Genomic DNA, 288,358 nt, shown 5'->3' with positions numbered 1-288,358 from the left:
AATCAAACACCATAATACTTACATGAAGCTTATTGCCAAGTCAAGTTTTGTATTAAGAGTTCAAAATATTAGTTCATACCCAGACATCCTGGTTGGTCCTTATGAGGCAAAGCTCCAAAAATCATATTATGGAAATATTTGTATTCTTCCTATATTATTCTTCTCTATTCCCCCAAGATACAAAATACATCGGATTTTTAAGAGGTTCAACCGATGAGGCTCGATCTAACTAAATAACCATAAAAAGTAAATATATAATTATTAAAACTAATCGGAGATGTATGAAATTTTCGTGAGTGATTTCAGATTAATATGGGCTGGGTCCTGTTGTGTATAACAAACCGTTCCCGTTTTTAGCACAATAGGTTTATCCAAGCCGTGGTTGTGGCCGAAAATAGACAAACCACTAATTTGGCCCTCATTTTGTACTTAAGATTGTGCTGGAATATTCCCCTAACCATAACTCCTTCATGGTAATGAATTTTTCCAAACCGTTTCTGGGTTACATGAATGAGGGTACTCTAGACAAAACCCACGTGTCAGAATATCGATATTCTTCTTCATTTTCTCAAAAATGTTATATGTTCACCTACATGAATTTTGCAATCCGTACTTAACTTGTAGCAGCTAGCTTGATTGACTTGTGAAGAATTTTGGAAATAGAACCCTGTGGAAAATGAACTTGGCAAAACCATAATTAGTAAATAATTACTAAATCATATCTAATCATATAAAATCTAAGAAAACTAATGATAATTAACCACAAGGTGTAAGACGTGATTTCGCAACAAGCTGAGAAATTATTCTATGAAATGAGTTAAAAATGTCATAATTTACGTTATGAAATAGTGGTTTAGTATGACAGAAAAATAGACATATTCGAGGCTCAACATCCCCCTAAGCTTGACGGTTTGCATTTCCTCATTCAAACAAATCTCTTGCTCATTCACAAATTCTAACATTTTTTCGTAGATGTTCGTTCTTGTGGAGCAGCATTACTTGAATATTTGGAGCTGTTGGTTCTTGTCGGGCAGCACTCTACATATTAACATATCATATCGATTTCAGAGCAATACAAATTGAGAACAAGAACAGGATGGATGAGGGAGAGATGATGGATGAAAATGACGTGGTGATGGATATGGTGAATGGGTGCTTGCATATTATTTCATCGTAATGCCAATTTCTATAGGTGGTTTTCTTTATCATTTCATGGAAATAATGACATCATCCTATGAATAGAGTGCTTGGCGAAGACACTATAGAGACTGCCTTTATGAATACACTATAAGGAATTGCTTTTAACATGGTCTTGTAATCAGAGTGTAAGTCTTTTTATTATGATTAATGAATGGAAGAAAATAGAAGGATAATGGTTTATGAAAGATGAAATTCATGGAATGAGAAGTGGTGAATCATTAAGCTTCTTTAGCCTTCTACTAATTAGAGAATCATAAGCCAAATTTACCTCAATTTTTACCTTTGTTATTGATGTGCTTGGTGGTGCAAGATCATAAAGTGGAGGATGGAATGGCTAGAGATGATGTGATTGTTGATCTGATCTGCTGATGAAGGTTGAAGGATGAGGGATGAACTAAAGTGATGATGGATGAACTAAAGGTATCATTCTTCCCCATTCCCGAGGAGTTGTATGTCCCCAAACAACTGAGGAAATGTGACCGCTGTTGCAAATGGCAATTGGAATGTTGATACAAAAATCCAAACTGCTACAAATCTGTGTTGAGATCACAAAACCATATAGTCTTCAACTTCTACAGACCCATGTGTAATATTGCATATGTGAATCAATGGTGTTGATGTCAAACATAAGAAAGAATCATTGCATTACTGACCATTGAGGAGGTCGTTAACCAACGCGAGATATAACACCTTTGATGTCAATGGGAATCAAGGCACTAGGTACATCCTACTAGCCATGAATGGAGTTGTCGAAGTCAGATGGACTGCATAATTCATCCACCAAGAAAGATTGATGTATTTCCTTAGTATATGACAAGGATACCTACCATTAAGGCATGCAGGATCCAAGGTACCTTATCTAACCCTAAGTTTGGTCCCAGATAATTTACTGATGTCGATGGGAAAAGGCTTGTTGGCTGGTGGGCCTTAAGGTATCCCACATCAACCAACTCAAGTACAAACATAATGACTTGAAAGATACATTATTTGAAGAACTCATATAAATTTACAAGCTTTATTGGGAACCTTGCCCACCAATTACCTAGTTTTCAAGAAACGTCCTTGCCCAGTTTGTTACAGGGAAAAGTGTCTACTCAGAACTGCTTATCCCACTGAGGTGTGATAGCTGCCTTAGAAACAAACAAAGTAAAGCTACTTTCGTTTTTCCTTTATGAAGTATAGATAGAGAGGAACAAAGAAGACCAACCTCTGTCTTGCGCTAATCTCCTGGTTCGATTCCTCTCTTCTTTGATACTCTTTCGCTACTTGTTCCCTTGCACGCCCAGCTTCACAGAGTACCTGTAAGATCACAGTAGCATAGCACTATACAAGAACATGGATCTATAATCATAAACAATCTAGGATCAGATGTAAATTGACCATACAAATGCAGCAAACATAAATGACACAAGAGTATGGAGGAAAACTTGAATAGCTTTTATTGATAAACAAGAAAGAGCCAAGAGGAGTTACAACCAGTTGTTCTGACCCAGCATCAACCTCTCAGCAAGGAAGCCCCTCTTCACCTCATACAAAGCCTAGATCCCCCAACAATCTGATGTTTGTCTCAAGAAACCAACAACAATTCCTTACAATATGCAAAATTCCAGCCTCTGGATCTCTGGGATGAGGGATCCATATATAGATATCTGTAAGGGAGATGAGTCAGCTTGTGATTTGATTAGTGTCTTCCCTCTGATAGTTCTTGCTTCCACTTGGAGATTGATGATGTCTTACTCATCCTTGGTCGAATTCAGAGAGGCAAGTGTCACAGGAGAAGTTTCTGGAAGCTTCCATTGCCTCTCGACCTCGCGGAATGACACTGCCATTTGTCATTTCTCGCCCATCGCACCCCATAGAAGGGCTTTTTGAAATGCAACGCACCCACACAGTGTATTTAGGTGAGATGCAACACACTTGGCCTGTGGAGAAGCTGAAATGATCCTGTTTTGACCAATTCTAAGTAGTTTTTCATGGAGAACTTCTAGGAGAAGCTGTAATTAGTTGACCTTGTTCCTTTAGGGGTTAGAACAACACTTTTAGGGACTTAGGAGCCCTTGGTTTATGGATATTTCATGCTTGGGGTTGTAGTGCCCAAAATTTCTATAACAGTTGCCCCCTAAAGCATGAGGTCGTTAATCTTTTGATGTCGGGTGAAATGCTCTATTATGAGGATACGAAGTTCTTTCAAGCTGGGAGGGGACCTATAATAAGATACAATACAATACATTATCTTCATAATATTTTCATGATCTAGCTGAGGCGGGCATTCCCATGCTCAGCTTTATAAATTCATTTTCATGTACATAGGACAGACAATCGTCTGAGTGTAGACTGATGATTCAGATAGAGCCATCATCCCTTTGATTGGATGATTATGTGTGCAGCAATGATGTACATTTGATGTCTTTATTTCCCTGAATATATATCGCAGCCCGGATGGATGAAACTAGATCCGGGGTCTTCAATCTCTTTCGATCTTCAGTCGAAGTACAAATCTATCCATGTGAGAGATGTTCTGGAGTCGAACATGGAAAGACATCGCTTGATTACCAGTCAATGATATAATCTGTTAACAAGCATGAGAGGAATCACCGATAATGATAATGACCCTCAAGGTACTTCAGTACAATTCATGTGGTGTGAATAAAGGACTTGGCGTCGAACACCACGCAAAATCTTTCGGTCGAAGGTCATTGATGTAAACCTGTCGCCGGAAGTGAGAAACTTGCCATTGAGGCATGCAAGCTTCAAAGTACTGAATGGGGTGTTCCTAGATCAACTTCTTGGATAATGAGCTGATGTCGACAAGAAGCGATCCATCACAGGAGGGCCATAATGAATCCCACATCAATTACACAGAACGGAGCAAATGATTTTAATGGAGGTGAAAACGATCTGGTGATATAAGGTTCAGGGTGGCGGTCATGAAAGAATGGAGTATAAATGTATTGTAGTGGGTGAGACACAGGTGAATTTTCTGAATGACTTCTCTTGAACATATCGGCGACACTGACATGATGGATTGGTAGCATTAACCCCAAAATGTGGATGGTATGATGGGACCATGGTGATGTGACCGGTGAATGAAACAAGCCAACCGGACTTGGATGTGGAGTGAAAATGTCATGTTCAAGAGCGACTTGCTACCAACAAAGTTTCTTCAAGTTTTCTTCCCAATTTTTCCCCAGTCATTGCTGACTAGTACCTCTTTATTTTTATCAAGCTTGAGGAGGATAGCATATGCTTGTTCTATAATTTGCCCTTCGGGCAAACCCATCGCTATGTTTTAACGAGCCTAGCGATAGTGAAACACGTTCTCGTCTATAGACAAGTTTGTCGCTATTAAAATTTTAACGAGTTTAACGACAAAGATAACTCGATCCTTTTCAATTTTAGAGAGTCTGAAAAGGAACGTAAAGGAAACTCCAAAATTCCTTTTTCGTCATCTAATCCCTTAAGTCCGAAAAAGTATAAAACAATACAGAAGGGATGAATTTTCGATACTTTTAATGAGCCGAACAAAACAAGCACTCGATCTTTGTGTAATAATCCCTCAGGTCGAAAAAGATTAAAATTGAGAGGAGGGATAGCACTTCTGGTCCCTTTAACGAGCTGGAGAGGCCAATGGCTCGGCATCTTTTCATATTTTACGAGTCAATTGAAAAGAGCTTAAAGGAGACTCGTCTTTTGAGGAACGAGTGATAAAGTGGGTAGCTACTGATTCCAGGTAAGGTTTGGAATTTTCCAATCACGACAGTGTTACAAGGATGGCTAGTGAGATCACTCTTCGCAGCTGTTCCTCAAAATGGGTAAACAATCAAATGGAGGTGAATGATCGGCCAATGCAAAAGTGGAGGTGATGGTGCAAACACGACCAAGGCTTTAAAGGCTGAAGTATTACATTCACGATGGTTATTTACCGGAAAATTGGTTCATTTTTTAATGAGCTTAAACTCTGGAGGAACATGTGCTCATTGCTTATGTTTATTTTTTAACGAGCATGAAGTCCGCACTAAAACTGCTCGATTAATCCAGTCGTATAATAAGAATGTCTCATATATAAAAACGGCAATTTTTAGAGTTTTGCCCCACATCCTTCCTTTATGCAAGTTAGAAAACGACCAATCCTACGAGTTTAAAGGGTTAGAGGACCTACAAATTTAAAAAATAAATAGTCGCTCTTCGCTTGCACGCCAAAAGGTTTGCATGCCCCCAGGTATAGAACAGAGTTTCAAGGTTACCCCTCAATTTGCAAATAAACATTTGTTTTATCAGGAAAGGCTTACGTCTTTGAGGTTACCAAAGATTGTTCTATTCACAGTGCAAACAAAACACTTCTTGTTGTAGGGAAAAGTATCCGATTCGGATGACCCTATCCCACTCTAAGGGTGATAGTACCTCAGCAACAACTATAAACAAAACTACTTAAGGTTTACTTCTTTATGAAAGCAAGAGAGAATGAAGAAATGCACTAACCGTTGCCTTGCGCTTAATATTTGCTCCAATCTCTTCTCTTTGCTGCTTGCTCCTAGCTCTTTGCTCTTTTGTTGGCCCAGCTACAATGAGATCCTGCAAAATAACAAAGAAGGAAACTACAAGAAGCATGCATTCATAACTGATTCAAGGATTAGCATAAATCAAATATACAATCATCACAATACATCATTGAAACAAATGCATATAGAAGAACCTCAATAGCTTTTATTAATAGAAGAAGTAAAGTTCTGAGAAGGTTACAACCATTGAAGGCCCCAATCCAGCAACACCTCCCAGCAGAAAGAATTTCTCCTCTTCACCTCCTTCAAGCAATCACCCAATAGTTCTATAGTGAAACCAACAGCATATCATTACTTTGCACAAAATTCCAGCCTCTTGAGCTCATAGGAGAGAGCTCAATATATAGATGAATTGAGAGAGGATGAGTCAGCTTGCAACTGATGTGTAGCTGCCTTGTGTCCTCTCTCTCTTCAGTTGATCTTCAGTTCTTGAGTCCACTTGGAGAACCTTGCTTCCACTTGGAGAAACAGAGCCTCTGACTCATCACAAGGCGAAATCCCTGATCCAAGTGTCATTTTTGGAAGATTCCAGAGCAATGACTCAGTGTGCCACTTGTCCCATCTTGCTCAACGCAGGTGGCCTTTGTTCTACCTGCTTTGCAACGCAGGTACACCATGGAGGAGTTGAGTTTCAGCGCAGAAGCCTAGTGGAGCACCTGCTTTGATTTCAGGATTGCTTGTTTTTGAGTGTTTTCAGGTGGAGAACTGATCTGAGAGCTGTTGGTTTGCTGGCCTTGTTCCTCTAGGGGTAGGAACATCATGTTTAGGGACTTTGGATCCCTTGGATTATTGACAATTCATGCCTGATGCTGCAAGGCACAAAATTGTCTATAACAGATGCCCCCTAAAGTATGAGGTCGTTTATCGGGTGAAATGCTTTATTAGGAGGATCCGAAGTTCATTCAATCTGCTGAGAAGTGTCCTGTAATAAGATACAATACAATACATTATTTTTCATACTTTTTCATGATCTAGCTGAGGCGGGCATTCCCATTCTCAGCTTTATAAATTCATTTTGGTACATAGAACAGACGATCGTCTGATGGTAGACTGATAATTCTCTGCTGAAATTATCATCCTTTGAGAAGGATGATCATCTGCTGCAATGATGTACATATCAAATGTCTTTATATCCTGAATATATATCGCAGCCCGGATGGATGAAACTAGATCCGGGGTCTTCAATCTCTTCCGATCTTCACTCGATGTACAAGTCGATCCATGTGAGAATTTCTTGAAGTCGAACATGGAAAGACATCGCTTGATTACCGGTCAATGATGTAAACCGTTAACAAGCGCGAGAGGAATCACCGATAAGGATGATGACCCTCAAGGTACAGCAGTACAATTCACATGGTGGGAATAAAGGACTTGGCGTCGACCACCATGCAAAATCTTTTGGTCGAAGGTCATTGATGTATACCTGTCGCCGGAAGTGAGAAACTTGCCATTGAGGCATGCAAGCTTCAAAGTACTGAAGGGGTTGTTCCTAGATCAACTCCTTGGATAATGAGCTGATGTCGACAAGGAGCGATCCGTCAAAGGAGGGCCTTAATGAATCCCACATCAGTGACACGGAACGGAGCTAGTGATTGTGATGAGGTGAAAACAAACTGTGATGTATGATTCAGGGTGGCGGTCATGAAATGGATGAAGGACAATGTATGGCAGTGGATGGGACACGGTTGACTCTTTGCAGAACAACATCTCTTGAACATATAACGACACTGATGTGATGGATCGGTAGCATTACCCCAAATGTGGATGGTGTGGCGAGGACCATGGTGATGAGACCGGTGAATGAAACAACCCAACCCGATGTGACACGGAGGACAAAGTGTCATGTTCAAGAGCGACTTGCTACCATTAAAGCTGTGAGGTTCTCCCAATTTTTCCCCAGTCATTGCTGACCAGTACCTCTTTATTTTTGTCAAGCTTGAGGAGGATAACATATGCTTGTTCTATAACCTGCCCTTCGGGCAAGCCCATCGCTATGTTTTAACGAGCCTAGCGATAGGGAAACTCGTTCTCGTCTAAAGACAAGTTTGTCGCTATTTAATCATTTTAACGAGTCTAACGACAAGGAAAACTCGGTCCTTTTCATTTTTAGAGAGTCTGAAAAGGTACATAAAGTCAACTCCAGAATTCCTTTTTCGTCATCTAATCCCTTAAGTCCGAAAAAGTATAAAACAATACAGAAGGGATGAATTTTAGGTACTTTTAACGAGCCGAACAAGACAAGCGCTCGATCTTTTTGTGCAATAATCCCTCAGGTCCAAAAAGATTAAAATCTAGAGGAGGGATAGCTCTTCCGGTCGTTTAACGAGCTGGAAGGCCAAAACTCGGCAAACTTTTCATATTTTACGAGTCAGGAGAAAAGAGCTCAAAGGAGACTCGTCTTTTGAGGAACGAGTGATGAACAGGGCAGCAGCAGATTCCAGGTACAGGTTGGAATTTTCCAATCACGGCAGTGTCACAAGGATGGCTAAGTGAAATCACTCTTCGCAGCTGTTCCTCAAAATGGGTAAACAATCATATGGAGATGAACGATTGGCCAAATGAACGGTGGAGGTGAGACTGCAAGAACACGACCAAGGGCTTTAATATGGCTGTCAAAGGTTACATTTACCAAGGTTATTTACCGGTTCATTTTTTCTGGGTGAGCTCGAACTCTAGGGGAAGATTGCTCACGACTTATGTTTATTTTTTAACGAGCATGAACTATGTGCTAAAACTGCTCGGATCTTGCGTTTATTTTTTAACGAGCATGAACTGTGTGCTAAAACTGCTCGATTATACCAGTCATAAGATAAGAAATGTCTCCTGTGAGATAGCTATTTTTTATGGAGCTTTATCTCACGAAGCTATGCTCCTAATTTGGCAAATTTTGACTTTTGCCCCACATCCTTTCTTCATGCAAGCTGGAAACGGCTAATCCTACGAGTTTAAAGGGTTAGACCTACAGGTTTAAAGGGAGGACCTAAAAATTTAAAAAAATAAATAGTCGTCCCGTGCTTGCACTCCAAAAGGTTTGCATGCCCCCAGGTATAAAGTACAATTTCAAGGTTACCCCTACTTCTTTCCGCCAAAACTTTCGTTCTACCGAGAGAGGCCTACCTCTTTCTGGTTACCCGAAGAATGGTTTTATCCGCTGCCGCAAATGAAACTCTTTCTTCGGCGATATCTATCATTAGGTTACACAAGGATGGTTACAATTTGTTGCAGCAATAGAAACTCATTCTTTGGAGGCTGCCCCTACTTATCCTTTAAAACATTTGTTTTAATGGGTGAGGCTTGCCTTTTATCCAAAGACGGTTACTACTTACTGCCACAAACGGATCCCCTTCCTTGGCAGAGCCTACTTATTTAGATAAAGATGAATGACCTTTGTCAAACAAGTAACCTTGACAAAAGAATCTTATTCTAGAACAACCCCTCTTCCATGCCGGACGGGGTACGGACTAGTCATCTTCCTCCGCGGAAATTGACTTTATACCCAAGGTTTCCTCTGCCCAAGGCAGGCCAGGGTGCATGCCCCCTGGGTCCCAGTTATATCTTTCCGAATCACTCGCACTCATCGGGAAGTAGAACCGGGGGTGGAGGCATTTCTTGAGTGAATAAGCCATTCAGGGATGGTATTTGACTATTTGCGATGCGAGATCCCGGAAATGAAAGTTGGTCTACGAGCTTGACCATCTTTCCTTCGTGTGGAAAACACATTACTCTAAAGAGTGAGGAGACTATAGCTCCCATGCAATATATATAGTCCCGTCCAAGGAGTAGGTTATAATCCAAGGGTCCTTGGACGACCATGACGTTCATATGAACTGTCTTCTTCCTCAATGTAATGGGAACATTGGGGAGGATCCCTAAAGGGCGACTGGTTCCTTTATCAAAACCTGATAGATTTCTCATCTCAGGTAAAAGCGCCGGGGAACCCAGTGCTTTCCAAGCAATAGAGGAAAGGATACTCACAGATGCCCCTTCATCAATGATAGTTCCAGCCATTACCATTCTATAGATTTGGACAATGATTCTGAATGGTATATTGGCTGGTAACCGGGGTCTGCCTAGTTGGTTCCAATCAAAGGACACAACCAGGTTGCTTGGTGGTGGGACCGAATACACGGCCGGATACGACCCTGACGATGTTCCTTCCTGCGATAAAGGAATGGGCGCATTGCCCTGATGCTCATCAGAGTCTGTGTTGATGAAAAGAATCTGGATGGTGTCATCCTTATTCTCTTCAGTGAGGGTGTCATTTGAAGATGAATCTTCAATGACGGTGTCATTTGAGGATGAAACCTCTGAAGGAAGAACCGGGTCAACTGCCGTTTCGACCTTTAGACTTTCGTCTGGTCTGGATTCAGTAGGTTCATTCTCAATGACCGACACTTCAGCTGACCACTTGATCGGGCCAGCTGGATTTTCAACTATCGAGGGACTTGGCACGAGTTTTTGGTATCCAGGAGGAAGTCGTAACGGTGAAACCGGACGATCTTCCAAAAATCTCTTAGCCTCATCTAAGAATGGACAACGGTGGATGGCATGATCGCCTTCACACAGCATGCAGGGCGATCTTGGTCTCCCTTTTCGTCCTTCACTCTCGCTAGTTGACGGACTGCAATCAACATGACTACCAGAGGTTGATGCTACCGGATTGTGCATCCTGGGGGACCAGTCCCTTAGTATCCGGGGAATACAAGGACAATCACGGTGGAAGTGGGTCCCTTTGCAAATGACACATGGCGATTTAGGCCTGGTCGGTGCAGTGTGTGGATTTTTGTCAGATGTCTTTTGCTTGCCCCCAGTCGCCTTCGCCTTAGGCTCCTTCTGCTTCTTTTCTTTCTTCTTCTTCTCCTTCTTCTCCATGGGAGGCTGACTTCTGCCGGCTCTACCTTGTGAAGATGAAGGATCAGAGGAAGAATTGTAAGAAGTGGAAGGCTGGTGGGCAGCTCTAGACTGGTCTGACTGTTGATTCGACTGCTCAGGATTTGTGGTGGTCTGAACTACATTAGTTGAAAAGAGCCATACAGGCAGGCCAATTGTCAATCCTGGAAGTGACAATGTGGCCATATGGGGCGCACCAACATCTCCCCAAGAGGAGAAGGGACTGGGACTTCCACCAAGGTGACTTCCTTGGTTGGTGGGCTCCATACTTTTCAACTGAAAGATCAACGTGGGAATAACAGGTGATTATGTTCCGTTTAAAATAAATTTTATTAACGACGCTTTAGACACAACTTTGCTTTTTCATGTTTTAAGAGTCGAGAAAAAGCTAAAGATGACTCTAGTCTCCTTCGATGTTTTAACGAGCCCGAAGTGACAAATGCTCGGTTGGACTTTTTCAGTTATAGAGTTTGAAAAAGGCCAAAAGAAACTGCTCTGGAGATCTAGGCAGAGGGTGTGCCAAACCTTTCACAAAACCACGGAATACGTTTTACGGTACGTGTGGTCAATCTTCGTGAATGCTGTGTTCACTGCATTGCGATCAGTAGGGCGGCCGACACGGCTTCCTAAGGATAAAGGATATATGCCTATAGGGGTCTCCCAATATATACTCGACGGTACGTGGGAGCACAAGTCCGTATTAGTGCCACCGACTCTCAGGAGGAATCACCCACCTTCTTCGAGATCGACAGTCACTACGTTTAACGACGCCGGAACACGTCTCTAGCTTAGACCTCTATGTGTTTGTGTTATGTTTCAAAGCGTTGTTAAGTAAATTGGATTTATTTTAATGTTGATCTTGCTTAGAAATTTTCCTTTAAGGATCACCACGACATGTATGTAACAAATTCCTGAATGCAGTCTAAGATGAGAAGCAAACTTTTCAATCTTTCAACTTTGAAAATCTTAACTACTGAGGAGAAGAAAGGCAAATCTTTTCACACAGATCATAGAGAACACACTAATGCAAAATTTCCTAAATCAGCATGCAAACAGTCAAATGCAAAATGCACAATGCATGTATTTTCTTTTCCCTTTCTTAATGTTGATGTATTACAAAAAGAAAGTTGTTATATAACTTTGATTTCGATTTCAAGCGAAAGTAAACAAGCTTGTACAAAATCAAAAGACACCTTAAGATTTACTTGTTTAATCACTGGAAATACATGAAATCAAACCATAATGACGAGAGTAAAAAGACTAATCAGCTATGGACAGCAAACAAGCTAACTCTTTAGACCAGCAAAATGCCTAACACAGGTTCAGATCTAAGAGGCCAAAGCAAGACTAGTTTACTCTTCGTTATGGGAAATTGTAAATGATGTAAGAAATACAAAAGAACAAGTACAATTTCATTATATAACAGAGGCAGAATGATAGCAAGTAAGGTTGGTTTCAAAACAGGTACAAGACTGGTAACTGGCTGCAAAATATATAGTGAAAACAGGTAAGAAAAAGGGAGGAAACCCCAAATGCACAAGGAAAAATTGGGCCAACGCAGGTGCTGCACAGCCAGTCTGGCTCTCAGCGCAGGTAGCCCCTTCGGGACCTGCATTGCAAAGCAGGTAGCCTGTGTACTACCTGCTTTGGAAAACGAAAGTTGCGTTTTCTCAGTTTCCGGGTCACAATTTTCTCAAAAATTCATAGTTTTTGCTCAAATCAGAAGCTATCAGTCAAGTACACACTAAGGGATGACAAGGAAGATGAAAAGCTATCACTAAGAGCTTACAAGGATCCTTGTAGATCAGCTCTTCAAATCATGAACATGCTCAGAAATGAGCTAGAGTAGTTGCCCTCTACTTCGCTTTTGATATAGTCAAAAGCTTTTCGATTTGGTACTCTTTTGTTCAGGAAATGAATAGCAAAATACTACAAACAATCAAACAGATACGATCCCCAGTGGAGTCGCCAGTTTGTTGTAGGGAAAAGTATCCGATTCGGATGACCCTATCCCACTCTAAGGGTGATAGTACCTCAGCAACAACTGTAAACAAAACTACTTAAGGTTTACTTCTTTATGAAAGCAAGAGAGAATGAAGAAATGCACTAACCGTTGCCTTGCGCTTAATATTTGCTCCAATCTCTTCTCTTTGCTGCTTTCTCCTATCTCTTTGCTCTTTTGCTGGCCCAGCTACAATGAGATCCTGCAAAATAACAAAGAAGGAAACTACAAGAAGCATGCATTCATAACTGATTCAAGGATTAGCATAAATCAAATATACAATCATCACAATACATCATTGAAACAAATGCATATAGAAGAACCTCAATAGCTTTTATTAATAGAAGAAGTAAAGTTCTGAGAAGGTTACAACCATTGAAGGCCCCAATACAGCAACACCTCCCAGCAGAAAGAATTTCTCCTCTTCACCTCCTTCAAGCAATCACCCAATAGTTCTATAGTGAAACCAACAGCATATCATTACTTTGCACAAAATTCCAGCCTCTTGAGCTCATAGGAGAGAGCTCAATATATAGATGAATTGAGAGAGGATGAGTCAGCTTGCAACTGATGTGTAGCTGCCTTGTGTCCTCTCTCTCTTCAGTTGATCTTCAGTTCTTGAGTCCACTTGGAGAACCTTGCTTCCACTTGGAGAAACAGAGCCTCTGACTCATCACAAGGCGAAATCCCTGATCCAAGTGTCATTTTTGGAAGATTCCAGAGCAATGACTCAGTGTGCCACTTGTCCCATCTCGCTCAGCGCAGGTGGCCTTTGTTCTACCTGCTTTGCAACGCAGGTACACCATGGAGGAGTTGAGTTTCAGCGCAGAAGCCTAGTGGAGCACCTGCTTTGATTTCAGGATTGCTTGTTTTTGAGTGTTTTCAGGTGGAGAACTGATCTGAGAGCTGTTGGTTTGCTAGCCTTGTTCCTCTAGGGGTAGGAACATCATGTTTAGGGACTTTGGATCCCTTGGATTATTGACAATTCATGCCTGATGCTGCAAGGCACAAAATTGTCTATAACACTTCTTCGGCGATGTTTATCGAAATAAACAAAGGTGAGTGGCAATGCCTGCCAACCCACATAACTTTGACAAGAGAATCTTATTCCAGTCTAACTCCCTCTTCCAATCACGGACGGGAGTACGGAGGTCATATACTCTCGTGGAAACCTACCCTATACCTGAAGTTTCCCTGCCAAAGCAGACCAGGGTGCATGCCCCCTGGGTTTCATTCATGTCCCCCGAATCACTCGTGCTCATCGGGTGGATGGACTGGGGATTGAGACATTTCTTTCGTGAAAAGACCATTTAGGGATGGTATATGACTATTTGCTCTATGTGATCCGGCAAATGAAAGCTGATCTACGAGCTTGACAACTCTTCCTTCGTGCGGAAAACACATTACTCTAAAGAGTGAGGAGACAATCGCTCCCATGCAATAAATATAGTCTCGTCCAAGGAGTAGATTATAATCCAGGGGTCCTTGAACTACCATTACATTTATTTGAATGGTTTTCCCTCTCAATGTTATGGGTACATTGGGAAGGATCCCTAACGGTCAACTGGTTCCTTTGTCAAAGCCTGTTAGATTTCTCATCTCAGGCAAAAGCGATGGCGAACCAAGCGCTTTCCAAGCAGTTGAGGAAAGGATACTCACAGAAGCCCCTTCATCTATGATGGTACCAGCCACAACCATTCTATATATTTGAACAATGATTCGGAATGGTATACTAGCTGGTAAATGCGGTCTGCCTAGTTGATTCCAATAAAAGGAGACAACTAGGTTGCGTGGAGGTGGGACCGAATAGACGGCCGGGTACGACTCTGACGAACTTCCTTCCTGCGGTAAAGGAATGGGTAAATTGCCCCCATGTTCATCGGAGTCTGTGCTTACGAAAAGAATTTGGACGGTCTCATCCTTGTTCTCTCCGGTGACTGTATCATCTGAAGATGGAACCTCTGAAGGCAAGACCGAGTCAACTGCTTCCTCGATCTTTTGACTTTCGTCTGGTATGGGTTCAGATGGTTTGTCTTCAATGATAGATGCTTCAGCCGACCACCTGAGCAGGCCAGCCGGATTTTCAACTAGTGATGGACTCGACAAGAGTTTTTTATATCCAGGAGGAAGTCGTAACGGTGAAACCGGATGATCGTCCAAAACTCTTTTAGCCTCGTCTAAGAAGGGACAAAAGTGGACGGCATGATTGCCTTCGCACAGTTTACAAGGAAATCTATATTTTCCTTTTTGTCCTGGGGCTTCACTTTCACTAGTCGATGGTGTGTTTTCAACATGATCATCAGAGGTTGACGACACCGGGTTGTGCAAATGAGGAGACCAGTCCCTTAAGATCCAAGGGATGCAAGGACAATCTCTATGATAGTGGTCTCCTTTGCAAATGAAACATGGCGATTTAGGCCTGGCTGGAGTAGTGTGTGGATTTTCGCTAGACGACGCTTGGTTGCCCCCTTTCGCTTTTGGCTCCTTCTTCTTCTTCTCTTTCTTCTTCTTTTCCTTCTTCTTCTCAGGTACTTGACTTTTGGCTTTACTAGCCCCATCAAGTGAAGAGGAAGGAGGAGAGGAAGAATTGGAGGAAGTAGAAGGTTGGTGGGTAACTCTGGACTCGTCTAGTTGCTGACTTGATTGTTCAGGAATTGCAGTGTTTTGAGCGACAGAGGTTGAGAAGATCCATACAGGCAAGCTGATTGTCAGTTCTGGAAGCGACAATGTGGCCATATGGGGTGCACCAACATCTCCCCAAGAGGAGAAGGGACTAGGATTTCCCCCAAGGGGAATTCCTTGGTTGGTGGATTCCATTTTCTCAACCCAAGATCAACGTAGGAAAGGGTGATGAATATTCTGTTTAAAATAAATTTTAGATGCTTTGACACAACTTGTTTTTTCAATTTTTAAGAGTCGAGAAAAAACAAAAGATGACTCTAGTCGCCTTCGATTTTTAATGAGCCTGAAGTGACAAGTGCTCAGATGGACCTTTTCCGTTAAAGAGTCTGAAAAGGAATGAAAGGGACTGCTCTGGAAATCTAGGTAGAGTGATTACTAAACCAATTGCAAAACTGCAGAATACTTTTTACGGTATGGCAGTCAATCTTCCTGAATGCTGTGTTCAGTGCATTGCGATCGATAGGGCGACAGACACGGCTTCCTATGGATAAAGGATTAAGCCTATTGTGGTCTCCCAAAATATACTCGACGGTACGTGGGAGCACAAGTCCGTACTGGCACTTATCGTCTCAAAGTGGAGGAATCACCGAACCATCAGTGAGAACAACAGTTACCAGGCTTTACGACGCCGAAATACGTCTCTAGCCTAGACTTCTAAATGTTGTGCGTTAGGTTCCAAAGTGTTGTTAGATTCATTGAATTTATTTTATAGTTGATCTTGTCTATGAAGTTTGCCTTTCAGGTTCACCGCGAGATGCAGATGTAATTCCTAAAATGCAATCTAAGATGATAAACAATCTTTTTATCTTCTTTGTGCAATGAAAATCCTAGCTACTAAGGAAATAAAGACAGAATCCTTTCACAAAGAGCAAAGAACACACTCTAAATGCACTTTCCTAAATCAAACCAATCAGACTGTCTAAATGCAAATGCACATGCATATATTTGTTTTCGACTTTCTTAGTATATGAATGATAAAAAGAAAGTTGATGCACAAATCTGAATTACTTTTCAAGCGACAGTTATCAACAATTTTCTTTTCGAAATCAAAAATGGAGGCAATCACAACACCTTACGATTTGGAAATGAATACTCGTTTTCGACACTAGAAAAATTACAAATTCAGACCAAAAACAATAGTAACAAGATAACCGACTATCAACAGCAATCAAACTCTTTCCTATGATTGAAATCGACACTTGCGACACTTTCTAATCAAAGGACGACAATGCGATTATGTTACTTTTTGCAAAGGAGAACTGAAAATGAGTCAACAAACACACAAAAACATTTACAGTTCTTTTGTACAAAGGAGCGGAATAACAGCAAGAAAAAGGGGTTTCAAACAGAGATATACTGATCACAGGCAGCAAAATTCATGAATAGAACTGGAAAGAATGAATCACAGAAACCAAAATTGCACAATGCCTTGTTTGATCAGCGCACCTGTAACACAGGGAATTTGAAATGCAGCGCACCTACTACACTTGGGAAGTGCGCTGAATTTCAGATTCTCAGAACAGTACCTGCGCTGGACCAGAAACGAGACTTTGTTTGGGTTCCGGGTCACAGTTTGCAGTTCAGTTCATGGGTTTTGGCCGTGCAAAAGGTAATCAGTAATGCAACAATTAGGGGTAGATCTAAGGAGGATCTAAGAGCTATCACAAGGGGCAATCAAAGAGTTTGTGAATCAGTTGTTTAAATCATAAACAGATCCCGGAGATTGACTGAAGTGGAATTTATCTACTTTGCATTTGCATAGCAAATGCAGTTCGAAAGCTACCTGGCACAACTTCAGACTCCATCTGTAAGTTTATGAAATAGACAACAAGGAAGATAAACAAAAAAACTAATTCTTCCCCAGCGGAGTCGCCATTTTGTTATAGGGAAAAGTGTCTACTCAGAACTGCTTATCCCACTAAGGTGTGATAGCGCCTTAGAAACAAACAAAGTAAAGCTACTTTCATTTTTCCTTTATGAAGTATAGATAGAGAGGAACAAAGAAGACCAACCTTGTCTTGTGCTAATCTCCTGGTTCGATTCCTCTCTTCCTTGATAGTCTTTCGCTACTTGTTCCCTTGCACGCCCAGCTTCACAGAGTACTTGTAAGATCACAGTAGCATAGCACTATACAAGAACATGGATCTATAATCATAAACAATCTAGGATCAGATGTAAATTGACCATACAAATGCAGCAAACATAAATGACACAAGAGTATGGAGGAAAACTTGAATAGCTTTTATTGATAAACAAGAAAGAGCCAAGAGGAGTTACAACCAGTTGTTCTGACCTAGCATCAACCTCTCAGCAAGGAAGCCCCTCTTCACCTCATACAAAGCTTAGATCACCCAACAATCTGATGTTTGTCTCAAGAAACCAACAGCAATTCCTTACAGTATGCAAAATTCCAGCCTCTGGATCTCTTGGATGAGGGATCCATATATAGATATCTGTAAGGGAGATGAGTCAGCTTGTGATTTGATTAGTGTCTTCCCTCTGATAGTTCTTGCTTCCACTTGGAGATTGATGATCTCTTACTCATCCTTGGTCAAATTCAGAGAAGCAAGTGTCATAGGAGAAGTTTCTGGAAGCTTCCATTGCCTCTCCACCTCGCGGAATGACACTGCCATTTGTCATTTCTCGCCCATCCCACCCCATAGAAGGGATTTTTGAAATGAAATGCACCCACACAGTGTATTTAGGTGAGATGCAACGCACTTGGCCTGTGGAGCAGCTGAAATGATCCTGTTTTGACCAATTCTGAGCAGTTTTTCACGGAGAACTTCTGGGAGAAGCTGTAATCAGTTGACCTTGTTCCTTTAGTGGTTAGAACAACACTTTTAGGGACTTAGGAGCCCTTGGTTTATGGACACTTCATGCTTGGGTTTGTAGTGCCCAAAAATGTCTATAACACAGTTGCACCAGACAAGCTGATTTTCACAGAAGGACTTATTTTTCTCTTTACTATTTTCATTTATTTATTTACTAACTTTCCTACTACACTGATGAAAAGATGTACTCCTTCAAGTGAAAGAGAACTTCCATTGAAGCCATGTGCGGATCCGGTAAAAAGATATATTAATGCTCAGATTTAACATATAAAATTTAGAATGTACATGAGTATGAAAAATCAGCAGCTTTGAAGATGAGAGTGGTACTTTGATTGGATTATGATCTGGAACCAATGCTCGATGTAATCCTGGTGGTATTGGCCTATTTCTTCGTTTGGACCACTCTGAAAGTCCTCCTCAGTCATGCTAGGCAAACTTGGATATTTGGTCTTCGGAATGCATACAAGGCTTGTTGATGGGCATGATGAAATTTCTTCGATCTCAGGTTCATTTGGATGCTCCCCATCATATTTGGTACATGATTTATCGATCTCCTTGGTAGATAGGCAAGAAGAATCAAGGGAGACTTCCAAATCCTTTTTGGTTGTGGAGAGATAGATAGTTTCTTGAATGAGGTCAGGATGAACTCTTCCTGATAAGCAGATACCCCAACTACTGCTAGGATTTGAGAAAGTTCTTCGATGGACATTCTTCAAGCTTCTAAACAATTCTTTAATTTCTCCTACTAGGTTATTATCCATGTCTCGCAACATGGATTAGTACCTAGGGGTTCTTACAACACCCCAAAAATGTTTTATCTTTAAAGAGCTTGAATTTTTAATCTAAATGAATTGAAACTAATTGCAATAAAACTTACCAAACTTGAAATCTTCGCTTATTTGGACAACCTAAATTTGGAGTGACCACAAACCAAAGTGGATGCGTGGCTCTTCACTCACATGTTACTATCATCTCCGCCCTCTAGTTGCCCTGTAACTAAGATCACATTAAAAACTTGTGAAAGAAACTATGCTCTAATCCTTTTAGCACCTCCCCGGCAAGGGTGCAAAAAATGTTGGTGAAATTATATGTGTAATAATTCCAATATTAAATTATAAATATGGGGTCGTAAGACTTAGAGGCACAAGCGCAAGTAATGCAGGATCAGAGCATCTAACCTAAACTAGAGTAAGAAAATCAATTTACTATTTAAGTACACAATTTCTATTTATAGTTTGAAACTAAATCAATAGATGAAAACATGTTCAAACAATACAAATAAGAAATTACTATTCAAATAAAACTAACTCTAATCTACATCTGCAATATTAATCACAACCCAAGAAATACAAATTACCATTCACACAATTTTAATCTCAATATAAGTAAATAAAAGAACTCCATGTAAGATCTATTTAATCTAAGTACAAGAATACAAAACTAATTCAAAAGGAAATTAATCCTATGCTAAATCTCAATCTCAATAGAGTTCATTCTCACTCAAATGATGTTTAAACCAAAGAAATGGACAATTTAAACAAAACCGCAACTAATCTAATTCTTGGGAAATCAATAAGCATAAAAAGACAAAATGCAACTCTCTTTAAACTAACTGTATTATGTATCTAACTCAGAAATCCAATCTTATAGCTAAAATGATTAAACTTAAGAAATATCGATTCATTTTAGCTTTCAATCATACAAAAACTCTAATCCTATCCTAATCATATCAACACTCACACACTCCACTCATAATCATCATTGTCTTACTGTTTTCCTGAGCATTAATCACAAATGTATAATGTTGCAAAACTTGGTAACATATATAAAGTAAATAGAGGATAACAAATTAATTTCTAGACTTGTGATATGTTGATTAGCTTCTGTTTATTTATTGTCCCATGCCATGCAACTATAACAAAAGTATTATTTATATCACAGATCATTTCTCAGTGAATCCTTGTTGATAATTTGATGACTAAGTAATGAAATCTACAACATTCAACTTCAAATTACAAAACAAAGTAAGAATATTGAGTGCAGAAATGAAAACATTCAAAGATCTAAGTAATGTTTAAACAAAATTCACTCTGTGAATACAATCCCTATGATTGGAATGAACTGCAGAACTTGCTTCGAGGTTTTGGTGGCCCTTGCCACTCCTAGAGAAAGCTTAAACTAACTTAATGTTTTTCAGAAATCAAACACCATAATACTTACATGAAGCTTATTGCCAACTCAAGTTTTGTATTAAGAGTTCAAAATATAAGTTCATACGCATACATCTTGGTTGGTCCTTCTGACGCAAAGCTCCACAAAGCTTATTAAGACAATATTTCTTTGCTCCCTATCTTATTCTTATATGTTCCCTCGAAATATAAAATACAATGGTTTTTTAAGAGATTCAGTCGATGAGGTCTGATCTAACTAAATAACCATAAAAAAGTAAATAGATAATTATAAAAACTAATTGGAGCTGTATGAAATCTTCATGAGTGATTTCAGATTAATGTAGGTTGGGTCCTATTGTGTGTAACAAACCATTCCCTTTTTTAGCTCAGGAAGTGTATCCAAACCGTGGGTTTGGCCGAAAATAGAAAAAGCACGAATTTGGCCCCGATTCTGTACTCAAGACTGTGCTCAAATATTCCCTTGACCCTAAATCCTTCATGGTAATGAATTTTTCTAAACCATTTCTAGGTTACATAAATGAGGGTACTTTGAAGAAAACCCATGTGTTGGAAACTTGATATTATTCTCCATTTTCTCATAAATTTGATAACATCACCTACATGAATTCTACATTCTATACTTAACCTATAGGAGCTAGTTTGATTGACTTATGAAGAATTATGGTAATAGAACCCTGTGGAAAATGAAATCAGAAAAACCATCATTAGTAAATCATGACTAAATCATCTATAATCATATAAAATATAAGAAAACTAGTGATAATCAACCATAAGGTGTAAGATGTGATTTGGTGATAAGTTGTGAAATTACGGTATGAAATGAGTTAAAAATGTTAGAATTTAGGTTATGAAATAGTGGTTTTGTATGATGGAAAAATAGACATATTCAAGGCTCAACATCCCCCCATGCTTGAGGTTTTTCATGTCCTCATGCAAACAAATCTCTTGCTCATTGAAAATTCTAACATTGTTTCGTAGATGTTGGTTCTTGTGGAGCACCATTGCTTGAATATTTGGAGGTGTTGGTTCTTTTGGGGCAACACTCTATATATTAACATATGATTATGATTTCAGAGCAATACAAATTGAGGGCAGGAACGGGATGGATGAGGTAGAGATGATGGATGAAAATGAGGTGGTGATGGAGATGGTGAATGGGTGCTTGCATATTCTTTCATCGTAATGCCAATGTCTATAGGTGGTTTCCTTTATCATTTCATGGAAATAATGACTTCATCCTATGAATAGAGTGCTTGGCAAAGACACTATAGAGACTACCTTTATGAATACACTATAAGGAATTGCTTTTAACATGGTCTTGTAATTAGAGTGTAAGTCTTTTTGTTATGATTAATGAATGGAAGAAAATAGAAGGGTAATGAAACATGAAATGCATGGAATGAGAAGTGAATAATTAAGCTTCTTTAAACTTCTACTGAATTAGAGAATCATAAGCCAAATTTACCTCAAGTTTTACCTTTGTCATTGATGTGGCCAGTGTTGCAACATGAAGTGGAGGATGGAATGGGTGGAGATGATGTGACTGCTGATATGATCTACTAAAGAAGGCTGAAGGATGAAGGGTGAACTGAAGTGTTGAAGGATGAACTGAAGGTTCCCTTCTTCCCTATTCCTGAGGAGTTGTATGTCCCCAAACAAATGAGGGAAGGTGACTGTTGTTGCAAATGACAATTCGAATGCTGATACAAAAATCCAAACTGCTACAAATCTGTGTTGAGATCACAAAACCATATAGTCTTCAACTGCTGCACACTCATGTGAAATCTTGCCTATGTGAATAAACGGTGTCGATGTCAAACATAAGCAAGAATCATTAGATTACCAACCATTGAGGAGGTCGTTAACAAATTCGAGATATCCCACCTTTGATGTCAATGGGAATCAGGGAACTAGGTATATTCTACTAGCCATGAATGGATTTGTCGAAGTCGAATGGACTGCAGAATTCATCCACCAAGAAACATTGATGTATTTCCATAGTAGATGACAAGGATACGTACCATTAAGGAATGCTGGCTCCAAGGTACCGTATCTACCCCTAACCTTGGTCCCAAATAATTTGTTGATGTCGATGAGACAAGGCTTGTTGGCTAGTGGGCCTTAAGGGATCACAAATCAACCAACTCGAGTACAAACATAATGACTTGAAAGATACATTATTTGAAGAACTCATACAAATTTACAAGATTTACTGGGAAAATTGCCTACTAATTACCTGGTTTTCAAGAAAAGTCCCTATTGAGTTGCACCAGGCAAGTTGGTTTTCACAAAAGGAATTATTTTTCTCTTTACTATTTTCATTTATTTCTTTAATAAATTTCCTACTATACTGAAGAAAAGATGTCCTCCTTCAAGTGAAAAATAACTTCCAATGAATCCATGTGCAGATTAGGTACAAATATATATTCATGTTCATATTTAAAATATAAAATTTAGAATGTACATGAGCTTGAAAAATTAGTAGCTTTGAAAGATGTGATACAAAGAGTACTTGAGTATGAGTGTGGTACTTTGATTGGATTGTGATCTGGAACCAATTCTCGATGTAATCCGGTGCTATTGGCATATTTCTTCATTTGGACCACTCTGAAAGTCCTCCTCGGTCATGCGAGGCAAACTTGGATAATTGGTCTCTAGAATGCATACAAGGCTTATTAATGGGCATGGTGAAAGTTCTTCAATATTAGGTTCAGCTGGATGCTCCCCATCATATTTGGTACATGATTTAGCAATCTCCTTGGTAGGTAGGAAAGAGGAATCAAGGGAGACTTCCAAATCCTTTTTTGGATGTGGAGAGATAGATAGTTTCCTGAATGAGGTCAGGATGAACTCTTCTTGAGAAGCAAATACCCCAGCTACTGCTAGAATTTGAGAAAGTTCTTTGAGGGACATTCTTCTAGCATCTTAGTCATTCTTGAATTTCTCCTACTATTTGATCATCCAAGTCTCACAACATGCATTAGTACCTGGGGGTTCTTACAACACCCTAAAAATGTTTTATCTTTAAAGAGCTTGAATTTTTAATATAAATGAATTAAAACTAATTGCAATAAAACTTACCAAACTTGAAATCCTCGCTTACTTGGACAACCAAAGTTTGGAGTGACCCCAAACCAAAGTGGATGTGTGGCTCTTCTCTCATGTCTTATGGTAATCTCTACCCTCTAGTTGCCATATAACTAAGATCACACTGAAAAGTTGTGAAAGAAACTATGTTGTAATCCTTTTAGCACCTCCTCGGGAATGGTGCCAAAAATGTTAGGGAAATTATATGTGTAATAATTCCAACATTAAAGTATCAATTTTGGGTCATAAGGCTTAGAGGCGCAAGCACATGTAACAAAAGATTAGAGAATCTAACCTAAACTCGAGTAAGAAAATTAATTTACTATTTAAGTACAAAATTGCTATTTAAAGTTTGAAACTAAATCAATTGATGAAAACATGCTCAAACAATACGAATAGGAAATTACTCTTCAAATAAAACTATATCTAATCTACATTTACAATATTAATCACAACCCAAGCAATTCAAATTACCATTCAGTCAATTTTAATCTCAATCTAAGTAATTAAAAGAACTCAATCTAAGATCTGTTTAATCTAAGTACAAGAATCCAAAACTAATTCAAAATGAAATTAAGCCTATGCTAAATCTCAATCTCAATAGAATTTATTCTCACTCAAACGATGTTTAAACTATAGAAATGGAAAATTCAAACAAAACTACAACTAATCTAATTCTCGAGACATGAGAAATTAACAAGCATAAATAAATGAAATGCAACTCCCTTTAAACTAACTGTATTCTATACCTTACTCAGAAATCCAATCTTATAACTAAAAAAATAAAAATTAAGAAATATCGATTCCTGTCATCTTTCAATCATAAAAAAACTTTAATCCTATCCTAATCATATCAACACCCACACACTCCACTCGCAATCAACATTGTCTTACTTATTTCCTGAGCATTAATCACATATTTATAATGTTGCAAAACTTGGTAACGTATAGAAAGTAAATAGACGATAACAAATTCATTTCTAGACTTGTGATACAACAACTAACTTATGTTTATTTACCATCCCATGCCATGCAATTCTACCAAAAGTATTATTTAGATCATAGATCATTTCTCAGCGAATCCTTGTTGATCGTTTGACGACTAAGTAATGAAATCTATAACATTCAACTTCAAATTACAAAACAAAGGAAGAGAATTGAGTGCAAAAATGAAAACATTCAAAGATCGAAGCAATGTTTAAACAAAATTCACTCTCCAAATATAATCCCTATGGTTGGAATGAACTACGGAACTTGCTTGCAGGTGGTGGTGGGCCCTTTCCCCTCCTATATCAAGCTTAAACTAACTCAATATTGTTCAGAAATCAAACATCATAATACTTACATAAATCTTATTCCAAGTCAAGTTTTGTATTAAGAGGTCAAAATATCAGTTCATATGCATACATCCTGGATGGTCCATTTGAGGCAAAGCTCCACAAATATTATTATGAAAATATTTCTCTTCTTCCTATCTTATTCTTCTTTGTTCCCCCAAGATACAAAATACATTTGCTTTTTAAGAGGTTCAGCCGATGACGCCCGATCTAACTAAATAACCATAAAAAGTAAATAGATAATTATTAAAAATAATAGGAGCTGTATGAAATCTTTGTGAGTGATTTCAGATTAATTTGGGTTGGGTCCTATTGTGTGTAAGAAACCATTCCCTTTTTTAGCACAAGAGGTTTATCCAAACTATGGTTGTGGTCAAAAATAGTTAAACCACGAATTTGGCCTTGATTTTGTACTTAAGATTGTGCTGGAATATTCCCCTAACTGTAACTCCTTCATGGTAATAAATTTTTCCAAAGGATTTTTGGGTTACATGAATGAGGGTACTCTAAACAAAACTCACATGTTGGAATCTTGATATTCTTCTCCATTTTCTGACAAATTTGATATGTTCACCTACATGAATTCTGCATTATGTACTTAACTTGTAGCAGCTAGTTTGATTGACTTGCGAAGAATTTTGGTAATAGAACCCTATGGAAAATGAACTTAGAAAAACCATGATTAGTAAATCATGACTAAATCATCTCTAATCCTAGAAAAGCTAAGAAAAATAATGATAATAAATCACAAGGTGTAAGATGTGATTTGGCGATAGGTTGAGAAATTACGATATGAAAATGAGTTAAAAGTGTTGGAATTTAGGTTATGAAATAGTGGTTTTGTATGATGGAAAAATAGACATATTCGAGGCTCAACATCTCCCCATGCTTGAGGGTTTTCATGTCCTCATGCAAACAAATCTCTTTCTCATTGACAAATTCTAACATTGTTTCATAGATGTTTGTTCTTGTGGAGCAACATTGCTTGAATATTTGGAGGTGATGGCTCTTGTGGGGAAGCACTCTACATATTAACATATCATACTGATTTCAGAGGAATACAAATTGAGGACAAAAACATGATGGATGAGGGAGAGATGATGGATGAAAATGAGTTGGTGATGGAGATGGAGAATGCATGCTTGCATATTCTATCATCGTAAGGCCAATGTCTATAGGTGGTTTCGTTTATAATTTCATGGCAGTAACGACTTTATCTTGTGAATAGAATGCTTGGAGAAGACACTATGGATACTACCTTTATCAATATACTGTAAGGAATTTCTTTTAACACGGTCTTGTAATCAAAGTGTAAGTCTTTTTATTATGAGTAATGAATGGAAGGAAATAGAAGGATAATGATTTATGAAAGATGAAATGCATGGAATGAGAAGTGGTGAATCATTAAGCTTATTTAACCTTATAATGAATTAGAGAATCATAAGCCAAATTTACCTCAAGTTTTACCTTTGTCATTGATGTGCCCGATGATGCAAGATGAAGTGGAGGATAGAATGGGCGGAGATGATGTGACTGTTGATCTGATATGGTGAAGAAGGATGAAGGATGAATGGTGAATTGAAGTGTTGAAGGATGAATTGAAGGTCCCCTTCCTCCCCATGCTTGAGGAGTTGTATGTCCCAAAATAATTGAGGAAAGGCGATTGCTGCAAATGAAAATTGGAATTCTAATACAAAAATCAAAACTGCTGCAAATATGTGTTGAGATCAAAAAACCATATAGTCTTCAACTGCTACAAACCCATGTGCAATCATGCATATGTGAATAAATGGTGTCAATTTCGAACATAAGCAACAATGATTGGATTAATGAGAAGATTTTTCGGTGGAAATCACATTATAGTATTTTTGTCGATGCATTTTGAACCAACTAGTGTGGTTCATCGTCAGGACACATTGAAGAACCAGATCATGGCTACAAGTTAAAAAGGGAGAGCAGATCTTCCAACGGCTATATTTGACTAGGAAACAACTATTTTGACTGAGAAATGGTTAAATTTTGACTGGCCAACTTGACTAGACTGAGGGAGAGGAAAAGTTATTAATGTTATGATTATTACCAAAAATATTGTTATATTTATTACTAGCATTTGAATAAAAGAAAAGTTTGTATTCAATTTTTTTTATTTTTTTTTAGAAAATTAATAAATTAGTTGTCCAATTATAATTAAAAATATATAAATGGTTAGTAAATCATCAAGGAAGCTAGTTTTTGGCTACCTCAAAATTGCTAATAGGAATACTAATTAAATGATTATGTATATTGTGAAATAATTATAAAACAAAAACAATACATCAATAATATAGTATGGAAAGATATGTAAAAATATACCTTCCTAATTTAATATAATTATATAAAAAAAAATAGTTAATAAGTTATTATGAAAGATAGTTTCATTTATTATTACTATCATAGATATAAAATGTAAGAATTAACTTACAAGACCCTGGCCTATTAATAGCCTACCTAAAATAAAACAAAAATGAATGATCTAATAAGGATGAATATATATATATATATATATATATATATATATATATATATGGAGTACTAAATAAACGTATATTATGAAATCAAAACCTTACATCATTTACCTAATTAAATATATAAATAATTAGTTAGTTAGTTATTATGCAAATTAGTTTCTAGAAAGAATCAACTCACAGGACTTAAACCTATTAATCTACCTATCTAGAAAGAAAACAAAAACCAATTATAAAAGGAAATATATATATGCATATAGATATCGAGGGAGTGAAGGAGAATAGAGACGAGAAGGGGCAAAAAAAAGGAGAATGATCAAACAAGGCAAGGAGGGCGAAAAACAAGGAAACTGAGCCGGGGATGGGGGAATGGAGGGAGAAAAAAATGGGGAGGCACCTAGGAGGAGAGGGCAGGGATCCATCAACTACTAATTTTCCAGCCATCATCTTTATTGAGGTTTCTTGGTCTTCTTTCGATTTCTATGGCTTCCCTAAATTTACGGTGATGGAAATATGCCACCTTGGCGATAACACAGGCTTCCTCAATACATACATGGTGCTTCATCTTCTCCACATTTTCAGCCAAGGTGGAAGACCGATTTCTCCTATGTTTTATGCCAGCTGAGTGTTCATTAATCGTTTGGTTAATAGAGTGACCAGTCTCACCAACATATGGGGTCCCACAGGAGCATGGAATAGCATAGACACCCTTCATGTCTTTAGGGTCAATCAGGTCTTTTAAAAATCTAAGGGAGTTACATATGGTGTTAAGAGGTATAAAGGTAGAGGGAACATTATGCTTCCTAAGAATTCTAGCAATCTTATCATTCGCCCCTTGGATGAAAGGGAGATGAACCCCTGAGACTTGCTCTTTAGGGTCTTTCTTGACCAATGAATTCTTGTTGGCTTTGATGAAAGCTTTCTCACCAAGGTGCCTCTTATAACCATTATTGGCAAAACATTAAGGAGATGAGCCTTCTCTTTATCGAGGCTCTTTTCATCAGAGATCCTAAGAGCCCGGGTAGCTAGCTTGTTCAGAACACCTAACTTTTGAGTGGGGAAATGATGGGAACTAGCATGGAGATACTACTCAGTATGAGGTTTTTTCCAAAACACTTGGTGGGAGACTAAACTGTCATCATTCCTTGAAATGAGAACATCGAGGTAGGGCAGTTTCCCATCAACTTTCTACTCCATAGTGAACTTTATGGAGGAGGATTGATTGTTGAGATGATTGAAGAAAAGATCCAAATTTTCTTGGCCATGGGGCCAGATGACATTCGTGTCATCCACAAATCTCTTCCAAGGCTTGGGAAGGAGTCAAGCAGAGGCCAAAGCCTTGGATTCAAAATATTCCATAAAAAGGTTAGCAAAAACTGGGGATAGGGGGGAGACCATGGCAACACCACAGGTCTGCTCAAAGAACTCAACCTCAAAAAGCTGAAAAAAGTTGAAGTGAGACAGATATCCACTAAATGAGCGGTATCAAGATCCGTGAGGTGGTTGATGACATCGATGGCCTCTTTTATAGGAATGCACGTGTAAAGGGATACTACATCAAAACTAACAAGCATGTCCCCAGGGTCAAGCTTTATTCCCTTAAGCTCTTTGATGAAATACGAAGAATCTTTGACAAAAGACTTTGTGAGGCCAACCAGGGGTTTATTTTTTAAAGCAAGGAATTTCGCCAGAAGGTAAGTAGTACCACCAATGGTATTGGCAATGGGCCTCAAGTGGGGGGGGGCTCTTTGTGAATCTTTAGAAGCCAATAGATCCTTGGAGTAATGGGGCTACTCTTAATTATCTTATGGCTAATGGAAGCCGTAGAGTTACTAGACTTGATGGCAAGAGCCATTGCCCTTCATATCTTTTTCAAGGGATTGTTGGAGAGCTTCTTGTAGCTTCCACTATTATAGAGAGGATCCAACATCTTATGTCTATAATCCTCTTCATCAAGGATGACGTCAACCCCTCCTTTATCGGTTTTCAAAACCACTATATCTTTATTGTGGTTTAAGGATTTGAGGGCCTCAAATTCATCCCAGCTGATAATGCTTCTAGGGGGCTTAGCCTTCCTAAGGACAATGACGCAATCTTGCCTTATAGTGTCCTTAATATTATCGGGTAAGCCCTTAATCCAAAACTCTATGTCGCATATAATGTCTTCTATCGGGATCTTTTTAGAGGCTAGGGAAAAATTTAAACCCTTACCCAAAAGATTAAAGACAAAAGAGGGAAAGGAGTGACTAGAGAGATTGACCACTTTATTAGAATGAGAGAAAGGAGGAAGATTATTATTATTATTACTATTATTTTTACTGTGATTAATAATACTATTATTATCACAATTATAATTCATGATCCTACCATAATAAAGGTTATTATTAATAATTTTATTATTGTTATTATTAGTCAAAACAATATATTTCTTATTAATAAAACTATCATAACTATTTTCAATATTCATATTATTATTCTGAAACGCGTTGACAAAAATACTATAATGTGATTTTCGCCGAAAGATCTTCTCATTAAACTTATGGATCACAGAATCTTAAATTCAACAAATGATTGGATTACCAACCTTTTAGGAGGTCGTTAACCAATGTGAGATATCCCACCATTTATGTCAATGGGAATCAAGGCACTAGGTACATTCTACTAGCCATGAATGGATTTGTCAAAGTCAAATGGACTCCATAATTCAGCCACCAAGAAAAATTGATGTATTTCCTTAGTAGATGACAAGGATACCTACCATTAAGGCATGTAGGCTCAAAGGTACCTTATTTACCCATAACCTTGGTCCTAGATAATTTGTTGCCAGGTGATCCTTAAGGGATCCCACATCAACCAACTCGAGTAAAAACATAATGACTTGAAAGATACATGATTTGAAGAACTCATATAAATTTACAAGCTTCATTGGGAACCTTGCCCACCAGTTACCTGGTTTCCGGGCAAAGTCCTTACCCAGTTGCACCTGGCAAGTTGGTTTTTAGAAAAGGACTTATTTTTCTCTTTCCTATATTCATTTATTTAGTTACTAACTTTCATACCATACTGAAGAAAAGATGTCCTCCTTCAAGTGAAAGAGAATTTCCAATTAAGCCATGTGCAGATCAGGTACAAAGATATATTCATGCTCAGATTTAACATATAAAATTTAGAATGTACATGAGCAAGAAAAATCAGCAGCTTTGAAAGATGTGATACAAATATTACTTGAAGATGAGAGTGGTACTTTGATTGGATTGTGGTATGGAACCAATGCTCGATGTAATCCTTGTGGTATTGGCCTATTTATTTGTTTGGACCACTTTGAAAGTCCTCCTCGGCCATGCTAGGGAAACTTGGATAATTGGTTTCTAGAATGCATTCAAAGCTTGTTGATGGGCATGGTGAAAGTTCCTCGATCTCAGGTTCAGCTAGATGCTCCCCATCGTATTTGGTACATCATTTATCGATCTCCTTGGTAGATAGGAAAGAAGAATCAAGGGAGACTTATAAATCCTTTTCTAGTTGTGGAGAGATAGATAGTTTCCTTAATGAGGTTAGGATGAACTCTTCCTAAGAAGAAAATACCCTAGCTACTGCTAAAATTTGAGAAAGTTCTTCGAGGGACATTCTTCAAGCTTCTCAATCATTCTTTAATCTCTCCTTCTAGTTGATGATCCATGTGTCACAACATGGATTAGTACCTAGGAGTTCTTACAGAACCCCAAAAATGTTTTATCTTTAAAGAGCTTGAATTTTTAATCTAAATGAGTTAAAACTAATTGCAATAAAACTTACCAGACTTGAAATCCTCGCTTACTTGGACAACCAAAATTTGGAGTGACCCCAAACCAAAGTGGATGCGTGGCTCTTCACTCACATCTTACCATCATATATACCCTCTAGTTTCCCTGTAACTAATATCACACCAAAAACTTGTGAAAGAAACTATGCTCTAATCTTTTTAGCACCTCCCTGGAAAGGACGCCAAAAATGTCATGGAAATTACATCTATAATAATTGCAACATTAAATTATCAATCCGGGGTCGTAAGGCTTAGAGGCGCAAGCGCAGGTAATGTGGGATCAGAGCATCTAACCTAAACTAGAGTAACAAAATCAATTTACTAAAGTATAAAATTGCTATTCATAGTTTGAAACTTAATCAATTGATGAAAACATGCTCAAACAATACGAATACGAAATTATTGTTCAAATAAAACTAACTCTATTCTACATCTGCAATATTAATCACAACCTAAGCAATATAAATTACCATTTAGATAATTTCAATCTCAATCTAAGTAAATAAAAAAACTCAATCTAAGATCTATTTAATCCAAGTACAAGAATCCAAAACTAATTCAAAATTAAATTAAGCTTATGCTAAATTTCAATCTCAACAGAGTTCATTCTCACTCAAACGATGTTTAAACTAAAGCATTGGACAATTGAAAAAAAATTGCAACTAATCTAATTCCTGGGACATGAGAAATCAACAAGCATAAAAAAATGAAATGCAACTCTCTTTAAACTAATTGTATTCTGTACCTAACTCAGAAATCCAATATTATAACCAAAATGATTAAAATTAAGAAATATCGACTCCTTACAGCTTAAAATTGTAACAAAACTCTAATCATATCCTAATCATATCAACACTCATAGACTCCACTTGCAATCAACATTGTCTTACTTATTTCTTGAGCATTAATCACAGATTTATAAGGCTGCAAAACTTGGTAACATATAGAAAGTAAATAGACGATAACAAATTTGCTTGTAGAATTGTGATACGGTGATTAACTTTTTTTTATTTACCATCCCATGCCATGTAATTGTACCAAAAGTATTATTTAGATCATAGATAGTTGCTCTGTGAATCCTTGTTGATTGCCTGACAACTAAGTAATGAAATCTACAACATTCAACTTCAAATTACAAAACAGAGTAACAGTATTGAGTGTAGAAACGAAAAAATTCAAACATGTAAGCAATGCTTAAACAAAATTCGATCTGCAAATCTAATCCCTATGATTAGAATGAACTACATAAATTGCTTCGAGGTGGTGGTGGGCCCTTGCCACTCCCAGAGAAAGGTTAAACTAACTCAATGTTGTTCAGAAATCAAACACCATAATACATACAAGAAGCTTATTACCAAGTCAAGTTTTGTATTAAGAGTTCAAAATATCAGTTTATATGAATACATCCTGGCTGGTCCTTCTAAGGAAAAGCTCGACAAAAGTTATTACGAAAATCTTTCTCTTCTTCCTATCTTATTCTTCTTCGTTCCCTCGAGATACAAAATACATTGCTTTTTAATAGGTTGAGCCAATGAGGCCCGATCTAACTAAATAACCATAAAAAGTAAACAGATAATTATTAAAACTAATCATAGGTGTATGAAATCTTCGTGAGTAATCTCATATTAATTTGGGTTGGGCCTTGTTTTGTGTAACAATCCATTCCCTTTTTTAGCACAAGTGGTTTATCCAAACCATGGTTGTGGCCGAAAATAGACAAACCATGAATTTGGCCTAGATTCTGTACTTAAGATTGCGCTGGAATATTCCCCTAACGGTAACTCCTTCATGGTAATGAATTTTTCCAAACCGTTGTTGGGTTACATGAATGACGATACACTTAACAAAACGCACATGTCAAAATCTTGATATTCTTCCCCATTTTTTCAAAAACTTGATATGTTCACCTACATGAATTTTGCATTCCGTACTTAACTTGTAGTAGCTAGTTTTATTGACTTGTGAAGAATTTCGGTAATAGAACTCTGTGGCAAATGAACTTAGCAAAACCATCATTAGTAAATCATGACTAAATCATCTCTAATCATAGAAAATATAAGAAAACTAATGATAATCAACCACAAGGTGTAATATGTGATTTGGCAACAAATTGAGAAATCACAGTATGAAATGAGTTTAAAATGTCAGAATTTAGGTTATGAAATAGTGGTTTTGTATGATGGAAAAATAGACATATTCGAGGCTCAACATTGCTCCTAAGTCAATCAGGGTATTTCGAGGAGCTTTTCCACCAATATGAACAACTACCATTAGGTTCCTAGGATCTTCATATTTAGTAGGTGTATTATCCCCTAACATCAATTCTGATAACTTTCCAATTACATGTATGGTAGGGGATCCTGAAGTTTCCTAGCTAGATTTGTTGGCATTTTGGCACAGGTGTGGTGCTATGATATAGATGTTGTCCTTCATGGCAACTCACTTTGATGGCAGATCTCAGTTCAGGTACTCAGAATGAAGGAAATCTTGTATACCAGGTTCACCTTCCCGAAGTCGCGTATACACGCGGTTTATACGTGCCGAAGTCGCGTATGTGTATACACGCACTTTTATGCACATAAAAGCGCGTACATGATGGGAAACTTATTTTTGGTCCATGGTTGTTAGTCCTTGGAATTTGAACCTTTGTTTGTGGACCATGGTATCTCGGCAGAAGAGTTGAACCTAGGTTTTTGGCCCTTGGTATTGGTTTATTATGGTTTTGGACCATGGTATTGAGGAAGGCCTAAAACTATAAAAGAGGAAGTAGATCATCTGGAAAGATATCATCTGAATTATTGAATATCTGATATTGTGATAGATCTGGAATACGGGTGATTGGGTTATGGTGCAGATCTACATGAAGGTGGAACCTGAGCGCAAGGTGGATAAGGACTATTGATGGATCTAAATCTCAAGGCTTGAACATTGGTATCTCTGTATGATTTTGATCTGTTATATGTGGCGCACTCTTGATCTATAAATCTGGGCTATCTATTGTCTGATCATTTAAAAGAATAAATTATCCTTTATAGATCTGTACGCAGGTTCAGTGAATTGAAGGTGCGTATATACGCGTTTTCTATGAATGAAAAACACATATACGCAGGTTGGTTGTGTTACAGACGCGTATACTCACAGGTTGATGAACAATGAAGTAGTGTATATGTCTTGGTTTATGTTCTAGCTGCTTCTGTTTTATTACTGCAGTGTTTTGGGTTCAGAATTGGTGTTTGATTACAGTTACTATGTTCTGGGTTCAGTGGTCAGAGAAGTGCTTAGTTGTTTCATCTTTTGATTTGTGAAAAGGAGTTTGGGTTATGCAGAAATTCTTGATGCTTGATTGATGTTACTTGTGGATCCAGTCTGAAGCAAGGTCCCTGAAAGCAAAGAGAAGGTTGCAGCCTTCTGCAGGTAGGATCCTGCGTACTAGTATCTCAAGCTAGTACAAGAACTAAGGGGGTTGGAGCTCCCTTCCAGGGAAGCTAGAAAACGAGAGAGAGTTGTAGCTCTCTGTAGGTTGCAGCCTCTGTACTGGTAAAGTCTGCTCCAGTACAAGACATTGTAAAAAGAAGTTTCTAATTAAAAAGAAGATAGAGACGAATTGCAGTAGGGGGTTTTCACCCACATTGGGTTTCCTCCTTATATCTTGTGTTCTTGTGTGTGACTGTCTTGTGCTCTGTTTCTCTGTTTCTGGTACTATTTATGTGCATCTGAATCACAGATAACTAACTGACACCTGAAAGATAATTCAAATTATAAGTCTGATTTATATACGCGGGTTTCTTTATCTGTAGTTGCGTATATACGCGGGTTGTATTAACAGAAGTAGCGTATATCATCTGGAATTTAAAAAGGATATATTTGGCTTGATAATACTGATTCACCCCCCTGTCAGTATTATTTCCAACAATTGGTATCAGAGCAGGTCCTTCAGAGAAGCTTGATCGCTTGAAGGAAGATCATTCATCATGAGCAACTACGAGAGGGAAGCATCAATCAGGCCTCCAATTTTTGATGGGACAAACTTAAATTATTGGAAGGTAAGAGTTACTGCCTATCTTCAATCTCTTGGTACAGAAGTTTGGGATATCATAGATACAGGCTACACTTTTCCTTCAGCTACTCCTACAGATGTGGCCGAGAAGAAGAAATATGAAACAAATGCTAAAGCAGTCAATACTCTGCTAGGATGCTTATCTCAAACAGAATTTGTGAAGGTTATGCAATATAAATCTGCAAAAGAAATATGGGACAAGATTGTTTTGAGCTACGAAGGAGATGAACAGGTAAAGCGTGCTAAACTTCAAACCCTCAGGATTCAATATGAGACTCTCAGAATGTATAATGATGAAAGTGTGGCTAACTATTTCCTTCGGGTAGATGAGATTGTTAATTGCATGAAAAACTTGGGTGAAGAAATAAGAGAGGCTATTGTAGTTGAAAAAGTTCTAAGATCATTGTCTCCCAAGTTTGAATCTAAAGTGTCTGCAATAGAAGAAAAAGAAAATCTACGAACTCTTACTATGTCTCAGCTTCACGGAATCCTAACTGCTTATGAAATGAGGAAAGGAGGTCCATCAGACAGGAGAGAAGCTGCCTTCAAGGCTTCAGGCAAAGGAGAGTACTATGAATCAGGACATGGGTCAGAAGAAGAAGAAGAATCAAATTTTGTCAGAAATCTTCAACGGGGTGTTGGACAGTTCAGAGGTAAGTTGCCTTTCAAATGCTTTGCTTATGGAAGAGTAGGTCACTATGCTGCCAAATGTCCTCATAAGGATAAGATCGACAAGGGAAAGGAACCTGCTAGATGGAACAAGAAACAGAGTGCAAATAAGAAAAGCTACTACACTCATGAAGATAGTGATGGTCTATCAAATAGTGATGAAGATGAACGAGGTAATGACTATAAAATGTTAATGGCATTTGAAGATGATGATTATATGGATGTTATAGATGTGGATAGTCTTTTTGAAGAAATTACTAGACTCAAGAGATGTATAGAAGAAAAGAATATGATCATTGATACTCTACAATTCCAAATTGATGAAAAGGAAAAACATCTTGAAAAATTAGAAGGTGAAATTGTTGGTCTTAGAAAAGAGATTGAGAAAACAAAAGCTATTAATCTTAAGTTTGTCAAAGGATCTGAAACTTTGGATGAGATTATCAATGTACAACGTTCTCCACTAAACAAGACAGGTCTGGGCTATAATGGAGAAACTTCTCAAGCATCCACCTCAAAACGTTATCTTGATGCAGCAAGAAGGAATGAGCAAAAGCACAATGGAGACCATCAGGTAAAGCAGGGACAAATTGCAAACAGAGACTATCAAGGGAAATCCGTCTTAAGGGTGAACAAAAGCTACAACCAACCACAGGTAAAATCTTCTCAATTTGGTTCAAGAATGGTTGACAATAGAAATTACAATCATTTGGCTGGTAGATTTGATAACCGCAGAAGTTTCTTCAATGGACAATGTTTTTCTTGCCATAACTTTGGTCACAAAGAAGCTCAGTGTGTTGCATATAAAACAATCATGACTAGAGAAGCTCAAAAACAAAGAAGTATGACTGGGATTACAAAAAGGACCTATAACAACTTTTCGGCTCTTGAAAATGAAGTTGAATGTTCTATTTGCAATAACTTTGGTCATGAAGATTCTGAATGCAGGAGCAGATTTCCGCAGACAAGGGAACAAGCCTCAAGCACAAGAACATGGAGAATAAAGGAACCACAAACAGAAATATGTGGGATAGCCTTTTATGCAGAGGGACAGGAAAATCTATGGTACATTGACAGTGGATGTTCGAAGCATATGACAGGTGATAAAGAAAAACTTGAATCATATTCTGCTTTAGAAAAGGGAAAGAAAGTTTCTTTTGGAAATGATACTCCTGCAACTATAAAAGGAAAAGGCATTGCTCAGCTAAAAGAAAAGGTCAAGGCTGGAAATGTTTTGTATGTTGATGGATTGAAACATAATCTTCTAAGTGTCACCTAGATGTGTGATCAAGGAACCGAGGTGATATTTAGAACAAATGGATGTCTTGTTCGTGATCTTGATACAGGTAAAACGGTGATCAAAGGTAAAAGAACTCCAAATAATCTATACATATTTGAATAAGGACAACAACAATGCTATCTAAGCAAGGATGATGAACACTATTTATGGCATCGGAGGTTGGGGCATCTAAGCTTTTCTCAAATAAGGAAAGCATGCAAATATCAGCAGTTCGCGATCTTCCAGATATCAAAATTCCAAACAACACCATATGCAAATCATGTCAGTTTGGAAAGCAAACCAGAACTAACATTCCAGAGAAGGAAGGATCAGCTAGCATGCCTCTTGAGCTAGTACATACAGATACATGTGGTCCATTCAGGAAAAGGACACCTCGAGGAGAAGAATACTTGATATTATTCATTGACGATTTCTCCAGGTTTGTCTGGTTAGGACTTATGAAGCACAAAGATGAAGCATTTGAAAAATTCAAATCCTTCAAAGCCTTGGTTGAAAATGAATCAGGATACAAAATTAAGTGCCTCAGATCCGACAGAGGTGGGGAGTTTACCTCAAATGAATTTTTCGATTTTTGTGAAGAACATGGGATAAGAAGAGAATTCTCTACAGCTAGAACTCCTCAGCAAAATGGAGTTGTGGAAAGAATGAATAGAACAGTCCAACAAATGGCTCGTGCTATGCTTGATGAGTCAGGAACTCCCGCAACTTTCTGGGGTGAAGCTGCACATGCTGCGGTTGTTATTCTCAACAAAACAAATGTCCGGGTGAACAGCACCCAAACCCCTCATGAGCTTTGGTGTGGTGAGACTCCGTCGGTAAAGCACTTCAAAATCTTTGGGAGCAAATGTTATATTAAGAATACTGATGAGCAACTTGGAAAACTCAAACCTAGAGCAGATGAAGGCATTCTTCTTGGTTATTCTCCACATAGCAAAGCATACAAGTGCTACAATAAAAGACTTGGCAGAATTGTTGACAGCATTGATGTAGTGGTTGATGAGAAGGGATACATTCCTAGGCAAATACATCATGAAGACATCGAAGAAGATGAAGGCTACCCTCAAAGACAGAATGATGAAGAAGAAGGACCTCAAGAAGAACCAGAGGAGCAGACAAGAATAAAAGAGAAGACTCCATCCAGATATGTTCAGAAGAATCATCCAGAATCTCAGATTGTGGGGTAGAAAGAAGCAGGTGTACAAACAAGAAGAACAATTGCAGAAGCATCAAGCTATTTGGCATTGCTCTCTTCCACTGAACCGCAAAATGTAAAAGAAGCATGCAAGGATGAGTGTTGGGTTAAGGCAATGGATGAAGAGCTTGAGCAGATCGAAAAGAACAACACTTGGGAGTTGGTTCCTAGACCAAAAGACAAGAATGTCATAGGAACAAAATGGATCTTCAAGAACAAGTTGAATGAAAATGGGGAAGTTATTAGAAGCAAGGCCAAGCTTGTTTGCAAAGGGTATGCTCAACAGGAAGGAATAGACTTTGAAGAAACTTTTGCTCCTGTTGCTAGACTTGAGGCCATTAGAATGTTCCTTGCCCTCTCTAGCTTTCAAAAATTCAAAGTATTTCAAATGGACGTGAAGTCAGCCTTTTTGAATGGAGACTTAGAAGAAGAAGTGTACATTGAGCAACCAGATGGCTTTATCCTTGGAAATGATCCAAATCTTGTATGCAAACTTAAAAAGGCTCTCTATGGGCTTAAACAAGCTCCAAGGGCTTGGTACTATTGGTTGGACAAATACCTTCATCAACAAGGATTTTCAAAAGGATCAGCAGATAGCAATCTATATATAAAAATTGAAAATAACAAATTGCTAATACTTGTTGTGTATGTAGATGATATTATCTTTGGGAGCAATGAAGAAGCTATGAGTCAAAGCTTTGCCTTGGTGATGCAGAAAGAATTCGAAATGTCATTACTTGGAGAATTGACATATTTTCTTGGATTGCAAATCCAACAAAATGAAGGCGGTATTTTCTTGTCTCAAACCAAGTACCTCAAGCAGATCTTGAAAAAGTATGGCATGGAAGATTTGAAACCAGTATGTACCCCCATGGTTACGGGATGCAGCCTTAGTGCAAATGATGAAACAACAGCAGTGCATCAACCAACCTATAGATCCATGATTGGGAGCTTGCTTTATTTGACAGGTACACGACCAGATATTATGCACGCAGTGGGAATAGTTGGAAGGTTTCAAGCCAACCCAAAGGAAACTCATCTTCAGGCAGTCAAAAGAATCTTCAAATATCTTCAAGGAACTCAAAACTATGGCCTATGGTATCCTAGAGATACAGATCTCACTCTTCATGCTTACACAGATGCAGATTGGGCTGGAAGCGTGGATGACAGGAAGAGCACAAGTGGCGGTGCATTCTTTATGGGTTCCAGATTAGTATCTTGGTTCAACAAGAAATAGAGTTCGATTGCTTTATCTACAGCTGAAGCGGAATATGTGGTTGTTGCATCTTGTTGCACACAACTCCTTTGGATGATGCAAACCTTGCAGGATTTTCAAATCACTTGTACTCCACCTATCTCTATCTTATGTGATAATACAAGTGCAATAAGCATTTCAAAGAACCCAGTCATGCATTCAAAGACCAAGCACATACCGATCAAGTATCACTTTCTCCGGGAACAAGTGTTGGAACAAAAGGTCAAATTGGAGTATGTTCCTTCTAAGGAACAAGTTGCTGATATACTCACCAAACCACTGCCCAGGGAAACTTTTGAATATCTCAGACAGAAGCTGGGAGTCATTGATGCTTCATCCTGCTGTTGAAGCTTGTCTGTTCCAAAGAAAAGTGGGTTTACGCGAGTTGGATGAGGGGTATCCGCGTACATACGCCGATTTATGCAGGTGTAGTCGCGTATATGGAGTTCTGAAGAAAATTAGCAAGGACAGACTCTGGTTGAAGAGAATCTGATATGGGTCTGTTAGAGGCCATCTGGCACCAGTTCAGGGGGAGCAATTAATCTTCTAATAATGCATTGTTGGCATTATCTTAGAAGCTCTTGGTTCTAGTACTCAAGCTATTTTTGGCTCAGGTGGAACAACTGCAGAAAGAAGATCAGAAGGAGAACATGATTGCTGATTTATACAGTGATTGTCAGATGCTGCTGATAGTAGTTATTGGTGATTTGCATAGTCTTGATATTTGTCTCTATGTCATTTTTTTTATCAAGGTCATGTAACGGCCTATTTTGGTTTCCCCACTATGCCTGGGATGATTGATGTGATAGGTTGTCATATGTCAATTTCTGATGTATCCCCACTTGCTTGGGTGGATGATCCCCACTTGGTTGGGTGATTGTTGTATGTGTTGAGTCTTTTGGTGATAGGAAGGTCCTTTATGATGTTTAAGTCATGGTTCTTTTTGAAGAACATTTTTTTTGCAGATCTTGCCTACAGTCAGGGGGAGCATGTTCAGCACAGCATAGCAGAGATATCAGCATGTACTCAGGGGAGCACAGCCCTTTGCCCTTGATGATAAAGGGGGAGAATGACTTTGAGGATCTTGGGGTTGCCATCAAGTCCAAAGGGGGAGATTGTTGGCATTTTGGCACAGGTGTGGTGCTATGATACAGATGTTGTCCATGATGGCAACTCACTTTGATGGCAGATCTCAGTTCAGGTACTCAGAATGAAGGAAATCTTGTATACGTAGGTTCACCTTGCCGAAGTCGCGTATACACGCGGTTTATACGTGCCGAAGTCACGTATGCGTATACACGCACTTTTATGCACATAAAAGCGCGTACATGATGGGAAACTTATTTTTGGTCCATGGTTGTTAGTCCTTGGAATTTGAACCTTTGTTTGTGGACCATGGTATCTCGGTAGAAGAGTTGAACCTAGGTTTTTGGCCCTTGGTATTGGTTTATTATGGTTTTGGACCGTGGTATTGAGGAAGGCCTAAAACTATAAAATAGGAAGTAGATCATGTGGAAAGATATCATCTGAATTATTGAATATCTGATATTGTGATAGATCTGGAATACGGGTGATTGGGTTATGGTGCAGATCTACATGAAGGTGGAACCTGAGCGCAAGGTGGATAAGGACTATTGATGGATCTAAATCTCAAGGCTTGAACATTGGTATCTCTGTATGATTTTGATCTGTTATATGTGGCGCACTCTTGATCTATAAATCTGGGCTATCTATTTTCTGATCGTTTAAAAGAATAAATTATCCTTTATAGATCTGTACGCAGGTTCAGTGAATTGAAGGTGCGTATATACGCATTTTCTGTGAATGAAAAACGCGTATACGTACGTTGGTTGTGTTACAGACGCGTATACTCGCAGGTTGATGAACAATGAAGTAGCGTATATGTCTTGGTTTATGTTCTAGCTTCTTCTGTTTTATTACTGCAGTGTTCTGGGTTCAGAATTTGTGTTTGATTACAGTTACTATGTTCTGGGTTCAGTGGTCAGAGAAGTGCTTAGTTGTTTCAGCTTTTGATTTGTGAAAAGGAGTTTGGGTTATGCAGAAATTCTTGATGCTTGATTGATGTTACTTGTGGATCCAGTCTGAAACAAGGCCCCTGAAAGCAAAGAGAAGGTTGCAGCCTTCTGCAGGTAGGAGCCTGCGTACTAGTATCTCAAGCTAGTACAAGAACTAAGGGGGTTGGAGCTTCCTTCCAGGGAAGCTGTAAAACGAGAGAGAGTTGTAGCTCTCTGCAGGTTGCAGCCTGTGTACTGGTAAAGTCTGCTCCAGTACAAGACATTGTAAAAAGAAGTTTCTAATTAAAAAGAAGATAGAGATGAATTGCAGCAGGGGGTTTTCACCCACATTGGGTTTCCTCCTTATATCTTGTGTTCTTGTGTGTGACTGTCTTGTGCTCTGTTTCTCTGTTTCTGGTACTGTTTATGTGCATCTGAATCACAGATAACTAACTGACACCTGAAAGATAATTCAAATTATAAGTCTGATTTATATACGCGGGTTTCTTTATCTGTAGTTGCGTATATACGCGGGTTGTATTAACAGAAGTAGCGTATATCATCTGGAATTTAAAAAGGATATATTTGGCTTGATAATACTGATTCACCCCCCCTCTCAGTATTATTTCCAACAAGATTTTTGACACATGATTCCTTAATTATTTTACATAAATTAGAAAATCTCAGATTGCTTGAAGTAAACGAATCTGAACATGCAATTTTTTAACTCTTTTAAGAAGTCAAATTTAGATTGAGGAGTGTTCTTGAATCCAGTTATTCTTTTAGGATAAGGGGGTGGAAAAAATTCTCATTACTTGTAGGTGTTAAAGGTCTCACAGTCACAGTAACATCAATTTTTTATTGTGACATCGAAAGTATTACTAGGTATTACAATGGTGTTAATAATATTACCAACTATTACAATTCCATGGTTATTTCCAATTGTTCCAACACTAGTGGTAGCATCGACTATTATAACCTAATGTTTTTCTAAAGATCCTCGATTTAAGTTTTTTTTTCTCTTTATGAATTTTATTCCTCATTTTCTATCATAGCAAGAGAAATGGTGTGGCTTACTATCCTTCCTTGTCATAATTGTATTTCATTGCATTCCACAGATACAATAGGTAGGAAGAAATTGTGTTTCAACATTTTCCACTGAATTATTATTTAGGCTAGGGTTAGGTTGTACAAGTAGATGGGGATGTAATGGAGGACCACTCATAGGTACATTGGAGGGAGGTTGTAAATATTTTTGTTGCATTGGGATATTGATGGGCATTTGGCTAAGAAGAATAGTCCCTTACTATGGTTGAGGCCATGAAGGACAAGGCCACTAAGGCTAGAGTACATGGTATTGGATTAAAGTAGGATTAGGAGGTTACCATGGAGCTACTAGATATTGCATTTCTTTGGGAATTTGTTGAAGACTATACATACCATAACAATAATTAAAATAAGAGAAGGGTTCTTACACCATACCTAATGGCCTAGACTAATAGGGCTTCTTAGTCCCAATGAAATATGTTTCTTCAGTATCCTCCCTTATCTCTCTATGTATTGATTTTAGTTTAGGTAATGAGGGAAATTTTTCTATAGAATCATATTACTCGCATATATTGTAGCTATTTAGTGGGCATTCCCTCAAAGGATTTTTATTCCTACATCGAAATTAGACTATATCCAAAACTTATTCTACTTCAATTTGTTTCTCCTTTCCTTGAAACACATCGATTTGAGAGGAAAATGAGCTCATAATGTCAGTTTTGAAATTATCCAACAGGTTTCCAATCTATGTCCATGTTTCTCTACTATTGGTTGAATTTAAAATCTTGCGAGAAGCATCATGTGTCATGGTCTTGTTTATAGTTGATCCTCTAGAACTCCTTTGATAAAGTTGAACAATTTCATCATAAGGTTCCTTGGATATCTCTCCTTTCCCCAGGGGATTTAGCATGTCAAGGAAGTCATCGCACATTACTCTAATCAGAATCATCTTAACTATTTCCTTATCCAAATTGCAATGATGAGATCTATGCAAATTATATTGAAGGAACTCAACATACTCTTAAAGGTTTTCATTTGCTGTATGAGTTATCTTAAATGGCTCTTCCCTCTGATCTCTAGAATGATAGTATTCATGATAATTTTCTAAAATGGTATCCTTCATCCCATCCCAAGAAGTAATAAATGCCCCATGAGTCCCATAAACCATCTTATAGTAGCTCCTTTTAATGTATCTAGGAACAATTTTATTATATTTTCATCGGTGGTGTAATCATAACTCCCACAGAAGACATGAAATTAAAAAAAAAATGTATCTGGGTCTTTTTTAATTGTGCCTTTAAATGTAGAGAGTGCATATAGAGGAATTTTCTTCATTAGGGCATGTCCATGGATATTTCCAATGGGTAACTAAAAGGTGGTAACCTAGCTACCTACCATTTGGTTCTGCCCAAAATCTTGACGGTTTTGTACAACTATTACAGATGGATCCCCTAATGGAGGAGATTGCTCTCTTCTTGGTGATGGGGATTGCTGAAGCTCTTCTAGTTGTTCAGGTTGCTCAAATTGTTCAGATTGTCCAATTAGTGCTAATGATTTCATAACACCTTCTGCAATAGAATTATAGGTAATTGTTTCACCACACTACCTAAATCCAAGATATATTGATCAAGTGGTCATTCTTCAGGGCTTGATTCTAAATCACATCCATTTATATCCCCTTGTCCTTCTATCAAGCCTTGATATATGTCCCTTGCTAATACAGATGGACTATAAAATTTATTGCTTGTCTATGATATTTAATGATCATAAAGTTCCACTTCCTTATTATGCACACCCAACACAGATGACTCAAGGGATACTTGACTTTGTTGATCATCTTTGTATAATCCTTTCTTCTTAGGTGTCACTCCTCAAGTAGATGATTATTCTTCAACTTTTGAGATGATCTCTTGTATATATGTTACTCTCCCTGAAACTTTCTTCTTCTTCTTTCTTCCTCATCCTCATCTACATGCATGGTTACATTCCCTAGGGGAACCATGTTTTTCTTATTCACTATTCATGTAATGCAATCCTATGTGCCATAAATCTTCAATAGGTCAAACCAACTTCAGTATGTCGAAGCAATGCACAAGTTCTTACCTCTTGTCTTACCACCCGAAAACCTTAGAGTCAAGAACACATCTAACACACTTTCAAACAATGCATATAAATAAAATAGCCACACATATGAACCTCTAATACTCTCTCTATAAATGGCACCAAAATGTTGGGTGAATCAATTGTACTTTTAATTCAGAAAATCCAATCCAATTCACACATAAATTTTCAATCTAGGTAGGATTTTTGTTTCAAGGCTATCATGCAAAGTATTTGAAGGAACAAATGGTAACAAGCATTTATGAAATCTCAAAACTAATCATTGTAATGTCACTCTCAACATTAGAAACACATTTGTTGTCACACTCCAAACATTGTTCACACTTTCATAAAAGAAAGACGCATATTATAGAGTAAATCACACTCTGACGCATGATCACTTTTTCAAAAGAAACAACAATCCTAGAAACCATTCAATCATTCAAGCAACTATTGAAACACACATTCAATTAAATAAAAAAAACAAGAACTAGAACAGTAACCAAATAACTATCACACTAATGAAGGGATGGATATAGGACCTATGTTGTTACACAATGATAGAGGTTATATTTTTGCAACTACTCAATGCATGAACAAGATATGTAATAGTAACACAAAATGACACATGAATCACAACTAAGTGGCAATAAATACATTGCTACGATACCTCTTTAACCAGTGATCCCCGCTAAGAAGGAGGGCCCTTCCTCCTTAGCAGGGGCTAGTAAATTATACAACATGTAAGCTAATAAGAAGAAAGGTATGAAGCCATGAATGGTAGAAATTTGCACTAATGAAAAGTTACAATATAGGATTATAGCGTTGGTTCTCCCTACTCTAATCTCTATTAAAGCCTCCTGAGATGAGAGTACAATCTTTTATAATTTCAAAATACATTCCTATTTTCGAAAGGAATGATCATCATGAGAATTTCTCGATTCTCATGTGAGCTAAATCGAGAATATACAATAATTTTCTTTCAACAAATTATCCTAGTTGAAATAGAGTTGTAACAACTTTTATAAATTACAATGATTTATCAATTAGGAATCCTAATTATTTCAACTAATCAACCACATTGTCTATAAATGTTTCCTTTCAATGGTCAAGTTGGCTCTAACTAGGTGCTTGTCAAAATCAGTCTTCATTACTAAGAATAAGAGAATATTGTATCCAAAATAAGCTCAATGTGTATCAGCAGCATCAACAAAGTCTTTGTTCCATCCTTAGTGAGGAAAAACTAGAGAGATATTACCCTATAACAACATCTGAATAAGCCACACAACCTTAAGCATCCTTGCATCAATTCATTAATAAAATAGCATAAAGTAGTTAGCTTTTATGTCAAATTACAGTAAAAAATAGATAATAAGGACGACATACAAAAAGGAAACATAATTTAGTCAATGATGGATATGAGTGACAAGTCTTGTCTCTGAGAGTAAAAAACGAAAGCAAATGTAGGAAAAATAGGTGCAGAAAGATGTCAATTCTACATCCCAACACAACGGTCGATTGAACCTAGGCCCAAACCATTAGACTCCAAGTCTCTAGATAATCCTTTTGTACAAAGGAGTCTTAGATAATGTTTCCTATAATTGGTTGGGAGAGTGGTATTCTCTGATTTTCATGCTAGTGGACAATGCTTTCCATCTTCTTTGGCAAGCTTGTGAGCTTTCCTACCCTAATAATATGGAAGTGTCTTCAAAGTGGAGGATGGCATCCACTTGCCTCTTATTCAAAATGTGCACTACCAAGGTGTTTGATTTCACAAATTTAGATAGATTTTGAAAGAAAAATCAGGTAGAAAAAACATTGTTCATGTGCTACTACAAGATACAATCTTTCCTGCGACAATAGGGTACTCTATTTTTTTTGGAAAAATGTAGCAAGAAAGGCTCAATTTAACTTTAGCCTTAGTCAAATTGTATAAAATGAAATTTCCACATCAACAGGACAACCTGGAGGTAGTTAAATATTGTGACATGGATCTTGTCACTTAGTTACCTCAGTAAATTCGAGTTAGAGGGTTTGGAGTTTAGTTATGCATGTGTGGCTCCTAAATTTATTAATCCAATTTATTTATTTTTCAGTTGTCTTCAGTTAACTAGCCTCTAACAATTGATAGAGTTAGTTTAAGCTTAGTTGTGCAGTGGGATAGAAGTCTAACTCAGAGATCTATCAGTTAACTAGTCAATAAGCCGAAAATAACTAATGCATGCAGAGAATTTGAGTTACTCAGCTGAAGTGGAGATGAAAAGGAAATGTAACATCAGTTGTAGACTAGTTTTGAGGTTACAAGTGTTTGACGAGTAAGAAGATCAACCTTTGAGAATTGTGCAATAAATTTGGAGGAAATTTGTAAATAATATGGGCTAATTTCCTCAGGAATTGCGCAAGGAAATAGGAGGCTTGATAAGCAAATATTTGGGTAAGTGCTAGCCATGGTTTGTAATTGAGTAGAGAGAACAATTATTCTCTTGTTTTTTAGTTTGAAATATTCATCAGTTGTAACTTCTATCAAATTTATACATGGTATCAGAGCCTTAGAAATTGCATTAGAACCAATATTTCGAACTTGTCTCTTGAGAATTTTGAATTTTCAATTGTGTAGTAGTTTTTCTTCAAGATAGGGCGAATGTATTTCAATGGACTGAGATTGGAGTAGGCCCTGTAGGGTAGCTCCAATTTCATAGCCTAGAAGAATCGAATGGAAGAAATGCTCAATGATAATGGCTTGTTAGAATATGTCAAAATTGAAATTTCACAACCTCCATATTCGTATGCACAGCAATTAGCCCAATGGAAGAATGATGTTGCAAAGACCAGGAGAATTCTTTTGGAATGTGTGAGAGACCATGTGGTCTCAAATATCCATGACAAAGAGACACCGTTTACTATGTGGAAGACACTAACTGAGCTATTAGAATACAACAATGACCATAGGAAATTGGCCCTGAAGGAAAAGCTTTGAAACATTAGAATGCATAAGAATGATTCCATTCCACACTATCTCTCCAGATTTACACAAGTTTTGGATGAGCTTGGAGGGGATGGGGTGAATGTTGTAGAATATGATCTAGTCAGACTATCTCTTCTAACTAGCATAGCTACTGGGACTCTATGAATGGAAGGGAAAAATTACTGAATTGGGAAAGGTTGTGGTATGATTTGGTTCAAGAAGATTCTAGGAGAAATACCATTGATGTAACTTCATCCAAAGCAGAGGATGAAGAGAATTTTACCTTGGTTTGAAAGGGGAAGAAGGGAAAATGGAAGAAGACCCATAGAAAACCTCAATCTAGACAAAATAATGGCAACAATAAATGCTTGATAAAGATCAAGTGCTTCCACTGCTATGAATTCAGGAACTATGCAACAAAATGTACACACAAGAAGTCTACCAAGAAGCCTTTAGGAGGAGCATCAGGTGAAGCACTAACTTCATAATTTGAATTATACTTCACCCTAATAGCATGCATTACCAACACGAATATGGGGAGTGTGACGTGGTACCTTGATTTTGGTGGCTCGTTCCATGTGACAGGGTGCAAGTAGTTTTTTAGTAGCTTGGAGGAGAAGGATCCCCAGATGCATATCGAAATGGGGAATGATGGGAGGTACATTTCTATAGGAATTGGTATTTTCACCTTTGAGTCAGAGTAAGCCTCTCCTCTTCTCCTAAAATATGTTACGTTTGTACTTGGGATGAATAAGAACTGGATCTCTATAGCAACACTGTAGGATCGTGGCTGTGTTTTTATTTTCAACAAAGGGAAAGAATTTTTCAGACACATAGCTACCTCACAAGTGAAGTAGATTGAGGTTCGAGTGAAGAATTTGTTGAGGTGTTGGACTCGCCAAAATTTAGGGGATCTCCCCAATATGAAGCCCCAATTAGGCCTCACACCATTTGGGATAAGAGTCCCATCCGGTATAAAGGCCTGGTTGCCAAATCCTTAAAGATTTGGCTCTATCTTTCAACATAAGAGAGTGATCCAACAGTGTCTTTGAAAATCAAGGGAAGTGTTCCTGATGAGTGTGTAGTTGCAACTATGTCGAGGTTCTTCTACTACGAAGGGGAAATAAATTTGAGCCTCTAATTGAGAGATGATAGTACCACCCAAGAAGATACACACATGAACCAAAAGGATTCATCTAACATCAAGTGAAAGAGTCCAAAGCGGATGCAATGGTCATTACAACCAACAAACAAGGAAAGATTTATTTATTATCCCATGGAATAATGCATGGGGATGGGACAACAATAACAACCATTACAACACATTCTCAATAAGATAAGCACTAAAATAACTAAAATAGGTCAACTATCTTAGTACATGTGAAAGTAAACATGAAATATAAACATCCACAGGATAAAATTACAAACATTCATAGTCCATGCATGAAGAACGTGTTGGCCTTAAAAGGCTTATGTTAATAAGAAAAAGTTCCAAGACACATGTTTATAATGTACATCACTAGTGTTGGTGGAATTATATGTATTCTAATTCCAACATTCAACTATTGAATTCGGGATCATAAGACTTAGAGATGAAAGCATAGAAAATGAAGAACTAGAGCCTATTCTAGCCTATGCTAGCAAGTAACACTAGAAAGAACTAATCACTAAAGATTATCACTTGTCAATGGACTGTGGGACTCTAATACCTATCAGGTTTTGAACCATAATATTTCATTAACAATGTTCATGTGGTTTTATATATGTAGTTTATTAGGTCTTAAGACTTCAGTGATTTTAATCCTACAATGATGAAAAACCATTAACAATATAGCAGAAAATCAAATGTTGAAAACTATAAGAAAAGGTGTGTGAGGCAAGTAAATAAAACAAGGCAATAAACTACAAGAAACACATGAACAAACTATCAAAAATAAATGCTAAGCAGGCTTAAAGATATATTGTAGGTTCTTATTCTCTATAGAAATATTTTATCAATTCATTGCAAAGCTTTAATCAATTAAAGAATCTTAAACTAAAAATTACATATTTTTTTAATACTATGTTCTAGTACAGAACCTAGTACCGAATTAAGTAACAAATTTACAACTTTAGAGGAAAATCACAAAACTCTAATTTTTGTGTAATTTTATACAAATTGTGTTAAAGAACCAACCATATCTTCTAGACTGTGATGTATTTTGGGGATTTATTTCTATGGAGCCTAAATTGTTGTATTTTCAACAAAAATGTCTCTTTATATTTCCTTATTCAATTCCATGACCTCGTAAATTGTACATGAATTTGACAGTCTAGATTTTTTTGCCAATCTGGGTTTTGCAAACTTTTTGTACGAAACTATTTCAAAGAACCAGTTGGAACTTTAAAACTATATATAATTTTGGGCAACAATTTGGGATACAAGTAAATTTTTAGGTTTTGCAAAAACGCATCTACCATATTCTTGAGATTAGCCATTATATGCACAAAAATCGAAGTAGAACATGGTAGTTTCAAAACTGTTACATATTTTTGGTTGTAGCTTAAACCATGTGCTAGGATCCCACATGTGAGCTAGGTATATTCCAATGCTTGTAACAACATATTAGGTCCATGTGGAACTGTTGAAGCCCCAAAAATCAGGTCTACAACAAGGGGGATACCACCCAATCCAGACCTTGGTTAGTAGCTCCTTTTCCGTATGGTATAGTGGGTCCGACTGGGGATATAGGACCAGTTTCCTAATTTATGTGTGTGTCTGTGTTGAGAATTGATATTTCCTTTCTAAAAGTTCCTAAGTGAAATTCTTTTATTCTAACTCTAATCTAATGACATGCAATTGTATTCTAAGAAACAGAAGGATCTAATTCTACACTAACCCGGGATGAAATCCTTCTGTTATGTGATCTAAAATGATTTCAAATAACAATTGGTAATAAAGATCATTCAACTGTTATGAGAAAAGAATTCAATAGAGATAAACCACTTCGTATAAAAAGTTAGACAAAACAGTTGTGAAAAACATATCGCATAATAAGCTGTTCAGAAATTAAGCATAAATAAATAACTATCACCGTACAGAAGTGCCAAATGATAACTCAAGCATTCACGCATCAATATATAAACAACTAAACATAAATATCACTTTAACGAGATAGAAGTACCATTTATAACTAGTTCTACTCATGAGCTTCAAGTGATAATGATTTATCTCTTCTTAATCCAACATCCACTAAGAGTACCGAAGTGTAACATCAGTAGCAGATATTAAATGCAGATATCAATAAATCCTGTTCCATTCATTCATCAAAACCTCCTGGGAGGGTGCAAAAGTGCATGTTTTGAGGACAAGTTTTTGACAAATTTTAGGACCCTTCTCTAAATGCATGAGAAGGGTTTAAATACTACTAACTAAACCTAAAAATAACTTATTACAAAAATGTAGGATACAGTTTAAATGACCGTCCTCATTTTAGGCGAAAATAAAGAAAAATTAATACTAACATTGAATCTAAAACTAAAACTAACTATTTATGTATATGTTCCTTGAAATCGCAAGCGTTCAACATTTTCTTGAGAAGAGTCGGCTGACAGATTTCCGTCTTTAACAGTCCAATGAAAACGAAATTGGCAAGAGCTGGTGCCATCTTCTCAGCAGAATTAGTGACACATTTGGGAGTCATACACTGGCTATGTGGTTCTACCAAACATGACCAGTAAGAATCTCAATTCAACATAGTTAATCTTTTGATTGATTCTTCCTTTTCTTGAGCACTTTGTCTCTAGCCTATCTGCAATTGCTGTGTATATATACATACCATTTTGAAGATGTTTCTGATGAATACCACTCGTTTTAGGATTCGAGTTTTACTTTTTTCTTTACCTCTAGTGTTCCTTCCTATAAATTTCTGGGCTTACAGGTGACTTAGCAATTAGAGGCTTTCCTTTTCAAGAAGTTTTACCCAGCGATGCACGATTAGCGCTAATTGCGCATCGGAAAATGCCTCCATTTCTCGATCTGGGCCGATTTTTTTTTTTTTTGCACGCTTTTTGTTAGCGGACATAAAGCTTAAATTTCGTGAAAATAACGATTCCACCAGTTCTTGACCCTGAGTCTTAATTTGTCTATTTTTTATGTCAGCGTTGTCTATTACCCATTTAACCATGTTCGTGTAGGGAAGAATTTTGGGCCTCGCCGCTATCCGGTGCAAGAATGAGCAAGCTAGATCTAAAACTGATGCCTCAGAAGACCCATGCGAGCTTGCAGTAGCTGTAACTTCCATCACTTTGGGACTCTCTTCCTCAAGTAGATTGTGCATGCCTTCCCAAGTGGTAATACGAGCATCTCTGTTATAGGCAGTGTCTATATACAAGGGTGTTATTTCTTTGTCTTCAGAGCTCGAAGCTTTGCCTTTCTTTCCCATAATATCCCGAATACTGCTTTGTATAGTTCTCCGTTGTTTGTTCCTGTAGTTTACAAGTGAGGTGAGAATAATGATACGGAAAGGTGATGGGAAATCTTTTAAATGCCGAAGACATATAAAATATACCACCTTATGTGAAATGGCTCTTCGATAAGCACAAAACCATATTTCATTAATGATTGGAAACTAACTCATTAATTAGCATTAAAGCGCATAACCAAGTCTCAATTTATGGAAAATACCTTTTTGAACAACTAGCCCAAAAAGATCTGCGATGAAATGATTTTGTGATTTGCGTTGCAATATCACAGATCGCTGTGTCGTGGATCGCAACATCGCTCTATCGCTCTATCGCAACATAGTAATATCGCTCTATCGCTCTATCGCAACATCGCAATATCGCTGGAGCGTTGCATATGACAATGATCTCTTAATGTGTTTTCCGCGAAATGCGATTTGCGATATGTGCTATCACATATCAGCAGTTTGAGGTTTTTCAGCGTAAGTGATATTCGATGCAAGCGATGCGATGAAGTTTTGCATCGCGATCTCGCAATCTTAGAATTCTGCTTGTAAAAGAGGTATCCCTTATCCTTTTTGCGATGCGATATTTCTTAAGGAGTGATTTTATCTTACCTTATCATAACACTTAAGATTTTTAGATTTTTCAAGGGTATGTTCCTAAGTTTATGACAGTAAGTTTTACTGAAAAAGGAAATACAAGCACAAATTGATTTTTAAATTTTTTGACTAAAGGCCCCCACTTATTTAGTATTAGTAATAACACTAAATAAGAAGGGGGGTTGTTGTATTTTCTAAACTTCCAAAACAGAAAATTTTCTAGAAAATGAAACTTTATTATAGAAAGACAGAGTACATTATGTTTTCACCTATCAATGATATTTCGTTTCTTCTACTTTTTTAAAATTTGATTATTTACTCCCCTAAGCCAGTCCCTGTATCTACATCAGTCATTACTTGGATTATAGAGATAAAAACCAAGCCTTCTCTGTAAATCAGTTTTAAATATGCTCATTTGTTGTAGGTAGAGCCTCTGCTACCAGCAGGCGTTTATAGCCTTGACAGGGTTACCTGTTACCCAGCAATGATCCTGTATCCTACTTAGAGAAATATACAACTTTCAAAGAGAAATCCATATCCACACTTACTGCTTTCATTTTCTTTTTACCCTTAAAGAACAATGTCTTGGTTTGGTAGCCAATTTATGACAGTGTCATTCACTTGATTTATAACTTTGTTGAACAAGCTGGCTCGTGATGAGACCCCTTGTCTTTTGATTGCAACAATCTTGAGTCATTGCCCTGTTGTGGTATGCAGTATTGGCAAAGTCAACAAGCTATAATATCTATGATCATGATAAGTCGGCTCGTGATGAGACCTCTTACTCTTTAAGTTGAAGTGTATCATTGGATTATTCCATGAACATTGTAATTTCCTAGGTGGGGAGGAAGTCATTGTTTCCTTAAGATAGCTCTGGACGACAATGGTAGAGTTTTTGGAAAGAGCTTTTCTACAAAGAATCTTTGTTTTGTTATTGATACCTTTCATTGGACTGATACAAAACAATTTCCCACTAAAGGTCGTTTTTCATCAAAATTTTACAAGGTTGAAACTAGTATCATTTCTAGGCCTAAAGCTTTTAACTGTATCTTTCAATAATAACGATCAATTTTCTAGAAAGAATTCTATTTATACAAGTGAAAAAACAAAATCAACCTGAGAATTTGTGTCTTTTTCGTAAATCCCAAATGCAACCATTTACAACTAGTTTTATTATGAAAATAAAAATTAATCTACAAAATAGAAGAGTGGTCTCCTATGGAAAATATTTTTTGAGGATATGTCCGTTAACAGGTAAAGATTCTCTTTTTCCTGCTAAATCCTGTAACATAAAACTAGACGGACCTATGACTTCTGTGATTTGGAAAGGGCCAAGCCACATTCATTGAAATTTCGTATGTTTCCCTTTTTCCTCATGAGCCTTGTCCCATTTTAAAACTAGATCTCATATCTGAAAGTCTTTTCTGGATATTATGTTTGAATCAAAAGAGGCTTTTACTAATGCTTGGTGATGAGCATGAGTTATTTTTGCCTGTTCTCGTTGTTCTTCTAACTTAATTATTTCCAGCTGCCTTAGTTGTAAGGAAGAAGTTGGTGCTTCATCAATATATTGGACTAAGGCCAAAGAGGGAATTGCTAAATGAATTAGAAGAACCACTTCTTTCCCATAAACTAAATTAAAGGGAGAAGTGCCAATGGAGGCTTTCTACGTTATTCGATCTGCCCATAAAGCATATATTAAAGACTTGTGCCAAATTTTGTGATTTTGATCAATGGTTCGCTTAATAATTCTGATTAAGTTTTTATTTGTAGATTCAACTAACCCATTCCCTTGAGGGTAGTAATTGGTAGAGTATTTAAGCTTGAAACCCCTTTTGAGTGCAAATTCAGTCATCGCATTACCAGAAAAATATGAAGCATTATCAAACATTAAAGCAGAAGGCAACCCAAACCTAGTGATTATGACCTGATCAATGAATTCGATGATGTGTTCAACATTAGCCGTCTTCAGTGGAACTGCTTCTACCCATTTAGTAAAGTAATATATTGCTGTAAGGATATATCTATGTTATTTAGAGAAGTGAGGAACGATCTCACCTATTACATCCAATCCCCATTGATCAAAAGGCTGCTCAATGTTGACTGGTTGCAATGGAAATGATGGTTTCCTTTGTCTCCCAGCAGCGGTTTAACAAACTTGACATTTCCTTACATAGTTATGTGAGTCTTGGAATAATGTGGGCTAGTAATAGCCTGCGCGTAGGATTTTGTGTGCAGTAGCATCTCCAGCATAGTGTCCATCTACTGGCCCATCGTGGAGTTCCTGCAAAACTTTTTCAGCTTCAGATTTCTCAAGACATCTAAGGAGAACAGAATCATAATTTATTCTAAAAATAACATCGTTCACGAGTTGATATTGTTTGGATTTCAACCTTAGAGCTCTTTTCTTAATATGATCAAGGTTTGAAGGAGCATATCAATTCTTTAGATAAAATATGATATCAACGTATAATGACTCAACATCGTTTAGGCTCACCTCGTACATTTGTATCTCTACAGATGGTATTTCAGACATAAGTGATGCTCCAGCCAGCATTTTGCAAAAGCCTTGGCCTTTTACAATATTTGCTGGTTTGATTTCTACATCATATTCCTGTAAGGCAGTAACCCAATTGGCTCTTTTTTTCACCCACATCTTTCTGTACTAAGAGATTTCTTACCGCTAGAAATGGTACTATGATTTTTGTATGGGTTTTGAGTAGAAAGGGTCTGAAATATTTAATTTCTTTGAAAACGGCATAAGCTTGTTTCTCCACATCTGAATAATTTAACTTAGCCGCTTGTAAATTTGGACTGAAAAAAAGCAATTGGAGCTTCTTCTTTGTCTTGATTCGCTTGTGTGAGTATCGCAGCATATGATTTATTAGAGGCAAATATATATAAAATAAAAGGATCGGAAAAATTTGTAGTTGCTAAAGATGAAGCATTAACAATTGCTTGTTTGATCAGATTGAATGCATCATATTCATCTTGGCCCCATTTAAAGTTTGAGTTCTTTTTAATCATTTCTTGTAAAGGAGACATGATTCTTGAAAAATCTGGAACAAATCTATTTACAAAGTTAATCTGGCCAAGGAAAGATTGCATGGCTTTCCTGTTGTGAGGTAGGGGTATTTCGGAAATCTCCTTGATTCTGTCAGGATCAATATGAATTTTGGATTTTGACACTATGAATCCAAGAAATTTTCCTTCACTTAATGCAAAAAAGGATTTTTTCGGGTTAAGTGAAATTCCATACCTTTGACAATGTTGGAAGATTTGTTTTAAATCTCTAAGATGATTGCTTCGTTTCTTTGAATATACAGTTATATCATCCAAGTATATTACCACTGATTTATTAACTAATCCCTTGAATGTGATGTCCATGGCTCTCTGAAATGTGGCACCAGCGTTGATCAGACCAAAGGGCATCTTTTGATATGCGTAAGTGCCCCATTTGGTTCTAAATGTGGTTATTAATTGATCATCAAGATGGACCAACACTTGGTTGTATCTTGAGAATCCATCCAAGAATGACATTAATTCTGATCCTGCGACTTCCTGCAATATTTGCTCCATGGGAGGTAAAGGAAAATTATCCTTTTGGTAGGCTTTGTTCAGATTTCGAAAGTCAATGCAGATTCTGATGTCTCCATTTTTCTTTCTAACGGGAACCATATTGGAAACCCATTTGGAATGTCGAATGGGAAAAATGATTTTGGCTTTCAATAACTTATTTAGTTCAGATTTGATCTGATTTTCTAGATTGGGATGGATCTTTCTCAGCTTTTGTTGGATAGGTTTTTCATCGTCTATCATTGGGATAGTATGTTGGATGATGGAAGTGTCATACATTTTGAGTTCATCGTAGTTCCAAGAAAAGAAACTTTTGTATTGTCTCAAGAGACGAATATACACTAATTTTTCTTCAGGAGATAGGCCAAGGCCTAGGTTGATATTTTGTGGTTTGGCATCAGTTCCAAGATTCACTAATTCATAATTCAAAGTTGAACTTTGCAGTTTTGAATTGGTAGATCTTTTGAATCGATCTTTCAAATCATAAAGGTCTTCTAACTTGACTACTGACTTTGGTATAGCATTATTAGTGCTATCTTGTTGCAACTGTCTGTCATGTTTTTTTTTTCTCGGTAAAAGCTAGCTAGTCTATTGTATTATATTTACAGGTAAACTTTACATGCAGTGAGACAGGCTGTCCAGGGCCAGCAGTGTCACCTTGGATAGCTTGACTTGATGCAAAAAGCTCCCTCACAGGGGCAGCACCTACAGGACATTCCAACATTCCTCCAAAACTTGCTGAGGCAAAAGACCAAAAAGACTTGACTACACCAGAACATAGAACAGCGCTGAGCTAAACATGAATGGGACGGCCCATGCAGGGGCCTCCATAAAAAACTGACTTTGAACCTTGTCCATCAAAGAACTTATAGTGGACCTTGTCCCAACGCGAGACCGACATAAACAAGACAATATTAAAAACTGAAAATAAACAAACACAGTGACGAGCAGAACCCAAATACCCGTAGAGACCTTCAGCTTAGACCAGAGCCGAGAGAGAAAGGCATGTGCTGGTGCGTGCATCGGAGGATCAGTCTTCGGGCTCTTCTTCCACGATGTAGCTCCAACCTTGGCCCTCAGGGACTCCTTCCCACATGGCCCATGGATCCTTTGCGGTGGCCTGAGGTTCCGGCTCCAGGGGAAGAGAAGGGGCTTGCAGGATCTCTTTCCCAGAGGTATCCGCCTCAATTGGTGGCTGCAACACAGGACTCTCCTCACCAATGCCCTCTGGAGGTGGCTCTGCCGAACTTGGTAGCTTTCCACCATCATTGCCCTCAGGAACTTTAGTGAAAAGAACTGAAATATGAGCATTGATACCTGCATTATCCTTTGAGCTTCCCAGGGTGAACACAACTGAGCCGAATGCTGGAAGCATTGGCTCTCCTTCACTTGAGTTGCCAACCTCCATGAACTGCCCGACTTGAATTGGTGTGGCTCTTGCCCTCCTGTAGCAATAGCAGCAGCAGCAGTGATGGTGCTCATCCGCTGCAGGGGGGCGAGAGGATGAACCTCGCCCAGGTCCCCTTCTGCTCGGTTGCCATTCTCGCAGCTTTGCCATGGACTCCCCGTTGCCTTCCTCGTGTACCTGAAGTGAATTGTAATAACAAACACAGTGCGGACCTTGCCCCAAACCACACACAGGCTTAACAACCACCGAGCAAACTTTGCCTGAGGGAGAAATTTCCCTTCTCGCATCCAATTTACTTCGATTGCCCTTAAATTGTTGCTCCCACCTGAGGCAATTACTTGAGTTGCAGCCGTGGAATGCCAAGACTGCGAATTGAGGTGGTAAAACATCCACCCGTCCAGAATTCCTCTGCGCCTGCACCACCCCAGCTTCACCATACCAATGAGCTTGCATCGATTCACCTTCCTTTTAAAACCTTGCATCCTTCCCTCGATGAGAGCGAGCATTAACTGCGTCCTGCATCCCCAACGTTTCACCCTGCTCAGCATTGAATGCCCAGAGCTCGGGCAACTGAACAATATCCTTTGGCGGCGATATCCCATTAAACTATATTGTTAGCACGGGGCGGCACATGTTGGGCATGTGGCTCGACCCCATCTGACGTGCCAGCACCCGCATCCGGGGTCAACTGTCTGTCATGTTGGTCCTCATCAATTATTTGATTGGTGTAAGATCCTTCAGATGTGAGGAAACTCACGATATCAGTATCATCGTTAAAAATCCTCCAATTGGTAATGTTATCAGGAATAGATGGTTTAAAGATTAATTCAATTGAAAATCGATCAGGGCTAAAGTCTTCTGAAGGAATGAGCTTGGAAGCTACGTTAGCTAGGACGTTTGCACTAGCATTCTGGAGTCTAGGAATTGATGAAATATTAAATGCTATAAAGTGTTCAGTTAGATCTTGAACTAAAGATTGGTAATGTTTTAAATGACCTGATAAACAATGTATAGTATTGCGTACCTGTCTAATTACAATTTTAGAATCTCCGAAAACTTGAAGATATTTGATGTCTAATCTGATTGCTTTGTATAACCCTTGGACTAAGGCCTTGTATTCTGCGGTATTATTCATGCAATCGAATTCAAGTCTAAAAGCTAGCATAGTTTTATTTCCCTATGGACTCATTAACATGCATCTTGCTCCTGCTCCTTTATTAGACTTAAAACCGTCAAAAAATAACTTCCAAAATAAAGATTTATTTATAGGACTATCTATAAAATTAATACATTTAGAACTATCTATTTGAGAGAAATTTTCTACTTGAGATAAAACAAAATGTTCTAAGTAAGGTGAAGTATGAGCATTTAAATTTCCTAAGAAAGAATCTACTGAGTAGTTACCAATGATGTTATTGTTGTATTCTACTGGTTCATTATCTCCTTCCAGTTCTGTTACTATGTAATTCTGATGTTTTTCTTGCTCAACTTTTATTTGATTTGGCTTACCATTGTAAGGGAGCCACATGTGCGGCCAGTCAGTTGCAAAGTATCCATGAAGTTTTTCTGACCAATCTATGTTAAGAATTAAGCCATAAAATTCTGGAATATCAGCAACTAAGATGTCGATAACTTGACATACCTTTGGATTGGATGACAGTCTTATGGTGACCTAATTCAATTCGTCGATCACTTCAACTTGCGATCGATCTAGCTGAACTATGCGCACAACAGATTTTCGCGGTTGAACGTTCAACTTTGCACATATTGATTTTGGTAGAATATTAGATGAAGCTCTAGAGTCCACTAAGCAATTATGCAAATTTTTATTGAAAACTTCATAAGTAAGAAGAAATGGGGGAGTATGAGATCCGACCTTCCTCTAATTAAAGTGATATCGTTTGGATCAACTTTATTACTCACATTAGTTGGAGGTCTTCCCATTTCATGGGAAGCTTGAGAGATTATAGCGGTAGGCAAAGGTCTAACTGGTACAACATGTAATTCTTTCATAAGTATCTTTTGCTGGTGTTTTAATTTGCTCAATTCGTAAAAAGTGATGTTAGCCCTAGTCTTTTTCATGTCTTCTACAATATTATACTCCATTTCATCTGAAACGATCATCGTTTTTGATGGAGTTGATGATTCTGTTTGGACTGGGTTTGTTTGAGTCACTTTAGGTGTTGTTTTCTTGGTTGCGACTTTATCCTTAGTCATTGAGCTTGTGCTATTTGGCTTAGGAGTAGGTTGAGGAGGATCAAGTTGATTTCTACTTCGAGTACTAACTGGGGATGCCTCTTGATCCTCTTCATCTAGGAGGATGAAATCCCACATACCTTGTACCTCTATAACTTCTTCTTTGTTGGTATGTTCTTCAGTAGCAATCTCCTCTTCTTCTTCCTCTGATTCAACATTTGTGATAGCATTTGGTGGCTTTGAATCGGTCAAGGTGTTTCTTCTATAAGGCTTGTACGACTTTTTAGAAGAAGTTTCTGCCACTTGTTTCTTAATGTCAACCATCTCGTTAGACATGGTTTTCAAAACTTTTTTCAGTCCTTCTAAATCGAATGGATCTTTCGATTGTTTTTTCTTGGGATCTTCCTTGAAAGTAACCTTCTTGGATTTTCGTTCTTCTATCGTGTTTTTCTTTTCTAGGGCTATGATACATTTCTCTACTGCTATTGCTTCTTTCATATTTTCAGCTAAAGTTGTTTTATTAGCCCTATCCACGAAGATTGCTATGTTTGATAGTAAAGCAGTGATGTACCACTCACTTCGCACTTCTTCGCTAGGCTTGGAAGCAGTAGGAATTTTATTTAATAGTTTATTGAAACGTGCATTAAAATATTTGATAGGTTCCTTTGACTCGGCCCTAAGGTTAGATAGGTCATTGATCAGTGTCGCCGTAGAACTGTCATCACCGAACTTAGTCAAGAATTGTTCTTGGAAGATATCCCAACTAGTGATAGATCTAGACGGTAGTGAGAAATACCATGATCTGGCTTCTCCTTGCATAGTATAAGGAAAAAGTCGGATGACAACGTCTTCATTGGTAACTCCATTGAGATTTATGGATAACATAAAGTTATTTATATGTTCTTCCGCTAGCATGCCTGCTTCAGGATTAAACTTAGGCAGGCATTTTTCAGGATGGGCCGGTATCTGACTCAAGGGTGCAGGCATTAAGACTGCCCCTAGATTATTCCATGGAGATTGGGCCATCACTGAACTACTAACAGAGGAAAGTGCAGAAGATGATCCCTGTGGTTGGGTAGATGAGGGTATTACGACTCCAGATGATTGAGAAGGAGATGTGGAAGTTCCAGTGGAATGGTGGACAATAATCTGATGCGGAGGAGTGGATGGTTGACTTCGTGGTGAAGAGGTTGAGATGGATGATGATGATGAAATAGTCTCGCTATCAGACCCTTTAGGTGATTTCCTTGCTCTCTTCCTTGTAGCTAGAGGTAACTTAGTTGGCTGAACACCAACCTTTTCACTCATTAATCTGGTAAGAGGATGAGCAAGGTTATATTGCGAAGTCACGTTGCCTTGAGATTTATCAGACCTTTGAGGAGATATAGAAAATCACTGAAGTTTAGGAATCAAAGATTCAACTTCGGGAGGTTCAATAGTAGATTGTTCTGAAATGCCAAGGTTTGTAGTAGCGAGTGTTGTTCTTTCGACTTCTGGCTTTGGATTTAAATATTGTAAGTGCGATGGAGAAGTCAGAGGAGATGGTGAGGGAAATTTACTCTCAGAATGGTATTTAGATTTAGACTTACTTACCATTCACAGTTCGAGGCCCTCCTTCTAGCGCCATAATATATTGAAGCCTCAAAAATCGGGTCTACAACAAGGGGGATACCCACCCAGTCCGGACCTTGGTTAGCAGCTCCTTTTCCATTTGGTATAGTGGGTCCACCTAGGGATATAGGACCAGTTTCCTAATTTATGTGTGTGTGTGTGTTGAGAATTGATATTTCCTTTCTAAAAGTTCCTAAGTGAAATGCTTTTATTCTAACTCTAATCTAATGACATGCAATTGTATTCTAATAAACAGAAGTATCTAATTCTACACTAACCCGGATGAAATCCTTCCATTATATGATCTAAAATGATTTCAAATAACAATTGATAATAAAGATCATTCAACTGTTATGAGAAAAGAATTCAATAGAGATAGACCACTTCGTATAAAAAGTTAGACGAAACAGTTGTGAAAAACATATCGCATAATAAGCTGTTCATACATTAAGCATAAATAAATAGCTATCACCGTACAGAAGTGCCAAATGATAACTTAAGCATTCACACATCAATATATAAACAACTAAACATAAATATCACTTTAACACAAAGGCATAAATAGTTAAGAGATAGAAGTACCATTTATAACTAGTTCTACTCATGAGCTTCAAGCAATAATGATTTATCTCTTCTTAATCCAACATACACTAAGAGTATAGAAGTGCAACATCAGTAGCAGATATTAAATGAAGATATCAATAAATCCTATTCCATTCATTCATCATAACCTCCTCGGAGGGTGCAAAAGTGCATGTTCTGAGGACAAGTTTTTGACAAATTTCAGGACCCTTCTCTAAATGCATGAGAAGGGTTTAAATACTACTAACTAAACCTAAAAATAACTTATTACAAAAATGTAGGATACGGTTTAAATGACCATCCTCATTTCAGGCAAAAATAAAGAAAAATAAATACTAACATTGAATCTAAAACTAAAACTAACTATTTGTGTATCTATTCCTTGAAATCGTAAGCGTTCAGCATTTGCTTGAGAAGAGTCGGCTCGCTGACTTCCGTCTTTAACTATCCAGCGAAAACGGAATCGGCAAGAGTTGGTGCCATCTTCTCGGCAGAATTAATGACACATTTGAGACTCATACACTGGCTATGTTGTTTTACCAAATATGACCAGTAAGAATCCCAATTCAACTTAGTTAATCTTTTGATTGATTCTGCCTTTTCTTGAGCCCTCTGTCTCCAGCTTGTCTGCAATTGCTGTGTATATATACATACCATTTTGAAGATATTTCTGACGAATACCATTGGTTTTAGGATTCGAGTTTTACTTTTTTCTTTACCTCTAGCATTCCTTCCTATAAATTTCTGGGCTTACAGGTGACTTAGCAATTAGAGGCTTTCATTTTCAAGAAGTTTTACCCAGCGATGCATAATTACCGCTAATCGTGCATCGGGAACTTCCTCCATTTCTTGATCCGGGCTTCCTTGGTGCAATTTTTTTTTGCGTGCTTTTTGTTAGCGAACATAAAGCTTAAATTTCGTGAAAATAACGATTCCGCAAGTTCTCGACCCTGAGTCTTAATTTGTCTATTTTTTATGTCAGCGCTGTCTAGTACCCATTTAACCATGTCCATGTAGGGAAGAATTTTGGGCCTCGCCGCTATCCGGTGCAAGAATGAGCAAGCTAGATCTAAAACTGATTCCTCAGAAGACCCATGCGAGCCTGCAGTAGCTGTAACTTAAATCGCTTTGGGACTCTCTTCCTCAAGTAGACTGTGCATGCCTTCCCAAGTGGTAATACCAGCATCTCTGTTACATGCGGTGTTTGTATACAAGGGTGTCATTTCTTTGTCTTCAGAGCTCGGACCTTTGCCTTTCTTTCCCATAATATCCCAAATACTGCTTTGTATAGTTCTCTGTTGTTTGTTCCTGCAGTTTACAAGTGAGGTGAGAATAATGATAAGGAAAGGTGACGGGAAAGATTTTAAATGCCGAAGACATATAAAATATACCACCTTATGTGAAATGGCTCTTCGATAAGTACAAAACCATATTTCATTAATGATTGGAAACTAACTCATTAATTAGCATTAAAGCACATAACCAGGTCTCGTTTTATGGAAAATACTTTTTTGAACAACGAGCCTGAAAAGATCTGCGATGAAGCGATTTTGTGATTTGCGTTGCAATATCACAGATCGCTGTGTCACATATCGCAACATCGCAATATCGCTATATCGCTCTATCGCTCTATCCAAACATCGCAATATCGCTCTATCCCAACATCGCAATATCGCTGGAGCGTTGCATATGACAATGATCCATTAATGTGTTTTCTGCGAAATGCAATTTGCAATATGCACTATTGCATATCGGTAGTTTGAGGTTTTTCAACATAAGTGATATTTGACGCACGCGATGCGATGAAGTTTTGCATCGCGATCTCACAATATTAGAATTCCGCTTGTAAAGGAGGTATCCCTTATCCTTTTTGCCATGTGATATTTCTTAAGGAGTGATTTTATCTTACCTTATCATAACACTTGAGCTTTTTAGATTTTTCAAGGGTATGTTCCTAAGTTTATGATGGTAAGTTTTATTGAAAAAGGAAATACAAGCACAAATTGATTTTTAAATTTTTTGACTAAGGGCACCCACTTATTTAGTATTAGTAATAACGCTAAATAAGAAGGGGGGTTTTTGCTGGCTACAATAGGAACCTAATTTACCATACTAGAGAAAGTAAAACCATATTTTATAATTTTGAATTTATTTCCCTCCATTCGTGCAAGTGCAGAATGAAGTACCTAATTGCTGAACTAATACAAAGATAGAAATTTTCCTATTGGAACATGATCCTTGGACACATAACCACATTAGTGAACCATCATTGATAAAAACATATTAAAAACTCATTTAAACATTAAAAATACAAGAAATCATTAGTAAATATCCACAAGGTAAAATGAATGCATTTACTAAAAATTGACAATATAATAGTTATGGAATATGTTGTAAGGGTATGAATATGGCTTGTAAATAAAAGGTTTGGATAGCCAATACAATAACATATCTAGGACCGACCATCCCCCCATCCCTAATACTTTACATTCCCTCATGCAAACAAAATATGGACTAGGAAGGAATGATGGATGATATAAGGTGACAATGAAGATAATGGATAAATGAATATGGACTTGGAAACTAGAATATGCATTAATGGATTTGGAAATGGTGGTTTAAGAAAAGTGAAGAAATATGCAGTGTTTAATCATCAATATTCCTTAAATTTTAATGAGCTAAAGAGCCTTTAAACATGTTTTATTTGAAGTATATCTTTCAGAATTTGATATGTACTACAGGTTGCAATGGAAGTTGTATAAAGCTGAAGATAAAATAGAGTGAGGCTAAGAGTCTGGAATAATCTGGAAGAGCCAGAGTTGATGATTTTCAATATGATATGTTGAAGGAAGCTCAAGAGAATGGAATGAATATGATGAAAATATCCCAACCACCACTCCCCCATGCCTGAGGGTTTGCACATCCTCATGCAAACAAGGTGAGGTACTAAAGAAGTGAGGAAGGCTACTGAGATGGCTCTAGTACAAATGAACCTAGAAAAAAAATAGAACTAATGAGATGAATACTGAACAAAAATAAGTCATCTCAGATTTATTAAAATGATGCAAAGCTAAAACCAAGCATAAAATAAATTTCAAACGATTCATTACATATGATTCTATCAATGTTTAATAGTTTTATGCTCAAGAAAAAGAAACCTTTTATAAATTTAACGGGCTATACTTCTTTGTAGAAAAGGAGGATTTTTATGATCACAACAAATGATGAGCCATTGAAAAATTAGTTATTAATAAGAAAATCCCATAGCCTTATAATTATCCAAGTGTTACAGATAATCTTTGTAGTTGAGTTTTATTAATTCTCTCTAATCATAGGTCCCACTTCTAAGACAATTAAATCTTAGATATAATATGAAAAATCAATGATAGAGGACTCAAGATTACCTTAAGGCCATTCTATAGCAGAAAATTTATGGAGTTCATTTTTCTCTTGACTTCATCTACGGAGGCTTCCTTTTGATTGTAAAACTATAGAGTAGCCATCATATGTGTGGACAAAATCCCTAGTTTGATTGACACTTCTTTAGGGAAAATGCCCCCTTTCCTGCAAGCATCCATAGCCCTGATAGGCTTACCTAATGATATCACAGGTTAGTACCTGCTACCAGCAAGTGTCAATAGCCTCTAAGTGTTAAAATTTTAAACGTATTTTACACTGAAGGCTCTAGTCCCATGTTTCCTACCATTTTTGTTTTATATTATGGATATTGCTTTTGCAATTGGTAGATGTGGGAGCGGCTTCAGAAAGCCCTTAAAGGCATAGGATGATACCTTTCAAAGTGACTTTGATTACCTACAAAATGTTTTGGATGCATAAGGTACTCAGCATAGGTACTCAAAGGACATAGCATGAATGAACCATTTTTAATGTGAGATGGATGAGCCTACCAAAGAATAACCAAAAGACACCTAAAGTTCTGCTAATCATAGTTTCGATGTATGCTTTCACTTTTAAAGTAGTTTTTGACCATGAGTAGAGACTTGATCAATTCTCTTGCAAGTCTTAATAAAGAAGCTCAGAGATCATGCTTTGGTGTTATGGTTATAGTATTCAAGTTTATTTTTCATCAGTATCATTGTATGGACCTCTTAGCTTTGTTTTAATCCCCTTAGTATGCATTCTTAACTATATTTTGAGCAATTGTTTTGTACTGATAATAAAAAATCTATAAGAATAAGAGAAATGAAATTCCAGAAAAGAAAAGAAAAGGCATATAAGCTATCAATAATTTTCAATTATCATTTTATTCAACTTCTATGGAAAAAAATTGTTTATTCGATCATCTTCGTGAAATAATGGTCTTAATGATAAAGCATGAATGCATCATTTTTAACAACTTAAGGAGTAAGAAAGATATCATCAAATACTCCCCTAAGCATTACATTTTGTTGATGAAGATGTCTTTTCTTCTTTTGGAAACATTCTTCTAGTATTTAAGTGTCCCCAAATGAATAAGATCCTTGAATCCTACTTTGTCTTGCAAAATAGTGAATTGGTACCAAAATTTTGGGTACCAGTTAGATGAAATATGGCACCAGACATTCGATATGTACTATGGACATCAAGGAGATTACCTTCAAATAAAATTTCAAACAAAGTTATGATAGCTTACTTTATTGAAAAGAAAAAATAGAAACAAGTCAAACTATAAAAAAAAAAAAAATTAAGTGGGAAAGTAAAGTAATAGTTGAACCATGTTGCAGTTAGAAATAAAATTGTGTGGAAATTTACATTAAAATAATATGCATCTAAAAGAGACACCAACATAAATATGCAATAGGAACATAGATCTCTTGTTTTCAACTAATTACTTTTTAGCCATTAACATCCCCATTTATACAAAACAATGAGAAAGATGTTGCACTATATTTTATAGCTAAACTAGCTACTATATGTAACAAATATTTATTTATTTATTATTCTACTCTGCTTGAGAAAAATTAAATTCATATCCTCAATTATAGGAGTATTTCCAATGTAACCATGTGCGCAATAGGTGTAAAAATGAATTCATACTCAAGTTTAAAATATAATATTCAATGCATACCTGAGTATGAAGAACCAATTGTTCTAATGACGATGTCAAGAAGTAAGGAAGAATGGAGGAGTGGTATTCCTTATAGTTTCTTGAAACCAATTTTCAATAAAATCAAAATGTTCTTGGTTTACCTCGTTATTTCGCTCATTTGGCATATCCTCCTTTACCATGCCATGAAAATATTCTATTATGAGATGACTATCCTCTTATGTGCTTAGAGGATTTGTAGATAGGCATGTTGAAAATACTTCAATCTTAGGCTATAATTCTTGCTCTCCATCGAATGTAGTCCATGATTCCTCAATTTCCTCAACAAGTTTGCAAGAGTAAAGATCTTTGTGTGGATGTCATTCATGGATTTGTTGTTATTCTATCGCTTCTTGGAAGGCCAATAATTTGTTGGCTATTATCAAGATTTTTTCTTCCCAAGAAGAAGAGACCCTAGCCACTGCTAGGATTTGAGAGAGTTCTTCCAAATTATTGATCATCCTTGAATAATTCTTCTATGGTTGCTAATCCCTACCATGCACATGGATTAGTGTATGAAATTCTCTTTAAAAATTCTAAATAAATAAGAAGGAAACATGCTTAAAACAAATGCAAGCAAACCAATCATGTACTCGAAGCACCACCATGCTACTAATACCTTGTTTTCACCAAGTTATCTATTCACACAAGTTAGGCTTCTCTTATTTCTATCAATCAATCTAAAATAAAACACACTTGCAAAGAAAAATAAGGAAAAATGAGCCTTTGGATCTTACCTTTAATTCTACGAAAATGAAAACGAAACTATAAATTCAATTAGAGACACCCAAACTTTGGAGTGACCCCCAACCAAAGCAAATTTGTGTCTCTTCACTCACGTCTTTCCATATTTCTCACCCTCTAGTTTCCCTGCAACTAAGATCACACAGAAAACTTGTCAAAGCAACTATGCTCTAATCCATTAACACCTCCCTGACAACGACGCCAAAAACGTTGGTGTAATTAAATATGTATTCTAATTCCAATGTTTAATTATCAATTCTGGGATCATAAGACTTAGAGATGAAAACAAAGGAAATGCAGGACTAGAGCCTATTCTATCCTATGCTAAGAATTAATACTAGAAATAGCTAATCACTAAGGATTATAACTTATCACTGGAGTGTGGGACTCTAATACTTATTAGGTTTTGAACCATAATATTTCATTAACAATGTTCATGTGGTTTTATATATGTAGCTTATTAGGTCTTGAGACTTTAGTGGTTTTAATCCTATAGTGATGAAAACCCATTAACCATACTGATGAAAAGTAAATAAAGACAACTATATGCAAAAGCATGCGAGGAAAGTAAAGAAAACAAGGCAATAAACTACAAGAAATGCCTTACCATACTATCAAAAATAAATGATAAGCAAGCTTAGAGATATATTGTAGGTTCTTATTCATTGTAGGAATGTTTTATCAAGTAGTTGCAAAGCTTCAATCAATTAAATAATCCTAAATTGCAAATTACATATTTTTTTAATACTCTCTTCTAAAACAGAACATAGTACCAAATTAAGTACAGAAATTCTTTGAAATAATAAGTTTAAGTAAATTGTAATTTATAATATTAAAATGTGTTAAGAAACCAATTTAAATTTGTTGACTCTTAACCCTCTGAAAAATCAATTTGAATTTGATGATAACGCATTCTACTTAATAGATCAGGAAATAGAGAAATAAATCTAATACTATGTGAAATACAAATCTAATGAAAAAATGAAAATACCATCAATCAAAAGGAATTCACTTCTTAAACCTGAAGAGAACTACTAATCATTAAATTGAAAGCATGAAAGTGAATAGTTCTAAGTTTTATCTAACATAGGTTCATTGCAAAATAAAACTAAATTGTTAGATGTAAGACTAATCTACAAGACACATGAAGCATAAAAGCGCTTACCCACACTGAGGGGCCCTTCCCAGGAGGTTAGTTCCGCTAATAAAATCTCAAATCAAGCTAAAAAGATGTACCACAATTTAACAACCATCAATTATTTTTTCACTTCAAAAATATTTGTTGCAAATCAACTCTCTAAATCTCTCCAAAAGGTATTCATTGATCTCCTCTATTATAATAATGAACAACCTCCTTCCTGTTCCCTTTGAGGAAGGCTAATATCCAATCCCCTAAACTCAGAAAACACATTTACAACTTTAGAGGAAAATATTAAAACTCTGATTTTTGTGTAATTTTATACAAATTGGTGTTAATGAACAAACCAAATCTTCTTGACCATTATGCATTTTGGGGATTTGTTTCTATGGAGACTAAATTGTTATCCTTTCAACAAATAAAATCTCTTGTAATTTCCTAATTCAATTCCATGACCTCGTAAATCGTGCATGAATTGGATTGTTTAGATTTTTTTGCCAATCTGGGTTTTGCAAACATTTTGTACAAAACTACTTCAAAGAACCAACTGTAACTTTCAAACCATATATAATTTTTTGAAACAGTTGGATATAGAAGTAAATTGTTGGGTTGTAAAAAAAATTATTTTCCAGATTCTTGAGATTCGCCATCATATGCATGGAAATGAGGTAGAACATGGTAGTTTCAAAATTGTTACATATTTTTGGTTGTAGCTTAAATCATGTGCTAGGATCCCACAAGTGAGATGGGTCTATTCCAAGGCTTGTATCAGCATATTACGTCCATGTGGCACCTAATTTACCATGTTAGATAAAATAAAAACATATTTTATAATTTTGAATTTCTTTCCCCCCATTCATTCAAGTGCAGAATTAAGTATCGAACTGTTGAATTCATACAAAGATATAATTTTTCGTAGTGGAACATGATTCTTGGCCACATTACCACATTAGTAAACCATCATTGATAAAACCATATTAAAAACTCATTTAATCATTAAAAATATAAGAAATCATTAATAATTAACCACAACGTAAAATGAATGCATTTAGTGAAAATTGGTAATATAATAGTTACAGAATATGTTGTAAGGGTATGAATATGGCTTGTAAATGAAAGGTTTGGACATCCAATACAATAACATATCTAGGACCCAACATTCCCCCATGCCTAAGACTTTGCATGCCCTCATGCAAACAAAATATGGACTAGGAAGGAATGATGGATGATATAAGGTGACAATGAAGATAATGGCTAAATAAATATGGATTTGGAAACTAGAATATGCATTAATGGATTTGGAAATGGTGGTTTAAAAAATGTGAAGAAATAGGAAGTGGTTAATCATTAAGATTCCTTAAATTTTAATGACCTAAGGAGTCTTTAAACATGTTTTATATCAAGTATACCTTTTATACTTTGATTTGTACTGCAGGCTGCAATGGAAGTTGTATGAAGTTGAAGATAAAATAGAGTAAGGCTGAGAGTCTGGAATGATCTGGAGGAGCCAGATTTGATGAGTGCCAATCTGATATGCTGAAGGAATTTGAAGAGAATGAAATGAAGATGTTGAAAAGATCCCAACAACGACTCCCCCATGCTTGAGGTTTTGCATGTCCTCATGCAAACAAGGTGAGGTACTAAAGATGTGAGGAAGGTTGTTGAGATGGCTCTAGTGAAAATTTACATGGAAAAAAAACAACATAACTAATGAGATGAATACTAAACAAAAATAAGTGATTGCAAATTTATAAAAATGATGCAAAGCTAAAACCAAGTATAGAATAAATTTCAAATCATTCATTACATATGATTTCATCAATCTTTAGTAGTTTTATGCTCAAGAAAAAGAAACCTTTTATAAATTTAAGGGGCTCTCCTTCTTTCTAAAAATGGAGGATTTTTCTAATCACAACAAATGATGAACCAGTGAAAAATCAGTTATTACTAAGAAAATCCCAAAGTCTTATAGTTATCCAAGTGTTAAAGATAAGCTTTGCAGTTGAATTCTATTAATTCTATTGTATCATAGGTCCCACTTCTAAGACAATTAAATATTAGATATAGTATAAAAATCAATGATAAAGGACTCAAGATTACCCTAAGGCCATTCTTTAACAACAAATTTATGGAGTTCATTTTTCCCTTGAATTCATTTGCACATGCTTCCTTTTGATTGTAACACTATGGAGTAACCACCATACATGTATAAAAAAGCCTTGGTTTGGTTGACACTTATTTAGTAAGAATGCCCCATTTTGCGTGAGCATCCATTGCCCCGATGGGTTTTCCTAATGATATCGCAGGTCAATACCTATTTCTAGGAGGTGTCCATAGCCTCAACGGGTTAACCTCTTAAACCTATTTTACACTGAAGGCTCTAGTCCCATGTTTCCTACCATTTAGTTTTATATTATGGATATTTATTTTTCAATTGGTAGATGGGGGATCGGCTTCAAAATTTCCCTTAAAGGCATCAGATGATACCTTTTAGATTGAATTTGATTACCAACATAACGTTTTGGATGCATAAGGTACTCATAGGTACTCAAAGGACATAGCATAAATGAGACACTTTTAATGTGAGATGGATGAGGGTGAAAAAGAATAACCAAAAGACACCTAAAGTGATACTAATCATAGTTTCCATGTATGCTTTCACTTTTAAAGTAGTGTTCCACCATGAGTAGAGACTTCATTAACTCTCTTTGCAAGTCTTAATAAATATGCTCATAGATCATGCTTTGGTGTTATGGTTATAGTGTTCAAGTTTCTTTTTCATCGGTATCATTGTATGGACTTCTTAGATTTGTTTTAATCCCCTTAGTATGCATTGGTAACTATATTTTGAGAAATTGTTTTTTATTGATAATCAGAAATTTATATGAATATGAGAAATGAAATTCCAAAAAAATAAAAAGATATATAAGCTATGAATAGTTTGGAATTATCATTTGTTTCAACTTCTACAGACAAAAATTGTTCATTCGATCATCTCCTTGAAATAGTGGTCTACATGATAAAGTATGAATGCATCATTTTTAACAACTTAAGGAAGAAGAAAGATATCATAAAATACTCCCCTAAGTGTTCCATTCCATTGATGAAGATGTATTTCCCACTTTTGGAAACAGTCTTCCAGTATTTAAGTGTCCCCAAATGAACAAGATCCTCGAATTATGCTTTGTCTTGCAAAATAGTGAATTGGTACCAAAATTTTGGGTACCAATTAGATGAAATATGGTACCAGATAGTTGATATGTACTATGGACATCAAGGAGATTACCTTCACATAAAATTCCAACAAATTTATCATATCTTACTTTATTGAAAAGAAAAACTAGAAACAAGTCTAACTATCAAAAGGAAATAATAATTGGGAAAGTAAAGTAATAGTTGAACCATGTTGCAGTTGGAAATAAAACTGTGGAAATTTTCATTAAAACAATATGCAGCTGAAAGAGACCCCAACATAAATATGCAATAGGAACATAGATCTCCCATTTTCAACTAATTACTTTTTATCCATTAACATCCCCATTTATACAAAACAATGAGAAATATGTTGCACTATATTTTATAACTAAACTAGCTATTATATGAAACATTTATTTATTATTCTACTCTACTTGAGAAAAAGAAATTTATGTCCTCAAGTATAGAAGTATTTCCAATGTAACCATGTGTGTAATGGGTGAAAAAATGCATTCATACTCAAGTGTAAAATAAAATATTCAATGCATACCTAAGTATGAAGAACCAATTGTTTTAATGATGATGCCAAGAAGTAAGGAATAATGAAGGAATGGTATTGCCTTATAGTTACTTGAAACCAATTTTCAATAAAATCAAAATTCTATTGGTTTACCTCATTACTTGGCTCATTTGGCATATCCTCCTTTACCATTCCATGCAAATTTTCTATTATGAGATGACTATCCTCTTGTGTGCTTAGAGGATTTGTAGATAGGCATGTCAAAAATTCTTCAATCTCAGGTTCTAATTCTTGCTCTCCATCGAATGTAGTCCATGATTCCTTAGTTTCCTCAACAAGTTTGCAAGAGTAAAGATCTTCATGTGGATGTGATTCATGGAGTTGTTGTTCTTCTATGGCTTTTGGGAAGTTCAATAATTTCTTGGCTACTATCAAGATTTGTACTTCATGAGAAGAAAAGACCTCAGCCACTACTAATATTTGAGAGATTTCTTCCAAACTCTTGATCATCCTTGAATACTTCTTCGCTGGTTTCTAATCCCTTCCACAAACATGGATTAGTGTACGATATTATTATTAAAGATCCTAAAGAAATAAGAAGGAAACACACTTAAAACAAATGCAATAAAACCAATCGTTTACTCGAATTTCCACCATGCAACTAAGACCCTATTATCACCAAGTTATATGTTCACACAACTTATTCTTCTCTTATTTTTATGAATCAATCTAAAGGAAAACACACTTGCACAGAAAAATAAGGAAAAATGAGTTGTTTGATCCTACCTTTAATTCTATGCATATGAAAACGAAACTAGAAAATCAATTAGAGACACCCAGACGTTGGAGCAACCCCCAACCAAAGTGGATGTGCGGCTCTTCACTCACGTCTTACCATATTTCTTCGCCCTCTACTTGGACTACAACTAAGATCACATAGAAAACTTGTGAAAACAACTATGTTCTAACCCATTTAGCACCTCCTCGACAACGATGCCAAAAATGTTGGTGGAATTATATGTATTCTAATTCCAACATCTAATTACTGAATCATGGATCGTAAGATTTAGAGATGCAAGAAAAAGAAATGAATGAGTAGAGCCTATTCTAGCCTATGCTAATAATTAACACTAAAAAGAATTAATCACTAAGGATTATCACTTGTCATTGGACTATGGGACTCTAACACTTATCATGTTTTGAACCATAATATTTCATTAACAATGTTCATGTGGTTTTATATATGTAGCTTATTAGGTCTTGAGACTTCAGTAGTTTTAATCCTATAGTGATGAAAACCCATTAACCATACTGCAGAAAAGTAAATGCCGACAACTATAAGCGAAAGCGTGTGAGGAATGTAAAGAAAACAAGACAATAAACTACAAGAAATGCATTAACAAACTATAAAAAATAAATGCTAAGCAGGCTTAGAGATATATTGTAGGTTCTTATTCACTTTAGGAATCTTTATCAAGTAGTTGCAAAGCGTCAATCAATTAAAGAATCCTAAATTGAAAATTATGTTTTTTTTAAATACTTTGTTCTAGTAAAGAACCTAGTATCAAATTAAGTACAGAAATGTTGGAATTTGAAATTCTGAATAAGTTCCAAATTAAGTAAGGAAATTTTGTAAATTGAAATTCTGAATATTTAAATTTGTTAAGAAACCAATTTAAATTTGTTTTACTCTTAAGCTTCACAAAAATCAATTTGAATTTGATCATAATGCATTCTAATTAACAAATATGGAAATAGAGCAATGAATCTAACACTATGTGAAATACAGATCTAATCAAAAATTGGAAAGAACAACAAATAAAATATGCAATCAAATGGAATTCACTTCTTAAACCTAAAGAGAAGTACTAAACACCAAATTCAAAGCATGAAAGTGAATACATCTATGTTTTAGCTAACATAAATTCATTGCAAAATAAAACTAAATTGCTAGATGTAATATTAATCTACAAAACACATGAAGCATAGCAACACTTACCAACACTGAGGGGCCCTTCCTAGAAGGTTAGTGCTACTAAGAAAATCTCAAATCAAGCTAAGAAGATGTACGACAATTCAACAACCATCAATTCTTTATTCACTTAAAAAATCTTTGTTACAAATTAGCTCTCTAAATCTCTCCAAAAACTGATCATTGATCTCCTCTATTACAATAATGAAAAACCTCTTTCCTCTGCCCTTTGAGGATTTATTTATACATAAAATCCATTGAGGAAGGATAAGATCCAATCCACTAAACTCAGAAAATGAATTTACAACTTTAGAGGAAAATCTCAAAACTCTGATTTTTGTGTAATTTTATACAAATTGGTGTTAAAGAACCACCCATATCTTCTCCACCATGATGTATTTTTTGGGTATATTTATATGGAGCCTAACTTGATATATTGTAAAAAAAACTATCTTGGAATTTCCTGGTTCAATTCCATGATCTCGTAAATCATGCATGAATTGGATTGTTTATATTTTTTCGCCAATCTGGGTTTTGCAATAAATTTTGTACAAAACTACTTCAAAGAACTAGTTGTAACTTTCAAACAGTATCTAATTTTGGAAAATGGTTTGATATAAAAGTAAATTGTTAGGTTGTGAATAATTTATTTTCCATATTCTTGATATTCGCCATCATATGCATGGAAATCGAGGTAGAACATGGCAGTTTCAAAATTGTTACATTTTTTTGGTTGTATCTTAAATCATGTGCTAGGATCTCACATGTGAGATAGTTATATTCCAAGGCTTACACCAGCATATTAGGTCCATGTGGCACCTAATTTACCATGCTAAAGAAAATAAAAAAATATTTTATAATTTTGAATTTCTTTCCATCCATTCGTGTAATTGCATAATTAAGTATCGAACTGTTGAACTCATACAGAGAAAGAAATTTTCATAGTGGAACATGCTCCTTGGCCATATAACCACATTAGTAAACCTTCATTGATAAAACGATATTAAAAATGCATTTAATCATTAAAAATATAAGAAATCATTAATAATTAGCCACAAGGTAAAATGAATGCATTTAGTGAAAATTGGTAATATAATAGTTATGAAATATGTTGTAAGGGTATGAATATGGCTTGTAAATGAAAGGTTTGGATAGCCAATACAATAACATATCTAGGACCCAACAAAAAATCCCAGTATTGGGACATTGGTGCCACTCCTTTCTCCTCAAAGAGCTATTGATCTCTCTAATTCCTTGTGGGAGGAGCCAAGGTGAAAAGTCCTTTGCTCATAAAATGAGGCGGTATATATAACTAAGGGGTGATGCTTCCCCTTGTGAATATTTGACTACCCTCATGAATTTCAACTTCCTATGACTTTTCACTTACATGAATCTTCATATTCATGTGTGTCCTTTGGACTTCCACTTTAAAATACATTTGAATACAATATTCATGGTCCACAATAACGATGTGGCATACGGCTACTCATGACATGACATGAAATGACACTGCTGACATGGACTACTTGATGATGTGGCAATTTCAAGTCACTATTACTGCTGAGAGCTGATGTCTTCTTGGATATACTTTCTCTTCTCCTCAGAATGGCTTGGTGATGTAGAGTCTTCAATGATCTTAAGTCTTGGATGGTAGTTGCAAACTTGTGTCCATTTTCTTCCTCTTGATATTCACATGTGATTTCAGCTTCAAGAGAGTATTAGGCATGCTTCCCTCTTCTTCTCCTTCTTCATGATCTCACCATGACTTGATAGTGTACCTATTCCTGCAATTCACTCATGATGGGATGAGATTAATTCAAAAATCCCCTAGTCTAAGATGATGCATTCTTGTCCATGAACTAAGCCCGGGACAAGTCAAAAACTGGAGGAGGGGGCCCAGTGACTATGTAATACATAGTTCCAGTAGACAGGCTGAGACCTTTGGCTCTGAAATTATGCAATGCACAACTCAACGTGCCTTGAAAGACAGAAATACGTACTTTATGGAGGCAGTGGGTTTCGGCTGAGGGAAAGGTCATTGTAGGAATCATATGCATAGTTTTGGATGCCAAGAGAGGCTTGGATTCCACACTCTGTGTAGGTCCAACATTCAAGGAAAAGAATTGAGGGTTGAAGATGTGAAATGTGTAGTTCAAGGCAGACTAGGAGACACAACTACGCAATTCTGGAGGTCTGGGGAGGTTGCTCGACTCACGAACTGCACGGATAAATATCCTTTAAGGGAAATGACTACGCATTTCAGATAGGAGGGTCACATCCTAGAGGGCTAAGACTCCACAGTGCATAGTTTATTCGAGGCCCGGTGAAGCTAAGTTGCCCGGTCGGGAAGATTTTCTGAAAATGGCTAAGTGCGGGAAGGGAGATGGACTCGTGATAAACTTCATCTGTGAGCATACACTTAGCATAATTTGATGACATGAAAACATAGATCATCGGAACACACAAACAAATAATTCCCCTATGTGACTACCTCATGACACGATACGTCAAGTGTGGCACTTAAGATGGACTTTAGGATGATTTTGATGACACTTATGAAATAGTGCTCAAGACTTTGTATATGAATGTGATGGGTGTTTAAATGGTTGGGACAAGTCATACACAAAGATCAGCCTTCTAAACCACCAAAAAGGCTCACGAACATTATATGATAGTTAAACATCCCAAAAGATGACAGTTAATCCAACATGAAAAAGGGGCCAATAACTTGAAGAAATCTCATGAAATGAGCTAAAGTGTTTGAAAAAATAAAGGAAAATACCAAGGAAGGCTCCAAAATTTGGGTGCAAGTCAAAATTTTTGAGGGTGTTGCAGTAGCTACAACGTAACCTATACAAATTTTAGGTGGGAGATTGCACTACATTAAGCAGTAAGGATGAAAAGGTTTTGAGTTTCTATGTTGGATAACTATGGAACACGATATTGACTCATCTACACCTTGGTACCTTAAATATCATGCAACAAATTACCATTGGTTTCCCTAAAGGTTCCCTTAACCAACAACATGTTTGCAAGGGTCGCACAATGGGGAATTATGTTAAATCCACTTTCCATGACCGAGAGAGCATAGCAAATGTAATATTAGATCAAGTCCACTCTTATGTTTTTGGACCATTTTGTACAACTTCCATAACAAAACATAAATACGGTGTTATTTTTATTGATGATTTCTCTAGAAAATGTTGGATCTTCTTCATGTGGAATAAGGATGAAGTTTTCTCTAAACATGTTGAATTTGAGGCATTAGTTGAGAAGGATACTAGGAAGCAGGTGAAGGCTCTTAGGAGAAACAATGGAGGTGAATTTGTTTCACATGCCTTCAAATGTTTATGTGTGAAAGAAGGTATTTGAAGAGAGCTGACAACACCCGATAACCCACAGCAAAATGGAGTTGTTGAAAGGAAGAACAAAAGCATAGTGGGAGCAATAAGTGTCATGTTGCATGATAAGGATTTGCCATTACATCTATTGGTAGAAGCATGCACCATAGTAGTCTACTTGTAGAACTGAAGCCCTCATAAGGTACTTGGTATGATCATACCGGAGGAAGATTTCTTTAAGAGAAATCTTGATGTGTCCCATTTCAGAATTTTTAGATATTCAATTTATTGTCATGTATCTAAGGCTTCAAGGAAGAAACATGAGCCCACAACAAAGTTGGGAGTTTTATTAGGATACACAAAAACTCCACACATTTACTTGGTGTATTTACCTTCACTGAGGATGACATTTGTGAGGAGAGATGTTAAGTTCGATGAGGAAAAGGCTACAAAATTCTCTCTGGAATGAGAGCTGAGTATCCCACTCGAGTAGGAGCTTATAGCTCCAAAGAAGGAGCCATAGTATGAGCTTCACGAGGTTGTGGAGCAACGAAATGTAGAGGAGAAGATAGGAGGCAGAGTGGAGGCACCCACTCAACAAAAATCTTCTAGAGAGGTAGAGTAGACTGTTACATGATTCTAGGGATAATGTGGGAGCCTCCACATCATAGCGTAGGTAGATGAGACCACCTAACAGGTACACTAGTTACATGGCTCTCATGATAAAGCTCATTGAGACAGAGTCTTCCTCATTTGAGGAATTAGTTTCTCAACATGTTTGGGTTTATGCCATGGTGGAATAATATGAATCCATCATGAAGAAGAGTATATGGGAGGTAGTGTCGAGACCATAAGTGAATTTAGTGGTTTCTACTAGATGGATCTAAAATGTGAATCATTTAATGAATGGGAGCATTGAGAAGTATAAGGCCATATTTATGGCCAAAGGATTCTCTTAGATAGAGGGAGTGGACTATGAGGAAACGTTTGCACCAGTTTCAAGATATTCCTCAAGCAAATCCATTCTAGCATTGGCTTCATAGTATGGCTGGAAAATCCACTAGATGGATGTGAAGGTTGCCTTTCTCAATGATGTTTTGGAGGAGGAAATTTACATCAAATAGCTAGAAGGATTTGAGACATATTACCGAGAGTCACATGTGTGCAGACTCAAGAGAGCATTGTATGGTGCTAAACAGGCACCCCGAACATGGTGTACTTCAATAAACAATTATCTAAATGGATTGGGCTTCACCAAAAGTGAAGCATATGTGAACCTCTATCACATTGTGGTAGATGGTAAGTTTCTTATTCTTGTTTTATATGTTGATGATTTAATATTGACAAGTGATGAGCAGTTGATTCACCCTTGCAAAGAGGATCTTGCAAGAGAATTTGAGATGAAATACATAGGCCTTATGCATTACTTCCTCAAGTTAGAAGTATGGAAAGATGATGGGGAATTGTCAGTATCTCAGGGAAAGTGTGCCCCTAAAATACTTCATAGATTTCACATGGAGATTGTTAAGCCCATGGACACACCTCTAGCTACAAATCGGAGGAAGTAGAATGTCACTTTAGGTGAAGAGGTTGATGCTACCACTTACAGAAATCTTTTGGGGTATTTGATGTATCTTGTGAACACAAGACCCGACATGTGCTATGTAGTAAATAAATTGAGTCAAGCTATGGTGAGGTCTACAAAGTTGTATTGGAAGGCAACAAATCATGTGCTATGGTACTTAAGAGGAACTACCGAGTATGGATTATGGTACAATAGGATAGAGGGAGTGAAGCTCCAAGTTTTGACCGATGTAGATTGGGTAGAGACTGCATCAAATAGTAAAAGTATGTCAGGTGCTATCTTCAAAGTTGGTTCCACAACTACTTCTTGGTATAGCATGAAGTAGAGGTATATGGCGCTCATCTTAGCAGAGGCTGAATACATGGATGCAAGTGAAGCAACATGTGAGGCCATATGGAGGAGGAAAATACCTGTGGGTCTTTTCAGTTAGGAGATGGACCCGATAGTGATATATTTTGATAATCATAGTTGGATTAAGCTCTTTGAGAATCTGGTATTTCATGATAGGTCCAAGTACATTGATATTCGGTATCATAATTTGTGGGTGTTATATGGAATTTGCATCTATGGATAAACACATTTTCCCTAGGTGGGTAGCTACACCTAGAACAACAGAAAGAAATTTGTTTAACCTTTTCCTATAGTAGATAGCTAAGATGAAGGAACTTACTTGTAGTCTTTCGCTTCCTTAATCCCCTTTGAATTGCTTCTGTCACTCCCACTTGAACTAAATCCACTCAACAGGTACCTGTGTCAACAGAAACAGAAACAACAAACTATCAAAGCATACATGATCTATCTACTATAAACCAATGGAACCAAAGACATTGAAACACATAATCATCATATATATGAACAAGAATATGAGAAAAGAAATAAACACTCTATTAATGTAAAAGGAAGAGTTACAACCAAAGAAGTCTAATCCCATGTCACTCATCTAGCTTGAGTTCCAACCTTCATCACACCAAAAGCACACCAATCCAATAGCATAACATTATTTTATTGTGATCTCAAACCTCAAACCAACAGTATTTCCTTACAATCCTCAAAGTCCATCCCCCTGATCACTATGATGAGTGCTCAATTTATAGGGAAATGGAGATGGTTTTGTCATAAATTGGGCATTGAATGGCTTTCCAAAATTAGAGTTAGTTTCCATGGAGGAAGGGATGAGAGGATAAGAGGTTAATAGATCCATAGTCTATCCAATTTAGAGCTCATAGGAAGGGATAAGAGGTGGGATCCTTCTAGAATGATATAGAATGGAAGATATTTCTAGAACCCTAGGAAAATTTCGCTCCTTCTCGCCCAGTGTAGGTGTAAGTGGGCCTAAGTGCACTGAAATGCACCCCTAAATGGGCCTACCTACACTGAAGCGCAGTTACCCCTGACCAAGGCTGCCATGATCTCCCAAGGAGGAATTTCAAGAAGGCTTTGAGCTAGGAAACTCTCAGGAATGAAGGCATTCAATGTGATGACTTGTCTAGGGCATGTAGCAACTGAATTAGGATTTGATGAGCCCTATTTGTATTGATTTGAATGTCGCGAGTGATGTGCCAAAATAGACCTGTAATAACTACCCCCTAAAGCATGAAGTCAAAAATGATAATGTTGAGTGATATGCTTTATGATTTGATGAGGAGGATGTGAAGTAGATGGTGACCTCCATCAATTACAAAACATAGTATCATGGTATTTTTTGAATTTCTCATGAATCGTTGAGGGAAGGCATACCCATGCTCAACATATAAAATTTTCATTACATGTACATAAATGAGATAGTCGTCTATAGATATAGACTCATGATAGGATGACCATCTGTGTAAAGCCATCGTATAGATGATTTAGTAATTCCCTAAAATCGCATCCCGGATGGATGAAACTAGATCTGGGGTCTTCTATCTCACCAATCATTTCTCTAGTACAATTCTAACCATGTGAAAATGTGATGTGAAGTCGAACATGGGAAGAAATTGTCTGATTACCTGCCAATGATGTAAGATGTTAATAGACGCGAGAGAAATCACCGATAATGATCATGATCCTCAAGGTATTGCAGTACATTCTGCATGGCATGAATAGATGTTTTGATGTCGAACACCATACAAAGTCTTTGAGTCGAAGGCCAGTGATGTCAACCTATCGCCAGAAGCGAGAAACTTTCCATTGATGTATGCAAGCCTCAAGGTACTGGAAGGGTGTATCTAAGTCAACTTCTTCGATAAGGTGCTAATGTCAACAAGAAGCGACTCATCGCAGGCGGGCCTTGAAGTATCCCACATCAACGACATGAAATGAGTGTAATGATTTTTGGAGATAGAATGTGACTGACGACACAAGGTTTAGGAATGGCAATCATGAAAATGAAAGTTTATGAGTATTGCAAAGGATGAATTTTACTAAGTGACTTCTCTTGAACATGTCGGTGACACTGAATGAATTGGTAGCATTGGCCCAAAACCAAAGTGATGGATGGTGTGATAGACCATAGGTATGATAAGCATCAAGCAGATAACCCAACCCAAATAGTCACAATGATGAAGTGAAAGTGTCATGTTCAAGAGCGACTTGCTACCATAAAGTGGTTTACCCCTTTTCCCATTTTCCCCAGTCATTGCTGATCAATACCTCTTTAATTTTTATCAAGCTTGAGGAGGATAACATGTTCTTGTTGTATAATTCCACCCTTCAGGTGAATCCATCGCTATGTGATGTTTTAACGAGTCTATTGAAGGTGAAACTCGGTCTTGTCATGATGGACAAGTTTGTCGCTATTTGATGTTTTAACAAGTTGAACGATAATGAGAACTTAGTCCTTTTCATGTTTAGAGAGTTTGAAAAGGGACAAAAAGAAGACTCCACAAGTTATTGTTTGTAAGTTTGTCTCTCAAGTCCAAAAAAGCGCAAAATAATACAAGAGAGAACTTATTGACCATGTTTGATAAACGTATTCCTTTTTCATAAGTAATCTATCTCAGTCCGTAGAAGGGTTAATCTTATACTGAGTAGATGTCATTTCCAATCCATTAACGAGCTGAAAAGGAGAAGCAATCAAAAATATTTTCATATTTCGATAGTTTGAAAAGAGCTTAAAGAGTAATCTAGGGGGGTACATTTTTCATTGTTTAACAGAGCTCGAAAAGATATAAAAGTATGCTCTATGGTCAAAAGTACAATTTACGATTGTGCACGTCAAATTCAGTGAGTTAGTTGTAAACCTACTTAAAGAACAACCAAATGGATTAAACATACCTGTTTCATTGGTAAAAATAGGTAAAGACTATAGTAAATTCATTTAATGAACATGAAACAACCATAAAACAAGAATTTACCAAGTCATTTTCACCATTTGATATTTACCATTTATTTTTGTGCTCTGAACCAGTTTTTATGTCAAACTTCAGCAACTGATTGGGAGAGATTCTGTGTATCATTTCTCGTTCCATCGAGACTAGATAGGAGATCTACCTCTTCTCTTTTTTTTAATGTCATTCTTTTGAAGTTTCAGGCAAATTTTTAGGGTTTTGGGGCTCCTAGGGAAAGTATACTTTGACCTGGGATCAGCGCACCCTTGCACATCAAAACATGCATTGTAATGCACCCAAATAGAGAGGTACCTACTTTGCAATGCATTGTCTCCTGACCAGGGGTGCACTGGGGGTAGTTTACAAATTTGTTTCTTCTGTTTTACCCAAAAAATCTTCAATTTTTCGCATGAAATGTATCATAACTAAGCCCATGGTTTGATTTCAGACTTTGATCGGATTAGAATGGATATTACTTGGCATGAAAGAGAGAATGAAGAATAAGATATGGTTGACCTAAATGATCTGGGGACTGTTGAGGCCCTCAGAGATTGTGGGTTGCTCAAATACTTTAGGTTGTCTAGGATGAGGCAACAATTTGAACTAATGCAGTTCTTAGTTTATGCATGGGATCCAATGGATCAAGCTTTTCACATAGGGGACAAAGTGGTCCATATATTGATCGATGATGTTTATTTTCTTACAGGTTTGTTGAGACGTGGTGCCCCCATTTCTCTGTTAGGTTCTTCCCATGGGGGTGAATCAGTAAGGGCCTATGTTCGACAATTTTGTTAGCCAGGTACACATCCTAGCAAAGATAGAAAGATAAGCATCAAAGAAGTTCATGATATGCCTTTGAGAAAAATCCTTTTCACTATTTCAAAGTTGGCAGGTAGTGCAGCACTTCATCTGGTGAATAGATCATACATGCAATATGCGCTTGAGTGTCTTGAGCCAACTTTGTTCAACTGGTTTGAGGTCATACTTTCTTCGATGAAAGAATAGTTGACAAACGTAAAGAGTAGTAAGATGAAGAATTTCTGCTATGGATCAGTCTTAATCACTTTTACCTTAGAGAGAATTCCATTGATGCAACCTCAGCATGTGACAATGAGTGTAGCTAGTCTTAGAGATCCAGGGATGTAGAGATGGGTCGAGTTGATGGATAGACATGATGGTAAGTCATCAATCATATTTTCTACTGCATTCTTTAGTTGGTTTGGTCGACAACATATTTTCATCGAGGAGCATCCATACACAGGGATGGATTTTCGTGGAGATCTAGATTTGAGTTTACTAGTGGGTGCTCAATGGGGTGCTATAGGTAAATTGTTTTGACCAATGTTTTTGAATTTTTTTTAAGTTTCTACATGTTTTTGTGTTTTTGATGTTTCCAAGAATAAACTAAAAGTGTTCTCATGCATACAAATGTTTGTATTGTTTGACCTATGGGTCATCAACAAGAGGCGGGTGGACCAGCATGGAGAAATTTTGGAAGTGCAGTTCTCCAGGATTTGGATTTGACTGAGACACTGGCAGAGATGCAAGATCATATAGAGCGGTTAACGCTTGGTATACCCAATGTCCGGATCGAGGAGTTACCGATGAGGCTGCAACACCATACTATTGGTGTTCCTAGCCTTTGGGTGAGGCTATTGCGCATGATAGCTCAGGTTGTGACATGTTATCATGAGCCTACTTAGGATGATTTATGTATGCATTTTGAGTTTTGAGGTCAGATGACCAACATGTCTTGGACACAAATTTTGTAAAAACTTTAAACATCTATCTATTTTTTACTTTCACTGATTTTATATGGTTATGTGTAATCCTATTCAACTATTGATGTGAATTGAAAATTTATTTTTTACATATGTCGCAAATGTCTGTTTAACACATAGTTTGCTAAAGAATCAATCAATGTGTTAAAGTTAATGGAAATGTGTTGATATTGAATATAATAAAAATGTCTTTCCGAAAGATGAACTCTAAGGAACATGCAATGAATAGATGGATTTCAAACGGTGTAAACATTTGGAAGTTGTAGTAAGACAAGCTGTGAGTCTAGCCTAATGATGATTCGGCGAATGCCAAGTGAAATGGCATTAGAGAGGAGTTCGATCAATGCGCTATACTTAGCGATATTTTTCATAGAATGACCAATAAAAATTCCTTGAAAACTCACTAACTCGCCACTTGGAGCGAAAATGACCCATGTTGTATAAGATAGGTTCTGTGTACTATGACTAAAACCATCAGCATAACCAACAAATTGTTCCAAATATTCCGACATCTACAACAAACGCAAAGCGGATTACTTAACCACATAAAAACTCTAAATGTCACACTATAACACACACACACACACACAATCAAAGCATATATATAGTGTTTATTACTACGCAAAATCAAGCATAGTAACGTTTCAAATACAACCCATTTCGGGGCCGCAACAATGGAATTCCATCATAATCAACTAAATCCTAAGCGTCTTTTGCCAAAACACACTTGAAAATATAGGGGCCCATCCATAATGGTTTAAATTTCCCTGCTCCTAATTTATTAGCATCCTAATCATAAAGTAAGATGAGGTCTCCTTTTGAGAAAATGCGAGGCTTGACATTTCGGTCATATTGTGCCTTAATGTGTTTCTGATATGCTTCGTTAGCCAATGCGGCTTCACGTCGTGTTTCATCTAGATGGATGAGTTCTAAGAAATGTGCTTCTTCATCAGAAGTGTTCGGTAACAGGTCAATCACGAGTTTTAATTATGAAATTTCACATTGTACGGGCAAGATTTCCTCCAGACCATACACCAATTGAAAAGGTGTGAATCCAGTTGCATTTCTCACTGAGGTTCGGTAAGCCCACAAAGTTGAGTATAAGATTAAATGCTAGTTTCTTTTATAAACTCCTATCATTCATTTAAACATTCGCTTAAGCACTTTGTTGATAGCTTCAAATTGTCCATTAGCTTGCGGATAATAAGAAGTAAAGCTATCATGTGAAAGCCCTAATTTGGCAATTATATTGGTCATCACGTGATTGTGAAAATGTGACCCATGATCTGTAACTATAGCTTGTGGTACACCAAACCGTGCAACCACGTGATTGAAAAAGAAAAGTATAAGCATCTCGCACTATTTTTTAATGTAGGCATCACCTCGGCCCATTTTGTAAAATAGTCAATAGCGACTATAATATACCAATGCCCCCCGGCCGAGTGAGGGTTACATGTCATGAAGTCAATGCCCCATTTTGCAAATGGTCCAACAATGATGATACGATGCAGTGGTGTAGGTGGTAATCCAGCTTTACGATCAAAGATCTGGCATGCATGACAACTTTTGACAGCAATAATGCAATCATTAAATATGGTAGGCCAGAAGTAACTAGTGTGGAGAATCTTTTGTGCGGTAGCATAACCAGATAAATGTCCACCACAAGCACCAAAATGACAATCATTAAGAACTTTCTCAGCTTCCTCATGTGTGAGGCACCTCTGTAAAATTGTATCGATACCACGACGATAAAGGGTGTCGCCAATGATTACATAATATTTGGCTTGATATTGAATACGTCATTGTTGAAAGCGAGAGGTATCAGGCCAGAAAATTTAGGTTTAGAGATAAATCAATATATACCCATACCAAGGGTCAGATGATGAAATCAAAAATAGAGACTCATCCGGAATTGAAGGTTTCGTCATTGAATCAATGGAGGTTGAGGGAAGGTCGCAAAGAAGCTCGAAAAATACTAGATATTTCTTTGACTTGGATTTGATGAATTCCAAATAAAATTCCTTCAAAATGATGATCCATTTCGAGTATTTTTCCCCCAACAATTGCCGTGACAAGATGTATGTCATAGGTTTGCAATCCAAAATGACAGTGGTCTTTCGGAGCAGGATATAGTGGCAAAATATCTGAACTCCTTTAACGATAGCCAAAGCTAGCTTCTCAAAATAAGAATACTTAACTTCTGTATCATTGAGATTGTGACTCAAATAATATATTGGATGTTCAATCCCATCTTCTTCTTAGACTAAAACCATAGAAATGGTTGTATCTGCAATGACGAGATACAGGAAATAGTCTCTCTGATAATTAGGGGAATATATTAATGATGCTCGTATCACAGTATCTTTAAGAGCATCAAAGGATCTTGTGCAACCTGGTCCCAATGGAAGGGAATTCCATTTTTCAAGAGACGAGTAAATCCTTTAGCCATTTCGGCATAGTTGGGAATGAATCTCCTTAGAAAGTTAGCCTTCCCTTGGAGTCTTTGTAACTGAAGTAAATTGGAAGGTGGAGGCAAAACAAGAATTGCCTGAACCTTAATGGGGTCGAGTCGAATTCCTTATTTAGACACTACGAAACCAAGTAAAAGACAAAAACCAACACAAAACACACATTTATGTGGATTGAGTAAAATTTTGTAGTGTTGGCACTGTCAAAATATGGCTCTCAAATGTTGTAGGTGATCAGTCCGTTTTCGTGAATGAGCAAGTGAGTCATCTAGATAGGGTTGAACAACGTGTTTGATTTCATGGAAGGCATAATTCATTGCCCTTTGAAAATTTTCCCCCACGTTCTTCAAACCAAAAGGGAGTTTCCTATATGCGAATGTGCCCCAGGGACAAATAAAAGTAGGTTTATATTGGTCTCCTGGGTAGATATTGATCTGATTATAGCCGGAAAAACCATCCATAAATGAAAATATTTCACATCCGGCACATTCATCAATTATCTGGTCGATAAAGGGAGTGGGATAGTTGTCTTTTTGGACAAGCCTAATTAAGATCCCTATAATCAACACACACTCGTATTGTCCCTTGTTTATTCATGACAGGAACAATATTGGAAACCCAATCGGTAAGAGGAACAGGGTATATGAAACCAGCATGCAAGAGTTTTTCAACTTCTGCTTTAATGGCAACAACCTTATTTGGATGAACAAGACAGAGGCGTTGTCTTACTAGTTTTACATCAGGATACATTTTAATCTAATGTTCAACTATACTAGAGTCAATACCTGGCATTTCCTCATATGACCAAGCAAATATATCGTGGAATTCACAAAAAAGAGCACGGTAAGCTTCAAGTTTCGATGGAGAACAAGATTTGCCAAAATGAATATTTTCTACAATGCCAGGTTTGATTGAAATATTGATAGAAATTGTTTCTTCGATATTTGACAAGTTTCGTTCGAAATTGACTATGTCTATAAGTACAGAATTCGAAAGGAAATCAACAATTGAAGGGTGATTTAGTTCATTTGGAATATCTAGAAGATGGGATCGATGATGATAATCTGCCCATGGTTCTTCTTCTATCATCATTTATTGGATGATTCCTTCATTAGTAGAAAATGTACGTGAAAAAGGATCAAAGGAAGTACCATATTGTAATGAACGATCAACCCATACAATTGGTGATGATGGATTTGGATTCGCCCCAAAAGCCAAAAATATTGATTGCTATGCAAGCTCAATAGGGCTTAGCAGCATAGTTTCATTTCACATATCAACTTTAGAATGATTAGAAATCTTCCATGAATCAGATGAAGTTGAAGATATCATGTTACAAGTCTCAACTTTTTCAACTTCCGCCATTTTCTATGGTGACGGTAGTGGAAAGGTGCCCATTAGGGAAGAATCTTTGAAGAGACCTACTCCAATGCTCTGAAGAGATAGTGGGGGTCCGTGAACGAACGAAACACTTCCAGTAGCCTGTGAACTAGAGGCGAAGAAGGCGAGTTGATCAATTACTGTGATTCCGCCTTTATGAGGGAAAGCGATCATACGAAAGTATGTCGAAACTATAGTAGCCATAGCATAAACCCACAATCTTCCTAGTAAAATGTTGTATTCAAGGTGTCCATCAATGACCTCAACTTCAACAGTTATAGTTTCTCCCCTAGTTCTACATGCAAGTTATTTAAAATTTCACAAGGTGTATATGTGTGACCGTCAAAAGATTTTAACGTCATAGGTGATCATGACAAAGGCAGCGAGCCAAGTGTTTTCCAGCAATTCATTGACATGATACAAGTAGATGCACCCTCATCAATAATGGTTTGGTGAACAAGTTTATTCAAAGCATTTACTTGGATCAAGAATGCTAACTATGCTGGTAATTGTGGCGTATATCCCGTGTGGTTAAAAACCACAAGATTAGAATCTGTTGGATCAATTCCGCCAATTGCTGACAACAAAGCCTAATTTTGGGAGGGACAATTTTGAAGCACCTCAAGCGTCGACATATCAGAAGGTGACTGAGCCAAATCTTCCACTATGTTATAACTCTACATTGCTCAAGCTCAAGGGTTAAATGTACATTTATATACAACTCCCTTAGGTGGTTTTATTGTTAGCTTTGGTGCAATGGGTGGTATAGGATTAGACAAAGTCGAATTCAAAGCATTAGGTTGATCTGGAGCCTGATTATTCGATGATGACAGTGGATTACCATAATATTTACTTCAGGTAGTCACCATAACAACATTCTTAGGCTTATAGGCAAACAGCATAAGCACTTGTGAAGTGGAAGCATGATCTATAGCAACCAAGTGAGTCTTAGGGTTTGGAAAAGGATCTGTCAACACAGCAGATGTACTATAAGTGTTATGAAGTTTTGAGACTTCAAAGCGGTGAGGACAGTCTCGGGAAAAATGCTCATCATTACAAAATAAACATGGGTAACGAGGTTTCCTAGCTGGAGAAGAGGAATCAGATGATTTCTCTTGAGGGGGATTATTTTGTTTCTTTTTGTTTTCCCCTTCTTCTTACTTCCAAGTTGCTTTTCATTCTTACCATTGTCAGATGACACGAAATTTATTTTGGAAGCAAGTGTATTATCAGGTGCATTGGAAGTTTGATTCAAAATAGCAAGTGTTTGACCAGATGATCTACCTGCTGTTTGTGTGCATGAAGAACCAATCACACCATCACCGACATGAGAGTCCTTACTAGATGGTTGTGGAGGAATAGTAAAAGTTGGTCTCGGTGCATTCAAAATCGTATCATAGAGCGTGTTAGACTGAGTGTAAATCAAGTCTAAGTATTGGGCACGAGCAATTACTTGCTCTTCAGTAACAACTTCTCCTTTAGCCACATCCTCAGTGATAGATCGCAACAAGGATTTGATAAACCACTAAACTAAAAGCTGATAAGGAAAAAAAAATTGACCATTCGATGATGACAACGCCACTAATGAATATGATAAAATGTGAGTAGTAGTGGTATGTTTAAAGTTGGTCAACAGTTCCGTCCCAGTTTCATACCTAATGGGTAGCTGGAAGTGGTTAAAAAAGTAGTAGCTAAGGATGTAAAGTTTTCAAACAAAGCTCATGGTAATTCAATGTACCACTTTGTAGATGGACTAGTAAGAATTCATTGGAAAAGATGTAGTCTTACTTAATCATCATTCAGGGAGTTTGATGAACACCATAAATGAAAATTCATAACATGATTAGATGGGTCTTCTCCAGGGTTTCCATTGAACTTTGGAATGTTAAAAGGTAATTTATGTGGAATCACTGGCCACCAAGGTGCATAAATAATGGGATCATTGGTAAGCTGGTTTAAATCTGGAAATTCAAGTGTTGCAAAAAAAGGCAACTGTCGATTTAGGTCAGGTTGAGCGTAACAAGGGTAAGATGGAATTTCCTGAGTAATAGGCCTTTGCATACCAGCATAAGGAATCTATTGCTAGTAACCTTGATAGGGGTAAGTTTGTTGAACATATCGAGTATAAGGCGGTTGTTGAGCACCAGGATACATTTTCTATTGTCCAAACCCATTATAGGCTTGTTGACCAAGACCTGGGTAAACTTGTTGTTGTCCAAACCCAGCATGGGATTGTTGATCAAGTCCAGGATGAGGTTGGTACTATTGGAATTGTTGTTGTTGATATTGTCGCTGCCAAGGTTGTTGAAGCAACGATTGTTGATACAACAGTTATTGATACAACAGTTGTTGTCCACCAATGTAAGTTTGACCAGGTTGTGAATAAAATAGAGCAATATAAGCCTGATTCATCCCAGTTAAAGGTACAATAGCCTGAGTTTGTTGGACTCCAGACCCAAATGGTTGTTGTAAAATGGCTAAGAAGACTGAGCCTATAGACTTGAAACTTGAGGGTAAGAGGTTGAAGGGCAATCTTGCAAAGGTTGAGATTCAACTAACTGAGCTTATGACTATGGTAAAGTGGTAACAACAGGTGTAGTAGGTACTAATGAAATAGGTTTCATTAGTTGTGATGGATACACAAGCCTTGGAGTTCGGGGTAGAGATTCTTCAAATTCCTCTTCAATAGAAATCAAACCTGGTGGAAGGATTTCACTGTCAGGTCTATAATATTATTCCAGTATTTGACTCTGTGGTAAAGGGGAAGTCTCAACAGTTAAGGATACCTGAGGATAAACCAGTCAATTTTCTTCCAGTACAGGAACAACTTCTAATTGTTCAACTTCAAGATCCAAGTGTTATGGTAAAAGAACAACAGATTCACGGTGACTTTCTTGAACAACTTCAAGTTCAGAAGTACTTTCTTGTTGAACAACTTTGGGTTGAGGATCAACTTCTTGTTGGACAACTTTGATTTCCATTTCACTAAGTTCACTTTTAGTGTCCTCATGTAATTTTAAAAGTTCCACTTCAGTAGCAGATAAACTAGTTATAGTAGGAGTAACTAGCGTCGCAGTACGTACCACTATAGGTGACTCTGGTAAATCAGATGAAGAACTAGAACTTTGTGATATACTGGACTTAGTTAAACAAGACTGCTTTGATCGACTAGGTGTCGCCTCAGGCAGTAAAGGTGGTTTACTCGCTGTCCTCTGTGATGTTCCTCCATGATTTCTGATTTATTTTATTACAAAAAGAGGGTATGCTAGGAAAAAGGATTACCAAGAAACTGTGAACTACAATATACTGCCTCAGTAAACCAAGAAATTAACATATGTGCATGCAATCTCCCTGAATGTTGTGTTTGGTGTATCACAATGTACAAGGTGGCCGACTTGGTTACATGAGGATGGATAGAAACCTAATGTAGTCCTCCCATATATATCAAAAGTACATGAAGGTCCAATCCATGTTAGCGTTGTCTAATGTGAAACCGCATAGTGAGAGCATTCCTTTATACTTTACGTACTATAACACCGCCCTATATACCTAAAAATACATGGACGAGCTATGATATACTTACATACGTGGAATGAGGTATCACACTCGGAATGTATCACAGACAAGTTAGCAACAACTGCTATGTTTTACAATGCCAGAACGCATCTCTAGCCTAGAACCTCTAAAAGTTATGTGTTAAATGACAATGCTCCATTAGGTTAATTGAGATAACTTTTAAGTTGATCTTGTTTAAGAGTTTGTCGTTCAGGTTAACCGTGTGATGTCTTTGAAATTCCTAGAATGAAACTATGATGAGAAACATTCTTTTCATTTTATTTGAACAATGAAAACCTTAACTAGTTTGGATAGAGAAATCAGAATCTTTTAACAAAGAGCATAGAGCACATCTAATGCAACTTTTCATAAACTATTCTTATAAGCACACACAAACATCTAAATGCATAATGCAATTTTTTCTTTTCGTTTCCCTTAATTTTTAGATGAACAAAAGGAAACTAAATGCAGATACAATCAATCAATAATTTTCGCAAGAAATGAAGACTTTACGACAGTTTCTTTTCAAAGAAATGAAGACTTTACGACACTTCATTTTCAAAAAATACTAATCGACTACAAACTAATTTTGACAATGAATTGATAATGATAAAGAAATCATTTAAGAAGCACTAAACAATCAAGGCCAAAGTAGGGCTAGGAGAGGAAATACAAATTGATTTCAGAAACACAAGAAACATTGATCTTTCAACAAGGAAAAAAATAAGGAAATTTGGAAAAAACCAAGCCAAAGGTAGGATTTTTGTCTTAAGGAGGATCAACACAGCCATGAATGGGAGATAGTGTGCTTCAGTGCACTGTCTCTAAGCCAAGGGTGATCTTTAGCGCACCGTGTAAAGACCAACCCTGTGCTGGCGTGAGAGAGGCCAATCAAGAGACATTCAAGCACAATTTTTTGACCAAAAACACTTCAAATAGACTGAAATTATATTAATGAAGTTAAAAAAAGTATAATAGGATGTAATATGATGAGGGTAAGCTACCAGGAATGACATCCATTCCCTAGCAGAGTCACCAATTTGTTATATGGAATTTTCATCTACGGATAAACACATTTTCCCTAGGTGGGTAGCTACACCTAGAACAATAGAAAGAAAGTTGTTTAACATTTTCCTATAGTAGATAGATGAGATGAAGGAACTTACTTGTAGTCTTTTGCTTCCTTAATCCCATTTGAATTGCTTCTGTCGCTCCCACTTGAACTAAATCCGCTCAATAGGTACCTATGTTAACAAAAACCAAAACAACAAGCAATCAAAGCATACATGATCTATCTACTATAATCCAACGGAATTGGTTGAAACATATAATCATAATAGATATGAACAAGAATATGAGAAAAGGAATAAACACTTTATTAATGTAGAAGGAAGAGTTATAACCAAAGAAGTCTGATCCCATGTCACTCATCCAACTTGATTTCCAACCTTCATCTCACCAAAAGAACACCAATCTAGTAGCATAACATTACTTGATTATGATCTCAAACCTCAAACCAACAATATTTCCTTACAATCTTCAAAGTCCAACCCCCTGATCACTATGATGAGTGTTCAATTTATAGGGAAATGGAGGTGGTTTTGTCATAAATTGGGCATTGAATGGCTTTCCAAAATTAGAGTTAGTTTCCATGGAGGAAGGGATGAGAGGATAGGAGGTTAATGGATCCATAGCCTATCCAATTTTGAGCTCATAGGAAGGGATAAGAGGTGGGATCCTTCTAGAATGATCTATAATGGAGGAATATTCCCAGAACCCTATGAAAATTTCACTCCTTCTCGCCCAGCGTAGGTGTCAGTGGGCCTAAGTGCACTGAAATGCACCCTTGAATGGGCCTACCTACACTGAAGTGTAGTTAACCCTGACCAAGGTTGCATTGATCTCCCAAGGAGGCATTTCAGGAAGGCTTCAGGCCAAGAAACTCTCAAGAATGAAGGCATTCAATGTGATGACTTGTCTAGGGAATGTAGCAACTGAATTAGAGTTTGATGAACCCTATTTGTACTGATCTGAATGTCAAGAGTGATGTGCCCAAATAGACCTGTAATAGTGGGACTGTGTGCAAAGGAGAATTATGTTCCTACAGTATATTCCAAGTGAGAAGAAAGATATTGAAATCTTGATAAAGGCATTATCAAGAGGTAAATTCGAATTCCAAAGGTGTAGGATAAAGGTGGTGAAAAATCCATTTCTTGCTAAGAGAGTGTGTTGCAAAACTGTAGCAAGAAAGAATCAATTTGATGTTAGCCATAGTCAAAGTGAGTAAAATCAAATTTCCACATCAGCAGGACAACTTGGAGTCAATTAACTAGTGTGGCATGGATCTTGTCACTCAGCTAGCTCAATAAATTTGTGTTTGAGGGCTTAGAGTTCAGTTATGCATGGGTGATTACTAAATGTTTGTAATATAGTTCACTTAGTTTTAGTTGTATTCAATTAGTTGACCTCTAACTATTGATAAAGTCAGTTGAAGGTCATTTTTTCAGTGGGACAATAGTCTAACTCAGAGATCTGTTAGTTAACTGATCAATCAACCCAAAATAGCTAATGCATGTAGAGAATTCGAGTTCCTTAGCTGAAGTGGATATGACAAGGTAGTTTAACATCATTTATAGACTACTTTTGAGTGTGTAGGTGTCGCATGAGTGAAAAGATCAATCGATGGGAATTGTGCAATAAATTTGGAGGAAATTCCTAAATAATATGGGCTAATTTCCTCAGGAATTTTGCAAGGAAATAGGAGGGTTGATGAGAAAATATTTTGCTAAGTGTTGGCTAGATTTTGTAATTGAGTAGAGAGAATAGTTATTTTTTTGTAGGTTGAGCTCAGAGTTGGAGCTAACAATTGTAATAGTTTCTCTATTCAAATGATTAATGCAAATTGACTTCAGGGGTTTTTCCCAGTTGGTTTCCTCTAGAAATCATTATGTATTTGTGGTTTTTCTTATTGCATGTCTTTGCACGTTGTTCTAAATCACGAATTTCATTCCACAGATCAGTAGAGTAGAATTATGTCTCTTATTTTTCAATTTGAAATCTTGAGCAGTTGCAATTTCTAACAAATTTCTACATTCTTTTCAACTATGAAAACACACAACCTTAACTAAAATTCTAAAAAAATAAAACTTATCTGCTCAGAGTTGGAGCTAACAATTGTAATAGTTTCTCTATTCAATTGATTAATGCAAATAGACTTCAGCCATTTTTCATAGTTGGTTTCCCCTAGAAATCATTATGTATTTGTGGTTTTTCTTATTGCATGTCTATGCATGTTGTTCTAAAGCATGAATTTCATTCCACAAATCAGTAGAGTAGAATTATGTCTCTTATTTTTTAATTTGAAATCTTGAGCAGTTGCAATTACTAACAAACACACAGCCTCAACTAAAATTCTAAAAAAATACAACTTATCCTTATATATCCATAATCAGACCAAGTAATATGAATGAAAAGTGATAAACCATCTTTTCCTTTAATTCATAATTCGGTATAGAAAATCTAAAAAATTGACTAGCAATTTTCAACAATTATCCAATAGGTTGATGCCAACTACAAGACAAGGTGTTGGTAAAAGTTTAAATGTAATTTTTTTTAGATTACCAAATTGTGTTTTCCTACTCGAAGGTCTTTGTGGGTGATTTCAATAGCACTTTGCATTCTTGTAGCTAACCCTCTGTCTCATGTAATGTTCTATGGTCTATATCTTCTAGCTCTATAACTTGAGCCCTATAGCCTATAGTGATAGAACTATATTTGTGGGCTCTTCAACATTTGTTTGTATGCACAACTTTAAATGGAATACAAGTGGTGAAATTGAGCCAAATTTTGATTATGTGGAGATGATTTTGGGTGGGGGAGAAAGAGGGCTTAATGTGTAACACTATGTTATTCCACCTACCCTCATAAACTCATGTTGGTCATATATCCACCTCATTCAATCATCATTAATGATAACAACAACGTTTATGAAGGGCAGTCAATTTGTCTCATTTAATTTTCCACACATGGGAACAACTTTAGATAAAGTGAAGTTTGATTGCTAATCTAACCAAGACTATTTCTAACTTGGATAGCTATTTAAATTGTTCCTTTTGCATGAAAAACATTTTCTCCTATGTGTTGGAAATAATACTGAGAGGGGGGGTGAATCAGTATTAGCAAATCAATAACTTTTTCTACTTCAATTAAGGGAACCCACGTGTACACGCAACTGTGTCTAATGCAATTAGCGTATATCCAGTAAACTTATGATTTATTTAATCCATTAAATGTTGATCTTTAATCAGTGCATTAGAACTTCATTATCCATATGAACAGTAAACATGTGCAGTAAAAATAGAACAAATAATCACACATAGGAAGCACACATGAACACCATGATGTAAGGTGAAAACCCAATGTGGGGGAAAACCACCTGATGCAATTCGTCTCTATCTTCTTTTAATAAGAAACTTCTTCTTACAATATTTCTGTACTGGTGTAGTCTTATACCAGTACGTAGGCTTCTACCTACATAAGGCTACAACCTTCTCTCATTCTCCAGCTTCTCCTGGAACGGAGCTACAACCCCCTTAGCTCTTGTACTAGCTGGTGTACTAGTATGTAGGTGCTGACCTATAGAAGGCTACAACCTTCTCTTTTCCACCAGGTACCACATTTCATAAATTTTCAGACTGGATACTCTTGGAACACAACATCATAATCTAAAGGCCACATTTCATCCAATTTTCATACTGAACCCATCAATAACATTGAAGCACAAAATCAATCACCACTTGCGTCATCAATCTCTGAATCACCCAACATTGAATCACTGAAACTCTATCAACAAAAACACAGTCACCAGAACACAAGGCAGCTCACATAACTCTACAACAATATTCAGAGCCAACTGTATCATCAAAAATCATGCATCAGAGTGCATATGATACTTGGAAGAGCCGAACCAATGTGTATATGCAACTCCACCAAAGCGAACCAGTTTATATGTCACCAAATACTTACTTATAACTTTGATGCACTTCCCAACTTCAGACATACCCAGATCATTACATACAAAAGGATAATACGTGTGTTAGCAACCAGATCTAGTCTATTAGATCACATAAAGATAAGTCACTATGATCCTGATCCATTATTAGATCTCATCCATCAATACTGAAGCTAATCACAATCAACCAATCTGAATATGCAGAATACCAACACCAGTAAACAGTCACTAGAACTCAGAACTTTGCATCAACAACCAGAACCACTTGTAACTTCAAACATCATAGTTCATATGGTATACGCTACTTAGATGTATCTAACCTACGTATATATGTGCTTTTATCAAAGTCAACTAGTGTATACATCTGTAAATATTCATTCATAATTTGTAGCTATTCCAGACTTGAGTTATACCCAGATCATAATATTTACAGAACATTACATCCGTCAGTTACAGATCAAGAATAAGCATGATCAAAACATATAGAGATGATTCATTCAAAGCCATAAGATCTTGATCCATCATTATATCTTGTCCTCCATCAACCACCAAGATTGCTCCTTGGCTCAGATCAAGTAAAGCATCATAAACCCATAACCTACATACTGAATCTCACACTTCATCAGATACTCGAGACTTGCTTAGTGCCTTTGCCTAATGATCTCCTCCTCCTTTTATAGTCTTAGGCCTTACTCAATACCATGGTCCAAAACCACTAAGAGCCAATACCTTGGACCAAATACCTGGGGTCAATAGCTCAGACAAAATACAATGGACCAATACCAAAACACCATGGTCCAAATACCACGTACCAAAACTTATTTTTCTGACAAGTACGTGCCTTTCTTTCCGTGAAAGTGTGTGTGTACATTCTACGCGCCTTTGTATATAGTGATCCTACATGTATACACTAATTGGTACATAGTGAACCTACGTATATACGCGACTTGGTATATAGTGAACCTGCATATACCTTTATTTCTTCATTTTGTGAGTCTGAACTGTGATCTGCCATCTGAGTCACTCGCCTTCTGAACTGATTCCTTGAAGTTGCCCTGCATTTCATCACATCTATAAATACTATTGTCATGCATTCTGTCACATCTGATGTTTCTTTTGTAGATTCATCTAGTTATCATGTATAAGTGAGCTGTTCTGCTACAAGTGGGTTGCCATCAAGTACAACACATTCATCATAATGCCAACAATCTCCCCTTTGGACTTGATGGAAACAACAACACCAAGTCACTCTCCCCCTTTGACATCAAGGGCAAAGGGCGGACCAAGATCTTCTCCCCCTAAGAGCAGAAGACTTTCATATCTAAATAGCTAAATATTAATCATGCTCCCCCTAGGCACACACTAAAATCTTTGATTGAACTCTCCCTTTGTTCATGCTGAGATGTACTGTATCATGCATACTCCCCCTGACCACATGCTGAGTCTGCAAATATTTCCAAGAAAATATCATGACTCTATAACTTAACTATGTGAGTTTGACCTTCCTATCACCAGTGACTCATACATACATTCATTCTCCCAACCAAGTGGGGATAAACTAGATACCCATTGTTTTATACATGACTGGAATATTACATCATCCTTTCCATGCATAGTGGGGGTATGAATTACATCATTTGAACAAAAGGGATTCATCAAGTGACTACAATAGACAAAGACAAACTATTACATCATGGGTCTTGATATGACGTTTACAATTAATGATAAGCATGACATTTATAACAGAGACCAAATATCTAAACACGACCATGATAGTCATCAGCAACTATCATACAAAATGCATGATCTGCTCCATAAGCATCTGTCAACAGTATCCAGACCAGCAACCTGAATATGTCCATTAGTGTAGATATCGTCAACTTGTGACAAGGTATGTCTGCATATAGATATCAACTCATCCTCTTGATCTTGAGCATTACCATAACCTTCCATGAATCAATTCTACATATGTCATACAAAATCATTCACATTATATCATATGTGAAAAATACCATAGTCATCACCTCATCATCAAGCTCTGCATGATCTTTTGTACCATCCATGTATCGTCACTCAAGAACATCTCACATATGATAAACATTAATCAACATATGTGAGTATCAACCTATCATCATATAGGTAAGAACTCATCATCATCATGTCTTCATGTGACCTGCAATAACTCCATTATCTTGTCCAACCAACAATGCAACTTTGAGTAATCATCCATATATCCAACATACTATATATAGCACTATCTATCTAGCAAACCTTGAGCTCAAGATCTTTTTGTCAAGACTTCTTGATATCATCAACAGTAACAGTCCTCAACCATGTGGGAGATATGAAATATAGTAATCCTACACCATAACTGTATTATATGATTTTTATGCATATGACGACAGCAGCATATGAGTGACTCATCATCAAGTAATGAAGTTGTGTATTCAAGATTTTTACTTCTCCTTATCCTTATGAAGATCACCATGTAAGAAACCTATATGCACCATCAGAGAATCATCCACAAATCTGATCTTAACACCAACTATGTAACCCCAAGAATCATATGAGATTTTGCCCTGGGCAACTCATAGCCATATCATAGCAAGATGTATCATTTACCTATATAAGCATCATCATCATTGATTAGGTACTAAAGACTTCTAAGCATAATGCAAACAATGCTTTATTAGAAGCATAGCATGTTCTCCCCCTGAACCTGTTCAATATGTTCACTATCAGATCTGATCATGCATATATCAGCAAGAAGTATCAAGGCATCAAGTTAACTTGTGAGGACCAAAAACAACATCTTATGAGTATCAATATATTTCCACACATTATCACCAGATTGTAACCATAATCAAACAGAGTAAATAACCATATCAGACCCTTTTTCCTGAGTCTGTCCCATTGCTTTTCCTCAAACTAACATATACGCGACTGTTTAAAGTTTAACTTGCGTATATACACGACTTCTATTCATGGAACTTGCATACGAGATTTAGAACAATGAAGTTTCACACTTTCAGCTCCCTCTGAGTCTATCATGTCTGTACATTGTGCTATGCCACATCTTTCTGACTGTACTTCCTTCTTCTTCGATATCTTCAAGTGTGATGATGTTTTCGCCTTTTGGTATGGTGCCCGTACTTTTTTCTTGCATTCCTTTGCTATATGTCAAAGCTTGTTACATGCATAACATCTCATATGTTTCATATTCCTTCTATAGCAGTCAATGGCTTTGCGACCAAACATATTGCAAGCAAAACAATATCCCTTAAAGTACCTGGAACGTGATGATCTTTTTGTGTGATGGTCATGAACCATTCTTCTTTTGCATCTGGTTGCAACATGTCCAAAATTATGACATACATAACATCCAACGTTATTCATTTGAGGAAATGACCGACTATCACTTCCATAGATAGGAGTAAAATATTTTCTTTGAAGAATTTCTTTCCTTAGTTGTTGATGCGATTGGCCTCTCATCTCCTTGTTGAGCATTTCAGGTTTTGCATTACAGTCCCTTGTCTTACTTTGTGAACTAGATTCACCTTTAATAGATTCATGAAAACAAAGACCAATTTCGATAGCAAGAGACCTTTGACTACTAAGAATATCATCCAAGATCTTAGTACTATCTTGAAATCGTAAGAGCTTATCCTTTTCTTCTAATTTATCTTTTAGAATATTTACCTCAACCTGATGTTGCTCTTCCTTTTCAAGATACTGCTTCTTCATGATTCCTTCAACTTTTCTTCCTTCTTCCAACTCATGTCTTAATTCAAGAACTTCGTTTTCTTGTTTTTCAAGAGCTTGGAGTAGTTCTTTATTCTGCTTGTTTGATTCTTCAAGATCTTCTTTTAGCGAGAGGATCTTAGCTTCAAGACTTTCATAGTAACCGGATCTATCTCTGATTTCTTTATTGTTGTGGTCCTTTCATTTACTTCATTTCTTAATGATGTCACTTCATCCTGTAGCTTTTCACATTGATCTTGCTTTTACTTGAATTGCTTCCTTACCTTGTTTCCATCCTCTAGTTGAGCATTTAGTTTGGTAGCTTCTTCTTTGGAGGCACATTCCCTTTTGTCCAATAGATCTTGTTGATCTCTAATTTTGTCTGTAAGCCTTTTAAATTCTCCCTCTATTTGACATCTTACTTCCTCACCCATAAGAGCAAATACAGTTGTTTCGCTATCACTTTCATCATCTTCAAATGGATGGAGAAAAGTATCACTAGAGGATAACAAATCCATACCTCATAGTTCTTTTGCTTGTTCATCTTCATTCTTACGTGATTCTGAATCTGAAGTGTTGCTTCCACATATTCCCCAATCGATTCTTCCACTGTCATAGTTCCTCTGAGATGTCTTCTTCTTCAGAGGTGCTTTCTTCTTTATCTTCTTTCCCATTGATCTATGGATCTCGTTCAAGCAATCAAGCTTCTACCAAAGGACCTCATCTGATACCAATTGTTGGAAATAATACTAAGAGGGGGGGTGAATCAATATTAGCAAATCAGTAACTTTTTCTACTTTAGTTAAGGGAACCTGCGTGTACACGCAACTATGTCTAATGCAACTAGCGTATATCCAATAAACTTACGATTTAGTTAATCCTTTAAATGTTGATCTTTAATCAGTGCATCAGAACTTCATTATCCATGTGAACAGTAAACACGTGCAGTAAAAACAGAATAGATCATCACACATAAGAAGCACACATGAACACCATGATGTAAGGTGGAAACCCAATGTGGGTGAAAACCACCTACTGCAATACTTCTCTATCTTATTTTAATAAGAGATTTATTTTTACAATATTTCTATATTGGTGCAGTCTTATACCAGTATGCAGGCTTCTACCTGTAGAAGGCTACAACCTTCTCTCGTTCTCCAGCTTCTCCTACAGGGGAGATACAACCCCCTTAGCTCTTGTACTAGCTGATGTACTAGTACGTAGGTGTTGACCTATAGAAGGCTACAACCTTCTCTTTTCCACCAGGTACCACATTTCATAAATTTTCAGACTACATACTCTTGGAACACAACATCATAATTTGAAGGCCACGTTTCATCCAATTTTCATACTGGACGCATTAATAATATTGAAGCACAAAATCAATCACCACTTGCATCATCAATCTCTGAATCACCCAACACTGAATCACTGAAACCTTGTCAACAAAAACACAGTCACCAGAGCATAGGGCAGATCACAAAACTCTACAACAATATTCAGAGCCAACTGTATCATCAAAAATCATCCATCAGAGTGCATACACTACTTGGAAGAGCTGAACCAGTGTGTATACGCAACCTCACCAAAGTGAACCAGTGTATATGTCATCAAATACTTACTTATAACTTTGCTGCACTTCCCGACTTCAGACATACCTAGATCATTACATACAAAAGGATAATATGTGTGTTAGTGACCAGATCTAGTCTATTAGATCACATAAAGATAAGTCATTATGATCCTGATCCATTATTAGATCTCATCCATCAATACTAAAGCTAATCACAATCAACCAATCTGAATATGCAGAATAATGAGACCAGTAAACAGTCACTAGAACTCAGAATTTTGCATCAACAACCAGAACCACCTGTAACTTCAAACATCATAGTTCATATGGTATACACTACTTAGATGTATCTAACCTGCATATATACACGCTTTTATCAAATTCAACCAGCATATACATGATAGAGGGAAATGTTCCCCTAGGGCTTTCTGGGTTGAAACCCTAGCAGACTGAAAGTTATCTATTCAAAGAAACATGCATTTACACAGCCATTATGCTATTATAAGAAAATTCTATGATAAGGGGAACGTACCTTTGGTCCTATGTCTGAGAAGGCCCTTAGGGTCCAAACCCTTCTTGGAGTTCCCTTCTTCTCTTTTGTCCTGCAAAGCAACCAATTCAAAGAACACAGCAGTACATGGACAAAAACTTATAAAGAAACCATCTTCATGTTATAAAGAAAGGTAGTTAGTTATGAAATCCAAACAACCATTTACATATGAATTCTAAACATGAATATCATTAACATAAAGAAGATTCATTTCAGGAACCAAGACATGTGTTTCTTTTATTATAGACAAATAAAGTACGTGAAAAGGAATATTTTCACCTGAGTCACCTTCAGCAGGCTCCAAGCAAAGCTTCCTTCCGGATCCGTTCCAGCCTCAAGCCTCTAACAAACTCCTTCCATGACTCTCTCCATGATGTCATAAATGGTGGATGAACATCAACACACAAGGAAACAAAGGTTTCCAGTACAAACAGGGGGAAGTGCAGAAGGCACAAGGGACTTCAGACCTGGTCAAGGGAAAAATCTCAGCATAATAACCTTTCTTTCTCTTCTCTCCTCCCTTAGGCCTTCCCTTTGAGGTCTTTTTATACCACTCCCAAAGTATTTTTTTAGTTAGGAGTTGGTTGGGAACAGTTGGGCCACGGGCACTAACAGGTGATCAGCAGGTAAAACCCACGATCTCCGCTTGAAAATAAGGAGTTTTATATTTTTTTAAGTTTTTTAATACATACACGCGGGTTGGCTATACACATACCCGCATACCCGCGTATACACGCGTTTAACTCGGGGCAATGTCGCGTATAAGGGATAAAACACTGTTTTTTAAATTTTAGGACCAGGTCTGGAAGGAGGGGTTGCCCTAGGCCATGAGTACAACATCACAAACCATAAGAGTGAGATTTGGAGCTATAATAGATGCCCCCTAATATATGAGGTCAGAAGGGGTACATGATGGCCGAAATGTATTATGCGAGTACATGGAAAGGAAGTCTGTCAAAAACCGAGGAGGACTTCACCAGAATTCAGCCAGCCAAGCCACCAAAGGAGATCAGAAAGAAACACTGTCTGAGGGGGGCATACCCATGCTCAGAAAAAGTAAAGCATGTCCGCATATCAAGTACAAGCGGATCCACTAAGTATACAAGTATAAAGGACTGAAAGATACATAATGGATCATCTGATCATGATGAACAAGTACATGTCTGAATATCACATATAAGACTGTCAATGATGCTGAAAGATGCAACGGATCACTGATATCAAAGACTGATCCCAAAAGGTACCAACTGAACATGATGGAATAGGATGGTACTACACTGCAAACTCAGGTGCCAGCATATAGAATGTCGCCATGACTGACTGCAACATATAAAGTGGAGTGGTATCAACTAGCAGCAACAGGAGCAACTGTCAAGTGAACCAACGAATGCTGATACAACCTGAGGGCTTCGCTGACCGCCGTGGTACATTTCTACACCATGGGAATAAATGATCTGAAGTCGACCATGTGAGAAATCGTTTGATTACCGGTCATTGATGTATACCGTTAACAAACGCGAGACTACTCACTGATAATGATAATGAGCGTCAAGGTACCCAGTACAATCTAACAAGTGTGAATATATGAGCTGGAGTCGAACACCTGTAAGAATCTATCGATCAAGAGACAATGATGGTTTCCCACTATCGATAGCGAAGGATTTGCCACTAATGACTGCAAACCCCAAGGTACTGCCAAATGGACTCTAGATCTTTGCCCCAGAGCAATGAGTCGGAGTCGATAGGGAAAGATCCGCTAGAAGGAAGGCATTAAGGCATCCTCCATCAATCTAGCGCGAGTGTAACCCGTAGGCCAATAATGTGGAAGGAATCGGACGAAAAAGATGTAATAACCCAACTGAAGTACGTTTCCGATGTACACAAGATGTGGCTAGCGCACGGTAGAAACCCTCTGAACCAACCAATAAGGAAAGCTGACAGAGAGGCGAGGTATCCACCAATAGGGTCAAATGGAAACCAAGGTACTGCACGAATCCCAATGTGTGATCATGTAAGCTGACGTCGAACACAAGGGAAACCACTTAGTCAAAGACCCATGATACTGATCGATGCTGAGCACAAGGTGACCTATCAATAATGAAAATAGGGCCAGGGTGCGGCTCTAGGCCTGTCCTCAGAGCAAGATGTTGTTGTCGATAAGGACAAGACCCGCCAGCAAGAAGTCAATGGGGACGTTCTCAAATCGGCATGAGTAAAGGACCAATATAACTGATATGATGATAGACATGACACTGACAATCAGGGATGGCCGACTGAAGAATGAGTTAAGAGACACCGCAGAGAGGCCGACTCAGGCTAACTTCCCTTGAACAAAAGCACGACTCAATGTGACTATGTGGCAGCATATGATGACTCTGTATAAGTTCGCCATGCAGGAGGCACGAACAAACCCTCCATATGATTGGAAGAGATAACCAATCGGGGGAGAATTGACTCAATAACAAGGTTATGGCGTACCTAAGTCAAACTAAATCCCACCCATACGGAGGAGACTTTGTTTTGAGTGCTTTGTTGAAGGGCAACATGACTAACTCTAGCTGCCAACAATAAATGGAAATACTGTCCCATTCCCGCTCTTTTTTGGAATATTTAATTTTTTTTGTCTTTTTCTATTAAGCTAGAAAAAGAATAAAAGAATGCTATGGTACAGTGGAAAGAACGAGTGTCGGTGAAACAGATGATCTAGTTCCTGGGAAAGGAATGTTCCTATGCTCAATGCAGGGAGGTGAAAACTGGTCAATGACACTCAAAGGTATGTTCCTTCCACAGGTCAAGGTGTGTCAAGCTGCAGAAGTCAAAGGTATGCAAGGTTGATTTTGCAGACATCATGGTCAAAAGTTGGCTTAAACACGAGTCCAAGTGAAGCCGGCTCTAGGCCAAACGGTGCAAGTGGTCAACATGCAATGCAGTAGTACAACTCAACACAAAGGAGCCTCTAGGGTATAAGGCCAGAACGAAGCGAAGAAGCTGAGAAGAATGAGTCTTCAACGCATAAGTCATGGCGGGACTACATAGGACTCCCGAGCCTACTCAAATCAGAGCAGCATGGGCAACAAATGTCAGTGAGGTGCTAACTAGGATGCCCATGTAAAGGATGGCTCTACCATCGTGTCATGATTTAAAGAATCGGCGAGTGAAGATGGCTTACGAACCATAACACGATGGGATCGACCCTATGGCAGATGTATCGGCAAATGGAGGCTAGTATGCATAATGCAATGGAAAAATGATGTCCCTAACCTATATGCCAGTGAGAAAACGATACCTGCCATGACGGGTCAGCAGTCATGGAACTGTCTCGAAACTGAAAATTGTCCAAAATGTCCTGAAAAACAGACCAATCTCGACATTCCAAGCTCCCAAGTTAAAAGTCACATGAGGCCAAACAAAATAAAATTTTGAAATTTTTTTTCATTTTCAAAACTTATAAAAAGCATTTTGGACTCACCATTTTTACCATTTGAGTTTGAGAGCAAAGGATTTGGAGAAAAAGGAGCAAACTTCCCACAACCAGATTTAACCGTTCAAATTCGTCAAAAACCTCCAGGTAACTCTTATACTTAGCTTGCAATTGATTGTGACTGGTTTTAAGATTTTTGATTGATGTTTCACCGTTGAACTTTTGTCAAAAATTTCCTCGCGGCGTATACGCGAGTTGGTAATATTGAACCCGCGTATACGCGGGCCCTATACGCGACTGTGTGCACAGGGACCCGCGTATACGCCGCGAACCATTTTTAAACAAAAACTAATGGTTTTAAATCTATTTTTTCTCAGGATGCCGGTCACGTGGCGTGAAAGAGAGCACGCAGTGGTAGATAATGAAGTTATGAACAGTCCAGAAGCATTAGATGCCCTACGGGGATGCGGTTTGATTAAATTTTTCAAATTGCCAAATATGAAAGCGAACACGCGTCTGCTTGAGATGCTCATTGATTATTGGGATGTCGATGAGGAAGCCTTTATGATCGATCAGATGCCACTCAGGGTAGAAGTGGAGGACATCTATTTTATCACCGGCCTTTCCCGAAGGGGAGAGGTAGTACAGTCCCGGGGCAGGACATGGAGTAGCCTCTCGATAGAGGACTATGTACAGATATACTGCCCGGACATCCCAAGAAGGTTGGGAGCCAGATTTCCATCACACATGTGGCAAGTTTATCACTTAGGATAATCCTGTTCACCATGGTTCGAGTGAACGGATCATCCTTTCTACATCAGGCGTCACGGCTAAACATCAGCGTGGCAGTTGACTGTCTCACTACTGTGTTTGACTGGTGTACTCCTCTTCTGGCCAACATGAAGAGCCAGCTCACTTCTATCAGGAGGGGACAGACCAAGAACTTTGGATATGGGACTATCCTGTGCACTTTCTTTTTCGAGAAGGTTCCCGCACTCCGCCCCAGGTTAGCAGTTTCCATCAGCACCCCACGCGATCCACGCATGGGCCGGTGGGCTGATCTGATGAAACGTCTGGGGGGTGGGGAGGTCCCACGGACTGCCTTCGACGATGACTTCTTCACCTGGTGGGATCAGCAGATCATCGCCGTGGATGACTACCCCTATGCTGGGCTGGATTTCCGAGGAGATCCTGATCTAGCGTTACCACCGAATGCAGCATGGGGCGAGATTGGTAAGATTTTTTGATTTTATAATTTTTTTGGATTTTCCAAATATAATGATAAATTTTGAAAAATATTTTTGATGAGATTTGAATGACTGATATGATGATCATGTTCCAGACATCGGGCCGGTACGACCAGATGGATTCCCGCGGCATGGACGGCGCGGCCGAGGAGCCAAAGAGGCAGCTGCTGATACAGAACGGACTCTAAACAATGTCCAGCAACACTTGGCGAGACTGAGCTGCCGAGTACTGATGGCTGCCATAGAGGACCTTCCTCAGGATATGCAGCGTCATGTAGTTGGCATGCCACGTGACTGGGTTCGCATTTTTTGGCGTGTGGCCAATGCTATAGTTACATACTTAGACGCTCATCTTGAGCCGAGGCATTCGATATGACGGACATGATTATGGGCATTTGAGTCCCAATTTTGTATATTTTTGGACACACATATGTACACTCGAGACACTTTATGATATATATATATATATATATATATATATATATACAGTTTGACTTTTTGATGCTTGATTTTATTATGATGATTGATTGATGTGCCAGTCTAATGCCTGATTAGCGATAGAATTATCTAACCAATTATGAGATCTTGGAATGTGAAAATAATTAATATAAATAAATGATCTTTGCAAGAACCTCACCCTTAAATACTGGCGATATAAGGATGGATCCCATACCCGATAAATGTTATTTAATTGAGACACTATCAATTGAGAATCAAGATATACTACCAACGAGTCGATCCCATGAGAGATTGCCTCGGATAATAAATTAATAACAGCAGTATACTCGGCCATATTGTTTGAAGCAGGACCGATACATACGCCTCTTGATGCCGTCAATTGACCAGTTGGATAATAAAGTACCCAAGCTGCGGAAGCAAGATTCCGAGTGTGTCGACTAGCACCATTGACGAACCCAAAATAGACCAAATCATCCATCAACACTTGCCACAGTAGACCAAAAAGTGTTGATATCAGAAAACTCTCGACGATATATGTACAAATATACATAAAATACAAAGAAGCCATTGCCTGGCCAAAACTAAGCAAAGTACTTCTTTAGGTAGAGCCCATTTCGGGGCTTCGCCAGCTTGTTTCCCTCAAAGTCGATTAACTCATACGACCCCTTTTCTAAAACTCGTTTAATAATGAAAGGACCATACCACATAGGCTTAAATTTGCCTGCCCCAAAGGTGTCTTTATCTTGGTCATAGACCAAGACAAGGTCACCTTCATTAAAGACTTGAGGATGGACAGACTTATCATACTGCATTTTAACCCTTTTCTTATGAGCCTCATTCATCGTGGCGGCATCTCAACGCTGCTCATCGAGATGTTCCAAGTGAACTAGGCGCTCTTCGAGACTCAAAGTCTCAGGAAGGAGCTCAACAGCTAACTTAAGGGATGGAATTTCACATTCAACCGGAAAGATAGATTCCATCCCATAAACCAACTGAAAAGGTGTAAAACCAGTAGCCATTTTGACGGAGGTTCGGTATGCCCAAAGAGCCGAATACAACATAATGTGCCAATTGGACCGATTTTTATCGATTGTCCATTGGAGTATTGTCTTAAGAGTTTTATTGACTGCCTCGACCTGTCCATTGGCCTGAGGATAATAAGGGGATGAATGCTCCTGGCGGAAACCTAATTTAAGAGCCAATTCGGACATCAGTTGATTCTGGAAATGACTGCCATGGTCAGTGACAATCTCTCTCGGGATACCGAATCTTGAGATAACCTGATTGAAAAGAAACAATGTTGCCGTGTCACTATCGTTCTTATAAGTAGGCATGGCCTCAGCCCACTTCGTAAAGTAGTCTACAGCCACGATAATGTACCTGTGATTCACCGTTGAAGGCGGATTACAAGTCGTAAAATCAATACCCCACTTAGTAAAGGGACCGACGGTGACAATGGGGAAACGAGGAGCTGGATGCGCGCACATCTTCCGAGTAAAAATTTGACACGGGTGACAGCGTTTAACTGCTTCCACACAGTCTTTAAAAAGTGAATGCCAAAAATAGCCGGCGCGTAAGATGCGCTGGGCTGTAGCAAGCCCTGATAGATGACCACCACAAGCTCCACTGTGGCAGTCATTGAGCACTGACTCTGCTTCCTCTAAGGTTAAACAGCGTCGAAGGATTGAATCAACCCCTCGACAGTATAATGTGTCACCAATGATAACATAGTTTTTAGCCAGGTGACGTAATTTTCGACGTTCATCCTTGGAGAAAGTAGAGGGAAACTTCGAAGTCTGGAGATAGACAATGATATCTCCATACCAAGGGTCGAGTGAAGAGATGAGGAATAAATGTTCGTCGGGAAAACTTTCCTCATAAATAGTATCCTCTCCACAAGGTAGCTCAGAAATTAGCTCCGCAAAAACCATGGATTTCTTAGACTTGGCAGACAAGAACTCGAGATCGAATTCTTGCAAAATGACTATCCATCGATTATATTTGCCCCCCATCACTCGCCTACTGAGGACAAATTGGAATGGATTGACCACCGCTAAGACAAAAGTTTTGCGTAGCAGAATATAATGACGGAGCCGCTGGACAGCATGGACAGCTGCCAAGGCCAACTTCTCAACCGGAGAATAGCGAAGTTCAGGACCTATTAAGTCTCGGCTCAAATAATAAATCACATGCTCGGCGAGAGCATCGTCTTCTTGAACGAGAACCATACCAATGGTTGATTCTGCTGCCGCGAGATATAAAAGGAAGTCTCTACCATAATCCGGTGGACTCAAAAGCGGGGCAGAGACTAATGCTTTTTTCAAAGCATCAAACGACTGTTGCGCAAAGTCGTCCCACACAAATGGAACTCCTTTCCGTAGCAAACGCATGAACCCTTTAGTGATCTCAGCATAGTTTGCTATAAACTGTCTTAAGAAATTAGCCTTCCCTTGGAGACTTTGAAGTTGTCGAATTGAGGACGGGGGAGGCAACTGAACTATTGCCTCAACCTTGAAGGGATCAACCCAAATCCCTTCATTAGACACGATGAACCCTAACAACCGACCGGACGTAACCGCGAAAACACACTTGTTGGGATTCAACCAGATTTTATAAAAACAACATCGTTCAAAAACCAATCAAAGATGACTAGGATAATCAATTCTCTTTCGAGAACGAGCAGGGAGATCATCCAGGTATGCCTCGATGACATGTTTGATGTCGTGGAAAGAATATGACATGGCCCGCTGAAAAGTGGCTCCAACATTTTTAAGACTAAAAGGCATCTTTCTATATGCAAAGGTACCCCAGGGACATATAAAGGCTGTCTTATGTTGATCTTTAGGACGGATAGAAATTTGATTATAACCCGAAAAAACCATCCATGAAGGAAAAAATTTCATTACCCGCACACTCGTTTAGGTCCCTAAAATCGATGCATACTCGAATTGTTCCTTGCTTTTTATCCACATGGATTGGATTAGAAACCCAATCAGTAAGAGGAACAGGGTATATAAAACCCGCCCTTAGCAGCTTCTCAACCTCAGCTTTGATAGCTGCTGCTTTCCTAGGGTTAACCGGCCGAAGCCTTTAACGAACCGTTTTCACGTTTTCATATGTCTTGATCTCATGTTGAACTATAGAAGGATCAATGCCAGGCATTTCTTTATAAGACCAAGCAAATACATCACGAAATTCCTTAAATAGGTCGGTGTAAATTTGAATTTCTTCAGGGGAACACTCAATTCTGATGAAGATATTCTCGATGACGTTAGGGTCCCTAGAGATGTTTATAGGTATCATTTTTGAAATTACCGACATATTACCTTCGGCACGAATGTGTGCTGGAGCCAAAGGGTTTGACACCGTACAAACATCACTAGTGAGGAGCTCGGAGAATCTAGATTCTACTTCCTACAATGGAGGAAGAAAGTATGAACAATGGTGTAAGTCTTCCCAAGGTCGATCTATACCCATCATTACTTCGAGGATTGCTTCTTCAGAAGGTAAAACTGAATATAAGTAGTCCAAGGCAGAGGTAGAATCAAGGCTCCAAGTCGGGGCCACATGACCATCTAACTCCTCTTCAGAAAAAGGAGTAGAGTGATTGTCTACAGAGTCTACGATAGACTGATATCTAAGCTCAGCCGCAGATATAGGGAATGCCATTCCATTTACTTGTCCTTCCACTAATGTCTTCGTAGGTGAAGGCAAGGTCCAAGGGTCTGAAAAATAACGAGTTCGGAAGAACTCTTCTCGAGAAGACTCCTTAGATGATGAAATAGCATTGATTTTAGCGAAAGGAGAGGGAAGATCAAATGTACCCATCAATGAGGAATATATTCCTACTCCTAAATTCTCAGTCGGCGGGCGAGGGTTATCCACTAAAGGAACAGTAGAGTCAGAGCTTGCTTGAGGATCGACTGGACAATAGTCCAATTGATCAACCTTAATGATTTTCCCCTCATGAGGAAAGCAAATGACATGAAACAGAGTCGAAAGAATGGCATCCATCTCGTATACCCAGTTCCTTCCTAATAGGAGATTATAGTCTAGGTTAGCATCTATGACTTCTACTTCGATATTGACGACCTTCCCCCCAACACATATAGGAAAGGCTGGGATAATCCCATGCGGCTTATGAGAATGACCATCAAATGCAGTCAAGACGGTGGGTGAAGGAACAACCGAAGGCAGGTGGAGTACGACCTATTTCCTTGTTGGCCAATAAACGGATTCCCAGTTCCCACGCTACTAACCCCAGGGTTAGTCCAACCTTGGAAAGGATTACTGCTTTGTCCTATAGAAGAAAAAGGCATGGATCCTACCGTCGGGTTGGAATGTGGTATATGACCACTTCTGAAAGGAAAACCCTGGAATGAGGCCGATCCGCCCATCATGGACGTAGCGGCACTAAACGGAACTGATGGAATACCCTGTGAGTGGGTGCCAAATGGGAAGAATCCAGTACCAAAAGAATTGGTTTGGGTATTTCCACTCATGGACGGAATGGAGGTAGACCCAACTAAAGATGTGCTAGCAAAAGATCTGAACAAGGAAGCAGAGGAGATGGAAATCATTCCTCCCCCTTGCACCGATGTTGGAGTTTGCATAGTCGTAGCACTTGTAGAAGCCATGCTTCCAGTAGTGGTCATCGATGGTAAGCACATAGCGTAACCTGGACTTGACGGTCTATGCGTCAGAGTCCCAACGTATTGCAATATGTCTGGATGACTAGATGGTAGTGGAGAATTTGGAGCCGCTAACGACTCTGAGAGTTCTTCTACCTCTATGTTATTCTCTGCTTCAAAGAGAACTCGAGAAAGGACTGGAGTGTCCCTCTCTTGTTCAGAAGTGCCAGGCCTTGCTTGGCCGCTAATGCCCCCGAGAGGAGGATCAATCCCCGATGCGTCAACCGGCGTGGGACAGAACTCACCGGTAGTATTGCCTCTGCACCTTCTAGGAGAAGGCTCTAAACTTGGTCGCGAAAGACCACGAAGTCTTCGAGACCGTCTAGGAGATCGGTCAGCCACTTTGAATTTTTTGTTATGATCTAACTAAAGACTCAAAAAAATGAAAGCTAGGGCAACTAAGAGCACAGAGCACACACTATATAGTCCCTAAAGATACAGCCAGTCAAACAACTTCCAAGTATTTCCACTCCAGGTGATTAAGACCGGACACCAAAATACGAGAAAGTGAATTAAGGGGCCTTCCGAAGATAGTCTGGGATGATGAGGGTCCAGTCCTATCAGCGAAGGTATCAGAGGAAGTTACGCTGACCTCCTAACAATAGCCTGCGCCGGTGCAAGCCCCCAAGCTTCGCAAGGGTGCCCTCTAGTAGTACTGTCAAGAGTGATGCAACGTCAACCTCAGGTGCCACGGGATTCCCCTCCACAGCCACCTGTGTAGATCCCTAGGATTAGCAACTATGGATACCAACTCGTCGCAGAAGCCAGGCGGAACAATCGTGAGGTAAGTTCAGACAAGTTGGAGAGGGGGTATCTCTCTTTCCTGTCTTCACAGACCCTCGTGCTTAACTCCTAGATCCAGAGCTTTCCTGGTCTTCCTAACGCTATTGGATTTTCTCTCGTTATTCAGACTCCTACGTTTGACGTTTATATGGCCTTGGAGAGTTAACTCTCCACTCGCCTAATCCAAGGCCCTAAAATCCTAAACTTGTTGGTGTAACTGACTAAAACAAAAAGTTCTAGTGAATTTTAGTTAGCGCTTGATTTTATTAGGCTGTTCTTTAAGTCACAAGGTAACGGAAGTGAAACTAATGGTGTTTTTTGACGCAAAAGAAATTAATAAAAACTTAACTACATGCACATGCACTTTTTCGTTGTTCGATGAAGAGCAATTTCTATAGGGTTCAGAGGTACTTCTAATAAAACAAATTTTTCTTTTCCTTTCGTTAATTCACACTTCACACTCACAAAAGCAAACAAATCTATGTATGCCTAAAAGGGGATGCAAATCTATCCTAATGCAACAAATATATGCGGATGCAAGATTTAAAACTACTCTAAAAACCAAAAATGAAAGTTGCTTGCTTATCAAACTTTATCTTGCCACTTACAATGTCTAGATGGAATATGAGATGCTACCATTCATTTCGTCTAAACACTAAAAACAAGTTCTAAGACAAACATAAAGCACTTTCACTTACTAAAAGGAAACCAAATGAAAAGCAAGTTCAAGAAAGCAAAACTAAGATTTTCAAAAGATTTTCTTCAAAAGTAACAAGCAAAAAAGTCTTTTCAAAAAATGCTCTCAACAACACTGAAACTTGTGATTGAAGAATAGGCAATTAAACACTTTTGCGAATCGACACCACTCAATGGATGAAAACCCAACAAAAATAAATGTGTTTGAAATCGCTCTTAACAATCAAAAGCAGCAATGAAAGCTTTGGCAATGAAAACCAAAAAGATCAAAAAGACAAATTCCAAGAAAGTTTCAAACAACAAGTTTCATGAAACAAAGAAGTGGATGGTCACAAAAATCGATTTTGTTAAGCAAACAAAAAGTCACCAAAAGCAAGATTAACACAAAGATTGTGATCAATCTTCCTACTCTGATAAAACAGAGCAGCCAAGATTCCTAGCAAGAAACCTTGCGTGCTTTAGCAAAAATGATGACGCTTGCAATTAATGAAAAACAAGACCAATACTCCTTATAATCAGAGAGAATTCGGAACAAGATGCTCGCTGTAAAACAAATAATTGATACTGGACAATGACTATTTCAGATCGAATCAAACCACCAGACAAACCTCCAGAGACAAAAAGATTTATAAATCTTGAAAATTGCAATATATACGTGACTGTACTGATGTACATATTGCGTGTATACGCGACTGTATCTGAGGAAACCTCCGTATATGCGGGTTTACTCAAAGAAACAAGCGTATATACGCTTCTGTAACTAAGAAAAACAACATATATAAAAAGCCTCAAGAAAAATAAAAAAAACAAACTGAACAAATTGGCAAAGCTTAAAGTTCAAGAACAAACCAGACAGTAACAGCAAGCAGACAAGGTAGTTGAGCCCTGATTGGCTTGAAAAACACCCAAACTAGGAACAACAAGAGTGTTGTCCCTAGTGGAGTCACCAATTCTGATAGAGGGAAATGTTCCCCTATGGCTTTTTGCGTTGAAACCCTAGCAGACTGAAAGTTATCTATTCAAAGAAACATGCATTCACACAGCCATTATGCTATTATAAGCAAATTCTATGATAAGGGTACGTACCTTTGGTCCTACGTCTGAGAAGGCCCTTAGGGTCCAAACCCTTCTTGGAGTTCCCTTTTTCTCTTTTGTCCTGCAAAACAACCAATTCAAAGAACACAACAGTACATGGACAAAAACTTATAAAGAAACCATCTTCATGTTATAAAGAAAGGTAGTTAGTTATGAAATCCAAAGAACCATTTACATATGAATTCTAAACATGAATATCATTAACATAAAGAAGATTCATTTCAGGAACCAAGACATGTGTTTCTTTTATTATAGACAAATAAAGTACATAAAAAGGAATATTTTCACCTGAGTCGCCTTTAGCAGGCTCCAAGCAAAGCTTCCTTCTGGATCCGTTCCAGCCTCAAGCCTCTAACAAACTCCTTCCATGACTCTCTCCATGATGTCATAAATGGTGGACGAACATCAACACACAAGGAAACAAAGGTTTCCTGTACAAAATGGGGGAAGTGCAGAAGGCACAAGGGACTTCAGACCTGGTCAAGGGAAAAATCTTAGCATAATAACCTTTCTCTCTCTTCTCTCCTCCCTTAGGCCTTCCCTTTGAGGTCTTTTTATACCACTCCCAAAGTAGTTTTTTAGTTAGGAGTTGGTTGGGAACAGTTCAGCCACGAGCACTAACAGGTGATCAGCAGGTAAAACCCGCGAACTCCGCCCGAAAATAAGGAGTTTTATATTTTTTTAAGTGTTTTAATACATACACGCGGGTTGGCTATACACATCCCCGCATACCCGCGTATACATGCGTTTAACTCAGGGCAATGTCGCGTATAAGGGATAAAACACTGTTTTTTAAATTTTAGGACCAGGTTTGGAAGGAGGGCCTGCCCTAGGCCATGAGTGCAGCATCACAAACCATAAGAGTGAGATTTGGAGCTATAACAATACATCTGTAAATAGTCATTCATAATTTGCAGCTATTCCAGACTTGAGTTATATCCAGATCATAATATTTACAAAACATTACATGCATCAGTTATAGATAAAGAATAAGCATGATCAAACCATATAGAGATGATTAATTCCAAGCCATAAGATCCTTATCCATCATTAGATCTTGTCCTCCATCAACCACCAAGATTCCTCCTTGGCTTAGTTCAAGAAAAGCATCATAAACCCATAACCTGCATATTGGATCTCACACTTCATCAGATATTCGAGACTTTCTTAGTGCCCTTGCCTAATGATCAACTCCTCCTTTTATAGTCATAGGCCTTACTCAATACCACGGTCGAAAACCACTTAGAGCCAATACCTTGGACCAAATACCTGGGGTCAATACCTCGGACCAAATACCATGGACCAATACCAAAACACCATGGTCCAAATACCACGGACCAAAACTTATTTTTCCGACATGTACGCACCTTTCCTTCTGTGAAAGTGCATGTGTACATTATACCCGCCTTTGTATGTAGTGATCCTACGTGTATACACTACTTGGTATATAGTGAACCTGCATATATACGTTACTTGGTATATAGTGAACCTGCTTATACCTTTCTTTCTTCATTTTGTGAGTCTCAACTATGATCTACCATCTGAGCGAGTTGCCTTCTGAACTGATTCCTTGAAGTTTCCCTGCATTCATCACATCTATAAATACTATTGTCATGCATTCTGTCACATATGATGTCTCTTTTGTAGATTCATCTAGTTACCATGTATAAGTGAGTTGTTTTGCTAGAAGTGGGTTGCGATCAAGTACAAAACATTCATGATAATGCCAACAATCTCCCCCTTTGGACTTGATGGCAACAACAACAGCAAGTCACTCTCCCCCTTTGACATCAAGGGCAAGGGGCGGACCAAGATCTTCTCCCCCTGAGAGTAGAAGACTTTCATATCTGAATAGCTAAATATTAATCATGCTCCCCCTAGGCACATGCTAAAATCTTTGATGGAACTCCCCCTTTGTTCATGCTGAGATGTACTGTATCATCCATACTCCCCCTAAGCACATTGTGAGTCTACAAATATTTCCAAGAAGATAACATGACTCTATAACTAGACTATGTGGGTTTGACTTTCCTATCACCAATGACTCGTACATACATCCATTCTCCCAACCAAGTGGGGATAAACTAGATAACCATTGTTTTATACATGATTGAAATATTACATCATCCTTTCCATGCATAGTGGGGGTACGAATTACATCATTTGACCAATAGGGATTCATCAAGTGACTACAATAGACAAAGACAAACTATTACATCATGGGTCTTGATATGACCTTTACATTGAATGATATACATGAAATCTATAACAGAGACCAAATATCTAAATAAGACCATGATAGTCATCAGCAACTATCATACACAATGCATGATCTGCTCCATAAGCATCTGTCAACAGTATCCAGACCAACAACCTGAATATGTCCATTAGTGTAGATATCATCAACTTGTGACAAGGTATCTCTGCATATAGATATCAACTCATCCTCTTGATCTTGAGAATTACCATAACCTTCCATGAATCAATTCTACATATGTCATACAAAATCATTCACATTATATGACATGTGAAAAACACCATAGTCATCACCTCATCATCAAGCTCTGCATGATCTTTTGTACCATCCATGTATCATCACTTAGGAACATCTCATATCTGATAAGCATTAATCAACATATGTGAGTATCAACCTATCATCATATAGGTAAGAACTCATCATCATCATGTCTTCAAATAGTTATGTCTTCATGTGACCTGCAATAACTCCATTATCTTGTCCAACCAACAACACAACTTTGAGTAATCATCCATGTATACAACATACTATATATGGCACTATGTATCTAGAAAACCTTGAGCTCAAGATATTTTTGTTAAGAATTCTTGACATCATCAACAACAATAGTCCTCAACCATGTGAGAGCCAAGAACTATAGGAATCATGGATCATAACTGTATTATATGATTTTTATGCATATGATGACAGCAGCATATGAGTGACTCATCATCAAGTAATGAAGTTGTGTATTCAAGCTTTTTACTTCTCCTTGTCCTTATGAAGATCACCATGTAAGCAACCTATATGCATATTCAGAGAATCATCCACAAATTTGATTTGAACACCAACTATGTACCCCAAGAATCATATGAGATTTTGTCATGGGCAACTCATAGCCATATCATAGCAAGATGTATCATTTACCTATATAAGCATTGTCATCATTGATTAGGTACTAAAGACTTCTAAAAATAATGCCAACAATGCTTTATTAGAAGCATAGCATGTTTTCCCCCTGAACATGTTCCATCTGTTCACTGTCATATCTGATCATGCATATATCAGCAAGAAGTATCAAGGCATCATCATCAATCAGATATACATCAAGTTAACTTGTGAGGATCAAAAACAACATCTTATGAGTATCAATATATTTCCACGACTTATCAATAGATTGTAACCATCATCAAACAGAGTAAATAACCATATCAGACCCTTCTTCCTGAGTCTGTGCCATTGCTTTTCCTCAAACTAACATATACACGACTGTGCAAAGTTTAACTCGCATATACACATGATTTCTCTTCATGGAACTTGCATATGAGATTTAGAACACTGAAGTTTCACACTTTCAGCTCCTTCTGAGTCTGTCATGTTTATACATTGTGCTGTGCCACATCTTTCTGACTGTATTTCCTTCTTATTCGATATCTTCAAGTGTGATGATGTTTTCTCCTTTTGGTATTGTGCCCATACTTTTTTCCTACATTCCTTTGCTATATGTCCAAGCTTGTTACATGCATAACATCTCATATGTTTTATATTCCTTCTATAGAAATCAATGGCTTTGTCACCAAACATATTGCAAGCAAAACAATATCCCTTAAAGTACCTGGAACGTGACGATATTTTTGTGTGATAGTCTTGAACCATTCTTCTTCTGCATCTGGTTGCAACATGTCCAAAATTACGACATACATAACATTCAACATTATTGATTTGAGGAAATGACCGAGTATCACTTCCATAGTTAGGAGTAAAATATTTTCTTTGAAGAATTTCTTTCCTTGGTTGTTGATGGGATTGACCTCTCATCTCCTTGTTGAGCATTTCAGATTTTGCATTAGAGTCCCTTGTCTTACTTTGTGAACTAGATTCACGTTCAATAGATTCATGAAAACCAAGACTAGTTTCGATAGCAGGAGACCTTTGACTACTAAGAATATAATCCAAGATCTTAGTACTACCTTGAAATCGTAAGAGCTTATCATTTTCTTCTAATTTATGTTTTAGAATATTTACCTCAACCTGATGTTGCTCTTCCTTTTCAAGATACTACTTCTTCATGATTCCTTCAACTTTTCTTCCTTCTTCCAACTCATGTCTTAATTCAAGATCTTTGTTTTCTTGTTTTTCAAGAGCTTGGAGTAGTTCTTTATTCTGCTTGTTTGATTCTTCAATATCTTCTTTTAGCGAGAGGATCTTAGCTTCAAGACTTTCATAGTAACTGGATCTATCTCTGATTTCTTGATTGTTGTGCTCCTTTCATTTACTTCATTTCTTAATGATGTCACTTCTTCCTGTAGCTTTTGACATTGATCTTCCTTTCACTTGAATTGCTTCCTTATCTTGTTTCCTTCCTCTAGTTGATCTTTTAGTTTGGTAGCTTCTTCTTTGGAGGCACATTCCCTTTTTTCCAATAGATCTTGTTGATCTCTAATTTTGTCTGTAAGCCTTTTTAATTTTGCCTCTGTTTGATATCTTACTTCCTCACCCATAAGATCAAATTCAGTTGTTTCGCTATCACTTTCATCATCTTCAAATGGATGGAGAAAAGTATCACCAGAGGATAAAAAATTCATACCTGATAGTTCTTTTGCTTGTTCATCTTCCATTTGAGGTTATTCTGAATCTGATGTGTTTCTTCCACATATTCCCCAATCGATTCTTCCATTGTCATAGTTCCTCTGAGATGTCTTCTTCTTCAGAGACACTTTCTTCTTTAGCTTCTTTCCCATTGATCTATGGATCTCGTTCAAGCAATCAAGCTTCTACCAAAGGACCTCCTCTGATACCAATTGTTGGAAATAATACTAAGAGGGGGAGTGAATCAGTATTAGCAAATCACTAACTTTTGCTACTTCAGTTAAGGGAACCCGTGTGTACATGCAACTGTGTCTAATGCAACTAGCATATATCCAGTAAACTTATGATTTAGTTAATCCATTAAATTTTGATCTTTAATCAGTGCATCAGAACTTCATTATCCATATGAACAGTAAAGACGTGTAGTAAAAATAGAACAAATCATCACACATAAAAAGCACACATGAACACCATGATGTAAGGTGAAAACCCAATGTGGGTGAAAACCACCTACTGCAATTCGTCTCTATCTTATTTTAATAAGAGACTTCTTTTTATAATTTTTGTATACTGGTGCAGTCTGATACCAGTACGTAGGCTTCTACCTATAGAAGGCTACAACCTTCTCTCATTCTCCAGCTTCTCCTGCAAGGGAGCTATAACCCCCTTAGCTCTTGTACTAGCTGATGTACTAGTACGTAGGTGCATACCTATAGAAGGCTACAACCTTCTCTTTTCCACCAGGTACCATGTTTCATAAATTTTCAGACTGGATACTCATGGAACACAACATCATAATTTGAAGGCCATTTTCATCCAATTTTCATACTGGACGCATGAATAACATTGAAGCACAAAATCAATCACCACTTGCATCATCAATCTCTGAATCACCCAACACTGAATCACTGAAACCCTGTCAACAAAAACATAGTCGCCAGAGCACAGGGCAGATCACGAAACACTACAACAATATTCAGAGCCAACTGTATCATTAAAAATCATGCATCAAAGTGCATACGCTACTTGGAAGAGCTGAATCAGCGTGTATATGCAACCTCACCAATGCGAACCAGTGTATATGTCATCAAATACTTACTTATAACTTCGTTGCACTTCCCAACTTCAGACATACCTAGATCATTACATACAAAAGGATAATGCGTGTGTTAGCAGCCAGATCTAGTCTATTAGATCACATAAAGATAAGTCATTATGATCTTGATCCATTACTAGATCTCATCCATCAATACTAAAGCTAGTCACAATCAACCAATCTGAATATGCAGAATACTGACAGCAGTAAACAGTCACTAGAACTCAGAATTGTGCATCAACAACCAGAACCACCCGTAACTTCAAACATCATAGTTCATATGGTATACGCTACTTAGATGTATCTAACCTATGTATATACGCACTTTTATCAAAGTAAACCAGCATATACATCTGTAAATATTCATTCATAATTTGCAGCTATTCCAGACTTGAGTTATATCCAGATCATAATATTTACAGAACATTACATGCATCAGTTATAGATCAAGAATAAGCATGATCAAACCATATAGAGATGATTCATTCCAAGCCATAAGATCCTTATCCATCATTAGATCTTGTCCTCCATCAACCGCCAAGATTCCTCCTTGGCTCAGATCAAGCAAAGCATCATAAACCCATAACCTGCATACTGGATCTCACACTTCATCAGATATTCGAGACTTGCTTAGTGCCTTTGCCTAATGATCTCCTCCTCCTTTTATAGTCTTAGGCCTTACTCAATACCATGGTCCAAAACCACTTAGAGCCAATACCTTGGACCAAATACCTGGGGTCAATACCTCGGACCAAATACCATGGACCAATACCAAAGTACCATGGTCCAAATACCACAGACCAAAACTTATTTTTCCGACATGTACGCATCTTTACCTATATGAAAGTGCGTGTGTACGTTATACCCGCCTTTGTATATAGTGATCCTACGTGTATACACTACTTGGTATATAGTGAACCTACGTATATACGTTACTTGGTATATAGTGAACTTGCCTATACCTTTCTTTCTTCATTCTGTGAGACTGAACTATGATCTATCATCTGAGTGAGTTGCCTTCTGAACTAATTCATTGAAATTTCCCTACATTTCATCACATCTATAAATACTATTGTCATGCATTATGTCACATATGATATCTCTTTTGTAGATTTATCTAGTTACCATGTATAAGTGAGTTGTTCTGCTACAAGTGGGTTTCCATCAAGTACAAAACATTCATCGTAATGCCAACAATCTCCCCCTTTGGACTTGATGGCAACAACAACACCAAGTCACTCACCCCCTTTGACGTCAAGGACAAAGGGCAGACCATGATCTTCTCCCCTAAGAGCATAAGACTTTCATATATGAATAGCTAAATATTAATCATGCTCCCCCTAGGCACATGCTAAAATATTTGATTGAACTCTCCCTTTGTTCATTCTGAGATGTACTGTATCATCCATACTCCCCCTGAGCACATGCTAAGTCTGCAAATATATCCAAGAAAATAACATGACTCTATAACTCAACTATGTGAGTTTGACCTTCCTATCACCAATGACTCGTACATACATTCATTCTCCCAACCAAGTGGGGATAAACTAGATACCCATTGTTTTATACATGACTGAAATATTACATCATCCTTTCCATGCATAGTGGGGGTACGAATTACATCATTTGACCAAAAGGGATTCATCAAGCGACTACAATAAACAAAGACAAACTATTACATCATGGGTCTTGATATGACATTTACATTGAATGATATACATAACATTTATAACAGAGACCAAATATCTAAACAAGACCATGATAGTCATCAACAACTATCATACACAATGCATGATCTGCTCCATAAGCATGTGTCAACAGTATCCAGACCAGCAACCTGAATATGTCCATTAGTGTAGATATCATCAACCTATGACAAGGTATGTCTGCATATAGATATCAACTCATCCTCTTGATCTTGAGCATTACCATAACCTTCCATGAATCAATTCTGCATATGTCATACAAAACCATTGACATTATATCACATGTGAAAAACACCATAGTCATCACCTCATCGTCAAGCTCTGCATGATATTTTGTACCATCCATGTATCATCACTCAGGAGCATCTCACATCTGATAAGCATTAATCAACATATGTGAGTATCAACCTATCATCATATAGGTAAGAACTCATCATCATCATGTCTTCAAATAGTTATGTCTTCATGTGACCTGCAATAACTCCATTATCTTGTCCAACCAACAACGCAACTTTGAGTAATCATCCATGTATCCAACATACTATATATAGTACTATGTATCTAGCAAACCTTGAGCTCAAGATCTTTTTGTCAAGACTTGTTGATATCATCAACAACAACAGTCCTCAACCATGTGAGAGCCAACAACTATAGGAATCATGGATCATAACTGTATTATATGATTTTTATGCATATGACGACAACAGCATATGATTGACTCATCATCAAGTAATGAAGTTGTGTATTCAAGCTTTTTATTTCTCCTTGTCCTTATGAAGACCACCATGTAAGCAACTTATATGCATCATCAGAGAATCATCCACAAATCTGATCTGAACACCAACTATGTAACCCCAAGAATCATGTGAGATTTTTTCATGTGCAACTCATAGCCATATCATAGCAAGATGCATCATTTACCTATATAAGTATCCTCATCATTGATGAGGTACTAAAGACATCTAAACATAATGCCAACAATGCTTTATTAGATGCATAGCATGTCCTCCCCTTGAACCTGTTCCATCTATTCACTGTCAGATCTGATCATGCATATATCAGCAAGAAGTATCAAGGCATCATCATCAATTGGATATACATCAATTTAACTTGTGAGGATAAAAAAAAACATGTTATGAGTATCAATATATTTCCACACATTATCAACAGATTGTAACCATCATTAAACAGAGTAAATAACGATATCAGACCTTTTTTCCTGAGTCTGTCCTATTGCTTTTCCTCAAACTAACATATACGCGACTGTGCAGAGTTTAACTCGCGTATATACATGACTTCTCTTCATGGAACTTGCATATGAGATTTAGAACACTGAAGTTTCACACTTTTAGCTCCCTCTGAGTCTGTCATGTCTGTAAATTGTGCTGTGCCACATCTTTCTGACTGTACTTCCTTATTCTTCGATATCTTCAAGTGTGATGATGTTTTCTCCTTTTGGTATGGTGCCCGTACTTTGTTCCTGCATTCCTCTGTTATATGTCCAAGCGTGTTACATGCATAACATCTCATATGTTTTATATTCCTTCTATAGCAGTCAATGGCTTTGTGACCAAACATATTGCAAGAAAAAAAATATCCCTTAAAGTACCAGGAACGTGATGATCTTTCTGTGTGATGGTCTTGAACCATTCTTCTTCTGCATTTGGTTGCAACATGTCCAAAATTATGACATACATAACATTCAACATTATTCATTTGAGGAAATGACAGACTATCACTTCCATAGTTAGGAGTAAAATATTTTGTTTGAGGAATTTCTTTCCTTGGTTATTGATGGGATTGACCTCTCATCTCCTTGTTGAGCATTTCATATTTTGATTAGAGTCCCTTGTCTTACTTTGTGAACTAGATTCACCTTCAACAGATTCATGAAAACCAAGACCAGTTTCAATAGTAGGAGATCTTTGACTACTAAGAATATCATCCAAGATCTTAGTACTATCTTGAAATCGTAAGAGCTTATCCTTTTCTTCTAATTTATCTTTTAGAATATTTACCTCAACCTGATGTTCCTTTTCCTTTTCAAGATACTACTTCTTCATGATTCCTTCAGCTTTTCTTCCTTCTTCCAACTCTTGTCTTAATTCAAGAACTTCGTTTTCTTGTTTTTCAAGAGCTTGGAGTAGTTCTTTATTCTGCTTGTTTGATTCTTCGAGATCTTCTTTTAGCGAGAGGATCTTAGCTTCAAGACTTGCATAGTAACTGGATCTATCTCTGATTTCTTGATTGTTGTGCTCCTTTCATTTACTTCATTTCTTAATGATGTCACTTCATCCCGTAGCTTTTGACATTGATCGTCCTTTTACTTGAATTGCTTCCTTAACTTGTTTCCTTCCTCTAGTTGAGCTTTTAGTTTGGTAGCTTCTTCTTTGGAGGCACATTCCATTTTGTCCAATAGATCTTTTTGATCTCTAATTTTTTCCATAAGCCTTTTAAATTTTGCCTCTATTTGATATCTTACTTCCTCACCCATAAGAGAAAATTCAGTTGTTTCGCTATCACTTTCATCATCTTCAAATGGATGGAGAAAAGTATCACCAGAGGATAACAAATTCATACTTGATAGTTCTTTTTCTTGTTCATCTTCATTCTGAGGTGATTCTGAATCTAAAGTGTTGCTTCCACATATTCCCCAATCGATTCTTCCACTGTCATAGCTCCTTGGAGATGTCTTCTTCTTCAGAGGCGCTTTCTTCTTTAGCTTCTTTCCCATTGATCTATGGATCTCGTTCAAGCAATCAAGCTTCTACCAAAGGACCTCCTATGATACCAATTGTTGGAAATAATACTAAGAGGGGGGGTGAATTAGTATTAGCAAATCAATAACTTTTGCTACTTCAATTAACTGAACCTGCGTGTACACGCAACTGTGTCTAATGCAACTAGAGTATATCCAGTAAACTTATGATTTAGTTAATCCATTAAATGTTGATCTTTAATCAATGCATCAAAACTTCATTATCCATATGAACAGTAAACACGTGTACTAAAAATAGAACAGATCATCACACATAAGAAGCACACGTGAACACCATGATGTAAGGTGGAAACCTAATGTGGGTGAAAACCAGCTATTGCAATTTGTCTCTCTCTTATTTTAATAAGAGACTTCTTCTTGCAATATTTCTGTACTGATGTAGTCTTATACCAGTATGCAGGCTTCTACCTGCAGAAGGCTACAACCTTCTCTCATTCTCCAACTTCTCCTGCAAGGGACCTACAACCCCCTTAGCTCTTGCACTAACTGATGTACTAGTATGTAGGTGCTGACCTATAGAAGGCTACAACCTTCTCTTCTCCACCAGGTACCACGTTTCATAAATTTTCAGACTGGATACTCTTGGAACACAACATCATAATTTGAAGGCCATGTTTCATCCAATTTTCATACTGGACGCATGAATAACATTGAAGCACAAAATCAATCACCACTTGCATCATCAATCTCTGAATCACCCAACACTGAATCACTGAAACCCTGTTAGCAAAAACACACTCACCATAGCACAAGGCAGATCACAGAACTCTACAACAATATTCAGAGCCAACTGTATCATCAAAAATCATGCATTAGAGTGCATACGCTACTTGGAAGAGCCAAACCAGCGTGTACATGCAACCTCACCAAAGCGAACCAGTGTATATGTCATCAAATACTTACTTATAACTTCGCTGCACTTCCCAACTTCAGACATACCTAGATCATTACATACAAAAGGATAATATGTGCGTTAGCAACCGAATCTAGTCTATTAGATCACATAAAGATAAGTCATTATGATCTTGATCCATTATTAGATCTCATCAATCAATACTAAAGCTAATCAAAATCAACCAATCTAAATATGCAGAATACTGACACCAGTAAACAGTCACTAGAACTCAGAATTTTGCATCAACGACCAGAACCACGTGTAACTTCAAACATCATAGTTCATATGGTATACACTACTTAGATGTATCTACCTGCGTATATACACGCCTTTATCAAAGTTAACCAACGTATACATCTGTAAATATTCATTCATAATTTGCAGCTATTCCAGACTTGAGTTATATCCAAATCATAATATTTACAGAATATTACATGCATTAGTTATAGAACAGGAATAAGCATGACCAAACCATATATAGATGATTCATTCCAAGCCATAAGATCCTTATCCATCATTAGATCTTGTCCTCCATCAACCGCCAAGATTCCTCCTTGGCTCAGATCAAGCAAAGCATCGTAAACCCATAACCTGCATACTAGATCTCACACTTCATCAGATATTGGAGACTTGCTTAGTGCCTTTGCCTAATGATCTCCTCCTCCTTTTATAGTCCTAGGCCTTACTCAATACCATGGTCCAAAACCACTTAGAGCCAATACCTTGGACGAAATACATGGGGTCAATACCTCGGACCAAATACCATGGACCAATAACAAAATACCATGGTCCAAATACCACGGACCAAAACTTATTTTTCCGACATGTACGCACCTTTCCTTCTGTGAAAGTGCTTATGTACATTATACCTGCCTTTGTATATAGTGATCCTGCGTGTATACACTACTTGGTATATAGTGAACCTACGTATATACGTTACTTGGTATATAGTGAACCTGCTTATGCCTTTCTTTCTTCATTCTGTGAGTCTGAATTATGATCTATCATCTAAGTGAATTTCCTCCTGAACTGATTCCTTGAAGTTTCCATGCATTTCATCACATCTATAAATAATATTGTCATGCATTCTATCACATCTGATGTCTCTTTTGTAGAGTCATCTAGTTACCATGTATAAGTGAGTTGTTCTCCTACAAGTGGGTTGCCATCAAGTACAAAACATTCATCATAATGCCAACAATCACCCCCTTTGGACTTGATCGCAACAACAAAACCAAGTCACTCTCCCCCTTTGACATCAAGGGCAAAGGGTGGACCAAGATCTTATCCCCCTAAGAGCAGAAGACTTTCATATCTAAATAGCTAAATATTAATCATGCTCCCCCTAGGCACATGCTAAAATCTTTGATTGAACTCTCCCTTTGTTCATGCTGAGATGTACTATATCATCCATACTCCCCCTGAGCGCATGCTGAGTCTGCAAATATTTCCAAGAAAATATCATGACTCTATAACTTAACTATGTGAGTTTGACCTTCCTATCACCAATGACTCATACATACATTCATTCTCCCAACCAAGTGGGGATAAACTAGATACCCATTGTTTTATACATGACTGGAATATTACATCATCCTTTCCATGCATAGTGGGGGTACGAATTACATCATTTGACCAAAAGGGATTCATAAAGTGACTACAATAGACAAAGACAAACTATTACATCATGGGTCTTGATATGACCTTTACATTGAATGATATACATGACATTTATAACAGAGACCAAATATCTAAACAAGACCATGATAGTCATCAGCAACTATCATACACAATGCATGATCTGCTCCATAAGCATGTGTCAACAATATCCAGACCAGCAACCTGAATATGTCCATTAGTGTAGATATCATCAACCTGTGACAAGGTATGTTTGCATATAGATATCAACTCATCCTCTTGATCTTGAGCATTACCATAACCTTCCATGAATCGATTCTGCATATGTCATACAAAATCGTTCACATTATATCATATGTGAAAAACACCATTGTCATCACCTCATCATCAAGCTTTGCATGATCTTTTGTACCATCCATGTATCATCACTTAGGAACATCTCACAGCTAAAAAGCATTAATCAACATATGTGAGTATCAACCTATCATCATATAGGTAAGAACTCATCATCATCAAGTCTTCAAATAGTTAAGTCTTCATGTCACCTGCAATAACTCCATTGTCTTGTCCAACCAACAATGCAACTTTGAGTAATCATCCATGTATCCAACATATTGTATATAGCACTATGTATCTAGAAAAACTTGAGCTCAAGATCTTTTTGTCAAGACTTCTTAATGCCATCAACAACAACAGTCCTCGACCATGTGAGAGCCAACAACTATAGGAATCATGCATCATAACTGTATTATATGATTTTTATGCATATGACGACAATAGCATATGAGTGACTCATCATCAAGTAATGAAGTTGTGTATTCAAGATTTTTACTTCCCCTTGTCCTTATGATGATCACCATGTAAGCAACCTATATGCATCATCAGAGAATCATCCACAAATCTGATCTGAACACCAACTATGTAACCCCAAGAATCATATGAGATTTTGTCATGGGCAACTCATAGCCATATCATAGCAAGATGTATCATTTACCTATATAAGCATCATCATCATTGATTAGGTACCAAAGACTTCTAAACATAATGCCAACAATGCTTTATTAGAAGCATAGCGTGTTCTCCCCCTGAACCTGTTCCATATGTTCACTGTTAAATCTGATCATGCATATATCAACAAGAAGTATCAAGGCATCATCATCAATCAGATATACATCAAGTTAACTTGTGAGGATAAAAAACAACATATTATGAGTATCAATATATTTCCACACATTCTCAACAGATTGTAACCATCACCAAACAGAGTAAATAACCATATCAGACCCTTTTTCCTGAGTCTGTCCCATTGCTTTTCCTCAAACTAACATATACACGACTGTGCAGAGTTTAACTCGCATATATACAAGACTTCTCTTCATGGAACTTGCATATGAGATTTAGAACACTGAAGTTTCACACTTTTAGCTCCCTCTGAGTCTGTCATGTCTGTACATTGTGTTGTGCCACATCTTTCTGACTGTACTTCCTTCTTCTTCGATATCTTCAAGTGTGATGATGTTTTCTCCTTTTGGTATGGTGCCTGTACTTTGTTCCTACATTCCTTTGCTATATGTCCAAGATTTTTACATGCATAACATCTCATATATTTCATATTCCTTCTATAGCAGTCAATTGTTTTGTGACCACACATATTGCAAGCAAAACAATATCCCTTAAAGTACCTAGAACATGATGATATTTTTGTGTGATGGTCTTGAACCATTCTTCTTCTTCAGCTGGTTGCAACATGTCCGAAATTATGACATACATAACATTGAACATTATTCATTTGAGGAAATGACTGACTATCACTTCCACAGTTAAGAGTAAAAGAATTTCTTTGAAGAATTTCTTTCCTTGGTCGTTGATGGGATTGACCTCGCATCTCCTTGTTCAGCATTTTAGATTTTGCATTAGAGTTCCTTGTCTTACTTTGTGAACTAGATTCACCTTTAACAGATTCATGAAAACCAAGACCAATTTTTATAGCAGGAAACCTTTGACTACTAAGAATATCATCCAAGATCTTATTACTATCCTGAAATCGTAAGAGCTTATACTTTTCTTCCAATTTATCTTTTAGAATATTTACCTCAACCTGATGTTTCTCTTCCTTTTCAAGATACTACTTCTTCATGATTCCTTCAGCGTTTCTTCCTTCTTCCAACTCATATCTTAATTCAAGAACTTCGTTTTCTTGTTTTTCAAGAGCTTGGAGTAGTTCTTTATTCTGCTTATTTGATTCTTCAAGTTCTTCTTTTAGCGAGAGGATCTTAGCTTCAAGACTTTCATAGTAACTGGATCTATCTCTGAGTTTCCTGATTGTTGTGCTCCTTTCATTTACTTCATTTCTTAATGATGTCACTTCATCTTGTAGCTTTTGACATTGATCTTCCTTTTCCTTGAATTGCTTCCTTACCTTGTTTCCTTCCTCTAGCTGAGCTTTTAGTTTGGTAGCTTCTTCTTTGAACGCACATTCCCTTTTGTCCAATAGATCTTTCTGATCTCTAATTTTGTCCGTAAGCATTTTAAATTATACCTCTATTTGATATCTTACTTCCTCACCCATAAGAGCAAATTCAGTTGTTTCGCTATCACTTTCATCATCTTCAAATGGATGGAGAAAAGTCTCACCAGAGGATAACAAATTCATACCTGATAGTTCTTTTGCTTGTTCATCTTCATTCTGAGGTGATTCTGAATCCGAAGTGTTGCTTCCACATATTCCCCAATCAATTCTTCCATTATCATATTTCCTCTGAGATGTCTTCTTCTTCAGAGGTGCTTTCTTCTTTATCTTCTTTCCCGTTGATCTACGGATCTCCTTCAAGCGATCAAGCTTCTACCAAAGGACCTCCTCCGATACCAATTGTTGGAAATAATTCTGAGGGGGGGGGTGAATCAGTATTAGCAAATCAATAACTTTTGCTACATCAGTTAAGGGAACCCGTGTGTACACGCAACTGTGTCTAATGCAACTAGCGTATAGCCAGTAAACTTATGATTTAGTTAATCCATTAAATGTTAATCTTTAATCAGTGCATCAAAACTTCATTATCCATATGAACAGTAAACATGTGTAGTAAAAACAGAACAGATCATCACACACAAGAAGCACACATGAACACCATGATGTAAGGTGGAAACCCAATGTGGGTGAAAACCACCTGCTGCAATTCGTCTCTATCTTCTTTTAGTAAGAAACTTCTTTTTACAATATTTATATACTGGTGCAGTCTTATACCAGTACGCAGGCTTCTACCTATAGAAGGCTACAACCTTCTCTCATTCTCCAGCTTCTCTTGGAAGGTAGCTACAACCCCCTTAGCTCTTGTACTCGCTGATGTACTAGTACGTAGGTGCCGACCTACAGAAGACTACAACCTTCTCTTTTCCACCAGGTACCACATTTGATAAATTTTCAAACTGGATACTCTTGGAACAAAACATCATAATCTGAAGGCCAAGTTTCATCCAATTTTCATACTGGAGCCATCAATAACATTGAAGCACAAAATCAATCACCACTTGCATCATCAATCTCTGAATCACCCAACACTGAATCACTAAAACCCTGTCAACAAAAACACAGTCACCAGAACAAAGGGCAGATCACAGAACTCTACAACAATATTCAGAGCCAACTGTATCATCAAAAATAATGCATCAGAGTGCACACGCTACTTGGAAGAGCCGAACCAGCGTGTATATGCAACTTCACCAAAGCGAACCATCGTATATGTCATCAAATACTTACTTATAACTTCGTTGCACTTCCCGACTTCGGACATACCCAGATCATTACATACAAAAGGATAATACGTGTGTTAGCAACCAGATCTAGTCTATTAGATTACATAAATATAAGTCATTATGATCCTGATCCGTTATTAGATTTCATCCATCAATACTGAAGCTAATCACAATTAACCAATCTGAATATGCAGAATACTGACACCAGTAAACAGTCACCAGAACTCAGAACTTTGCATCAACAACCAGAACCACCTGTAACTTCAAACATCATAGTTCATATGGTATATGCTACTTAGATGTATCTAACCTGCGTATATACACGCTTTTATCAAAGTCAACCAGCGTATACATCTGTAAATATTCATTCATAATTTGCAGCTATTCCAGACTTGAGTTATACCCAGATCATAATATTTACAGAACATTACATGCGTCAGTTACAGATCAAAATTAAGCATGATCAAACCATATCGAGATGATTGATTCCAAGCCATAAGATCCCGATCCATCATTAGATCTTGTCCTCCATCAACCGCTGAGATTCCTCCTTGGCTCAGATCAAGCAAAGCATCATAAACCCATAACCTGCATACTAGATCTCACACTTCACCATATATTCGAGACTTGCTTAGTGCCTTTGCCTAATGATCTCCTCCTCCTTTTATAGTCTTAGGCCTTACTCAATACCATGGTCCAAAACAACTTAGATCCAATACCTTGGACCAAATACCATGGACCAATACCAAAATACCATGGTCCAAATACCACGGACCAAAACTTATTTTTCCGACATGTACGCACTTTTCCTATTGTGAAAGTGCGTGTGTACGTTATACGTGCCTTTGTATATAGTGACCTTGCGTGTATACACTACTTGGTATATAGTGAACCTGCGTATATGCGCGAGTTGGTATATAGTGAACCTGTGTATAGCTTTCTTTCTTCATTCTGTGAGTCTGAACTGTGATCTGTCATCTAAGTGAGTTGCCTTTTGAACTGATTCCTTGAAGTTGCCCTGCATTTCATCACATCTATAAATAGTACTATCATGCATTCTGTCACATTTGATGTCTCTTTTGTAGATTCATCTAGTTACCATGTATAAGTTAGTTGTTCTATTACAGGTGGGTTGCCATCAAGTACAACACATTCATCATAATGCCAACACTATGCTCAAATGAATTCACAAGGTGAATGATAGAGATTTTCATACCTTATGCTTACCTTTCATGATGTTGGAGGGTGTTGTTTGTCTATTTGTAGGTGGATTCATTGTGTTGTGTAGAGAAGAGGCAGTCTTATAGTATCCTACAAGAGATCTTATAACTTACTAGGCTTCTTTTACCAAATCTCAAATGAGTGTCTTGAATATGTTGCTAATATGGAGTTGTTAATATTTTCTTGAGAGTGTGGACTTATTTAGTGGTACTTCTATGGTTCTGGATCTTGAGCCTATAAGATTTCTATAGTTTGTTAATAGATTGTGTAGTCCCTTGTAACAATCACAGAAGTCCCTCATGCTCACTGAAAATTCCTTTTGAAGTGACAGGGAGACTTGATAGTTTATGGACAAGCAAGTGATGTTGATGGAGAGGGACTTTACTGTTACCATGGGAGAAAAATGAAGAAACTAAGCTACTGCAGGGTGAAAATGGGTGAAAAGTAGGGGAGAAAGAAGGTGATGATGCCTGATGATGCAAGAGATAAGTGATATGGTGTTCTAGGTGTCTTTCTCCAACCCAGATGTTAAGAATTTTATTAGTCTATAACCTCTTCTCAAAATTGAGCTTTCCTGTAGCAATGTAGGACTTTCTTATAACAGTTTAGAGAAACTAAAAAAATATATGAGAAGGAGATCTTGATTGAGCTTTGACTTGGTGGATGATGAAGGAAGGTGGAAAGTGGTGCAGGGATGCCACCTAGGCCCTTTTTGAGTGCTTGGGTTGATGACTTGGACTGATGAAGTAAGTTTAATTTTTCAACCTATTTTGATTATTTTTTGCAGTACTTTCACATGAATCAAGGTGAGCTAAAAAAATATTTCTCTCTTTTTTTTTCTCTTTCTATTCTTTTCCCTTTTTTTCTTTTTCTTTTTTCTTATCATTGTTTCTTTTTCTTATTTTTTGGGCTTACTAGTTGCCTCATGGCTCAGTTTTAAACTAGTGAGCCTACTCCAGGTACCTTGGAAGAGGTTTTCACCTAGAGTTATTATTTTATTCCTTTTTTTATTTTTCCTTAGAGTTACAAATTGCCTCATAAATGTTTTTAGTTAGCGTTTCTACCTCAAGTGCCTTAAAAGAGGTTTTTTCTTGAGGTTATTTTCTTTCTTTTTCATTTTATTTTTTATTTTATTTTTATTTTATTCTTTTACTTTTTCTTTGTTGGTTAGGGAATGAATGAATTAAGAGCTCTAATTCTCTCAATCATATTCAATCCCTTATTGAGTTTGTGGACTCAACCTTAGAGAGGGGCTTCTTGTAAAATTTCAACTAATATCCATTCACTAAAACTGGAACTTGTTCCTCATCTATAGTTATGCATACTACAACAAAACAAAACATGAAAGTGTCTAAATGCTCTGTAATCAAACCATAGAAATGTACGAGAATAGACGGATTAATGTTTTTCATTTTAGCAACTCCATCTATTTCTATAATGGGAAATGTGAATACTTGTAGTCATCTATCTTCATCCATAGTGTTGGTAGGATCTTTCTTCATAGAGACAACAGATCTAGACCAAGACTTATGAAAGTCATCAGCAGCATATGATAAACATCTTTTTAGATCAGCAACCAGGATTTCTTTCTGAGCTCCTTTTCCTGAAATCAACAACCAAAACATCTGAATGCCAACAATGCTTTATGAGACTTTTAAGCTGCTCCCCCTGAACCTGTGCCTGCTGCACCCCCTGAAACCGTGCCTGAAGAACTCTGACATACCCATTGCTGTTCAGAACTCCAGAGTTTGCCCTTGCTGTTCAGAACTTCATATACGCGATTTCTCCTGCATGAAACAGCGTATGGACGCGGATATAATCTCTGCAACAAGCGTACACCATACACGCGACTTTCCCAGCATAAATCCGCGTGTATACACGTATATACCTTTCGTAACTTGCGTATACCAACTTTTCTGTAGAACAGCCAAGCTTCAACAGCAGGATGAAGCATCAACTACTCCCAGCTTTTGTCTAAGATATTCAAAAGTTTCCCTGGGCAGTGGTTTTGTGAGAATATCAGCAACTTGTTCCTTAGAAGGAACATACTCTAACTTGACCTTCTGCTCAAGCACTTGTTCCCGAAGAAAATGGTACTTGATTGGTATGTGCTTGGTCTTTGAGTGCATGACTGGATTCTTTGAAATGCTGATTGCACTAGTATTATCACATAAGATAGAAACTGGTGGAGTGCAAGTGATTTGAGAGTCCTGCAAGGTCTGCATCATCCAAAGAAGTTGTGTGCAACAAGATGCCACAGCCACATATTCTGCTTCAGCTGTAGATAAGGCAATCGAACTCTGTTTCTTGCTGAACCAAGATACTAATCTGGAACCCATGAAGAAAGCACCACCACTTGTGCTTTTCCTATCATCCACACTTCCAGCCCAATCTGCATCTGTGTAAGCATGAAGAGTGAGATCTGTATTTCTAGGATACCATAAGCCATAGTTTTGGGTCCCTTGAAGATATTTGAAGATTCTTTTGACTGCCTGAAGATGAGTTTCCTTTGGGTTGGCTTGAAATCTTCCAACCATTCCTACTGCATGTGTAATATCTGGTCGAGTACCTGTCAAATAAAGCAAACTCCCAATCATGGATCTATAAGTGGGTTGGTGAACTGCTGCTGATTCATCATTTGCACTGAGGCTGCATCCTGTAACCATGGGTGTACATACTGGCTTTGACTCTTCCATGCCATACTTCTTCAAGATCTGCTTGAGGTATTTGGTTTGAGACAAGAAGATACCTCCTTCATTTTGTTGGATTTGCAATCCAAGAAAATATGTCAATTCTCCAAGAAGTGACATTTCGAATTCTTTCTGCATAACCAAGGCAAAGTTTTGACTCATAGTCTCTTCATTGCTGCTAAAAATAATATCATCTACATAAACAACAAGAATTAGCAATTTGTTATTTTCAACTTTTATATAGAGATTGCTATCTGCTGATCCTTTTGAAAAGCCTTGTTGGTGAAGATATTTGTCTAATGATCTTCTTCTCCTTATATAGCCTTAGGCCTTGCTCAATACCAAGAGCCAAAACCATAGTAACACAATACCATCAACTTCAAAACTAGGAATCGACACGCCCGTTGAGACACAATGGTCCGAAACCATAGGCACAACTTCCAAGGACTAACCGCCATGGAACAAAGGTACTTTTCCACATACACGCGCTTTTGATGAAGCCAACTAGCGTGTACACGCGACTTGGGCTTAACGAACCTGCGTATATGAACTTCCTTGGCATGTTGTACTAAGATCTGTCTTCTGATTAAGTTGCCATCACCTGTACCAACCTCTGAGCACCTGTACCAACCTCTGAGTGAGTTGCCATCAAGGACAACACTTGAATCATAATGCCAACAGAACTCATTAAGCTAGGAAAGTGTGTCATTAAGTACAAAAAGGTATATTTATGATAGCCTTTATGTGCCTAGGAGTGGTTAGATGAGCCTTATGTTTTACCTATTTGTGAGGCCCAACACAATTCATACAATATTTTCATTAAAGTTGTTTTATTGCAATAAACCATTAAAATCAATAATGCAATAAGGCATAATAGAGATGTATATTATTTTGAATGCGGGAAGAAATTAAACGAATATATTAAATATATATTTCAGTACTTTGATGTTGTTGATTTTGTTTGCTAGGATTCTTTTTCCAATGATCAAACTGACATAATTTAAAGCTCGAGAAATAGGGATAGTTTTTTTAAGATTCCATTTATTTGGCCACAAAATATACCAAATTAATATGAGTAAAGAAACATTATTGAACAACAAGAATATCAAGGTATTCTTGAATCTTCAAAAGTAAAGGAAAGAGAAATGTATATTAGTTCTAGAAGATCACATGCATGGTTATAGTGTTAGTGACTAGAAATCCACATGTTTATCCATCATGGGTTTCAAAGGTTATAAAGGTCATTACAAAAAATGAATATGTTACAATAGTTGAAGTACATTGGTATGTGATAAATACATACCCATTCAATGGTGTGTACAAGCCATATATGGTAGTTGATAAACAAATGAGAAGAAAGAGAAAAAGAAAGAATCAAAATATAAATGATCAACTCATTGAGCTCTTAAAATTAGAGGATGTTAATATAATTGTATATGACTTCAATTTGAAAAAGAGAGGAGCTCTTCACTCTAGGATCACAAAAATTACCAAGAGGTTGCCACTACAAGAAATAGCGGTAATATAGGATTTTATTAAACCTAATCATATATCTAAAAAGATTTTGGTATCTGCAATGTTGGGCGTACATGTAGATTGAGACGGTGTATTGGTTTATGATAAAGAAGATTATGACCCATATGTTTCTTCATCCATTCATTCATTTGAAGATGAAGTAAATTTTAATGATGTGTTAAAATCTACGAGTTAGTTTAAATAATTGCATAAAACATTTTATGTATTTTTTATCAATATGATGTTTGCATGGTAACTTGCAAGGAGTGTTTAAACTTGTATATGTTCTTACATGAAGTTATGAGTCATTTATTTTTTTGTTGGATTATATGTTTTAATTATGAAAATGTAACAAATTTCTTAGATCATTTGTTTTGAATATCAACAATCCAACACTAACATTAAAAAAAATAAAATCATTTAATGTAATTAATATTGAGCTTTTGACTATAAGTAAAAAGTATTTCAATTAATATTGCATCTCTAAATTATGTGGGGATATTGTCACACCATTATGTATTATATTGTTCTTGAAGTGATACACAAAACCTAGAGTGAACATTTTAAGGCTGCTTTTATGATATTGTTTACATTGGTGATGATTTTTTAGACCATAGCTTAAAAAATGTCGCAATTTGAATGCCCATTTGAAAAGGAGGTTTTATTGATTACATTGCAATTATACAAATTATCATATTCATGTTTTTAAATTGTTTCAATTTTAAGTTAAAAAAATAGGTGCTATGGCTAGTAGTACTTCTAAATTCGATGGTTGATTTTTATGGTATCAATTGTTAAAGATAAGATTTATGTACAATCCCCCAATACTATTGATAATTATGAAAAGTTGATAGTTCAACTACCAACACACTCACTAATTGACTTACCAAAATTGGAAATTGGAAAATATCATATTTTTAAATTTCAAACTCAATGATAAAATTCTAGTTAAGGGAATTTAGAGATGCAACACTTACCCCCATTCCCCTCATTGGTTTCCACTCATGGCTTTATAGTCAATGTAGGTGGTACACCCATTTGAACAATTATTGGCAATTTTCATGAAAAATAAATAAAGAAATATTGTCTCTAACCACTCTCATTTATGCACACTAGTTCTCAAATTATTAATATCATTAATTACATCATCAGTGAGGGATCAAAATGAGAGTGTTACAATGACTAATACTGGAAACCTGGATGTCATGAGAGAACAGGATGATTGCTATCCTCAATATCATATGGTACTAGCACTGGTCACTTGCACCTTCCAACGGTTTCTTCCTTTCTTTGACTTCGATAATGAAGTGTTAAGACACTAGTTGACCCTAACCCATATCAACACTTGGATTGAGAGACAACAAACCAAATCAAAGAGACTTTATGTTCATCATCATCCCCAAAGAACTCTTATGCTAGAGCAATTCCCAATTACCGTTAACAACAATCTTCCCATCACATACAATGGTGACCATGGTGCAAAAGCTCCCATGCTTTAGGCCATTTCTTTTGTGGCCACCATGAATTACCATAATAATCATCTTGTTATGCATAATATACATGTGACCATGGTGCAAAAGCTCCCATGCTTTAGGCCATTTCTTATGTGGCCACCATGAATTACCATAATAATCATCTTGTTATGCATAATATACATCGTTAAATATTAGTTTACGTTTGACTTGCATGCATTCTACCGTAGATGTGTCAAAGGCATAAAAAAATGCACTCACTAAGCATAATAACCCAATCAAAAAATATATTAATAAATTATCAATTAACGTTGGAGTCTCTGCACCTCTATTTAATCAAGCTAAGCCAGATTTGAACCACACTGGTTGGTTCGAAACGCGTCGACAAAAGATTGGTTATGTGATTTTGCCGAAGATTATCTAAACAATGTTATGGATCACAGAAGTCTAAATTCCTTATCAATGAAATAGTTAATAATTATTTTTCAATCAACAAGAAAATTACTAATTAATAAGTATTCTCAATTAATAATGTTAAATATTTGCAATCAATTAAAAAAAGGGCAAGGGTAAGTTTAATATAGTTCGTGAAGAGTTGGTGTAACTCTTAACATATACTATGGATTGTGTTCACATTCGTAAATGTATCAACTTAATTGGAAGATATTAATAAATTTAAAAACATTAAAAAATACAAGTACAAATTTATTTATTTTACTCAACTTATAAAAAAATGATATGTAATATGATTTAAAATTTTATTAATGATATGTTTTTAAAAAATTTATGTGTATATTTTACAGGGTTTTGGATAGACCTGATTAGGTGTTTTATTAAGATACTCTTTGATGTGAAGTGGCTGATCAAATTCCCTTAGACAAAATGATGATATAATCCAACCTAAATTTACAAAAAAAAATATATCTCCAAATGTATTATTTCTAAACAATTTATGAACAAACTAAAAAAATATATTAAATTAAAAAGACAAACCCATTATAATAAATTAAAAGATAACATCTCTTTTAATGTTTTCTTGTGGAAGAGTTAGACTCTTACAAGTGAGTTGGCATGGCCATCAATCTAATTGGTCATTTTCAGTGGGTTGTTAAATTTTAGCGACTTTCGTCACCTCTGTAGTGGGAGTGAGTTGGCATGCACTATTTAACCAAATTTAAAGACGCCCTAGAAGAGCTTGAGTCATACGTCCACCTCTCTCGCCTACTACACCCATATCGATATTTTCTTTCTTATTTAGTGTCCCTCGTCTCCATCACAAATTTGAGATGGATCTTTCGTCTGTTAATGTCTTGTCCTCTTCATGGATTTTTCGTATCTCTTTTCTAAGCTAGTGCACTGCTAATTTCAACGTCTTTGAGGGTGGATCAAAAGTTAAAACCGCTGTCAAAAGAAGACCTGCAGTCAATACGTCGCTCTCTCTCCCACTCCATATGCCGATATTTCACTTTCATTGTGACTTTCTCAGATGTGTTGTAATTGCATCACAAATTTCTGTCTTGACTTTGTTAATGCCCGTTTTTTAGGGATCACTTCTTTATGACTTTGATTTTTCTGTGGGAGACCTCCAACGATATTTTTCCATGGTATTCCATGACCAATTTGCGATGGATGTTTGGCGGCTTCAAGTCCTTTGTTAACATCTTCTCCCTTTCATGATGTTGCGCAAGAAATTTCCAATAATTTTCTTCGTGTTACACTACAAATTTCAGCATCTTTCACGGTGGATCAAAACCAAACGTCAAAAAGTAAGACCTCCAGTCAATATGTCCATGACTCTTCCCTGCTCAATACGGTGATATTTCACTTTCGTTGAACAAGAATTTTCCTCTATTTTCGGCGTCTTTCACGGTGGATCAAAACCAAACGTCAAAAAGTGAGACCTCCAGTCAATACGTCCATGACTCTTCCCTGCTCAATACGGTGATATTTTACTTTCATTGTGAATCTTTCTTATGCATTGTGGCTCTTTCTTGACTTTGTTAATGCCTGTCTTTTTCGTGATATTGGATAGGAAACTTCTTATTCCATCTTCCATCACGACTTCTTTGGGACTTTGTTTTTCCCATGGACCACCACCAACGAATTTTGAGCGTCTTTAAAGTGGATCAAAACCACCGTGAAAGGCGGCCTCTAGTCATACGTCCTTCACTCTCTCGCTGAATTCGACGATATTTCACTTTCGTCGTCACTTTGTGGAGAATTAGTACGTCGATCTCTCTCTATCTCAACACGGCGATGTTTCACTTTCCCTCGTCACTCTGGCAAAGAGATCAAATTTGTTGTGCGGCAATTTGTAGTGGTAGTATATGTTTATTGTTAGATTTAAATATCTACTTCAATTTCAAGGTGGATATATACAACCTCTACCCATTAATTGCATCACTGAATAATTTTGGCAGACATACCATCTCACAAATCAGTGAGGGCAAACTTTTAAATGAACATGACATATATATCACCCATAACTTTAACAAATTACTTCTCTCCATTCCTAGGCTTTTCTAAGTCTCCATTTTTATTTAATTTTTATTATTGGTTAATTGTAAAAAAATAAATTAATGAATTAATTTATTAATAAATAATAATTATTATTATTTTTATCATTATTATTTTTGGTTTAAATTGCATAAGTCTCTATTTTAATTAATTAATTTTTTTTATTTGTTCATTTAAAATTGTGTAAATTATTAGAAAAATGTAATTTAAAATTGTGTAAATATTAGATTGATATATATTTAAATTTATATTTTATTTTACTAATATTTAAATTTATTTTTAAATAAATTATATTATTAATTTAAATTAAATGATTTTTATTTTTCATAATTATTTAAAATTAATAATAAAATATATATTAATAATATATAGAAAGTTTATATAAATATATATAAACAAAAGTAAAATAATGATATTAATATTTTTTATTTTGATAGTGTATGATATGATTAATCATTTAAATTAATTAAATATATTTATTGATAATATTTAAAATAAGTATTTTACATGAATTTTGATGTGATAATTTTACTAAAATTATTTTTGGTTTATTTAATTTTATGAAAAATTAAAAGTATTAATCAAATTGTTTTAAATTTTAATGTTTGTATTTTATTCAATTATTTTATATTTATATATTTTCTAATGATTTACTCAATAATTAACATTTCTATCTTATTCTCTTTTAAGTGGCAAGTGACTTTGGTTGGAATTTAAAGTAATATTAAGAAGTCGTTTGCCTTTCATGACATTTTTTTCTTTCTTTTATATTAGGCACATAAACCTAGTTATACCATAAATAGGTGAAATACTAATTTTTAAGAGGATGTTTGGATAAATAATTGGTAAATATCCTGTTGAATAACTCTAAAACTTGGCTTTGACTCCCAACTGGTGCACCTAACAATTTTGAACCACTGCTCAACCCAATGCTCCTTGCTATGATCCTCTCTTTGTTGAAGATGGATCAGGGTTCAGGATGACTCTCATCCCCACTCCTCCCCCCAACCTTTGCCCCCTCTAGACATAGTGGCATTCAACGCCCTTATTGTTGGAGGGTCGTGTTTCCAGAACTCCAAATCCTCCAAATTTGTGAAGAAGATTGATGACATTCCAAAGGTGGAGGTGCATGCCTTTAAATCTAGGTTTATGGCCTTCAAGCTTACAGATCATGGGAATTGGTTAGTTTATGAGCTTATGGCACTCTCCAAGATTCCTAAAGACATGGATCGATAAGAATTGGCTACCCAAGATTAAAAATAAGGTCTCAATGTCATTTTGTAGATGATAGTTTTACAACTTCCCTTTCAAAGACAAAGCAAATCGAGATCCCATCTTTAGGAATGGCCCCTACTTCATGGGGGGCTAAGGTTTATAACTGGACAACTAGAGTGCAAATTTTAATCCTAATGTGATGTTTGAGTAGGTGACCTAGTATGGGTCAAGCGTCATTTCTTCCCACTACATTGCTAAAACAAGGAAACTTTTAGGAGTATACAAAATGCCCTTGGAAAATACATCATCTAAATTGAACCACATGACAAATTGTAACTGAGCATTAGGATCTATGTGGAGGTAGACCTAGATAAGAGCTTACTGACAAGAATAAATCTAAACCTATAAAATTGGTCTCACATATAGGAAATTGATGACGATCAAATTCCTTTTAAATGCAAGTTTTTCCATGAATATGGTCATTTCAAACACAATTGCAAGAAGAAGGTAGAAAGGTAGTTAAAGCAGTATGATGATGGGCAAAAATGGTAGTAACAGAAAAGGAGAAGATTACCCATAGGGAAAAACATCTAAGCTCCTCCTCAAGTGACCACAGGGAATAAAGGGAAAGGACGCATGCCTCCAAAATAGTAAGGACCAATGCCTGGAGAGGGAGCCTCTGCTAGTAATAACAAGAGATCCCTAGATCCAAAAAATAGCTTCGATATCTTGAATCAATTGTTGGAACAATGGGAAATTCTAGCTACTGAAATGATAATGGAGAAGGCCCCAAGCCTCACTAAGCCCTCTTCTCCTGTAGCACTGGAAGGGATGCCTCCTCTAGACGAGGCCCCTTTGGGGTCTCAAGGGGAGGTTTAGATTAAGAAGAAGAATAATGCCACTTCCTAAGGGCCCTGAAAGCTCGTACCAGAGGGTTACTAGCAAGCTCTACAAATAAAAATTGGATGTGGCCAATGAAAAGAAAATAGATTGTTTGCAAGGAAAACTACGGAGGAAGACAAATTAACAGCTCCAAAATTAAAAAAGCTAAAAAGGATAAGGAAATGTGGACCCAAATGATACTTGATCCATCCAAAATGGTCACTATAAATTTCAAGTAAAGTGATATTTTCCTCCATTCCAGAGGCAACATATTGCATAGTAAATAACGAAATTCCTCTCTTGAGATTATAGGGGGTTGGGCTTCAATAAATGAATTTTCAATGTTAAATATTTAGTAGAAATTAAATGTTAGCTATCCTCCTGCTCGAGGAGACAAATTTGGGGGAACAAGAGTCCCTCCAAAAGTTGTCAATATTATGGAAGAATTTTGAGCTTTGAGTGATTGGATCATGCGGTGCTTGTAGGGGGGTCTATTTGATTTTGTCTACTTCTATTTTCAAGTTGATTAGGCACCTCATGGGTTGGTGGTTTGCTTGCTTCATCTACCATCAGACAAGGTGTGTAATGTTGTTAATTTATATGTTCCTATTCAGTATATAGAAAAGATAAATTGTTGTGCATCTCTCCTAGCTTTTAAAGACTCTCCTTGGAGTCAAGATTATATTATGGTAGGGATTTTAATACAACCCTCCATCCTTGGGAAAAAAAAGGAGGCTTCCCCATTTGAGATCAGTTTCAAGAAAGTTTATAGGATTTGATTAATTCATTGGAACTAATGTATATCAGGTCGATTGCTAACAAATTCACATGGAATAATCACAGATCTAGCCTGGGTCATATTGATTCCTGCCTAGACATATTTTTAGATTCGTATTCATTTTTATCCTAATAATTTTAAGTCTCCCCTCAAATTCTTCCGTGGGTGAGTTTAGATCATCAACCAATTTTTTTTGAAGTATCGTAGACAATGAACTACAAGTCATTTCCCTTACACTTCTATCCTCTCTAGATCCAAAGGGAAGGTTTCTTAGATTTCATAAATGAAACATGGAGTTGGTGGGAAATTGGTTCTCTAATTACCATTTTTGAAAAAAAAAATGAAAAACCTAAAGCTAGCCATTAAGGAGTGGATAAAAAGAAATATTGAAGATAGGGGGTGTTACACAGCATTTTGTCGCTGCCCTTGTACTCCCCATTCCTTGATCCTAGAGGACCTCTACAGTGAACCTTGTATGCTTTCCCATCATGAAGAAAATCCCATTGTGTCCCTCTTCATGAGCAAAACAATTTCCCTTTACATCATTTCCCAAGAATCTTCTGTTTTTCCCAGTTTACAAGACCAACACTAATGAGAAATGTCCTACCCGCACCGATATGCAGGGATTAAAACTGTCCCTAGCGCTGACCGGAGCAACTGAGCCATTTTTCAGTCATGCTAGTCCTATTTTGGAATTTTTTTTACAAATAGAGCCGAAGCTTCCATCTCTCGAAGCTTTGTAACGGAAGTCTGGTAGATGGTTAGACCAAATGGAGTCGAAGATTTCATTTTAGGCTCCTTTCCCCTATTAGGATGGAACTACCTCAAATATAAGACCTTCTCCCATGAGAAGAGGAGCCATCTCTCCTATATAGACCCCCATTTTTCCCAAGCACAAACTAGTGTGTGTGTGTGTGTCTGCTAGTTCTAATTATACTCTGGTTGAAGCTTTGAGCTTGAAGCATCCAAGTTATAGCCTTCTAGTTGTGGGAGGGAGAAGTGTGAGTTTGGTCTAGTGTGAAGACTAAATGGAATAGCCTTGAGATTACTATTATTGAGGCCATCATGGAATGCTGATGGAAGTGTGTGGGAACCCGAATTTGTCAAGGGAGAACAACAACGTCAAGACAATGGTTCTAACCTCTTCTTGATTTAACATATATGCAACTATAAATTGATTTCCTACATAATATGTCATATTACATGTTTATGTCTTAATGCTTCTTGACTTGTTAAGTAGGTTGAATTACAATTTGTCTATTATTATGCTTGTTTTTTGTCATCGCTTGTTGGTTTCAGGTGCTCGGAGAAGGAAACAAGAGATAGCTGGAGCAAAGGAGCAAGGGAATCACCAAACGGGATAAGCGGACTAAGAGGTAGGTCCTCTTAATTGGTTCTAACCTAAGGAAATGTTCCATAGAATGTATTGTTTGTGGCTAGACCCGTTATCAGGCTAGAGGAATTGTTTGTGTCCGCACTTGTAATTTTACTTCACCACAGGGGGTCAAAATAAACATACACAAATAACATATGGAAGAAGCCCAAAGGAAAATAGAGTAAGGAGTCATCACAAAGGATCTTTTGAAATAGAAGTTAGCAAAATTTGAGGCCTTCAATCATGTGCTTAGATTAGAAGAGGAATAATGGTGCCCCAAGTCCTACAACTTATAGGTACTTGCTAGATATCACAACATCAAGTTCTTACATAATCAGGCTAAGGCACCAGTTTAGAGGAATAACACTAAATATGTTAGCATGGATGGAGTGTAGATTGAGGACTTCAAGGGGATTCAAAGGACGAATGTAGATTACCTCAATTCACTATAATTTACCTAGCTTGTACCTTATTCTAAGGTTTTCTAGTATGTGTTAGATAACACACCAAAATTGGTGTTTGAAGATGACAATTTGGACCTACTGTGAAGCATTACAGAATAGGAGATCTGAAAAATAGTATTTTCTATGAGTTCAAACAAGGCTTTGGGATGGAATTTTAGCCCACTTCTATTAGGCTTATTGGGTTGTCATTAAATTTGATCTGATTAGTCTAGTGGATTACATATTCTAGAATATATCACTTTTGAAGGTAATAATGACTAGGTTATGTTAGAAGAAAATCCAATGTTATGTAAAAGAGGTATATCCCAAATTCATCATGGAGTAAAATATTCTTGTAATAATCTATTATTGCACCTCTACACCCTAGTATGGGGAAGATAAGTAGGTGTTAGATTTCACTTGAGAGTAGGAGGAAACAGGTACTTTTGGACCAGAAAGCAGAGTGGAGGGTTAAGAGCAGAGTCTAATGGGTTGCTGAGGGAGATTGAAACACTCATTTTTCTACAGTTGGACTACTTCCAGGAGGCACCAAAATGTTATCTGGCATATCCATGATGAGGGCGGTTTCCAATATAGCTCTCAATTAGAGATAAAAAGGGAGGTGGTAAGATATTTTAGTACAATTTACAAAGCCAGATCAGGAGAGTTTACAGATAAACAGATAGATTTCATTAATATTTTCCCATGGTTTGTTGGAGGAGAGGATATGGATCTTTTGGAGGCTTCAGTTACTAGTATTGAAGTGTTGGATGTTCTAAAGGCCTTAGTAAGAGACAAGAGCTTGAGATCATATGGTTTGCCTATGGAGTTGTTTTTATTTTTTCAGGACATTACGATGGAGGATTTAACCAACATGGTCAAAACATCCAGACATAATGTGGCTCTATCAGGAGCAGTAAACTCCACTTTCATTACCCTTGTGTCTAATATAAAAAATCTGAGGTCAACAATTCGATTACCCTTATGTCTAATATAAAAAATCTGAGTTCATTTGTTGATTATTGAACTATCTCTTTGTGCAATCAGGTATATAAAGTGATTTCTAAACTCATTGCAAACAATATTAAGCATGATTTTTCTAGGCACATTACTTCAAAACACAAATAGATACAGGACGCCATAGCCATTGTGTAGTAGTTCACCCACTATATCAAATCCAAGAAACGGGATGCCCATCTCTTAAAGATTGACTTGGTGAAAGCCTATAATTTCGTAGATTGGGAGTTCCTAAGATTGATTTTTTTCAAAATAGGGTTTGGAATATCTACAACTAGATGGGTTATGGCATGTGTCTCAATTTATCACTTGACAATGATCATTAATGGGTACCCAACAAATTTCTTTAGGGAAACCAAAGGACTAAGGGAGGGTTGTGCATTGTGTCCCTTGTTCTTTTTGCTAGTGATTGATGGTCTTAGTAGAAGGATGTTGGATGCCAGAAATAGAGGGCTTATATCTAGCTTCAAACTTACTAGATAGGTGACTCTATCCCACTTGATGTTCGTAGGTGATGTGCTAATAATGGGCCAGGTTACATCTTTGGAATGGCAGGCTATTTTTTACATACTAGGTGATTTTAGGGAAGACTCTGGCCTAGTCGTGAATTCAGTGAAGTTTGCACTATATTCATTAGAGAAGGAGTCCACATTGGCATTGGACATAGCCAACCTTTTTGGGTTTTTGTCCCTTAATTTGAGTGATTCTTTCTAATATCTAATATTTGTGATAAAGCCCAATAAATACATCTGAAACGATTGGAAATGGTTGGAACTGAAATTTAAGAAAAGGCTAGAAACCTGGTCAAGCATATGGTTATCAATGGGTGCTAGATTGGTGTTGATAAAGGTAGTCCTCTAGGCCTTTCCCATGCACCTTGACTATTGAGAAATTATTGCAAATCCAAACCAATAAATTCTCTGGTATTGTGAGGACACTGTAGGCATGTGGTTTTTACACTTAGAAATAGAAAGTTTTCTTAGATTTTTGTTTTTAATATCATTTTTATATCTGAAAAGTCAATTTAAAACCACATAAAAATAGTCAATCAATGTACAACAACCAATCATAAAAAAATCAATTTACATTAAAAAAAAAAAAAAAAAATTCTCAAAATTTTCAATTTAATATTTTTTTCAAAACTTAGATAAATTTGATAGAATATGTTTATAAATTTTGAAACTAATTGAAGTCAAAGTTTTTGGACCTAAAAAAATAAAATAGAACCTTCCTTCAGCACATATAGCAAGTAGAATGGGACCTTTGAGATTCCAACTCCAAGGTCTTTTCCTATTCTAACTAATTGAATTTCTCTACTTACATATTTACATATTTTCCCTTCTAGAATTTTCGCCCTTAATATGAAGGGGTTTTTGTGAGTCCAAGCATCATTCAAATTTTTCTCTTCTAAGTGCTATGCTAAAGATGTCTACTAATCACTCATTTGTGGAACAATGTTGTAGGTGAATTGATCTGAAATGGGGCACTAAAGGCTTCTTGTCCAAATTACAAGAACCTCTCCCACTCCAAAGCTTATATATATTCCCCAGATCTATGCTTAGGATTGATAATTGTGAAATTAAAAGTGCTTGAAATAGGTGTATGCTTGTGTTTGTCTTTAACTATTAAGTGCTAAATTAAGTTGATTTGCTTAAACTGATATAAAACATATAACAACAAATAATGCAAATAATAACCAACACACATAACAACAATATAATTAGGAGTTCACCCAAACCTCTTGGGCTATGTCTTTGTGAGCTCTAGTCAACTCAACTAGGTTCTTTGGGATTATGGCTTCAATTCTTTTACAAGCTCCACTCTCAAATCCATTGGTTTACCACTGAACCTATGGGTTTAGAATACCATCTTATCCCTGGCTATTTGGCTCTTTGGCTCTCGGCTCTTGTATCTTGGCTCTTGGCTCTGGCTCTGACTCTCAACTCTGGCTCTGGCTCTGGATCTCAGCTCTAGCTCTTTCTCTGGCTCTCGGCACTGGCTCCGGCTCTAGCTCTCGATTATGGCTCTGGCTCTAGCTCTGGCTCTTGGCTCTTGGGATTTTTATGTTATCAGTGGTTCGTTGGACCTCCAAGCGACTCCAAAAACTCCCCTGTCAATTGTGCTCTCTATGTATTCGTAACCATTTGGTTACAGTCCTCCATCATGGAAAAGCAAACGTTTTCACAAAATAATCAGTTTTTCATTGAAATGAACTGGTGGGCATTGAAAACCCAACTATTCGGCCTTTCTCCTGTAGAAATCCCGCATTCAAACACGTAACGCAATACACAGGGAAAACTGGCGAAAACACATCATTGAGTGTTTAAGCTGGATTTCAAATTATATGTAATTGCCCCTATAATCCTCTTGGGTCCATGCTTTCATCGCATATCACATATCGCGCTACCCAAAAGTCATGGTCCATCTCCCATGCCTTTTTGCGATGCGATCAACTATCACCGATCACTTTATCGCAAGCTGCATGTCGCATTGCCCACGGCTAAAACCCGAGCAAAACCCAAATAATGGATTATACAGGAAATACAATGAAAATCCTAACCGTAAGCCTTAGCCAGATCTTAAGGAGAATAAACCTGTACTTATAACATCATTGGGTCCACACACATCGTAAATCGCATGTCGCTAAGGTCCAATGCTCCCCTTTGTATTATTGCGCTCCGATCTACCGATCTTCGATCGCTCCGATCAGCCTCATCAGCTATCGGCGCATCGGAATTTCGGCATATCAGAGTACCGCTGCTCCCATGGTCCATGGTCCTTAAGCTTCCCCAGATCACCGATCACTGATCAAATCATGACCATTGATCTGACTCTCGATCCGACGGTTCATGACTTATCGCATCATCACAATCGCAATCGCTCCATGGCCGGTTCCGATAATACATAAAGGCTTTTCGGCGATGCGATATTTTAGCGATCGCATGTCGCGATGCCTTAAGACTTGAGGTCCACCCTTCATATAGTCATCCGATGCGATTTTTCCATAGAAAGCCTTTATTTCTCTTAAGTCCCATTTCATAAGAAAATGCCTCCTTTTCAAAGGATAATGGGCAATTTAGTTTTACAATAACTTCTTCATCCAAAGTCCGTTTTCGTCCATTCAAATTGCAGTAGATTCAGAATGAAAAGATATATGCAATGGGACTATTTTGAAGAGCATCCTTTGAATTTAATTTTCCTCTGTGAGGAATATTTTTAGACTTAGAAGACTAAGTTAGATCCATTTTGGATCACGCCTTCCCACTAAAAAGCTTTTGGACTCCAAAAGACTGATATACTAATCTGAACAGTAAATGAGAGTACCTCACCCTCTTCTTTCAACCTCCATACACTTTCCTTGCATAGTGCCTCTGTACCAAAGCCTTTGAACACTTTCCTTCCTGGATGTGCTTGTCCTCCTGGGAAGAACTGTTTTCCTCCTTGACTTCATGCAGAACTCCTGCTGAGAAGGTTACAGAAGGTAGTTTGAACTTCTTTTCCTTGATCATTGATCCAAGGTGGCTCAAACAAATGTGAAATTACATCTTCTACACAAAATTTTCATTTGTACCTGTTTGACATACTGTCAACAACAACAGAATTATAGACAACAACTGCATGGCCTAAACTCTTGCTTCAACAAAAGAAACATATTTTCACATCTTGTGAATTACCTCCATGTATTACATCTGCATTCAAATGATGGACTAGATAACAAGCCCATAAAACATGCCTTTAAAATAATTGACCCTTCAAGTCAAGCATGTAGAAAAACACCTTTAGGACTCTTTTTCAAAAGATGAAGCACTTCATCGTTATCTCCATCTTGGAGACCAAATCAACTTTTCCCAAGTCAATATTAAATGCATGTTTACAGTAAAAAAATCAACACTTCAAGTTAATCACACATACATGTTCAAATACAAGCAAATCATCAGCATCCCTGTGTTCATGCATACCATGCTTATGCATGCATTTCATCTTTCAACTTTCGGTTAAGCACACTATACTTTCGAAGCTGAAATGAATATAATGATGCAACAATAAAGTGAGTCTCCTACTCAACTTTTTCCATTCACCTTCTTGGTAGAAACCTACAACTTGCATCTCATTAACAAAGAAATGCATTCTATTGATTTGATGCATTTTCAAAAGACATGCAACCTTAATTGGATAAGAACTCTAACCATTTTTTAACAATCCATTTCAAAGGTCCTTCCTTTGCCTGCACATCAGCATCAACATGTGAATCATCTTGAAACACATCAATCATGGAATCTTCCTTTCCATTCCTGCCATTTTCTCTTTCCACCTTCTTCAAGTTTCATGGAAGCATTGTTGGATTCAAAGTCCAACATTTTGTAGCAACATGTCCTTGCTTATGGCAGTAAGTGCAACACATGTGCATCCTCTTGACAGCATGATTTTCCTTGTCCAATGGACCTTTGGCTTCTTGCTTCCTTTCCTTCCAAAGTTTCCTGCATGTGGCCATTCTCTTCCAACATCTAGAAACATTATGGTTATCCCAACCACAAAAGGAACATGCAATTCTTTTCCAATGCTTATATGGAAATTTACCATGCTATACATAATCAAAAGGAATATGATTAGAACCAGATTTATACCTTTCTCTTTCACCTTTATTGCCTTCATGAGGAGGTGAATTGAATGAAGAAGTAGCTCCCTTTGGAACACCATCAATCTCTTCAAGGCTTTCAGAGTTTCCACAACTCTCTGGTTCAAGTGTATGCTGATATACACCTTCTTTCTGCAAAGTATGCTTCACACTATTGCATTCCCCAAGAATACAATCTTTACACTCTTGAGGTAGAAGACCTAAAATGAAACTCCTTCTTCGAACTGTTTCAATTGTCTTGATGGTAGCTTTGGAACTTTCTCCAAAAAACTATCCATAGCCATGACCCAAATACTTAGGCCTTTCTTCAATCATTATTGGCTCAACAATGCCTTGTACATGTTTGCCTAGGCCTTTTCCTTCATAGCCCATATTGGACATTAACTTAGAACCTATGCCTCTGGTATGTTTTTCAAAAGAGACAACATAAGCATTCTTAGAAGAAATTGAAGACAAACAGGAATTTCTTACCTCTTCTTCAAGTTGATACTTGACCAAGGCTTCCTTGGCAACAAAGAGATGTGTCTCCAACTCATGCATCCTTTCTAGGTTCATATTTGCAATATGAAGTTGCCTGTCCATTTCCTGCAATTTGTCAGAAATCAAATCCTTCTCTTCCTCCACGGACTTCAACTACTCTCTAAGTATGTTTCTCTTTCTTCCATCCTCATACATTTCTCTCACTATATCCATCATGATGAACAAGTCTTGCTTCATGTCTTCATCAAATAATCTTGTGAAGAAAGAAGATTCTGAGGACTCACTTGTATAAGTTGTCATTGTGCAAATGAACAAAAGAACTTCAAACAAGATTAACAAAGAGCTTATTCAAGCAACCTTTTGCAACAAACCTCTTGTGCTTCAAGGATTGCTTTGAGGTCCTTTGGGATAAGATGAACACCTTCAACTCTTCTTCCTTTTTGTCCTCTCCTAGACTTAGCTATCAAAACTTTCCCTCCACCTCTGCAGACTCAAAAAATAGTCAGTTTACAAACAATCAAACACCTTTCAAGTCAACCAAGCATTCTGATCTGATACCACTTGCTTCATGATGCAACCTACTCTGATATAACTTAAGCTCTGATATCACCTTATTTGAAGGTGGGGGTAATCAACCTGAAGCTTTGATACTGCCTGATCTGAAATGGGGCACTAAAGGCTTCTTGTCCAACTTACAAGAACCTCTCCCACTCCAGATCTATGCTTGGGATTGATAATTGTGGAATTAAAACTGCTTGAAATAGGTGTATGCTTGTGTTTGTCTTTAATTGTTAAGTGCTTTAAGTTGATTTGCTTAAACTGATATAAAACATATAACAACAAATAATGAAAATAATAACCAACACACATAACAACAATATAATTAGGAGTTCACCCAAACCACTTGCGCTACGTCTTCGTGAGCTCTAGTCAACTCAACTAGGCTCTTTGGGATTATGGCCTAAATTATTTTACAAGCTCCACACTCAACCCCATTAGTTTACCACTGAACCTATGGGTTTAGAATACCATCTTATCCCTGGTTGTTTGGCTCTCTGGCTCTCGACTCTTGGCTCTTGGCTCTTATCTCTCGGCTCTAGATCTAGCTCTGGCTCTCGGCTCTGGCTCTGGCTCTGGCTGTCAGCTCTAGCTCTGGCTCTAGCTCTGGCTCTCGGCTCTGTCTCTCGCTCTGGCTCTCGCTCTTGGCTCTCGGGGTTTTCTGTGTTATCAGTGGTTTGCTCGACCTCCAAGCGACTGAAAAAACTCCCCTGTCAATTTTTCTCTCTATGTATTTGTAACCATTTGGTTATAGTCCTCCATCATGGAAAACCACGTGTTTTCACAAAAGAATCAGTTTCTCATTGAAATAAACTGGTGGGCACCGGAAACCCAACCGTTCAGCCTTCCTCCTACAAAAATCCCACGTTTGAACATGTAATGCAATACGAAGGGAAAACTGGCAAAAACACACCATTGAGAATTTAAGCCGGATTTCAAATTATATGCAATTTCCCCTATAATCCTCTTGGGTTTGCGCTTTCATCGCATATCGCATATCGTGCTGCCCCAAAGTCATGGTCCATCTCCCATGCCTTTTTTCGATGCGATCAACTATCGCCGATCACTTTATCGCAAGTCACATGTCACATTGCCGACGGCTAAAACTCGAGAAAAACCCAAATAATGGATTATATAGGCAATACAATGAAAATCTCAACTGTAAGGCTTAGCCAGATCTCAAGGAGAATAAACCTGTATTTATAACATCGTCGGGTCCACGCACATCGCAAATCGCGTGTCGCTAAGGTCCAATTCTCCCCTTTGTATTATTGTGCTCCGATTTACCTATTTCTGATTACTCCGATCAGCCTCATCAGCTATCGGCGCATCGACATTTCGTCATATTGGAGTACTGTTGCTCCCATGGTCCATGGTCCTTAAGCTTCCCCCGATCATCAATCACCGATCAAATCACAACCATTTATCTGACCTTTGATCCGATGGTTCATGACTTATCGCATCATCACAATCGCAATCGCTCCATGGCCAGTTCCAATAACACATAAAGGCTTTTCAGCGATGCGATATTTTGACGATCGCATGTCGCGATGCGTTAAGACTGTAGAAATCTGAATAATATAACACTTATTCACAGATATTATCCTCATTATACAGTATTTGCGGAATACATGCATAATACATAACCTCCTATACCATTGATCATCAATTGCGGAATTAAAAAAACAATCGCATGCACACATTGAAACATCAATCACCCATATCAACACAATATGTAATGGGGAAAGCATGTAGCTAAAAACCCCCAACTATCTGTATATTATAATGATAGAGAACATGTAACAATACATAGTACAATAGTCCTCACAAGTACTCAGTACTATCTCCACATGCTACACACAAAACTAGCTCAGATCTGAACAAGTCATGGGTTCAAATCTCCTCCACTGTTTGCCTGCCTCTACTGCGCAATCCAAGTTGACAATAGATTTTGATCCAAGTTCGAATTCCCTTGGCTTGTACTACACAATCCTCATTGGCAATATCAATCAATGATTGTGCAAATCTCATGCACAACTATAGTCACAACTGATAGTAGTCTCACCCTTTCACCCACCTCTAACACTTGTCTCCATTGAACTGTCCATGCACTGAGTTAACTGATGTATTCTTTAGTTGATTTATGAGTTAATAATTAGTGAATTAATTAATAATTAATTCACACCGCTCATCACTAGTGTATTTTTCAGTTAGACTAAATACAACTAGTTCAACTAAGTCAAACTGAACACAACTCCATCAACTCCTCAATCAACTCCACCAAACTCAATCACTTGAGTTCTAACTGAAGTCCATCATGCAATAGCTCAACTAACCCATAGGAAAAGCGTATTTCCTTCTGGCAGTTGCATGTGCCACATCCGTAGCTCGAACTGAAGTGCTGCAAGAGGATAAGATAATGTTTATAGTCCAAATATTATTAAGAGCTAATAATATTCGACTGTTCTATTTTTTGACTGGTAGTCTAAAAATAGACTCTGCCCATATTTCTAAAAATAGAGGTCCATCTATTTTTACCAACATGACCAATCATCCATAAATAGCATCCTGCAACTCATAGACCATGATCCATATGTCTAAAAATAGACATAGTCTAAAAATAGACTTTGCGCCAAAAATAGCCTGCGGGCCCACTTAGTGAAGGTGACTTCTTTTCACTAAGCTCCATCATCTTGTTGCATTTTCAACACTCCCTCTCAACAAGATGTGGATTATCTGCAACCCCTATCCTGCCTCTGTGCTATTCGAATTTGCTCCTGGTGAGCGCCTTCGTCAAGATATCAGCATCCTGATCCTCCATGGGAATGTATGAAAGTAACATGATTCTCCACTGCACACAATCTCTGATATGATGGTACCTGACGTCGATGTGCTTCGATCTATCATGAAATACTGGATTAGCCGAGGGTTTAATGCAACTCTAGTTATCACAATAAATCACCATAGGCTCCAAGTGTGACCCGAACAACCCGACCAGGATCTTCCTCATCCATATAGCCTCGCATGCAGCCAAACTTGCTGCCATATACTCGACCGCTGCTGAACTGAGTGCCACGGATCTCTGCTTCCTGCTGTACCAAGAAACTGTTGTCGAACTGATACTGAAGATCCCTCCAGATGTGCTCTTTCTGTCCGTTGGGCTCCCTGCTCAATCTACATCCGTGAAGCCACATAGCTTCACCTCATCCTCCTGTCTGTACCACAATCCATATCCCGATGTGCCTCTGAGATAACGCAATACATGCTTGCCTGCCTTCCAGAAGAGCTTGGTTGGCTTAACCATAGCTTGTGAAATATGGTTAATAGCATAGCATATATCGGGTCGTGTATTGACCAGATACATAAGCGACCCCACCAACTGTTGATAAACAGTGGCATCCACTACCTCCACTGAAGTAGCATCCTCCTTCCTCCAACCTCCAAGAAGAGGAGTATCAACAGGCTTGCAGCCATGCATGTTGAACTTCTCCAATATCTCTCGGGCATACTTACCCTGAGAAACAAATAGTCCATCCCTGCGCTGCCAAATTTCCAATCACAGGAACTAATGAAGGAGGCCCAAGTCCTTCATCTCAAACTATCTAGCAAGATCCTCCTTGCATGAAAGTACCAATAGCTCATCTCCCGTCAAAATCAAATCATCTACATAAAGTACAATGATCAACAACTTACCCTCCACCACAATTTGGTATAGGTTAGGATCCGCCTCACTCTTGGAGAATCCAAGTCTGGTAAAATAATTGTCTATCTGTGTGTACCAAGCACGAGGTGCTTGTTTCAACCCATAGAGCGCTCTCTTGAGCCTGCACATATGCGACTCGCTACTGAAGATCTAAAAACCTTCGGGCTACTCTATGTACACCTCCTCCTCAATGACTCCGTTGAGGAACGCAGTCTTCACATCCATCTGATGGATGTGCCACCCCATCTGCGCAGAGAGAGCAAGAATCGTCCATATGGAAGAATACCTTGCGACAGGTGCAAAGGTCTCCTCATAATCGATCCCCTCTATCTGTGAGAATCCTCGAGCAACAAATCTTGCCTTGTACTTCTCCACACTCCCGTCAGCTACTTGCTTCACTTTGTAGATCCATCTTGAACCCACCACTGATTTCCCCCCAGGTCTTGGGACACTCTCCCATGCACTATTTCTGACAATCGAATCATACTCTTCCACCATGGCATCTACCCATGCAGGATCCTCCACAGCTTCCTCGAAAGAGGATGGCTCAGTCACGACACATTTGCTCACAAGAGCCATGTATCCAGTGTATCGATCAGGTGACTGTCTCTGTTTGCGCTATGTTGTAGGTGGTCCTACAACCTTCTCTGCATCTTGAACCAGTCGCTCAGCTTCTGTAGTGCGCTTTCACCCTCTGATGGTTGGCGCTGCATGAGTGGTCTCTTCCACTCCATGAACTTCATCTTGTGGCTGATCCATATCCTGAAGCTCATCCTTAGGAACTAATAGCTCCTCATCTTCATGCAAGTGTGGCTCCCTCTCAAGCGAACACTTCATGGCTTTCTCCTCCTGAAATTTGATATCCCGTCGCACAGCAGTCTTGCGACTGTCTGGAAAATACACACGATAGTTATGGGGCATATCAGTGTAGCCCACAAATATCCCAACCTTTGCGGTCTACTCCAGCTTCTTCCTGGAATCCTTCGTCACATGCATGTAAACAGGAGATCAAAAAATCCTCAAATGGGAAATATCATGCCTCTTACCAGAATAAGCCTCCTCGGGTGTACTCATGCCAAGTATCTTGTGAGGACAACGGTTCTGCACATATACTGCAGTATTGCATGCCTCCACCCACAAGTGAAGGGGTAGGCCCTGATCATGCAACATCGCCTGTGCAACACCCATGATCTTTTTGTTCTTCCACTTAGCAACCCCGTTCTGCTGTGGGTTATGGGGAGCTATGAACTCTCTTCGAATCCCTTCTGCACTGCAGAAGTCCTTGAACTCGCTAGAGATGAATTCACCACCATTGTCACTCCTAAGAGCCTTCACCTTCTTCCCCGATTCCTTCTCGACCAGTGCCTTGAACTCACAGAACTTTGAGTATGTCTCACTCTTCTTCTGCATGAAGAAGATCCAGCACTTTCGAGAGAAATCATCAACAAAGATCACATAGTACTTGTGCTTTGCTGTCGAAGCTACTGAGAAAGGTCCACACACATTTGTGTGAATTCTCTCAAGGATCGTCGTGGCGCGACTATCCTTCTCGTGAAAGGTGGCTTTCACAAATTTTCCCAAAGTACACCCCTTGCACTGATTTGACTGCGCAGGAGTGCCTTTAGGAAGCCCAGTGGAAATTTGCTGCAGTATCTTCAAAGCTCCACGGTGAAGGTGGCCCAATCTTCGGTGCCATAGCTCGCCATCATCCCGTCTCACCACTCCTTCTGCCTTGCATGCCATTGCTGCACATCCATCTACATGCAATTGATAAAGGTTCTTGACTTGAACCCCTATCTTCTGGGTTTCTCCAGTTGTCTTACTACGCAAGAAAGCCTTTCCCTCGCTGAAGACAACATCATATCCCTTGTCTTCTAACATCGCCACAGAGATAAGACTCTTCTTCAATCCTGGAACATGCATCACTTCCTTCAATACGAAGGGTTTACCAGACTCCCTCTCAAAGGAAATGGTACCGATACCGGTCGCATTGTATCTACCATCATCGCCCATCTTGATGTGCACTCCAAGATCTTTCTCATCCAGATCAAAAAAAATATCGATCTCCTGTCATGTGAAAAGAGGCACCACTGTCCAAGAACCATACTAATCCCATCACACTTGATACCAAGCATGCGATCAGAAAAAAAATCCAGCTCAAACTGCGAGGCTAAGGCCTCTCCTGCTGCAGATCCAGTAGCTTGCTTATGTTTCTTCTTCTACGGACAATTTGTGGCATAATGTCTGTGCTGGTGATAGTGAAAGCACTTCACCTTAGACATGTCCTGCTTCTTGCCTTTCGCATCGGAATGAGAAGCTTTCTTGTTCTTCCCCTTCTTTTCTTTGGTAGCCAAAGCGCAATTTTGTTCATCAGATGCCTTTGATGAAGTTCCATCCCTGGTATTCCGCCTGATCTTCTCTCGCACAAGATCAGACCAAAGTCTCTCCCATCCTGGCAATTTCTCCCGACCATTGATAGAGTCCTGATAGGAATGCCAACTCTTCAGAAGACCAAGGAGAGCCAAGCTCACCAAGTCCTCATCATCGATAGTCACCCCCACACTTCCCAGCTCATCCCGGCATTGGGTGAACTTCGTGAGATACTTGGGCATACTGTCTCCTTTCTCACACTTAATGTTTCTGAGTTTATCCTTGAGCGCCAACTTCCTCTGGTTGCTCTTGATTTGGAATAAATCTGTCAATTCTTTCCACATTAAGTATGGAGAAGCCTTTCCATGCAGGCTGGATACAATGTGATCCTTCACGCCCTCCAACATAATCCTTTGACACTTTGCTATCTTCTTTTGCCAAGCCTCAACTTGAGCAGCATCAGTAGGCTTTGGGACTTCAGCATCTATGAACTCCGTCAACCCATTGTCATCTAACACCAACTCCATCCTGTCTTTCCATGCAATATAATTCGAGCTGCCTTCAAAGGCATACTCCAATCGCAATCCGTTGAAAGACATTTCAACTTTGACACCAAGAAAACACTGCTGCAAATTCGAATTCCACCAGCTCAAAACTCAACTGCTTCTGATCTAAAATTCGTGAGAACAAATTATTTCTAGTACAGAGATTGACTATATGGGCATTTACTAGATATCTCACCTTCCAAAAGAAGGATGAATCCAGAGGCTACCTGGCCCGATTACAGACTCTGCCTGAAGAAATAAAATGTAATCACTTTCTGAATAACAGATCTGATGATCAAATTTGCTCTGATACCATGTAGAAATTTGAATAATATAACACTTATTCATAGAGATTATCCTGATTATACACTATTTCCGAAATGCATGCATAATACATAACCTCCTCTACCATTGATCATCAATTGCGGATTAAAAAAAACAATCGCATGCGCACATTGAAACATCAATCACACATATCATAACAGTACGTAATGGGGAAAGCACGCAGCTGAAAACCCCCAACTATCTGTATATTATAATGATAGAGAACATGTAACAATACATAGTACAATACTCCTCACAAGTACTCAGTACTATCTCATCATGCTACACACAAAACTAGCTCAGATCTCAACAAGTCACGGGTTCAAATCTCCTCCATTGTTTGCCTGCCTCTACTGCGCAATCCAAGTTGAGAATAGATTTTGATCCAAGTTCGAATTCCCTTGGCTTGTACTGTGCAATCCTCACTGGCAATATCAATCAATGATTGTGCAAATCTCATGCACAACTATAGTCACAATTGATAGTAGTCTCACCCTTTCACCCACCTCTAACACTTGTCTCCACTGAACTGTCCATGCACTGACTTAACTGATGTATTCTTTAGTTGATTTATGAGTTAATAATTAGTGAATTAATTAATAATTAGTGAATTAATTAATAATTAATTCACACCACTCATCACTAGTGTATTTGTCAGTTAGACTAAATACAACTAGTTCAACTAAGTCAAACTGAACACAACTCCATCAACTCCTCAATCAACTCCACCAAACTCAATCACTTGAGTTCTAACTGAAGTCCATCATGCAATAGCTCAACTAACCCATAGGAAAAGCATATTTCCTTCTGGCAGTTGCATGTGCGACATCCATAGCTTGAACTGAAGTGTTGCAAGACGATAAGATAATGTTTATAGTCCAAATATTGTTAAGAGCTAATAATATTCGACTGTTCTATTTTTTGACTGGCAGTCTAAAAATAGACTCCACCCATATGTCTAAAAATATAGGTCCATCTATTTTTACCAACATGACCAATCATCCATAAATAGCATCCTGCAACTCATAGACCATGATCCATATGTCTAAGAATAAACATAGTCTAAAATAGACTTTGCGCCAAAAAGAGCCTGCGGGCCCACTTAGTGAAGGCGACTTCTTTTCACTAAGCTCCATCATCTTGTTGCATTTTCAACAAAGACCTGAGGTCCACCCTTTATATAGCCATCCGATGTGATATTTCCATAGAAAGCCTTTATTTCTCTTAAGTCCCATTTAATAAGAAAATGCCTCCTTTTCAAAGGACAATGGGCAATTTCGTTTTACAATAACTTCTTCGTCTGAAGTTCGTTTTCGTCCATTCAAATTGCAATAGATTCAGAATGAAAAGATATATGCAATGGGATTATTTCCAGGAGCATCCTTTGACTTTCATTTTCCTCTGTGAAGAATATTTTTAGACTTAGAAGTCTAAGTTAGATCCATTTTGGATCATGAATAGTCTTCGCCTCTACATGATGTTGAATGAAATGACACTTTGTGGTTATATGTTTGGTTCGATCATGGAATTTTGGATTCTTGGCCAATTTAAATGCATAATTATTTTCAATCAGAAGAGTATTAGAGTTCAGTTTTTTGTCCAACAAATATCCAAGAATTTTCCTCATTTACACAAATTCCTTAGTTTCTTTTGTTGCTACCACATATTTTGCCTTTGTTGTGGAATCTACTAGAACTAGCTATTTTCATGACCTCTAGGAGAGCTCTTGATCTAAGACTCATAGCGTAGTCTGAAGTAGACACCCCATTTTCCTTATTTGTATCAAAGTCTGAATCAAAATATCAAATCAAGTTGAATCCATCCACTTATGAATATTTGAGTTCAAATTCTTGAGTTACTTTCAAGTATTTTAAAAATATTTTTGCAACACAACAATGTCTCACAATGCTTTTGCATAAACTTGAAAAGGATTCCAACAACAAATGAAATCTATAGTCTGGTAGTGGTGAGGTAGATAAGACTTCCCACAAGTTGTCTATACTTAGTTGCATACTCAAATTCATTTCCACTTTATGTGTGAGCTTTGTATTTTGTTCCATTCGAGTGGACAAATGATTGCATTCAACCATTCAAAACTTGTTCAAAAATTTTCCAATGTATTTATTTTGAGATAGGAATATATATCTTGAATGTTGGGTCACTTCAATGCACAAATTGTAATGAAGGTGTCCCAAATATGTTATCCCAAATTATTTCTTTATGGATGCAATATAATTTTCATTGTTCCCTATTTTCAATAGATCATCTACATATACGAGAAGATTGAAAACATTTCTGCCAATTTTCTTGACAAATAAAGTTGTATCATCAAGATTAAAGTGTTTGAAATTTAATCTCAGAAGATGCTTAGTCAAATTTTCATACCGAGCTCACAATGCTTGTTTAGGTCATACAAGGATTTGATGAGTTTGCATAATTTTTTTTTGTCCCTTCACAACAAAACCTTCTGGTTGAGACATACAAACATTTTCTTTTAGGTCTCCATTCAGAAAATAATTTTCTTTTAGATCTCCACTTTGAGCAGCCAAAAGAGAGTTTGGATGGTGGTCCATTTTGTTGTGAGGGAAAAGATCTCATCACAAATGACCCCTTCTTTCCATGCAAATCCTTTTGTCATGATCCTTGATTTGTGCTTGTCAAGTGAGCCATCTAATTTATAATTTTTCTTAAAGATCCACTTGCAAATAATTAGTTCGGTTCAAAATCGAGGGTCCACCAACTTCCTTGTAACATTCTTGATGTGAGCATCATACTCTTTTTGCATTAACTCTTTTCATTCATCACGAGAATCAACTTCTTTAAAGGAATTTAGTTCAAAATTAGTAGACAAATTTAATTCACAATCATAAGAAACATGGATATAATTAATTGAATCAAAATCATCTACGTCACCTTAATTATGTCTAGTGGAAATTCTAGTTCCTGTCTTTCCAACCTTATACGGATGAACACTTTCAAGTGTTTTAATGAGCCATTTTTGGAGACCCTTCTAAGATGTTATTGGATGATACGTTGATTGAGATAGGGTTGCATCAATACCTAACCTTCCAATCCTCTTAATCACATAACTCAACTTGTCTTCCTAATTTGGAGAAGTGGTTGGAACTTTATGTGGAGGAAAGAGTTCTTCATAAGGAGATTCCATAGGTTAATATAGGATAGGGACCTCCCCTTCAAGATGTGGAATCTCATTATAAAATTAATGAAAAGCTTTTGCATGACTGAATCTGGCCAAATAATCAAGTTGTCACTCAACAGTGTTGTGATTCTTGGAAGATTCAAGAAAAATCACATCTATAAAAAATATAAAATTATTATTTACCTAATCTTAGAGATGCTATTCTTTTGTGGTACCTAAGTACCTCAAGAAAATACACTTTCAACTCTTGGTACCAAATTTTCTTCTTTGTTCCTTAGTATTCAAGGCATAACAAGTGGAACCAAAGATCCTGAGATTCCTTACTGAAGGAATGTGGCCATACCACATTTCAAAAGGAGTCTTCTTGTTGAAAGAATGAGATGGGCATTTATTTTTAATACATATTGCACATAGAACCACATCAATACAAAACATTGACTTTACATTTTTTTAAAACATCATTGAGTGAACCATACTTAAGATAGTCCTATTAATTCTTTCATCTACACCATTTAGTTGAGGATTATATGGCATAGTTGTTTGATCTTGAATCCAATTTTGTCTAAAGTAATTTTCAAATTTATTAGAAGTATATTATTTTCTATTATCAATATGAAGAGAGCCAATATGTGACCCTGCATAATTTTCAATCCATATATGAAAGTTTTTAAACATTCGAAAGCTTCTGATTTGCTTTTCAACAAATATACCCAACGCATCTTGGTGTAATCATCAAAAAAAGTCATCATATATTTATTTCCATTTGTATACGAAACAAGCATAGGGCACAAAAATAAGAATGAATCAGTGCAAGTTTTCGACATGCTCTATAATCATATTCATGAAATGGTTGTTTTCTATGTTTTCTTAAGATATAAGCATCACATTGCTTCAATTTCCTAGGAATAGTTGGCAAGCCAGAAACACGGTTTCTTTTCAAAAATTATATACTCTCATAATTAAAATGTCTAAATATTACATTCCATATAAGACTAGATGGAAGTGTACCTTCATTGTAATAAGAATTGTATGCAGAGTTCTGCGCATGAGAAAATGTTCCTTGAAGCTTCAATAATATTTCCTCCTCTATTCCAGTCATCACACTTGTGTTTTTTATTTTTTTATTATCTCAACTTTGCAGTCAAACATGTGAATCAAGTGTCCTTGTTAGCGAATTTGAACCAGGGACAACAAGATTCTCCTCATCTCTAGAAGGTAGAGTACATCATGTTGGAAAAATTCATGTTATTGATGTCAAAGGGAACACTAGTTCATGAAGACAATTACATAAGCTTATATATCATTTATGTAATAGGGCCATGTTAAAAGAACCATGTAATAAAGTTAATAAAGGAAAAATAAGATTAAGGGCATGGAACACATATTGCAAGTTGAATGTTGGGAAAAACATCCTAGTGGGTGTTCATTTGGTTTATTATTGTTGAGGGGAAATTGGTAAAGGCTTTGAAAAGGCAAAGAGGCATTAATTAGCATTTTATTTATGAAAAGAAAGGAAATTAGGAGAAAAGTAAGGTGAAAGGTTGCATGTTGCATGTGAGGAGGAAATCGAAGGAAAATAATGGAAATTGAAGCAAATAGGGGACTCAATGATAAAAATCCTTATGAGGATCAGTTCAAAGATTTTGTTAGTTGAACCTTTCGTTAGTTCAATTTTGGAGCTCTCTTTCTATTCTCTCTCTCTCTCATACTCTAGTTTTCCTTGCAATTTTTGGGCATGCATGGTATTTGTATGTGTGTATTTGGTTCTCTTGTTGTCATTGGCATGGGTTTTTTTAGGTGTGAAAGTGGTTTTTAGCCATGCCTTGCCATTTCTAGATGGCCATCGTGTGATGGGGTCCTTTTGGTTGGTTGAGCTAGATTGTCAGATGGTTTTGAAACTGAGTGGGGTGGTCTCAAGAAAATTCCCAAAGGCATAGAAAACTATGGACCGGTAAAGGTGGGATATGTGGTAAAGCCTGAGGGTGGATATGGGAAAATTCCTCATGGTTTAGGTGGAGAGATCCAAAGGAATCCATGCTTTTTTAGGGCCTAGGAATCCCTAGATTGGTAATGGTGGTATTGTGGTAAAGCCTGGTTGTATAGTGCTTGCTTCAGGCATGGAAATCCTTGACTGGTTTTGGTGGGATATGCGGTAAAGCCTAATAAGTGTGGTTGGTTTGTTGTGAGTCCCACATTCATGCTTCGAATATGAAACAAGGGTAATTGGCTGAGAGAAAGATTTGGTTCAGCCTAATCTATGGTCGAGTGGTACGTGGAAGTCCTTGACTTGGCTGAATTTTTCATATGTTAATGAGAATTATTTTCCTCTTGTATTATATGAGTAAATGTGCTTGTTACTATGTGATTTTAATGGTTATTCTATCATTGTTATTATTATGGTTATAAGCATGGTTTTATGACAGACTTAGTTATGGCTCTCATCATGTTTTGATTAGTAAATCAATGGTTAATGATTGTATGACCTAATAGATGATATTTAAACTACTATGAGAGGGGATCAGACCTTCTTGGAGATTCTCATATAAGTATGTGATCCCTATGTTCAGATGTGTATTTATGACTTGTACATTTCATGTTCATGATGTGTTTGATAGAATTTTTGTCATAGTTACACTTGGTTAGGTCAATTTCTTGTCTAATATTTGTGTGGAAGGATCTTTCCTTGTGTCATTCATGGTTTTGGAAAGTTTCATTAAGCTCTGGGTAGAGGTATGGATCCTAGCCTGAAAAAGTGGCTTAAATCTTGTGGCTATAGGCACAGAACTGGGTGAAAAATACTACAATCACTCCCTTGTAGGCTTCATGCATGCGACTGGAGGGTTACAATTGAAATCAGGTAGTGTTGTGCCATTTTCTGGGAGATTAGGGCACTGAAACAAAGTTTTATCTCAGGGCTTGGGCACCTAGAAGGGTGGTTTAGCCCTTGGGGGTCTCGTAGTACTTAAGGGAAGTCATTAGGGTTTTTCTTGTCAATTAAACTTCCTTAAGATGATCTAGGAGGCTAAATCATATCATAGTAACTCTTCATCACATGTTTACCCTGACAGACTGGTAACTTAGGTAAATGTGATACAAGGGTGTTACAGAGCATCGAGGATCATGATCATGATGTTACATCATGATGTGTTCAACATCTACATTTCATTTTCATTATGTATCTACCAGGAAAACTTATTTCTATTCTAGAGAGGAGTTAATTCCACCTCTATAACACCCTACCATGATGTCGATATACATGCCCATCGTCAAATCACATTATATGTTTCAGGATATATTTGAAAAAATGGGAGCTTGTATTTTTTTAGGAGAATTCTAGCTAGAACCTTAGTACATTTTGTAGAGAAATATGTTGATTCTATGAAATTGAAAAATCAAGTAGGTTAAAGTGCAATGGAAGCACTTTCAACCTGATGAATCTACATGGGAGATGGTCGATCAAACACAAACTATGTATCCTTCATTGTTTGCTGGTTGAGGCAAAACAATTTTGGCATATGCATATGTATATGGACGTAAATACAACAACTAGATGTGTTATAAAGCTTCAATAAGTGGTATGGTTGTTTTGTTGTCATGTTTTTTATGATTTTTAGCAGGTTGTTCATTGTAAATATTGCATCGAGCTAAGTTATAAAGCTCCATGGGTAGTATATTTTGGTTTTCAGCAGTTTGTTGGTTGTAGGTTTCATTGAACACTGAGGATGGTGTTCCCCTGACGGTGAGGGGTCTGTAATAGTCCCAAGTTAAAAATCCATGTAATAAAGTTAATAAAAGAAAAAATAAGACCAAGGTCATGGGACATGTATACCAAGCTAGATATTGGGAAAAACATTCTAGTGGTTGTTCATTTAGTTTATTATGGCTAAGGGGAAATTGGCAAATGCATCGAGAAATGCTTAGAAAAGGAAAGAGGCATTAATTGACATTTTATTTATGAAAATAGTGGAAATTAGGAGAAAAGGAAGGTGAAAGGTCACAGGTTTGATGCGAGGAGGAAATTGAAGCAAAATAATGGAAAATCAAGAAAATAGAGGCCTCATTTATAAAAAGGCTTATGAGGATCAATTCACAACGTTTTGTCAGTGTGATAACCTTTTGTCATTTTTAGCTTAGATCTCTCTCTCTATTCTCTATCTCTCATAGCCTTGCACACTTAGAGCTTTCTTGGAACACTCTAGGATTGGAGCAAGGAAAGCAAAGGAAGGGAAAGAAATAAAAGGAAAGCAAGGATCAAGCAAGTAAAAGTTGGATCAAGCAACTTCAATAAGAATAATTGCAAGTAACAAGTTTCATGTGTGATTTCCTAGCTGGTCTATGGATGCATGGTACATGCATGTATGTATTTGGTTCTCTTATTGTCATTGGAATGGTTTTTTCCAGGAGTGGCAGTGGTTTTCAACCTTTCCTTTCCATTTCCATATAGACATGGTGTGGTGGGGTTCGTTTACTTGGTTGATTTGGATTGCTGAATGGTTTCAAAACTAAGTGGGGTGGTCTCAGGAAAATTCCCAATGCCCTAGGAATCCATTAACTGGTAATGGAGGGATACACGATAAAGCCTGAGGGTGGATATGGGAAAATTCCTTACAATTTAAGTGGAGAGATCAAGAGGCATCTATCCTTGTTTAGGGCCTAGTGATCCCTTGACCAGTATATGGCAGGATTGCGGTAAAGTCTGGTAGTGTGTGTTTATTGTTTGGGCCTAGGAATCCCTTAATCGGTAATGGTGGGATACATGGTAAATCCTAGTTGTATAGATGAGGGTTTCAGGCCTAAGAATCCCTTGACCAGTAATGGTGGGATATACAGTAAAACCTAAGGAAGCCCTATTTGGTTTTGTCATGAGTCCCACATTCATGCTTGGAATATGGCACAAGGGCAATTGGCTAAAAGAAAGATTTGGTTCAGCCCAATCTATGGTCGGGTGGTATGTGGAAGTCCTTGAATTGGTTTCCTTTTTCATATGTTAATACAATCTCTTTTCCCCTCGTATTTCATGAGTAAATGTTCTTGTTATTATGCCATTTTAATGGTTGTTCTATCATTGTTGATATGTTGGTTATATGTTGGTTATAAGCATGGTTTTATTACAGACTTTAGTTATGGATCTCATCATGTTTTGGTTAGAAAATGAATGGTTAATGAATGTATGACCTAATAGATGATATTGTAACTATTATGAGAGGGCATAAGACCTTCTTGACAATTCTCAGATAAGTATGAGATCCCTATGTTCAGATGTGTATTTATGACGTGTACACTTCATGTTCATGATGTGTTTGATGGAATGCCTATCATGGTTAGGCGTACTTACGTCAATTTCTTGTATAAGATTTGTATGGAAGGCGTTTTGCTTGTGTCTTTTATGGTTCTGAATTCTAGGTAGTGGTCTGGTTCCTAGCTATGAAAAAGTGGCTCAAATATCACGGTTGCAGGCACATAACTGGATGAAGAAGACTACAGTCTGTGCCTTGCAGAATTTTGCATGTAACTAGAGGCCTTCAGTATCTCCTTTACAGTCTTGTGCATGCAACTGCAGGTTCAGGTCAATGAAAAGCAAAGTTAGCTTAGGGTTTGGGCACTTGGAAGGGTGGTTTAGTGCTTGGGGGTCCTATAGTACCTAAGGGAGGTTAGTAAAGTTTAGGTTGTGTCGATTCCACTTCCTTAAAGTGATCTAGGAGGTCAACCCATATCATAGTAACTATTCATCACATATTTACCCTGGCAGACCAGTAACTTGGGTAAATGTGGGCGGAGGCTATTATAGAAAGATTGGTTGATGAGGTAAATTTTCATGATGTGTTTGAATACAGCGAGATCATGATCATGTTGTAGGTGTCATTCAACACTGAGGTTGATGTTCCCCTAAGGAGGAGGGGTTTGTAACATCCCCGGGTTAAAAATCCATGCAATAAAATTAATAAAGGGAAAATAATACGAAGGTCATGGGACACATATTCCAAGCTAAAGGTTGGGAAAAACATCCTAATGGGTGTTCATTTGGTTTCTTATGGCTAAGGGGAAATTGGAAAAGGAATTGGAAAAGCATTTGAAAAGGAAAAGAGACATTAATTGGCATTTTATTTATGAAAATAAAGGAAATTAGGAGAAAAGGAAGGTGAAAGGTCACAGGTTGCATGTGAGGATGAAATTGAAGGAAAATAATGCAAATTGAAGAAAATAGAGGCCTCAATGATAAAAAGGCTTCTGAGGATCAGTTCATAGCTTTTGTCAGTTGAACCTTTTGTTAGTTCTATTTTGGAGCTCTCTCTCTATTCTCTCTCTCTCAGGCTCTTGCACACTTAGAGAATTCTTGGAGCACTCTATCATTGGAGAAAGAAAAGAAAAGGAGGAAAAAGGAAAGAAAGATCAAGCAAGGAAGAGATGGATCAAGCTGTTATAGCAGGATTACTTGCAGGTACCGAGTTTCATGTATGATTTCCTTGCTAGTTTTCGGCATGCATGGTATTCACATGTGTGCATTTGGTTCTCTTTCTAACATTGGCATGGATTTTACGAGTTGTGAGAGTGTCTTTTAGCATTGCCTTGCCATTTTCAGATAGCCATGGTGTGATGGGGTTCTTTTTCTTGGTTGAGTGGGATTACTAGATGGTTTCTAAACTGAGTGGGGTGGTCTCATGAAAATTTCCAAAGGCTTAGAAATCCCTGGACCGGTAAAGGTGGGATATGCGGCAAAGCCTGAGGGTCGAGATAGGAAAATTCCTCATGGGTGGAGAGATATGGAGGCATCCATGCTTATTTAAGGCCTAGTGATCCTTGGACCAATAATGGTGGGATTGCAGTAAAGCTAGGTAATGTATGTTTCTTGTTTGGGCCTACGAATCCTTGACTAGTTTATGGAGGGATATATAGTCAAGCCTGGTTGTATAGTTCTTTCTTAAGCCCTATAAATACTTGACCAGTTTTTCCGGGATATGCAATAAAGCCTGAGAAGCATGGTCGGGTTGTTGTGAGTCCCACATTCATGCTTGGAATATGGCATAAGGGTGATTGGCTGAAAGAAATATTTGGTTCAACCCAATCTATGGTCGGGTGGTATGTGGAAGTCCCTGACTTAGTTTGATTTTTCATATGCTAATGAGAGTTGTTTTCCTCTTGTATTTTATGAGTAAATGTGCTTGTTACTATGTGATTTTAATGGTTGTTCTATCACTGCTATTATTATGGTTCTATGTTGGTTATAAGCACGGTTTTATGACAGACTTAGCTATGGATCTCATCATGTTTTGATTTTTAAATGAATGGTTAATGAATGTATGACCTAATAGATGATATTGTAGCTATTATGAGAGGGAAGTAGGCCTTCTTAACGATTCTCAGATAAGTATGTGATCCCTATGTTCAAATGTGTATTTATGTCCTATACATTTTATGTTCATGATGTGTTTTATGGAATGTATGTCATAGTTAGGCCTGGTTAGGTGAAGTTGTCTAAGATTTATGTGGCAGTATTTTCCCTTGTGTCATTCATGGTTCTGGAAAGTTTCATGAAATTATGGGTAGAGGTCTAGATACTAGCCTGAAAAAGTGGCTTAAATCCTATGGTTGTAGGCACACATTGCAATCGTTCCCTTGTAGGCATCATGCATGCGACTAGAGGGTTACAGTCGAAATCAAGCAGCATTATGCCAGCATTTCAGATACCAAGGAATTGAAATAGATCTTTATCTCAGGGTTTGGGCACCTGGAAGGGTTGTTTAGCCCTTAGGGATCATGTAGCACTTAAGGGTATTCATTAAGGTTTTTTCTTATCGATTCCACTTCCTTAAGGCTATCTAGGAGGTTGAATAATATCATAGTAACTCTTCTTCACACATTTACCCTGGCAGGCTAGTAACTTGGGTAAATGTGGGAGGAGGGTGTTATAGAGTGGTATCAAAGCATGGTTCAACTCTTGGACTAGTTGGGTGGAATGTGTTTTTCGTGCATGCATGTGGGTTGTATATGTTCTTGTTATGTATGCATGTTGGTGGTCATTATTATCGTTGAATTTTCATGTAGAAATTGATGATGATGTTGTTGGGATGTATTTGTAATGCATACATGTCGGTTATATGCGTATTTGTTATGCACGTCAGTGCCTATATGGATGTTTATGCATGTAGTGTTATGGATATGATTTTCATGCATAAGGTCATGGTATGCAGTTGGTGTTGTCATTCATGATGTTGGTATGATGATGTAATTATGATTATACATGTATCATGTTAATTTAGTTGATCGTGTAGATGAGATATCCTCCCCTAAACTATACTAAGGTATGCCAATTTTGTTTATATTTGTCTTATCTAACATGGTATACTTGCAGAGGGTAGAAGGAAAAGATGAATAGCAGAAGTTGGAGTACAATTCTGGAGAATCTCCCTCACATAGAAGACACTTTGAGAAGTTTGAAGGAAAAAATAAGGAGTTGCAAACAAATAATGATAGAATCATTCAGTCATAGGAGAGACTTGCTAGGGCACAAGAGAAACAAGCAGAACTTAATGTAGTTATCCTTAAGAATTTGTCAAACTTGCAGATACATTGACAACCATGAATCAATCATGAGCAAGAGGATGAGACTAATGGGGAATATGGTAACAGGTCTCATGGTGGTCACAGGTCAGATTCATATGACACAATGAGGGATGGAAGGTTCTTGGATACACCAGATACGAGAGTTGGTGGATACAAGTTCTATTCTAGTTCTAGTTTTGACAGGTATCATGGTCATCATCGTTATCACCCTTACAAGAAGAATGACAAGGGTTATTTTCTAGATGAGTTCAAGAAAACCAAGCCACCTACATTTAATGGAGAGTTGAAGAAACCAAAAAATCTAGATGCGTGGTTACTTTGGATGAAGAAGTTCTTTGAGTTGCATGATTACACAGAGAACATGAAGGCCAAAATAGTTATCTTCAGCCTCAAAGGGAAAGTAGGCATCTAGTGGGAAGATGTGAAGCAGGTCAGAGACATCACAACATAGGAGTTTAGTTGGCATTAATTCAAAAGACTTTTTAGGAAGAAATATTTGTCAGAAAGGTACTATGACAGTAAGCCGAAGGATTTCTATGAGTTAAATATGGGATTGATGATAGATGAGGAGTATACGACTAAGTTCTTATATTTATTGAGGTATGTACTATATATTAAGGATGATAAGGCCAAAGTTCAAATATTTTTCAGTGGATTACCATTAGGATTTAAATATCGGATTGAGTATGATGAGCATTGGTCACTTGAAGAAGTGATTGGAAAGTTGAAGAACTGTTATGAATAATCAAAGTGTAAGACAGAGTCTTAGTAGGGCTAGAAAGGGAAATAAAAAGATAAAGGTGAATGGAAACCAAAGAGAACAAGATATAAGGATGCAGGTGAGAAAGAGAATGTTTCACCTTACAAGATGTTTCATGGACCGCAACTTAGAGAGTAGCAGAAAAAAGGTGATGGGAGAAAATAGTTGCATTGTTGGACATGTGGAAAGGAGCATCTCAAGAAGGATTGTATGTAGAATCAAGGTGGTAGGCCTAATATATATAGTTCATAGGAAGCATAGATATTTGGGGATGTTGGGCATAACATTCCTTGAATCTATGCAGCATTGGATGACAAGAAGGCGGATCACCAGGCTTCTATTACCGAGATAGACGGTAAGCTTTATGATCAAGTTGTTTCTATTTTGATTAAACCTAGATATAATTATAGTTATATTAACCTTGACCTGGTGGATAAGTGTGGTTTGAAAAATGAAGTGCATGCAGAATCTTGGTTTGCGTAGTTGGCTATAGGTACAGAGAAAAGAGTTCATCATTTGGTAAGAGCTTGTGCATTTGAGTTAAATGGTAAGAATACATCTACGCATTTGAATGTATTTCCTTTGGGATCATGCAATATGCTTCTGGGTATGGATTGGTTCTATCTTCATACTGTTGAATTTCCACGAGCTTGGGTCTAGGTTAGAGTCTTAAAATCACTGACACTACCAAACCAAGAATCTCAACCATAAACTACTTTGCACAACGGAAATATAAAGTAGTAAATCACATATGCACAAATATACATGGTGTTTAACAAAATTTTACAATCCCAATTTTCGTTATATCAAACCAAATATGAATAATACAATAGTCTATGGTATACAAGATACAACAAAAAACATCACTGCAACTTCTATGTCATATGTTGTTCTATCGGTCCTTCGATTTCATACTTCTCACTAGTAGTGCCTTAGTCCATCAAGGCATCTACACATTGAGACTACAAGAGGGCTACCTCCTATCAGTGATGCAAGTCACATATACTACAATGAACATGGGCTCATCAAACTACTCTCTGTGTAAGCCTAATTCCCAAGCTCCAGTCTGCCAATATAACAATCACTTTCATCCATCAAAGTGCTACACATAAGCTGACATACTTTACCAAATCACACACCAATAATGTTCTTCTTGTCTTCTACTCTAGGGCTACTTTGGGTAGCCAACACGCTGCCCTCCAACTAGATCTATGACACTCAATTAACTCACTGTTGATTCTTCTCCTAAGGTGACACTTCACCACCACGAAATGTCATCCACATGGCACCAACAGGTTTCTTGAAAAACTGATCCAAAGATGGTCAAGCCTTGACCCAATACATCTCTCCAAAACAACATTGTTACCCACGACTTTCTTGTTGCTCCTACAATTATGGTTAGGGCACAATATGTAGCCCTTAACCTCTAGGCAATCAACAACTAAGCTCTTCATGACTACATTTCATTTGGAGAGGACCCTCCACTACCACGCTACCCCAATATAGGCTTGACACTTCAACGGTGCTCTTGGAAACAACCTAGCTGCTGGCTATGGCCTACGGCCTAGCACATCAGCTATTGTAGGTCTTCGTTCTCCTCCAAAACACAACCAAACAACCCTCAAAATAGCACTAGCATGCTCCTATTATCCTCGTCCTAGATTCCTTTCAATCTGGCCCTAATCTTCACTTAATATCAACCCAAACAACCTTGTCTATCCCCCAAGAAAACTGTTTTCACCTACAGCAATTCCCGCGTTGTCTAGGGCATACTTTGCCATGTTGAGACTTCTCCCTTTGCTGATGCTTAGCTCCTTGAAATCTAAGCCCTAGAACAACCCTTAGATAGCCCTCAAACAACCCTTTCTCACCACACTGTTACCTACAAAAAATAGAGAATATCACACTACATTCTATACCTCCTCATCTTGTCCCTTTGACTCTTCTTCTCCACACAAATTTCAAAGCCCACTTGGAGATGTGTTACCACATAATGGATTCTTAAATGAACTCAATTAAAACTTAATTTATATACATTAAGGCTCCACAAATTTTCTTGAAGTGACACATCTATTGGCTCACTTTTACACCAAGCCTACATGACTTGGTAACCAATAACTACCTAGTCAACTTAAAAAAATCATTTCTCTTTAAAAAAACTCAGATTCGAATGATTCTCAATGCGTTGGAATCATATCGTCATGAAATATCATCCTCATCCATCATATTTCATGCCTCCATCACATTTTTCGCCCAAATCATGATGGGTGAAAAACCCCACATTTGGGTTCCAAGCACACAAGTTTCCCTTGTGTTGCTTTTCTCTCCAAACCATAAATCTTAGGGCTTGGAGTACCTCTAAAGCTACAAAAATCAACACTCCCTCTTAGCGAAGGAGGTACTTCCAAGACTAGGAATTATGCCATCGTCATCATCACTGCTCGAAACACTTGCCCAACTCTTGATGCTCACATTCGCATTAATCCCTGTATGGTGAACAACACCCTCCTCAGAAGTGTTCTTGTCACTGTTGGAAGAAATGTGATTCTTCTTCTTATCCTGTAATTTATTCCACTCTTTCTATGATTCCTTCTTGGCAGTTATAGGAGCACCCTTTCTCACCACTGACCACGCTCTCTTCTTGGCTTGCAAAGTCTCCCTTTGAATCTACAAGCTCCCTCTCGAACTAGACTCCCTCTGAGTCTCTGGAACTGGGACCTTCTCCGGAAAGTGTACCTTCTCCTCTGAAGCCTACATCTGCACCTTCACCTGCTCACGCTTCTATGGAACCTATACCTGCTCCACCTGCTTCTTTCCATGATCCATAGGCTTGGCTGTCAACCTGTAGATACCATGCTCTCTAACTCTGAGTATAATCCCATCGAACTTAGAACCTATGAGTCTGAGTCTTGCCTTCCCATCCTAGAACAAGACCTAAAACCCTTTCCTCTCGATTATCGAGATGGAAATCACATTATATCAGAGTCCTGGTACAAAAGTACATCCTGGACCGACATCATACGTCACGTCTCCATCCTAAATGGCACAACGCCCAATCCTCTAATATCCAATTGACTCTTCTCAGTCGACCCCATCTGCAACTTTGAAACCCATCCAACTAGAGTCTCAAAAACCTCTTGTGAACCTGTCAGATGCTTCTTTGCACCATTTTCCACATACCATCCATCCTCAGTGATAATACTCTGTAGGAAATGAGAAATCATAGCAAAGTCTTCCTCTTCCAATCTCTTGGAGAGATCAACCATATCTATTGAAGTGGCAACACCAGTGACCTGCTTTCCTTTCTTGTTCTCATCATTTCCCTTATTCTTCATTAGACATCTCGATGAAAAATGACCCATCTAACCATAGTTAAAAAACTTGAATTTACTCAAGTCCTTCTTTTGATTACCCTTCATTTGTGATGCAAGTCCCATGTCATCATCTGAATCTTTCTTCCTCGGCTGAAGATCCTCGTCTTGCAACTCTTACTGAATGACATCATTCCATAGCCTATCCTAGTTTGGCATATTTTCCCTGGAAACAATTCCTTTGATGAATGGTTTCCATTCCTCATTGAACCCTTTCAAGGAAATCCTTACCATATCTCCATTTGAGATAGTCACACTGATGGCAGTAAGCTCATCTTTGACCTGAGACAATCTCATTACATATGACGTCACACTTTCACCCTTTAACATATTGGTGAGCTTCAACTTATCCTTCAATACCAATACCCAATTCGTGTTCTTATTATGGAATAAATTATGAAGAGACACCCACATCTCATGTGTTGTCTTCTTCTTGGACAAATGAGGTATTAGGGCATCCCTTACACCATCTGGGATTTTAGTCTTGCCCTCACATCCAAATCTTTCCATATTTCTAGCTCCTTAGGGTCGGTTGGCTTCTTGATCTCTTTCTCTGAAAAATCATAGATCCTATTGACCTACAAGATAAACTTGATCCTTTCCTTCGATGGACTATAGTTGGACAACCCCTCCAACCTGTCCTCATATTGGATACCTACCTGCAACTTTGTCATTCTAGTGAACCCTTCACTCACAATGTGACCAACTCCCTCTCACGCTCTACTTTGCTATGCACAACTCTGATTTACTTACTTCCAAAGTAGCTCAGACATGCTTAGATACCATATTGAATTTCCATGACATTGTATCTAGGTTAGAACCTTGAAATAACTGATGCTACCAAACCAAGAATCTTAACCATAAACTACTTCACACATTACAAATATAAAGAAGTGAATCAGATATGCACAAATATACATAGTTTTTAACAAAATTGTGCAATCCCAATCTTCGTTATATCAAACCAAATCTAAAGAATATAACAGCGAATGGTATACAAGATATAATGACAAACATCGATGTAGCTTCTATGTCGTATCTTGTCCTATCGGCCCTTCACTTCCATACTGCTCACTAGTAATGCCTTAGTCCATCAAGGCATCTACACATCGACACTCCAAGAGGGATGCCTCCTATCACTGCTGCAATTCAGGTCTGCTACAATGAACACAGGCTCACCAAACTACTCTTTGAGTATTCCTAATTCCCGAGCTCCAATATACTAATATAGCAGTCAGTTTTTTCCATGAAAGTGTTGTACATAAGGTTGTCATACTTCACCCAATCACACACCAACAACGTCCTTCTTGGTAGTTTCTCTAAGGATAATTTGGATAGCCAACACGCAGCCCTCCAACCATCTCTATGACACCCAATCAACTCATTGTTGATTTGTCTGGTAAGACGACACTTCATCACCATGGAATGTCGTCCAAATGGCACCAATAGGCTACTCAACAAACTGATCAAACACGGTTAAGCCTTGACCCAATACATCTCTCCAAAACACTGTTGTTACCCACTTCTTTCTTGCTGCTCCTGTAATTCTGGTTAGGGCACAAAATGCAGTCATTAACCTCCACACAATTAGCAAATAAGACCTTCAATGACTCTAGTTTTCTTTAGAGAGAGCCCTCCACTTCCACGCTGCCCCAATCTAGGCTTGAAACTTCAATGCTACCCTTATAAACAACCACGCTGTTGGCTATGGCCTACGACCTAGCACAACAGTTGTTGTAGGTCTTCATTCTCCTCCAAAACGCAACCAAACAACCCTCAAAATACCACTATCATTCTCCTATTCTCCTTGGCCTAGCTACCTTTCAATCTGGCCCTAATCTTCACTTAAGATCAACCCAAACAGACTTGTCTATCGCCCAAACAATTCGTTGTCACCTACGACAATTCCCACTCTGAGACTTCTCCTTTTGCTGTAGCTTATCTCCCTGTGATCTAAGCCCTAGAAAAACCCTTAGATGGCCCTCAAACAACCCTTTCTCACCACGTTGTTACCTACAACATACAAAGAATATCACACTGCCTTCTAGACTTCCTCACATTTTCCCTTTGACTGTGCTTCTCCATGCAAATTTTGGAGGTCAGTTAGAGATGTATTGCCAAACAATGGATGCTTAAATGACCTCAATTCAACCTTAATTTATAGACATTAAGGCTCCACGAATTTTCTTGAAGTGACACATCTATTGGCTCACTTTTACACCAAGCCTACATGACTTAGTAACCAATAATTACCTAGTCAACTCAAAAATTCATTTCTCTCTAATGACAACTTGGATTCAGACGATTCTCAATGCATTGGAATTTTATTTTCGTGCACTATCATCCTCATCCATCACATGTCGTGCCTCCATCATAGTTTTGGCCCAAATTATGATGTGTGAAAAACCCCACACTTAGGTTCCAAGCCCAAAATCTTCCCTTGTGGTGCTTTGCTCTCCAAACCCCTAACCCTAGGGCTTGGAGTACCTCCCAAGCTACACAAATCAACACATAGGACTAAGGTGGATTGTTATGAGAAGGATATTGTGTGCTCGGATGACAATGGAGAATAGATAATCTTTGATCCAAGTGGATATTGGTGTCCACCCACCTATTCCACGTGGACCCTCACTGTTTCTTTTCAGTTTCCTTAATTGTACTTTTTAGTTTCCTTGATTGTAATACAAATTAATATTTTTAGCCTTTTTTCGGGTCCTAAACATTTGGAGTCATTCTGAGGGCCTAAAAGACATTATTTAGGAAAACAAATAGATAGAAAATGTTCCAAAGTTATTATCATTCACTTTTAGACTCCTCTTGGAGATATTCGAAACAAGGTATTACGATAGTCAAATGGAGATCGTATGCAAAGTTACAACCCCGGGAAGTTGACGTTCCAACTAACCCCAACAAGGCCCACACGATTTTGGCTCTTCATCTCCTAGGCTTAGATTTTTGGATGTTTAGGGTTTCCTATTGTTTTTCAATGATAAAAATGCTACCGAGCCTCATTGTGATATAGTTCAAAGGCATGTAGCCGACACATCTCTTCTCAGAGATAAGATACCATCGCTCGTGCTAGTTTATTTCCATTCTTCTTGTAAGCATCTTTCAGTTCTTTGATATTAATGAATTGATTATTTATTTAAGTTTCATCTCTGTGTTTGTGTTTAGATATGTATTTTGTTGTGTTGTTGCGTAATTCTGGATCAGTGATATTAGAGTGGTCTTATCTTTCTCCGCTTTTCTTTGCATGTCGCCAACAAGGTTAGGGTATAAGGAGTTAAGGCTCGAACTGGTTAAACCTTTGCAAGACCAACCTCGCAAACCCTAATGGCCTCCCTTAGCCAAAGAAAAGAAAGAAGAGGGAGCAGAAGATCCTTTCAAAATATTTCTCGAGGAAGCCCTGGAGTGAAAGAGGAACACAATGATGGATACATTTGCCTAGATCCTTTAGCGACCACCCATAGGCGACGCATCTTCATCCAACAACCACTCTGGAGGCATTACTCCTATTAAGATACAATTCAACTTTGACATTTCAATATTTGAAATCCAGCAAGATGCAAATGTAATAGATAGATGGTTAAATATGTTGGAATTGTTAGTGTCAGTATCTGCATACTTCCATCAGGGATCAAAATTCACTCTTTCCATTTTCATCTTAGGAGTCCCATACTAAAAATTTTTCATCATTCCATTAGGTCATGATATAATGATCCAATGATGGTTGTTTTCTGTTCAAAAAGTCTAAATTCTTCCCTCATAGACTATACTTTTTCATCCTTCTTCAGATTGTCTTCAGTTATGGTTTCATAATCAATCTGCAGTCTATTTCATTAGGTCATAGGGTTTCATCACCAAGGTCAAGAACCTGATTTTAAAATGTAAATAAAAGTCAGCAACTGTATGAGTATGATCAATAAATCAAGCATGATGGCTTATAATTCATAGCTACTAAAAATTATTATGTTTTAACCCAATGTAATTTTCACCTCAAAACCATGTTTTTGAGGTGAAAACAAAGTATTTAAGTTTATTTGTACTTCATACGTAATTTTAAGTCACTATATGTAATAATTGATCTTAGTTGCACTAGAGCATCTCTTCTTATTGCAAGGCAAAGAAACATTGAAAAACTCAAGTCAAATTGAGCATTTATCCACCTGCAAATATACAAGAAGAAAAGGCATTAAAACGGAGTTTTGAAAAAGAACAAGGAACATTAGAAAAGTGGGTTTTTTTTTCAAGTGAAAAATCAAAATCTTCTCCTATTTAAGCCCTCACATTTCATTCTCAAAGATCATTATTCTCATTGAGCAAACAAGAAATCAAAAAGTGAGAAGAAGAGGCAAGCTTGAGGGAGTTTTGGGCATTGGAAGCTTGGCGTTGCACATTGACCAAGTGGCACTGCACTTCTTGGCAAAGCAAGTCAGAGCTGTGCATTGGAGACTTGGCGCTACGAGTGGAGGTTGGCACTGTGCGTCTGGAAAATTTCCCCAGTGTATTTTTACACTGGTGCTGCGCGTTGAGGGTGGCGATGCACATTTGTGGGGTGGCGCTGCACTCTGAGCAGAACGGCCAGAAACCCTCCCATTTCTCAAGCAAACTTCCTCTCATCTCTCAATTGACCCTTTCATCCCTCTAACAAGTAAGTATACTCCCTTTACTTCATAATTACGTTGCAAATGAAAGGCTTAAAGTAATTTACCATGATAAAAATCAAACACTAGTTTCACTCCATATTGTCCTAGAAACCCTAAACCCCTTTGTTTGTCCTCATCACCTATCATTAAAAGTAAAATCTCTTCCCTACATCACTACATATCCCCTCATCTTAAAACCCCTCTCCCTCACTCTCATAATTCACATCTTACCCTTCATTTTCTAGTCTACCATAACACATCCCTTCACTCCTGAAACACTCCTATTCATTCCCCTTATCCCTTTTCTAGGAGTGTACAACCTTAGACCTTGCAAACATGGACACAGAAGACGAGGACTATGAGGAGGAAAATATAGACAGTGATACCTCAGTAGAGAGAGCTAGACAATGGAGAAAACATCATAAGGGAGGTAGGATTATCAGAGAAGGGCCATCAAACCTTAGGGAATTGTAGGCTTCTCAGCTGGCTGCTTCATGTTTCAGATATCTTGGCTGCTATGAGCTTTGTGAACAAGTAGAACGAGTCCAATACCACCCAAAGCTCACCAAACTCTTTGTAGCTCATCTTCAAAACAATAAAGTCACTCTTGCTGGGGTGACATTCACGGTCTCACATTTCAGATGCAACCGGGATTCCTAATGTTGGTGAGAAGTGGCACAAGGCCCAGGACCTAGATGAACACTATTATGAGCCTTATATCAAATCCCAGTACAGAAACGAGGTAAAGAGACTGTTTCCTTTTAGATTTCTCGAAAAAAAGTATGTCCCCATGATGAAAATCATCATGAAATATTTCACTTGTGAGGGTAGATTCTCTAGGTTGTACACATATCACATCAGGCTCCTCATGCATTTTACCAGGCCGAGGATGTTGAACCTCCCTTATTTCTTATTCAGGAACATTGAGAAAATGGCTCATTTTTTGTAGAAGAAGCCACACCCTCAGCAAATGAACAGTCTCTATCATTACTCTCCGATCAATATTATTGTTATCCATCATCTTAGTCTCCTTAACATCCATTGGGAGACCTTTATTTCTCATGAGTTCTTCAGGGGTCTTCAAATTCCTTCACCAGTGTATCAAAAAGTAGGAGGACCTTCTAGCCAACTGAAAATAGATGAGGAGGCCAAGGAGACAAGAAATACTGAGGTTCTCGTTTACATGACATATCAGAGAGGCACTAGGAGATTATTTGCAGCAAATAGGCAAGTGTTTTCTCCATGAGATGTGGAAGGGACCTTTCCTTCTTCATCAACTCATAGGCAAATGCTAGCTCCACAGGATGTGGAAGTGGCTTTTCCTTCCTCATCGACATAATAGGTACAGGTACAACAACGGCACAAAGGAAAGGAAAATATGCCAGAGAAGAGTTTTGATGATGAGGAGGAAAGGGACTTTGACTTGACTAAGCATGATTAGCCGGATTAGCGTTATACTCGTCATGGGGTTGAAATCATTGACTTAGAGGTTCAGGACAAAGAAACCATCAAAGACATCATCATACAAGAAAGGGAAGCTCAAGTGCAAGATTGGCGGAAAATTTGGAGAGGGCTAAGTCTGTCATCACATACTTGGAGCAAGAAAACAAATAGTTGAGTGACAAAAAATTCCTCATGGAGTTAGAAATGCTCAAGGAAAAAAGGCAAAGTGGCAAAGAGACACAAGTCATATTGACTCCTATTGAGCAGGAGATAGAAAATGATAGGGAGACTTGGCTTGAGAGAGTCAACCTACACCCTGAGAAGCTGTTATGGAAGGCTAATAGAGACAACAAGATGATTAGACACATGGCCTATCATTACAAGACTTGCAACAAGATTTGCAACATGAGGGTCAAGAAAATGAAAGATAGGATAAGGCGGGACTTGAAAGGCAAGAAAGAGGAGGATAGACTTAGAATGTTGGATGAATCCTCCTTGGCTCATAAAAGAACATGATGGTGGTGCTTCATACCAATTTTGGACAAGTTTGGAGAAATTTTGGTCATTTGAAAATTTTGAAATTGCACACACAGGAAAACTGCCTAGAAGCTTCCTAGGGGCACCCAATGAGGAAACGGCTTGTATTTTTGGATTCAGAGTAGTGAGGACATTCACCCTAGCAAGTTTCAAATTTTTTTTTGCAGAACTAGTCCACCAAAAGGTCAAAAAACACCCTAAAAATGACTTTCCGCCACTTTTTGGACACACAGAAGCAACCTTGGGAGAATGAGCTCCAAATGTAGAAATTATAAGTGTTCTAGAAATTAAACACGAATACCTTTCCAATGAGATATCATGGGATCAATTTGGATGCCAGGAAGGTCTCCTAAGGAACAAGGCTAACAAGCTACAACAATTCACAAAAGTTCTCCACCAGAAAACACTCAAAACAAGCCAATTCTGGATCATGTCAACTGCTCCACTGAGCATCTGCGCTGAATGTCAACTGCTCCACTGTCTACCTGCGTTGAATGTCAACTCCAACAAAGGCTACCTGCGCTGAGCAAGTTTGGACAAGTGGCAGGCTCATTCCTCAAGGTGTCAATGCCCAGGAAGCTTCCAAAATGACACTTGCATCAAGGAATTCCACTGGTGATTAGTAAGAGGTTCCAAATCTCCAAGTGGAAGCAAGAACCTCCAAGTGGACTCAAGAACTGAAGTGGGAGAGGACACTAGTCAGCTTCATACCAGCCTCAAGCTGACTCATCCTCTCTCCAAAACTCCTATATATAGATCTCTCCCATGAGGTCTAGGGAGGCTGGAATGTTGTAATTGCAAAGAATTGCTACTAGTTTGTGATCTGAATTATTGGGTGCTTAATGCTTTGAAAGGGGGTGAAGATAGGAATTTCATTTGCTGGGAAGAGGCGCTGGATTGGAGCCCTTTGGGTTGTAACTCTTCTCAAACCCTTGTTATTCATCAATAAAGCTATCTTGTTTTCTCCTATATGCTGATGTTTATTTGATGTATGTTTACATTGGTGTATTTGATTTATCTAATCCTGAATCATTTGTGAATATGAATATCTATCTTTGAGTTGTGTTCATCTCTTGTCACAAGTAGTTGTTCTCTTGTGATCTCGCAGGTATCAAGTAGTTGTTCTCTTGAAGCTGGGCAAGCGAGGAGGCAAGTAGCTGAGAACACCCAAAGAGGAGAGGATCTTGATCGAGGGACAAATGCAAGACATCGGTAAGTCCATTGATCTCCCCTCTCTTTCATTTCACAAAGGAAGAAATATCTAGATAGTTGTCTCTGTTTGTTGCTAAAGTACTATCACACTTTAGGTGGATAGGATCGTCCTGCATAGGCATTTCTCCCCACAACAAAATTGGCGACCATACTGGGGAGATTTGTTTTAGTCAGTTCATTTTGTGTCTCCATTATTTGTTTGTTTTATAGAATCAACAGCAACAATCGAACTGCATCTGTTTCACGGATTGCAAAGTAGATAGTGCTGCCTTGATCCAGTCTTTGGATGAGTCTATGATGTGAACAATAGACTCACAAATGAGTTGATGATCCTTGTGATAGATCTTAGTACACCCCTCAAAGCATCCCTTTGATATTACCTTGGTTGTGTTTTTGATTTGGCCTGAAACACTGAATTTTTGAGCAAACTGTGACCCAAAACTTGAGGGAAACGAGAGTTTCTCCTCTCAGCGCAGGCCCAGTGAAGCCAGTCTGCATTTCAACGCAGTTCCTGAAGGGAGTACCTACGCTGAATGTCAAACTGACTGTGTTTCACCTGCGTTGATCCAGTTTGGCCTAGTGCTACTGGGGTTCTCTGCCTTGTTTTGCCCTGTTTTGATCTCTGTTTTTGCAGCCATTAACCAGCATTGGTACTGATCTGAAAACTCCTTTTCTTGCTTGCATTCCACCTCATTTTTGTGCAAAAATATTATGAATGTTTTATGTGTTTTTACTTCATTCATAGTTTTCCTTTACAAGAGTGAAGTAATCATCCTGTAGCCCTTGATTCAGATCTGATTGTGATCTTAGGAGAGAGTTCATTGGCTGTTTGCAGATTGATTATCCATATTTGCTTTTGTTTATGGTTTGAGTTTGTCTCTTTTAAAAGTATCAAAACAAAGATTCATTTCAGAAATCGTTATGTGTTGTAATCTCTTCTACCCTCTATGATTTCGAAAAAGTAATCTTGTTTGTATTGATCGTTTAAAAGCAAATTCAAAGTTATACAAAAAGCTTTCTTTGTAGGCATCAATACTAAGAAAGCGGAAAACAAACACCTGCATTATGCAATTTGCATTTTGATAGTTTGCATGTTCGATTTAGGAAAAGTGCATTAGAGTGTGTTGATTGCTCATTGTGAAAATATGATGTCTTTCTTGTCCCTTGTAGTTAGGATTTTCATCTGTTGAAAAGATTATAAAGCTTGCTTATCATCTTTAGACTGCATTTAGGAATTTGTATCTATACATCTCGTGGTGATCCATAAAGGCAAACTGCTAAACAAGATCAACCTTAAAATAAACTGAATGAACTTAACAACGCATTGGAACATAACGCAAACATAGAGGTCTAGTCTAGAGACGTGTTCCGGCATCGTAAAACTTGGTATCTTACCGTTGAGTGGTTGGGTGATTCCTCCACGGTGAAGCGATAAGTATCAATACGGACTTGTGCTCCCACATACCGTCGCGTATATATTGGGAGACCCCTATAGGAATAAAGCCTTTATCCATAGGAAGCTGTGTCGGCCGCCCTACGATTCGCAATGCAGTGAACACAGCATTCACGAAGATCGACCACCCGTACCGTAAAAAGTATTCTGTGGTTTTCCGAAAAGTTTGGCACACCCTCTACCTAGAACTGCAGAGCAGTTCCTTTTGGCTTTTTCAGACTCTATAACGGAAAAAGTCCATCCGAGCATTTGTCACTTCGGGCTCGTTAAAATATCGAAGGAGACTAGAGTCATCTTTAGCTTTTTCTCGACTCTTTAAAACTGAAAAAGCAAGTTGTGTCTAAAGCGTCGTTAATAAAATTTATTTTAAACAAAACAAAATCACCTCCTATTCCTGCGTTGATCTTTCGGTTGAAAAAATGGAGCACACCAACCAAGGAGTTCCCCTTGGTGGAAATCCTAGTCCCTTCTCCTCTTGGGGAGATGTTGGTGCACCCCACATGGCCACATTGTTGCTTCCAGGACTGACAATTGGCCTACCTGTATGGCTTTTTTCAACCAATGTAGTTCAGACCACCACAAATCCTGAACAGTCGAATCGATAGCTAGATGAGTCTAGAGTTAACCTCCAGCCTTCCACCTCTTCTAACTCTTCCTCTCCCCCTTCCTCTTCGCTTGAGGGAACTGGTAAAGATAAAAACCAAGTTCCTAAGGAGAAGAAGGAGAAGAAGAAGAAAGAGAAGAAGAAGAAGGAGCCAAAGGCGATTGGGGGCAAACATGAGTCATCTAGAAAAAATCCACACACAGCACTGACCGGGTCTAAATCGCCATGTGTCATATGCAAAGGAGACCACTTCCACCGTGATTGTCCCTGTATTCCCTGGATACTAAGGGACTGGTCCCCCATATTGCACAATCCGGTAGCATCAACCTCTGATAGCCATGTTGAATGCATTCCGTCAACTAGCGAGAGTGAAGGACAGAGAGGGAGAGCAAGATCTCCCTGCAGACTGTGTGAAGGCGATCACGCCATCCACCGTTGTCCATTCTTAGATGAGGCGAAAAGAGTTTTGGAAGATCGCCCGGTTTCACCGTTACGAATTCCTCCTGGATACAAAAAACTCATGCCAAATCCCTCGTTAGTTGAAAATCCAGCTGGCCCACTCACGTGGTCAGCTGAAGCGCCGGTCATTGAAAATGAACCTACTGAATCCGTACCTGACGAAAGTCAAAAGGTTGAAACGGTAGTTGACCCGGTGTCGCCTTCAGAAGATTCATCTTCGAATGACTCCATCACTGAAGAGAAGAAGGATGACACCATCCAGATTCTTTTCATCAACACAGACTCTGATGAGCAAGGGGGCACCCCTCCCATTCCTTTATCGCAGGAAGGAAGCTCATCAGAGCGATATCCGGCCATCTATTCGGTCCCACCACTAAGCAACCTAGTTGTGTCCTTTGACTGGAACCAACTAGGCAGACCCCGGTTGCCAGCAAGCATTCCATTTCGAATTATAGTCCAAATCTACAGAATGGTAATGGCTGGCACTATCATTGATGAAGGGGCATCTGTGAGTATCCTTTCCTCTATTGCTTGGAAAGCGCTTGGTTCGCCAGCGCTTTTACCTGAGATGAGAAATATATCAGGTTTTGATAAAGGAACCAGTCGCCCTTTAGGGATTCTCCCCAATGTGCCTATTACATTGAGGAAGAAGACAGTCCAAATGAATGTCATGGTCGTTCAAGGACCCTTGGATTATAACCTACTCCTTGGACGAGACTATATATATTGCATGGGGGCCATTGTCTCCTCACTCTTTAGAGTAATGTGTTTTCCACACGAAGGAAGAATGGTCAAGCTCGTAGACCAACTTTCATTTCCGGGATCACGCATCGCAAATAGTCAAATACCAACCCTAAACGGTCTATTCATGCAAGAAATGCCTCCACCCCCAGTTCTTCTTCCAGATGAGTGCGAGTGATTCGAAAAGATGTAACTGGAACCCAGGGGGCATGCATCCTGGTCTGCTTTGGGCAGAAGAAACCTTGGGTATAGAGTAAATTTCCGCGGAAGAATATGACTAGTTCGTACCCCGTCCGAAAAGGAAGAGGGGTTGTTCTAGAATAAGATTCTTTTGTCAAAGTTATGTGTTTGACAGTTCACTCACCTTTGTCTAGATTGGTAGACATCGCCAAAAGAAGTGTTCCGTTTGCAACAGAACAATCTTTGGATAACCTGAAAGAGGTAAGCCTCACCTGTTGAAACAAATGTTTTGACGGATAAGTAGGGGCAGCCTTGAAATTTTACTTTATACCTGGGGGCATGCAAACCTTTTGGAGTGCAAGCAAAGAGCGGTTATTTATCTGTTTTTTGGACTAGTCGTTTCCTAACTTGCATAAAGAAAGGATGGGGGGCAAAAGAAAAATTTGCCAAATGAGGAGCATAGCTTCGTGAGATAAAGCTCCATAAAAAATAGCTATCTCACAGGAGACATTTCTTATCTTATGACTGGTATAATCGAGCAGTTTTTAGCGAAATCATTCATGCTTGTTAAAAAATAAACATATGGTCGAGCAGTTTTAACGCGGAATTTATGCTCGTTAAAAAATAGAAAAGCGAGATCCGAGCGGTTTTAACGCGGAATTTATGCTCGTTAAAAAATAGAAAAGCGAGATCCGAGCAGTTTTAGCACATAGTTCATGCTCGTTAAAAAATGAACCCATCTCGGTAAATAACCATGGTAAATGTAACCTCATCAGCCATAAAAGCCTTGGTCGTGTTTGCACCATCGCCTCCACTTTTCATTTGGCCGATCGTTCGCCTCCATATGATTGTTTACCCATTTTGAGGAACAGCTACGAAGAGTGATTTCACTAAGCCATCCATGTGACACTGCCGTGATTGGAATATTCCAAACTGTACCTGGAATCTGTTGCTGCCCTGTTCATCACTCGTTCCTCAAAAGACGAGTCTTCTTTGAGCTCTTTTCAAATGACTCGTAAAATATGAAAAGATTGCCGAGTTTTGGCCTACCAGCTCGTTAAATGACCGGAAGAGCTATCCCTCCTCTAGATTTTAATCTTTTTGGACATGAGGGATTATTGCACAAAAAGATCGAGCGCTTGTTTAGTTCGGCTCGTTAAAACTATCGAAAATTCATCCCTTCTGTATTGTTTTATACTTTTTCGGACTTAAGGGATTAGATGACGAAAAAGGAACTTTGGAGTTAACTTTATGTACCTTTTCAGACTCTCTAACAATGAAAAGGACCGAGTTATCCTTGTCGTTAGACTCGTTAAATGCATTAAATAGCGACAAACTTGTCTTTAGACGAGAACGAGTTTCCCTATCGCTAGGCTCGTTAAAACATAGCGATGGGCTTGCCCGAAGGGCAGGTTATAGAACAAGCATATGTTATCCTCCTCAAGCTTGACAAAAATAAAGAGGTACTGGTCAGAAATGACTGGGGAAAAATTGGGAGAAACAAGAAAACTTTGATGGTAGCAAGTCGCTCTTGAACATGACACTTTTCCTCCGTACATCGGGTTGGGTTGTTTCATTCACCGGTCAAATCACCATGGTCTCGCCATACCATCCACATTTGGGGTAATGCTACCGATCCATCGCATCAGTGTTGCCATATGTTCAAGAGAAGTCATTTGAAAAGAGTCAACCGTGTCACATCCACTGCCATACATTATCCTTCATCCATTCATGACCGCCACCCTGAATCATATTTCACAGATCGTTTTCACCTCATCAAAATCATTAGCTCCGTTCCGTGTCATTGATGTGGGATTCATTAAGGCCCTCCCTTGACGGATCGCTTCTTGTCGACATCAGCTCATTATCCAAGAAGTTGATCTAGGAACAACCCATTCAGTACTTTGAAGCTTGCATGCCTCAATGGCAAGTTTCTCACTTCCGGCGACAGGTATACATCAATGACCTTCGACCGAAAGATTTTGCGTGGTGTTCGACGCCAAGTCCTTTATTCACACCACGTGAATTGTACTGCAGTACCTTGAGGGTCATCATCCTTATCGGCGATTCCTCTCGGGCTTGTTAACGGTTTACATTATTGACCGGTAATCAAGCGATGTCTTTCCATGTTCGACTTCAGAAAATTCTCACATGGATCGACTTGTACATCGAGTGAAGATCGGACGAGATTGAAGACCCCGGATCTAGTTTCATCCATCCGGGCTGCGATATATATTCAGGAAATAAAGACATTGACATGTACAGCATTGCAGCAGATAATCATCCTACAAAAAGGATGATGATTTCATCAAATCATCAGTCTACCATCAGACGATTGTCTATTCTATGTACAGAAAAATGAATTTATAAAGCTGAGCATGGGAAATGCCCGACTCAGCTAGATCATGAAAGCAGAATGAAAAATAATGTATTGTATTGTATTGTATTACAGGTCTCCTACCAGCAATGAATGAACTTCGGATCCCCCTGATAAAGCATTTCGCCCGATAAACAGCCTCATACTTTAGGGGGCAATTGTTATAGACATTTTTTTGCCTTGCAGCATTGAGCATGAAATGTCCATAATCTAAGGGATCCAAAGTCCCTAAACATGTTGTTCCTACCCCTAGAGGAACAATGCTAACAAGCTACAACAATTCACAAAAGTTCTCCACCAGAAAACACTCAAAACAAGCCAATTCTGGATCATGTCAACTGCTCCACTGAGCATCTGTGCTGAATGTCAACTGCTCCACTGTCTACCTGCCTTGAATGTCAACTCCAACAAAGGCTACCTGCGCTGAGCGAGTTTGGACAAGTGGCAGGCTCATTCCTCAAGGTGTCAATGCCAGGAAGCTTCCAAAATGACACTTGCATCAAGGAATTCGACTGGTGATGAGTAAGAGGTTCCAAATCTCCAAGTGGAAGCAAGAACCTCCAAGTGGACTCAAGAACTAAAGTGGGAGAGGACACTAGTCAGCTTCATACCAGCCTCAAGCTGACTCATCCTCTCTCCAAAACTCCTATATATAGATCTCTCCCATGAGGTCTAGGGAGGCTGGAATGTTGTAATTGCAAAGAATTGCTGCTAGTTTGTGATCTGAATTATTGGGTGCTTAATGCTTTGAAAGGGGGTGAAGATAGGAATTTCATTTGCTGGGAAGAGGCGCTGGATTGGAGCCCTTTGGGTTGTAACTCTTCTCAAACCCTTGTTATTCATCAATAAAGCTATCTTGTTTTCTTCTATATGTTGATGTTTATTTGATGTATGTTTACATTGGTGTATTTGATTTATCTAATCCTGAATCATTTGTGAATATGAATATCTATCTTTGAGTTGTGTTCATCTCTTGTCGCGAGTAGCTGTTCTCTTGTGATCTCGTAGGTATCAAGTAGTTGTTCTCTTGAAGCTGGGCAAGCGAGGAGGCAAGTAGCTGAGAACACCCAAAGAGGAGAGGATCTTGATCGAGGGACAAACGCAAGACATCGGTAAGTCCATTGATCTCCCCTCTCTTTCATTTCACAAAGGAAGAAATATCTAGATAGTTGTCTCTGTTTGTTGCTAAAGTACTATCACACTTTAGGTGGATAGGATCGTCCTCCATAGGCATTTTTCCCCACAACACTGCGCTTTTGCCCAATGGCGCTGTGCTTTTAATAGTTTTTACTCAGGGTTGCTATTTTTCCAATTTTTGACTGTAATCATGGATTCTCTTTCATGGTGGATGATTTACCATTGTAAATGATGACTTGGCATGTAATTATGATAGATAAAGAGTAATAGAAGGTAGATTCATTGCTTTAGGAGTTAGTTTGAGCTCAAATGAATCAGTTTTTCACTTTTAGAGGCAAGTTGTTGAGATGCCTATATTCCTTTTTTCTTGTTTAGTGTTGGTTATATTAGCTCCTCATCTTGGGGATTCGACCCCTGAGGATGGGAGGTGGTTGAAAAAATGCATATATCTTCTTCTTCTTCAACATTGTAAAGGGTTGGACTCGTTTGGATGCTCAGACCTTCATTGTACACCTTTGTAAGCAGTTGGTAGGAGATTAATAAGAACTGCAGCTATTTTTATGGGATCCCTGTGGTATGGATTAGTATAGTTTCTTCTTCTGTGATCATATGTTAGAATGTTTTGTATGTTTCATTAATCATTCCATTGCTTCTTAGAGAATGTTTTCAAGTTGATAGGCAAAATCCAGCATAACACTGCTCTGCTTTGGGTAAATATTCACATTTATATGTTTTCTACTGTTTAAGAAGGATCCATGATTTTCATATGCCCTTCTTAGCTTCTCACTGGTCTTAAAAATCTTACCTCAGCAAGCCCAAAAGTGCTAAAGCTTATGCCTACCTTGCCCCATAGAACACCTTGCATTTCTGACCTAATTTCCCAGACCTAAACTGCCCAGCTCCTCCTGATCCTGTAAAACCTATACAAAATCAAATGAAAACTTTTGAGCTACTATACCTAGCCTAAAATCCTTTACCTGATCCAGTCATCTTGACTGAGCTCCTTACAGAGAGAACCCTCTCCCAGCCTAGTAGGGCTAGCTACTTGGCTAAGCTTGGTTTGTGGTTACCCTAGCATTGCCTCCCTTCAGCCTGAGGTCAATCTAGGTGATAACATAGTGGTGACCATACTGGGGACTGAAAGATTAATCACCCTGGTAGTATCTTTAATTTAAATTCTTGAGATTTGGATGATGAGTTTTATAATTTAATAGGCCGATATAGAAAGTTGTAAAGCAAATATAGAAAACTTCAAAATTTTAGCATACTGGCTTCAAGAAGGTACACCAGATCCAATCCAGATCCAAATCCACCAGTCATTGTCAATGATCCTCATAAAATTGGGAGGAAACATAGAAAAGCTACAAAGAAATTTAGTGTTGTCGAAGAACAATTAACTGAGCAATCAAGTGAAGTTTTCATTCCTCGTGTTCACTCACTCCCGAAAAGGTTAAACACTCTGCAAGATATTGAGTTTGATATTAATTTTGAGAAAAGTTTGTTTTGTAAGTAAGTCTTTGAGTTGGATTGATAAAATAGTTTTTGACTCTTCTATATCTCTTGATAACCCTATTGAAGACTTGTTTACACAAAGTAAATCAGGATCACAACTTATCCATGCTCTTAATCAGTTATAGAATCTTACCTCAAACGTAGACACTTGGGTGAAAAATAGGCCATATTTTGAATTTTGAAATACCTCTTTTTCATCTACTGCAACTAAAACAATCCCATACCCACTGTTTTCATCTTTACAGATTGTTAATCCACCTGTTGTTGTTGCTCCTTTGAATATACCGAGTACCACAAATCATACTTTAAATTCACCTCCCCCACCTCGAGTCATGTCTGCCCAGTATGCACCCCTTGTTTTACCTCATAATCTTGGTGCTATGCCTGCTTATTACCAAAGTAAAATACCTCTTTTTGATGCCACTCGAAACATTACAGCTTAGCAACATGTTGATAGAATGAATGACTTCCTTGACCTTCATGAGGTAGAGATAGAATATGTGACTATGAGATTGTTTGTCCAAAGCTTTGGAGGTAAAGTTTGAAAGTGGTTCAGAGCTTTACCCGCAGCCTCTATCACCACTTTTCCAGTCCTGCATAGGCAATTCGTGAATCGGTGGGAGGTAAAGAAGAATCCACTCGATATTTTTTCTGAGTATGAAAATATCAAAAGGAATGCCGGTGAAAGTGTGCAAGCTTATTGTGTGAGGTTTAATGAAGAATATAATGCTATTCTGGCCAACATTAAACCACCAAAGGGGTTAGCTTTACTCAAGTTTCCAGATAGAACGTGATCCCACCACACTTGAAGACAGGCAGAAGAACGTTGTAAGTGTAGAAGCAAATATGTTGGCCAAAAAAGCAAGAATGAGATCTGAAAAGAGAGTGACCATAAAGAAGGAAGCATCTACCTCAGATGTCAAGATGGATACTTTGATCTGAACAGTGGAGAAGATGGTTGACTAGATGACCATCACAGATAGACCTGAACCACCAATCAGGAATCCAAATTTTAGAGGACAACAACAGCCCCAATTCCGGATCAAGCGGAGGGAACAAAAGGCACCGGACCAACCAGCACAACAACAACATATCAAAACTCCTTTGCAGTAGAATTATGTTTAGGGAATGGAAGGAGAAGATGATGATGATGATCAGGTAATAGAAACAAAACATTTTTTCACTACCAATGGTATGCCAATTTTTTTGACAGAAGACGAAGAACATGCAGAGGTTCCAGACATTCAAAGGGATGAAGATTACATATTAGCAAATGATGCAGTTTTGGAGACTGAGTCTGATAATTATCAGCGAGGTTATATGAATGCTCTGATAGCACAACAAAGGAAATATTCTTTGAGGAGCAGAGATGTACCGATTAATCCCATTTAGAAAAGAAGAGATACGTAATCAAAAAATGACTCCTCAAACATTCAAAAGAAAGGGAAAGAGCTTGCTGATCCAATTTCCAGCAAAGTACCATCAACAAATAACATTGCAAACGAGAAAAATAATCAAAAAAATGTAGTGAAAGAGCAAGTAGAGAAGAAGGACCTTACTGTCAAAGAGGTAGAAAAAGTTTCATCCTTTAATTTAGAAAGTGAAATTGCTAAATTAGAAGTCTCCATTCCTTTGACTGAGCTGGTTAAGAATAGAAATTATAAACACCATGTATCTAGAATTTTGCAAATAGACCCATTGTCAGACATAGTAAATGTTGAAGATGATCATCCTGAACTCATTTTTGGCCCAACCATAGAAGGTCAATTTGAAGATAGTGAAGTTCCTCCCTTTTATCTGAGTCTTAGATTACATGAGTACATTCTCCATAATGCCACGTTTGATTCCAAAGCTTCTCATAATTTGATGCCTAAAGCCATTATGGAGAAGTTGGGCCTAGATATTACCCAAAAATACCATGATTTTTACTCCTTTGATTATGTTAGAGTTCATTGCATTGGTCTTATCAAAGATTTGGTAGTGTCTTTAGATCAAATCCTAGAAAAAAATGTTTTGATGGATGTGGTTGTTGCTGATATTCCACCATGATTCAGTATGCTCTTGTCTTGATCGTGGGGTGCTAAACTCAAGGGCACTTTACAAATTGACTTTTCTTATGATGCCATTCCCATTTTCGATCAATTGAGAAAGTTATACCGGGAGAATAAAATGAAATACATGATTACCAACAAAGAGAAGCCACTGAATCATCCGATAAATGTTGTACATACTAATTTAGAATCATTTGTTTTGTACTCGGATAGTGGATTGAATGATGTAAATATTCAGACTATAGAAGTAGATGATGTACCAGAAATTTCAGAGAATTTTAGGGCAGTCTTTAATTATGAAAAAGAGAAAGTAGCAAGTTCTTCTGAGCCGAAAAAGGTCAGCGAAGAGAAGAAAAATGAAGTAATCAGCCAAGGTAAGGAAGGGATGGAAATATAATTTTAGCATCTAGAAGATGAAGCCGACCTTTGGAGCATGGGCTTTGATGGTGTTGTGGGTAAGGACAGTGCTGGTATAGGAATTTGGATTCGCAGCCTTGCTTTCTAGCCTACCAAAGTCCCAGGTAATGTTAGAATATGTTCTTACAAGTTGGCTTTTGATTGCTTTAACAATGAGGTGGAGTATGAGGCTTTGATTGCAAGTCTTAAAATTTTGAAGAAATTGGATGCGAAAAGGATTTCCATTTATGGTGATCCAAAGCTGGTGATCAAACAGGTAAAGGGAAAGTATCAAGCAAAACATCTGTAGATGAGAGCCTACAGAAATGCAGTCCTAGATATTCTGACAATGTTTCCTGAATATACCTTGACAACAATACCCCGAACTCAAAACATTATTGTAGATTCACTTGCCACTGCTGCAAGTAATTTGAAGATCCCAATGAACTCTAGCAACAAGTTTGAAATTCATGTCAAACACCAGCCTGCTATTCCAGATAATTTAAGGTATTGGCAAGTGTTTTGGGATGATAATGAAATCAATGCCTTTTTGTAGAATGAAGGAAAATTCAAGAATGCTTCCATTGATGATGATTGTGATATTGATGAACAAGAGATTGAGGTGAATCAGATGGAGGTATTATAGCTAAAGGATAACATTATTCCTAGAGGTCTCATACCTTTAGAGGAGCTCTTTGATCAGGATGATGTGGTGAGAAAACCTACCCTGGTTCCTACAGACAAAGGAGTTGAACATGTCAATCTCGGAACAGCTGATAAGCCCAAGCTTGTAAAGTTATAGAAAGCATTATCTCCCAAGGTAAAGGCCTAGTATGTTAGATTACTTTTTGAATTTTCTGATGTGTTTGCGTGGGATTATTCAGATTTGAAGGTATATGACAAGGATATAATTCAACATACTATTCCTATCAAGCTGGATCAAAAGACTAGAAGTTGAGAAGGATCAATCCAAAGCTGTTGCCATCCATCGAGAAAGAGGTAAACAAATTGTTCAAAGTTGGCATCATTGTTCCAATCATATTTTCTGATTAGACTTCGAATTTGGTCCAGGTACGAAAGAAGACTCGAGAAATAAGGTTGTTCATAGATTTCCGGAACCTCAACAAAGTATCCTTGAAGGATAGCTATCCACTTCTGAAGATGGAAGATATTATGCAAAGAGTAGTTGGAGCATTACGAATGTCACTACTGGATGGTTACTCAAGCTATAATCAGATCTTGGTGCATGAACACTTGCACCACTTAAGGATTATCTTTTAGAGATGTAGAAAGTTTGAGATTTCTCTCAACCCCAAGAAGAGTCTTTTTGCCATGGACGAGGGTAAACTCCTTGGTCATATCATTTCTAAAGATGGTATCCACATTGATCCTTCAAGGGTGGAGGCAATTCAGCATATAGACTTTCTGCGCAACAAAAATGAGATTCAAGCTTTCAATGGTAAGATGAATTTCTTACGCAGATTTTACCCAATTTGGTAGAACATTTACATGAAATGACTAATACGTTGAAAAATGATAGCACTGTGACATGGACCGAGGATGCCATGAAGTCATTCAATTTGGTATAGTTTTCTTTGACCACAGGCCCAGTCTTGATTAGTCCTGATTACACTCAAAATTTCATTATATTTTCATTTGCATCCGAGCATACCATGGTTGCAGTATTGATGCAAAAGAAAGATCAGATTGAGCAACCCATTGCTTTTTTCAGTAGGACTATTCGAGATGTTGCCGTGCGGTATAATATCATTGAAAAACAAGTGTTGGCTCTCATAAAATCATTGAAGGATTTTAGAGTTTACATTTTGCATACACATACCATAGCATATGTTCCTAATGCAGTAGTAAAGAATGTTTTGATGCAAACTAATTCAAAGGGAAGAAGAGGTAAGTAGATAGCAGCAATGTTGGAATATGATCTGGAGATTAAACCCACAAAACTGATCAAGGGACAAGGTTTGGAAAAACTGATGGCGGAATCAAATCTGCATGCTCTGGATACAAATCTCATTACAGCAATGTTGGAGGATGAGGATGATGGCTTGCTCATTCAAGTCTCAGGAATGTTTCTCCAATCACCGTGGTATTCTGATATGGTTTATGTTCTTCAACATCTTTCACCACCTCTTGGAATGTCAAGAAGCAAAGGTAGATCACTAAAACTCAAATCAGCGAAATTCTGCATTTTAAACAGTTCTCTTTATTGGAGTGATCCGGGAGGGGTTCTTCTTAACTGTTTGGTTGAAGACACAGCTCAGTAGGTGATGCACGATTTTCATAAAGGTGATTGTGAAGGTCATTTGTTTTGGAAAAAAACAGCTAACAAAGTTTTGAGAGTAGGATATTATTGGCCGACTTTATTTTCAAATTTGTATAAAACAGTGATGAGCTACCATGAATTCCAAGTTTTTCAAGGAAAAAGGAAGTTGCTTCCTCTTCCTTTGAAACCAGTTGAAGTACATGCCCCTTTCCAATAGTGGGGACTTGATTTCATAGGGAAATCCATCCTATATCATCATCACAACACCGATGGATCTTGACAGCTACCGGTTACTTCACCAAGTGGATTGAAGTCGTTTTGACAAGGCGGGCCACGGATACGGTAATTATCCAATTTTAGAATCTAATATCCTGTCTTGTTTTGGTTGCCCTCACAAGATTATAATAGATAATGCAATGACATTTAAGTCCAAAAAGATGGTGGAGTTATGCAACAAGTACAATATTACATTAGGTCATTCCACAGGATACTACCCACAGGGCAATGGATTAGATGAATCGTCAAATAAGTCTTTGGTGAACATCATTAAGAAAATGTTGGAGACAAATAAGAAGACTTGGCATCGGAAGCTTGTTAATGCCTTGTGGGGCAAAAGAGTGAGAAGTAATAAATCCATAGGTATGTCACCTTGTGAGTTGGTTTATGGTACTGATACAGTATTTCCTACATCACTTGCAGTCCCGGTCATGAGATTACTATAGGAAGATTGCAGCGACGAGGATGATATTTAGCGCAGGATTAACCAAATGATCCATATTCAGCAAAAAAGGGAAGAAGTTTCTCAAAATACTTTCTGGTTGCAAGAAAAGATAAAGAATATCTATGACCACAAAACCAAAGAAGAAAAGTTTCAGCTGGAGGATGTAGTGCTACGGTGGGATGCACGAAATGAGGAAAAAGGAAAGCATGGTAAGTTCAAAAATCTATGGAAAGGACCGTACAAAATCTCAAACTATTGAGGATAGAATGCCTTTTTGTTGAAGGAAATGGATGGTCAGGATTGTTCAGGAGGGCCAGTGAATGGTAGGCTCTTGAAGCATTATTACTTTTGAGGTGGTTTCCTGAAGTTACTACACCTTCATTGTATATACCAATTTGATTTTCCTTGCAAGTTTTCAAGTACACTATCATTTGAGCTTGGGGCCCGAAGTGAAGGCTATAAAGTTTAAATGATTAGTGTCAAGTTTGGTTGAGTTGGTTTATAGTCAAGTTTTGGGTCAGTTTGGTTGAGAGTCAGTGTTCAGTTGTATTGAGTCATTTTTCACTTTTTTGGTTTTGACTGTATTGCCCAATGGATGAGGCACTTGGTCTACGGTGTTCTTGACACCTCCAAGGAGCTACCATCCCCAATAAGGCCAATGTTAGTGTCAGTATTTTCATACTTCCATCAGGGATCAAAATTCACTCTTTCCATTTTCATTTTAGGAGTCCCATACTGAAAATTTTTCATCATTCCATTAGGTCATGATATATTGATCCACTGATGGTTGTTTTTTCTTCAGCAAATCTAAATTCTTCCCTCATAGACTATACTTGCTGATCCTTCTTTAGATTGTCTTCAATTATGGTTTCATAATCAATCTGCAATCCATTTCATTAGGTCATAGGGCATGATTTCATTAGGTCTTAGGGTTTCATCACCAAGGTCAAGAACCTAATTTTAAAATGTAAATAAAGGTCAGCAAGGGTATGAGGATGGTCAATAAATCAAGCATGATGGCTTATAAGTCATAGCTATTAAAAATTATTATCTCTTAACCTAATGTAATTTTCACTTCAAACCCATGTTTTTGAGGTGAAAATAGAGTATTTAAGTTTATTTGTATTTCATATGTAATTTTAAGTCACTATATGTAATAATTGATCTTAACTGCACCAGAGCATCTCTCCTTGCTACAAGACAAAGAAACACTAAAAGTTCAAGTCAAATTAGGGACTTATCCACCTGAAAAGATACAAGAAGAAAAGGCATTAAAACAGAGTTTTGAAAAAGAACAAGGAACATTAGAAAAGTGGGTTTTTTCAAGTGAAAAATAAAAATCTTCTCCTATATAAGCCCTCACATTTCATTTTCAAAGATCATTATTCTTATTTAGAAAACAAGAAATCAAAAAGTGAGAAGAAGAGGTAAGCTTGAGGGAGTTTTGGGCATTGGAAGCTTGGCGCCGCACATTCGCAGAGTGGCGCTACGCGTTGAAGACTTGACGTTGTGCGTAGAGGCTGGTGCTATGCCTCTGGAAAATTTCCCCAGTGTATTTTTACACTGGCACTGTGCATTGAGGGTGAAGATACATGTCTATGGGATGGCACTGCGCGTTGAGAAGAATGGCCAGAAACCCTCCCATTTCTCAAGCAAACTTCCTCTCATCTCTCTATTGACCCTTTCATCCCTCTAACAAGTAAGTATACTCCCTTTACTTTGTCATTACATTTTCAAATGCAAGGCTTAAAGTAATTTACCATGATAAAAATCAAACCCTAGTTTCACTCCATATTATCCTAAAAACCCTAAACCCCTCTGTTTGTCCCCATCACCTTTCATTAAAACTTAAATATCTTCCCTACATCACTACATATCGCCTCCATACATCTCCCCTCATCCCAAAACCCCTCTCCCTCACTCTCATATTTCATATCTTACCCTTAATTTTATAGTCTACCCTAACACATCCCTTCACTCCTAAAACACTTCTATTCATTCCCCTTATCCCTTTTCTAGGAGTGTACAACCTTATATCTTGCAAAAAAGGACAAAGAAGACCAGGACTATGAGGAGGAAAATACAGATAGTGATATGTCAATGGAGAGAGCTAGATAGCAGAGAAAACCTCATAAGGGAGGCAAGATTATCAGAAAAGAGCCATCAAACCTTAGGGAATTGCAGGCTTCTCAGTTGGCTGTTTCATGTTTCAGATATCTTGGCTGCTATGAGATTTGAGAACAAGTAGAAAGAGTCTAATACCACCTAGAGCTCACCAAACTCTTTGTAGCTCATCTTCAGAACAACAAAGTCACTCTTGCTGGGGTGACATTCATGGTCTCACCTTCCATCATTTCAAATGCAACCAGGATTCCTAATGTTGGTGAGAAGTGGTACACGGCCCAAGACCTAGATGAACACTATTATGAGCCTTATATCAAATCCCAGAACAGAAACGAGGTAAGGAGACTGTTTTCTTTCAGATTTCCTGAAAAAAAGTATGTCCCCATGATGAAAGTCATCATGAAATATTTCACTTGTGATGGTAGATTCTCCGGGCTATACACATATCACATCAGGCTCCTCATGAATTTTACCAGGGTGAGGATGTTAAACCTCCGTTATTTCTTGTTCAAAAACATTGAGAAGATGGCTTAGTTTGTGCAGAAGAAGCCATACCCTTAGCAGATGAGCAATCTTTATAATTACTCTCTGATCAAGATTATTGTTCTCCATCATCTTAGTCTACTTAACATCCCTTGGGAGACATTTATTTCTCATGATATCTTCAGGGGTCCTCAAATTCCTTCACCACTATCTCAAAAGGCAGGAGGAACTTCTAGCCAAGTGAAAACAGATGAGGAGGCCAAGGAGACAAGAACTACTGAGGTGCCTGTTTACATGACATATCAGAGAGGCACTAGGAGATTATTTGCAACAAATAGGCAAGTGTTTTCTCCACGACATGTGGAAGGGGCCTTGCCTTTTTAATCAGCTCATAGGCAAATGCCAGCTTCACAGGATGTGGAAGGGGCTTTGCCTTCTTCATCGACATAGTAGGTACAGGTACAGTAGCAGCACAAAGGAAAGGAAAAGATGCTAGAGCAGAGTCTTTATGATGAGGAGGAAAGGGACTTTGACTTGACTGAGCATGATGAGCCGGAGCAGCGTTATACTTGTCATCGAGTTGAAATCATTGACTTAGAGGCTCAGGATGAAGAAACCATAAAAGGCATCATCATACAAGAAAGGGAAGCTTAAGTGAAAGCTTTTGCAGAAAATTTGGAGAGGGCTAGGTATGTCATCAAATACTTGGAGCAAGAAAACAAATAGTTTAGTGACAAACAAGTCCTCATGGAGTTAGAAATTCTCAAGGAAAAAAGGCAAAGTGGCAAAGAGACACAAGTCACATTGACTCCTATTGAGCAGGAGATTGAAAATGATAGGGAGACTTGGCTTGAGAGAGTCAACCTACACCTTGAGAAGCTATTATGGAAGGCTAATAGAGGCAACAAGATGATCAGATGCATGGCCTATCATTATAAGACTTGCAACAAGATTTGCAACATGAGGGTCAAGAAAATGAAAGCTAGGCTAAGGCAGGCCTTGAAAGGAAAGGAAGAGGAGTATAGAATTAGAATTTTGGTTGAAGACACCTTGGCTCATCATATCACATGATGGTGGTGCTTCACACCAATTTTGGACAAGTTTGGAGAAATTTTCGTCATTTGCAAATTTTGAAATTGCACACACAGGAAAACTACCTAGAAGCGCGCTACACTTTTCCTAGGGGCACCCAATGAGGAAATGGCTTTCAGTTTTGGATTCATAGAAGTGATGACATGCACCCTAGCAAGTTTCAAAGTTTTTTGGGCAGAACTGGTCCACCAAAAGGTCCAAAAACACCCTAAAAATGACCTTCCTGCCACTTTTTGGACACACAGAAGCAGCCTTGCTAGAATCAAGTTTTGAGGGATCAAATGAGCTCCAAATGTAGAATTGACAGGTGTTCTGGAAAGTAGACTTGAAGACCATTCCAATTAGCTATCATGGGCTCAATTTTGATGCTGAGAAGGTCTCCAAAAGGGACTTGAAAGTTGCATTGCGCTTTTTCCCCGTGGCGCTGTGCTTTTCACATTTTTTCCTCAGGGTTGCTATTTTTCCAGTTTTTTACTGTAATCATGGATTCTTTCTCATGGTGGATGATTTACCATTGTAAATGATGAATTGGCATGTAATTATGATAGATAAATAGTAATAGAGGGTAGATTCATTGCTTTAGGAGTTAGTTTGAGCTCAAATGAATCAGTTTTTCACTTCTAGAGGCAAGTTGTTGAGATGCCTATATTCCTATTTTTGGTTTAGTGTTGGTTAAATTAGCTCCTGATCTTGGGGATTCGATCCCTGAGGATGGGAGGAGGTTGAAGCAATGCATATATCTTCTTCTTCTTCCTCATTGTAAAGGGTTGGACTCAGTTGGATGCCCAGACCTTGATTGTACACCTTTATAAGCAGTTGGTAGGAGATTAATAAGAATTGTAGCTATTTTTATGGGATCCTTGTGGTATGGACTTTTAGTACAGTTTCTTCTTCTGTGATCATATGTTAGAATGTTTTTTATGTTTCATTAATGATTCCATTGCTTCTTAGTGAATTTTTTCAAGTTTATAGGCATAATCCATCATAACACTGCTCTGCTTTGGGTAAATATCACATTTATATGTTTTCTACTATTTAAGAAGGATCCATGATTGTCACATGCCCTTCTTAGCTTCTCACCGGTCTTAAAAATCTCACCTCATCATGCCCGAAAGTGCTAAAGCCTATTCCTACCTTGCCCCATAGAACACCCTCCATTTCTGACCTAATTTCCCAAACCTAAACTACCCAGCTCCTCCTGATCCATCAAAACCTCTACAAAATCCAATCAAAAATTCCGAGCTACTATAACTTGCCTAAAATCCTTTACCTGATCCAGTCATCTTGACTGAGATTTTTACGAAGAGAGCCCTATCCCGGCCTAGTAGGGCTAGCTACTTGGCTAAGCTTAGTTTGTGGTTACCCTTGCATTGCCTCCCTTCAGCCTAAGGTTAATCTAGGTGATAACAGGAAGGATATTTTTCAGTTCATGACTTTTCCAATCAGGAAAGATTACTTTAGCACTCCTCAAATTGTCCCCCATGTCAAGTATTGGTGGGAAACCTACTGTGTACAAAAGGATGAGAGAGAACCCTCACTTTTTTCATCTGCACCCACCTAGAATTCTTTCTGAGACACCATCAAGGAACAATATTACCTGTCAGGAGATATGAAGATAAATATATCAAGTGGACCACACTGTGGAAGGGAAGGGACCAAGATTTTCCGTAGTTCAAAAATATTTTTCATACCCTTTTTCACGAAGTTTGGTATCAAGGATTCTAAGTGGAATTTTGTACTCAAGTACCGTGGTTGTCTACACAAGTACATCCAAGATGAGATGGAGTTCCTGGACATCTCCTTGCTTGGCACTGCCTATCGATACACTTTCAAGATCAAACAAAAATTTAAACAAAGGAAGTAAGATTTTAGATCTGTGAATTTGAAGCAAAGTAAAAGTGCCCCCAAACCACAAAATAAAGGACAAAAATAAGGCAGGGCAACCTGGGACAACCTGCCGAAGCCGAAAGGAAAGAGCAACACCATGAATACAAAGAAGGACACAGGTAAATGGCATGAGTTCCATAAGAGCCCCACTCACAAAACAAGTGTGTGTCAATCCAAGCAGTCATTCTTGGCCGACCTTAAGGCTTTTCAATTAGACACATGTTTCAACTCTGAGTTGGAAACCAACAATGGGAATGACAAAGGGAAGTAGATTATTGATATAGATCCCATTGCCACTGTTGCCACCACCAAGATCTAGAAGATTGAGCTTAAGGATCTAGAGGAGGGGGAATGACTCTTCCACTCATAGATGTGGGTGAAGGGTTCTCCACTGTATTTCATTGTTAACAGTGAAAGCCAAAAGAACCTCATTTTATTAGAGTTCGTGAAGCAGTTGAACCTACCGACCACACGACACCCATAGCCATACACCATCGGCTGGCTTCACCAAGGATGAGATCTCTGCATCAGCTAGCAGCATCACCTTGCCTATAGCATCAAGCCATTCATGTATGAGGTATTATGTGATGATTCCCATCTTTTATTTTGTGATGTATTATTAGGCCAACCATAATTGTGGAGGCATCATGTTTTGTACGAGTCTAGGCCTTGCAATGTATTATTTATTTGGGCAATAAATTACATAAGATACCATAGGTAGCACCTCCTACCGCCATCTCTTTGGTCTTTGAGAATCAATGCAGTAAGATCATTTCCAAAACCGCGAAATTTTTCTTCCTTATGATTCGCCCTCAGGGCAAGAAGAATATTGTGGCCACATCCATAGCCTCCACACACGGCTCCTTTGCATGACAATAACACATGGAGAAGGTCATGGAAGAGTACATGTACATATTCACCTCAACCACAGGGTTACCCCTACACTGTTAGGTCAAGCACTCCATCGATATGACCCCGAGTGTGCCGCTACCCAATAGACCGATCTATTAATGCTCTGTTATGGAGAACGATAAAATTAAGAGGCAAATTCAGGAGTTGTTATACAAAGGGTACATCAGGCAAATGCCATCACCTGCTAGGATCCCAATTGTGTTGGTACAGAAGAAAGACAACACTTGGAGACTTTATATTGAGTATCAAGCATTGAATAAGATCATTGTCAAGAATAGGTATCTAAGCCCACATATTGATGACCTTATGGACCAGCTCAAGGGGGCCAAATATTTTAGCTAGATTGAATTTATGTCCAATTATCACTAGGTACCAATTGAACCATCTGATGTGCGGAAGACTTCTTTCAAATCCAAGGAGGGCCTTTTTGAATGGATAGTCATGCCTTTCGGGTTGACAAATTACCCCACAACCTTCATGTGGCTCATGGAAAAAATATTTCAGCCCTTCACCAAACTGTTCATAGTAGTGCAACAGGACGACATCCTTACCTTCAGCCAAAGTTGGGAAGAGAGCATACATGATATCTGATAGGACCTCCAAACCCCATGAAAACACAATTTGTGTGCCAGTTTGGAGAAATGCACTTTTGGTATGACCCAAATTCAATATCTGGGGTACATCATTGATGGGCGGGGTGTGCATGTGGACCTAACCAAGCTACAATTTATTCAATATTGACCAACCCCAACCACTCTAACATAGCTCTGCACCTTTATGGGTCTTTCCAATTTCTATCACAGGTTCATGTTGGGATCCTTTCATATCACTTGGCCTTTGAGTAAAGTCACCAAGGGTGGAGCGAAACCCAGGTTCTTTTGGACTGAATCCCAACAAAATGTGTTTGTCTAGTTGAAGCATTGCCTCTAATCTACACAAATTCTCACTTTACAAGACCTGCAATAAACATTTGAAATTGAGATAGATGCCTCCAAATATGTTATTGGTGTAGTTCTTGCCTAGTAGGGGCATCATGTGGAATATCACAGTGAGACACTTTCAGATATATTATGAAATTATCCCACTTATGAAAAAGAGATGTATTCTATTGTGCAAGCCTATCAACAATGGAAGCATTACATTCTAGTGAAGGAAACGGTCATTCACACAGACCACCGACCCCTATAGTTCATATGGACATAAGGGGAGTTGTAGAATGATCTCCATCAGAAATGGTCCAAATATCTGTAACAGTTTCATTTGAAGATCAAGTGCAAGAAGGGCGACACTAATAATTTTGCAGACTATCTCAGTCGACCACCGGTTATGGCGTTGACCACTATGCTCGAATCTTGTGGACATGATACTTCAGGGTGGCCGCATCTTTACAAGAGTGATCTAGAATTTGGCAACACATACTTGATTCTCTTGGAAGGGAATAAATTTCTATATTTTCACCTCCAAAGCACACTGTTATGCCACCTAGGACACCTTGTTTCCATAAGTGAGCATTCCAAGATGATTTTGGAGGCATACTACGGTCGGGCTTCTAGACATTTCAAAGTAGAGAAAACAATGACATTGTTGTAGGAGTATTTTTATTGGTTGAACCTTCAACAGGATGTTGGGAAGTACATTAGATCCTACAATTCCTGTGCCATTTCCAAACCGAAAATCAAGAAGCAAGGTCTATATACTCCCTGTCTACTCCTAGTCAGCCTTGGGAATCTATCTCCATGGATTACATGTCGGGCCTTCCTTCTACTAAGCATGGAAAAGACTGCATGTTCATGGTCATCGACAAATTCTATAATTTGACCATTTTGGCATACTGCAAGAAGAGTATCACAGTAGAAGCCACTACTAAGCTTTTAATTAAATGAGTGTGGGTACATTTTGGGATCCCATAGTCCATTATCTCAGATCAGGACAGTAGCTTCCTGAGTACATTTTGGTCAATCCTCTGGTTGATGTTGAACACCAAGCTCACTAAGTGCATGAACTTCTACCCCCAAACTGATGGCCAAATAGAGGTCATCAATAGGATGATCATGCACATTTTTCACATGTACAACTTGAAGCATCGATACACATGGGATGAAATCCTCCCCTATGTCCAACACAACTATAACAAAGCTCTCCATAGCTCAACTGGAATAGTCGCTTTCAGGTGGGGTTAGGATTCCAGCCACTATGTCTGAATGATGTCGCCATACCATTCGTAGCTACTCAAGCATATTTGGCTCATGTATAGTCCGAAGCTAACTAGGCTAATAGCTTCATTGAGTGCATTCAACACATCCACCAGTAGGTCCATGACATATTGGATAAAGCCAATGCTAAGCACAAGTAGAATCATGACCAACATCGAGTGCCACATAAGTTCCAGGTGGCTGACAATGTTTGGTTACCTTTGTAGGAGTGCCTCACTAGGCCCCATTGCAAGCTTCACCCACTTTGATATGGGTCATTCACCATCACCAATGTTATAGGGGTGTAGGTTTTAACTTCGTACAGAAATTACCTGCATACGAATTCTAAAACAGAGAAAATAAACAATGTGAGAGCATAACACATAAAACACATATACACAGAGATTTTCCCCTGGATCCCAAAACTGGGACTACCAACTCGATTTTTCATTATATTTATTTCAATATTACAATACATATTTATACATGCTGAACCATCCAATACCATGGAACGAAAAATCATCGTGTCCAAAACCATGTGCGAAAACCATGCACAAAACCATAGGTAGGTCCACCCAACCTAATATAGGGTCCTTTTTTTTCCCTAGAGCGCTACCACAAACCCTGTAGAGGGGGCCTACCCACCCCCCCATGACCCCCCTGCTGCACAGTCGGTGCAATGAAGGGGGGAATGCACCCCCCCTCTAATCCCCCGGTTAACTAGGGTAGCTAGTCGTCGAAAGAATATAACACAACCTAACATTCTCCCACTTATTGTTTTGTTTCCACAGGGGGCCACAGGAGAGCTTAGTCATTTATCCAGCCCTGCCATGACCATTGTTTCTCTACACCAAGAGAACTTCTCAGAGCTCACATATTTTGTCAATGCATCTGCAGTATTCTTCAAAGTGTCCACCTTTACCAGCAACACCTTTTTGTCTTCTATCATATCCCTCACAAAGTGATACTGAACATCAATGTGCTTTGTATTTGAATGATAAGTAGGGTTCTTTGCCAAGAAATTTCAACCCCATACTTGAACACAATCTCTGCAACCAAAATACTTCCTTCAGTGCATGAGTGGCTATCATGTATTCTGCCTCTATAGTTGATAGTGCCACTATAAATTGTTTCTTACTCATCCAACTAGTTGCACCTCCAAATAGGATAAACACATACCGACTTCTAGATCTCCTTTTATCCAGATCTCCAACCCAGTCTTCATCAGCAAAGCCATGGATATCCAAAACTCTGTCCAATCCTAGTCTTCCTTGGTAGCACAAACCATAATCACTAGTTCCACGAAAATACCTAAAAACTCACTTCACTGTTATCCAATGCTCCTTCCATAGTTTTGACATAAACCTGATCAATAATCCCACTGCATGTGCAATTTCTTGTCTAGTACAAACCATCGCATACAACAGCCTACCGACTGCACTTTCATATGGAACACGGGACATGTCCTCTTCCTCTTCTTATGTCGTGGGACACTATTCAACAGATAACTTTACACCTACAGGAATAGGAACCATCACTGGTTTACTATCCTGCATATTAAACCTCTGCAGTATTGTCTCAACATACTTCCTCTAGTTTAACCGAAGCTTCCTATTTGCCTATTCTCTTTTAATTTCCATGCCCAAAATATAGTTTGCTGCACCAAGATCTTTCATTTCAAACTTGGAGGAAAATTGGGTCTTCAAATCCTGGATAATTTCTTTTTCATTTCAAACGAGAAACATATCATCCACATACAAGACTAGATAAATAACATGTTCATCAATTAATTTAAAATACAAACAATGATATGCTTTTCTTTTGGTGAAGCCAAGTCCCTGTATAAACGTATCAAATTTCTGATACCACATCCTTGGTGACTGTTTTAACCCATACTGAGACTTATTTAACTTGCATACCAGTTCTTTCTTACCCTTCACCGCAAAGCCTTCAAGTTGCTTCATGTAGATCTCTTCTTCCAGATCCCTGTGAAGAAATGTTGTCTTCACATCCATCTATTCTACCTCAAAATCAAAAGCAACAACAACAGATAAAAGTAATCTAATAGAAGCTACCTTGGCAACAGGAGAAAAAATATCACCAAAATCAATTCCCGGCACCTAGGAATAACCTTTTTCTACCAACCGAGCTTTGTATTTCTCCACCTTTCCTTCTGCATTTGTGTTCTTCTTGAACACCCATTTGTTTCCAATGGGTTTCTTTCCAGCTGACAACTCCCCTAGATCCCCAGCCTCATTTTTGTGCAAAGATGTCATTTCATCGCCCATGGCCGCTTTCCAGAGTTTTCCATCCTATAAATCTACTTCTTCCTTCACAGTTATAGGATCATCATTAGTAATAGATAAATATAAATTTGAACAGAAAGAAAATGGACTATACGTTTCTAGCTGCCTTCTTTCTCGAACTGATCTTCTCACAACCGGATTTTGTGGATCTTCATCTTTTGATTTCTCTTCTGTTGTAGAGTATGATTCTTCCTCCTTTAGCTCAAACTCTATCTTCTTAGGTTCCTTTGATGGAAATTCATGTTTAATAACATCTTTCACCTCTCTTAACACCACATCTCGTCTGTACACAACCTTCCTTATTACTGGGTTCCAAAGCTTATAACCCTTTAAACCATCCTTATACCCAATAAAGTTGCACTTTTCAGTTTTACTATCCAACTTTGTTCTTTTCTCCTTTGGAACATGTACATATGCATCACATCCAAATACCCTTAGATGAGAAAGAGAAGGTTTCTTACCAGTGCATACCTCTTTTGGAGTCTTATCCTCCAATGTTGATGAAAGTGATCTGCTGACCAGGTAACAAGCTGTCTCCATCGCCTCTACCCAGAATTCTTGTCCTAACCTGGCACCACTGAGCATGCTTCTTACCCTTTCCATCAATGTCTTGTTCATTCTTTCTGCAACTCCATTTTGGTCAAGTGTGTATGGAGTAGTCTTCTGCCATGTTATACCACACATCTTAGAGAATTCTTCAAATTCCCTATTACAAAACTCTCCATCGTTATCTATCCTCAACAGCTCTATCTTCTTCTCTGTATGGTTTTCCACCAGAGCCTTAAATTCTTTAAACCTGTCAAAGACTTCAAATTTATTCTTAAGGAAATATATCCATGTATTCCTTGAGAAGTCATCTATAAATGATACATATTACATAGACTTACCCAGTGATGGAACCTTCACAAGTCGAAACACATCACTATGCACAAGCTCTAATATTTGTTTTTCCCTCTTACCACCAGAGGGGAAACTCACCTGATTTTGCTTTCCATATACAAAATTTTCACAGAAATCAAAATCCACAGAGATATTACTCATACCTTCTACCATACCTTTACCATGAAGTATTTGAAGTCCCTTCTCTCCAATATCTCCAAGCCTTTGATGCCACAACATGGTCTTCTCTCCAGAGACCACTAGATTTTCTACTCCACTTTCAGGAACCACAGAACTATTGCACCCATCAATAACCATGCTACCTTGTATATTGTACAGAGTTCCAATCCGAACTCCCCGCATCAATATGAGTGCTCCCTAAACCATCTTTCAAGTATCCTTCTCGAATGCTGTTTTCACACCTACATCATCCAACTTGCTTACAGAAATCAGATTTCTGGCCAATGCAGGAATATGCAAAACACCTGGAAGTGTTCTAACCCTTCCACCTTGCAACTTCAACTTTACTTTTCTACGACTAACAATTCTAGCCTTCCTATCATCCCCTAAGAAGACATCACCACCATCGTATTTCTTATACTCACAGAACCACTCTTTATGGGGACTGAAGTGGAAGGATGCTCCTGAGTCAATCAACCATTCCTCATGATCTACATGTGTACATGAAGAAGACAAGTACACATCCCCACCTTCATCTGAGGTGGTTTGTGCCTCTACAAAAGGAGCATCATCATATCCCTTTCGTTTGTTAGGATCTTTAGACTTACAGTCCCTTTTACAGTGCCTTCGAGCACACCACCTTTACAGGTTTTCTTGGAGATTTAGATCTCCCTCTAGATTTAGATCTCCCACTAGATGACTTATTTTTGTTTATGTTCTAGGATCGTCCTCGTATAGACAAGGCATCACCATTCTGGCTCTCCATATTTTTCCGTCTTATCTCCTTTGTCAACAAGGATTAGACTATTTCATTAAACTGTAATGCAGTTGCATTGCTACCTATTGCAATAACTAGACTATCCCACGAATTTGGTAGAGAATACAACAAACTGATGCTCTTATTTTCATCTAAAATTTTAATATCAATAGATAATAACTAACTTACCACAGTATTAAATGCATTCAGATGCTCTGTCATCAAGTCTCCATCTTTCATCCTCAGGTTATACAGCTTCTTTCATAGGAATTGTTTATTCACCAGAGGCTTGGATTGGTATAATGTCCCTAACTTGTCCCACAATGCCTTCACCATAGCTTCCCCTGATACATTCAACAATACTGAATCTGAGACACAAAATCCTATTGTGCTTTTTGCCTCCCAATCCAACTTCTTCCATTCTTGATCGGACTCTCCCGCTGGTTTAGTACTTGGATCTATCGCGATCCAATGATATTTATCCACCAACAGGTCCTCCATCTTGAGTTTCCATAACTCAAAACTATGACCATTAAATTTCTCAATATCTATCTTTCCACAGCTTGCCATCTTCTTTCAACACCAAAATCGATCCTACAGATCTCCCACTGAACAGGGTCTAACACAGGCCCGAGTGGAACCCCTCAGCAAAAAAGGCATCCCGTTGAAGCAAAAACATCTCTGATACCAAATGTAGGTTTTAACCCCTTACAGAAATTACCTGCATACGAATTTTAAAACACAGAAAATAAACAATGCGAGAGCATAACACATAAAACACATATACACAGAGATTTTTCCCTGGATCCCAAAACTAGGACTGCCAGCTTGATTTTTCATTATATTCCTTTCAATGCTACAATACATATTTATACATGCTGAAGCATCCAATACCATGGACCGAAAAACCAATGCGTCCAAAACCATGTGCAAAAACCATAGGTAGGTCAGCCCAACCTAATATAGGGTCCAAAAAAAAAAATTCCTTGGGGCACTGCCCCAGACCCCATAGAGGGGGCCATCTGCCCCCCTCAAACCCCCTATGATCCCCCTTCTATGCAATAGGTAGATTGAATGGGGGGCTCCATCCCCCCTCTAACCCCCAAATTAACTAGGGGAGCTAGTCTTCGAAAGAATATAACACAACCCAACAAGGGGACAATGCCTTCAAGGTCATCATTCCACTGTTCCTTGGCTTGCACCCAATATTCAATGTGGATAGGTTGTGAACATACTTTCCCCCATTGTTGGACACATCCAATGCTGCTGAGTAACTGACACAAATAGAGCTCAACCCAAGCTTCATCGAGCAGGCCACAAATGAAAGGATCATGGAGACAAAGATGAAGAACAAACACCAACAAAGTATCCAGCCATATTGAATTCTCAAAGTAGGCCAAATCCTTCACCAAGGCAAGTAGCTCACCAAGGACCAAGTTTAGCAGAGGTTTCCCCATCTCATGGAGGCAGTGAACACAATGGGTACCATTTCTTCCTAAGGGGGGAGGATTGATCTAGGTGGATACTAGTGGCCACCTATCTATTCCCCTTGGAACCCCACCATTTCTTTTCATTTTCCTTAATTTTACTTTTCAGTTTCCTTGATTGCAGTGAAAATTACTACTTTTATCATCTTTTCAGGTCCTAAATTTCCATAGCCAATTTGAGGGACTAAAATATTTGTTTTGCGAAAAAAGAGATACTGAAAAAGTGTCAAACTAGTTCGCCAATTTGTTTTCTACCTCCTCTTGTAGATATTCAAAATGAGGTATTATGATAGTCAAAAGGAGATCATACGATAAATTTATGACCTTATGAATTCGATGTTCTAACTAACCCCAAGGGGCCCACATGCTTTTGGTGCTTCATCTCCTAGCATTAGGTTTTTGGATGATTAGGTTTTCCCATTATTTCTCAATGATAAAAAAGCTATTAAGCCTCATTGTAACACATTTCATAGGCATGTAGCCACCACATATCTTCTCAGATATAAGCTACCCTTGCCAGTCCTGGTTTATTTCCATTCTGATTTTAAACATCTTTCAGTTCTTTGATATTAATGACATGAAGATTTATTTTCACTGCATCTTTGTGTTTATGTTTATATCTGTATTTTGTTGCGTTCTTGCATAAGTCCAGATCAATATGACAGGGTAAGAAGAAGTGTTGGGTAGCAAAGGTCCCACGTAACAGTTTTGGGGCTTAAAGCCTATAAGTTAGGATAATAATATTGTAAATCTCCAAAATATGCGGAGAACGAAATGTAATAGGTCGAGTCAAAGGGTTGTCCGCCCAAGAAATAGTATAAAATAATAGGAAGTAAGTCGGTCTACCCATGGTCTGCGGACCATGGGAATGTATAAATAGAGCAAGGCTCTAAGGGTAAAAGGAAGTTCTTGTTTTAGATGAATCATAGTGCTATGGGTTTGTAAAGACAATATTTTCTGCGTCTGTAAGTTCAACTCAAGGGTGTTGGTAGAGAGATAGAGTATCTGCAGCCGTGTGCGTAGAGGCCTGGTAGAATCTGCAGCTGTGTGCGCAGACCCTTGCAGCTGAGTGCATAGGGCGGATCTGGTTGTACTGAAGAGAAGATCAATAAAGATAAGAATTTCTAGGTCATTGTGTGGTTTCTTGCGGATCTGTCTGTTGTTTATGTTCTGAATTTATGCATGATCTGTTATATGAGTTTATATATTTCTTTACAACTGCGTGCACGGGGTTTTAAGTTTTGTAACTCAAAGTAATTTTACTTTGAGGGGGGGTAATTTTTTTTATTTTTTTTTTTGCAGAAGTGTCCTCAGACACGTAATTTTATTAATCAGAAAAAAACAATTACATAATTGATTTGCAAGAGTTTACACCCAAACAACCAAACACTCTTGCAATGAGCTATTTATAAGCTCCATGTCCTAACTACCTCTAATTATGGATCACTTACAAGTGTCCATTTACAATAAATGCTATTCAAACCAACTAGCTAACTAATCTCCTATAATAGAGCCTAAGATACGACACATTTGGAGAGTCATATCTAGTTACAACAATATGCTAATTCTAAAAATCTCCATTAAATAATTAAACATTCTAGAATAATAATTATTAATTTAATATCTTAAATTAATAATTATTTTATTCTAATTTTATAACCTATGATAAAAATTGTATTTTTGGATCATCTAACATTCCCCCCTATGATCCAAAGATACATTACAACAAATACCAAGTTCATCCCTGAACTTAGTAAATTTTATTCTGCCAAGCGGTTTGGTGAAAATGTCGGAGATCTGATCTTCGGAAGGACAATAAACTGGTTTGAGAACATCTTTGGCAATGAGCGACCTGATATGATGATACTTGGTGTCCACATGCTTTGTCTTTGAATGAAAAACTGGGTTCTTGGCAAGTTTGATGGCTGACTGGCTGTCAATGAACAATGATGTAGCGTCTCCCTGAGAAATGCCCAAGTCCTGCAAGATTCGGCGCAACCAAACAATTTCACATGCTGCTTCCCATGCTGAAATGTACTCTGCTTCTGCTGAAGAAGTGGCCACTGTAGCTTGTTTTTTACAACTCCAAGATACTGCTGCTGACCCCATATTCATTAAATAACCTAATGTTGATGCTCGATCATCAATACTCCCAGCAAAGTCGGCATCAGAATATCCACCAAGTACAAAATTTTTAGTCTTTGTGTAAAGAAGACCAAAATCTTTTGTTCCTTGGATATATCGAAGAACTCTTTTGGCTGCATTCCAGTGGCTGTCTCGTGGTTCCTGCATAAAACGTGAAAGAATACTAACTGCATAAGATAGATCAGGACGAGTATTGGTCAAATAAATCAAGCTGCCAATCAACTGCCTGTAAGTTGTACTATCCACCTTTTCCCCCCCTTCAAATTTTAAAAGTTTCAAGTTTTGCTCCATGGGGGTGAGAACGGGCTTGCAATCTTGCATGCCAAATCGCTGAAGAACCTCTGCGGCATACTTGCTATGAGAAATGAAAATATGATGTGGACGTTGGAAGACTTCAACTCCAAGATAGTAGTGAAGTAATCCCAAATCTGTCATCTTAAAACCTGCATGTAACTCCTTTTTTACCTGTGCAAGATGATCATCATGATTGCCAGTGATGATCAAATCATCTACATACATAACAAGAATTACCAGATATTTGCCCTGTTGTCGCACATACAAAGTATCATCAGATTCACTTCGTTGAAAACCAACTTTCTTAAGGTAATCATCCATCTTTGCATACCATGCTCGGGGAGCTTGTTTCAACCCATATAAAGCCTTGATCAATTTGCAGACTTTATGTTCTTGTCCTTCCACTTCAAAACCTGGTGGTTGGGTCATATACACTTCCTCCTGTAAATCCCCGTTGAGAAAAGCACTTTTCACATCCATTTGATGAACTTTCCATCCTTTTTGAGCGGCCAATGCAAGTGTTAATCGGATGGTGTTCCATTTAGCTGTTGGAGCAAAAGTTTCTTCATAATCAATGCCTTCCTGTTGCGCAAAACCCTTTGCGACAAGTCGTGCTTTATACTTATCAAGTTCACCCTTCTGATTATACTTGATTCTGTAAACCCATTTGCATCCTATGGGTTTAACATTTGCTGGACAATCAACAAGTTTCCAAGTGTTGTTATCAATTACTGCTTTATATTCGTCAACCATAGCCTGTTGCCATTCTTTATGTTTTACTGCCTCTTTGTATGTGGAAGGTTCAGTAAAATCATTTGCTATCAAGGCAAAATTGCCTTCACTTCTATGTGCCCTTCGGGTGCCAGTTTTATTCTGTTCATCAGGCTTTACATCTTTCAAAAGTTGAACTGCCCATTTCGGAAGTTGGTGCTCACTTGTTTGCGCTTTTGTAAAGTCCCCATCATTGTAAAGAGGATTAATATAAACTGATGTTCGTCGTTCAGGTGAAGAATGTGGAGACTCACTGTCTGAAGAACTGCTGCTACTTGGAGATGCGGATGAACTGCTAGAAGACCCAGATGATGTTGTTGATGTAGATGGACTGGATGACTCATCTTCAGAGGAAGGAAAATCAAGTTCATACCAATTTGGTGAAGTTGGTTGACTTTGCATTTTGCCATTTCTTTTACTTCCCTTAGTTTCTAATTTGTAAAGAAGACTTTCAATTTCTTCAGCACTCTTACTCTCCGTTTCATCAAAAATGACATCCCTGCTCACAATGAATTTTCCATTGGTCAAAAGACGATACCCTTTCTTCTCATCAGAATAGCCAATCATTGTGCATTTTAAACTTCTTGAGTCAAGCTTAGTTCGTTTTTCTTTCGGAACTAAGGCATAACACACTGACCCAAAAACTCTAAGATGTTTAACTCAAGGTTTGAAACCAAACCAAGCTTCATAAGGTGTGATTCCGTCTAAAGAAGCAGTTGGAAATCTGTTTCTTAAGTAGACAGTTGTATGTATTGCTTCCGCCCAATATGTTGGACTTAACCTATTAAAGGTTAACATGGATCTCGCCATTCCTAACAAAGTGCGATTCATTCTTTCAACTACTCCATTTTGCTGTGGAGTGTAAACATTAGTGAGATGTCGTCTTATGCCATTTTCACTGCAATAATTTTTGAATTCATTTGAAGTGAATTCTCCCCCATTATCTGTCCTGAGAGTACCTATCTTTTCTTTGACTTCATTTTCAACAAGTCGGCGAAAAAGTTTAAACTTATCAAATGCTTCTGACTTGTTCTTCAAGAAGTAAACCCAAGTCATTCTGCTGAAATCATCAACGAATAGTAAGAAATACTTGCAACCACCAAATGAGGTTTGTAGTGGACCACAAACATCACTGTGAATTAGTTGAAGCCGCCTGTTTGCTCGCCATGAACTTGTTGGAAAACTTTCTCGGTTTTGTTTGCCATAAATGCAAGCTTCACATTTTGCATTTTCCCTTTTGAATGTGGGAAGGCCTTTAACCATTCCTTGTTTCTGCAATTGTGAAAGACTCTCAAAATTCAAATGTCCATATCTTACATGCCATAGTCTGATAGGTGAAATACCTGTAGTCACTGCCCCTGCAAAATCAGAATGCCTTGGAATAACTGTCCCTTTTATCCGTAACAGTTTTCCATTTTCATAACCTGTCATGACTGTTTTCAAATTATGTTTCACTGAATTAATCTTCACTAAACCATCTTCCATAATTACCTGATGTCTTGCTTGTCGAATCATGACTAAAGAGAGCAAATTTTTCTTGAAACTAGGTACATACCATACATTGGAAATCAATTTTTCTCCAATGTCAGGGAGAAAAACTTTCACTACTCCTTTTCCATAAGGAGTATGTTTTGTATCATCAGCAAGAAAAATTGAATTAAGTTTGCATTCTTGAAAATTCCAGAAAAAATCACGTCGACATGTCATGTGCTGAGTTGCCCCGGAATCCAAGATCCAGGCATCTTCATAGTCACTTCTAAGATGAGATGAAATTTGTGATGCTGGTGAGGAAGTAAAAACATATTCTGAGCTGTCTTCATCTTGATCATTTGCAAATTGTGCTGAATGCTGCTGAAACTTGGGAATTCTACTAAGTGAAGTTCGACAATCTTCAGCATAATGGCCAACTTTGTTACATCTTCGACATACAATTTGACTTAAGTCTCTTCCTCGTCCTGAAGATTGTCCTCTGCCTCTGCTTTGACCTCTATTTGGAGATTGGCCTCTACCTTGACTATTATATCCTTGTCCTTGAAAATTGCCTCTTCCTTGGTTGTTTCCTCTACCTTGAAAATTATTTCTTCCTCCTCTGTTAAAATTGTTGCCTCTACTTTGGCTTTGACCTCGATTTGCTTGATTCTGATTCCATCGGCCTCTTCCTCGAGAACTATCTGTTGAAGACTTACCTGTGCTAGCTTCTGTGAGAAAAACATCTTCACCAACTTTCTTCTTCTTCCCAAAAGTTTTATCATGCTGACTTAACATTTCACAAAGTTCATCAAACTTTAGTTTTTCTAATTTCCCAGTTACTTGTAAAGTTTCTAAAAAATGCGTATAGGAAGAAGGAAGCCCAGCAATTACAATTGTGACCATAAAGCTATCATCAATTGCGGGAAAACCAGCATTAATAATTTCCTGCTTAATATTCTTAATTCTGGAGAGATATTCAAGAATATCACCATCTTCAGTTAATTTTTGTTGCAACAATTTTAACTGTAGATCAACCTTCTTTGATTCAGGCTGAGTATCAAAGAGGTCTTTAAAAGTTTTTAAAGCAGTCCATGCATCTGTGGCATTCTCTATATGTACATACATTTCATCATTCACAGACGATTTAATAAGAGCTAAGGCTTTAGCATTCTTGATTTCCCATTTTGCCAGTGGATCTGCATCTGTGGGTTTATTCGGCTTTACATCTCCATCACATATTCCTTGCCATAATTCATTGTAAATGAGTGTGCTTTCAATAAGACGATGCCACGTTTTATAAGATTTAGTGCCCTCAAGTTTGTCGGAATCAGAAAATAAGTTAATCAACTTAGACATTTTAGCGTTTAAGAGAAGCACCAAGAAGCAGAACAGAAAGGACAATATAGTTAACACAATACACCACGCAAAAAACACTATCTATCGGGGCTTGGCCTTGACCCTCGAATAGTCGTCAAAACAGGAGAATATTGACTGAGCTTTGCACTTGGCTCTAGTCAATTTCTCAAATTTTTACAGGGCAACTTTCAAAATTTGACTTTTTACAATGGTGCTTTGCACAATCTGGTAAAAAAAAAAAATTACCCCCCCTCAAAGTAAAATTACTTTGAGTTACATTTATCTCCGTCGAAAAATTACAAAAATAACAAACTCCTTATTGCTCCAAAAAATTACAATCACCTTAACAAATGTTACAAGACCCTTATTACTCCAAACCCCATATCTTTCCAAAATACAATATTAAAAAATCCTTATCTCTCATATAAATACTCTCACTATATCTCTCATGGAAACACTCCACTCATTCTCTCACATGCCACTTGCTATCTCTCCAAAATTACAAATCATTAGATCGCTCCAAACTTATCATTCCATTACATAAGGAATTAGAAATACTCCTTATGTCTCCTTAAAATTCCATAAAGACTTTATAAACACTCTTTAAAAAAAGTGTTTACATACGTTCCATTAAAAATTACAATCACCGTATTTCTCCAATTTTTGCTTTTTACAACACTCACCCCTTTTTGTTTTGTTTGTTTTAAACATAAAAACAAAAACATTTCATGATAGCTGTAGCAAAAATTTCAAATTGACGTTTGTTGTAATCTTGAACGGCGACCCAAACGTTTTTGTCCCTTTAAAAAACCACTTTCAAGACAAAAATGTTTCAACTTATTCCAACAATCCCACGGCATGTTAATAATCGATTTTTCAATGGTTTGGCATCTTAATAATCATTGTAAAAAAAAACACCGTGCAACTCACCTTTGACCGCTGCAGATTCACCATTCAACGCTGGCAAGACCCGCCTTCATCAGAGCGCACGACAGTCTTGATATAACAAACCTTTCCTGTTGATGCTTTACGTGATACTACTGCTGCGGGAGAGCCCCAATTTTGGTTTTCCTCTGCAACATCAGCATGCCCAGCAGAAGTGTCCGGAATTATCACAGCGTTTTGAACATTGTCCAACACAGAGAACTGTAATTATCACTCTTCTTGACGATGATGAAGACTTCAAGGATCTTGTAGAGGAAGACCATGCACTAGGCGCAGCTACTGGAATCGTTTTGATTCTAAGAGACATTCGGCAGCTTATTATAAAAGTTGGATAATTAAAAAAAGAACACAAATACGATCTGCTCTCACGTGCATTGACCTGCTCTTCGCATACAGGCTCTCAGCATTTGAACACCCCACGTTTATAGTCGTTCTCTCAATTTGCAGAAACTTCAAATATACAGCGCTATCATACAGATTTGCATTTGCAGTTTTTTTAATTTTTTTTTTAAAAATGATTTTAGAATTGGCAGATCTAAAATCAATAAAAAAAAATTTGTTGCAAATTTCATACCAATTTTTGCTGATCACTTCTTTTTCCACGATCTGATAGAGCTGGAATCTCCTCCTCAAATCAACTGCTGGAATCTCTTCCTCAAATCAACTGCAGCATTACCATAGCTCTGATACCACAATAATGGCAGAAGTGTCCTCAGACACGTAATTTTATTAATCAGAAAAAAACAATTACATAATTGATTTGCAAGAGTTTACACCCGAACAACCAAACACTCTTGCAATGAGCTATTTATAAGCTCCATGTCCTAACTACCTCTAATTATGGATCACTTACAAGTGTCCATTTACAATAAATGCTATTCAAACCAACTAGCTAACTAATCTCCTATAATAGAGCCTAAGATAAGACATATTTGGAGAGTCATATCTAGTTACAACAATATGCTAATTCTAAAAATCTCCATTAAATAATTAAACATTCTAGAATAATAATTATTAATTTAATATCTTAAATTAATAATTATTTTATTCTAATTTTATAACCTATGATAAAAATTGTATTTTTGGATCATCTAACAAGTTTGAATGTTTGCTTAAAGACTGTAAAGAAGAGACCTAATCTATAACAAACTCATAAATAATAACTATTAAAGAAGTACCTTGTTCCGGATCTATGCGAAGGTAAAGTAGCGCGAGGCCACAGAACGGTTCGCAAACCCTCCAGACCACATGAAGACATCCCAAGGGTGCAGAAACCTAGTTCCAACACCCTCCCCTGCTACCTCGAGTGAGACCTCAGTTCGTGCTCCACAGGCTATTGCCAAAAGGGCCAGTAGCTGCGGGATTTATTTGGCTAATAACTCGTCTGAACCTAGGTCAGGGCCCAATAAGCCAACAAATGGTTCCGTTTCCAGGACTGGGATCTGCCTAAGGGATGTCTAATGTCGAGACGCTAGAACCCTACGAAGAAAGAGTCTAAGGATTGATTGTATCAGGAAAGGTACAAGTTCATAGTAGGTCCTAGTACATCAACATGCAAACCAGAGGTTAAACATGACGAGTGCGATCCAGTTGCCGGTATTCAAAGGAGCAGGAAATGAAGATCCAAAACAATTTTGGTTCATGGTAAGGGCAGTATGGGAAGCGCATGGAGTTATGGATGATAACATTAAAAAGGCTACCCTAGTTAGCCTGCTACAGGACCACGCGCTGACATGGTGTATAAAGTACTCAAGCGATCACCAAAATGTGGGAACATCAGAGATCCAAGCTGAATTGAAAGAAGAATTTAGCTTGCTAAAATCAGAAATGCAGTTGATCATAGGGTTCAAGGAGATCGTGATGATGCCTGGTGAAACTCCATGGGATCTATATCAGAGATTGAAAAGTACAATCCACGAGGCAAACATGACACTGTCAGATGTGCAACACTGTGTATGGTTTGTGGCATCATTGACACCACATTTGAGGATGGCGCTGTCACAGAAAAAGATCTCAACCTAGGCTGAAGCATTAGAGAGAACAATGAGGTTGCATGAAACCCCAATATAGGATCCGAGGTTGGGAGTTCAGCAAATACACGCGCAAATACAAAACCTCTGTTTAGAAATGCAGAATTTAAAACAAGAAAAGGCACCCCGCCTAGAAGCATGGGAGGAAGTGTGTTGTATAAAGTGTAGAAGCCAGGTTCACGATAAGGATCACTGTCCGGCCTTTGCGAACTATGTGGCAATGAGGGGACCAACACCATTGCGACTAGAGGCATAAGCAGGGCCAAGCACGACACCCTCTCTCTAGTGCACAATCTGTCAAGTGGGAGGAAAGCACAACATGGACAACTGTCATCTATTGCCAAAATTTAACTAGACCCCCTAGTAGCTATTTTGCAAATTTTGCAGATCAGTGGGCCACGAGGAGCGAGACTGTCGTAGTTATCAATTATTGACGGACTGGTCATTTGCCTATAGAATGCAGACTGAAGCGTGTGGTCAGGATCCAGCCACAGCAATAGCACACGGTGGGTTCCAAGGATGTGGACGAGGATGGGGAGGAATGGGGTCAGGAAGGGGTTGCAGGTAGCTAATTTGTTACAACTGCGGAGGACCAGGACACTACGCTCGGGACTGTACCAACCCGACTAGAATATTGTGCCCTTATTGCGAGCAGTTTGATCATGAAATGGTAGATTGCCCCACATTGATAGCACAAATACGTGAGGAGATGGCAGTGCAACCTACGACGATGCAAAACGTCCAAATGATGAGGGCCAAACTGCGCGAGGAAGACCCCAACATAAAAATGGTGCTCAAAAGTGGTGTAGCTACAAGGGAGGATAAGGGGAAAGTAACCAAGGACGATGCTAGGGTTCGAAAGAAGATAGATCTGGAAGCTAGGAAGACGCTCGCATAGTTCTCTATCCCAGGAAGTAAGGATCAACCCGAGCCAGAGATGGATCCCTCAATGCTAACTACCTTTTTAGAGACATGCATGAAATTGCTTCACGACAATAGGGCAGTTAAAGGATTACAAGAATTGATAACTAGGTGCGCAGGGTCGGGTGAACCTTACGTGGTCTGAAAATTGGGAAAACATGTGTCGTGGACTGGGCGGGAAATGTGATTAATGGTGCAGATTGGCAACTATGAGATGGATCAGATCATTCTGGACTTGGGCTCAGATGCAAATGTACTACCTAAACAGACTTGGGAGTGCATGGGCAAGCCCACACTACAATGGTCTCCTATTCAATTGTGGATGGCGAACCAACAGAAGATCCTACCCATGGGAAGACTGCAAGGAATTATAGTAGATATAGAAGGCACGAGCACCCGAATGAACTTTTAGGTAATAGAAATCGTGGATGAAAGTAGCCCTTAGCCTACATTGTTATGGATAGACTGGGCCACCAATATGAATGGGGTTATTAATTTAAAGAAGCAAAAAATGATATTTGAGAAGAAGTCACTCCATGTAGTCATTCCCCTGGACCTGACTAAAGGACCACGTTACACTGAACCTCTGTACGACGAAGGAAGTGATGATGAATTAGATTGTATCTACAAAATCACTGCACGAAATCAAGATTGGGTCAATCTGACTGCGGAAGGAAGAATATCGTGGGGGCATGCAGAGTCCTACACTGAAGATTCAGATGAGGAAGATGAGTGGTGGCATAATCGGTTGAATGGAGTAACCACGTTAAACTGCAATATGATGACTAAGTTGTTGTATTGCATCAGAGCTCAGGATCGCGAACTGCCGATGTATGATGGGTTGACAGCAGTAGATGAATTCCTGACCAAATTTGAAAGCATTGTTCCAGAGCACCAATGGTTTGATGTGTTGAGATGGGCATTACGCGTGATGCCTACGCGTTGGTGGGGCACACATGAGGGAACCTTCGACGATTGGTGCGACTGCAGGTGCATGATGCAAATAAGATTTGGGAAACTGAAACTACGAATAACTGAGAAATACGATGGATGTGATGACCCGTGCATGCACCTTACCAGATGGGTCCAAGCTTATGGAGAAGAGCCTCAACCGAAGTGGGTACACTTATTTTATCATACCCTGGATGTCATTCCAAGGAACTGGTATACTGAAATAGAGCTCCAACATGGTACAGGTGAATGGGATATCTTGTGCGAAGGTTTTTTGTTAACATTCCTCTTTGAAGATCAATGGATGGATACTATGGATGACGCATTGTAGGTGGTGAAGGCTGCTATTTTCAAAATACCACTGGAACCAGAAGAAATCGTGCAGCCAGATTGGTCACGACAGTTGAGCCAGGCCATGGAATGTTACAATGTGTAGGTAGAAGATGATAAGGACGACCCTAGAAACATCAATATTCCAGAGAAAGAGGGGAGTCGCGAGGTTCACGGGCTAGCAATCGAGGATCCAGACATCACCGTGCCGCTGAAAATGAAACAAGTAAAAATCGAAATAGAGGAAGAGCTGAAGTATGCAATGCTTGGGGACTGTTAGGACAATGCCATAGTGGAAAAGGTTGTTAAATTGCTTTGAGAGTATCAAGATTTATTCTTGACTAAAATCACAGAGTTAAAAGGGATCCTCGGTGACTTGGGAATGATGAAGATAACCCTGAAGCCGGATGTGACACCAATTAAGCAGCGACCTTACCAGTTGAATCCAAAATACAAAGTGAAGGTTCACAATGAGTTGGATAAGATTCTTGCAGCAGGAATGATTGAACTAGTGGAGGAGTCCGACTGGGTAAGTCCTATGGTTGTGTAGGAGAAAAAATAGAAAGGTGAAATTTGCATCTACGTGGATGTCTGGAAGCTCAATGATGCATGTGTTAATGATCCATTTCCGACGCCATTTATAGATGAGGTACTGGAAAATGTGGGAGGACAGGAAGCCTACTCCTTTATAGATGGCTTCTTAGGGTACCACCAGATCAAGATTGCACCGGAGGATAGGAATAAAACAACGTTCGCTACCGAATGGGTATACTTTCAGTGTACAGTGATGCTCTTTGGACTAAAGAATGTGCCGGAAATATTCTCACGCGTTTTGGTAGCTGCATTCAAGGAGTTTATACACAAGTTCTTAGAGGTATATCTTGATAATTGGACCGTATTCGAGCTGGTTAAGAAACATACCGCAAGCTTACGGTTAATGCTGGATACTTGCTGACGACACCAGATTGTGCTTAACCTAAAGAAGTGTACTTTCCTCATCCCCTTCAGGAACCCATTCGGCCATGTGGTTTGTAAGCAAGGTCTTATGGTTGATCTGGCAAAGATTGTTGTCATACTCAATCTACAAGCACCGCGGAGTGTCAAGCAGTTGCGCACCACATTGGGACACACTAGTTACTATCAAAAGTTCATCAAGAGCTATGCACAGATCACGGCACCAATGGAACAATTGTTGAAGAAGGATGCTACTTATTGCTAGAATGAGGAATGTAACAAAAGTCTAGAAACACTCAAGGAAAAGATGGCATCAGCTCCTATATTGGTCTTTTCAAAATTGGACATCAAATTTCACATGCATGTTGACGCGTCATGTATCGCGCTAGGAGCGGTACTCACACAGGAAGGAGCAAAACGAATTGATCACCTGATCGCGTTCGAAAGTCAATGATTGTCCAAAGCTAAGAAAAACTACTCCACTACTGAATGTGAGGGATTGGCGATGGTATACGCACTCCAGAAATATCACCACTATCTTCTCAGAGGACACTTTAAGATTTATACTGACCACTTTACGCTAAAATACCTAGTGAATAAGCCTATGTTGGGGGGTGCATTTGTCAGTGGTTGCTATTATTTCCAGAATATTACTTCAAAGTCGTCGTATAGCCAGGATGTCTAAACACAGACCCAGATCACCTGTCCTGAATTGAGAACGGTGAAGAACCCACAAATTTAGAGGAAGGACTACTGGATGCATAATTGTATGTAGTGCACGTCGTGGATGGCCACTTTTAGGATATAATCCACTTCTTAACCACAAGAACCCTGCCGCAGGGATATTCCATTCAGCAAAAGAAAAAGTTGGTGATACGCACAGTGGACTTTACTGTTATTACAAGGCACCTCTACAAAATGGGCAACAATTAAATATTATGCAAATATGTACTTGAATTCGAGCGAGGACAGATCTTGGCCAAAGCACATGGGGGGGTTGCTGGAGGAAATTATGCGGGCCGCACCATAGCACAGAAGATTCTTCGCACCAGATTATGGTGACCAACTCTACATCAAGACTCAAAAGCATACTGTCGGGCTTGTGACGTATGTAAACGCATTGGGAAACCATCACAGAGGGATGAAATGCCGCTCAAGCCACAGATGACGCTACAACCATTTGAGAAATGGGCGATTGATTTTGTGGGGCCTATCACACCTCCAGGAAAGACAGGGGCATGCTATATCATCACGACGACAGAATACTTGACCCAATGGGCAGAAGCACAGCCGGTTAAAGACTGCACGGCTGCTACAGCTGCGAAATTCTTGTTCAAGAATGTGTTAACGCGATTTGGATGTCCAAAAATTCTAATGAGTGACTGTGGAACGCATTTTCTAAATGAGACTATTAGTGCGCTCACTAAGGAATTTCAAATATATCATCAACAGAGTACGCCGTACCATCCGCAAGAAAATGGGACCATTGAAGCATTTAACAAAATTTTGGAGACAAAGTTGACGAAGGTACATAATGCGTAGCGAAACAATTGGGATTTGGGCATATTTGCTGTACTATGGGCATACCAAACAATGTGCAAGAAGTTGCCAGGCCAGACACGTTTCCGGTTAGTCTACGACATGGAAGCCATCATGCCAATGGAATACATTTTACCTAGTTTACGAATAGCAGTAGCGACAGGTATGGCAGACCACGGAGCTTTGGAAGAAAGGATCGCACAACTGGAGGAACTTGAAGAGGAGCGATTTCTAGCAGGATTTCATCAGCAAGTATAGAAGCAGCAAGAAAAATATTGGCATGATTGCCATATCAAAATGTGCACGTTCAAAGAAAATGATCTAGTATTACTATATGATAGCAAGTTCGAGAAATCCCCTGGCAAACTCCGCATGCACTAGCTGGGACCCTATGTAGTCAAGAAGTTACAGATGGAGGTGCGGTCCAGCTTGCCAAGCTCAATGGAGACCCCTTCTCAGGAAGAGTAAATGGTAGTTGCTTGAAGCTCTACATGGGTGGGCCAACCACCTGAATAACTGCCTAAAGGACACTCTCATCGCTCTAGCTAGTTGAAAGAGAGCACAAGATGATAAAGAAGCCTGGGGGGAAGCTGTGTGACAACCAGGGTGCGCGTAGATTTGGTCTCTCATAAGGGTCGTGGTTGCGTGAAAGGGCTGTGCTGCTATGTTGACAAGCAGAGAGGTGATCGTTGCTGTCACTATTCATGAAAAGATGTCTGAGTTATGGCAAAAGGGAACGGGCAGTGGGAAATTAAGAGATGGGGTATGAGCTAGATCTAGAACAATCTGTGGCAGGCTTAACATGAGGGCATCATAAAAGGTGGGAGCCAATGAATTCAAATTTCAAAACACTTATAAATCACCGGGGGGCATCCACCGAATGAGCTGTGCTTCTGAGAATAGTAAGCTATTGTGCCTTCCCGCCACTATGGAACTATTCATTATCTACGCTCAAGGAGTAAGCCCGAGGGTTATGATATGGCCAATGGATATGTAGGGCTTTCTGAAGAGTATGATGTTCACAGTTGCAGGCACTGCGAGGAGTTTAGCATCGACGGTAGGGGACGTGCCAGAAATTTGTAGACGCGAAGCAGAACTATTTCGGATGCCACTGCCTCACCCATGTGCTAGTTGGAAAACCATAAAAGATAAAGGAAAGGCTATAAATACAGAGGTAAATGGTGGAATTGCAATTAACAAGTCGTCTCTGATGCACCTTGAAGATTGGGATCTCGCGGACAGCAGCAATGGTCTTGCAAAATTGCAACACAAGCTGCAGCAAACAGTGCGTATAGAAGATACGAAATTGGAAAATGGCTACGTTGGTACGAGGAGTTCCCGTATGCGGCACCCAACTAGAGATAAAATCCTATGAGGGGGTGTTCTGTGTTAATTGAGTAGAGTAGAATGAGCATTATCGGTTGCGTGAATTGGTAGAGACAATGGAGCAGGAGCTGGAAGAAGCATTGCAAGAGACAAAGAGGGAGCAGTGCGTCAATCACAAGAAGGTGAACCGTGGATCCTAGGCAGCGCGTATCGCTGTACCAACAAGTGACTTGGGATGAGTTACAATGATTATGTTGGGGGCCTATTGGGTAGCGGAGGTCCCGCGTAATAGTTTTGGGGCTTAAAGCTTATAGGTTAGGATAATAATATTGTAAATCTCCGAAATATGCGGAGCGTGAAATGTAATAGGTCGAGTCAAAGGGTTTTCCACCCAAGAAATAGTATAGAATAATAGGAAGTAAGTCGACCTACCCATGGTCCGTGGACCACGGGAATGTATAAATAGAGCGAGGCTCTAAGGGTAAAAGGCAGTTCTTGTTTCGGATGAATCTTAGTGCTATGGGTTTGTAAAGACAATATTTTTTGCGTCTATAAGTTCAAGTCAAGGGTGTTGGTAGAGAGATAGAGGCTCTGCAGCTGTGTGCATAGAGGCCTGGTAGAGTCCGCAGCTATGTACGCGGGTCCCTGTAGCTGAGTGCACAGGGTGGATCTGGTTGTACTAAATAGAATATCAATAAAGATAAGAATTTCTAGGTCATTGTGCGGTTTCTTGCGGATATGTCTGTTGTTTATGTTCTGAATTTATGCATGATTAGTTATATGAGTTTATATCTTTCTTTATAACTGCATGCACGAGGTTTTAAGTCTAAATTTTTGCTTAAAGATTGTAAAGAAGAGATCTCATCTATAAAAAACTCATAAATAATAACTATTGAGGAAGTGCCTTGTTCCAGATCTAAGCGGAGGTAAAGTAGCGCAAGGCCACAGAACGGTTCGCAAACCCTCCAGACCACATCAAGACATCCCAAGGGTGTGGAAACTTGGTTCCAGCACCCTCCCCTGCTACCTCGGGAGAGAACTCAGTCTGCACTCTACAGGCTATTGCCAAAAGGGCTGGTAGATGCGGGATTTGTTTGGCTAATAACTCTTCCGAACCTGGGTTAGGGCCTGATAAGCCAACAAGAAGGCTACATCAGTTAGAGTGGTTACATCTATGAAGGCAAAGCGTAGTCACAAGAAAGGGTGTGTGCTATTTGCATTGCATATCTGTAGTGGTAAAGGTAAGGATGTTGAGGATGGGAAGGTCTTGAATAGGTACTCGATCTTGCAGCAATTTCAGGATGTATTCCCCACAGATATTTCAGAGTTACCACCTCATAGGGAAGTTGACGTTTCTATTATGTTGGTACCAAGAGCAACACCGACATCAAAGGAACCTTATAGGATGAGCACTCCAGAGTTAGTGGAATTGAAGTTATAGTTGAAGGAAATGCTTGACAAGGGATACATCAGCCCAAGTGTGTCGCCTTGGGGTACACTAGTATTGTTTTTGAAGAACAAGGATGGTACTCTTAGGTTGTGTATTGACTACAGGCAGTTGAATAAGGTGATGATCAAGCACATGTATCTGCTGCCAAGGATTGATGACTTGTTTGATCAGTTGAAGGGAGAAGTAGTGTTCTCGAAGATTGATCTGTGAAAATGATACCATCAGTAACGCATCAAAGAAGAGGATATCTACAAGACTCTTTCCGGACCAGGTATGGACATTATGAGTTTGTTGTAGTTCAATTTGGTTTGAATAATGCTCCAACTACTTTTATCTGCTTGATGAATAGTGTGTTGTGTCCCTATATGGACAAGTTTGTGATTGTATTCATTGATGATATCTTGATATATTCTAAGAATGAGGAACATCATGCAGGACAATTAGTAGTAGTATTGAGATTGCTAAGAGAGCATCAGTTGTATGCCAAGATTATCAAATGAAATTTCTTTCATATAGAGGTACATTACTTGGGGCATGTTGTTTCCAAGGAAGGCATAGTTATCATGGAATCGACAACTCCTAGGAAGTTGGATGAGGTAAGGTCATTTATGGGGTTAGCAGGTTACTATAGGAGGTTCATCAGGAACTACTCATGCATTTCCTATATTGTCACATCATTGCAGCAAAACGGAGGGAAATTTAAATGGACAGAGGAATGTGTAGCAAGTTTTGAGCAGTTGAAACAATTGTCGACAAATTCTCTAGTTCTAAAGATTGCATATACGGATAAAGAGTTTGTGGTATGTATATATGCTTTCAAAAGAGGACTTGGCAGGTTTCTAATGTAGGAAGGATAGGTAATATGCTATGAATCAAGGAAATTGAATGAGCATAAGCAGAATTATGTGATGCACAACATTAAGTTGGTAGTGATCATCCATGCATTGAAGATGTGGAGACACCATATTATTGGGAGGAGGTTCATCTTGATGAGTGATACCAGTGGATTGAGATACTTATTTTATCTACTGAATCTGAATTCCAGGCAAGCTAGGTGGTTGGCCACAATCAATGATTTTGACCTTGAGATCAAGTACATTAAGGGTAAAGAGAATAGGATCACAGATGCTCTTAGCAGAAGAGTGGAGGTGAATCATATAGCATTTATGAGCTCTTATGGGACAGATTTACAAGATTAGATCTTACAGGCAAGACAAAAGGATGGTAGTTATAGGGATTTTAGGCACAGGTTACATTAGCAGGGTATAGGTGATCAAGATGTGGAATATCGTCTTACAGGAGATGTTATGATCATGTTTAGGGATATGATCCATGTGTTAGACAACAATGAGCTTGTTGTCGCAAATAATATTTAGGCACCATGACAACAACTGAGATCGGGGGTTGTCACCCTAATCCCTAATCTCTCCGTTTAAGTTGTCTCCCTATAACAGGGTAAGGGGGTTAGACCTTATGGAAAAATGGAAAGAAGAAGAACTAGCTAGGAACCAACCAGTTCGGGAGACACAGTGAAGCGACCAAGTACCTAATTAAGATTTAGCAAGACTTATAGGATTTGATTAGATTTTAAACGATTGATACCAGTGCCTTATGGAGTCATCGATCTTGCTAGGGAAATTAAGACCAAGTAATTGATTAGCAAGTGCTTCTTAGATGAATGACTATCTCATATGAAATGCAAATCTTAAATCTAATGTGAGATGCAAGAATCTTGGTTAATTTTAGTTAAATTCCTATTTGAATTTGAATCCTTCGATCCTTTCTATGTTGAGCCTGATTTCGTAGTAATTGGGAGAGAGAAGATAAGGTGAAGCACACTAAGGTGTGATTAACGATACCTCTCCTAAAAATCTAACATACCCGGTGCCTCCGGCGCTATAGAGAGTTGTGGCTCTGACGACTACAAGGTCGTCATTTTAAGTACTATTAAAAGAAGGCTTCTTAAGCAAAGATGGATGGATACCTATCTATCGATCGACCAAGCTTATGCTTGGAAGTAAATTTTATTTATGCAAAGCTAACTTATATGCAAATGCACCAGATGATGATATGCAGTTAGACTCAAGGATTAGAAACACTTGCGTCGCAAAAGCCCGTAATCAACAAAATAAAATGTTCGCTTTATTGGATGAAGACTTACAAATAAACCCCTGAAAATATTACAATTAAACCACAAGCTTATTTCAAATATTTTTGATACAGTTATAGCTCAAAGAGAACAAAAGATTCTTTTCAATCAATGTCAACATATGCTCAAAAAATACTCAGCTTAGGAAACAAAGATATGCAATCTATTACAATTCCACGATAGAGTACTTTAACAATTACTTGAAAATATTCACAAAATATCTAACATGTAACACACATCAAATAATTTAAGAAATGATGATCCATTTCAATAGATGCAAAGTATTCTAGCAATTAGATTTCTAGAGATCCAAATACTTTAAAAAATAAATGAAATTTAAATGCTAATCAATTCCCAATACTAGAATTAAAATGATTTATGCTTAGCGACCCAAATCTAGGAAAATTTATGACTTTCCTATCGTCAATCTTTAGATACAAAAATTTAAGCCTGTTTAACTATAGAGAAATGAAAAATGTTAATACCACAAAAGTTTTCTTTTAGATTTTACCCTTAACACACAAAAAGAACACCAAGAAGGAACTATAGATTATCCCTTAGGAAAAAAAAATCGATGTGCTAAGTTTTACGAAACAAGTCTAATGTGGTAAATGATCAATTAAGATTTATTTTTTATTTTTATTTTTATTTTCTTTTATGTGACCAAAGAAAATCGTAAGTATTTAAAAAAATTTATGGGCCAAAGGTCACAAAAAAAAAATTAAAATCTTTTAATGTGAAAAATTACTTTTGATTTATAATTTTTAGAAGGTCTTAAAGTCACATGGAAATAAAAAATGGAAACGAAGTCCCTTTTTATTTTTATTTTTAGGGTTTTTGATTTTTATTTATTTAAGTTTGTATTTTCAAGCAAAATCAAATATTCAAATTCAAAATAAAAACAATTTAAAATGAAACACCAAGAAAAAGAAAATTGAAGTCAAAATTTTTATTTGTTTGTTTATGTTTTAGACATAAAAGAAAAATAAAAAATAAATCAAAGCGGAAGGAAGATCATAAAATTAAAAGACATTAAACCTAATCTAAACCTATCTAACTCTACGAATACATGAAGATAAAGAGAAAACAAAAAATGAAATCACAAAGGTTGCTTGCAGGTTTAGGCAATGTATGGAATTTGATGATAGAGGGACGACAACAAGAGGATGAAGTGGAGAAAGCTATGGCAGTGATGGATGAGGGTAGAAGCTATGGAGAACGCTGGTCAGAAGAGGGATGAAGAGTACGATGGCGGTGCTTAATATTGCAAGTTAAGGAAATCATGTGGGGAGCTATAGCTGTGGGTTAGGGCAGGAAGCAAGATCAACGACAGATAGGAAGTCTCTGGAGGTTGAAGAGCAGCAATCCAGTAGTAGTGGATATGAAAGGATGCAAGGGTTTGTAGCTGGAATGAAGGAGCTCATGTGACACAGTAAAAAAACTTTCGCAATCTCCTAGAGAAGAGAAACACACAACAAGAGAGAGGAATAAACCCAAGGCAATAAAATGATTTCAATTTTTTTTTAGAGAAAAAGAAAGTAACAAAGAGGAAAATGGTAGCTAAATTCACCCTTAAAATTTTTTCAAGAAACTTCTGATTAAGTTGATATATTCTGCTTCAGATTTATCAATAAAACCCTTATAATATTTTTTCCAGAATTAAAAAAAAAAAAAAAAATATTTCAAACCCTTGGACTGGAAAAACAGTGCTCCTGCAAAAATGGTTTTGAGGCCAAATCTTACCCTCCAGGGCCTATATCTGGCTTCAAATCAAACTTCACCTTCAGATCTGCAACTTGTACCTAAAAACAAAAACACTGAGAACCCAAATATGCAAAAAATAATTAAAATCCCAGAAACCCAAGTCAGAAAACCCCAAAAAAATTACATATCTATGCACAAGAATGGTAGATCTATCAGATCTGAGTATGAGTCCAAATCCACTCCCAGATCTAATAATTTAAGGCTTTCAACAACTAGATCTATCAATTTCCCACACAAAAATTAAATTTTTAAATTTTAAAGGAGGTGCTTAGCTCAAAACCCTTCATGCATCACCAATAAAAATCTTATGATAAACCTGAGGTTAAATTAAGCTGGGCTCTTTAGAAAACATGGATCGGGAGTTGGTTGGTCCAACTAAAAACTTCCCCTAATGCCCGACGATCTAAAAATCAAGACTTTCCTACAAAACTCATTTCAGCCATCAGAATAGAGTGAGAAAATAATAATAAAATTAAGATAAATATAGATACCTACTATTACATTCAAAATTTAAATTATCACTTAAACCCTAGCAACTGAGCAAGATCTTTGTACTCAAATCACTCTTCAAAAGCTATTATCAATGGCTAAAATTAAATTTATACATGAAAAACAACACATTTTACAGTATTTCCATGAAGAGTAACACCGACGAAGATTAACCCTAAAGTCTCTCTTTATTATTCAAAAAAAAGATTACATGAGAGCTTTTCGCTTAGCACACGACTCAAGGATCGGATGGATCAACTGATAAATGACTTCCTATTTAAAGATAAATCATCCAATGGCTAGTTCAAGTGATCCTCGTCAAAGCAATCTTGATCATTGATGGGGATTAAAAATTATTTTAATGTCATCTGTCAGAATATTAATTCTTGAGGAAATTCAAATTTTTCAATTAAATGCATTTTAATTAACTCAAAAATAAAAATTTTGAGTTAATTTCCTAAAAAATTTGACTTTGACTTAAACCAAACAGACCAAAGGCTTAAAATTTAGCAAAATAATTAATTTAACTTAGTCTCGAGACCTTTTAAAATTTGATTTTTAAGGACCGACAAATTTTTCCTTTGGAGAATTTAAATTTACCTAGGACCTAGAATTAATTAAATTTCTCGTTTAGGATTTTAATTAATTTTTTGCTAGAAAATTTAATTAATTAACCTGTGACAGGATAATTTATTTTTTCAACCCTCAAGACACTTTACATCATCATTTTCATATTTTTTACATCATAAGGGGGAAAATCCATTTGTCATAGACCCTCACAGACTACCTATAGAGCCCAAAGATTGTCTTACCATGACACCCTTTTTTACCTATGTTTCCTCTCTTTTCCTACATTTTCCACCTAAATAATGCCATATCCACCAGGTTTTCATAAAGGTAAGCAATAATATGTATTCTTATTCATGTTTGACTATATACCCTATTGTTTTGTTAAAGAATGCATTTGGCTACAACATTGGTCCGTTTCTGCAGCTAATCCAGATTTCTGCAGCTGTCTCCATTGTTTGCAAGGTTTAGAAGCTCTAGGTCAGCGACGAAGTATACGGATGGATAAGGAATGGTCCCCTCATGGATCCCTTCCTATCCCATTTATCCAGTTCATCAATATGAGCACAACATATCATGATCAAACCCCAAGTCAACCATAGGATTGTCACCAAAATGAAATTTGAGTTTCATTAAAACCTTATCGATTTGACTTCGGAATAGAAAATCGAAGGCTTAGCGATATAGTTAGTTAGAATAAAGATATTGAGGCTGAAGTTACTCATAATTTTTATGCCAAAGACATGTTATAAAAACTATGGCCACACTGTGATTTGATGTGCGCCGATGATGTAATTTTGAGACAGTTTGTTAAATTTCGTTTGTTGCACTGATTAGAGATTATGGATTGATGTGTGGAGGGCCCCTATGACAGTGACAAGTCTTTAACCAAATGCAATTAGATTTCTTTTCATTCCTTTGAATACTCTATTTTTGTGTGAGAAATGCAGTATTCTAAGTTTACCTGTGAATCGTTATATGCATGAGTACTTTCATCTGCTTTATACCTAGATTAAACTACCTTTTGAATTGCTTTATACCTAGTATAGCATGGTTATTTCATTTGCTTTTTATCTAGTGTATTCCAATTGTTTTTACTTCATAGCATAGCTGTTTTTCAGAATATCTTGCTTGAATGAAATTGAACGAGTAAAAGAGTGAGATACTTCTGCTTAGAAATTTAATTCAAGCAGTACTCCTTTACAGTTTGATAGAACAGATTTCTCTTGCAGTTAGTAAATTAGATTTGGTTGCAATGTAAAGATTCAAGACAAAAATCGAAAATAGTTTAACACAAGTAGAATTTAGAATCACTTTCATATCATCCATCAACTGATTCAATAGAGAATAACTCCTAAGAAACTAGCTGAGAACTTTAGAGATTAAGATACTAATATAATTAAATGATACCTTCTCCATACTAATCTTAAGTTTAGATCCTTACAAGAACATAATGACATAAGAAATAACTTCTAGTACATATAGTGTACCTGTACTTCATCAGTATACCTGCCCTGGTTGATAATTTATGATTGATAATTTAAAGACATTAAATTGGCCAAACATTTTGGCACCATTATCGAGGAAGTACAAATAGAAGTTAAGAAAAAAATTCAAAATGTGATATGCGTAGGGATAGAGACTCTAGAGGAAGATTTGTAGGGCAAGGAAGAATTTTAATTCCTACAAATCCACTCACTTCACCTAGGCTTTGAGAATCGACACCACCTACTCAAACCTAAATTCCTTTTAGAGGTCGACAAAGGCTTCCAGAAATCTCAAGATCAGAAATTCAATCTAGAACCCACTTCCTCTACTAAAGCTATAATTGAAAAAAATCCTACATCCCCAACTACAGGAGTAATTTTCTATCCTCCACTCGTGAGAAAATTTTGGGAGAAAAATTAGAAGTTCCTAGTGAAGAAGAGGAAACAGAAACTTATTTTGAACAACCATTGATAGAGGAACCAGAAGAATTAGAAGAACACTATATTAGTTCCAAAGAATCTATCATGGCTGAAGAAGGGGAAGGAGAAGTACATAATGTCCATGGTGAGGAAAATAGGATTGGAGGAAGGGGTAGAGGTAGAGGTGGAGATAGAAATAGAGTATGGGGTAGAGGTAGAGGAAACCAAGATCCTTCTGGATTCCCTATTCTTGATGAAGATACAACCCTCACAATGAAAAATATATCACCCTAAATTCTTTCAAATTTCCACAGGAAAATAAATGAAGACCCAAAGACATTTCTCTTCGAATTTGAAGTATTATGCAAATCATATGACCATCTGCATGATTCTCAAACACTAAAATTGTTCCCAGCTACATGACTCGGCATTAAAATGGTTCAATGAGTCTAGAAGTGCATTCCATAACAACATGGCTAGAAATGAAAGAAGCGTTCTTAAGAAAATATAGATATTATTGTATGCCAGGTAACCTTAAATATGAAGTCTTCAAAATGACAAAAAAATAAGATGAAAATATTGAAGATTTAGTAGAAAGATTTGTCTACAATGTTAAAAGAGAAAAAATGGGTAATTTGGATGAGAAAACCATAAAAGCCCTCTTACTCAGATTTGTTAAAGATGAGTGGATCGATCTCATTAACCTAACTGGGAAAGGATATATTTCCCAACTACCATTTGCAGATATTTATGATTTATGTTTACATATCTCAAGGGGTAAAGCACGAGTTGGAAGGAGTCCTAGAGACCCTCTCTTGTCAAGAATTAATAAATCTATAGCAGGGATAGTCAACAAGGCAGAATTAGGAAATTTGCTTGATACCTTTAAAAAAAATATTTGATGGAGCCTAAGTGAGAATATAGACACCCTTAAAATACAAAACAAGCAAAAATCTAAAAATTCTGCATTATCCATCTTCTGTCCCAAATGTTGAAAGAAACATGCTCTAAGGGAATGTCCCTTAAATTCAAAAGCCATAGAAACTTGTGTCATATGTGCAGATAATCACGATACAAAGGAATTTCCATCCTTACTAGGTCTCAAGGCTGTATTTAATGATGAAGGAATATCAGAACCAGTAGACCCTCTCTACTTTATAGCCAAAAGACCATGGAAAAATCCCCAACCAAATCAATCACAAGGATTTAGACCACAACAATTTGCCCAGTCTTCACAAAATAATTGGAATTCAACTTAGCAGCCTTGGGCTCAGCCATAGTCACAATCTTGGAATCAAAGATGGAAAAATCCTTATGGAGCCTATGCTCAATATCAACAATATTCGCCATCTTCCCTTCCACCACAAGTTCTACCACCATCTAATCAAATTCCCCAAGCTAACCAATTACCACAAATTTCAGTTCAGAGTAAAAACCCACAACCCTCGCTACCATTTCCACAAAAACCCAATCAATTACTTGCTCAACCACTTCTGAATCCTAATAATAAAATACCACAACAACCGGTGTACAACTTGGAGGGGAAGAATCCCCAAACTTATGTAATAACTCCACTATACCTAAATAATGTCCAATTAAGGTCTGGAAGAGTATTACCAAGAAAACCCCTATTGTTATTCAATAAACAAGATCTGATCTTAAAAAGCACAAAAACCAATCAGAAAAAGGGGAGACCTCTCTCCCTCAGAAGGAAAAAAAACAAACAGAAGAAGTTTCGATGAGCATTCCCATCATAGAACAACCCTCGATATCAATTAGACCACCTTTCCCTGAACAGTTGAAAACTGATGAAGGAGTAGAAAAACAAATTATCTTGCCTGATTGCAATATGATGGATGAATTAAGAAATGTTTGTATTAAAATTCCTTTATTACAAGCCATAAAATAAATACCAATTTTTGCAAAAACAATTAAGGAACTAAGTACACAAAGATCAGGGAGAAAAAGAAAAGTCATAAAAATAATTCAGTTAATTGGAAAAATTGCATACATTATGATGGGGAAGATGAGATTTCAAAAATACTTAGATCCAGGGAGCCCCATTGTAAAAATTCACATCAATGGAACTGAAATACCAAACACATTGAATGATTTAGGAGCATCCATAAACATAATGATCAAACAAGTTATGGACACACTTAGGATTCCTAACCTTCAATACACACCAACCTTATTGCAATTAACAAATAGATCTATGATTAAACCCGATGGTGTGTTGGAAGATGTTTGTGTATCCTTAGATTCTTGCGAATATCCTATTGATTTCATGGTCTTAATGCCCAAGAATAATTTAGGAGCACATCCATTAATTATAGGAAGACCTTGGTTAGTGACAACTGATGCTTTCATCGATTGTAGATCATGTGACATGTTTATCTTAGAGGGAAATTCTACAAAGAAATTTACATGATATCCTCTTGCAAGAACAACAATAGATATAGAAACTGAAGAATGGATAGAAGATGAAGAAGATATACAAACTATTTTTACTACTAAACAAGTAAAAGAGGAAGACCAAATTATAAATTTACTAGAAAATAATGAGTCTTCCTCACATTATGATCGTAGTCACAATGAGTATCTCTCATCTAAACAAGTATCATTTCTCTCCATGGAAAAATTTTGGAATTCCTCGATAGAAATCTTTCCAGGATAAACCTTGAATATCAATGAAAACTTGGAAGGAGTGCAAAAGAATCAATTGATAGAAATTTTATGGGAACATTCTTCTTCTTTAGCATGGGAATACACTGACATGAGAGGCATTGATCCTAAAACTTGCATACATCATATCTACATTGAACAAAATGCAATACTGGTTAGATAGCCTCAATGGAGAATGAACCCAAATTTAAAAGAAATTGTTAAGGAGGAGTTGCAAAAATTTTTAAATGTAAATTTCATCTATCCAATATCTGACAGCCAGTGGGTTTCACCCCTAGTACTCATTCCTAAGAAAAATGGAAAATGGAGAGTATGCATCGATTACAGGGAACTAAATAAAGAAACATTAAAAGATCACTTTCCACTACCTTTTATAGATCAAGTCTTAGACACATTAGCAGGGAAAAAATATTTTTCCTTCTTAGATAGGTTCAGTGGGTATAACCAAATTCAGGTAGCCCCTGAAGATCAAGATAAAACCGCGTTCACTTGTCCATGGGGAAATTATGTTTACCGAGTACTTCCCTTTGGAGTATGTAATATTCTAACAACATTCCAAAGAGCAGTCCTCAAAATTTTCTTTGATCTTATTCATGATTGTGTCGAAGTGTGCATGGATGGTTTCATAGTTTATGGAAATTCTTTCAATGAAGCACTGGAAAATTTTGAAAAAGTATTAATAATATGTAAAGAAACAAATCTCTCGCTAAGCCATGAAAAATGTTTCATGATGTTTAACGAAGGAATTTTTTTAGAACATAATATTTCAGGAGATGGAATCAAGGTAGACACATATAAAGTTGAAGTCATTTCTAAGTTATCAGTGCCAAGTTGTCAAAAAGATGTTAGAAGTTTTCTCGGTTTTACTGGATATTATAGAAGATTCATAGAAAACTTCACAAAAATTGCATCCCCACTCTTTAAATTTCTCACCAAGGACTGTGAATTCAGTTGGGATTCATAATGTCAAGCTACCTTTGAAACTTTGAAAAAGAGAATTTCTGAAGCACCTATCTTAAAAGGACCTAACTAGAAATTTCCTTTCCATATCTCAATAGATTCTTCAGATTCAACCTTAGGAGTTGTATTAGGACAAAAAGATCTTACTCCTTATGTAATTTATTATACGAGTAAAAATTTAACTCCTACAGAGTTAAATTATTTGTAACTGAAAAGGAGTTTTTAGCTGTAGTTCATGCCATTAACAAGTTTAGACATTACATAACTGGCTATGAAACTTTTGTTCACATAGACCATTCTGCCATTAGATACCTAATGAATAAACCAGTGATTAATGGAAGAATAACCAGATGGCTCTTACTCTTACAAGAATTCAACATAACCATTCTAGATAGGCCAAGAAAACAAAATACAATTGTCGACTTTTTATCTAGAATATAAAATGAAAATAATGATCAACCCATAGAGGATAAATTTCCTGATGAATATCTTTCTACAGTATCTACCAAATCACCTTGGTATGCAGATATTGCTAGCTATTTAGCCACATGAAAAATTCCATTTCATTTATCTCCTAGGGAAAAGAGAAGAATAGTCCACAATAGCACATCTTGTTCATATATAAATGAAGAGTTATACAAGATAGGACCAGATCTCATCATCAGAACATGTGTTCGAGAGGATAAAATACCATAAATACTCAAAGATTGCCAAGATGAGCCATGTGGGGAACATTTTTCTGACAACAGGATTGCTTACAAAATATTGCTTTTAGGATATTATTGGCCTTCCATTTTCAAGGACACCAAAGAATATGTTAAAAGATGTGACAGTTGTCAAAGAATGGGCAAACCCACTCTTTCAAATGAAATTCCACTGCAACCATAGGTACTCATCGAACCATTTCAGAAGTGGACACTATATTTTGTTGGACCAATCAGCCCACCTTCAAAGAAAAAGAAGTATATTCTGGTATGTACTAATTATGTCACTAAATGGGTATAAGCTAAATCACTTCTTTTTTCTACTGAAAATGCTATAATTTCGTTTCCTTTTTAAGATATTTTTACTCGTTTTGGTGTTCCAAGAGAAGTTGTAACAGATCAAGGAACAAAGTTCACATCTAGATTAGTGCAGAAGCTTTTGGATCAATACAAATCAAACATCAAAAATCCACTCCATACCATCCATAAGCCAATGGCAAAGTTGAGTCCATAAATAAGGTGATTGAAGCTATCCTTACCAAGAATGTACATCTACATAGGAAGGACTGGGTGGAAAAGCTTCCAGAAGCTTTATGGGCCTAGAAAACTACATGGAGAAATACTACAAGATATACTCCCTATGAACTTGTTTATGGAAGCAAGTCTTACTCAAATAGAGTTCTAGATCCAGACCTATAAGACATCATTCCGGTTAGATCTTGACTTATCAGAAGCACAGAAGCAAAGGATGAGACAACTAAATGAACTTAATGAAATCAGATAAGAATCCCTCTAGAGAACTAGCCTAGTTCAACAACAAAGATCTAGATGGCATGATAAGTACATTAAGGAAAGGAAATTTCATCCAAGAGATTGGGCACTACTCTTTAATTCAAATTTCAAGAATTTTCAAGGGAAATTCCAAACCCACTGGCTTGGACCTTATGAAATTGAAAGTGCTTTTGACAATGGTGTAGTTAGAATTAGGACTATTGATGAAGAGAAAATTCCTCTATTAGTAAATGGACATAGACTCAGATTGTACTAGAAGCCATTGACAAAAGGGGAGTTTGTTAAAATGTTCCAAGATAATTCAAAACTGGAAATGATCAACAAGAACTCTTCTTCTTTTCCACCTTATAAATTTTTACTCAGTTTACTCTCTAAAATATATATATATATATATATATATATATATATATATATATATATATATATATAGATAGATACATAAAGAAAAAGTATAAATATGAAAACCAAAATGATGTTGGCAGGTTTATACAGAAAATTTAGAGTGAAAACTAATTTTTGTTGGCACTTCAAATTTTCCTTTCAAAAAGAAAATAATAAAGTTCCTTTATTAAAAAGTTTTCTTTCTCAGCTGCAAAATCAACAACTTTCTGCAGCTTGGACAAGTTTCCATAGCTACGGCAAGTTTCTGCAGGCTAATAATTTTTCACCCTACAAGGACACTTCGTTATTTGAATTAAAGGACAACTGACAAAGCAAAGTACCTGCAGGAGATCTCAGAACAACAAGAAAGGTTAGCAAAAGTGGATCAAAGTTATGTGCTAGTTTAATTTAGCAATAGGGATTGATATATTACATATATGACTAAGAAGACATAGTACTAATGAAGATTAAGACGAAATCATTATAACTTAAGGGTGATGACAGCCTAAAAAAATATCATAAGCCACCACTTAAGACGTCATGTCACATCCTCATTCCAAATTCGCCAAATTAATTAACAAATCATCAATTTAAATGCACCTAATGGTCTGATTCATTCCTATAACCCTCATTATAATCCACTTGTTCTTACACTCCTCTGAATTTTCATAGCCACTCCGTCCTTCCGCCACTTAGAAAAACCCTACCAACACAATTCTCCTATCAAGGTAACCAGTCTTTGAGGCAAAGCATCCTCCATAATGGGGATAATCGTTTGAACTAAGCTAGAAGGGAAGAAATTCCTGGACGGATATGCTCAGACCAAGGAGCTGCTGCAAAAGAAACAATGGTTGTAGTTCATTGAAAAATTCAATGGTTTTCACAGGGAAGTGACCAAGACATTTGCACACTCGTTTGATGAAACTAAAGCTGAAATAGGAGACATTAAGATCACCATTATAGAATCTATGATAGCAGAGGCTACAAAATTACCGAGTGGCGAAAAATGGTTCAAGAATAGGGGGATTAATGTAGAGGATTGGAAGGTATTCCTGAAAAATATGAATATGGATACCACTGTCTTCAAGAAAGGTATTCCCAGCACATCCTTTAAGAGAAAATGGAGAAATTTATTTCTTATACTTCAAAAATTTGTCACCTGTGAGGGTAGGTTTGGGTATATGTATTTTTACCATGTTAGGATGATGATGCATTTTCTTGAAGATCACCAGATGAACCTTCCTTACTTTCTCTTAAATAGTCTCAAGACAATGTCTACAAATGTTCAAAAGAGAATTTAGTTTATAGAAAACACCATGTATCATCATTGCCAGATAAATATATTGGTTGAGTTCCATCTTCAAAGTATAGGGGATAACTGGGAGAGTTTCTTGTTTAGGAACCATTTTGAAGAAGGATCCCAAGAACAGGTCAGCAACAATAGGACCCTTAGAGGAAGGAAGAGAACCATAGAAGGGGTAAAAAAGCAGGAACCCTAGACTCACCCAGAATTATTAGAAGAAGAGTTGCCCATAGTAGACATATTACATAGAATGAAGAGGGGGAATCTTAAAAGGAATAAAGTTACAAAAAGAGAAAATGAAATACCACAAACGATGGCCCTTCCTCAAGAAGAAAAATCAGAGACTAAAAGAAAGAAGGTACAGGCAGTACAAACCACAAGACTGATAAAGAGCACAAGATTGAGCATAGTCCAATAGACAATCCCAAAAGTTATAGAGTACATTGATCTCGAGGAAAATGAGCCAATTAAGAATGAGCCAATTCAGAATGATCCAACTGAGAACGAGCCAACTGAAAAACCTGAAATTCCTCCAAAAAAGTCACCAGAATCATCATCGAGGGTATCATCACTACCTTGCAGCTCACCTCTGAGAAGCCTAGTGCATAGTCTGGCTATTGATCTAGTCCAGCAGGAGATATATGACTATATAGAGTAATTGGAAAGAAAAGAGACAGCAACTAAGGAAACAACTTAGAGTCCTAGAGAAGGGAGCAACCAATTAAATGAACCACAGGAACACTTAGCCTCAAACATTTTAAAGCAAGATTTTTTTGAATTAGAAACATTGAACAGGTATCTCAAGAATGAGAATCATGCATTGAAGGCACAAAGTGAGATCCAAATTGCAAAAAGTGACAATCTCAACCTTCATTTGAGCTTGTGGTATAAAAAGAACAAAAAGTTGAAGAAGCAAAACATGATAATGCAAAGAGAGATCAGCGTAAAATACAAAATTCTCATGAGAAAACCTAGGATGCTAGTAGCTGCCAAAAATAAGAAACCATTGAAACTTGAAAGTGATGAGAAAAAAGCACAAGTGACTAAAAAAGATGAAGTGTATGAGGACATACAAAACCTCCAGCCTCAGGGAGTGTAGAGCCCAAATATTGTCTTACCATGACACCCCTTTTTTCCTATGTTTCCTCTCTTTTCCTACATTTTCCACCTAAATAATCCAATATTCACAAGGTTTTGATAAAGGTAAGAAATAATATGTCTTCTTCTTCATGTTTGACTATATACCCTATTGTTTTGTTAAACAATTTAGTTCACTACAGAATTGGTCCGTTTCCATAGCTAATCTAGATTTCTACAACTGTCTCCATTGTTTGCAAGGTTCAGAAGCTCCAAGTCAGCAACGAAGTATACAGATGGATAAGGAATGGTCCCCTCATGGATCCATTACTATCCCCTTGAACCAGTTCATCAAGATGAGCATAGGATATCACGGCCAAACCCCAAGTCAACCACAGGATTGTCACTAGAATGAAATCCAAGTTTTATCAAAATCTTATCGATTTGATTTTGGAATAGAAAATCAAAGGTTTAGCGATATAGTTAGTTAGAATAAAGATATTTAGGCTTATGTTACTCATGAATATTTGTTACAAATCCATTTGGGCACATCACTCCCATCATCTAGATCAAATTTTTAGGGCTCATCAAACCCTAATTTCAGTTGCTACATGCCCTAAACAAGTCACCCTTTTGAATGCCTCCTTCCCAGACAATTTCATGACTTGAAGACATCCTAAAATGATTTCTAAAGGGACCAACATAGGCAAACCCATGTAAGGGTGCACTACAAAGCAGTTGAGTCCATGCCAAGGTGCTCTGTAGAGCACTTAGGCCCTCTTTGACCTATGGTGGGCGAGATTGAGTGAAATTCATATAGGGTTTGGGGAATATTTTTATCTCTTGGAATCTTCTAGAAGTTTCCCTCACTTATCAACTCCTATGAGCTCAAAAATGGATGAGGAATGAGTTAGTATGCATCCTATCCTCTCATCCCTTCATCCCTGGAACTAATTATAAGTATGAAAGGGCATTCAATACCCCCATTTATGACATAACCTCCTTCATCTTCCTATAAATTGAGCACTCATCTAAGTGATCAAGGGCTGGACTATGTTGAATTGTGAGGAGATAATGTTGCAATGAGAATTTACTTTGAGACAAGTATTGTTATGCTACAAGTTTGTCATGCTTTTGATGTGATGTGGATGGGATCCAGGCTAGAGGAGTGACTTCAAATGAGACTTGATGGTTGTAATTCCTTCTTCTATTCAAAAAAGTATTTGAACCTTTTTTCCATATGCTTATCTTGTTATATGATGCTTATATGTGTGAATGTATCTGATTCCATTTACTTGTATTCAATAGATATTTTTCTTTGATCGGTTCTTTGTCTTCTGTTTTTGTTTACGGGTACTTATCAAGTGTGTTAAGTATGGGAAGGAGTGATAGGATTGATACAAAGGAGACAAGAGGAAAGCAGAACTACAAGTAGGTCTTCTAATCTTCTTTGTCTTATCTATTGCTTATAGGAAAAGGCTAAAGTTCTCTAAACTGTTGTTCTAGATATGGCTACTTATCTAGGGAATTAGTATTTATCCGTAGATACCAAATTCTCCAAAACAAATTGGGGACTCTGCTAGAGAAGATAATCCTTCCTATTAGCTTATCCACCTCCTAGGACACTCTTGCAGAACCTACTTTTGTTCATTGATTGTATTTTAGGTCTTTTGCATTGAAGTTTGGTAAAAAACTATGTCAAACCGCCTCTTGAAATGGCTTACTGTCACCAGAGTAGGCTTGTGAGGGACACAGTACGCTGCAGAGGACCCTTGGCTTAGGGACAATGCTATGAAGTGCACTATCTCCCATTCAGGGCTGCGCTGATCCTCATGTCTTAGGAAACAAGTTTTTATCTCCTTTTCTAGCCCTACTTTGACTTGGTTGATTAATGTTTCTTAAATGTTTTCTTTGTCATTATCGATCCATAGTCAAAGTTAGATTATAGTCGATTAATCTTTGTTTGAAAGAAAGTTTCGTAAAAGTCTTCTTTTCCTTCAAAATAGAATTTTCATAAAGTATTCATTATTGTTAAAGATTGATTGATTATATGTGCATTAGTTTCTTTTTTGTTAATATTCACATTAAGGAAATTGAAGAGAAATACATGCATTTTGCATTGAAAAAGTTTTTGTGTGCTCATAGGAATAGTTTACGGAGATTGCATTAGATTGTGCTCTTTTCTCTTTGATCGAAAGAAATTTTATTGCTCTATCCCTATTAGTTAAGATTTTCATTGTAAAATTGAATGGAAAGAATGCTTATCATAATAGTTGCATTCCTAGGAATTTCAGAATACATCACGTGGTGAACTTGAAAGGCAAATTCCTAAGCAAGGTCAACTTAAAATTAACCTCAATTTACCTAATGGAGCATTGTCCTCTAACAAAAAAATTTAGTGGTTCTAGGCTAGAGACATGTTCCGGCCTCGTAAAACAAGGCAAGTGTCACTAACTTGTCTACAAAACATCCCGAGTGTGATACCTCATTCCACGTACGTGACTATATCGTAGCTCGTCCACGTACCTTTGGGTATATAGGGCGGTGTTACAGTACGTAAAGTATATGGGAATGGTCTCACTGTGCAGTTTTACATTAGACAACGCTTATACAGATTGGGCCTCCATGTACTTTTGGGTATATATGGGAGGACAACACTAGGTTGCTATCCATCCTTAACTAACCGAGTCGGCCACCTTATACACTATGATACGCCAAACACAGCATTCGGGGAGATTTCCTGCCCATACTTCTTGGTTCACCTAGAGGTATTTTGCAGTTCACAGTTGCTTGGTAAACCTTTTGCCTAGATTACCCCTTTTTGTTTATTTCTTTTTTGTAATAAAATTAATCGGAAATTGTGGAGGAACATCAACCCTTACCCCGTCGTTCGCAGAGATCAGTAAGCAAACCGTCTTTGACGCCCGAAGCTACACCTATTTGGTCAAAGCGGTCTCGCTTAACTGAGTCAAGTACATCAAGAAATCTTGGTTCATCATCTGAATTACCAAAATCATCCATTTTCGTAAGTACTGAGACTCAAATTACTCCAACTATTTCTAGTACATCAGTTACTGAAGTAGAAGTTTCACAATTACCTGAGGGCACTATAACTAACATTAGTGAAATAGTAACTGAAGTTTTTCAACAACAAGTTGATCCCAAACTTGAAGTTTCCCAACAAGAAATTACTTTTGAATTTGAATCAATTCAACTAGAAGTTAATTCAAAACATATCACAGTTCAATCAGAAGTTACTTCTGAACCTGAATTTGTTCAGGAACCTCTCCCTGAAACTGTTGTTCTTTTACTAGAACATCTGGACTTCGAATTTGAACATTCAAAAGTTGTTACTTTACCAAAAGATGATCAATCGATTAACCCTCAGACATCAGTAACTACTGAAACTTCCACTTTACCAACACCAGAAGTCTATTACGGACCAGACGATGAAGTTCTTCCACCTGGTTTAATTATTGTTGAGGAAGAATTTGAAGAAGATACTACACCTGGAACTCCATTCCATTTTGGGACAGGGCTTTATCTTTACCCTCATACTCCTCATTTTACTGCTCCTTTTGATCCTGCTTCTTTTCAAGTACCCATTGATTCTTTAGGACATCTATTCGGTGAGTTAGCTATGGTTGAACAACCATCAAAATCCAAGATTGTATCATCTGATGCAACTGTGACATAATCTTATGTCGCAACCTCTTCGATGCTTTCTACTACTCCTGAGTCACACCTATATGGTAAATTGTCCGTCCCAGTTTGTTACCAATCTTTATCTAGAACCCACTTAGGGGTTTCTTCTACACCATGGTCATCACCCATGTCTTCAACCAATATTTTACCTGGTTCTTCATTTACGGGAACTCAACAGGTTGATCTTGCATATCAATATCAAACTGGGCAATCTAGTCAAAAATGACCTATGTATCCATTACATACCGGATTTCCACCATATGGAGAGCAATATGCTTATTCACCTTCTCCTCCATATCTTGGAGGACCATCATATGGTAGTATCCTACCGTATTCAGGTCAGTATGGAATACGAGTCTATTAATGGTAACCAACAAGGTGAGTTCAACCAAGGCTTATGTATCTAACACAACCAATGCAAAATGTGTTAGTTATTCCTACTACACCTGTTGTTACCACTGTACCATAGTCACAAGTTCAAATGGTTGTATCTCAACCTGTACAAACTAGTCTTTCTGCCTCCCAACCACAAGTTTCAGGTCAGGAGGCCGAAGTTTCTCAGGCTGTTGTACAACAACCACTTGTGTCCAGTGTCCAACAACCTCAGTTAATGTACCTATATCTGCAGTGACTCAGACTTACACTGGTATAGTTTATTAACAACTTGGTCAACCTTACATTGTTGGGCAACAACAACCATTAAATAAACAATAGTTGTACCAACAACAGCAACAATTAATTCAAAAACCATGGCAACCCCAACATCAACAGCCTCAATTCCAACAATTCCAACCCCAATTTGGACCTGCCCAACAAGCTCAACCTAGGTTTAGACAATATCATGCCTACCAAGGTCCTAGTCAACAAGGCTTTGTTGGTTATGGACAACCACAAATTCAACTTGGTTATCAATGACCACTTTATACCAGATTTGTTCAACAACCACATTATCAAGATTACCAAATACATATGCCCTATGTTGGTAAGAAAATACCTATTGCTCGGGTAATTCCATCGTATCATGGGTATGCTCAACCTGACTTGAATCGAAAATTGCCATTTCTAGCAACTCTTGAATTACCAGATTTAAACCGGCTCACTAATGATCCAATTTTATATGCACCTTGGTGGCTAGTAATTCCGCATAAGTTACCTTCTAACATTCTGAAATTCAATGGAAATCCCAGAGAAGACCCATCAAATCATGTCATGACTTTTCATTTGTGGTGTTCATCAAACTCCTTAAATGATGACTCAGTTAGACTCCGTCTTTTCCAAAGAACGCTTACTGGTCCGGCTGCGAAGTGGTACATTGAGTTACCATGAGCTTCTTTTGAAAACTTTACGACTTTAGCCACCACATTTTTAACCACTTCCAGTTACCTATCAGATATGAAACTGGAACATAACTAACCAACTTTAAACAGACTACTGCTACTCATATATTAGATCATATTCATGAGTGGCAGCATCGTCATCGAATGGTTAAGACTTATGTTCCTGATCAGGTTTTGGCTGAGTGGTTTATAAAATCCTTGTTGCCATCAATCACAGAGGATGTGGTGAAAGGCGGAGTTGTCACAGTAGAGAAAGTAATTGCTCGTGCCCAACATTTGGATTTGATTTATACACAATCTAGCACACTCTACGACAAGATTCCAAATGCACCCTTGTTATAGACATATTTGGGAACTTCAACCCAAAAATGATATGTCAATAAACTAGTGCTCATCAACCCATAAAAGATTTGTTTCATACCCTAAAAGAACATGGTCATCTGATTACATCATTCCTCAAACGTTCCACCTCAAAAACCTTCCAGAAATGGCCTAAACTGAACCATACTGACTGTTATCACTCAAGTTGTTCCCTAGGAAAATTCTAAGGAGGGAATACGGCCGAGGTAACCACAGACCAATATTTTAGACATAGATTCTAGCCAATCTGCATCCAGAGAGGGCTCTCTCTTTATAATTTAGCTATGTTTTGAGGTATATTAGGCTAGTTATGAAGTACAAGGGTTTGTTTGATTTTTGGATGGTGGCATTCAATAGAACAGTTGTGTAGGTCTGAAAGTTCGGTCCATTGGACTAATGGAGTCCATGACGATGAACTGCTGGATGTAGTTTCACTAACTGAGGATGGTACTGCAGAGCAAGGTAATCAATCATGGAACAATCTATAAGATGGAATCAGATGGAATGGAGTCGGTGGGTGAAGGGCAATTAAGAATCCTTCATCATGTTGACAGAGGGAAAGTGAATGATTATGACCAAGAAGAAATTAAGAATTTCTTAGCATTTAATCAATATGAAATAACTAAGGGAAACAGAAGCAGTTAAGAATTCCTGTTTATGCTAATTCTAAAGAAAACATTAATAATAACAGAGACTGAACACAGAGTGCAAACAAACAAATTCTGAGTTATTCTTTTTCTCTGTTATTTAGTTCATGAAAATATATGATATTGTAAATATAGAAACAGAAACGCAAGTTTAGAAGAGACTTATTGATCCATGAAATGATTCAAGAATTCTGTAGCATGGTCCTCAGCACAAATTTCACATCCAGAAAGTCCAGCAACAATTGATTCCAAAAACTTTTATATTCAGAAAGTTTTCAGAGTTACAGAGCAGTCTAAGAAATGTATCACCAACCCCGAATACTTCACTTGGGGAGGTATTTATACAAAAATGTTTACAAAATATCTCCAAGAGATAATATCTAGCAATAACTTATTCTACCAACTTTTACAGGAGAAGTAAATGATCTTGAAAACAGGGAGAAATAAATGAAGAAGTAAATGTTGTTGTGCTGGCTGCTCAGTTGGTGAGATGTGTTGACTGTAAGCTCGGTGAGTCGGCTGGTGGATGTTTCCACTGGTATTCTGCGCTACTGCCTCGGCTTTCTTGGGCATATTTAATTTTGATTTGATAGACGGTTGTCCTGCATGACTCTTATTCGTTATTATTCTCCGCTTTATGGTATGTGATACACACTTTCAATTTTTTAAAGATATAAAGGAAATCAAAGACAAGTCTATAGAACCTCCAACGTGATTTGCCACCATTGGTCATCTGGTAATTGGTGCCTTTTCAGTTTTCTTAGAGTCTCATCAGCATCCGTGTACTTGAAGAAGTTAGGTTGGACTGTGAAAAGATGTTTCACTTCATGCTCAATGTAGAACAGATTTTCTAAATTGTCATACAGGCTCTGTCCAGATGGGAGTGCTTTGTTTGCTGAAGTACATGATGAAGCATTTACTTGATCAACAGCATGTTTATTTAACTTGTGTGTGTACTCAAATTGTCTCAACAGGCATTGATTAATTCCCAACAGACTTGGCAAACCCCTTTCCTGCAAAACTGCAAATCTTTCTATAAAAGAATCTATCTCCACTTGCATCTCCTGGCACTTTCTCTCCAAATTTTGCATGAAGGTCTTCATGGTCAGAACTCTTTTAACTGTTAGAATGGTGGTTGTCCTATCTCTAATATCCAATGCTGCTAGTTCTTCACTGGTCTTTGTATTCAAAAAGTGTATTAGTCTGTTGGCCTGTTCAGGCATATGTACCAATAAATTCCTGGCCTTTTGAATTTCCACTTGAGCTTCTGTTATCAAATAAATCTACTCATAAATATTCTGAATAGGTCTCCATACATTACAAATGGATTGATTGATGTTAGCCCACAAAATTCTCTTTATTTCTCTCAGCGCATTATCTAAAGAGAGGTCCTTTTCCAATGCTTTCACCCTGTTCTCTAATGCTTTCACATCTCTTGTCTTTTCTGCCACAGTCATTTTGGAATTATCATAACTTACTTCTAATTTTACCAATTTATCTTTGGCTTCTTTAAATTTTGATACTTGAAGTTTTAATTCCTCCATGGCCTTTACTAATTTATATGTTTTCAAGGCTGTACTGCTACCTGTTGCTGTGGTTGTTGCTGCTAATGTACCTGTGGTGTTTTCTGCTATTGATGCCGGGCTTGTAGGAGGCACTGCTGTTGTAACTGTAGGAGGAACAGTTGTGATTATTGGAGCTACTTCAGGTGGCTGGGAGTTCAACTCTCCCTGCTTCTCTTTCATTGCTTTCTCCAGGTCCTGCTCTGTCTCCCTTAATCTTTCATTCATTTTCAATAGCAGGTCCATCATGTCTTCCTGTGTTTTTTGCTCAATAACCTCTGTAGTTTGAGGATGCATAGTAATAGGCAGTTTTAGTTGCCTCCTAAGGGTTGTAATGTCCTCTTCCTTCTTTTTTATCAATGCCTTTATGCCCTTGGCATCTTTGGGATCATGTCCCAGCTCAATGATAATCTCTTCCAAAGATTTGATCCTGTTATCCTTGGCTAAAGCAGAAGCCTTTTCTAAATCCAATTGGGCAGAGGTGTTATTCAATTAATTCTGTAATTTGTGAGCCAATAATGCTTTGTATGCCAATGTGGAGTAGACCATCTCCCCGGTTTCCTTATGCAACTAAATCTGGTCCATTGGATGGATGTCTTTAGCTAGCACTTCCAGATTGGTCCTAATATAATCAGTAGCTGACTATGGCTGCTGCATTTTAGGCTTAAAGTGGCTAAGGATCATTTTTCCTTCTTGAATGTCATATGCTGACATTAACCTTTGTTGATTTTTGGGGGCCAGCTTCAGTAAGTGATTATAAAGTTGAATTCTTACTGGGTCATTTTTTTCCTTTATTCCAATGAATGTTCTCTTAATTTCAGAACCTTACTTGATTTGTGGCCTGGTGGATGAAAATTCCACACTATGCTGCCTTTCAATATCCTGCCTGTGTGAACTGGTCGATGTTTCTATGACCGGGGATGTATCTTGGCTGCTCATTCTTTCTCCCCTTAAACTGATTGTGGTCCCCTCAATGAACTCCTGCTCTGATAGGGGGTTTAATCTCTGCCTTTTCTCCCCTGGTTGGTCTTCAGAACGCTAATCGATGTGTCTTCTTGCCTACCCCTTTTCTTGCCTCTTTCCTCATTTAGAGGAGTCTATAGTGCATGGACTTCTGGTGCCTTTGTTTGTGCTGGAGGAACCTGCCCTTGGCCTTGTTCCTTTGATGTAGCTGGCTGGTCTGTCATGGTGTCCTGCTCTGTGTCTATTACCTCCTTGCCTTTTGTTGATCCTGTACTAGCTTTTTGTGTGGGCTGCTGAGAAGTCCCGGGAAAGGATGTATCACCTCCTGTGTGCTGAGGCAGCTTGAAAGATACCTGTCCAAAAGAGTCCAGGTCAAGCGTTTTTTCAAGCTCTTTCATAGCTTTTTCAATTTTTTCTTCCTCAGTAATTTCTTCAAATAATGTACCTTCTACTGACTCATCCTGATTAGCAAATTGCTCTATTTCAGGGATCCTAGAATGTATATAGGCCGATAGCCTATATTTTACTTTTCTGTTACTTATGAAGCTATTTGGGTCATATGGTACCCACCAGAAACTTTTCTTCAATTTAAGTTCTTCCCCCAATATCTTATCTACCTCTTCCCAGGCTTCCTTCTTATTAATGATGAAAGGGCCTAACTGATTTTTTATTTTCAGTTGGGCCTTTTTCTTTGCACTATGAAAGTGAGTTAAATCTGCATTGGTAAGTTGCCTGAAATACTCCAAAGCAAACAGTCTCATAGGCACATATTTGGGCAGCTTATAATGGCACAGCTCACAACCATATATTCTGATTTCAGTGTGATTCTGGTAGAGGTACCAGTCACCTATTCTGTAGTTTTTGGAGAGCTGTAAAATATTTTGCATATAACCAGAGAGCCTAGCAGGAGGAGTTCTCATTATTAGAGAGGAGGTTGGATGTATAAACAAGTCAATGAATTCACAGTAGGTATAAGGGGAATCATGAACACGATGGAAGACTGAGGTCCAGAAGATTACAGACCTTCGTTCTCCTTTAGAATCCAATTTTCTAATGGGAAACTGAAAGCTGTTTCGTTGATAGTATAGAAATAGATGATAAATGTAAGAGGTATACTTGAAGACCCCTTCTCTTTCTAGATTAATGAATTGGTCATGGATCTTGTTGGCAATGAAAGTAGCAAAGTCATATTTGATAGCAGGAGGCTATCCTGGAGTAAACATGGATAACAAAACTAAGGTGGTCTCATCAACATACTCACTTGTTTTAAATCCCAGGACATAGGATATCATATCAATAATAAATCTTCCAACTTCATTGAACCAGGCATGTACATAGGGAGGTGGGCCTCAGTGCTGGCAGTCTGGTCTCATAAATGTTTCAGTAATCTGGGTTATCTCTGAATTAGGCAGTTTGGGGCCTTGCTCAAGAAAGAATCCCATAGACAGACGAGCCAGAGGCTGAGTGGGTTTGAAGTGCAACATCTCATTGATGGACTCAGGAGTTATATGAAAGAGGATAGTTCTAGATGGAGTCATAACTGCTATTTTGACAGGTTCATAATTGGCACAACACAGGTGGATAATATCTGGGAAAATATTGACTGAGGGGAGGTAGTATATGGGCAGGTTGGACTCCCATATTCCATGTAAATTAGAGTTACTTCTGTGACTGTTTCTAATTTCACAAAATGCCTGGAGGTGGTTTTTGTCACCAATTAAGTCTTTAATTTGGAAATCTCTGTCTGCTAAGGGTAACCACTCCAGCTCTTTATGTGGTACATTAAGGGGAGCAATGTTCAGGGCCACCGGAGCTTCCATTGTTGAGTTCTCTGGGTTTTTAACTAAAGGTTGAATTTTTGTGGAGAAAAGGGTAAAATAGAAGTTGGGGTGAATTTCAGTGGGCTAACAGACTGTTCTGTTCTTGCATTTGGCTTTCACAAGTATAATTTGCAGAGGAGTAAACAAAAACACGGGTTTGGGAAGTGAAACGAGTAAATACATGTGTTTTTGGGACGCGCATGAGAGTAATTTGCAGGTTAGATGATGAATTGTAGAGCGGGATGTCGGATTATGCTGGCCGGGTGGTGGACTGGAGCTTCTGTAGTTTTCTGGACGTAATTCGCATGCATAGTCTTGTGAAAACAGACGGATGAAAATGAACGAAAATGATGGTTTTTATGGGGTTTTAACAAAAATTGTCTTTGGCGGGCTTTTGGCGCTTTTTTTGGATGACGTCAGCATGACGTGGTGTTTTGTCGCGACGCGGGGTACGGAAGGGTGATGTGGCAATGGTGGCGTGGCAACGATGACGTGGTCGTGACGTTAGTGGGGGAGGTCAGCGGGATGGCGGTAAGCGGTATTGCCCCGCACCGCTTTATCAGCTAGGGTGGTACCGAAGGAGGGGCAGCGAGCTTGTCGAGAGGGTGCTGCGTGTCCCTAGTATGGGTGCTAAAAACACCGTTCCCCGGGCGGTAAAGTACGGGCATCGGAGGGGTTCCGATATGGTTATGGGCCGTTTGATGGATGGGCCTAGATCTAATGGTAGGCAGTGAACGGGATATGGCGGAGGGCTACGGCGCAGGACCCAACATAATTTTAAATAATGTTTTTTAATGTGGGCGGGTATGATTGGTTTGCGGAACCTTGGGTTAAGTCACTTAATCAACTGGATGTCGATTAATTCTTTTACATGGCGCGGTAATGGGTTATTAAAGGGTTTCAAATAAACCTTTTAATTCCTTTTGTACAACGATATATGGCTATAGCTTAGCCAGGGGCGGGATAGTAAATATTTTGGGATTTTATATGTTAATATAATAGGGGAAAGGGGGGAAAATATTATATAGGAGTTATATAATAAAGTTTAAGGGTTAATATGGGTTTATGAAGGGTAGGCGCTAAGCTATAGAATGTAATAACTTAGGCTTAGGAGAAGACAAAAGTTTTACACAAGAAATGTGGCTTTGTGTCTAAGCAAAGTTGTGATTTCACTTAAACCTTTTCATGAAATGGAGTAATCTTAGGAGTATTGAGCAGATCTCAATGTCCTTGAGCGGAGGTTAGTGAGTGATTTTGGGAGAAGTGTGAAGGGAAGTTAGACATGCTTCATTTGTTCGGTCACCACATAGTTGCCATGGTACTTATGATAGTAATAAGATGAATCACCTTTGAAAGACAAAATTACTCATAAGCCTACCTCTACAACATCAAAACTGCCTACCTAGCCTACTATGCCTAGCATTTTTTCTTCTTGTCTCTGGGTGCATTTGAACTAGCAAACCCTTTTTCAACTTTTCTTTTCTTTACATGAGAAACCTATCTAAGTCTAACCTTATCTCTTTCAAGGGTTCAGATTAAGCAGTTGAGCTCCTTTGCTTCTCTACCTATCTACTTATCTGCCAAGCTTGAACTGTTTGGACAGATTTTATTCTCTATCTCTAAAACAAGAAATTTAAACATGAACTAGCTAGGATTAAGCTGTTTGGCCATCCATCAACTGTGGCAAGAGTCAACTGATTGCACAAAATGAGATTCTTTTGCAAAAAATAGAATAGCAGTGGCATTTTGGACTAGCACACTTTCTTGGTCTTCTTCATTTGGGGTTCATTTCCTTACTTTTTTGACCATTTCATTCTTTTTGCCCTTTGATCTTTCTTTTAGGGCATACCCTCTTTTCATTTTTAATTTTTTATTTTTTCAAAATATGGAAACCTTTACAACAGAGAAAGGATGAACATATTGGGGATCTTAACCAGTCAATCATGAAATATGACACCTATTGGTATAGGAGCATAACACTGACTGCTACACTGGCCAGGTGCAATGCATACTGAGTGGTACACTACTCAGGTGCTATGCATACTGATTAGGCCTTCTATAGGGTGTGATGGGCGAGGATGGACAAATGTCCGAGATAGTTTGCTAGGTGGTGGCTCGTGGAATCTTCTAGAAACTTCTCCTATGACACTTGCCTCTCTGAATTCGCCCAGGGATGAGTAAGAGATCCAAGAAATCTCCAAGTGGAGCCAAATGTAACAAGTGTAATGACACTAATCAAAACCCCAGAGATGACTCACACCCTTGCACACATCTATAAATGGATCCCTAATCTAAGAGATCTGGGGGGTGGAATATTGTGAATTGCAAGGAAGTACTGATAGTTTGTATTTGAGGAAAGAGAAATGTGTTTTTGGTGTGATCTTGCTATTTCATGAGGTGAAGAGGGATTGATGTTGGGAGGATGATGCCGGATCTGACAACTGGGTTGTAATTCTCCCTTCTATTTAATAAAGTTCTTCAAGTTTTCTTCCATATGATTGTGCAATTGTGAATGTTATCATTTGTGAATGCTATTGTATGTTCATTATATATCTGATTATGTAATGTTTATGTTATAATAGATCAAGATGCTTTGACGGTTCTCTGTTACTGTGTTTCTACAGGTACTCTCCAAGTGAGATAAGTATTGGGAGGAGTTGCAAGTTCTGTCAAGGGGGAGAGAGATCAAGCAAGGGATTAAGAGGAAGTTCCAGGTTGGTTCCATTGTCTTTCTCTTATCTATTATACATAGAAGAAATTTTGAATTGATTTAAACTGTTGTTTCTAGGGTAGCTACCAAACCTAGAGGGCTAGTCGTTTGAAAAGACACTAGTTTTCCAGAAACAAATTGGCGACTTCGCTGGGGATCGAATAGATGTTTGTTTGTTGTTATTGTTTCTTTTATAAACTATAGACAGAGCTTGAAGTTAGCCAGGTAGCCTTCGAGCTGCTCTTGCTCTGCAATTGCATAGTAGATGAATGCTGCTTCAGTCAATCTCTGGTTTAGTTTATGAATTAAACATTTGACTTACAAGCATTCTAGATGCCCATGGTAGCTCAATAACCTCTCAAGGTATTCCTTAATACTTTTCTCTTTACTCTCCATCATAGCTCAACTTAACTCACTAAAAACAGCTGCACATCTGAGCCAAAACCCACTTTAGTTGTGCTCCCTGGCCCATCACACTGTTTGTCACTGTAAACCAGTATGCATCACACCTCTTGAGTGTGTAAAGTGAAATGCCTCCCTATTTCTGTGAAGCCCAGGTGCGATGGCTGACTGAACCTATTTCCATTCTAGAAATTGGGGGTTTTTGTCCTTGTTTTCTATTTTGTTTAGTTGTTTTGTTGCTTATGAACAGTGCCTCATTACTAAAACCTCCTTGCATCACATAAATTGGCCTCCCTTATATTAGGATTAGTAAATGTTTTTATGTATTTGTTCATCATTTATAATCATTTGTCGAAAAGTTGCTTAAATCGATCTTTCACTTTGGTACAAAAAGTGTCGTAATTGTCGTTTTGTGTTAAAAAGAGAAGTTTCATGGATTCTTCCTTCCCTGGATAGTCGATTGAACTTTTCCTCATGTATTTGGTTTGATTTGTTGATATTCTAAGTGTCGAAAGCATTTTTTATTCAAAATTGAAAAGTGTCGTTTAGTCTTCCTTTCTCTTTTGAAGAAGAAATTGTCAAAAATGTCATTTTGGAGGAAACATTTCAGATCTCTACTACACTTAGTTTTCCTTTTTGGAATTTTTTACATTAAGGAGAACGAAAAACAAATACATGCATTTTCATTTGCATTTATTTTGTGTGCAAAAAATGATTTAGGAAAGTGTACTAGTGTGTGCTCTTTGCTCTTTGTTTGAAAGAATTGTAGTCTTCTTACCCTAGTAGCTAGAATTTTCATTGCTCAAAATAAACAATGATTTTTTATCATTGTAGATTGCATTTTAGGAATTTCAAATTAACATCATGCGGTGAACCATTGAAAGGCAAACTTGAAACAAGATCAACTCTAAAATAAATTTCAATGAGCCTAACAACACACTGGAACTTAACGCAACACATCTAGAGGTCTAGGCTAGAGACGTGTTCTGGCGTCGTAAAAACTAGTAACTATCATTTTCATCAAAGGTTGGGTGATTCCTCCTCCTTGACATGAGAAGTGCTAGCATATACTTGTGCTCCCCGTACCGTTGCATGTATATTGGGAGACCACAATAGGCTTATATCCTTTATCCATAGGAAGCTGAGTCTGCCACCTTATTGATTGCAATGCACTGAACACAACATTCAAGAAAATTGACTACCGTACATAAGTCCTTGGTAATTTCTCTTTAATTTATCACTAAGGTGTATATTGTAGTTTTGTGATTGGTTTGGTAATCCCTCTGTCTAGATTTTCCAGAGTAGTCACTTTCGTTCCTTTTCGACTCTTTAAAAGAAAAGGTCCATCTGAGCACTTGTCACTTCAGGTTCATTAAAAGTCGAAGGCGACTAGAGTCATCTTTAGCTTTTTCTCGACTCTAAACAACTGAAAATAAAAGTTTTGTCAAAGCGTCATTAAAATTAATTGAATTCGGAATAACATCCCTGTTCCTTAGTTGATCTTAGGTTGAGACATATGGCAATGAATTCAGAGTCCACCAATCAAGGAATCCCTTTGGAGGGCAATCCTAGTAATTTTTCCTCTTGGGGAAATATTAGTGCTCCCTATATTGCCACATTGTCCCTCCCGGGAATTACAATTCGCCTGCCAGTATGGCTATTTTCAACCTTTGTGTTTCAAAATGTAGTCATTCCTCCACAATCGAATCAGCCTCCATTTGATACTAAAGTTGACTCTTCGCCTTCTTATTCGTTTGTTTCTCCCTCCCCTTCTTCCTCTTCGCTTGGTGAAAGTAGTGATGCTAGTAACTAGGTGGCTGAGAAGAAGAAGAAAGGGAAGGAGAAGAAGAAGAAGCCAATCCAGCAAGGGGGCAACCATGCATCATCTAGTGAAAATCCGCACATTAGACTTTCCAAAGCCAAATTTCCATGCGTAATTTTTGTGGGTGATCATTTTTCTCGAGACTGTCCTTGCTTTCCTCGGATGTTGAGAGAATGGTCTCCCCGTTCTCGACATCCTGTGTCATCAACTTCTGGAGATGATGTTGATAACACACCTTCAACTAGTGATATTAAAGTTCATGGATAGACGAGAAAGGTTAGAGTTCCATGTAAGTTATGTGAAGGGAACCATACCCTTCACCTTTGTCCTTTTCTGTATGAAGCCAAAAGAGTGTTGGATAACCATCCTACATCACCACAACGACTTCCATCTGGCTACAGGAAACTCTCCCCATGTCCTTTACTAGTTGAAAAGATGACTGACTTAAATCAACCGTTGATCGAAACCACTCTCTCTGAAGGTGAATCTTATGAGTCTATACCCGACCAAAGTCAACAGGTCGAGGTAACAGTTGACCCAGTTTTACCTTTAGAAAATCGTACCCTTCCCGAAGAGAGTGAGAACACTACCGTTCAAATCCTTTTTGTTACTTCAGATTCCAATGAACTTGGGGGAAATCCACTCATTCCTTCACAACAGGAGGAAAATCCCCGAGTTCTCGTATCTCAAGGGGTTTATTCACCCATTTATTATGTACCCCTTCCAAGTAGTCTAGTCACTTCCTTTGATTGGAATCGACTAGCAAGATCCTGCCTTCCTTCTTATGTACCTTTCCGGATCATAGTACAAGTTTACAAAATGATCGTGTCTGGCACAATCATAGATGAGGGTGCATTGGGTGAGTATCCTTTCCACAACTTCTTGGAAAGCACTTGGTTTGCCATTGCTTATGCCTATTACACAGAATCTGTCAGGCTTTAAAAAAGGAACCAGTCAACCGTTAGGGATACTTCCTGATCCAGGTGGATATTGGTGGCCACCTGCCAAGTCCACCTGGACCCCCACCATTGTCTTTCTCAGCATTTTCAGTTTCCTTAATTGTAGCACAACTTACTATTTTTAGCAGTTTTTCGGGTCCTGAACTTCCGGAGCCGTTTTGAGGCCCTAAACGACGTTTTTTTTGGAATCCAGGGGCAACACGAGTCCATGGAATGGACTCATGTTGCCCGTTCCAACAATGATAGTGCTTGGATAGATCTTTCTAATGAGCTATTGTACGCGTCAAACGGAGATCATATGCCAAAGTTACGACCCTGGGAAGTTGATGTACCAACTTACCCCCAAACGGGGCCCACAGTTTGGCGTTTCATCTCCTAGGGTTAGGTTTTGGAATGTTAAGGGTTTTCCATTGCTTCTCAACAATAAATAGGCCTTCGAGCCTCATTGTAACATAGTTCAGAGGCATGTAGCCATCACATCTCTTCTGAGAGATAAGCTACCATCGCCCTAGCTAGTTTATTTCCATTTCTGATTGTAAGCATATTTCAGTATTTCCTATTAATGAAATGAAGTATTATTTCCGCTGCATCTTTGTGTATATGGTTATCTCTGTAATTTGTTGCGTTCCTGTTTAAATCTAGATCAGTGGTATCAGAGCGGTCTGCTTTTTCTCTGTTTTTCTTTGCATGTCCCCAACAAGGTCAGGATATAAGGAGTTAGGGCTCGAACTGGTTGAACCTTTGCAAGACCAGCCTCGCAAATCCCGATGGCCTCCCATGGCGGACGAGAAGAAAGACGAGGGGGCAGGAGATCCCATCAAAATCTTGCTCGAAGAAGCACTCGAGCGACAACGGAACGCGATGATGGACAGCTTTGCGCAGATCCTTCAGCGGCTACCCAGAAGCGGCGCATCGGCTTCCAGCAGCTCCTCTGGAAACGCCACATGCTTTAAGGTACAAGTTAATTTTGAAATCCCCATATTCGAGGGTCAGATAGACGCTGATGCCGTAGATAAATGGTTAAATCTGCTAGAGGGTTATTTTTCTGTTCATGAATTTTCGAGTCAGGAAAAGATTGTTTTTTCTCTTCTCAAAGCAGCCCCCCACGTCAAGGACTGGTGGGAAACCTACTGTGAGCAGAAGGATGAAAGTACTGGCTCACTATTTTCAGCCGCACCCACCTGGGATTCGTTCCGGGATGTCATCAAGGAGCAGTACTACCCTATCGGGAGCTATGAGGATGAATACATAAAGTGGACCACGCTGCGGCAGGGAAGGGACCAAGACGTGCCGGAGTTCACCAATCTTTTCCATACCCTTCGCACAAAGTTGGGTATCAAGGATTCGGAGCAACATTTGATACTCAAATACCGTGGCTGCCTGCACAAGTACATTCAGGAAGAAATACAGTTCCTAAACATCCCCTCGCTCGGCGCAGCATACCGGTATGCCGTCAAGGTCGAGCAGAAGTTTAAACAAAAGAAGCGAGACTTTGGATCTGCGAATCCAAAGCAGGGGAAAGGTGCCCCTAAACCACAGAACAAAGGACAAAGCCAAGGCGGGACAGCCCAAGACAACCAGCTGAAGCTGCAAGCAAAGAACAGCGCTGCGAAGCTGAGAAAGGACACTGGAAAATGGTGCGAGTTCCATAAGAGCTCCACTCACAACACAAGTGAGTGTCGGGCCAAGCAGTCACTGGTGGCTGAGCTAAAGGTTTCAGAATCAGATGCATGTTCCGACTCTGAGTTAGAACCCGATAAGGGGTATGAAAAAGGGAAGCAGATCATTGATGCGGACCCCAGCACCACTGTTGCTACCGCAAAGATCCAGAAAAATGAACCCGAAGATCCAGAGGAGGAGGAGCGTCTCTTTCACTCCCAGATGTGGGTAAAGGGCTCCCCGATACAGTTCATTGTTGATAGCGGGAGTCAAAAGAACCTCATTTCGGAAGAGGTCGTGAAGTGGTTGGGCTTACCGACCACAGCACATCCACAGCCATACACCATTGAGTGGCTTCACCAAGGACGAGATCTTCGCGTGAGCCAGCAGTGTCTTCTTCCGTACAACATCAAGCCCTTCACGGATGAGGTATTGTGTGACATTGCTCCCCTTGAAGTTTGTGATGTATTACTAGGACAACCATACTTGTGGAAGCGACATGCTGTGTATGAATCAAGTCCCCATGCTGTTATTATCACATTGGGAAATAAGTTGTTCAGGATACCAGAGGTAGCACCACCTGCCGCCATCTCTTTGATTACTGCAAAACAATGCAGTAAGATCATTTCCAAAACCAGGAAATTTGTTTTCCTGATAATACGCCCTCAAGGGAAGAAGAAGACAGTGGCTGCAGCCTCCAAACGGGGTCCCTCTGCATGGCAGCTACAGATGGACAAGATTGTGGAGGAGTACGAAGACATCTTCACCTCCCCGGCAGGGGTTCCTCTGCACTGTCAGGTCAAGCACTCCATCGATCTGACCCCAGGTGCGTCGCTACCCAATGGACCAATTTAGCGGCGCTCCGTTCTGGAGAACAATGAAATCAAGAGGCAGATTCAGGAGCTCCTGCAGAAAGGTCACATCCGTCCGAGTTCTTCGCCCTGTGGGAGCCTGATAGTGTTGGTACAGAAGAAGGATGGGACGTGGAGACTCTGTATTGACTATCGGGCGCTGAACAAGATCACTGTCCGTAATAGGTACCCGATCCCGTGGATTGATGACCTCCTAGACCAACTAAAGGGGGCGAAATATTTCAGCAAGATCGATCTGAAGTCAGGATATCACCAGGTACCAATCGAACCCTCAGATGTCTGGAAGACTGCCTTCAAATCCAAGGAGGGCCTCTTCGAATGGTTGGTCATGCCTTTCAGATTGACGAATGCTCCTGCAACCTTTATGAGGCTAATGGATGACATCTTGCGGCCATTCACCAACTCCTTTGTAGTAGTATACTTGGATGACATTCTGATCTTCAGCCAGAGTTGGGAAGAGCACCTCCACCACATCCGACGGGTTCTCCAAACACTGCGGCAACACAAGCTATGTGCCAATTTGGAGAAATGAACTTTTGGCATGACCGAGGTTCAGTATCTGGGATACATCATTGATGAACAGGGGGTGCATGTCGATCCAGCCAAGGTCCAAGTCATTCAGGATTGGCCCTCTCCAACCACTCTAACAGAGCTCCGCAGCTTTCTAGGTCTTGCCAACTTCTACCACAGGTTTGTGTTGGGGTTTTCTCATATTTCTTGGCCCTTGAGTCAAGTCACCAAGGGCGGGGCGAAAGAAAAATTCTTTTGGTCTGAATCTCAACAGAAGGCATTCAGGGAGTTGAAGGATCGCCTCTGCACGGCACCCGTGCTCGTGTTACCACATTTACAACAACCATTTGAGGTCGAGACAGATGCCTCTGACTATGCTATTGGGGCAGTCCTTACTCAACATGGACATCCAGTGGCATATCACAGTGAAACACTTTCAGACACAGTCCGGAAGTACCCCACTTATGATAAAGAGATGTATTCCATTGTACAGGCTTGCCGACAATGGAAGCATTACATTTTGGGGAAGGAAACGGTCATCCACACAGACCACCGACCTCTGCAGTTCATACAGACCCAAGGGAAATTGCAGAATGATCGCCATCAGAAGTGGTCTACATACCTGCAACAGTTTCACTTGAATATCAAGTATAAAAAGGGTAGCACCAATAATGCTGCAGATTGCCTCAGTCGACCACCGATCATGGCGTTAACCACTGTGCTCAACTCTTGCGGGCACGAGACTTCTGATTGGCCACTTCTCTACAAAAGCGACCCAGAATTCGGCCACACATACCAGACACTCTTGGAGGGTCGGCAGGTTGCAGATTTTCACCTCCAGGATGCCCTATTATGCCACCTCGGTCACCTTTGTGTTCCTTCAAGCGAACGTGCCAAGATGATTTGGGAAGCACACTACAGTCGGGCTGCTGGGCATTTCGGGGTTGAGAAAACAGTGGAAGTACTGCAAAATTATTTCTATTGGCCGAATCTTCGACAGGATGTTGGGAAGTACATCCGATCATGTACTGCCTGTGCCATTGCCAAACCGACCATTAAGAAGCAAGGCCTCTATACCCCGTTGCCTACCCCTAGTAGACCTTGGGAATCCATCTCCATGGATTACATGTCAGGCCTTCCTTCCACTAAGCATGGAAATGACTGTGTTTTTGTGGTCGTCGCCAGGTTCTCAAAGATGGCCATTATGATGGCCTGCAAGAAGAATATCACAGCAGAAGCCACTGCTAAACTCTTCTTCGAACGAGTGTGGGTGCACTTTGGGATCCCACAGTCTATCATCTCAGATCGGGACAGTCGGTTTCTCAGCACATTTTGGTCCAGTCTCTGGTCAATGCTGGACACCAAACTCACGAAGTCCACAGCCTTCCATCCTCAAACTGATGGCCAGACAGAGGTTGTCAATAGGATGATTGTGCACATTCTGCACATGTATAATTCAAAGCATCCACGCACATGGGACGAGAGCCTCCCCTATGTTCAGCATAGCTACAATCGAGCTCCTCATAGCTCCACTAGCCATAGCCCTTTTCGGGTGGGTTTGGGATTCCAGCCACTATGTCCCATTGATGTGGCCATGCCACTTGCAGCCACTCACATGAATTCAGCTCATGTCCAGTCCGAAACAGATAAGGCCACCAGCTTCATTGAGCGCATCCAACATATTCGCCAGCAGGTCCATGACATTCTTGAGAAATCAAATACCAAGTACAAGCAGCGACATGATCAACATCGGGTGCCACACAAGTTTCAGGTGGGCGACAAAGTCTGGTTGCATTTGCAAAAGGAACGCCTTACTGGAGCCTATCGGAAACTGAGACCACTCCGATATGGTCCTTACACCATTACTAAGGCTATGGGAGACAATGCATTTGAGCTCAGCATTCCCCCATTCCTTGGCCTGCACCCAGTGTTCAATGTGGACCGCCTTCGGCCATACTTTCCACCATTGCTAGACACATCCGACATTGCAGAACAACTCAAACCCACAGAATTAAATCCAGATTGCATGGAACAAGCTGCAACTGATCGGATCATGGACACACAGATCAAGAACACTCGCCAACAGAATATCCAATTGTATCGAGTTGTCAAAGCAGGCCAACTCCTTCAGCAGGGCAAGTGGCTCACCAGGGAACAAGTTCAGCAGAAGTTTCCCCATCTCATGGAGGAGCTCAACGCAATGGGGACCATTGCTTCCTAAGGGGGGAGGAATGATCCAGGTGGATATTGGTGGCCACCTACCAAGTCCACCTGGACCCCCACCATTGTCTTTCTCAGCATTTTCAGTTTCCTTAATTGTAGCACAACTTACTATTTTTAGCAGTTTTTCGGGTCCTGAACTTCCGGAGCCGTTTTGAGGCCCTAAACGACGTTTTTTGGGGAATCTAGGGGCAACACGAGTCCATGGAATGGACTCGATTCCAACAATGATAGTGCTCGGATAGATCTTTCTAATGAGCTATTGTACGCGTCAAACGGAGATCATATGCCAAAGTTACGACCCCGGGAAGTTGATGTACCAACTTACCCCCAAACGGGGCCCACAGTTTGGCGTTTCATCTCCTAGGGTTAGGTTTTGGAATGTTAAGGGTTTTCCATTGCTTCTCAACAATAAATAGGCCTTCGAGCCTCATTGTAACACAGTTCAGAGGCATGTAGCCATCACATCTCTTCTCAGAGATAAGCTACCATCGCCCTAGCTAGTTTATTTCCATTTCTGATTGTAAGCATATTTCAGTATTTCCTATTAATGAAATGAAGTATTATTTCCGCTGCATCTTTGTGTATATGGTTATCTCTATAATTTGTTGCGTTCCTGTTTAAATCCGGATCACTTCCTAAGTTACCAATCACTTTGAGAAGGAAAACCATTCATCTGAATGTGATGGTAGTCCCGCGACCGTTAGATTACAATCTACTCCTTGGATGTGACTATGTTTATAACATGGAAGCTATTATTTCAACACTCTTCCAAGTGATGTGTTTCCCACATGAAAGCAAAATCATCATCATTGACCAGCTTTCATTTCCCAGGCCAAGCATAGCTCCAAGTTAAACATCATCCCTAAATGGTTCTTTTGCATTGATGGTATCTCTTCAACCTTCATTCCATCCACCTGATTGCCATGAGTAGTCTAGTGAATGTAACGAAGCTTAGGGGGCATGCACCCTTGTCTATTCTATAGACGAACTCAGCTGAAAAGATAAGTTTCCTTGTAGGTTGTGTGATTGGTCTGACACACCATTCACCTTTGTCTATCCTGGACGAAGCCAAGGAAGTGTTTTGTCTTTTGGACGAAACCATCCTATCTAACCTCAGTAGTTTCCATATGGTTACAAGAGACCCTCCTTTTCATCATGCTGGGGGCATGCAAACTTTTTTCCTTTTTCGTTTCATTTTTCAATTTTGACTTTTGTCATTTCTAGCTTTTTAGTTTTGTCGTTTCTAGCTTTTTAGTTTTGTCATTTCTAGCCTGTGTAAAAAATGAAACTAAAACCAAGCATTGTTCCCCCATGGTTCAAGCTCGTTAAAAAATGAAACCACCTTTGAGTAATTAACCTTTGTGATTACCATGCTATCAACCTTTTGAGCGTTGGTTGTGTACCTCTCATCACCTCCATTCTTTTCGTCGATCATACGCTTCCACTTGGTTGTGCACCCTTTTTGAGGAATAGTTGCGATGAGTGGTCTTGTTATCCAACCTCTTCATATAAATCACCATGTTTTGAGAAGTTCCAAGCTTACCCGGAACTAGTTGCTACCCTAGACACCACTCGTTCCTCAAAATCGAGTCTCCTTTAAACCCTTTTCAGACTCGTTAAATATGAAAAGATTGTCGAGCACCGACCTTTCCAGCTCATTAAAGTGATTGGAAATGTCATGCCTCCATATATTTTAATCTTTTTCAGACTTGAGGGATTATCTCACAAAAAAGTTCGAGCGCTTGTCTTTTTTAGCTCGTTAAAGTGAACAGAAAAGTCATCCCTTTTGTATTATTTTATCCTTTTTTGGACCTAAGGGATTATTTTACAAAAAAGAACTGCTGGAGTTTTCTTTTTGTCCCTTTTCAAACTCTCTAAACATGAAAAGGACTGATTTATACTTGTCGTTAAACTCATTAAAAAAATAGCGAAAAACTTGTCCATTCTAGACAAGACCGAGTTTCACTGTCGCTAGACTCATTAAAACATAGCGACAGTTTTTCCTAAAGGGAAAATTATAAAACAAGCATATGTTATCCTCTTCAAGCTTGATAAAAATAAAGAGGTACTAGTCAGTAATGACTGTGGAAAAAGGGAAAAAACTTGAAAAACTTATGGTAGCAGGTCGCTCTTGAACATGACACTTTCACTCCATCACCATTATTGAGTCGGGTTTGGTTATTCCGTTCACCAGTCATCTAACCATTGTTATTCCACACCATCCATATCTTGGGGTTAGCGCTACCAATCCATCTCAATGTCACTGACATGTTCAAGAGAATTCATTCAGTTGAGAAACCAAAATCTAGTTAATGCCTCATCCACTGCAATACCTTCAACCTTCATTTTTTCATGGCCGCCATTCCTGAACCTTGTGTCGTCAGATCGTTTTCACCTCCAGAAATCATTTGCTTCGTTTTGTGTCATAGATGTGGGATACATCAAGGTCCTCCTACGACGAGTCACTTCTTGTCGACATCAGCTCATTATCCAAGAAGTTGACTTAGAAACACCCCTTTCAATACTTTGAAGCTTTCATGCCTCAATGGCAAGTTTCACACTTTCGGCGATAGGTTGACATCAATGGCCTTTGACCGAAAGATTTTGCGCGTGTTCGACATCGGATCATATATTCACACCACATGAATTGTACTATAGTACCTTTAGGGTCATTATCATTATCGGTTATTCCTCTCACGTCTGTTAACAACTCACGTTATTGGCTGGTAATCAGGCAATGTCTTTCCATGTTCGACTTCAGAACATCTCTTCACATGGATCGACTTGTACATCGGGTGAAGATTGAATGAGTTTGAAGACCCCGGATCTAGTTTCATCCATCCAGGCTACGATATATTCAAGGATATAAAAACATCAAATGTACAAAGATGTTGCACAGATGGTCATCCAAACCAAGGATGATGACTCTACATCTGAAGAATCACCAGTCTGCATCTACAGATGACTATCTGATCTATGTACATGAAATGAATTTATAAAGTTGAGCATGGGAATGCCCGCCTCAGCTAGATCATGAAAAATTATATTATGATGATGTATTATATTGTAACTTATGCAGGTCACCTTCCAGTTCGAAACCTTGAATCCTCATGATAAAGCATTTCACCCGACATCAAGATTTACGACTTCATGCTTTAGGGGGAAAATTTTATAGACATATTTGGGCACTTCAACCCCAAACATATATGTCGATAAACTAGGGCTAATCAACCCCTAAAAGAACATGGTCATCTGTTTACATCATTATCCAAAAGTTCCACCTGAAAAACCATCCAAAAATGGCCTAAACTAAACCATACTAACTGCTACATTGGCCAGGTGTGATGCATGCTGAGTGCTACACTACTCAAGTGTGATGCATACTAATTAGGCCTTATATAGGGTGTAATGGGTTTGTCCATGGACAAATGTCCAAGACAGTTTGCTAGGTGGTGGCTCATGGAATGTTCTAGAAACTTCTCCTATGACACTTGCCTCTCTGAATTCACCCAGGGATGAGTAAGATATCCAAGAAATCTCCAAGTGGAACCAAATGTAACAAGTGGAATGAAACTAATAAAAACCCCAGAGATGACTCACACCCTTCCACACATCTATAAATGGATCCCTCATCTAAGAGATCTAGGGGCTAGAATATTGTGAATTGCAAGGAAGTGGTGATAATTTGTATTTGCAGAAAGAGCATTGTATTCTTGGTATGATCTTGCTATTTCATGAGGTGAAGAGGGATTGATGTTGGGAGGATGATGCTGGATTAGACAACTGGGTTGTAATTCTCTCTTCTATTTAATAAAGTTCTTCAAGATTTCTTCCATATGATTGTGCAATTGTGAATGTTATCATTTGTGAATGCTATTGTATGTTCATTATATATTTGATTCTGTAATGTTTATGTTATAATAGATCAAGATGCTTTGACGGTTCTCTGTTACTGTGTCTCTAGAGGTACTCTCCAAGCGAGATAAGTATGGGGAGGAGTTGCAAGTTCTATCAAGGGAGAGAGAGATCAAGCAAGGGATTAAGCGGAAGTTCCAAGTTGTTTCCATTGTCTTTCTCTTATCTATTATACATAGAAGAAATCGTGAATTGCTTTAAATTATTGTTTCTAGGGTAGCTGCCAAACCTAGAGGGCTAGTCGTTTGAAAAGACACTAGTTTTCCCAGAAACAACCCCGACCAGCTTTCACCGTTCCTCCTCCTCCAAAATTGAGTAATGACTCTCATGCCAATGATGGTGTGATTGGTTCTTCGATTACATAATTGGTAGGTAGACCATCTGGTCAAACACTTGCCATTTCCAATCAAGCATCCAATGCATCAGAAAACAATCTTTCTTTCGAAGTCAATGCCATGCCATCTAACAAAGGCAAGAATCAAAAGCAACGAGGAGGCAAGAAGAAGGGGAAAAACAAGAAGAAACAAGATAATCCCCCTCAAGAGAAATCATATGATTCCTCTACATTGGCAAGGAAACCTCGTTATCCATGTCTAATCCATAATGACGAGCATTTTACAAGAGATTGTCCACACTACTCAGAAGTCTTTATGCTTCTAAAGACTTCTAACACATTTGCAGTGTTAACTGATCCATTTCCAAACCCGGAGACACATTTGGTTACAACAGACCATGCTTCCACATCCAAAGTACTTATGATGTCCATTACAAAGCCTCAAAATGAAGTCTTAGTATCAACACGAAATAAATATTACGGAAATCCACTGTCGTCGTCAAATAATTAGGCCACTAACCAACCTAATCCTTTGAATTTGACTTCATCTGAAAATATTCCACCACCTATTGCACTAGAATTGACAATAAAACCACCAAAGGGAGTTGTGCATAAATCGACATTTAACCCTCAAGCTCGAGCAACTCATAACTATAACATAGTAGACGACCTTGCTCAATCACCTTCTGCTATGTCGACACTCGAGGTGTTACAAAATTGTCCCTCCCAGAAGCAGGCTTTGCTGTCAGTAATTGGTGGAATAGACCCTACGGATTCCAATCTTGTGGTTTTTAACCATGCGGGATATACACCACAGTTACTGGCACAATTAGCTTTCCTAATTCAAGTAAAGGCTCTCAATAAGAATGTTCACTGAACTATTATTGACGAGGGGGCATATACTTGCATTATGTCAATGAGATGCTGGAAAACACTTGGTTCACTACCATTTTCTTGATCACCAAGAACGTTAAAATCTTTTGATGGACACACATATATGCCTTGTGGGATTTTGAGTAACCTAAAAATCGAACTAGGGGGAAAACAATTACAGTTGAAATTGAGGTAGTTGATGGACCCCTCGACTACAACATTTTACTGGGAAGGCCATGGGTATATGTTGTGGCTACTATGGTTTCCACGTACTTTCATACGATTGTATTCCCTCATAAAGGTGGAATCACAATTATCGATTAGTTTTCCTTCTTTGCATCTAGTTCTTAGGCTACTAAAAGCATTCCATTGGTACACGGACCCCCGCTATCACTTCAAAGTGTTGGTGTAGGTCTCTTTAAATATCCTTCCCTAATGGGTATTTTTATGCTACCATCACTATCCTATTTGGCGGTAGTGGTAAGAGTAGAGACTTGCAACATGATTTTCTCCACCTCATCTGATTTAAGGAGGATTACCAATAATTTTGAAGTTGACAGTAATACTGAAGTTATACCACTAAGCCCCATTGAGCTTGCATAGCAATCGATTTTTCTGGCTTGTCTGGCAAACCGAAATCCACTTTCACCAATTGTATGGGTAGACCGTTCATTAGAATATGGTACTTCTTTGGATCCTTCTTCACGTATATTTTCTACGGATGAAGGAATCACCCAATAAATGATGATAAGATAAGAACCTTGGGAAGATTATCATCATCATTACCATCTTCTAGATGACATCAAATATTATTCAAATAAACTTAACCACCCTTCAGTGGTTGATTTCCTTTCAAATTTTGTTTTCATAGACAGAGTAGATTCTAAGCGAAACATGTAAAATATTGAAAAACAATTTCTATTAATATTTCAACCAAACCTAATGTTGTAGAGAACATTCATGTCGGCAAATCTTGTTCTCCATCAGAACTTGATAATTACCATACTCTCTTTCATGAATTTCGAGATATATTTGCATGGTATTACGAGGAGATGTTAGGAATTGACTCTAGTACCGTTGAATATGAAATCAAAATGTATCCTGATGTCAAACTAGTATGATAGTGGCTTCGACCTATTCATCCAAAGAAAGTCACTGCCATTAAAGTAGAAGTTGAAAAGCTTTTGCATGTTGGTTTCATTTACCTTGTACCTCTTACTGACTAGGTTTCCAACATTGCTCCTATCATGAGAAAACAAGGCACAATATGATTGTGCATCGATTATAGGGATGTAAATCGGGCAAGTCCAAAAGACAATTATCCTACTCCTTTTATCGACTAGATAATTGATGAATGTGCCGTATGCAAAATTTTCTCATTTATGGATGGTTTTTCCGGTTACAATCAAATCAATATCTGCCCACAGGACCAATCTAAAACAACTTTTATATGTCCATGGGGCACATTCACTTATAGGAAACTCCCATTTAGTTTGAAGAATGCAGGGGCCACATTACAAAGGGCAATGAATTATGCCTTCCATGAAATCAAGCACATTGTTCAACCTTACCTTGATTATTTACATGCTCATTCATGAAAGCGGACTGATCACCCGCAACATTTGAGAGCAATATTTTTACGATGCCGACACTACAAGATATGACTCAATCCACACAAATGTGTGTTTTTTGTTGGTTCTAGTCAACTGCTTGGATTCTTAGTGTCTAGAGATGGAATTCAACTTGATCCATTAAAGGTTCAGGAAATTCTTGACTTGCCTCCAACTCCAAATCTTTTACAGTTACAGAGACTCCAAGGGAAGGCTAACTTTCTGAGGAGGTTCATTCCAAATTGCACTAAAATGGCTAAAGGTTTTACACGTCTTTTGAAAAAGGGGATACCCTTCCATTGGGATTAGGTTGCACAATCTTCCTTTGATGCTTTTAAAGATACCTTGATTAGAGTGTCATTAATGTATTCTCCGAATTAGCAAAATGATTATTACCTATATCTCGCCACTGTAGATACAACCATTGGCATGGTTTTAGTCCAAGTGGAAAATGGGATTGAACATCAAATATGTTATTTGAGCCACAATCTCAATGATACAGAAAGTAAGTACTCTTATGTCGAGAAACTAGCTTTGTCAGCTGTGCAAGATGTTCAAAGATTTCGCCACTACATCCTACACTGGAAGACCACCGTCATTTCGTTTTGCAACCCTATGACATATATTTTGTCACGTCAATTGTTGGGAGGCAAATACTCAAAATTGATAGTCATTTTTCAGGAGTTTGATATGGAATTCATCAAGTCCAAATCAAAGAAATCTCTCAATTTCGCCTAACTACTTTGTTACCTTCCCTCCACCTCCATTGATTCAACATCTGAACCATCAATTTTGGATGAGTCTTTGTTCTTGATATTGTCATCTAACCCATGGTATGGAGATATACTGATTTATCTCTAGACCCAAACTTTCCGGCCTGATACCTCTCGCTCCCAACAAAAACGTATCTGATACCAAGTGCTTCCGGGAAAACTAGTGTCTTTTCGATCTGCTAGTCCCACTAAGATGGGTAGCTATCTTAGAAACAAAAAATGAAAGTAAATTTTGATTTCCTTTATGTATGATAGATAAGAGAGAAGCAAAGGGGACCAACCCGGATCTTCCACTTGGCTCCTTGCTTGTTTCCTCTCTCCCTTGATAGAGCTTGCCACTCCTCTCCTACTTGTCCCGCTTTAGAGAATACCTGTAGAGGCAAAGCAACAAAACACCATCAAAGCATCTCGATCTATAATACTATAAACAATGCAGAATCAGAAATACATTGACCATACAATTGCATTCACAAATAACAAGATTCACAAATACACGATTATATGGAGGAAAACTCAAATAACTTTATTAATAGTAGAAGAGAGGATTACAACCTAGCTACCCTATCCAACATCATCCTCCTAGCATCAAAGCCCTCTTCACCTCATGAAAAGCAAGATCACCCAACAATACAATGTTCCCTCTCAAAGAGAAACCAACAGCACTTCCTTACAAAATACAAAATTCCAGCCTCTAGATCTCTCAGATGAGGGATCCATATATAGATGTCCTGCAAGGGTGTGAGTCAGCTCTGGGTTTCTGATTAGTGTCATTCCACTGATAGTTCTTGGTTCCACTTGGAGATTTCTTTGATCTCTTACTCATCCCTGGGCGAATTCAGAGAGGCAAGTGTCATATGAGAAGTTTCTAGAAGATTCCCTGGGTTTCCACTTAGCAAACTGTCTTTGCCATTTGTCTATTCTCACTCATCACACCCCACAAAAGGCTCTTTTAGTATGCATCGCACCCGGCTAGTGTAGCAACCAGTATGCATTGCACCTTGACCATGGAGCAGTCAGTATGGTCTAGTTTTGGCTAGTTTTAAGTGGTTTCTCAAGTAGAACTTCTGGGAAATGATGTAATCAGTTGACCATGATCCTTTAGGGTATGAAACAACACTTTTAGGGGTTAAATAGCCCTTGTTTTATCGACATATGTGATTGGGGTTGAAGTGCCCAAATATGTCCATAACAGTTGCCCCCTAAAGCATGAGGCCATAAATCTTTTGATGTCGGGTGAAATGGTTTATCATGAGGATCCGAGGTATTCGAGTTAGAAGGTGACCTGTATAAGATACAATACAATACATCATCAGCATATTATTTTCATGATCTAGCTGAGGCAGGCATTCCCATGATCAGCTTTATAAATTCATTTTCATGTACATAGGGCAGATAATTGTCTGCTGTTGCAAACTGGTGATTCTTTATGTGTAGAGTCATCATCCCTTAGCTTGGATGATCATCTGTGAAGCTTCTGTGTACATTTGATGTCTTTATTTTCCTGAATATATTGCAGCCTGGATGGATGAAACTAGATCCGAGGTCTTCAAAACTTGTTCAATCTTCACCCAATGTACAAGTCAATCCATGTGAAAAGATGTTCTGAAGTTGAACATGGAAAGACATCCCCTGATTACCAGCCAATGATGTAAGATATTAACAGGCGCGAGAGGAATCACCGATAATGATAATGACCCTCAAGGTACCACAATACAATTCACGTGGTGTGAATATATGAGTCGATGTGAAACACCACGCAAAATCTTTCGGTCGAAGGCCATTGATGTATACTTGTCGCCGGAAGTGAGAAACTTGCCATTGAGGCATGCAAGCTTCAAAGTACTGAAAGGGTTGTTTCTAAGTCAACTTCTTGGATAATGAGATGATGTCGACAAGAAGTGACCTGTCGTTGAAGGGCCTTGATGTATCCCACATATACGACACAAAATGAAGCAAATTATTTTCCGGAGGTGAAAACGATCTGATGATACAAGATTCAGGAATGGTGGTCATGAAAAATGGAGGGTGAAGGTATTGCAGTGGATGAAGCATTAGTTGGGCGGTGAATTCTCTGAATGACTTCTCTTGAACATGTCGGCGACACTGATATGGATTGGTAGCGTTAACTCCAAAAGATGGATGGTACAGAGGACCAATGGTGATATGACCAGTGAACGGAATAACCCAACCCGACTCAATCATGGTGAAGGAGTGAAAGTGTCATGTTCAAGAGCGCCCTACTACCAATGAAGTTCTTCAAGTTTTCTTCCCTTTCTCCCCAGTCATTGCTGACCAGTACCTCTTTATTTTTGTCAAGCTTGAGGAGGATAACATATGCTTGTTCTATAATTTGCCCTTCAGGAAAACCTGTTGCTATGTTTTAGCGAGCCTAGCGACAGAGAAACTTGTTCTTGTCTAGATGGGCAAGTTTGTCGCTATCCTTTTAATGAGTTTAACGACAAAGACAACTTCATCCTTTTGATATTTAGAGAGTTTGAAAAGGGACAAAAAGGAAACTCCAGTAGTCCTTTTTCATAGCATAATTCCTTAAGTCCGAAAAAGTATAAAATAATACTAAAGGGATGACTTTTCGATCGCTTTAGCGAGCCGAAAAAGACAAGCGCTCGATCTTTTGTTTGATAATCCCTCATGTTCCAAAAGATTAAAATGTACAGGAGGGATGACGCTTCCCTTTACTTTAGCGAGTTGGGAAGGCCAATAGCTCGGCAATATTTTCATACTTAGCAAGTCTGAAAAGAGCTTAAAAGAGACTCGTTTTTGAGGAACGAGTGGTGTTTTTGGGTAGCAATTGGTTCCAGGTAAGTTTGGAACTTCTCAAAACATGGCAGTGTGAAGAGGGTGGCTAACCAAACCACTCGTTGTAGCTATTCCTCAAAAGGGTAAACAATTAAGTGGAAGCGTATGATCAGCCAAAAGAATGGAGGTGATGGAAGAACACAACCAAGGTTCAAAAGGCTGATAGCATGGCAATCACAGAGGTCGTTTATTAAAGGCGGATTCATTTTTTAATGAGCTTGAATAAGAAGAAACTATGCTCAGTGGCAGGTTTATTTTTTAACAAGCTTGAACTTTGCAGAAACATTGCTCGTGCCAGTTGTTTTAAAGATGTCTCTCATTGGTAGGTTTATTTTTTATTGAGCTTGAACTCTAGGATAACATGTGCTCATTGCCTTTTTATGTAGGCTAGAAGCGACCAACGTATAGAGCTAACTACACTAAAAGCTAAGGAACTACTGAGGTTAGGTAGGATGGTTTCATCAACAGACAAAACACATCCTTTGGTCCGTCTGGTGTGCAGACGTTTGAGGACCAACTGCCTAACCTAAGAAGCTAATCACTAAAAAGCTAAAAGGATAAAAAATGAAATTGGTCATCTTTTTCTTGCATAAAAATGTTTGCATGCCCCCAGGCATGGAGAAAAGGAGAGTTTCTAGGTTACCATATGGAAGTCCTTGCGGTTAGGCAGGATCGTTTCTGTCAGCAGTTAGACAAAAACACTTCCTTGGCTCTGCCCATCGAAATAGACAAAGGTGAATGGTGTGAGCTTCCAATCACATAACTTACGAGGAAATAACTATTTTAGACTGATCCCATAACCTACAAGGAAATGGTGTTTCAGACCAATCATATAACCTACAAGGAAATCTATCTTTTTTCCTGGGTTCGTTTGCTGAAGTAGACCAGGGTGCATGCCCCCTAAGCTTTGTTACATTCACCGGACTACTCGCCGCAATCAAGTGGATGGAATGAAGGTTGAAGAGACATTCTTGATGCAAATAGACCATTTAGGGATGATGTTTGACTTGTAGCTATGTTTGAACTAGGAAATGAAAGCTGGTCGATAAGCTGTACCTTTCTGCCTTCATGAGGGAAACACATAACTCGAAAGAGTGTGGAAACAATAGCTTCCATGCTATATATGTAGTCACATCCAAGAAGAATATTGTAATCTAGTGGCCCTTGGACTACCATCACGTTCAAGTGAACAGTTTTCCTTTTCAAAGTTATTGGCAACTTCAGAAGGATCCCTAACGGTCGACTGGTTCCTTTGTTAAAGCTTGAAAAATTTTGTGTGACAGGAAGAAGTGATGGCAAACCAAGCGCTTTCCAAGCAGTTGAGGAAAGGACACTCACTAAAGCCCCTTCATCTATGATAGTGCCAAACATGATAATTTTGTAAACTTGTATTGTGATCCGAAATGGTACACTAGATGGAAGGCGAGGTCTTGTTAGTTGATTCCAACCAAAGGAAACGACTAGACTGCTTGGAGGAGGTACCAGTTAAATGGCTGGATGAACCTCTTGAATTGGGGGACTTTCCTCCTGTTGTAAAGGAACAGGTGGATTGCCCCCAAGTTCATCAGAATTTGCATTAACAAAAAGAATTTGAATGGTGTCGTTCTCATTCTCTTTGGAAATTGTATCATCTGAAGGTGGACATTCTGAAGGCAAGACTGGGTCGAATGCCATCCCGACCTATTGACTTTGGTTCAAAATGGACTCAGAAGGTTTACTTTCAACGATAGGTGCTTCAACCAATGATTGAGTTAAATCAGTCGGGTTTTCAACTAGCGATGGGTATCCAGGTGGGAGTCCCTGTGGTGAAGCGGGACGGTTATCCAAGACACTCTTGGCTTCATCCATAAAAGGACAATGGTGAAGGGCATGATCCCCTTCACATAACCTATGTTATCACTCAGGTTGTTCCCTTTGACTCCCAAGGGAATACGGCCGAGGTAACCACTAACCAATCTTTTAGCCATAGGTCCTAGCCTACCTGCAACCAAAGAGGGCTCTCTCTTGTTGATTTAACTTTGTTTTGGGGTAATTTTAGGCTAGTTATGATGTACAGATTTTTGTTTTGAATTTGGTTGGGTGATGATTTCAATCAGAACTGGTATGTAGTTTCAGAATAGCCCAAATCATTGGGCAATGAAGTCAATGGTGGTGTGTTGCTGAAAGTATTTCTTGAGAAAAAGGTAATGCTACAGAGCCAGACAGGCATCCATGGAACAATTCTTCAAATTTGGAATATGATGGCTTGAAATCAGGAAATGAAAGGTAGTTAAGGATCATTCACCATGTTGATAGAGGGAAAATGTGGGAATATTATCTAGGAGCACTTAAGAATTCCTAAACAGCATTCATAATGAGAGAATCAATACAAACATGAGCAGTTAAGAATTCATATTCATGATTAATTCTGAAGAAAACACAGTTAGCAATAGAGATTGAGCAGAGGGTGCATTCAAGCAAGTCCTGAGCTATTCTTCTTCTCTATAGCTAAGATAATGAAACATATATGTGAATTAAGCAAACACAGAAAGACAAAACGTGGTTTAGAATAACTTATTGTTCCATTAAACAACACAGGAATTCTGTAGCAGAACGCAGATCATCACTTTCACATCCAAACAGTGCAGAGACCATGAACTTTCCCAGCCATTTGTATTAGATAGTCTGAAAATTTACAACGCAGTGTCTTAGAGAGAAAATCACCAACCCCAAATACGTTTTGTGGGGAGGTATATATACAAAAAATAAGATACAAAATATCTAGCTGATGAGTTAATAGCTCATAACTTCTTTGCCAACTCTTGAGGAATTGTAGCTGAAAGAGTAAATGCTGCAGTAAATATTAAATGTATTAGCTGTCCATTCTGTCAGAGAATTTTGACTTTTGTGACCAACTGAGTCGGCTCGGACTGCACTTTTAAATCTACGTTTTTTCCTTTTCGTGCTTACTGTCCCAGCATTTTGCTGAGTCACTGTTTCCTCCTGCCCTGCCTATTGTCTTCATGTTGTGCCTGGCGCCTGCGTATTCAATTCTGTTGACCTGTAGATGACCTGAGGTTGACAAAAAAAAAGAGAAAGGACAGAGATCATTTTGGAAAAATTTCCAGCATTGCTTACCACCAATCTTCTTTAGGCAGTTCATGTCTTCGTATCTTTATTAATGTCTCATCTGCCTCTGTGTACCTGTAAAGATTGGGTGGGACCTCAAACAAGTGATTGATTTCATGCTCAATGTAAAATAAATTTTCCACATAGGTTCTTTCCTGATGGAGGTCTTGTTTCTTCTGAGGTACTTGTGGATGCTGTGATCTGATTTGAAATAAAGTTACTCATCCTGGTGGCATACTGCTCACGGGTCAGCAGTCTTCCAGCGTCGGTCAATAGGCTGGGCAATCCTTTGCCTTGCAATGCTCCCATCCTCAGCTTGTAATCATCTACCTCTGCTTACATTTCCTGACACTTTCTCTCCAAACTTTGCACAAAATTTCTAAGGGTCAGCACCTTTTTTGCTGTTAAAATAGTTTATGTCCTGTTACTGATGTCTAAGGCTGCCAACTCCTCTTTAGTGTGAGTGTTCAGGAAGTGAATCATTTTGCTAGCCTGCTCAGGCATATTTCCTAATGCTGCTCTAGCCTTTTGACTCTCAATTTGGGCTAGGCCTATTAATTCAATCTGTTCATGCACAGTTCGGATTGATTTCCACTGTCTAGTGATAGAGTGGTCAATTCTGGTCCACAAAATATTTTTTATTTCAGCTAGAGTTTTTTCTAAATTCAGCTCCTTCTCCAAGGCCTTTATTTTGTCCTTCAGGGCCTTAATTTCCCTTGTCTGTTCAGCCACTGTCACCTTGGATTTATCATATTTTCCTTCTAGATTGGCCAACTTTTCTTTCACCTGTTTTATCTCTGTCGCTTGAAGCTCTAGTTCCTTGACAGCTTTTTCCAATTCATCCATGCTTATGCTAGACTCAGGAGCTGTTCTTGTTGCCGCTGCAGCATCTGTAGTTGTTGTAGTTTTTGGAAAGAGGAGGGGTCACTGCTGCTTGTGTAGCTGCAGCAGTAGTTGGAGTAGTTTTAGGTGGCTGGGAGGTTGACTCTCCCTGCTTGCCTTGCAGTGCTCTCTCCAACTCTCCCTCCATTTGAACTATTCTCTGGTTCATTTGCATTAGCAGGTCCATTGTATCCTCAGCTTCTTTTCCTTGAACCAGTTCCCCTGTTTGTGGATGCATAGTCGAGGACAGCCTCATTTGCTTTTTCAGAGAAGCAATATCATCCTCCTTTTTCTTCATTAGGGCCTTGATAGCTTTGGGATTCTTAGGTTCATGCCCCAAGTCCACAATAATGTCCTCCAATGTTTTAATTTTGTTGTCTTTGGCTGTGGAGGACATTCTTTCCAAATCAAGTTGAGTATGGGTTTTCTTTAGAGATTCCTTCAATTCATGAGCCAGTGTGGCATTGTCTGCAAGTGTGGCATAGACCATTTCCCCTGCTTTCTTATGTAACTCTATTTGATCCATGGGGTGAATGTCCTTGGCCAGGACCTCTAACTTTGTCTTGACATAGTCTGCAGTTGTTTGAGGCTGTTGAACCTTGGGCTTAAAGTGGCTGAGAATCATCTTTTCTTCTTTGATGTCATATGTTGCCATCAACCTTTCCTGCTTGTCAGGTGTTGCCTTAAGAAATTGGTCATACAATTGTACTCTTAATAGTTCATTTTGAGCGTTAATTTATTTAAAGGTGGCCTTGATGCTAGCTAGCCTCTTACTTTGCTGTGTAGAGGAAGACACCTCCATGCCATGCTGTCTGTCTTGCTCTTGTTGGAAAGAGCTTGTTGGTGTTTGTTGACTCCCTTCTCTGTCTCTCCTTGGACTTCCAAGGATTTCCTCACTGACTTCCTCCTCAATTGGAGAATCAACCTTTTGCCTCTTGGCTTCGGGCTGCTGTGTAGACCCACTAGCAGGTGTGGAGTCTTCTCGGTCTCATTTTCTGCCTCTTTCCTCATGGGCAGGAGTCTGTAAAGCAGGCACTTGTGGTGCCTCTGTTTGCTGTGGAGGAGCCTGTCCTTGAGATTGCTCCATTGAAGTAGCAGGCTGCTCTGTGATCACTTCTTGCTCTGCATCCATTACCTCTTTCCCTTTTGTTGTACCTGTTGCTGGTGTAGATGGTCCCTGGGCGGCTTGTGTGGCTTCAGCAGCAGATGTGCCTTCTCCAATTTGATGTGGAAACTTGAATGTTACCTGCTGCAAAGAATCCAAGTCAAGAGTTTTTTCTAAATCCTTGACATTTTTCTCCATTATTTCCTCTTAGGTCAATTCCTCAACTAATGTGCCTTGCAGCCAATCATATTGGTTGGCATATTGTTCAATTTGTGGAAATTTACAATGGTCATAGGCCAGCAACCTGTATTTAACTCTTCTGGCACTGATAAAACCCTCCGGGTCATAAGGGACCCACCAGAAGCTCCTCTTTAACTTATATTTGTCCCTCAATATTTGATCAGCATCTTGCCAACCTTCTTTCTTGTTCATAATGAAGGGGCCTAGATGGTCTTTGAATTTCAGGTGAGCTTTCTTTTTGGCACTATGAAAATGAGTGAGATCAGAATTAATGAGTTGCCTATAGTACTCCAAGGCAAACAGTCTCATTGGTACATATCTTGGGAGCCTGTAAGGACAGAGCTCACAGCCATAGATTCTAATGACAGTGTGATTTTGATATAGGTACCAATCACCTATTTTGTAACTCTTGGACAGCTGTAAAGTTTTCTGTATGTCATATGACAATCTAGGAGGAGGGGATCTCATTAGGAGACAAGAGACTGGGTATACAAATTGGTCAATGAACTCACAGTAAGAAAATGGAGAGTATTGAACCTCATGGAAAACTTATGACCAAAAGATGACAGACCTTCTTTCACCCTTAGAATCCAACTTCTTGATAGGGTATTGGAAGCAATCAGACTGGTAATACATGAACAAATGATAGATATATTATGAATATTTAAAGACTCCCTCCCTATCCAGTTTCACTAGCTGATCATGTATTTTATTGGATATGAACTTGGCATAGTTATACTTGTAAGCAGGGGGCTGTCCTGGACTATATGCAGATAATAACACCAACACTGTTTCATCAATGTGCTCACTTGTTTTAAAACCCAGCACATAAGAGATCATATCAACTAGCAGTTTTCCCACCTCATTGAAATGGACATATAGGAAAGGAGGTGGCCCTGTAGGCTAGCAGTCTGCCCTCATGAATGTCTTGGTAATTTTTTCAATTTCAGAGCTGGAGAGCTTGGAGCCTGCATCCAGCAAATAGTTCATGGAGAAGGGAAACAATAGCTGAGTCTGTTTGAAGTTAAGCATCTGGTTGATGGAGTCAAGAGTAATGTGAAAAAGTATGCTCCCAGATGGAGACTTAACAACTCTCTGAGTTGGCTCATAGTTCTCAGCACATAAGCGGATGATCTCAGGAAAAATATTGACAGAGGGGAGGAAGTAATAAGGCAAATTGGACTCCCATATACCATACATGTCACAGTTGTTTAGAAATTTGTTTCTCAAATGGCAGAAGGTCTGCAAGTGATTTCTGTCACCAACTAGATCTTGAATGAGGTAATCCTTATCAGCAAGAGGAATGGCTTCAAGTTCTCTGTTTGGTGGATTCATAGGAGTGACACTAAGAGCTAATGGTGTAGCCATTATAAAACTTTTTTGATGTATTTTTGCTTGGAATAAAGATAGAGGCAACAACTGGCTGAAAAAAACTTACTTGTGAGGAATAGCAGAGGAACTGGAGACTGAATTAAGATTAGGCAATGGTCTCCACCTATTTGTAGAATGTGATAGAGGGGCAAATAGTGCAAAATTTGAACAGGTCTTCCTTTCGATTTTGTGGAGCTGGTAGTTCGGGTGGGCAGACTGCAGAGGATATGAGAATGCTTTTTGACCCAGGTAGGTGGAAGTTCACAGAGGAATTAGGTAAAAAGGGGTAATTCACGGGCAGTATGAAGCTTCTGCCGGCAATACGATCTTTAAACTCGTTTTTTAATGGTGGAATTGCAAGTGGGCGAGGGTTCACAGGATTTTCATTGAACAAAGGGGGGAATCAGTGAATCTTAGGCAGCACTTAAGTGCGGCAGAGTTGTTAATTCAGGAATTTGCAGGCTTCAAGCATGAAAATGGAGAAAAATGGGAAGAACAGGGGGAAAAGGGGCGAAAATGGCAAATACCTGGTAAAAATCGCTGAGGGAAATTGAGCTGGTATGGTGGCAAACAAAGGTTGTGAATCTGCAGGCGGCTGCGGCTTCAATTGTTCGAATTTGAATTCTGGAGGTAAAATGACACGGAAGAGTGTGCACAACGTTCCAATACGATGATGAAAATGACATAAAATGGTCGAAAATGCGCGTTTTTATAAAAAATTTGACATATTTGCGCTTTTGGCGCTTTTCCGCAATGATGTGAGCATGACGTCATCGACGGGTCCTGGGTATGGCAGGGTGACATGGCAAGCTGACTCGGGCATCGACGTGGCGGTGACACCAGGGAAAATTTTAAGAACCCCCCCTAAATTCATAAATATAATAAATGGGCGAATCTCCATGGTATATAGGAAAAATGGAAGGCGATTTTATCAATAATATAATATGTATATATAATTTTTTGGCGAATCTCTCACCAGGCATGGCGAATATTTTACTCAATTATAAAATCTTGTAAGATCTTGTGAGTCTTTCACTAAATAATAAAACTTTGTAAAGTCCTAGTGAATCTTAGCATAGGCTACACGCTGGTTTAATTCCCCCATTTAAATAGGCTACATTCCAGGTGAATACCATGGGTCAATACCATGTGCCATTTTGGTGAATACCATGGGTCAATACCATGCGCCATTTTGGTGAATACCATGGGTCAATACCATGTGCCATTTTTATTTTTAGTAATTCTAATATTAGGGTTAATAATGGTTTTTTGCATGGTATTAATAACAATCTAGTCCATGGTATTTGTCCCATAGTATTTTGGCCATAGGTTTCACCTAAATATAACCCATTTTTTGAGTGTTCGTAAATATAAGGTGACTTATGGAGTAAATATAAAAAAATGTTTTATTTGTTTACCATACCTCTCGTTTATTTATATTTTTATTAATTTACCATACCTCTTTTACAAATATGGTATTTGGCCCATAGGATTCACTTAAATAAAACCTCTTTCTTGAGCCTTCATAAATAGAACGAGGGTTATGGACTAAATATAAAAAGAGGTTTTATTTATTTACGATACGTCTAGTTTATTTATATTTATATTTATTTACCATACCTTTTGAGTAAGTATAAAAAGACGTTTTATTTATTTACCATACCTCCACTTTACTTATATTTTTATTTTTTTACACCCTTACATGTATATAAGGTGACTTATGGAGTAAATATAAAAAATGTTTTATTTATTTACCATACCTCTAATTTATTTATATTTTTATTAATTTACCATACCTCTTTTATAAATATGGTATTTGGCCCATAGGATTCACTTAAATAAAACCTATTCTTGAAAATGGGCGAATTGATTCACTTAAATAAAACCTATTCTTGAAAATGGGCGAATGGAAGTTTGTAAGTCCTAATTTCAAGGGCTAAATTTACCTTTTTTACCCTCTCCCTTAAAATAAGGTGGGCTATTTGAGGTGATTTGTAAAAATGTGCTATGATACTAAATATTCGCCCACTAAAAATTTAAAACCCCTTAATTTCGCCAAAGGGCGAACATTCGCCCCTAAAATTATCCTTGGGTGACACGGTGGCAAAGTGTGGATGTGGGCAGATGAAGTGGCAAGTGACGTGGAGCAGCGGCGGGGATGCGGTGGTGACGTCACAGTTGACGTGATTGCTGATGTCAGGGGACGGAGGGTGGTATCCGGTTTTCCCCGCACCACCTTTGAGCATAGGCGGTATTGGGGGAGGGGCCTCTGAACAGGCCGGGCGGTCGACACGTGGCGGGGGTATGGCAGGGAAACCGCCCATCCCCCAGACGTTAACCCCCGACATGTTGGCATACAATAATGACCGCCCACCGTTGATCTGTGGCGTGGTCAATCAGACGGACGGCGGTAAAAGCGAGGTGACAGGGGGTTAGGGACGGGAACCGCTTGCCATGTTAAAATAATCACGCGCCACGGGGTTCAAAAAACTTTCGAAATGTGGGTTTTTATGGGTCATGCGATGGTGGTGTTTAATTTTATTTAAACATTTTAAAACTAAACCTTAAACGATGAGTGCGAGAGGGTAAAAATGATGAAATGTTATGGGTAAAGGGGTGAGGAAAGAGGTTATTAACTTAACCAAATGTTAAGTTAATCCCAGGGTTAGGACACGGAAGGCTAATGCTAAGGCCCCAAATGGACCTAGCATTTCCTTGACTTTGTTTTTATGGCTATAGTACGAGGGGGTAGGATATTTAATATTTTTTGGAATTTTATATAGTTTTTTGTAGAAAATAGGGGTGGGAAAGTAGCTAGGGAGCTATATAATAGAGTTAGGAGTTAATATGGGTTTGTGAGGTGAAGTGTAGGGGAGAGGCTAAGCTTGTGAATTGGAACTTAGACATAGGGATGAATGGAATATGGAGAAATGACTTTTACACAAGAAATGTGGCTTCTCTTCATTGAGGCAAGACAAAACTTGACTTGATTTTTTCAAGAATGAAGTGCAAGCAGGACTCGTTGGGCAGATCCCAAGGTCCTCAATGGGGTGTTAGTGAGAAACTTTTTTAAGGGGAGTGAAGGGGAATTAGACATGCTTCCATGGTTCTGTCGTTAGTCAACTGCTTTGACCTTTCTTTCATTGATGAGATAAGATCTGATTTATAACACATTAGGTGATCCAAACCTTACTTCTGCAACCTCAAACTACCTACCCAGCCTAATACACCTAACATTTTTTCTTCTCTTTGAACGGGTGCACTTAGCCTTGCAAACCCTGATTATCCTCTTTTCTTTTGACTGCCTCCTATCTAAATCTACCCTTATCTCTTCCAAGGGCCCAGATTAAGCAGTTGGGCTCCTTAATTTCTCTACCTGACTAGTGATCTGCCAAGCTTGAACTGTTTGGATAGATATTGCATCTCTATTCTACAACCTCAATTTAAACATGGCATGGTCCAGATTGAACTGTTGGGCCATCCATCAAGCTAGAAGTGGTATCTTGGTTAGCCACCTTCATGGTCATTCTTTGGGGTTCATTTTTATCATTTTTTCTGACCAATTTACTCTTTTTGCCCTTTGATAATTCTTTTAGGGCATACCCTCTTCACATTTTTTAACTTTCCACTAATGCCTTCTTACAAAATATGGAAACTTTGCAGCATGAAAAGATGAACATATTTAGCACTTCCACTTTCAATCATGAAAAATGAAACCTATTGGTATAGGAACCCAACAATGGCTCCACTTGGGGATGGCTTTTCGATATGAAAATCCAAGAACAACAGGTCAGATTGCCTTATTTTTCAATTCCTGCTACAGTCTGAACCTTCTTTCTGTTGGAGACCATTGATCTGAATCCTTGTAACTTGCATAAAGTACCCTTTGAGCTGCTCTGCTGTGAAATTACAGCTCTGTATTTGTTGGTTTCTCTGGGTATTCATCATCATCTTTAGCCTTCACAAGTGCTTTTCTTGATTTCTTATGGTAGATTCAAAAAATATATATCAAAATGGTGTAGTTCCCTGATTCTCCTCAAAATTTGTTGCATTTAGTCCCTTATCTTAACTGTTGTAAATGATAATGCTGGAAATACAAATATTTATGTACAATATATAGCTGTGTTATGTTTCATCAAAGGGGGTCAAAATAATGTTTGAGCATCCTCGCATTGACTGGGCCTTCCTCAGTATTTGAGCCATCCAAACTCTTCAGAAAATAGGTGTTATTACCTTGTACAGCATGAATGACATAAGGTCCTTTCCAAAGAAAATCAAATTTTACATGTTTCCCTTTGTCCTCTCTCCTAGAATCCCATCTCAGCACTTTGTTTCCTATGAAGAAGTCTTCAGCTTTGGTCCTTTTGTCAAACATCTCTTTCAGCTTGTCTTGTAGAACCTGGGTTCTATGATACACTTCCTCTCTTGTTTGCTGGAAGTGAATTGTCTGATTGATCCTTCTTTGAATATCATTAGGCTCAGCTTGTATTTCTTGCAGCAATTTGATTACAAGGATTCCCAAATATGAAGGGAATCTTGCCTCCATTCCATAAACTAGTTCATATGAACTTGTGCCAATGGATCTTTTGGTGGTCAATCTGTCTGCCCATAGTGCATTTACCAGCTTCTTATGCCAATTCTTTTTGTTCTCCTCCAAGACCTTTTTGATGATGTTGATAAGGCTTTTATTGGAAGACTCAGCTAGGCCATTGCCTTGAGGGTAATAGGTTGTGGAATGGCCCAAGGTCATATGGTATTTATGGAAAAAGTTGATCATTTTTTTGGATTTGAAAGCAGCAGCATTGTCTGTAATAATTTTATCTGGACAGCCAAATCTGGACAAGATGTTGGTTTCTAAGAATTGTATAATAATGGAGTCATTGGCTTGCCTACAAGGGATGGCTTCTATCCACTTGGTAAAATAATCTGTGGCAGTTAAGATCCATCTATGTTGGCCAGAGGATGAAGAGTGGATTTCACCAATGAAGTCTAAACCCCACTGCTGGAATGGTCTTTTAGTTGAAATAGGTTTGAGGGGTAAAGGTAACAGCTTTCTCTTGCCTTCAAAGATCTAGCATTTATGGCAACACATTACAAATTTTTTCACATCAGCAAACAAGGAGGGCCAATAAAATCCAGCCCTTAGGATTTTATCAGCTGTTGATTTCCAATATAAGTGTCCTCCATAGTCCCCTGCATGAATTTCAATCAGAACTTTGTCAGTTTCATTGCATGTTAGGCAATTAAGTAAAATTCCTTCATGATTTTTCCAAAACAAAGAACTGTATATAATACAAAACTTTGATGCCTTCATTTTCAAGAATCTCTTTTTGGTTCTAGACAACCCTGGAGGAGCTTGCAGGTTTAACAATACAAAACATATGTCAGCATACCAAGGGGATTGCAAAAAGGCTTGATTGGTCTGTGGAGTCACCATCTCCTCTTCGTTGTCCAGTTCATTGATGTCAAGAGCCTGGAAATTGGTTTCAGTCATAAGTTTGGCTAGCCCTTGTCCTTTTATCAGTTTTGTAGGCTTGATTTCAATGTCATATTCTAAGATATTGGCAATCCATTTGCCCCTTTTTCCTTCAATTCCTTCTTGTGTTAAAATGTCCTTAACCACAGCATTTGGGACATAGGCAATCACATGAGAGTATAAAATGTAGATTCTGAAATCTTTGATGGCCTTTACCAGGGCATAAGCTTGCTTTTCCATGATCTGATATTTTAAGGGGGCATCTCTAAGAGCTTTGCTGAAGAAGGCAATGGGCTTCTCACACCCTTGGTCATCTTTTTGCAATAGGACAACAGCAATTGTGTGCTCAGAGGCAAAGGAAAAGATGATGAAATCCCTATCAAACCTGGGACTTGTGAGGACTGGTGTATTTGTCAAAGCTCTTTTGATGTCCTCAAAGGCTTGTTTGGCTTCCATGGTCCACTTGACTTTAGAAGCTTTCTTTAGCATATTGTTTAATAGTCTTATGAGCTCGGCAAAATTAGGAATGAATCTTCCCTAAAAAGCCTTGTAGTTCTTTGATGTTTCTTGGATGAGGCACTTGTAGGATAGCTTGAATTCTGTCCGGGTCGATCCTAATGCCATCTTTTGAGATTATATGACCTAGGAGCTTGCCTTCCTCTAGGCCAAACAATGATTTCTTTGGATTCAAAGATATGCCATAATTTCTGCAAATTAGAAACAATTGCCTTAAATGTTCTAAGTTTTCTAGGTCTGATTTTGAAAAGGTAATGAGATCATCAAGGTAGACTACTAGGAAATCATGGATTTCTTTGGCAAAGGCTATGTCCATTTCTCTTTGGAAAGTGGCCCCTGCATTCTTAAGCCCAAAAGGCATTTTGACATATTTAAAGTTTCCCCAAGGTGTTGTAAAGGCAGTTTTGTCTTGATCATCCGGGTGTACTAAAATCTGATTGAATCCAGAGAATCCATCTAACAGTGACATCCTAGAGGCTCCCACTACCCTTTGTAGGATATGATCCATTTTTCGTAAGGGGTAATGGTCTTTGAGAGAGACTTTGTTCAAATTCCTTAAGTCAACACACAGTCTAATTTCTCCCGTTTTCTTCCTAGTAGGCACTAGATTTGAAATCCACTCTGAGAACCTAATTGGAGCAATGATCCCAGCTTCATACATTCGTTTAACTTCTTTTTCAATTAGGGGAAGGAGGACAGGGTTCACTCTTCTAAGCTTCTGTTTAAAAGGTTTTTGATTTTCTTT

Source organism: Pinus tabuliformis, chromosome 2_2 (assembly GCF_031772625.1).
Source record: "Pinus tabuliformis cultivar Carrire ecotype Pingquan chromosome 2_2, CPIR1, whole genome shotgun sequence".
Taxonomy (NCBI): domain Eukaryota; kingdom Viridiplantae; phylum Streptophyta; class Pinopsida; order Pinales; family Pinaceae; genus Pinus; species Pinus tabuliformis.
The sequence above is the reverse complement of the archived record's forward strand: the minus strand, read 5'-3'. Positions refer to the sequence as shown.